Source organism: Oncorhynchus clarkii, chromosome 5 (assembly GCF_045791955.1).
Source record: "Oncorhynchus clarkii lewisi isolate Uvic-CL-2024 chromosome 5, UVic_Ocla_1.0, whole genome shotgun sequence".
Classification (NCBI taxonomy): Eukaryota; Metazoa; Chordata; class Actinopteri; order Salmoniformes; family Salmonidae; genus Oncorhynchus; species Oncorhynchus clarkii.
The window spans coordinates 38,224,436-38,449,649 of NC_092151.1; the positions used below are offsets into that span (position 1 = coordinate 38,224,436).

The 225,214-nt window shown below is 43.0% G+C and overlaps 6 protein-coding genes across 9 annotated transcripts; 2 read left to right on the forward strand and 4 right to left on the reverse strand.

The window, feature by feature from the left end:
- The first annotated feature begins 22,399 nt into the window (after positions 1-22,399).
- Positions 22,400-46,535, forward strand: LOC139409992 (GLIS family zinc finger 3). Its single transcript, XM_071155410.1, has 10 exons — positions 22,400-22,990; positions 29,130-29,337; positions 29,521-30,679; positions 37,987-38,148; positions 38,590-38,700; positions 39,195-39,336; positions 39,522-39,642; positions 44,258-44,427; positions 45,275-45,460; positions 45,565-46,535. The coding sequence occupies exons 1-10, from the start codon at positions 22,573-22,575 to the stop codon at positions 45,687-45,689; spliced, it is 2,802 nt and encodes a 933-aa protein (XP_071011511.1). The 5' UTR covers positions 22,400-22,572; the 3' UTR covers positions 45,690-46,535.
- A 2,283-nt stretch (positions 46,536-48,818) lies between these two features.
- On the forward strand, positions 48,819-117,007 carry LOC139408780 (regulatory factor X, 3 (influences HLA class II expression)). Its single transcript, XM_071153096.1, has 17 exons — positions 48,819-48,933; positions 81,943-82,067; positions 82,160-82,248; positions 84,987-85,254; positions 90,834-90,908; positions 91,206-91,387; positions 91,779-91,898; positions 93,651-93,775; positions 94,088-94,203; positions 101,894-102,009; positions 103,202-103,356; positions 103,475-103,572; positions 103,756-103,905; positions 104,160-104,368; positions 104,641-104,794; positions 104,907-104,949; positions 111,555-117,007. The coding sequence occupies exons 2-17, from the start codon at positions 81,948-81,950 to the stop codon at positions 111,845-111,847; spliced, it is 2,313 nt and encodes a 770-aa protein (XP_071009197.1). The 5' UTR covers positions 48,819-48,933; positions 81,943-81,947; the 3' UTR covers positions 111,848-117,007.
- A 283-nt stretch (positions 117,008-117,290) lies between these two features.
- LOC139408781 (mothers against decapentaplegic homolog 4-like) lies at positions 117,291-132,582 on the reverse strand. 4 transcript variants are annotated; one of them, XM_071153097.1, is made up of 12 exons: positions 132,262-132,572; positions 131,463-131,869; positions 131,062-131,236; positions 130,922-130,951; positions 130,614-130,817; positions 130,181-130,318; positions 126,665-126,772; positions 126,339-126,389; positions 124,641-124,824; positions 124,252-124,420; positions 119,064-119,202; positions 117,291-118,661 (listed from the first exon to the last, which is right to left on the reverse strand). In XM_071153097.1, the coding sequence occupies exons 2-12, from the start codon at positions 131,700-131,702 to the stop codon at positions 118,450-118,452; spliced, it is 1,650 nt and encodes a 549-aa protein (XP_071009198.1). In that variant the 5' UTR covers positions 131,703-131,869; positions 132,262-132,572; the 3' UTR covers positions 117,291-118,449. The 4 variants fall into 4 exon arrangements, with proteins under 4 accessions (XP_071009198.1, XP_071009199.1, XP_071009200.1 ...); XM_071153098.1 differs by having other exon boundaries at positions 132,058-132,572; XM_071153099.1 differs by lacking the exon at positions 130,181-130,318 and having other exon boundaries at positions 132,262-132,582.
- A 1,643-nt stretch (positions 132,583-134,225) lies between these two features.
- LOC139409993 (bone morphogenetic protein 10-like) lies at positions 134,226-139,758 on the reverse strand. The gene is made up of 2 exons (XM_071155411.1): positions 137,900-139,758; positions 134,226-137,329 (listed from the first exon to the last, which is right to left on the reverse strand). The coding sequence occupies exons 1-2, from the start codon at positions 138,261-138,263 to the stop codon at positions 136,266-136,268; spliced, it is 1,428 nt and encodes a 475-aa protein (XP_071011512.1). The 5' UTR covers positions 138,264-139,758; the 3' UTR covers positions 134,226-136,265.
- A 44,847-nt stretch (positions 139,759-184,605) lies between these two features.
- Positions 184,606-187,369, reverse strand: LOC139409994 (neuropeptide FF receptor 1-like). Its single transcript, XM_071155412.1, has 3 exons — positions 187,009-187,369; positions 185,649-185,748; positions 184,606-185,470 (listed from the first exon to the last, which is right to left on the reverse strand). Exons 1-3 carry the CDS (start codon positions 187,367-187,369, stop codon positions 184,606-184,608), a joined length of 1,326 nt encoding a protein of 441 aa, XP_071011513.1.
- Positions 187,370-206,500: 19,131 nt separating this feature from the next.
- LOC139409995 (splicing regulator ARVCF-like) lies at positions 206,501-223,272 on the reverse strand. The gene is made up of 17 exons (XM_071155413.1): positions 223,095-223,272; positions 218,141-218,311; positions 216,474-217,078; positions 214,983-215,461; positions 214,707-214,890; positions 214,413-214,530; positions 214,064-214,232; positions 213,879-213,896; positions 213,415-213,486; positions 208,743-208,870; positions 208,332-208,482; positions 207,974-208,166; positions 207,741-207,852; positions 207,492-207,579; positions 207,305-207,381; positions 207,087-207,205; positions 206,501-206,998 (listed from the first exon to the last, which is right to left on the reverse strand). Exons 1-16 carry the CDS (start codon positions 223,113-223,115, stop codon positions 207,113-207,115), a joined length of 2,679 nt encoding a protein of 892 aa, XP_071011514.1. The 5' UTR covers positions 223,116-223,272; the 3' UTR covers positions 206,501-206,998; positions 207,087-207,112.
- Positions 223,273-225,214: the final 1,942 nt, after the last annotated feature.

A 225,214-nucleotide genomic window follows, 5' to 3' on the forward strand; every position in this document is an offset into this window, starting at 1 on the left:
AGAGCTTTGTACGCGTCTCTGTGTGTGGAGTAAAGGTTGTCTAGAGTTTTTTTCCCCTCAGATGAAAACTCTCTAGGTAGATAGTGTGGTCTACAGTTTATCATGAGATACTATACCTCAGGCGAGCAAAACCTTGAGACTTCCTTAGATATCGTGCACCAGCTGTTGTTTACAAAAATACAATGACCGCCACCCCTTATCTTACCAGAGGCTGCTGTTCTATCCTGCCGATAGAGTGTATAACCCGCCAGCTGTACGTTATTAATGTCGTTGTTCAGCCACGACTCGGTGAAACATGTGATATTTAATGTCCCGTTGGTACTGTAGGATATACGTGCTTTTAGTTCATTCCATTTATTTTCCATAGATTGTACATTGACTTACAGTACAGATGGCAAAGGCAGATTAGCAACTTGTCGCCTGATCCTCACTCGATCTCCTTACGCAAAATCTCTGTCTTTTTCTCCTGTGAATGACGTGAATGATGGCCTGTTCGGGTGTCTGGAGTAAATCCCTCCCGTCTGACTCATTAAAGAAAAAATCTTCGGCCAATTCAAGGTGAGTAATCGCTGTTCTGATGTCCAGAAGCTCTTTTTGGTCATAAGAGATGGCAGCAGCAACATTATGTACAAAATAAGTTACAAATGGTTGGTTAAGCACGGTTGGTTAAGGGCCAATAAAACAGCAGCTATCCTCTCCTGCGTTCATTGAATGCAATTCCGAGTTGGGTGACCGCTCAAAACGTATTTTCTCATTCAGAGCTTGTTTATTCCCGACTTCCCAGTTGTCTTGAACTCACTGAAGTTAAGTTTTCGCAGTTCCAAGTTAACAGTTGTATTGAGCGCGGCACAAATCATTTTTCATTGACAGCATGGCCAATGTTGAATGTTTATCATTTTAAACTTGGAAAAGAGCCTCTTATTCCCAGATTTGGGACCACACAGCTACATAACAGGCTAGTTATTGCTTTGCAATTCTTCATGTTAGCCACTGTCCCTGATTCCTTCCAAACCACTCATTGTTGAATTTGCGATTTCCAAATTGTTGTGTAATGTTTCTGTCCAATGGCCCATGAGCACCGAACAGTGAGCCAATCACAGCTTAACACTCCGTATTTTCTGCTGGCTTGCCCCACCACCACAGAAAGCACTGAGCTAGGCTGAAACACCTGCATTTTGGAGCTGCCTTACTCAAGAAAACAAAAAAGAGACCATGTTTGTATGCGGCTTTATTAACTAAATTATATATATATTTTTTTTACATTGTTTGCAAACTGATATGTGAATTAATGCCAAAATAACTTGCAAAACAGGCAAACAAAAAAAATATATACATATTTAAAAAAATGGTTGCTAAAAATGTGGTGCTCAAAACATGCCCTGAATGACAGGTTTGACTCTGTTGCATTTAGGGGAACTCATGTCTCATTCAAGGGGTCTGAGACCACCCTGGGCCCCCTGTAATTCACACTCTGCCTGCATCCTACACAGCTCCACTGGACAGATGGGACATGGAGGAAGAGAGAGTGAGAAAAGCTTATGTCTCTATCAAACCTTATGGGGCCAGAATTGTATAAAAAAATACCATAGTCATCAATCTACTGCTAAAGTTAGAAAGTGATGAGAAGCAGGATCAGGGTGAAATACTGAGATTCTGGTAGCTAATTACTGGCTTAAGAAGATCTCACAGCTTCTGGTTAATCAGGTGAGGTGCCTGTCCGCAGCAGTACATCCCAAACTGTATTATGGGAATGTTAATTCCAAAATAAGAAGCCTCCACTAATATAGTATGGCCAGATAAAATGTCCTCTCTGACACTTTAGAAACACAAGCTAAGTCAATTGCAAATGGGGTTTCATTCATTCTATGGCCATGAAAACATGCTGTCATACTGTCAAGACATTTAAGAAATGTTAATATCCAATTTCACCAAGTCAATTACTGGTAACTACAGTATGACCTTGGATGCAGATTGTCATTAAAAGTTTGTCCGTTTCCGGAAGCATGCATTGAAACACGTGGCTTTCTCATTGCTTTCTTTTGCAAAATAACTATGAATTAACAGATTTATTTTCAAGTCATTGTCAACATAAAGTGCATTCAGAAAGTATTCACACCCCTTGACTTTTTCCAAATTTTGGAAAAAAAGCATTAAAAACTTAACACTAATATATCTTGATTCGATAAGTATTCAATCTCCTGAGTCAATACATGTTAGAATAACCTTTGGCAGTGATTACAGCTGTTAGTCTTTTTGGGTCTCTAAGAGCTTTCCACACCTGGATTGTCCAATATTTGGCCATTATACTTTTCAACATTTTTCGAGCTCTGTCAAATTGTTTTTTTATCAATGCATTTTCAGGTCTTGATATAGATTTTTAAGCAGATTTAAGTAAAAACTGTAACTTGGGCACTCAGGCACATTCACTGTCTTCTTGGTAATCAACTTCAGTGTAGATTTGGCCTTGTGTTTTAGGTTGTTGGTTGTCTGGTGGAAAGCAGACTGAACCAGGTTTTCATCTAGGATTTTGTCAGTGCTTAGCTCCATTCTATTTATTTTTTTGTCATGAAAATCTCCCCAGTCCTTAACCATTTTGAGTATACCCATAACATGATGAAGCCACCACTATGCTTGAAAATATGGAGAATGGTACTCAGTAATGTGTTATAATACTGGTCATATCTCTGGTCTGTCTTGGAACATATGGGAATTGGCTCCAATTTCATTAATATGATTAAAATGCTATATGCCGTCCCTCAGCCATAGTTATAACAGGCAATATCTGCTCTGCTTCGTTCAGAGTTACTCGAAGCAGCAGACAAGGCGATCCAATTTTTCTTTTATTATCCATGGAACCCCTGGCCCAGGCAATTCGCCAATCGAATGAAATAACACAAATTTCCCTCAAATCTACTGATCCCTTCATCTCGTCTCATATTTTACTATATCTAGACAATGTACTGTATCTCACCTGTTTCCAAAGGCATTGAAGATCATATATAAATTCACCTTCATCTCAAGTTATAAAACTAATATAACCAAATCAGCCATACTGTCTCTCAAGACCCCGGTGGAAGACTCCATTTCTACTTAAGAAATCTCAATCGTTTCCCATTTTAAATAGAGTAGATCTTTTTCCTTCCTGAGATAAAACCATTGCCAGAAACTTTAACAAAATGCTCAAATCAATTCAAAAGTATGTGGACATCCCTTCAATTTGTGGATTCTGCTATTTCGGCCACCCCGGTTGCTGAGAGGTGTATAAAATTGAGCACACGGCCATACAACCTCCATAGACAAACATTGGCAGTAGAATAGCCTTACTGAGGAGCTCAGTGACTTTCAACGTGGCACCGTCATAGGATGCCACCTTTCCAACAGGTCAGTTCGTCAAATTTCTGCTTTGCTAGAGCTGCCCTGTTCAACTGTATGTGCTGGTATTGTGAATTGGAAATATCTAGGAGCAACACCGGCTCAGGCGCAAAGTGGTAGGCCACACATCCTAACAGAACGGGACCGCCGAGTGCTAAAAATCATGTGTCCTCAGTTGCAAAACTCACTACCGAGTTCCAAACTGCAATGTCCGCACAAGAACTGTTCATCTTGAGCTTCATGAAATGGGTTTCCATGGCCGAGCAGCCGCACAAGCCTAATATCACGATGTGCAATGCCAAGCGTAGGCTGGAGTATTGTAAAGCTCGCCGCCATTGGACTCTGGAGCAGTGGAAAAGCTTTCCCTGAAGTGATGAATCACACTTCACCATCTGGCAGTCCAATGGACAAATCTGGGTTTGACGGCTGCCAGGAAAACGCTACCTGCCCGAATGCATAGTGCCACCTGTAAAGTTTGGTGGAGGAGGAATAATGGTCTGGAGCTGTTTTTCATGATTCCGACTAGGCTACAGCTTAAAATGACATTCTAGACGATTCTGTGCTTCCAACTTTGTATCAACAGTTTGGGGAAGGCCCTTTCCAGATACTTTATTTACACAAGTATTCAGACCCTTTGTTGTGAGACTCGAATTGAGCTCAGGTGCATCCTGTTTCCATTGATCATCCTTGAGATGTTTCTACAACTTGATTGGAGTCCACCTGTGGTAAATTCAATTGATTGGACATGATTTGGAAAGGCTCACACCTGTCTATATAAGGTCCGCAGTTGACAGTGCATGTCAGAGCAAAAACCAAGTAATGAGGTCAAAGGAACTGTCCGTAGAGTTCCATGACAGGATTTTGTTGTGGCACAGATCTGGGGAAGGGAACCAAAGCATTTCTGCAGCATCGAATGTCCCAAGAACACAGTGGCCTCCATCATTCTTAAATGGTAGAAGTTTGGAACCACCAAGTTGAGCAATCGGAGGAAAAGGGCCTTGGTCAGGGAGGTGACCAAGAACCTGATTGTTACTCTGACAGAGCTCTAGAACCTCTGTGGATATGAGAGAACCTTCCAGAAGGACAACCATCTCTGCAGCCCTCCACCAATCAGGCCTTTATGGTAGAGTGGCCAGATGGAAACCACTCCTCAGTAAAAGGCACATGACAGCCCGCTTGGAGTTTGCCAAAAAGGCACCTAAAGGACTGTCAGACCATGAGAAACAAGATTCTCTGGTTGGATGAAACCAAGATTGAACTATTTGGCCTGAATGCCAAGCGTCACGTCTGGATGAAACCTGGAACCATCCCTACGGTGAAGCATGGTGGTGGCAGCATCATGCTGTGGGGATGTTTTTTAGAGGCGGGGACTGGGAGACTAGTCAGGATCGAGGGAAAGATGAACTGAGCAAAGTACAGAGGGATCATTGATAAAAACCTGCTCCAGAGCGCTCAGGAACAAGACTGGGGCCTAAGTTCACCTTCAAACAGAACAACGACCCTAAGCACACAGCCAAGACATTGCAGGAGTGGCTTCGGGACAAGTCTCTGAATGTCCTTGAGTGGCCAAGCCAGATCCCGGACTTGAACCCAATCAAATATCTCTGGAGAGACCTGAAAATAGCTGTGCAGCGATGCTCCCCATCCAACCTGGCGTGGCTTGTGAGGATCTGCAGGGAAGAATGGGAGAATCTCCCCAAATACAGGTGGGCCAAATTTGTAGCGTCATACCCAAGAAGACTCAAGGCTGTAATCACTCCCAAAGGTGTTTCAACTAAGTACTGAGTAAAGGGTCTGAATGCTTATGTAAATGTGACATTCCAGTTTTTTATTTTTGATACATTTGTAAAATTTCTAAAAACCTGTTTTTGCTTTGTCATTACGGGGTATTGTGTTTGATGAGAGGGAAAACGCTATTTAAACACTTTTAGAATAAGGCTGTACCGTAACAAAATGTATAAAAAGTCAAGGGTCTGAATACTTTCCAAATCCACTGTATATATAATATTTTTGCTTTCAGGCACACGCCCCGTGTGCCTGATAGTTTGTTACACATTTTGTGTGACTGTAAAAATGTGTGACTGTAAAAACATGTTTTGTAGTTATACACACTCCATGTTCAACCAGTTATCAAGTCAAAAAAGAATAATATCCTAGTTCTGACGAGCACGTGAACACGGCATAAGTTTGTAAGTGACAAAGTGAGGGCTTTGCATGGACGCTTTGTGGCGATTTTAAAATAATGTTGTTAGCGGTTCTTTTCCGGAACAGTATAGATCACTCGGTTTGGGTTCTGCTCCTCAAATAATTGAGTTATTTTCCGGTGTTCGGTTCTGTTCCCTGAACAGTTCAAACCCTTGATTTAAGTACTGTACCTATAACACCCCCCCCCCCCCCCCCCAACAAAAAAAGTACAGAATAAAGTACATTTCATCACACAAAAAAAAGTTTGCTTCACCACAGTCAAATGCCATGTCTAAAAAACAAACAAATAAAAACAGGCCTTGTGCCATTCTCAGGTGACCTCGTGGAACCTCGTGGAATTCCTCTGAGGGGTAGTATAACTACAAAGATGCCATTAAAGGGGTGATGTGATGGGTGTCCTCCAGGTAGTGTCCCAGTACAAGGAGGAGGAGGAGGGCTGTTCATTACCATCTGCTCAGAGAGAGGCCAGCGTCATCTCTTTAATGAAGACGTATTTGTAGATAAGAGAGCCTGACCAGGAGGTGCGAGGCAGGGGGCTAATGACACAGAGAGTCCACTACCTGGTCCTGGCTTCCCACTGAGGCCAATGGGCACACCCATTAACACTCGGGATGGGTTGCACCAACATGGATTAACTCTTAAACTGGGTTCAGTCAAGGTGTAGCTATAAATATTGTTTCACCAAAATGTAAACCTAGTTTTAAATCAATCCTAGTTAAATTCCTCTAAAACTCAGTTTAATTGTTTTACTTTAAACCAAGATCAAACGTAATCTTGTTGCTCCATTGTTACAAAATCAGGTTTAAATTTAGTTTAGGGATTAAATCTTACTGGTTGTTTTTTTGTTGTTGTTAATCTAATGTCACTGTATATGCAGTTTCTTTCGGTGTTATTAACAATTTTAGCTCTTGTGGTTTATCATGTTTGTAAAATTGAACTAGCCAGCGAACTAATTTGACAAAAAAGTACAATAAAGTTCAGAATTTAGACCGAAGTCAAAACTCATTTTTGTTTCCACAGAAACATAATTAGAACATATTGCTATGGTGAATCCATTATGACACGTGTCTCTAATCATCATTTTGTGATTTAACCTTAGATCAACTAACTCATGTTTAAAATGAAATGGTGCAACACATCTCTAGATTTACAAAGTCTAGGTTAGGTTTATTATAAAATGTATTTGAAGCATGTTGGTGCAACCCGCCCTCAATATTAAAAGTAGACTCAGCGAAATGACGTTGCCACGAACGGCATTGCAGAAAATGAGATGAGCAAGATGCAAGACTTTGCTCTCACACAGTCACACATAGTATGTGTGCATGTGCACTGCTTCGCTTCACGCTGTCCACAGCATGTTAGCCAGAAGTTGAGCCTTCAACGCTCTTAGTTGTTGTGAAAATTGACCCATTACGCTGTTTACTTTCTGCATCTATGTCATATTACAAAATCTACCTTCAACTCCACACACCCTCACCGCCTGTGTCAGACATCAGGACTAGTGAAATATTACTGTGCATAGGCATTGAGTGACCCCTGCGTGAGCTTCCACTTTTCAGTGAACCTCAGCTACACACTTATCAAATGCATATTTTGAAGGCCTGTCACATTTAATGTGATGCTATGTCTGATTCAAAGAGGCTGAATATACATTTGAAATGGTCTGTGTCAGAAAATGAAGCCAAAAACATGTAAGATCATTCGTAACGGTGATGTCACTTGTTTTTAAAAGTGGTTACGCCTCCTGTCTGAAGTGATGCTGCAGTTGTATTGTAGAGTGTAATTTCAGAGCTCATGCTCAACAGCTCTCCACCCATGAACTACTTGGAATGTTGTGACTCATCTCCTATGAGTGCTCATATTTACTCACTGCATCAAGAGGAGTCAGACAGGGACTACTGCAAATGAGAACTGTGTTCAACTCAAGTTCAATCCAATCCAATCTATAAAACCTGTAGACCTACCTCATTCAGAAGCCTATTGATACTTTTTTCCTGGGATGTTCACAAACTCATCTGGCACAGGCCTTGCTTATTTCCTCAACTACCTCTCAAAAGTCACAATAGCTCTGTGAAATTGCAGCTCCAGCTCTTTTATGTTCATACATCAACAGATCACCACAGTGGAAGACAAGGGTCAATGATGAACATCACTGTACTCTGATGTTACTGGATTTCCAATAAAAATCCAAACAGAAAATACCTTTTGTACGTTTATTTCTTTTATTTTTTATGACCTGGCCCATTTCAGCTTTTGAAGCAGAACAAATGTCCTGAAGCTTTTCATTACATTTTACGGAAAAAAAAACTCCTCTGTTTGCCTTAATTTAGGTGACATGCTGGCCCAGATATCCTGGCCGATTGGCAGAGGGAGTAGAAGAGCTGTGGAGGATGCCCAGCGTGAGGCATCGCATCTGAGGTCCAATAACTGTGCTCTTAATAACATCCAAAGAGAAGTGAGTTTACAACACACACCCTCGGGCCTGAACCTGCTGGCCTACTGAAATTAAAAACAAGCATTTGGCCCGAAACGGTTGTTTCCCTACACAAGCTGTTGTGTCAGCAGTCTTTTACTAGAGTCATCCTGTCCTCAAAGACAACAGTGAGAACAGAAAAACAACACATGACAAGAATGAAAGAGTGGTGGCTGCTGTCTATATCTGTGTCCAATCCAATCCATTCATTTTCCTCATTTAGTGGTTATTCTGTTGCAAAGGTCATTAGTGAAGTAGAATAAGATTGATGGATGGAAGTGAGAGACATTTAGAGGCCCATCTCTCCCTCGCTCATCCCTGTCTGGAGGATGTGAGGGAGGGACTGCCTTCAGAGGGCAGAGGGATGGATGGCTTACACTCCCCCTTTACATTGGCATTCACAGGGAACGGCATCATCTATACTGAGAGGATGAGAGGAGAGAGAGTTTATGGCCTTTAGAGTGATGATGAGGCATTGTTTCCAGGGCAGCTCAGAGAGCCAGCTCTTATTCATACCCTCTCCACCCACAACACTGTTTACAGCAGAAAGCCAATCATGAATATATTGTATGAGATTGCTGCATGTTACAGGTTGTCCGACATGCACAAAACATCCATCCTTTCCGTAATGGCCCTCTGGAGTATCTATGGAAAAGCTCTTCTTTTTTTGTGTTTTGTTTTGCATTCCAGTAAAAAAGGATAATGTATCTGTGTAATTTATGTAATTGAATAAAAGCCCTGGGATTTTGAGGGATGATTCAAAGAAATGGATAACTTTAAATCACTACAAACACTCCCTCTGTCTCTCACTCTCCTGCACTAAAAGGGTTGAGTCAGCCTGCAGTAACCTTGTATTTGACTTGTATTGTCATTAGCAAATCAAACGTGGCTTAATTAGCCAGCACTCCAGCGGAATGTGCATTACACTAAGTGATTGTAGTAATATAACTTCAAGAAAAATCACCAATGGCCTTTCACATTGACACCAGAATGAATGAACAAGGTGTTTTGGTGCTTTTGGAAGTGCTACTGTTGTCATCAAGTATGGACATTGATTATTTGAGTATTAGAGAGCCCATAAGTGCATTAATCCAATATAAATGGAACTCCCTCACCAGATGGGTGCCACCCCTTTCCCCCGGTCTCTCTCTCTCTCTCTCTCTCTCTCTCTCTCTCTCTCTCTCTCTCTCTCTCTCTCTCTCTCTCTCTCCCTCTCTCTCTCTCTCTCTCTCTCTCTCTCTCTCTCTCTCTCCCTCTCTCATACATACACAAATAAATGGTTGGAAAGAAACATCTTCAGGGGAAAAAGGAACACTCTTGTATGCTGACTTTACCCTAAGGTTTACATTAACAGTAAATACCATCTACAATGGACATAAACCCAATCGTGGTGTTCCCGCTCTATCCGTGTTTGTAGTGAAGATGGAGTCAGAGGGCTGTTTGTGTGACTGTGTTGTTGCTCTGCCCCCAGTCCTACTGCTGTTATATTCCGCCACGCTCTGACATTTGAAAACCCACCGTGACTAGCTTAGCCAGGCGAAGGGAAAGGAGAGGCCAAATCACAGAGGGACCAGGGGGAGGTTGCTCCTTGAAGGAACACACCCTGCAAGTATACAACCCTCATGATAATCTTGTAAACAACATCCAATCACATCTAGTTGACCTCTACAGGCTGCATATGTGGTAAAAGGTACTGTAAGTCTATCCTAAAGGGACACTTAACTAATGTACTGTACTAGTCTCCAAAATCATGTCATTGGTGTACTAACAGTACCCCCTGCTGGTAAGAGGGATAACTTTTTACATACAAGGAGTACAAAAATGACACAATGTACGCGCTGTGAGCTGATGAAAATTACACGCAGTACTACGCAATAAATATCAAATATTAAATGATGAATGGGGAATGAATTAATAATGACAGCAAGTGAGCAGAGGGAAAGGGATGGCCGGGATCCTGTGTATTGAGGATTAAAGACAAGCCTTCCTTCGACTCTCCAATAGAGGTCATCATCATACTGACTTCCTGCTGAAAGCTGACACAATTACCAATCTGCTCCACTTCCACTCTAATACACAGCCTAAAATGTACAATGGAACATTACAAGTCAAAAGCCATATGAGTTAGAATCTAAGATGTATTTCTCCTAGTAATACTGTCATTACTTTAGCTGGGATTCGTCTTGACACTGAAACAGGTGTAATCAGAGACCCACTGACCCTAAAGGCATAATACATCACTGCCCACCTAAGAATCTCAGAACGTCCTTGATATCACACTGATTTGGCTAAAAGAGAATGTACCCACCATAGAGATCCTATAAAATGAGTATTAAATTAGTAGGCTATTCTAATTCCTAATTATATGGTATCCACATACCGATTCGTCAATGCTCAATGTCCCCAATATAGTGTTTTTGACCAGTCCCCCTGTCACACAGCCTACATATAAAATGCATTTATTTGGTATTTAATGTGCTGTATATTCCCTCCTATTTTATATTTCTCTTGATACTATTATTGGATGTGTTGCCCCGGCACAGAGAATTCCTCCTTTACAGGTTCCCAAGCACTACTACCTTCAAGTCACCCTAGAGTAAACACTGTGGTTGCCATGCCAACTTGGAGCAGGATCCACAGAGCAAACACTTTAGACGCCAGGAGAAAAGTGTGTAACAATGGAGCCTGAACTGGGGTTAGAGGGGAAGGGGGAGATGGAGCAGCACACAGGTAGACTGGGAACATTAAGTTCCATGTAGCTAAATAAATAGTGTTCAAAATCTGGGGACACTGACAAGTTTATGTCGAAAGTAAGTCATGTTCGCCTTAACATGAACAATTTGCCAATCTACTGCTATTTCCTAGCCATACCTATCAAGTGAAATTATGGTCAGAAATAGGCCTACTGGTATATAATATAATTATCTGTGTCTGTCTGTCTGTCTGTCTGTCTGTCTGTCTGTCTGTCTGTCTGTCTCTCTCTCTCTCTCTCTCTCTGTCTCTCTCTCTCTCTCTCTCTCACTCTCTCACTCTCTCTTTGTGTGTGTGTCTCTCACACACGCACACATACACACACAGAGATTATACTTTAAAAAAATCTAACACACACTCATCAAAACTAACCTAATAGCCTAATATTCAGCAAAATGTCAATAATTTTACCAGTTGTAAAACACCTGAAAACCACTGGATTTTCAATTTGCATAGAGCAGAGTTAAAGAATTACCTCTTGCTGCAACCTGGACTCAGGGGTAGACATAACATAGTAAATGTAGAGCTGTTTCCTCCATTTAGTATGAAATGATATGTTATGAATTCCAATTTGTTGTTGCTAACATTAGCTAGGTGGCTAATGCTAACGTTAGCTATGGCTTAAGGTTAGGGTTAAAGTTAGGGTTGACGTTAGTGTTAGTAGTTAGGTTAAAGGGTTTTAAGGTTAGGGGAAGGGTTAGTTAACATGCTAAGTAGTTGCAAAGTAGGTAAAAAGTAGTAAGCAGTTGCAAATTTGCTAATTAGCTAAAATGCTAATGTGCTTGCTGAGATTTGAACATGCAAGCTTTGCCTTAAGTAACCTGTTCTGTCATGTGTACACTATACAAAACATAACATATCATACTAATTTGAGTGTCCCGGATTTTCGTTTACTGTGTTACGTCAATTATATGAGACCAGGCTGCTTGAATATGAAATCACATCGCTCACACACAAGGGCAAAAGGGTAACCGATACACCTCCCTGCTGGAGATGATGACCAAAACGAATACGTAGCCTACCAACAAGAGGCTCAGTGACTGGGTGCAAAGAGCGCGTGGGACCAACTTCATCACAACTTCTCAACTTCTCAAACATAGATATGAATAATGTATCGAAACTGCGAACAGTAATTTCACCTTAACTGTGTGGTGATGTCGAAAATCTGCCTTATTTAGATACTTAGCGATGTCATCATCACCTTGCCGTTTCGAATTTTGACCTGGCAATCTACCGAGAAATGATCATACTTAGATACATTATCTGAAGTCATTATTGCCTTGCAGTTTCGAGTTTTCACCTGTCAATCTACTACTTGACAGATGATAGTTTCAGTGCTAAAGAATTTTCAGGTGAGTAAACATGTAATTGACAGTATTTACAATTCAATAGAAGTTTGACAATGTCATTAACTTTTTATTTACTTTAATTTACTGTTAACGTTAGGGTTGACAATGATAGGCCTACTACAAACATTTGAAATAAATGTTCTCACTCTGTGCTAAATCTACCAAATTACTTGCCATTGCAATTCGTCTTTAGTAACAAAGTAGCCAACAGTAAATAGAAACTGCAATCTGTCTTGTAGAAAGTTGTTTTTAATGATAAAGCATGTACGATCTGATTTATAATTTGCCTGTCATGTTTTTAAGACAGAAAGTGCATTTGTGGGGGGCTTAAATCAAATGTAAGGGATTTGCATTTTGTTTCCACAATGTATTCAAGTAACGTTACAGACTCAGCGCTTCAAAATGGTATATCATACACTGTAGTTGGATCAAACATGGGGAAGTAATGTTGCTTTAAATGTTGATTCATGTGTAATTCCATTTAGGAGAAAAAGGCTTTCAAAGATTTGGCAGCCATTTACACACTTACTTTACAATAATCCTTGGGAAACATCTATTTAGAAAATAAATATTTTCACCAAATTGCCAATATAGATATTCTGTACATTATCTCACTAATTCCCTCATTAGGCAAAACATTAACGGTATTAAATTGCCTATTTGTTGTATGATAAAGATAACCTTTCACATTGAACAGCTACAGTGCTTCTCTTTGTTCACGCCCATTTAACATAGTTCAAACACTCTTAAGCCTTAGACCCACCCATCTCTTTAAGAATGCACATGTCAACCCATGTGACTGTGGCCATATGCTAAAGCAGTGAGGTACATTGCTTAAAAAAACAAAGAAAATATTTAAATATTACAATATTTGATTAACTTCAGGTGCTAGTTTACAAGAAGGAACAACTTAAAACACCCAAACACATATCATAAGATCCTTTTGAGCAGTAGTTGTGCGTGGGTAAAATCACTGGGGAAGCCAAGAACCCCCACCCCCCAAAAAGCCATATTAGAACCCACACAACCGTTCAAAAGTTTGGGGTCACTTAGAAATGTCCTTGTTTTTGAAAGAAAATCACATTTTTGTCCATTAAAAAAACATAAAATTGATAGAAATTGACAAATTGACAGAAATACAATGTAGACATTGTTAATGTTGTAAATGACTATTGTAGCTGGAAACGGCAGATTTTTAATGGAGTACCTACATAGGTGTACAGAGGCCCATTATCAGCAACCATCACTCCTGTGTTCCAATGGCACGTTGTCTTAGCTAATCCAAGTTTATAATTTTAAAGGCTAATTGATCATTAGAAAACCCTTTTGCAATTATGTTAAAAGCTTAAAAATGTTGTTCTGATTAAAGAAGCAATACAACTGGCATTCTTTAGACTAGTTGAGTATCTGGAGCATCAGCATTTGTGGGTTTGATTAATGGCTCAAAATGGCCAGAAACACAGAACTTTCTTCTGAAACTTGTCAGTCCATTCTTGTTCTGAGAAATTAAGGCTATTCCATGCCAGAAATTGCCAAGAAACTGAAGATCTCATACAATGTTGTGTACTACTACAAGTTAATTGTTTCTGGCCATTTTTTTATTTCAAAAACAAGGACATTTCTAAGTGACCCCAAACTTTTGCACGGTAGTGTATGTGTTGTGATAATTGCGTTGTTTTCTCTATAACCTTTTAATTCATATGCCTAGCAAATGTGATATATAGGCCTAAAGGTTGATACAATAAGAAGACACAGTGGCAGAATAAATTCAACCACACCTTTGTTTTATCACAAAACCAGATAGCAACCTCTGTCCAGTGAAGTCCACAAAGCATATTGCATGCACAGTAACAGACTGTGACCTACAGTATGGTCAAGAAAGTTAATGTTTCTGCCATTTTTGGACCACTAAACAACTATTGATTTAGAACCACAGAAAGTTACCGTAAATCACAAAGAAAACAGGAGCTGTCTGCACTATTCCAGCACCATTTCAGCTTCAACATTTCAAAACAATCAAATCACCACTGCCTAGTCTAATACAGTGACAACTCAAAGATACAGAGTAAGCTAAATATGTTGTAGCTGTCCATGGTTCTGCTTTCTGTGTGTGTGTGTGTGTGTGTGTGTGTGTGTGTGTGTGTGTGTGTGTGTGTGTGTGTGTGTGTGTGTGTGTGTGTGTGTGTGTGTGTGTGTGTGTGTGTGTGTGTGTGGTGTGTGTGCGCGCGTGCGTACACGTTCATGCAAGTAGATTTGTGTGTATTAGGTAGTTCTTGTGGAATTGTTAGATTACATGTTAGATATTGCTGCACTGTCGGAACTAGAAGCACAAGCATTTTGCTACACTCGCAATAACATCTGTGTATGTATGTGACCAATAACATTTTCTTTGATTTGACATGTTGACTCACCCTACTTGTAGAGAAACACCAATGCCATCCTCCTCTCTTTCATGTCTATCACTCTGTCATACACTACACACGTATTTTTTGTTGTCCTAGGCTACCTGGCTAAAATGTTTGCTCGCTAGCCTATCTTCCATTCATGGGCAACGTTAGCTAGTTAACATTAGCCTTCTACATTTAGCTACATATTGAACTTCCATCCTCTCAGGCCAGGGACACAACAATATATGAGTTAAAGGTTGGATCAGAATCACTGTTATAATCATTGGTCAGTACGGAGAATTAAGTAAAACCACAAGTCCAAATCCCATCTCAATCCATGGCTAATTTAGGAAAGGGACAATATTAGCTAGCTAGCTAGCCACGGAGGACAACAACACAATGAGAAGCAAAGTTTCTCTGTCAATGATGTATGCTCTCAATGGGATTTGATAGAGGTGTGATGGCAAAATCTAAGTTGGCTTCCTTTGACACTTTTTTTTGGTGGGCCAGGATCATTTACATTTTAGATCAACGCTGATTGGCAAATGTTTTATATATTTTTTTATCAAGGGAGGCCAAATGCTTGCTGGCTTCCTTTGCCTTCAATGCTACGGGTGGCAACAATGTCATACACGTTTGGACCAGACAGCATCAGATAGATGGCCTACACTTAGAGAGACAGAGGTGCTGTTTCACTCACTCAAATGCTTTCTCCTGTGCGATACATTCAGCCGGTTGCGAATTGAAAGAAAATGAGGAAACACAGAGAGACAAAAGATAAATCATTTAATGTATTTTTATTTTTCTTGGTCAATTTTTTGGGGAAGCCCGGCTTCCCTTGGCATCCATGAATACACGCCACTGCCTTTGAGTGACTTTGGTTCAGATCATGTTATGACATGAACAAAGGAATCTATTTCTGACCTGCCATTTGGAGCAGGACATGTAATATTCATGGCCTTTTCATTCTCAAAAAGATATGTTTGCCGGGATGTGTCCAGTCCAGGGGATGCTTGCACATCTCTGGGAGGAAGGACGTCAACGTTGCAAAGCAGCTGAAATCTGGTTCCATCTGAATGAAAGCTCCTTGGCTACAACAACACCAGGCTCCAGACATTTGAAGCCGAAAAAGAGGAAAGCAGACTAAAATAGACAAGACTTTAAAACCTTGTATTAAAAATAACAAACCCAGCACTAACATTCACTGACCCCCAAGTTCAAGCAATAAGCTCATAAAGTACATATACAAAATACCGAAAGTGCTGCTTGTTCACCCTTGTTCATCTCCTTGTATTTGCAGAGGAGAGCAGGTTCTTCTTATGCTGAAAGACAAATTCCAGGAAATAGGTTAGAGTTAAAACATAAACACATTCATACTCTAATAGCTTGTTATTGGCTGTTGACTGCTACAGCTGTACTAATTCACCAGCTAAAAAACAAGCCCTGTAGTCAACCTGCTTCCAGTCAAACAATGGCAATGCTGACACAACTGATTTAGCAAACATTTAACTTCATAATTAGCTAAATGTAAATGATATTCGTCTAGCTAGCCAGTTAGTTGAAAATGCAAAAAACGACATAAATCTAAATCTATTATCCAATCTAGATAGCTTTTTAGCCATTATTTAATTGTGGCTAGCTAGCTAGAAAACCTTAGCCTGTATGTACCTATCACCTGGCTAACATGGGTTAGCATATGCACCACAGTGGCTATTTTCGGTGGTTAAACATGACCAACTGACAAACATGACAAAGATTATCATCATGTCATGCATGGCTCAGCACATCAACAATAAACATTAGACAATCTAACATTAGCTAGCTAGAGTTCTAGCCAGCTAAAGTTAGCTAGCATGCTACCTGTATTAGTGCTGTGTTCATTATGAGTTATTATTATTATTATTTGTTTATTATTAGTGCTTTTTGAGGTCGGTTTGGTTTCGGCACGATTATTAAAAAAATAATAAAGACTTTTGATTTTGGTTTTGATCATTTAAAAAATAAATACATGCATTATGTTGGTTGAATAAAACAATAAACACGGATTAAAACAATTAATAGAAGTCCCATGATGGTAGTGAATGTTCATTACTGCTTATCACTTATTAACCATTCACATTACTTAACTTTATTATTATTATTTTTTTACCCCTTTTTTCTCCCCAATTTCGTGGTATCCAATTGTTTAGTAGTTACTGTCTTGTCTCATCGCTACAACTCCCGTACGGGCTCAGGAGAGACGAAGGTTGAAAGTCATGCGTCCTCCGATACACAACCCAACCAAGCCGCACTGCTTCTTAACACAGCGCGCATCCAACCCGGAAGCCAGCCGCACCAATGGAGGAAACACCGTGCACCTTAGTGTGCACTGCGCCCGGCCCGACACAGGAGTCGCTGGTGCGTGATGAGACAAGGACATCCCTACCGGCCAAACCCTCCCTAACCCGGACGACGCTGGGCCAATTGTGCGTCGCCCCACGGACCTCCCGGTCGCGAACCCAGAGTCTCTGGTGGCACAGCTGGCGATGCAGTACAGCGCCCTTAACCACTGCGCCACCCGGGAGGCCCCAAATTACTTCACTTTAATAAAATATTTCAGTTGTTGTGTATAATACATTTGTTTTATTTGATGACTTTATTATTTAATTCCAAGTCATCATCTCATCTCTATAGAGCTGCTGCCTATGCTGCCTGACAAAATCACTATTTTAGTAGATCTTCAAAGTAAATAAGGCATACTTTATGTATCCTCTCTTGATCGCACATTCTTCTGTGTCTTGTGTAGCAAGTGTAAAAGAAACACAGACTGTACGAGTAGCCGTGCAATGGATTATGGTCATTGTAGTTAATTATCATGTTTTCTGTGCTAAACTATGTAGAACATTGGCCTGTTGTTAACTACAACTCCCTACTACATCTTACAGTTAAGGCATAATCTGATTTATCTCTAGATGAACTGTAGCGCAATGTGCAAAGTGAGCTCACAGAAAAAACATTTTTGAAATATAATTCAGATAATTGAACTGACTTCAGTCAATTAGTAAAGAAAATTCAGAAAAAAAGACTCTTTGTTTAATCGTTCAGCAGTAGCCTGTATGCAGCTGTTTAGTTACACAGCAATAGCCACTGGGCACACCACCTCATTTCAACGTGGATAATTGGGTAATATTTGGTAGATACATTGATCAACAACAGGACTAAATAAAATCTAACTTAAAATACACTTTAAATACAATTTGATTTGATGTAATCTTATTCTTTCAATTGTATTTTTGGTTTAGATGGAGACGTGAATCCAACATATGTATTATTAACTTGTAGATTCCATTTGAAATCAACCAAAGCTGAAACGTAGGCCTGTATGTATTTTCTATTTTTAGTTGAATCCTGGGTTGAATTGCAACATTAGCTGTTGATGACTTCCCAAATGCTATACAGGCCTAAATGTCATCATTGATGATATATGATTGATAAATGATGGTTATATTTGATTTGATTTGTTGGACCTACCCGTTGGAATGACTTCGATAGCAACAGTGGATCTATTAACTTGAGATTTTCTCAACAATCATTATCACGATAGCACATTGGTAATAGTCAGTGACAAATATGTCAAAGCTAAACAAGGCTGGGTTTGGTTAAAATCCTGGATGGGAGACCGAAGGAATAGCTATAGATAGATCAACTCTATCTTTTTTTGTTATAGTGGCTATTATGTTGAAGATCTGACGTTGTTTCAGTTGTACAAATTCAACATATTTTGGTTGTTGAAATGTTACCCTCAAAATGACAGTTTTAACAAAGGTTCATAACTTTTTTCAAATCCAATGTATGTTCCACCACAGGAAGTTGGCTGCACCTTAATTGGGGAGGACGGGCTCATAGTAACGGCTGGAGCGGAATAGGTGGAATGGAATCAAATACATTAAACACATAGTTTAATGGCATTCCATTCACTTCATTCCAGCCATTATCATGAGCCGTTCTCCCCTCAGCAGCCTCAACTGTTTTCCACGTAGATTCCACATCGCAATATGTTGACAAATTACATTGATTCAACCAGTTTGTGCCCAGTGGGTAGCTAGCAACAAAAACAACTTTATGACACTGTGTTGAGCTAGCTAATGAAGTATGCACATGAAGCTAGCAAGCTGTTTCACAGGGGACTCTTACCTGCATATGGGTGATGATTAATCACAGCAGACTTTCAAAATATTCTTCCCACTCGGCATCAACCAGTAAGAGCTGCATGATACCAGCACCAGCAGAATTCAGGGCGACACTGTTGTTGAAAGCTGTAGCTACACTTAGCATGTTATCCATAATGGAAATTTGAAATATGAGTAATTTTTCCAATAACCGTGTTATCAGAGAGCAGGATGTGACATTTGATAGAAGGCTGGAGGAAATTCACTAGCCAGCTAGCCAAATCAAACTTTATTTGTCAAATCAAATCAAAGTTTATTTGTCACGTGCACCGAAGACAACAGGTGTAGACCTGAAATGCTTAATTACAGGCCCTAACCAACAGTGCAATTTTTAAGTAAAAAATAGGTATTAGGTGAACAATAGATAAGTAAAGAAATAAAAAACAGCATTAAAAACACAGTGAAAAATAACAGTAGCGAGGCTATATACAGTAGCGAGGCTATATACAGGCACCGGTTAGTCGGGCCAATCGAGTGTACCTTACCGTGAAATGCTTACTTACAACCCCTTAACCGACAGTGCAGTTCAAGAAGAGTTAAGAAAATATTTAACATAAACTAAAGTAAAAAAAATTCACAAAAAAAATAAAAATAAATAAAAGTAATACATTAACATAACAATAACGAGGCTATATACAGGGGGTACTGATACCGAGTCAGTGTGCGTGGGTACAGGTAACTGAGGTAATTTGTACATGTAGGTAGGGGTGAAGTGACTATGCATAGATAATAAACAGCAAGTAGCAACATGTCCAAACAAATGGAGAGGGGGGTGGTGTCAATGTAATAGTCCGGTGGCCATTTAATTAATTGTTCAGCAGTCTTATGGCTTGGGGGTAGAAGCTGTTTTAAGGAGTCTTTTGGACCTAGACTTTGCGTTCTGGCACTGCTTGCCGTGCGGTAGCAGAGAAAACAGTCTATGACTTGGGTGACTGGAGTCTCTGATAATATTATGGGCTTTCCCCTGACACCGCCTATTATTATTATTATTTATTTATTTATTTGTTTCACCTTTATTTAACCAGGTAGGCTAGTTGAGAACAAGTTCTCATTTACAATTGCGACCTGGCCAAGATCAAGCAAAGCAGTGTGACACAGACAACAACATGAATTACACATGGAGTAAACAATAAACAAGCCAATAACACAATAAACAAATCAATGAGACAGTAGAAAATAAATAGGCCATAGGAGCGAATAGTTACAATTTAGCAGATTAACACTGGAGTGATAAATGAGCAGATGATGATGTGCAAAAGAGCATAAAATAAAATAAAAACAGTATGGGGATGAGGTAGATAGATTGGGTGGGCTATTTACAGATGGACTATGTACAGCTGCAGCAATCAGTTAGCTGCTCAGATAGTTGATGTTTAAAATTGGTGAGGGAAATAAAAGTCTCCAACTTCAGCGATTTTTGCAATTGGTTCCAGTCACTGGCAGCGGAGAACTTGAAGGAAAGGCAGCCAAATGGGGTGTTGGCTTTGGGGATGATCAGTGAGATATACCTGCTGGAACGTGTGCTACGGGTGGGTGTTGTTATCGTGATATATAGGTCCTGGATGGCAGGAAGCTTGGCCCAGTGATGTTATGGGCCGTTCGCACTACCCTCTGTAGCTCCTTACGGTCAGATGCCGAGCAGTTGCCATACCAGGCGGTGATGCAACCGTTCTGGTTGCTCTCGATGGTGCAGCTGTAGAACTCTTTGAGGATCTGGGGACCATTGCCAAGTCTTTCAGTCTCCTGAGGGGGAAAAGAACACACAACTGTTTTGGTGTGTTTGGACCATGATAGTTTGTTGGTGATGTGGACACCAAGGAACTTGAAACTCTCGACCACTTCACTACAGCCCCATTGATGTAAATGGGGACCTGTTCGGCCCGCCTTTTCCTGTAGTCTACGATCAGCTCCTTTTCCTTGCTCACATTGAGGGAGAGGTTGTTGTCCTGGCACCATACTGCCAGTTCTCTGACCTCCTCTCTACAGTGGCTTGCGAAATGATTTACCCTTCTTGGCATTTTTCCTATTTTGTTGCCTTACAACCTGGAATTGAAGTAGATTTTTTTTTTGGGGGGGGGTTGTATCTTTTGATTTACACAACATGCCCACCACTTTGAAGATGCAAATTATTTTTTTCTTGTGAAACAAACAAGAAATATGACAAAAAAAGAGAACTTGAGCATGCTTAACTATTCATAACTAAAGTCAATACTTTGTTAGAGCCACTTTTTTGCAGCAATTACAACTGCAAGTCTCTTGGGGTATGTCTCTATAAGCTTGGTACAACTAGCCACTGGGATTTTTGTATATTCTTCAAGGCAAAACTGCTCCAGCTCCTTCAAGTTGGATGGGTTCTGCTGGTGTATAGCCATCTTTAAGTAATACCACAGATTATCAATTGGATTGAGGTCTGGGCTTTGACTAGGCCATTTCAAGACATTTAAATGTTTCCCCTTAAAGCACTCAAGTGTTGCTTCAGCAGTATGCTTAGGGTCATTGTGCTGCTGGAAGGTGAACCTCCTTCCCAGTCTCAAATCTCTGGAAGACTGTTTCCCTCAAGAATTTCCCTGTATTTAACGCCATCCATCATTCCTTCAATTCTGACCAGTTTCACATTCCCTGCTGATGAAAACATCCCCACAGCATGATGCTGCCACCACCATGCTTCACCATGGGGATGGTGTTCTCGGGGTGATGAGAGGTGTTGGGTTTGCACCAGACATAGCGTTTTCCTCGATGGCCAAAAAGCTCAATTTTAGTCTCATCTGACCAGAGTACCTTCTTCCATATGTTTGGGGAGTCTCCCACATGCTTTTTGGCAAACACCAAACATGTTTGCATATTTTTTTCTTTAAGCAATGGCTTTTTTTCTGGCCACTCTTCCTTAAAGCCCAGCTCTGTGGAGTGTACAGCTTAAAGTGGTCCTATGGACAGATACTCCAATCTCCGCTGTGGAGCTTTGCAGCTCCAGTCTCTTTGTTTCTGCTCTGATTAATGCCTAGTCTGTGAGTTTTGGTGGGCGGCACTCTCTTGACAGGTTTGTTGTGGTGCCATATTCTTTCCATTTTTTAATAATGGATTTAATGGTGCTCTGTGGGATGTTCAAAGTTTCGGATATTTTTTTAGAACCCAACCCTGATCTGTACTTCTCCACAACTTTGTCCCTGACCTGTTTGGAGAGCTCCTTCGTCTTCATGGTACCACTTGCTTGGTGGTTCCCCTTGCTTAGTGGTATTGCAGACTCTGGAGCCTTTCAGAACAGGTGTGTATATATACTGAGATCATGTGACAGATCATGTGACACTTAGATTGCACACAGGTGGACTTTATTTAACGAATTATTGGAGACTAAATATAGTTTACCTGTTGTTAACAATATAAGCCTTGCCCGTCTGTTTTGCCCCATAGTTGCTCACGTTTACGTTTTCTGTTGTAGTTCTGTTTGCTGTCAAACGTCCCAGACAAGGACACCTAATTCAACTTGTCAACTAATCCTGCCCGCAATTAATTGAATCAGGTGTTTTTTGTCTTGGGATACAATAAAAATGTGTACTGTTGGGGGTTCTCGATGGACTAGCGTTGGGAACCATGAGTATGTGGTTCATTTATTACTCATAACTATAAATGTGTGCCTGTCTCACTGATATATTTCAGATGTCTTTGTCCGTATGGATAGACCACTGAGAGCCTGAAGATGAGATGCTGATTTAGCCACGGATCTTCTGCTGACTCAAGCATGACTTTTGGGAAGAGGAGCATTGTGGGAAAAGTTGTTCTTGTCTCCTAAACCCTCCAAGGCTGTTTGTGAAAAATAAACCGGGTCAGACATGAACGGTAAGGGCTGTCACCTCTTGGTCTCTCCCTCTGGTGTACCCCCATCTCTGGGCATGATCACAGGACAGCAGGCCCCCTCCATCAGGATGCCTATGCGCACCACCCTGTCCCCAGGATTCTGTGCCACCCTGAGCCCCTCTCCAGTGGGTAGCAGCTGGGGTAGAGGAGGGGGTGTCCACCACTCCCAGGTACCCCTCAGCTCCGGGACAAACTCTGGGAATTCTGGGAGTTCTGTCCTGCTCCCTGCCCTGAGTCTCCGCAGGCAGATGTTGACCAATGGGAAACAGCCAAATGTGTCAAGTGTCTCACAGATGTCAAGGCAACAAGTGCCCGCCCTTCAACTCCCACCCATCAGCATTGCAGCCACCAATCAGGGCATGGTGTCTGACTGCTCTGACAGTGGTGTCAAAGGTACGTTCTTGTAAGCTTTGTCGATATACAGTATTACATTCAGACTAATACATTTACACGAGTGTAGATGTGAGTGATGTCTTGACATTTTATATAGGATAAGGTCATTTCCATGTGAAAGGTTCCATGAGCACCAACATGTGAAGTTCATAGGAGGATATCAAATTGGGTGTCAAATGAAAGCTAAGGTTTTATTAAGACATGTACATTTTTCAACCATTTCTATTCTAGAAATTAGGAATAAGCACAGGCTTTGATTTCTTGTCAAACAGGTGGAAAAGAGGTCTTAGAAAACATCTACCAGAAAAAGCCTTAAAATCTATTAGAAATAAACAGCAAAAAAAGAAACATCCCTTTTTCAAGACCCTGTCTTTCAAAGATAATTCGTAAAAATTAAACTAACTTCACAGATCTTCATTGTAAAGGGTTTAAACACGATTTCCCATGCTTGTTCAATGAACCATGAACAATTAATGAACATGCACCTGTGGAACGGTGGTTAAGACACTAACAGTTAACCCACTGTTCCTACGCCGTCATCTTAACTGACTTGCCTAATTAAATAAAGGTAAAATAAATTTTAAAAATACTACAAGGAGGCACGAGGACTGCAGATGTGGCCAGGGCAATAAATTGCAATGTCTGTACTGTGAGAAGCCTAAGACAGTGCTACAGGGAGACAGGACGGACAGCTGATCGTCCTCGCAGTGGCAGACCACGTGTAACAACACCTGCACAGGATTGGTACATCCGAACAGGTACTGGTCATCGTCTGTGGTGGTATGTCACAGCATCATTGGACTGAGCTTGTTGTCATTGCAGGCAATCTCAACGCTGTGCGTTACAGGGAAGACATGTGGTACCCTTCCTGCAGACTCATCAGCATGACAATGCCACCAGGCATACTGCTCGTTCTGTGCATGATTTCCTGCAAGACAGGAATGTCTGAAGAGCCAGAACGAGCAGTATGCCTCATCCCATTGAGCTGTGACCTGTTGGATCGGAGGTTGAGGGCTAGGGCCATTCCCCCCAGAATTGTCCGGGAACTTGCAGGTGCCTTGGTGGAAGAGTGGGGTAACATCTCACAGCAAGAACTGGCAAATCTGGTGCAGTCCATGAGGAGGAGATGCACTGCAGTACTTAATGCAGCTGGTGGCCACAGCTGTTACTTTTGATTTTGCACACAGGTGGACTTTATTTAACTAATTATTGGAGACTAAATATAGTTTACTTTGTTCAGGGACACATTATTCCATTTCTGTTAGTCACATGGAACTGTGGAACTTGTCTGTGGAACTTGTTCAGTTGTTGAATCTTGTTATGTTCATACAAATATTTACACATGTTAAGTTTGCTGAAAATAAACGCAGTTGATTTTACATCAAAACACAATAATGTTGAAGACCCCTGCCAACTAATATCAACATTTAGTTATGGGGAAAAAAATTCTGCCTTCTGTAAGTTTCCGTTGCCAAAATCTTCAGGATATTTTCACATTTCTCTCCCTCATTAAGGGGGACGATAATGACAGTTCACAGAAGTGACAAGTGAAGGTAGACCTGCCAGTTAGTTCTAGTGTTTTTACTAATATTAATTTTGCTAATTTTGTAGACTAAGTGATTAAAACAAATTGGTAACAGAATTTCTGCAAATGAATTAGCTACAATGGGAACTCCAAGCAGTCACAAACCACAGTTGGGTCACCTGCTACTGTCCTCCCATCCACTGGCATTCTGTTATGTTCAGCTGACAACTGTTTTCTTTCTCTTTCTGTCGTCTGGTGGTCAAAGCAAGTGTGTGAAAAGTCTAGACAACCCCTCCCTCTCTCACTCCCTCTCTCTTCAATGAATGTCCCCTCTCCCGGCTCTTACTGACACTCCCTTTCCATTTACTATAACCAGGATCCTCACCCACTGAACACTGACCAACACTGGATGTCCATGGACATTGAAAAGTAGTTTGCATTTGGTCCTGGCCTTAATTTCAACATCCACAGACGTCTGTACTGACCTTCATTTGGCCCAAACATAAACGTCCATGGACATTGAAAAGTAGTTTGCATTTGGTCCTGGCCTTGATTTCAACATCCACCGACGTCTGTACTGACCTTCATTTGGCCCAAACATAAACGTCCATGGACATTGAAAAGTAGTTTGCATTTGGTCCTGGCCTTGATTTCAACATCCACCGACGTCTGTACTGACCTTCATTTGGCCCACACATAGACGTCCATGATTCACAAGTTTGGACAGCACAGTACATTACAGTACAGTACAGTAGAGCACAGAAGAGTATAGTACACTACAGTAAAGAAATGTAGAGTATAGTACAGTACAGTGCATTACAGTAGAGCACAGTAGAGTATAGTACACTACAGTAAAGAAATGTAGAGTATAGTACAGTACAGTGCATTACAGTAGGAAACAGTAGAGTATAGTACACTACAGTAAAGAAATGTAGAGTATAGTACAGTACATTACAGTAGAGCACAGTAGAGTATAGTACACTACAGTAAAGAAATGTAGAGTATAGTACAGTACAGTGCATTACAGTAGAGCACAGTAGAGTATAGTACACTACAGTAAAGAAATGTAGAGTATAGTACAGTACAGTGCATTACAGTAGGAAACAGTAGAGTATAGTACACTACAGTAAAGAAATGTAGAGTATAGTACAGTACATTACAGTAGAGCACAGTAGAGTATAATACACTACAGTAAAGAAATGTAGAGTATAGTACAGTACAGTGCATTACAGTAGAGCACAGTAGAGTATAGTACACTACAGTAAAGAAATGTAGAGTATAGTATAGTACAGTACATTACAGTAGAGCACAGTAGAGTATAGTACACTACAGTAAAGAAATGTAGAGTATAGTACAGTACAGTACATTACAGTAGAGAACAGTAGAGTATAGTACACTACAGTAAAGAAATGTCGAGTATAGTACAGTACAGTACAGTACAGTAGAGCACAGTAGAGTATAGTACACTACAGTAAAGAAATGTAGAGTATAGTACAGTACATTACAGTAGAGCACAGTAGAGTATAGTACACTACAGTAAAGAAATGTAGAGTATAGTACAGTACATTACAGTAGAGCACAGTAGAGTATAGTACACTACAGTAAAGAAATGTAGAGTATAGTACAGTACAGTACATTACAGTAGAGAACAGTAGAGTATAGTACACTACAGTAAAGAAATGTAGAGTATAGTACAGTACAGTGCATTACAGTAGAGCACAGTAGAGTATAGTACACTACAGTAAAGAAATGTAGAGTATAGTACAGTACAGTACAGTAGAGCACAGTAGAGTATAGTACACTACAGTAAAGAAATGTAGAGTATAGTACAGTACATTACAGTAGAGCACAGTAGAGTATAGTACACTACAGTAAAGAAATGTAGAGTATAGTACAGTACATTACAGTAGAGCACAGTAGAGTATAATACACTACAGTAAAGAAATGTAGAGTATAGTACAGTACAGTACAGTACAGTAGAGCACAGTAGAGTATAGTACACTACAGTAAAGAAATGTAGAGTATAGTACAGTACAGTACAGTAGAGCACAGTAGAGTATAGTACACTACAGTAAAGAAATGTAGAGTATAGTACAGTACAGTACAGTAGAGCACAGTAGAGTATAGTACACTACAGTAAAGAAATGTAGAGTATAGTACAGTACAGTACAGTAGAGCACAGTAGAGTATAGTACACTACAGTAAAGAAATGTAGAGTATAGTACAGTACAGTACAGTACAGTAGAGCACAGTAGAGTATAGTACACTACAGCAAAGAAAAGTAGAGTATGGTTCAGTACAGTGCATTACAGTAGAGCACAGTAGAGTATAGTACACTACAGTAAAGAAATGTAGAGTATAGTACAGTACAGTGCATTACAGTAGAGAACAGTAGAGTATAGTACACTACAGCAAAGAAAAGTAGAGTATGGTTCAGTACAGTACAGTACAGTAAATAAAAGTAGAGTTCAGTACAGTATACAGTAGAGCACACTAGAGTGGAGTACACTATAATGTACTGTACTGAACTATACTCTACTGTACTGTACTGAAGAATACTCTACTTGACTATACTATACTGTTTTCTACTGACCTCTACTGTGTTGTACTTTGATGACCAAACTTGTGAAACATAGACATCTGTGATTGGTTAATATTTGGTCCAGTCTGGACCAACCGAATGTGGTCTTATTTGGTGGCGGAGCTCATTAAAATAATAGCCAGTGTGTAGAATAATACCTAAATCGGAGGATATTACATATTTATACCTTTGTGTACCATTTTAGGATACAACACCATGAAGAGAATGAAATGCATATCCGTAATTATGCATTTCTGTGTAGTACAGATCAGGGACCAATGATGAAATTCCATTACTGCAATTCAGTTACTGGATGTAAATCCACTTCACTTACTGTAGTTCAATAACCAAAAGAGATTCAAAGATAAAATAGAAATAAAAATATAAATAGTGACACGGGAACTCAATACAGTGCATAACGAAAAACAAGAATGAGTAAAAAATAACATGACTATTTACAGGAAGTAGCTATAAGCATCTGCACTGGTCTTCCAGGAAATTGTTAAAAGTAGTCCTTGTGCAGAGAGCTATACAGTTTGTTAAACTTTGAAATCAAATGGTTTTTGTTTGGCATACAATTTAAGAGAAAAAGAATCGGAGTCTCAGCGCAGTTCCTTTAGTGTGGAATTGCCCATAACTGTAATTGTTTTGATCAGTCTTGACTTTGTCCCCTCATTATGAAATATTGTGACCCTCGTGACCTTAGGTTAGTTATCCTCTCTAGGTGCACTTGTCCCTCCAAATATATTGAAAGCACCCTATTAAAGTAATCAGCTGTTTAATAGCTAGCTAAATGTTTCCTACTATAAACAACTGATTTAAAGCCTGATACCTATGCCCTCCAAAGAACCGGTATGGAGGACCTCTTCCTCCCTTTCAATTGAAAGATCACAGTGTGCACATGTCCCAGTGATATGTTGTAAACAGCATTTCAATCAGCCCCTCTCTTCTCGCCACTCTTCAAAGTAGCACTGATTTACATAGAAGTCTTCATACTTCACCTCACTTCAATGTCGTCCTCCCACCCTGACCTCCGTTCTTCCCCAGGACTCCTTTCTCCCTGGCTTGTTTATTGATAACTAACCAAGCAGAAAACATATCCCTAAATGAGCGATGGAGGAAAAGGAGGAAGAAAAAAACAATCTCATTCGTAATTAACAGAGCAGAAAGTGTCTCTGGGCAGTTCAGGTTTGTTAGGGTGAATTACAGGATCCATAAGCTTCTATTGAACAAGACAAAAAAAATGTAGGTTTGTGTTTGATTTCTGTTGATGATATCTGCCTCATGGGTCCCTGGTGTACAAACACAGTTTGGTGTGTTAATATGGTGAAGTGAACTGTGGCGGAGATGCTGGACCATGGATTCATTGCGTCTCTATCAAAGTCAGATACTGCCAGTACAAACTAAGAAATGTTTGTCAAGCATGATGACAATGGTTGGATGCAAATGGCAATGCCACAACCACTGAAGTGTGACCATTGTAGAAGACTACACAGTAGTTGGAGCTCTCACGACAATTAATACACAGTGAGAGTTCTCCACAAGTGTTTCTCTATTATCTTTGTCTGGAATTTACTTTGAATGACTTGATTCCACAATTCATTAAAATTAGTTTTATTTTTCATAGTGTTTTCTTTTTCAATCTTGTTTCAAGCTGTGTCGAACGATTTTGTTTGAATGTGGTCTTAGCACAAGCAGCAGCACAGGAAGGCTGGATGCTCAGATGTAAAGGCCTCTTCTTTATTATGATTTTTATAATATTCCCAGTTGAACATGAATTTGAAACCGTGTTGATTAATTTATGAGACCTAAGAAATGTCACTCGACATTTTAGACCCTTAATCATTGATATGGTATGTGGTTCCTCACTATTTAGATATTATTATGCAAGGAGAAATGTCTGTATTTCTTTTATTTGTAAAGTATATGGTCTAATTCAAGCAAACCATGTCAAGTGATTGTATTTCCTACTGTATGACCCTGACGTTGGTGGTGAACCCTCAAAACTCTAATGGTGAACTTGTCTCTACCAGGTTACTCTGTCTCAGGACCAAGTATGCAGGTGTTGGGCCAGCCAGCTGGTGCTAACCTCTGGGTCACCAGTAGCCCGATGGTGGTCCAGAGCCTGGGCCCAGTGTCTCCTGTGAGTGCCCAGGCCTACACCTCAGCTCCTCTGGTACCACATGCCCCCCAAGACACCCAACCCCCACAAGGCCTGATGGTACCCTACACAGATGCCAGGTGAGTCAACCTCTGCACCACTCTAGGTGGGGGAGTATACCTGCAAACTCTTTTCATTGCACTGATTTCTGAGCTACTTTAAACAAAAATCCATGTATGTTATTAAACAGCTGTGATACTCAACTCAAACAGACTTTCCTGGTACTGCTATCCTTACTCACATACTACAGTGTTGTGCCTCAGGTCCTTGCTCTCCAGAGAGTCCCTGGCCTCCACCACCCTGAGCCTAGCAGAGACCCAGTCAGTTCTGAGTGGCAGACAGGAGTGGCCCTACGGCTACCGGGTCCTTCCTCCACTCTGCCCACAGCAGGGCTCAACCCTTGGCAGCGAGGGTGGTGAGCTGCTCAGCATGCCCCCTGGCACTGCCATGTCAGGGAGCACCAGCATCTCCAACTCTGCGTCCCTGCCTTCCTACCTGTTTGGCGGGGATGCCAACAGCCCCCGGCAGTACTCAGCCCGTTCCAAGAAGAGGGCCCTCTCCATGTCCCCTCTGTCAGATGGCTATGGCATCGACTTCAACTCCATCATCCGCACCTCACCCACCTCGCTGGTGGCTTACATCAATGGCTCCCGGAGCTCTCCGGCTTCCCACCACACCCTTTCACCCCTCCAGCCTGAGGTCTATGGCCACTTCCTAGGGGTGAGAGGGAGCTGTATCCCCTATCCTCAGTCTCCAGGCCTCTTCAGCCTCCCAGGCTCCACGCTGGCCCTGATCCCACTGAGTGATCCCCACCCTGGGACGGAGTGTGGCCGCATGCAGATGCTGGAGCAGGGAGGGGCGCTGGAGAGCCAGATGGCTAACATGGTGGTGGAGCAGCAGTGTCTCCCAGAGGAGGGAGGGACACTACAGGAGGCAGCCAGGAGTGCTAATGACCTGGTGCCATCTCTACACTTTCAGCTAGAGTTGGCCACCATCATCAGATCAGCTAGTCCACCACAGGGCCCTCCGCCTCCCTACCACTCTCACCAGCACCTCCACCTCCACAGACCTCCCAGCCACATCCAGGGCCCTGTCCCACAGGCTCCGCCAGCTCCCCCTGTGCATGGGGCCAGCCTCCTGCCCCATCCCCTGTCCCTGTTCCCCATGCTGGAGGAAGAGGAGGGGGAGACAGAGGACTACAGTGGGGGCCACTGCTGCCGCTGGGTTGACTGCAGTGCTGTGTATGACCAAAAGGAGGAGCTGGTAAGGCACATAGAGAAGCTTCATGTGGACCAGCGGAAAGGCGAGGACTTCACCTGCTTCTGGGCAGGGTGTCCACGCAGGTTCAAGCCCTTCAACGCCCGCTACAAACTCCTCATCCACATGAGAGTCCACTCAGGAGAGAAGCCCAACAAGTGCACGGTACATAGCAAATCAATCTCTCAAAACTGTCTATAAAATGCAAGTGTGAATCTGTTTAGTCAACCACTTGAGGATCCATTGGCTTTACCTGAACAAAATGTTACCTCAGGTATTCCACCCCCCTTATGCACAATGGTTAATATATTTTTCCCATAAATATGCTAAAGGTGGAAGTGAGTGCACCAGTTCCCTTCCAGGCTGTCTCCCCTGTCTACTGTGAGTCAACCAGCCAATCCTCTAGACCGGAGCTGTAGAGGGCCTTTCAGCCTCTTAATAGCCTTGCTGAGACGGTTTAGAGGGAAATCGACATCTTGAAGTACGCACGTTGTACCTCTTTAAGGTCTTTGTGTACTCTGATGTACGTCCGAAGGCTGAAGGTTTGGGTCAGAAATATGGTCTCTCTCTCCTCTTAACTGTGGCCATGGGCTAATTAGTCCAGCTCTGTGATAGTTGACATGGCAGTTAACTTAATTATGTAGTTATTAAATCAGCACAAAGGCAGCGCAGCGCTTAAGTTCTGGCAGGGCACCAGTCAGCCAGCCTCCTGATCCCTGCTCTGCCACAGTCCCCTCTCTCTCTCTCTCTCTCTGAGCTACTCTACCAGGCAGTCACAGGGCCTGTCAGCAGCCAAGAGCCTGCCAGGCAGGGACAGACTTGGCTGGGGTTCTGGGAAGGTGATGTTCCCTGGCCCGGTTCTGATTGGGTCTGGTTCTGTGGCCAAGGAGAGAGAGACTTGAATGGAGCTCATCTGAAGGCCATGTATCCTTGGACCTGGTACTGATGAGGAGGATTGGCTGGATTCCCCTGAGGCAGGTGCTCCCAGTCCTAGTGCTACTGGTGGTTCTCTCAGATGTGCTGTTAGAGAAGGCTATGTTTGGTTCTTTTGATTTCACGGCATGACAACATACCATGTTCAAAGCCAAAGTTTAGTTGACAGATGAGTTGTTCTGCTCTGTATAGCCTTCCTGTGCTGTAATTGCAGTTATAGGAGTCCTTCAGGAGCCATAGCAGCACATAACCTATGCACATTAGTTGCAGTAGTGAGCTCGGGCTCTTTTCTAGGCTCATCAAGCTGAAGTGTAGAGTTTTTTCTTTTAACCGATTACTAAAACAAAACTGTAGAAATTATATTGGACCTACATTGAAACAGTCTCTTTACTCTTTCCAGGTTGCTATGAGTCGCCGAAAAGAAAGCTGAATAGTTAGGAAGAATAAAACATTTTAGAACAATTTTGACTGCAAGGAAATCGAACACATTTTCTGGACTCCGAATGTGGCCCGCAGGCAAACTGACTTTGACATCCCTGGTCGAGACAATTGTAGAGATACCCCCCGCCCTCAACCCCACTGGGAACATACTTGAGGTTCAGATGAGTAAGAGGCCAACAATTCTCATTCCTTGACTCGTTTCGCTGCTTCTTGGTTAGACAATTATTAACTGGGTGCATACCTGTGGTCGACCTTTCGCTCCAAAACACTCACTTATTAGTACCAACCAGTCACGTTGCTATGGAGGCTGCAGCTGCAGTCAGAGGGTTCTGTGTACCATGTAATCATGTGTTACAGGGGAAAATATCCAGGGTCATGCCCAAAAACAGAACATTGTAAATGGCACCTTATTCCCTATTTAATAGAGTGCCTATTTGGACATACCCATTGTGTGACATCCCATCATCCCAGGCTTGATTTCAGCATACGCTGAAAATGTCAGACTGAAAAGAAATAGAACGAGGTCAGTCTAATTGACAGAAACTGTCAGAAAACCCATACTTACTGAACAAAACAGTCTGAGCAATCAAAGTCAGAGCCGAGGAGCTAGACAGGCAACAGAGACTCTCACAGAGCGAGAGAACCAGTTCTACTTCACTAAAAACGTCTTAGATGCCATGCCAGTCAATTGTCCGAAAATTACACTCAGTCTTATTGTGAGGAATGATTGACAGGAAGGATGGGGCTGGTGAATGGCAAACAGAGGCGTGAGCCGCCCGCCCAGCCGGTAGCATTACAATGAAGTAGATCTGATTACGCAGCACACTGCCCCACATACACCAGGCAAGTCATGACTTGTACCTGTCAGCTCTCAGTGCGTGAAGGTGATTGAGCACTTTCTTAACACATAGTTGATTCATCTGTGTATTTAGTATATGCCTTATCACTGGGATTTCAACACTTTCAACAGTTTTCAAACGGGTTTGGAGCTTTGGAAAGCACCAAGAGCAACGCCTTTGTAAACACATTAGCTAATCATGTTTTTTGCTCTACATTCATTTGATGATTTACTGTTCGAAGGATGAACAATTACCACCATAGTTAATAATGGTACATTTTCCGGCTTATCAGAACAGCTTTAGATGTTGTGCAATAGATTCATACAGCTGAACCATATCTCCTTCTACAGTAACTATATTATTTTCTAATGGAAGCTCCCTGTGTTGTTGGATCTGGATCGTAGTTAATTAAATAGAGAGACATATGGGGTACCCAAGCAACTGTGGAGGCCAGGGTTCCTCTAGCTTAGTCAGTTTAATAAAGCACTCCATGGGAATACAGGCGTTCAAGTGTCATGGTAGCTGCATGGCTGTGCAATTAAGATGAACCAGGAAGCTATCAGTCAGCTCAGATAATTCCCGTTGGTTACTCAATCCACATTGCTGCAGTGTGATGTTCAGCTACGTGAATGATATAGACGATATCTTGACACATCCTGGAGTTATCGGTTTTGTTTGGGCCCCAAAGCATGTACATCTTCTGAATTATAAATGGTCTTGATGCTGGGTGTTCTATTCTGCGCTAGAGTACTTGAGTTGTAGGTTCACTTGAGGAATCACAGTGTGCATTTTAGCATATCTCTTATTGATGTTCGAAGACTGTAGCCGTTAAGGTGTAACACAGCCCCAGTAGTTGGGTTTTAATCAACTTAGTTTCCCTTACAATGGACAGCTTGAAATTCTAGTCCTGCCCGCAACGGCACAGAATGCAGGCCTGATGGGATTTATGGTTTGCCAAGATTTTTAGCGCCATCTCTACAACCGTAAGGAGGGAAATAACTTGATTTTGCCGCCAGAAACCGGTTCAGACTTCAAAGTATTTTAACGCACCAGCTTATTCTCCAGCTTCTGTAACCATTTTCAGCTCTTGTTTTAAAGACCTTAAAATCTCATGAACTAACTTTTTGCACTTAAAGAAGATGACGATAGATGAGAAGATAAGAGGGAGAGGAGACGTTGACTGGGCATGAGGAGAGGATATGTGAGAGGGGGTGAGATTTGAGCGTTTGAAGAAGATAAGAAAGGGAGTTGAGCTGTAGATAAGAGTAAGGAAAGCGTTCTGTAAAGATGTGAGAAAAAACAGGGGGCACATGGAAGGGATGGAGAAGAGAGTAGAAGAGAGAGTGGAGATGTGAGAGAGAGGCGATGTGAGAGAGCGGAGATGTGAGAAAGAGGAGATGTGAGAAAGAGGAGATGTGAGAAAGAGGCGATGTGAGAGAGCGGAGATGTGAGAAAGAGGAGATGTGAGAGAGAGGCGATGTGAGAGAGCGGAGATGTGAGAGAGCGGAGATGTGAGAGAGCGGAGATGTGAGAAAGAGGAGATGTGAGAGAGTGGATATGTAAGAGGAGATGTGAGAGAGTGGAGATGTGAGAGAGAGGAGTTGTGAGAGAGAGGAGATGTGAGAGAGTGGAGATGTGAGAGAGAGAGGGGAGATGTGAGAGAGAGAGAGGAGATGTGAGAGAGAGGAGACGTGAGAGAGAGAGTGGAGACGTGAGAGAGTGGAGACGTGAGAGGGAGGAGATGTGAGAGAGGAGATGTGAGAGGGAGGAGATGTGAGAGAGAGGAGATGTGAGAGAGAGGAGACGTGAGAGAGAGAGAGGAGACGTGAGAGAGAGAGTGGAGACGTGAGAGAGAGAGTGGAGACGTGAGAGAGTGGAGATGTGAGAGAGTGGAGATGTGAGAGGGAGGAGATGTGAGAGGGAGGAGATGTGAGAGGGAGGAGATGTGAGAGGGAGGAGATGTGAGAGGGAGAGAGAGAGGAGACGTGAGAGAGAGAGTGGGACGTGAGAGGGAGGAGATGTGAGAGAGAAGATGTGAGAGGGAGGAGATGTGAGAGAGAGGAGACGTGAGAGAGAGAGAGGAGACGTGAGAGAGAGAGTGGAGACGTGAGAGAGAGAGTGGAGACGTGAGAGAGTGGAGATGTGAGAGAGTGGAGATGTGAGAGGGAGGAGATGTGAGAGAGAGGAGATGTGAGAGGGAGGAGATGTGAGAGGGAGGAGATGTGAGAGGGAGGAGATGTGAGAGGGAGAGAGAGAGGAGACGTGAGAGAGAGTGGGACGTGAGAGGGAGGAGATGTGAGAGAGAAGATGTGAGAGGGAGGATATGTGAGAGGGAGGAGATGTGAGAGAGAGGAGATGTGAGAGGGAGGAGATGTGAGAGAGAGAGAGAGAGAGAGAGAGAGAGAGAGAGAGAGGAGACGTGAGAGAGAGAGGAGACGTGAGAGAGAGAGTGGAGACGTGAGAGGGAGGAGATGTGAGAGGGAGGAGATGTGAGAGGGAGGAGATGTGAGAGAGAGGAGATGTGAGAGAGAGAGAGGAGACGTGTGAGAGAGAGAGGAGACGTGAGAGAGAGGAAAGAGGCTGAGGCACTATAGAGGGCACTAGACTGACTCTGCTGGCACGCTGTGGGCGGGTCATTGTTCCCCAGGGCATGCCCGACTGCCAGGACCTGTCAGGAGGCTGGCTGTGGCATTCAGCTCCACTGAGGAGCCATGTTGCTGTCTATTCAGACCCTCTGTCCCTCACAGCAGCTAAAAGGGGACTCTAAGCTTTATTAGCAAGAGAGTGTGTGTGTGCGTGTGTGAGTGTGTGAGTGTGCATGACAGGCCACTCCTGGGCACCGCTGGGCTCCTGGCAGTATATTTGTGTGTGATGCTGGTTCTCAGTTCTCTTCCCATCCCCAGGCTGAATGGCTATTTATCCTGCTCATTCTCCCTGGCCTGTATTTTTCTTATGCTAGCCCGTCTGAATGGTCCGATGCTGATCCTTTTCTCTTCACTGTGGTTTGGAGTGTCCGGTCGTGGTGTACTTCCCTGGTATGCCACCGTTTTAGAGAGCATTTGGACAGAATATCCTGCTGTGTGTGAAGAAGACTTGTGAAAGACTAGAAAGACTGTGGAATGGTGGTGGCTTTCTCCACTTTCAGGGATATTTCTGTTAGGTCATTACTCGTGTCCCCAGACAAGCAGGACATAGAGTGGTAAAGACCCACAAGGAGAGATATCGTCATCGTTGCATGGGAGACCTCATCTGTAAGCACTAAAATGCTGTTGATTGTGCCCCGAATTCACACATTCGCTATGATACAGTCAACATACAGAATATGTTTGCTATCCCTAATAGGCTGGTGAGCACTGATAGAATTATCAGGCATATCTGCCTCCCTCTCTCCCTCTTGAATTACTTAAGGCTTATAAAGTCTGACTCCCATTCCTTTTGACAATATGAACATATGGTTGCCATCAGAAGGAGTCATAATGGCCTTACTGGAATTGAGGGTCAAAGTTAGGCATAATGAGTTTTGGCATAATGGCCGTACTCTGCTGGGGGTTTTGCTCGGCAGGGTGTACAGTATGTTTGTGCCTGCTGTTTGCCAGCTTCCAGACAGAACAACATCGAGTGTAGTGGCTGTTGAGTAGGTAACACTTTGCCTATACAGTCTTGCAAGAAGAGAGTGGCAATGTTGATTCAGATAGAGTTCAGAGGAGAAATACAGTCGGAAGTTAGCATTATGTTATTACACAAATCAAAGGAATCAAAGGAGTGAATCAAAGGAATATGTCCCATAGCGATGCAGACGAATTTGATGAGTCAAATATTAAGGGAACTGATTCATTTGTAGTTGGTCAGCTCAGACTGAGGGAGAGGTATAGCTATGCAAGGAATCCAGTCCTGGAGGGACAATAATAAAATGGGTCATGGTTCCATGACTTTACTCTGTGAAACTGAAGTAAGGACATTCCAAGCCCTTTGACTGTGGAGTGAGAGAGCAAAGTACTAGTCTTGACTTACAGTAGGAAACTGTGATGATTCACATGTCTTCAGGGTGAGGTCATTGCAGTGAGGTGGTAGTACTCAGGGGCGGACTGGGACCAGAAGTCTTCTCAGGCATTTCTAACACACTGGCCTATTTTTCTCCTTGAGGCCCCGAGACACACCGGCCTATTTTATTTCTTGAGGCCCCACACACACCAGCCTATTTTATTTCTTGAGGCCCCCACACACACCGGCCTATTTTATTTCTTGAGGCCCCCACACACACCAGCCTATTTTATTTATTGAGGCCCCCACACACACCAGCCTATTTTATTTATTGAGGCCCCACACACACCGGCCTATTTTATTTCTTGAGGCCCCCACACACACCAGCCTATTTTATTTATTGAGGCCCCCACACACACCGGCCTATTTTATTTCTTGAGGCCCCCACACACACCAACCTATTTTATTTATTGAGGCCCCCACACACACCAACCTATTTTATTTCTTGAGGCCACCATTATTAGCCAGATAATGATAATTTTGCAAAAACAAGTTTGACAGGCACAATAGGCTGAAAGTGGAAGGCCATCTGGCATTTGCCCAAAGTGACAGATGGCCAGTCTGCCACTGGTAGTACTGCACAAAGGAGAGCTGTTTAGTTCTGCTGACTTGGATCAGCTTCCATCCACTACTCTTGAATCCCATAGCTTGTGACAGCTAGTGTACCTGGGCAGGGAGCAAGCCCTTTTGACGAGGAACAAACCCCTCTTTACCTTAACCTCTCTACCAGTTGGTGGTTGCATGTTTCTACAATGAGTTCATCTGTCAACACATTTAGATCCTACACGACCCTTGAGACAAGACAGATTCTACAGACTGAAGTCTGTGTACACACAGATACTGACCCCTGCTGGACACATTGACCACCACACCTCTTATAGTGTTAACCAGTGGTAGTTTACATATCGAGACCTTCTATCTGCATTAAAATTGGGTTATTGATATACCCTTGTTTTGTGCAATGTTCTCAAATCTATATACTACTCATGTTGTTGTTAAGTCCAAAAGAAAACAACATAAAAATTACTGACACCTTTCAAACCAATTATCTCAGAGAATCCTATGTTTTGCAGATATAACTTTATAGTCTCAAGCTCTCCATATGCTGAATGTTTGGATGTTGTTTTGTGGATCCCTGATGTACAGTATAGGTTAATGATAGGGATATTAAGTGTACACTATCCCTCTTCTCCCTGTGCCCTTTGTGTGTTGTTGCAGTTTGAGGGCTGTCAGAAGGCTTTCTCTCGGCTGGAGAACCTGAAGATCCACCTGCGCAGCCACACTGGAGAGAAGCCTTATCAATGCCAGCACCCCGGCTGCCACAAAGCCTTCAGCAACTCCAGCGACCGAGCCAAGCATCAGCGCACCCACCTGGACACGGTGAGTTGAGTGGGATATCTCAGACAGACACACAGGAAACGCACGCATTGAGAATTGAGACACTGATCTCTTACTCTAGGTGTTCTTCCTTGTTCACTCTCATTCTCTGTTTTATTCTTCTTTTCTCTGTCGCTGCCTTGTTTTCCTCTCTCGAGCTGGACTTACCCACATGGCAGCTAGCTAGCATTTCCACCTTCAAGAAAGCTGTACACAAATGCTTCTGTGTAGACTTTTATCTAGACAGCATCTATGTGATGTGTATGCTTTTATTGACTATATGGAACCCAGGACTCCCTGGAAAACAGTGGCTGAGTGGACTATCCTGGCTAAATAAATCAAATCAAATCAAATGACATACATGCACACACTGCAAGTCGAAACTGGAAGCTGTTGGTTTTGTGACATTCCCAGTTGTGTGTGGCCGTGTGCGTGTTTATGCAGAAGCCGTACGCGTGTCAGATCCCTGGTTGTGTAAAGCGCTACACTGACCCCAGCTCCCTGCGCAAGCACGTCAAATCCCATTCATCCAAAGAGAGGCAGTTGAGGAAGAAGGTCAGTATGGAGCTGCCTGGACTCTACTCTTTACACTTGGAAATTCGCTCAATCCCCCTCAGCAATTTACACTTTGCAGTGAAAGGATCCCCTTGACTGTATCACAGTCTCAATGTCTTTTGAGACACCCGCTCTCTTTCACAGCCTCTTACTTTCCCCCACTTCTATTGTATCGCAAACACATCCACTTATACAGTACACTAACGCAGAGTGCCTCCACATATTGTTGTGTAAATCTAGTTGATTTTCTTTGCTGCGCTGTAATGCTCAGACCATATTAAACTCCCTGTTGGGGATAATTATGCTCATTAATTCTATCTTACAGTTAAGGTTAGGTCACCATAGATACAATTTGCCGCAGGAGGTGGGCTGTTTCTATAAAAAAGTCTTGTTTTTACGAATGCTCCCACATTCACTGTTTTTTTCATTAGTAAGTTAGTTTATTCTCTACTTGCATTTATACTGATCTCTGTATCTCTGTGATTGGTCTAAAGCTGAGGTTGTCCGTTGACATGAGCCAAGAGGCATTAACGGATTGCCTAACCATCCAACCCCTGAAACCCAGCCTCTCTCCTCTGGACATGATTGACAGAAGGTTGGGCCAATCCCCTAGCCCCTCCATAGATCACTACACAGGTACACATCATCCAGATGCTCTGACTGTGCCTTTATTTAGAGTTAGGTAGACCTATTCGGGTGTGAAATCCATGGTTTGATATGTGCGTATATTCTTCTTAATTAGAGTCTTAGTGATGGGTTTATGTTGCGTGTAGCCTTGTCCAGTGTATCTATATCTCTATTTTGTTGTCTGTGTTTTATAGATTTGCTGTCCAGTGGCCAGTCAAGCCACTGTGTATCTCTATCCATCCCTGTCCCTCCAGCTGTTCCACAGGACCAACGCTCCTCAAACAGCTCACACCTGGCTCTGCAGGACAGTTACAGGTACTGCAGCCACACAGCAGAACAACTAGTGTTAGTCTTCTAATCTATTTGAGTTCACCACAGAAGTTTATTCAGCTTTGACTATGCGTTTTTTGTGTGTGTGTGTGTGTCATTGCCGGTTGTAAGTTTATATGCAAAGTGAATATTTGCATTTATGATAAACAATGGATATTCATACAAGGGTGTTTTACCTATGCTCAAATGATGAAAATTCATTAGCAACTGTCACAATCTGGACCATGCTAAACTTCCCTGACTTCTGTCACTTAGTACTTGTTGCTGTGGTAGTGATGTGGGAATCGTTTTCTAAGACATTGGTGGTGAGAACATTTCCATTCGAAAACTTCACCGTGGTGATATGTGCACAGTGCGCGCTATACTGCAATTCTGTATTAAATGTTAAAATGTGCAGGAGACCTAGTCTTGATCTAAAAAAGTGGGTGCTATTTAAACATTTCATCATGCATAGTCATATTTAGTCACATATCTGTAACTAAGGCTACTCATCATAAATGCAGTAATCAATTTACAATAAACATATAGGATTAGAAGTCGAGCAAGGATTTCTATAACTGCGTTCAATGTTCCTTCCTTGAGACTTTGAGAATTCAGTCATGTTCCCAGAGCTTGTGTAACGGTTGAGGCATTTACATTGAATGTGTTTTGTAGTTATGACAAGTGCTGGCTCATGAAAGTTCTGAAAGTCATTACCTTAAGAACAGTCTTTCAGTCTCTCTCACTTCCTACTGGGTAATCAATTAACAGCGTTCTTGGAATTCTGCAGGTGAAAAAAATGATACCTGTATATTGTGAAATAACTTACTTAGTCCTGTTGAAAGCCACAGCCCCTTCAAGATACTCTATTGATGGCTTTTGGCAGATACTTTTCTCGGTGTGTCTAAGACATTGACGGCGAGATATGTGTTTTAATGGCATCGCTGGTAGCATAATGTCTGGCTCTCTGACAATGTGTCAGACAATGATGAATAAATAGATGGTTATATTTCTCATCCATCCTGGTAAAGTGGTTTGGTTTTTGAAACATGTTCACATCTACTTTCTGGGAAGAGAACCTGCTGCAGGCCCAGTTGCATCTGTTGGGCAAGCGGCTTGGTATTTCTATTCATTTTGAGTTCCCGTTGGCAGAGTGACTGTAGCCATGACTGATTTAAATGCCTATCCCCTTTTCCTTCTTTTTTTCTGATCTGAAACAAATAAGTACTTAAACGTCGGTTGTCATGGCTTCATGGCAGTAAGCTCATAGTTAGAATAATCTGATTAAAATAAAGCACCATTTTCTCCCCTTTTGAAAGACCCCAATGGGCTTTTTTGTGGCCCGCAGCACCTCAGCTGTGAAGAGAGCGGTTGGGAAGAGGTTTTACAGGTTGGGAATGGCCAGCAACACGGTTGCCTGGTCAGCCCACAAAAAAAACATTTCTTCATCCATGCACTTCAAAGGCGGTGAGAAGGAGTGTTTTCTGAAGTTTTGGGCAGCCAGATGCTCATGGCTTCTCAATGACACTGATTGATTGTCCTGGTAGCAGCGGTAGGCCGCAGCATTCACCACAGGATTCTGGGTACACAATCAGCCAATGAAAGCAGGCCTTGCTTTGCCTCATCAGTCTCTAGGGCCTGCATTAGTGGATGCTATAGCCACCATCTAGAGTGGCTCAGGAATTCAATAAGTGAATTATAAAATTGGAAAAATACCATTCAGAGGCTCTGGGAAGAGGATTGCTGTAATTACTTTTCTAGATGTTAAATCGATTGTAAAATCCCATTTGCTATTTTATTCACTGCCATTATGTGATTTCTTTATTTCCTCATTCAGCCTGTGCATTGTTATCCCCTTAATCAATTGCATTGTAAACACCTCAATTATTTTAATTATTACCCTGGTGCCAGCCAGCAAGAAAAATGAAAAAGGTTTACAGATACACCATAAAAGCACTCATTGTTTGGCTTTCCTTCTAAGGATGTTCTTCACAATATCCTCTTTCTTACTTTCTGATGCTTGGTATGAGAAAAGAAGGTTGCCATATTTAAGTAACCAGGCATTTTAGTCTGGGCAAACAGACTAAAACAAGTCATTAAGATTTCTCTCACGTATCTGTGCTTAGTTAACATGGGTTATTTAAAGTCTGAGAGGTGTGCTATGTTACTACCCCTCAGTGATGAGTTAGCGGCCTCTTTTAAACTTGTCAGATATCAGTGTCTTTTCACTGAAAGAACTGTCTGTGGGGCAAGGGTGTAACTTTGTGTTGCTTATTTGGGGAGGGGTCCGACATAAAAAACAACAACTGTGAAATGGTTGTTCCTGGTGAATTTTGAAGTGAAATACATCCAAAATGTTCCTGATAATTTGGTCAATATATCCCAACCACAACATTTCTGTATTACTTTAAACTGTTGTTCTAACACTACATTTACACAAACAATTAGTGCTTTTTGAGGTCGGTTTGGTTTTGCTTCGATTATTAAAGAATAATCATGGTTTTCGATTCCAGTTTAGATTATTTATTTTTAGCAAATGCACCATGCATTATGTGGGTTGAATGCTGTAACAACACAGAATAAAACAATTAATAAGAGTCCCATGATGGTAGTGAATGTTCATTACTGCTTATCACTTATTAACCATAGAGAGTTATTGATTCACATAACTTTACTTTTAATAAAATATTTTAAAGAAGATTTCAGTTGTTGTGTATATTACATTTGTTTTATTTGATGACTTTATTATTTAATTCCAAGTCATCATCTCTATAGAACTGCTGGCTATGCTGTCTGACAAAATCACTATTTTAGTAGTTCTTCAAAGTAAATAAGGCATACTTTAATAACTTCTGAATTCCAACTATCAATCACTTAGATCATGTATTTTCAGGTAGAGATAACTCATGAAGCAACTGCGGTCTATCTCTCTCTCGATTGTGCATTCTTCTCTCTCTCTCTCTATCTCTATCTCCATGTCTGCCCCACACTTATCTAAACTAGCAGGCATAGAAGAAACACACAGACCGGACCAGTAGGCGTGCAATGGATTATGGTCATTGTAGTTAAATGTTTTCTGCTCTAAACTATGTAGAATTCCAAAACTCCCTACTACATCTCACAGTTCAGGCTTGAAGTGATTCATCTCTAGAGAAACTGTGCAATGTGCTTATTGAGCTCACAGGAAGAAAAAAAATGGAATTCAAATAATTGAACCGAAGTCAGTCAATTAGTTGTTTAAAAGCCGGAAAATAACTGAAATGTCTGTTAATCACTCAGCACTAGTTTACACATTACACAGGCAGCCCAATTCTGTCCAATCAGAACACCTCTTTTGCAAAACCCCTTTAAGTGTCATAACCTATTATGCTTATTTGTATACTTTTCACTATGCTTTTCACCCCCTCTAATTCTGTAGCCTACTAGAAACAAGATATTTTAAAGTTTATAATATTACCAAAGTTGTCTTTGAACTCCCAAAAATGTGTCCAATATACCCATTAACAATATCACTCATTTTGATAAATATCACTTATGTGCATTACGTCACTTCACAATATAAACTTTCTCCAAAAACATCCTTTTCTACATCATTCTTATTCGTGTTTATGAATTTACCATGTAAATTTTGACTACTATTTTATTTGTTCCAAGTTTGTTAACCTTTCTAGGGCAGCGCGCGAAATTCAAAAATATTTAGAAATATGTAACTTTCACACATTAACAAGTCCAATACAGCAAATGAAAGATAAACTTCTTGTTAATCTACCCATCGTGTCCGATTTAAAAAAAATGCTTTACAGCGAAATCACAACATATGATTATGTTAGATCACCGTCAAGTTAAAAAAAACACACAGCCATTTTTCCAGCCAAAGATAAGAGTCACAAAAAGCAGAAATATAAATAAAATTAATCACTAACCTTTGATGATCTTCATCAGATGACACTCATAGGACATCATGTTACACAATACATATATGTTTTGTAATAATGTGCATATTTATATCCAAGAATCTCAGTTTACATTGACTCCGTTGGTTGTGCATGTTGATCTGCCCTGTACGGAGCTTGCGTGTGGCCGGTTGCGCATTTTCCCAGTCTGCCCTGTACAGAGATTCAAACATGCATGGCTTGAGAGATGCGATTGCCGATCGAGTGTGTGTAGCTAGCTACTTAGTTAAAATATCAACAGTACTGCCACAGCAGCATAACAGTTGATTAACACTTGATTTAGCCAACATCATCGTCAATATTCGGTCTGGTTGGCTGATACGTGCAGCAGAGAGATACAGAAAGACACAGAGGTAAATCACAATCAGTAAAAGAAATCGAGCTAGCTAACTAGCAGATTAACATGAATCATCAACATCAATGATCAGCTGATATCCCACTCTCTTTTCCCCATGTCAATCGTGTTTTTAGGAGGCACTGTAAATAGATTGCTTAAGATTTGTGATGATGAGTGAGTGTGTTGTTGCATAAATAAATAAGCCTACTGCAGGGGCAGTGTCACAGTATCATGATGTTTTGCAGTAGGTGTGCAGATTAAATACTATATGTCCATTTGTATATTGAACAACCTGATATTATTTCATATACCGGTTTGTGAAACATTTCAGGTTTGCCAATAGGTCCCCCCACTACCACAGCCCCGGGTCACACCAAAACCAAGTGCCTGGTCCCTCCACTCCTCTTACCCACCACCATCCCACTGGCTTATCCCTAAAGACCAGCACAGCTCTGAGTCATCCCAGTCACACTCCTGTCGTAAAAACAGACCACCACCCAGGTAAATGACATCTACCAACTACAGGCACATCAAATATGTTCACTGCATTCACCTACTCGGTGCTAATGTACTAAATTGAAGATATCCTTCCCTGGAATGTCAAAAGGGACAGCAGATCGGGTCAGTAATGAGTCCCAGAGATCTGCATAGGATTACACCTGCACCTACAGGAGGGCGTAGCTTATTGACTGTGGAAATGTGCCTGCGGAAAGAAAACAATGGTACAATTCCACAGGGAAATTCCTGCTCTGAAATGAGAGTTACTGTTAGTTTTATTGTGTGAAAGTCTATTAAATAATTGTGTGGGTGGTTTGACATTCTGTTTTGACAGATACTCTCAGATATAGGATGATCATGGCTTAATGCAGTTTGTTGTGCAGCAGGTGGCTGATGTTTTTCTATTTCGGAAAGAAGAAGCAGCTTTACTCTCTAGATCATAGCTTAAAATAGACCGCACATTTTCCCCACTGGACTTGCCAGCAGTGCTTGATGTTGACAAGGTGTTCATGCTGTGCACCGTTTCTATTGTTTTCATAAGAACAATGCTTCAAACTACTCAAAAGTAGAGTTCTGTAGTATCAGATGAGTAATAGTGCTTCCATAAGGTGCCATGGTGGTTGTAAGGGTTCATAGAACTACAATTGAGTATTCTACCTTTTATCTATACCAGATTTATTTGTGCATATGAATATCAAGATATGAAGCCAATGTGCTTGTGGGAAGAAGTAACAATGAATGAAGATGAAAAGTGGGAAACACCAGAGAAGGAAAACAGATTCTTCAGTCTCCCCCTTCATCTATTCGTAAAATGTAAATAACTAGATGTACCTGTTATTGTCCTCCTCAGGTTTTAGTGGTCAGATCCAAATGGTGTACTCTCCGTCATACAACAATGATACACACAGATCCACCAAGCAGACCAACTCCTGTCACCTGATGCAAACCCCAGTGTTTGATGACAGCTTTGCTCCAACATTTACCACTCAGAATGGACTAGACATCTCCCAAAGAGCTCTGTCGTCTGGGCTCACAGGTAATGAAGAGACAAAGTACAATTACAGTACAGTACGGATCAACGTGCATTCATTTGCATCTATCGTATAACAATGACCCCTTGTGTGCGTGCTGCATCCACAGTATACGACCTGCAAGGTGCGTCACAGGATCTGCCGGCGCGAGTGATGTCAGAGGACGCTTATCTACATGTCAGCGGGGTGGACCGTTGCTCTAGCCAGCTCTCCTGTATCTACACTGAGGGTTGACGTCAGCAAATCTATCCACTTCTTAAGGCAGATGCTTTCTATAATACTCCTACAACAACCCTATTGTTCTTCAGCTCCATGCGCACTGACATTGACCTGAGTGTGATGCCCCTATTGGGTGAGAACTGTAGACAAGAGGAGACATACAGTAGTTTTAATTAATTAAATGGTCAAAATGAACATATACATATCACATATTAACTGATATTATTCAATCGACATTGTTTTCATAATGGCAAGTCATATGGTCATATGTATCATAAAAACTATTCTGAGATCCTTACTTTTGAAGTCTGCAAGATGCTGTCTTCATTCAAGTGAGTATCATCCACAAGAGGCTGCTGAGGGGTGAACGGCTCATAATAATGGCCGGGAACGGAGCAAATGGAATGGCATCAAACACCTGGAAACCATGTGTTTGATGTATTTGTTGCCATCCCGCCAATTCCGATCCAGTCATTAACACAAGCCCGTTCTCCACAATTAAGGTGCCACCAACCTCCTGCGGTAACATCGGAAGTCTAAGCCCACAATGAAATATGCCTCCTAAAAGATTGTGTTGTACTGAAAAAAATGACACTTCTGTGGGTGCCTATGGTCTTGAGCTTTGGAGGATTTTTTATGTTTACATTAGTTGAATGCATTTGTACCACAGTTGTATCGAAATATTGTCCCTCCTATTATGCAATTACTGTAGATACCATAAAAAGCACACGAAAGGCATGTTCTTTTGTTTTTAAAACGTGTTAGTAGCATAGGAATTATACTGAACAAAATTATAAATACATCATGTAAACTGTTGGTCCCATGTTTCATGAGCTGAAATAAAAGATCAGAGAAATTTTCCATACGCACAAAAAGCTTATTTCTCTCAAATAAATGTTGTGCACAAATTTGTTTACATCCCTGTTAGTGAGCATTTCTCCTTTGCCAAGATAATCCATCCACCTGACTGGTGTGGCATATCAAGAAGCTGATTAAACAGCATGATCATTACACAGGTCTTCAATTGTCTACCATAAGCCGTCTCCAGCATCGTTTTAGAGCAGGGTTTCCCAAACTCGGTCCTTGGTGCCCCCCCTGGGTGCACGACAGCTCATTCAAATAACCAACTCATCATCAAGCTTTGATTATTTGAATCAGCTGTCTAGTGTTAGGGGCATTAAAAAAAGTGCACCCAGGGGGGGGCCCAGGACCGACTTTGGGAAACACTGGTTATAGAAAATTTGGCACTACGTCCAACCGGCCTCACAACCGCAAACCACATGTACCCACTCCGGCCCAGGACCTCCACATCCGGCTTCTTCACGTGCGGGATCGTCTGAGACCAACCACCCGGAGAGCTGATGAAACTGGGTTTGCACAACCAAAGAATTCCTGCACAAACTGTCAGAAACCGTCTCAGGGAAGCCCATCTGCGTGCTCGTCATCCTCACCAGTGGACAAATGCTCACCTTCAATGGCCACTGGCATGCTGTAGAAGTGTGCTCTTTACGGATGAATCCCAGTTTCAACTCTACCCGGCAGGTGGCAAGGGTCGCAAGCATCTGTACACAATTCCTGTAAGCTGAAAATGAATCAACGTGAATCAACGTGTACGACAGTGTGTTCCAGTTCCCGGGAATATCCAGCAACTTCGCACAGCCATTGAAGAGGAGTGGGACAACCTTCCACAGGTCACAATCAACAACCTGATCAACTCTATGCGAGGCAAATGGTGGTCACACCAGATACTGAATGGTTTTAGGATCCATGCTCTACCTTTTTTTTTTTGTTTAAAGGTATCTGTGACCAACAGATGCATATCTGTATTCTCAGTCATGTGAAATCCATACTGTAGATTAGGGCCTAATTTATTTATTTCAAATTGACTGATTTCCTTATATGAACTGTAACTCAGTAAAATCTTTGAAATGGTTGCATGTTGCGTTTATATTTTTGTTCAGTGTAATTAATGTTCTTGGATAAATCAAAGTTCTTTTGTGCGAAATATATTAGAGGAATCTAACCTGAATTGTGTGTGTTTTTCTGCTTGTCAGATTAATTAAATGTTTTAATGACTGAGCCTAGAGAAAATTGAGGTGGCTGTACGAAGGCATGTCTGTACTATTGTACATCATTGTGTAAGAAGGGGAAAAAAGCTTGTAATTTATTATATTTAGTGGCGTAGGTAGATGATTATGAAACACTGACTGTTAATTTGGACCTAAACAATAGAAAATATCTAGAGTGTAAATTACATGTAATTAATGACAAAGTAATGTGTATTACAGAAGTAACCTTAGTTTACTTTTTTCCTAACTGGCTCTGAAAATGCCCATTATTGATTGGATGGAATAAAGCAATTATTTGTACCTTTTAAAGGTTAAACTGAAACATTCGAATGGCATCGATGGACCATATTTAGAAATAAACTCCAAAAAGTCCCTTATAGTAATGTCTAATAGGTTCACTATCCGTATCTGTGAACTGTTAGGCTAATGAAATTATGTATAGCCTTTCACTAAAACACAAGATTTTACATGATCTGGCTGTAGCTTCAAGTTTAAATTGGCTTAAAAATTACATATTCACTAATATCTCTGTGTTTATATGGTTTGTGTTGTCTGTGTCTGTGTATGTGTGTGAGAGAGAGAGAAAGGGATGGATGGATGGTTGCCTCCTTTCTTTGTTATCTCAACCACTCTTTATCACCTATTGGTGCATGGTAGTCCCGCCTTGGGAAATAACCTGATTCAATGAACTAACGCGATTATTAATGTTGTTTGCCATGTTGTATTGTGCGCATAATGAAACATTCTGTGATATTTCTATTGCCATTTTTCATACATTTGAAGACTTATTGAACCAAGAATATTGTGATCAATCCACCCTAATGTGATGATGTTCTGAGTAAATGAAAGATGAAAGATTCACTAACGTTATATTGATGTTAATTCATTTTAATATACCAAGCAGTTTTTCTTTTATAATAATTGTTTTCTTCTTATCAGGAGCACATACATCCATTTATCAAATAAACCTTAATATGCATCCCTCCAACGCTCCCTCATCGCAGCTCCTCCTACAGAATATTCTGTTAGGTTGCGCCCGGTGAGTTTTATAGCAACTGTTGCCCAGTGAGGCAGCGCCATAGTCACCGTAGTCCTGGCGACTGTAACCCACCAACAACAACAACCTTTCGTTCCATCATTGCCACCTCCACCATCCTCACTTCATCCTCATCAACCAGTCCTCAGCCCAGGTTTGAATATACTTACTATTTCTAACAGCATCTGTTTTCTCGATTATTCGCCAAAGCATTTTACTTTATGTATTAAATGTCTAGCTTGCTAGTTTTGTCATGAGCAAGTTAATGTCTGCCCTCCTTTATTAGCTACATGGTTAACGATAGTTAGCTGATCTGATGTTAAATTGTATTTCCTTCCTGTACTTGTTAACGTTGTTAGAAGAAAGCAATGTGCTTAACGTTATCTGCGAAAGTAAACTGGCTACCTAATGAACCAGGCTGTTAACAGTACGTCAAAAAAAGATGTTTCTGTTAGTTAGCTATTCTACCCGAGTTTGCTGTGCTGTTCGTCGGCTGTCCAATGACAGCTAACGCTAGATAGCTAGCGCGATAGCCACCGTAGATAGCGTGTGTTGGCTAAGTTAGCAACGCAACTAACGTTAGCTAACGTTACAGAGCAGGTGTCTGATTTATGTGTCTCGTTCAATGACCGCTAACTTCCTGGTGTGATGTTGGTGGCTGTCAAGATACGAAACATTTTCAATAATATTATACAAGATATAACTACTTGCTTTGGCATTTTGAATAAATTCGAACTGGTACCACCTTCATTCAGCAATTGCTAATTGAGGTTAGCAGTAGCTTCTCCCTTTTGTCTTGGCTAGCCAGCTAGTTTCCTTTGTAGCTAACGTTAGCTTTGCGAAGCAGGTGCCACAAAGGCTTCGTCAGCTAGCTAACGCTGTTAGCGAGAGCGGATAGCCACGCTAGCTACTTTAGCTAAACCTTCAATTTGTATTGATCTCAGGTCTCTTATCACAAACCTTTACCCTTTTAACCAGCTAGTTTCATAAATTATATCCCATCTAGCTACAGCTAGCTAGGTGGCCAGTTTGAAATGCCTATGGCACAGTGCATTAGCTAGCTAACATTTTTGAAGCTGATACAAAAAGTAAAAGCAATAATAGCTGTCACGTTGACATTTAGCTACAGTTGCATGTGTGTCTCAGAGAGATATGTACGTTTGAGCAGGTAGAAGAGTGAAGTATAGACTGTCATCTTAAAGACAGCACATAATAAATGCAGCAGTCATCTGGCTGTCATAGGGCAATTCCATGACCATGGTAACTGAATTAAGCCGAGACTTCCATCTTTTACTTTAAAATGTATGCCATCAAAAACCATTTCAAAGTTTAACAAATCAAACGACTACTTTGGACAATTTACACAATCATCTTTTTTTATGCAACCAAAAATAATTGGGTGTCCGTTATGACATGACACCTTGGGCTGTATTTAACGACCCTAACTCAATGGCAACTCTAAGCACTGGTGGTAGACCTATAGGTCCTGTGGTGTGTCAGACATATTTTAGCTATTTTCACAGGTGGAATTATGAGTGCAATAGCTGGTCATGGTGCGAAAGGACTGGGTTTTGATGAATAAACAAGTTGTGGGTGTGACAAGGGTTTGACCACTCACTCGTCAATAAACGCAACACGTTCCATGGCTTAATACTGCAGGCATTTGTCTCAAGTTATGTAGGTTATTGACATTTGCATTGTGATAAACTCCAGTTCAGCTGGGTGCATGGAATATTCATATCCTGGTCCATTGTGGATTGAAACTGCAGTTTATTAAATAGCATAGGCTACAGTAACAAGTAATAGACACAGTAAAAATTAAAACAATCCAGTGTTTGCTCAATAGCCTATGTTTGGAGTGTTGCAGTCAACCTTGCTATATATAGGGAGTAGAAAATAACATGGCTATATACAGGGAGTACCAGTACCGAGTCACTGTGCGGGGAGGTGTACGACGTATTTGAGGTAGCGGTAAAGTGACTACACAACAGGATAGATAGTAGACAGTAGCAGCAGCGTATGTGGTGAGTGTGAAAGTTTGTGAGTGTGGGGCATCAGTGTGCATGTTGTGTGTGTGTGTGTGTGGACATATGTAGTGTGTGTGTGTTGGGATGTAAGTACTGTACAGCCCAGCGTGTGTACAGTCCAGTGTGTGCGTAGTCGGTGCAAGAGAGTTAGTGCAAAAAAGAGTCAATGCAGGTAGTCCGGGTCGCCATTTGATTAGCTTTTTAGTAGTATTGTTTGGAAGTCTTATGGATTGGGGGTGGACGCTGTTTCAAGGTCCTGTTGGTTCCAGACTTGGGTGCATTGGTAAAGCTTGCTGTGCTGTAGCAGAGAACACTGTGGTTTGGGTGGCTGGAGTCTTTGACCATTTTTTGCGGCTACCTCAGACACCGCCTGGTATATAGGTCCTGGATGGCAGGGAGCATGGCTCCAGTGATGTACTGGGCCAAACACACTACCCTCTGTAGCACCTTGCAAACATCCTTTTGTCGGATGTCAAGCTGTTGCCAAAGCAAGAGGTGATGCAGCCAGTCAAGATGCTCTTGATGGTGCGGCTGTATAACTTTTTTAGTATCTGAGGGCATTTGGCATGGGCCCTCAGGAGCCCCCATGCTGTGGGTCAGCATGATGGATGTGTTGTTGCCTACCCTCACCACCTGCAGGCGGTCCGTCAGGAAGTCCAGGATCCAGTTGCAGAGGGAGGTGTTCAGTCCCAGGGACATTAGCTTAGGGATGAGCTTCGACTTCACTATGGTATTGAATGCTAAGCTGTAATCAATCAACGGCATTCTCACGTAGGTGTTCCTTTTGTCCAGGTGGGAAAGGGCAGTGTGGAGTGCAATAGAAAATGCATCATCTGTGTATCTGTTGGAGCGGTATGGGAATTGGAGTGGGTCCAAGGTGTCTGGGATGATAGTGTTGATGTGAGCCATGACCAGCCTTTCAAAGCATTTCATGGATACAGATGTGAGTGCTGCAGGATGATAGTATTTTAGACAGGTTACCTTGGCGTTCTTGGGCACAGGGACTATGGTAGACTGCTTGAAATATGTAGGTATCACAGACTGGGCCATGGAGAGGTTGAAATCCTGGGCTCGAACCAGCATCTGAAGTGTTGCAGTTCCTTAGACTGCTGCGCCAGTCGGGGGCCATGTGAGCTGATGTTAGACAGGTAAATTGCCAAACCTGGCATTAGGGCTGTAAAATGCCAGTGCGCTCATTTTTAAAATCACGAAATTGCAAACTAACGTGTGTTTGACACTAGTGGGTTCTTAAAGCCAGCTTTAAAAAATGGAGCCATTTGAGTTTGAATAAATCTCTTTTGGTTATTGAACTACAGTAAGTGAAGTGTATTTACACCCAGTAACCGAATTACATTGTGGGTCCCTGATCTGTACTACACAGAAATGAATAATTATGGATATGAATGTCATTCTCTTCATGGTGATGTAACCTGAATACGTACACAAAGGTAGAAATATGCAACATCCTCCTTTGCATATACCTCATGGGTGTTATTCTACACACTGACTATTATTTTAATGAGCTCCATCCGAAACAAGACCACATTTGGTTGGTCTGGACCGGACCAAATCTGAAACATCATAGCTGTCTGTTTCACAAGTTTGGATATCACAGTACAATAGAGCACAGTAGAGTACTACAGCACATCAGAGTAGAGTATAGTTCAGTACATTATACTGTACTCTTCTTTAGTGTGGTCTACTGTACTAAACTCTGCTGTACTGAACTATACTCTACTTTTCTGTACTGTACTGTGCTGTTAAACTTGTGAAACATAGATGTCTATGATTGGTGACCAGACCAAATCAGAACCAGTCATGGTCCAGACCGGACCAAAAACGCCCGTGGACAGTGAAATCAAGGCCACGGCGGGCTGACCAAACTTCAACTACTTTTCAACATCCATGGACGTCCTGTGTCGGTCGGTGCTCAGTGGGTGGGGATGCTGGTTAGAGTAAATAGAGAGAGAGGGGACTCATGGGTAGGTAACATTGAGGGGTCTACATATAATACACAAATGGCCGACGGAGCGCAGTGTTGCAATGTCGTTCTTTTGTCACAAAGGGGCAGCTCCGTCATTTAACCCATTTTTTTCCTACCTGGAAATCGAGACCCGACTTATCATTCCTTGCAAAGACTGAGGGGCAGTATTGAGTGAGTTTTGCAATGGAAGTCGCAACCCTTTGTGTCAACATACTTTCCAGTATCCCTTCTGGTATAAACACAGAAGAGATCGATGTTCTGCTGCTTCGTTCTACTATTTGAAACCTTCCTTTTTTTGTGCTTTTTATTTCGAGATTTGCTAAGCGCAATTATTTCTATGTTTAGTTTGGAGGAGCGTCTGTGCGAGCTAGTGAGACAATACGAGAACGTTTACAACCCTTTGATGCGGTTGTATTCGGACAAGCAAGCAAAAGACAACAGCTGGAGGGAGATATCACGGAATTTGAACACCGGTACTGATATCAAAGAAACATGGAGAAAGATTCGGGACCGGTATGTTCGCAATCTGAAAAAGGTGAAGGAGATGAGTAGTGGGTGTCTGCCACTGGTGTCTGTCCTACCGATTGTCAGACAACTAGATTGGCTTCGTGTTCACGTGAAGCATCATCAGACAGACACCAATATGTCAGATACGGTATGTACTCGTCACGCAGCCCAGTCCTTTTGTGCAGTCAGTGTGTGTGTTTGTGATCTTATGTTTAGCAGACCTTGTTAGAACATGTGAAATCCGCTCTTTTCTGAATGGGCAAAATTGTGAGTGTGGGAAATGTTCAGTGGCTGTGTTATCATACTGACTGACAGGGCTAGTTCAAACACCAGAAAACCTACAGAGTGGTGTGTGTGTGTGTGTGTGTTAATTAGATTGAGATGTTTATGAAATAATTTCTTTTGGGTAAACATTTTAACTCAAAGGAGTCCATGGAGATGGTTTAAGATTGCTTGCATTGTATTCACCATCTGCTTTTGTGGTGTTTTGGACAGTCCGGAGATGGAGCTGAGCCCTGAGGGGCCCCATCTACAGGTGGTTTATCGCCCCTTGATTCATCATCTCCCCGGCTAGCAAAGACCCGTGCTCTCTGCCCTGCAACTCCATCAACCTCCATCCCATCTCCCCGGGCCAGCTCCAATGACCGGAAGAGGAAGACCGCCTGGGATCCTTTGGACACTGACATTATGCAGCGCGTGGATGCCTGCAGCAGGAGTTCCAGAAACCGCAGCAGTGTCCAGCAAAGGCTGTCTACGACGTCGTGGTACCAGGGATGGTGTCTATTCCTGCTAATCAACGTCTCTTGTTTGTCTCACTCCAAAAACGATTGTGCTTTAAAAAATATATATTATTCATACATTAGGGTGGTGGGTAATTTACTTTTTATTTTTTGCACGTTTTTTTATACTTATTTCCTCATTCATGTGTTACTGGTGTTTTACTTTGTTTTAAAAAAGTTTTTACGTTGCACTATTTTCTTCATGTGGTAGTAAATACATATCTAAAAGGTCTGCAAATGTATTTGTCTGGTTATTTGTACTTATACTGTACAAATATGTAAATGCAACGTGAGTTACAGTTCACATAAGGAAATCAGTCAGTTGAAATAAATGCAATAGGCCCTAATCTATGAATTTCACATGACTGGGCAGGGGTTCAGCCATGTGTGGGCCTTGCCAATCAATTCGTTTTTTCCCCACAAAAGGGCTTTATTACAGACAGAGATACTCCTCAGTTTCATCAGTTCTTAGGGTGGCTGGTCTCAGACGATCCCGCAGGTGAAGAAGCCGGATGTGGCGGTCCTGTGCTGGCGTGGTTGCATGTCGTCTGCAGTTGGGAGACTGGTTGGACTGCTAAATTCTCCTAAATGGTGTTGGAAGCAGCTTATGGTAGATAAATGAACATTCAATTCTCTGGCAACAGCTCTGGTGGACATTCCTGCAGTCAGCATGACAATTGCCCGCACCCTCAACTTAAGACATCTGTTGCATTGTTGTGACAACTGCACATTTTAGTGGCCTTTTATTGTCCCCAGCACAAGGTGCACCTGTGTAATGATTATGCTGTTTAATCAGCTTCTTGATATGGCACACCTGTCAGGTGGATGGATTATCTTGGCAAAGGAGGGAATGCTCACTAACAGGGATGTAAACCAAATTTGAGAGAAATAAACTTTTTGTGCATATGGAACATTTCTGGGATCTTTTATTTCAGCTTATGAAACATGTACCAACACATTGCATCTTGGGTTTTATATTTTTATATTACTGTTTTGAATCAGTCACTCAGTAAACTTGTACTGCTTTGTACATGAGCTATGTAGATGAGGTTAGTGTCTTGGGGGGGAAACCGATCGCTGCCCACACCTGCCCGCTCATCTAGTATCACTACTCTGTACGGTTCTGACTTAGAATATGTGGACAAATACCTAGGTGTCTGGTTAGACTGTAAACTCTCACCACCAGTCTACAGCTGGACACTCACCCATGTGCAAAAGCAGGAAGGTCTCCACTGAAAGGCCACTACACATGACCATGTACAATCTTGTGTTATGTAGATTATGTTAATGTCTCAAGGGTCTAGCCTGGGCAATTATTTTCCATGGAGGGCCACATTAGAATATATTTTTGCCATCGTGGGCCAGAATCATATTACAGGATTATACATGTGTATGACTGTGCTGACATATATCTACTGTATATCCTACTTATTGAATTTTTTTAACATGCACAGAAATAAACCACAATGTTCTCCTTTTGGTAGGTATTTTCATTATTTAACATGCAATGAACTACACAGAGCAAAAGTACACTGTGCATTCAGCACCACGGACAGAACTCTTGTTAATGGTTATGCACAAAAACACAGAGAGCTCAACATTTACATTTAAACTACTCAATCAGTGTGAGGAGTGAAGTCTCTGATGGGCATTGACTAGAGCAGTGAAATCAGTTATAGTTTCTGACGTCGCTATGCGTCGGAGGTGAGAATCAGTAAGAGATGATCTGTGCCTTGACTCGTTATATTTCATCACTGAAAATGTCTGTTCACATTCATAGGTTGACCCAAACATCTTCTGAGCATGACTCCTAATCTTTGGAAAGTTTTGTTCATCGAGAGATGCATAGAACCTTGTCAGTGACATTGTGATTGTTTTGAATAGTTCTCCAATCTTACATGCAAGTACAACTAAATGAATGCTCTAAAACCGATCGCTGCCCACACCTGCCTGCTCATCTAGTATCACTACTCTGTACGGTTCTGACTTAGAATATGTGGACAACTACAAATACCTAGGTGTCTGGTTGGACTGTAAACTCTCCTTTCAGACTCGCATTAAGCATCTCCAATCCAAAATTAAATATAGAATCGGCTTCCTATTTCGCAGCAAAGCATTCTTCACTCATGCTGCCAAACAGCCTCGTAAAACTGACTATCCTGCCCATTCTTGACTTCGGCGATGTAATTTACAAAATAGCCTACAACACTCTACTCAGCAAATTGTATGCAGTCTATCACAGTGCCATCCATTTTGTCACCAAAGCCCCATATACTACCCACCACTGCGACCTGTATGCTCTCGTTGGCTGGCCCTCGCTTCATATTCGACGCCAAACCCACTGGCTCCAGGTCATCTATAAGTCTTTGCTACGTAAAGCCCCACCTTCTCTCAGCTCACTGGTCACCATAGCAGCACCCACCCGTAGCACGTGCTCTAGCAGGTATATTTCCCTAGTCACCCCCAAAGACAATTCCTCGTTCAGCCGCCTTTCCTTCCAGTTCTCTGCTGCCAATGACTGGAACGAATTGCAAAAATCACTGAAGGTGTAGACCCATATCTCCCTCACTAGCTTTAAGCACCAGCTGTCAGAGCAGCTCACAGATCACTGCACCTGTACATAGCCCATCTGTAAAGAGCCCATCCAACTTCCTCATCCCCATGCTGTTATTTTTTTGCTCCTTTGCACCCCAGTATCTCTACTTGCACTTTCACCTTTTGCACATCTATCACTCCAGTGTTTAATTGCTAAATTGTAATTATTTCGCCACTATGGTCTATTTATTGCCTACCTCCCTTATCTTACCTCATTTGCACACACTGTATATATACTTTTTCTCTATTGTGTTATTAACTGTATGTTTGTTTATTCTGTGTAACTCTGTGTTGTTTGTGTCGCACTGCTTTGCTTTATCTTGGCCAGGTCGCAGTTGTAAACTAGCCTACCTGGTTAAATAAAGGTCACACACCACACCACACACGCATTTACGTATGTCCCCATTACCAGTAAAACATAATCAAAACCTATTTCTTTCACCTTACTTGCTGTGCTGTTTCGTTGTTCATTTGTTCAGTTGTTATATTCTCAACCAGGATTTCATCATACATGTCAAGCAGTGAAGTTTCAGCTCTGTCTGTCCGTGACCTCTCTTCCTCGGTGCGCACTGTCACTGTGTCCGTTTCCATCTTGTCCAGCTGTGTATGGAACATCTCACATAAACCCTGTTTCTTGTCTGCATCGACGTAGTGGTCCTTGTACCTAGCATCGAGCATGGTGGCGACACAGTAAAGAGGCTCAGAGAGAATGCCACCGAATCGCTTGTTCACAGCTTCGAGGACTTTTGAACGTTTTAACACCACGGTCTGTGTCTGCAATTTTGTTGAGCAGGCATTTCAATCCATGACAGTATGAGAACCAGCTCATTCTTGAGCATGCAATATGGCTTTCCTCAGTACGAAATCCTCGTTGACCCACTTTGCTGTCAGACTCGGCTTGCTCATGAGTCTGACATCGCTGGTCCAAATGTCAGTTGTGAAGCTAATAGCAGTGACGGCCATAGCAAGTAGCTCATTGATGTACGTTTCAACAACACTGTGAAACTCCGGTAGGGCAACATCTGAAAAATAATGTGGTCAAGCCGCGGTACAGTCGGCGAAAGCCAACATCAGAGGACGGTTGATTGTCAAGGGCAATGAATGCCATTATCTTGCTTAATAAATTTTGCTGAAATGTTATTACTCTTTCAAATGACTGCTCGACTTGAGCTTGTTTAGTTGTTGGAAGTGTGCGCTTAGTATTTTTCTGCTTTTGTTCCGTGTAGCGCTGTATTTTTGTGGCGTCATTACGTAATCTACTTATGTTATAGGTATGCACGTCATCTACTTATGTTATAGGTATGCACGTCATCTACTTATGTTATAGGTATGCACGTCATCTACTTATGTTATAGGTATGCACGTCATCTACTTATGTTATAGGTATGCACGTCATCTACTTATGTTATAGGTGTGCACGTCAGCTTTGACATCGGTTTTGCACATTGGCGTTAAACTAATCATCGGGCCTCTGCCGATGTTGGCATTTTTAGCTAATATTGTCCGATTCCGATATGCTCACCGATATATCATGCATCCCTAGTTCAAAGCGCGCAGCAGCGATATATACGTCTCTAGTGGTGTCGGAAGGTGGGTGAGATTGTTGGCTTCTACTTGGCGGGTCAGGAGGAGTAATGTTTCCTTGAAGGCTTTGATAAGGCTGTGCATCTGATGTGCAAAAAGGCCCTTCCCTTGTAGTTTGGAATTCAGTTCATTCATGAGGCCATGATGTACATGGTGAAGGCAAAGTCAGCCAACCATTCTTTGTCTTGCAGTTTAGGGAAATCCACTTATTTTCTTTTAATTTGCAAAAACTCAGCAATCTCTGACTTCAGGTCCCACACCCTTTTAAGCACCTTCCCCAAACTCAGCCATCTCACGTTTGTGAGGTAGGGGAGATCTGCATGGCCTGACTTTGTCTCTTCCAACAGTGATACAAACTGCCTGTGGTAAAAGATTTTGCTCTTTATGAAGTTTACCACTTTAGTGACTGTGTCCACAACATGGCTCATTTTCAGAACACATTTACTGAGCAACTCCTGATGAATAAATGCAATGCAGGAAAATAATTTTCTGATCTGGGTTCAGCTCAGCTACCTGATCTGGTATCCTTTTCAAAAGGCCAACACTTTTTCCTGTCAAGTTTGGGCACCCATCAGTGGTCACACTGGATACCTTTTTAAAAACTCAGTCCCAGCTTTGCCACACATTTATTAACCTCCTCCAATAAACATTTCCCCGTGTCTGTGCTCTTCATTGACTGCACTGAAGCAAGCTCCTCTGTAATGTAAAAGTCTGGGGTTATGCCTCATAAGAATATCAACAACTGCGCCGTGTCACATGCATCACTGCGCTCATCCAGGGCCAAGGAGAAATGGGTGAAATCCTTTACCTTGTCTTTCAACTGTTGTTCCATATTCTCTGCGATGTCCTCGACATGCTGTGTCACTGAAAATATTTCCCTGTCAAGACGAACAAACAGCTCTTTCTTGTCGGGGCAAAGAATTGCTGCAGAGTCAAATAGACATTCTTCAATGAATTGCCCTCAGCAAATGGCTTGCTATGTTTAGCAATTTTGTGGGACAGTACATAGCTAGCTCTCGCAATTCCGTCGCTTGCTGAATGCAGTTTTGTGCAACTCTTTCGATGCACTTGCCCTCTGCTCAGAAGACATATTCCTATATCTCTCTGCATGCTTCGTCTGGAAGTGTCGGGACAAGTTTTAGTCTTTCAAGACAGCGATGCTCTCTTTGCACACTAAGCACACTGCTTACACCCTACATTCATTGTCTAATTTCCTTTTCTTGAAATCTTTAAAAAAAAAAACATATTTTTGCGCAATTTCTAGCTAGCTAGTATTTGTAACTGTGATGTGTGGGTGTCAGCCTGTCAGTCACTGTCTGTCCTCGTGCAGTTGCTATTTATACGTGCCTTCAAAATAAATGTCCCACGAGCGGTGGGAGTTAAATCATTACACAAAGGCGAGTATTCATTGGGCTTTTAATGGTCTTTAAAAAAATGTTTTTAACTAGGCAAGTCAGTTAAGGACACATTTTTATTTACAATGACGGCTTACCAAAAGGCAAAAGACCTCCTGCGGGGATGGGGGCTGGGATTAAACATTTAAAATAAATGACATATAAATATATGACACAACACACATCACGACAAGAGAGACAACACTATATAAAGAGAGACCTAAGACAACAACATAGCAAGGCAGCAACACATAACCACACAGCATGGTAACAACAGAACATGACAACAACACGGTAGCAAAACAATATGGTAGCACCACAAAACATGGTACAAACATTATTGGGCACAGACAACAGTACAAAGGGCAAGAAGGTAGAGACAACAATACATCATACAAAGCAGCCACAGCTGTCAGTAAGAGTGTCCATGATTGAGTCTTTAAATGAAGAAATTGCGATTAAACTGTCCAGTTTGAGTGTTTGTTGCAGCTCGTTCCAGTCACTAGCTGCAGCGAACTGAAAAGAGGAGCGTCCCAGGGACGTGTGTGCTTTGGGGACCTTTAGCAGAATGTGACTGGCAGAACGGGTGGAGGATGAGGGCTGCAGTAGATATCTTAGATAGGGGGGAGTGAGGCCTAAGACGGTTTTATAAATGAGCATCAACCAGTGGGTCTTGCGACAGGTATACCGAGATGACCAGTTTACAGAGGAGTATAGAGTGCAGTGATGTGTCCTATAAGGAGCATTGGTGGCATATCTGATGACCGAAATGGTAAAGATTATCTAGCCGCTTGAGAGCACCCATACCAGCTGATCTATAAATTACGTCTCCGTAATCTAGCATGGGTAGGATGGTCATCTGAATCAGGGTTAGTTTGGCAGCTGGGATGAAAGAGGAGTGATTACGATAGAGGAAACCAAGTCTAGATTTAACTTTAGCCTGCAGCTTTGATTTGTGCTGAGAGAAAGACAGTGCACCGTCTAGCCATACTCCCAAGTACTTGTATGAGGTGACTATCTTGAGCTCTAAACCCTCAGAGGTAGTAATCACACTAATGTGGAGAGGGGCATTCTTCTTACCAAACCACATGACCTTTGTTTGGGAGGTGTTCAGAACAAGGTTAAGGGCAGAGAAAGCTTGTTGGACATTAAGAAAGCTTTGTTGTAGAGCGTTTAACACAAAATCCGGGGAGGGGCCAGCTGAGTATAAGACTGTATCATCTGCATATGCATCTGCATGTTGTTGTAATTTGAGTAACAAATACGCTTTTCAAAACTTCACGGTCGCAAATGATTTGATCTGAGTTTTAATCACTTAATAATTCATAAACAAAAATGTATATCAATAAAAACACTAGGCCTATAAGTAATTGGTAGATCTACGTTGTTACTTCTGTGAACTTGTATTATCCTCCCTCCTCATGAGAGAAATTAGAAAATATCTTTAAAGATATGTGCTTTTGGTAAACTTACAGAAGGCCAATCATTTGTCCAAAATGAAGTACAAGTGTTGATATTAGTTGGCAGGGTTTTTTACTTCAACATCATTGTTTTGATGTATTACCTTAATAATACTTTTTGAGGTAGATGTTTTGGAAGAACCCTTTTCCATCCGTTTGACCAGAAATCAAAGCCATACATTTTTAAGAAGGAACATTTTATAAAAATGTATCAATGTCTTTTATTTCCCCAAAATATAGACTCTCTGCATTCATTTGACACCCAATTTGATATCCTCTTATGAGCTTCACATGTTGGTGCTCATGGGTCCTTTTACATGGACATGTATCACATTCCTTTCATTGACAATGTAACATTAGACTAATATTAGTTTACTGCTGTTTGGAAGATGAAGAAACAAACTGAACCTGACTATGACAGGTTTGTTTATTTGTTACTGGTGTGGTGGGGTAGGTAGTTGATAGGCTAGTAAAAAGTGGAAGTGGAACCACTCCGATTCAGCTGCATTTTGGACTCCCTGATCCAACCAAGCTGAGGAAATCTGCAAATGTCAAAGCCTGGATTTCTGTATTTTACAGACAACTTATGGCACGGAATACAAACTTTTGAATATTATACACACATCTTCTAACAGAGGTTTCCAGCTGTCATTTCGTAAGGCCTACATTTTCTGTCCGTCCATAAAAATGGAGCGCAGTATGGAATCGCTGGAATAATGAAAGACACAACAGTCAGATTCTCAAAGTGTGAATGATTATTATTATTACTGGAATAGGCTGGATGGCTTGTAATTATTATCAGAGCCATATCCCAGTCGGCCTCTCCACTAAAACATCATTAAAATGGCTTTTGGACACCCTTTTTTACTCTCTTAAACCTCTGCAGTTTGCATGAAAAGTTACGAATCTGCAGTATGGAAATATCCTAGGCTTCCTAAACAGAATGCCGGTTTGGTGTTTGCTCAGTCAAGACAGGTGTGTAAGCCTCCTGCCCAGATTAAATTATGCTTTTCTCTCATGCTACTCCTTACAGACATATCTTTTTTGACTTCATTAATGATAAATTATTGCGTTGTTTTAAAGCAAATTGTCAATGAAAGTGTAGTCATGGATCTCTATATGTGATCCGTTTCCTCCTAGTGGTTTTGTGGCTCTTATGGCCTCTTGGCTGACTATAGATGGATTTGGACCCCTCTTATGGCCTCTTGGCTGACTAAAGATGGATTTGGACCCCTCTTATGGCCTCTTGGATGAGGAAGGAAAAAGCTCCAGGGTTGTTGTGAGGAAGGAAAAGCTACATGGTTCTCTGTGTTGCATCATCATTCTCTACAGTCAGGTCCACTGGGTGTTCTCTGCAGCCAGCCGCAGCCCTCTGTTCCCACCTAGGGGAGAGGAACAGGTGTGTGTCGAGAGGGGGAGGTGGAAGGGGGGACAGGTGCACAGTGAGTCTTAGTGGGACTCCTGACCACCTAGGCTAATTGTTTTTGAGCCACCCTAAGTCTTTCCCTGACAAACATGCCAAGAAATGACTGGTATACATGTAGGTAGGCTATAGGCCCACCAAGCTTGCAATTAGGCTAGATATGACCATTTCCATGGTTACTGCAAGTTTATATGGGTAGCATCTCACAATAAAGTCATTTCAATCTGTCACTCCATATTCCACTAAATTTGTGTGGACCATGACACATAGCAGGCCTCAATCCCAAATGAACGGAACAGACTGGCAACATCTGGAAAATAAGCTAATGAATTTTACTGAAATTAATTAGCTTAATGATTATTTGCACAGCTTGATTTTAGTTCAAGTAAGTTATTGCTGTGATATGAGGACTCCAGTTCTCAACCGTGGGCATTTGAAGGTCTGTCTATTGACACTATTGTTTTGCATTGTAAAAATAGGGCCTAGGCCAGGGATGGATAACTGGTGGCCCCTCTTTTGTAGGCCCATGGATAAATCCCCCCCCCCCCCAATATATTTGTGTACACTACCGGTCAAAGGTTTTAGAACACCTACTCATTCAAGGGTTTATCTTTATTTTTTCTATTTTCTACATTGTAGAATAATAGTGAAGACATCAAAACTATGAAATAACACATGGAATCATGTAGTAACCAAAAAAGTGTTAAGCAAATATTTGAGATTCTTCAAATAGCCACCTGTTGCTATTTAACACTTTGTTGTGTTTACTACATGATTCCATGTGTTATTTCATAGTTTCATAGTATTGCATAGTCTTCACTATTATTCTACAAGGTAGAAAATAGTATAAATAAAGAAAATCCCTTGAATGAGTAGGTCTGTCCAAACTTTTGACTGATTGTATGTCTGTCATATATATATATATATATATATATAGGACTCATTTGAGAGTTAGAATAGTAGAATATACAAGGTGCAATTTTTAAATGTTGTGCATCAGCAGTTTTTATCTTGTCGGTCACTGACAGTCACTCAAATTAGACCATATCCCAAAAAAATTTGATTGGTAAGTTAGTCTAGCAGCCAGCTATCTTAACTTGTAGCAAGCATGGTCGAATTACTGACCCGGGCCCCCATTGATTTGTTAGAAACTCTCACTCAGATGTCATATTAAGAACTGGCAATATTCGCTCCACATCATGGCAAAATGTGTAGAATTGCAGCAAACCTGCATTAAAACGGTAACATTAAAAATGTTCCTTAGGGCCCGTAAAAGGCTAGCGCCACATGTATGGATGTGGGTATGTAGACCCGCGAGCCACTGCAGATTTTTTGTGGCCCCCACCCCCATCAAAGATGCCCATCCCTGGTCTAGGCCTATAGCCTATTATAAGGCAATAATGGCATACACACCTCTGTCCACAGAGGACAGGATGTCAGAAATGGTAGTTACCACTTACCTGAAGTCAGGTGTTGGGTGGGCAACAATAGAACCATGCCACCTGTTCACTGGATCCTGTTCCATTTCCAATCACTTAAAGAGCCGCTGATTCATTTGATTATTCATCCATCCATTTTCATGGCTTAGCAGCATCAACTGGGGTTTTTGCTGTGCTATTTGCGCGCACAGCAGCCTGTGTACACTGTTTTTACATTGCAAGGTGTACTTTATCACTAACCTCAACCCTGTTCCATAGTTGTGAAGGAAATTGGTTAATGCTGCAGCTTCAGACAGTGTTTTTATCACTGCCAGCCTAACATGGCCACAGGTCTAACATGATGGAGACAGGAAGGAAATGAGATCAATACAAAGGAGACGTGCCTCTTTATTTGGGCTTGTGTTTCTTTCACAGTGTTACAACTCCTTTCTAAAGCATGTTGTTTCTGGACATTCATCAGTACATTTTAGGTTGAGGACAATCCACTTGCTACCAGTCTCATGTTCACAATGGATATCCCAGGCATTAACAGCATTTTAGACTTTAAACATATTTTGTTTTGATCATGCCATTAAAGTTGCCCATATTATTGACTGTGGTAATGTGGTGAGATAACATTATAGATCTCGTTCTGATCGTCTGATGTCATAAGTCCTGTTCCCCCTATTTCCCCAGCTGTCAGTCATATGGGGAGGAGGAAGGACCCGGGGGGAGGGTGAAGGAGAGGCAAGGCGAGTGCTGCCCTCCTCTCTGGCCTTTGTTCCTGCGTGGGCTTGTAGAGCTTGCAGTTGTTCAGTTGAGCACAGCGCTTAAGTGGGCCACAGGGGAGCGAGAGCAAGCTGAAGGGGGGGGGGGGGGTGGGGGGGGGGGGTGCTGCTGCAGGAGTGAGGTAGGTGCCCTGTTTACATCCAGAAAGTCAATCCTCTCCTCATCTCCTAATCATCAGGGGCAGGCTGCAGGGAGCAGGTGGATTTGGTGTAGTAGAGGCCGATAGGGCCTCTCCTACTGCAGAGTGCATGGAGCAGAAGAAAAATGGTACCTGTAGAGACTAAAAAGAGAAAGCATGACAACCTCTGAATGGATCACTTGACTGCCATGTCAGCAGCATCTCCCTGGCACAAAGACTGGCACAATTTACCGTATAACCACGTAACTGATGGTTATAAAAGAACTGAAGACGGGATGGCCAGGCATTTGTGCGGTGGAATCCATTTTTGAGGTGACGTGGACTCTTAACAATGTGAATAAACTTTGTTGCTCAAGCAAAGTGTTGTAGCAAACGAGTCTTCGGTTGCCTAGGTGACGCCCGCATGCCTGCAGCAGCAGCACACATTGAAATATAGTTGATGGTCCCAGTCGGTATTCACGCCAACAAATTGGGGGAAACCAACATTATTTTCTATTGACCCCCATTGTAAAAGAGGTAACTTCGTCATACATTTTTTTTGTTATACAGAAATAACAAAACATGCCGAAAAGCTGCTGTGTTAGTTAATGTACATGTAACCGTGTCAAAAATCATGACCTCTGGTTCGCAGTGCTCCCACGTAGGAAAATAGAGCCTGTGAGTTCTGTGTGGGGGATGCGGTGTCCGAGGAGTCTACACGTACTGTAGATATGTGTGTGGGAAACATTAAATCACAGGTAAGACATAGCTTGTTTAGTACAGTCCGTTTGTAACTCCACTCACTACTTGCAGCTGAGCTGTATAGTCCGTTTGTTTGTGTTGTTAGTCTTGGCAAGTGTAATGTTGAGCTAGCGCTCAAGTGGCTGCTAGCATCGTCATGACAAGGGGCATGAGGAAAGCCCTACAATATTACGTTTTTCTAAGTAGTGAGAACGCCAGGGAGCAGGCAATGTTGAAAATTAATCTCTAGACATGTTATATTTTTCTTAAATGTAATTTTGTAATCGACTAAAACAAGCAGACAACAAGTACTGCATTTAAAAAAGGTAATGGGGTAGCCTATTGTGGGTAACCACAGGTTGTTTTCCCCACAGGCGGGATGGGTCGCGACGTTCTATCTAATACCAACTGGGTCTATAGAAGAGGCTTGGAACCTCTAACCCTGGCAATAGATGCAGTACAGAGGTCAAACGAACTCGAACAAAACAATGGAATTGCCATGGAAACGCGCGGAGGAAAGGGCGGTGTGGGAAAGATCCTTAGTCTCATCATTGCCCCCCAGCAAAATTAGGCTACATTTAGTCTATTGTTTATATGTGTATTTCACACTATGTTGAGGTAACAATCTGAGTCTAATGCTTGTATGGATGTCAACCCCAACACATGTTCATGTCATCATTACTAATCAACTGCATTACAGTTAAAAATGACTCACTTATACCACTGTTGCTAACCAGCTTATACATTTGGCATTTTTAGCAGTCACTTCTTCTAAACCTGAAAATAGACTTGTTGAAATTCTACATGTTATGCAGTGGAAAACATCTCAATATATAAAAATTGTGCGCCTGTTACAATACATCAATCATGACGGATTTGACGAATATCCACTTTGTCAGATCAGTTGAATGTGAGCCAATCTGGTCAATGGAACTATCTGTGTTCCATTGACTCCTTTACGGCATCTACAGTATTTGACTGGTGAACTCATGGATACACTCTCAATGGCTGCCTCGTATTGGGATGCAATAATGTAGAATGTTAATTCAAATAACTGATGTGGCTCATTCAATGGAATGTATTTTTTGTCATGTCGGTTGAGTTGAATCAACAAATCACAGCACATATTGATGGGTACACTTCCTCTTTTTACTTCCTGCTTTGCTCCTATGAGTACACTCTCAATGGCGGCCAGTCCACCCATTATGCCATCATTGACCTTGAATGAGTATGCCCGTTCTATTTATTCTATATCTATGGCATCACATACAGTCAGCAGCAGAGGAGAGGAGAACATGTGCAAATAGGCTATTCAAACATTTGGCTGCCCAATAACAGTCATCCAAAATTCCATGACCGTCCCAGGCCTACCTGGCACTGGTTGTCACTGTCATGTTAGTTTCTGTCGTCTGCTGCCTTCCTACTAGCATTGCCCTGTGATCAGGTACCTGGGCTTTTGGAGCTTTTTAGACCATGTTGTCACGCTACCAGCAGAACATATGCAATTTGGTGAGCGACATTAAAAGGCCATATCAGATGGAACGATAAGTGTCTTGAATCATGCAGGATTTTTTTTATCTTCAATGGATGCTGAGAGCTCTTCAGGATTGTTTAAGTCTTTCTGTCTTTGGTTTTATCAAATGGTAGGCTAATACATTATAGAAACAAGGGGAACACTTTTCTTAAACCCCTGCTGCACCATCAAAGTATAGACTATGTTCCTTCAACTGAGCGGTTTCAGTTTGAAAGTCCTGACTGATGGCAGAACAGGAGCGGAATGGTCTGACTGACTGGTCTCTGGTTCTTTCTGTGAACAGCATGGAGAACCACCTGTCTGAATCAGTGCTCAACTGTTTTAGTGTTTCAACAATACAGGATGGAAGAAAATACTATTCAATTCAATGCAGCCTCCTGAGTTAAAAGGAAACTACGCTGATTGACACCCTGTGCATGCACTATACTGTACTGTACTATCATGCACTATACTGTGCTGTACTATCATGCACTATACTGTGCTGTACTATCATGCACTATACTGTGCTGTACTATCATGCACTATGAAGGGAGAAATGCATCTGAACACAACCTCTGGTATATCACTGAAGATAGAGAGGATGAGTAGTAGGGTGGAGAGAAGAGGGGGTGGAGGAGGACAGGCAGACCCCGGAGAGATCCAGGGCTCTTAGGAGACAGGTTAATTAACCAGGAGAGGCTTGGTCATGGAAACTAAGTTCAGCAGATGAGGGGGAGTGTGTGGGGGGTCACCGCGGAGGACAGAGCAAGAGGAGGAGAGGTGGCTGTTCTATGATTAGCCTACATGCTGCTTTACTGTGAATGTCTCCCTCTGCCCAAGTCCTCATCTCACCGTAGCTCTGTGTGTTCAGGGTTGGGTCGTTAGCCAATAAAGATGGATTCTAAATCTCTGACACCAGCTACATTTTTGGACACCTATGCATGTGTTCCAATGCCGAGGTGTGAGAACAAAGTAAAAACCGTGGTTTGACAAATACGACCACATTTTCACAAAATTAGCCTAAATGTGTTTGGCAAGAATTAATCAACAAATGTCTGAATGATAAAAAATCGTTGGAAGATGTGAAGGGAACAGATTTGTGAGAGCAGAGGGAGAAAGATAAGCTCATTAGGGCTGTTAAATATTAACTGTTTTTTTATTGCTGTGAACACGGAGACAGGAGACGAGCTCTCTGCTCGGACCACTGACTCATACACTACCCTGAGTACATTCAGTACTGCTGGCCACAGCTGCCTGTTCTAGCAGCACAGCAGTCAGAATTACAACGGTGCAGTCAATGCGAAGCACTGACTCTCAAATGGACAGTTATTGTACACACAGAGTCGGTATTCTTATTCATATTATTCCACAGAATAATGATGATATGGTATTGTGACTGTATTAGTACATGTTGTGCATAGATGATTGGTTGAGAGAAGCTTCTTCCCAGGAACCAAATCATCTAATCAAATGACAATTTTATTTGTCACATGCGCCGAATACAACAGGAGTAGTAGACCTTACCGTGAAATGCTTACTTACAAGCCGTTAACCAACAATGCAGTTCAAGAAAGAGGTTAAGAAAATATTTACAAATAAACTAAAGTAAAAATAGTAAAATAAAAAAAGTAACACAATAAAAATAACAATAATGAGTCTATATACAAGGGGTTCCAGTACCGAGTCAATGTGCAGGTTAGAAGAGTTATTTTGTAAATGTAGGTAGGGGTAAAGTGACTATGCATAGGTAATAAGCAGCGAGTAGCAGCAGTGTGAAGACAAAGGGAGGTGGGGGGCGTGTCAATGTAAATAGTCCTGGTGGCCATTTTGATTAATTGTTCAGCAGGCTTAGGGCTTGGGGGTAGAAGCTGTTAAGGAGCCTTTTGGTCCTAGACTTGGCGCACTGGTACGGCTTGCCGTGTGGTAGCAGAGAGAACAGTCTATAACTTGGGTGACTGGAGTCTTTGACAATTTAATGGGCTTTCCTCTAACCATGCCTAGTACATAGAGTTGCAGTCAGAAGTCTACATACACCTTATACATTTATACAGCCAAATACATTTAAACTCAGTTTTTCACAATTCCTGACATTTAGTCCCTAGTAAAAATGCCATGTCTTAGGTCAGTTAGAATCACCACTTTATTTTAAGAATGTGAAATGTCAGAATAATAGTAGAGAGAATGATTTATTTCAGCTTTTAGTTCTTTCATCACATTCCCAGTGGGTCAGAAGTTTACATACACTCAATTAGTATTTGGTAGCATTGCCTTTAAATTATTTAACTTGGGTCAAACATTTTGGGTAGCCTTCCACAAGCTTCCCACAATAATTTGGGTGAATCTTGGCCCATTCCTCCTGACAGAGCTGGTGTAACTGAGTCAGATTTGTAGGCCTCCTTGCTTGCACACGCTTTTTCAGTTCTGCCCACAAATTTTCTATAGGCTTGAGGTCAGGGCTTTGTGATGGCCTTGACTTTGTTGTCCTTAAGCTATTTTGCCACAACTTTGGAAGTATGCCTGGGGTCATTGTCCATTTGGAAGACCATTTGCGACCAAGATTTAACTTCCTGACTGAATTCTTGAAATGTTGCTTTAATATATCCACATAATTTTCCATCCTCGTGATGCCATTTATTTTGTGAAGTGCACCAGTCCCTCTTGCAGCAAAGCCCCCCCACAACATGACGCTGCCACCCCTGTGCTTCATGGTTTGGGATGGTGTTATTCAGCTTGCAAGCCTCCCCCTTTTTCCTCCAAACATAAAGATTATTATTACATTATGGCCAAACAGTTCTATTTTTGTTTCATCAGACCAGAGGACATTTCTCCAAAAAGTACGATCTTTGTCCCCATGTGCAGTTGCAAACCGTAGTCTGGCTTTTTTATGGCGGTTTTGGAGCAGTGGCTTCTTCCTTGCTGAGTGGCCTTTCAGGTTATGTCGATATAGGACTCGTTGTACTGTGGATATGGATACTTTTGTACCTGTTTCCTCCAGCATCTTCACAAAGTCCTTTGCTGTTGCTCTGGGATTTATTTGCACTTTTCGCACCAAGGTACATTCATCTCTAGGAGACAGAACGCGTCTCCTTCCTGAGCGGTATGACGGCTGCGTGGTCCCATGGTGTTTATACTGTTACGCACGCCTCTATGAAGAGGGAACGCAACACCCTGCTACAACTAAACTCTCTGTGAAGTGAAAAAGGTATGGACTGTAGGTACGAGTAAGAATGACAACAGACAGAATGTGGTACCGTTTACAAGGACTTTATTCCTTTACACGGTAATATGGGGAAAAGGGGCTGGACGGAACCAAAGCAAAGAAAGTAAATCTCAAAGCCCCCTCTCTCCTATCTTACCTGCCTACCCACTACTTACCTAATTTAGCACCACCTGGTGCCCTAACCAAAATACAGGGGGTGGTCCGCCCAGGTCTTACCTAGTGTGCCTAGACAGTGAATATACTACGGGTATATGTATGCCCGCGGGCCTAGTTTTGCAATAACAAAAGCCATCGCTTCCCCAGTTAGTAAACCCGTGATAGAGCGTCAGCAACCACATTCGCCGAGCCCTTCACATAAGCTATCTGTACATTATATCCTTGTACAATCAGAGCCCACCGCATAAGGCGGCGGTTCTGGTTGTACATTTGCTTCAAGAACACCAATGGATTATGGTCCGTGAAGACCATAACAGGCAAGGCACTGGAGCCCACATAAACCTCAAAGAACTGTAATGCAAGCAATAAAGCCAGCGTCTCTTGTTCAATTGTAGAGTATCTTGACTGACACGAGTTGAACTTACGGGAGACGAAACTGACGGGCCGATCCACTCCGTCTTCATCTTCCTGTAAGAGAATCGCTCCCACCCCCACTATACTAGCATCTACCTCCAACTTAAAAGGTTTGTCAAAGTTGGGGGCGGCAAGCACCGGGGCACTACAAAGTAGCGCTTTAGCGGACTCAAAAGCGTAGTTACAGTCCTTGGACCACTTGAATGGTACCTTGGGACTAAGCAGAGATGAAAGGGGAGCTACTACCATTGAGAAATTCTTACAGAAGGTACGATAGTACCCTACCATCCCCAGGAATCTGCGCAACTGGCGGCGAGTAGTGGGAGCAGGAAAAGCAACAATTGCTTCCACTTTGCCAGTTACTGGGCGCACTTGACCTTGTCCCACTTGTTTACCTAAGTAAGTCACTGTAGCTTTCCCAAACTCACACTTGGCCAAATTGAGGGTTAAAGAAGCATTCTCCAACCGCTGAAACACACTTTTCAAAGTGGAGAGATGATCAGACCAAGTAGACAAATGAATCACCACATCGTCAAGGTAAGCAGTACAATTTGGCAGATCTGCAAACACAATGTTAACTAGCCGCTGAAAAGTAGCAGGTGCATTACACATGCCAAAGGGCATCACAGTGTATTGTACAAAGTTATCTGGCGTAACAAAAGCCGATATGTCAGAAGCTCGAGAGGTCAGAGGCACCTGCCAATAACCTTTTAACAAATCTAACTTACTAACGTAAGCAGCAGAGCCAATTTTATCAATACAGTCATCTAAGCGAGGTAGAGGAAAAGAATCAGACTTTGTAACTGCATTTACGCGACGATAGTCCGTACATAAGCGGGATGTACCGTCAGGCTTAGGAACAAGAATACATGGGGAACTCCAGGAGCTGTTACTGGGTTTTGCCATGTCATTCTGTAATAAATAAGCTACCTCACTTTTCATTACCTCCCTTTTCTTAGCATTAACCCGGTACGGATGCTGACGTATAGGAACAGCGTTCCCCACATCCACGTCATGTTCCAAGATGGATGTGCGACTTGGAATGTCCTGAAACACACTGAGAAAACTGTTTATCAATAGGATAAGATCCTTAGTTTGATCATTATCCAAATGTTCCATTTGAGAGGGTAACTTCTTCAGCATCTCTGAATTACATAGGCGTTCACCTTGCTGTAACGTATGGCGTAACTCCAACCCGTCCTCCTTATCCTCATCTAGGTCCCAGCCAGGCTTCAGCACCACCGCAGCCACACTGGAGACGGCGGGCTGGACCGGCTTACTTGAGGAGCTGTCGGGAGAATCGCGCACACAGAAAAACGTGCTGACAGAGATGAGCCAGGGATTGGCAACAAAACTAAAACTTGATCCCCTGGTGCAAATGAACGGCCAACAGCCTTTTTGTCATAATGCAACTTCATGCGTTTTTGAGATGAGGAGAGAGACTTTTGGGCTAACGCACATGCGGCATGCAGTCTCTCCCGCATCTTACTGACATATTCCAACACATTTTTAGGGGCGCTACTTGGTGTAGGAGATAAGATATGCTCCTTCAAAACTTTAAGCGGACCCCGTGGGGTGTGTCCAAACACAAGGTCATCAGGGCTGAACCCTAAGGACTCTTGTATCGTTTCCCTTATAGCAAATAGGACAAAGGGCACCCCCTCATCCCAATCAGTACTGGTATCCATACAATACTTGCGTAGCATTGCCTTCAGCGTCTGATGCCAGCGTTCTAGAGCCCCTTGACTCTCTGGATGATACGGACTAGAGACCTGATGGGAAATACACAATGTCTTTAACACATTTGAAAACAGTTTAGACATGAAGTTGGATCCCTGATCAGTTTGGATTACTTTAGGGAGTCCAAACGTAGAGAAGAACTTCACTAGTGCCTTCACCACAGTCTTAGCCGTTATAGTACGGTGAGGAATAGCCTCTGGGTATCGAGTAGCACTGCACATTATTGTTAGTAGGAACTGGTTACCTGACCTGGTTTTCGGCAATGGACCTACACAATCAATTATCACTCTTTCAAACGGTTCCCCCACCACAGGAATCGGGCAGAGCGGCGCTCGAGGAACTGTTTGATTCACTTTCCCAGTGAGTTGACATATGTGACATGTTTTACAAAATTGGACCACGTCAGACTTCAAACCTGGCCAGAAGAAATGACGAAGGACCCGGTTATAAGTCTTTGTGATCCCCAAGTGTCCAGACCACGCCTGGTCATGGGCGAGTGACAGCACCTGCTGTCGGAATGGTGTAGGAACAACCACTTGACACACTTCACTCCAGTCATTAATGGTGTCATGAGATGCCCATTTACGCATCAAAACTCCTGCTTCTATAAAGTAGGCGGTCTCTCTAGTTTTAGCTTCCTCAATGGAAATTACCGAAGTAAAACACTTGCGAAGACTGGTGTCTTCTTTTTGACATTCAATCACCTTCTCAGGGGTGACAGACAAAAGAATGTCTCACCAGCCTCACCTCTGCCTGGTCCCATGGTGTTTATACTTGCGTACTATTGTTTGTACAGATGAACCTGGTACCGTCAGGCATTTGGAAATTGCTCCCAAGGATGAACCAGACTTGTGGAGGTCTGCAATTTCTTTTCTGAGGTCTTGGCTGATTTCTTTTGATTTTGCCATGATGTCAAGCAAAGAGGCACTGAGTTTGAAGATAGGCCTTGAAATACATCCACAAGTACACCTCCAATTGACTCAAATGATGTAAATTAGCCTATCAGAAGCTTCTAAAGCCATGACACCATTTTATGGAATTGTCCAAGCTGTTTAAAGGCACAGTCAACTTAGTGTATGTAAACCTCTGACCCACTGGAATTGTGATACAGTGAATTATAAGTGAAATAATCTGTCTGTAAACAATTGTTGGGAAAATGACTTGTGTCATGCACAAAGTGATGTCCTAACTAGAGGTCGACCGATTATGATTTTTCAACGTCGATACTGATTATTGGAGGACCAAAAGAGGCGATACCGATTAATCGGCCAATTTTTATTTATTAATAAATGACAATTACAACAATACTGAATTAACACTTATTTTAACTTAATATAATACATCATTAAAATCAATTTAACCTCAAGTAAATAATGAAACATGTTCAATTTGGTTTAAATAATGCAAAAACAAAGTGTTGGAGAAGAAAGTGAAAGTGCAATATGTGCTATGTAAGAAAGCTAACGTTTCAGTTCCTTGCTCAGAACATGAGAACATATGAAAGCTGGTGGTTCCTTTTAACATGAGTCTTCAATATTCCCAGGTAAGAAGTTTTAGGTTGTAGTTATTATAGGAATTATAGGACTATTTCCCTCTATACCATTTGTATTTCATTAACCTTTGACTATTGGATGTTCTTATAGGCCCTTTAGTATTGCCAGTGTAACAGTATAGCTTCCGTCCCTCTCCTCGCTCCTCCCTGGGCTCGAACCAGCACAAGGACAACAGCCACCCTCAAAGCAGCGTTACCCATGCAGAGCAAGGGGAACAACTACTAGAAGGCTCAGAGCGAGTGACGTTTGAAACGCTATTAGCGCGCGCTAACTATCTAGCCATTTCACTTCGGTTACTCCAGCCTCATCTTGGGAGTTGATAGGCTTGAAGTCATAAACAGCGCAATGCTTGATGCACAACGAAGAGCTGCTGGGAAAACGCAAAGAAAGTGCTGTTTGAATGAATGATTTACGCGGCTGCTTCTGCCTACTGTTAGTGTTCAAATACTGGAGAGTTGAGACCAAATCACGGACGCTGGACAGAGTGGATTTCAGTTGTAACAAAAGACAGTTTTAATGAGTCAGAGATATCTTGTCCCGCAGTTTTACGTGCACGGACCTAGTTCACATAACTCGTCAAGGAGCCAGGTGAAAAAGAGGCCTATACAATGGTTACATACATTTTTATACATAGAATAAAGTAGGTGGAGTCTTGTCGTTTCGGTCTTCTTGACTGGTCGGAGGGTTGGAGGCGGGCCTTGCTCTAGCCAGAGCGGGCCCCATTGGTGCACAGCAAAAGTTCTTTGCTCTTGGGACCGGCCAGTTAGAGGGAGATGAGATGTGTGTTTATATAAGGAAGAGGGGGTCAGTCTTATGGCTGGGTGTATGTGTTCTTACGACGGAATGTCTTTGTTTATATGAGCTATGTGTATGAATATTTATATAACAAATCCCCCTCTTCACATCTATTAGACGTGAAAACTATAGCAGAAAGGTGGCGGTTGCAATCGTGGGTATACATAAGGTGGTGCTCCTAACCTTGTCTGGTTTGCATGGTGGGTCTGTAGGTGTAGTGCTACGTTTGGGACGGGAGTGATTGGAGGGAGTGATATCAGGAAAGGAGTTAGGGACATGTGTAGGGGTTGGTGTATGTGATGTGGCAGGGTGAAAAAGTTGTTCAATTAACCATGTGAAAGTCCTAGGGTTACTCCAAATATCAGTAGGAATATCACAAATAAGGGACCAGATATCCCCAGCCTCACCCAGAGAGGGAGAAATTTCCCTCTAACTGGGCGAGGTTCCCTTCTCAGGGGAGGCGGAGTTTGATGCCGCATCACCTGAGGAAGGAGTGTCTTCATTTGGAATCGAATTTAGGCCGCTCAAATCAGCTCTGACTTCAGTCAGTGTTCTAGAAGGAATTGGGGCTGGGGTGCAATGTGTAAGGCGGTGCCAAGGTGTGCCTGATTTACCTTTGACCTGGACTGAGTGTGAAGTAACCTCCTTCACTTCGTACGGTCCAGTCCACCTGGGTTCCAGCCACTTTCTCTTGTGGACTGTAACCCACACCCCGTCACCAACCTTTACCTTCAGTAGTGGCGTGTCCCCCGGCAGCTCCCCCTCCTGGACCTTGTGAACCTGGGTAGAGAGTGCTGCAGAGAGAACCGTCAGTTTTTTCACATAATTAGACATTACAATTTGTTGTACATCAAGGGTGGGCATATGACCTCCCTCCCTTGGTGGACCATGCATGACTCTACCAGTCATTATCCCATGAGGCACATACTTTAGCTATCTTAGCTTTTGCTTTTGGTTTGACGTTCCACCAGATTTTGGGATTGGGGCCTGTACTTAGATCCAAATCTGTGGGTTATGCCAAATCTTTCTTCCACCTGTCTCAGGTGTTTGTTAAATGTGAGCCATTTGTCAAATTTGATTTGTCTTGGGATGCCATACCTGGGTATTAGTTCGGTTTGTAGCCACTTAAAGACTGACCTAGCATCCTCCCCTTTTGTTATTATTGCCTCTACCCATTTGGAGAACCTATCTACTATGACTAGGAGATAGAGTTTGCCTTTAGATAAATTTTCGGGGCCCATGTCGGTGTAGTCTATACTAATATCCTGAAAACATGCATTAGGTATTACGTATGAGCCCATTGGTGTTTGATATGGTGTCTTTGGGTTGTGTCTATCACAACCATTGCATTCGTCACAAAATAAATCATCGTCATAAAATAAGTCAGTCATATTTTTTATGTGAGGGTGCCACCAGATGTGCGAGGCCTTTTTGGAGGGTCTTTAGTTTGCCTTCGTGTGTGGGGCCATGTGTTTCTCATAAAAGTTCTGGGTCCATCAGTGTGGCCTGCTTCATGGGCATGGGCTGAGTCTGTATAGATATTCAGTCTTTCCTTTTCCTCTGATGAGGACCTGCGTCAATCCGATGATTTCAGCTAATTTGGCCGATGCTGGTTGAGGGTTGATGGCTGATTGAAGGGTGACATGTGAACCGTCTGGGAGTTGCTGTTTCCTTCTTCTGCCGTGGGTGGTGGGCATTTTTATGACCAGGGGATGGTGTTCCCAGTCATTCCCTGGAACTGCGGTTGGTTGTATGCGGGTTGCTGATGCATGGGTGTGGGTCCTGGTTGCTGATGTTCGTACTGTTGAGGTCTATTTCCACCCCTTTCCTTCCCATATGGACCTCTCGTAGAGTTCCACTGGCGTTGTTGTGGTGTGAGTGGGTATGGACACTCTCGTGAGTAGTGCCCTGGAGTTCTACAGTTGAAACAAACCCCTCTTTTTGGATGGCCTGGTATCCATTGCGGCTGGTATGCAAATTGTGGTTGCGGGGGATACCAAGGCCCCGGGTTGGCTGGTTGAGGACCGGCCTGCTGTTGAATCATCTGGGAGATAGTCTGGGCCACTATTTGAGAGATGTCTGTTTTGGTGCCTGTCTCCTTCGTTTCTTCCGCCACCATCTGTTTCTTAGGTTTTTCTCCTTGTTGTGCTTCCTTCAATTGGAGTTTCAGGAGTTGTACCTGGAGGGACTGCACCTGGCTCTCAGCACCCCCTCTTTCTTTGTTGTGCTGGGTCACATGGTGGTGCACATGAGTGTTGAATTGGGTCAGAGGAAGTGCAATCAACCCTACCGTTCCTCTGAGTTTGGTTTTAACATCTCCGGGACACCCGTTGACCACCATTTCCTTCCACATGCTGAGTGTGGTATCAGTGTGATCGAATGGTTCTTCGTGGACCGATCTCCATGTGGTCTTAGCCCTGTCCAGGTATGCTGCAGGTTGCTCACCTGGGTTGATTGTAAAGGAGGATAAGGTGGCATGGTTTCTTTCTGTAGGGTATGCTCTCCGTAGAACTTCCCATAATCTGGTACGGAAGTGGTCTATGGGCAGTGTTGGGGCCCGCCATCCAAGGTCAGCTGCTGTCATGAGGGCCTCCATGGTTCCGTGGTCGGTGGCTCTTGCTAGAAGTGCTTTCATGTCTCCTAGGCAGAGTTGCAGGCCTGACGTAAGTGTCTGTAGTTGAAGTAGCCACGCTGAAGCTCCTCCATGTAGGCTAGGCATCTGTCCCATCAGTGTTGTTAAATCAGTCATTTTCCAGGGCTGGTACTCCACAGTGTGTGCATCACCTGGTGTCGGTCGCAGGGGGTACTGTCCTGCCATCTCCTGCTCTCGCTCTCTTCTATCAGCAATTCTGGAGGCCCGACGGAGTGTTTCGGACCCCATTGATTCGGTAACTTTGGTTACTGTTCCTCTCATTATGCCTTCCACACGGTAGGCTCCCTCTCTGTTGTTATCTTGGTTAGCTATTAGCTCCCTGAGTTCCTTAGCTCGAGCTATTGATGATTTCAGCAGCTCCTGCATCTTAGTCACGTTTGGAGCTCCCATCGGAGCTGGGGTGAGCACCATGTCAATTTCTTCTTCGTTTTCGATATCCATGTTCTGATGACAGTCCTCCCTATCCGTCTGATAGAAGTGGTTTGAATCTAATCTTGTTTGTAGGTGTCCTCTGGTTTCAGAGGTGAGAGAGTTCACAGAGGAGCATTGCGGCCTCCGTTCCTGGGGGAGGTCTCCTGCTCCTGGAATCCCAGTTTCGAACTGTTCACATACCATATGGCCAGCCGTTATCCCCAGGGTAATTTCCCCTTTTAACTCCCCTTGGTCTATTCTCAGAACTGGAGCCTGTATTGTGGGAGGTGCCCTGGGCAGGAATGGGTTGTGTGACGGGCTCCGGTGATTTTGTCCCTTTGAGTATGGCTGGGGCTGAACTGCCTCCATTGTCAATTGTGGATATAGTGAGGGAGAAACGGCCACAGGGGGAGCCGTGGGCAAGTTCTCAGGCGGAGCTTTAACATCCCCCGACGCCACAATAGCCACGCACATCATGTCTGGTGTGTTTTTGGGTAGCACCCTCCTACTCTCCTGTATGGCCCATGTACCTATCTTGAGCTCCCCCTCCGCTCTCTCTCTCTCTCTTGTACCTACTTTTTTGAACCTGTGTATCTTGTTTCTCTCCGCCTCACTCGCTTTTGCATGCTCTACTGCGTCCTCTAATTCTGTCTGCATATCTTGGAGTTTCCCCCCTGTAGGTGGTCCTCCGCTAAAATAACCTGCTTGTGTCCATCTTATCCGTAATCCTTTCCACACTTTCTCCACTTTCCCATACTGTTCTTTACCTCCCGCTCTATCAATCATACTCTGATCTAAATATTCATTGAATTTTAGTTTGGGCGTGGTAGCTGCAGACATTTTATCTAGTTCGTCTGATAATGTGTATAATGCGTTATTTAGGTATATTCAATCCTTACTATGTGGTGTTTATTTCTATCGTTGTATGCTTAGATATACTGCTGTACTGGCAATGGCTTATCTCTTCTACCCCCACCCTCGCATACCAAGGGGGTTATCAGTATGTGACGCCCGCCACGTGTGTATTTCACCGGTATTTTATTTAAATTTGTTCAGTGATTCGTTTAGGTATTTTCTATAAATGATTCTGCGATTTCCTTTTGGAACAATATATCAGTGAATATATGCGGTTCTATAACAATTTTCAGAGTAATTCTAGCTCTTTAGGAAATATAGATAGAATTTCTAGACAACTAAGAGTTGTTCAGTGAATTATTTAAATACTTTCTGTAAACAATTCAGTAAATTCCTTTATGAACTTATATCAGTAAATTCGAGCGATTCTATAGCAATTGTCAGAATAATTTTAAACTTTAGGCAATATCAACAGGAATGAAAAAAACGAAAATCAGTATTCCAGCCCGGCTGCTGTCAATCAAAATTGCACGGCCATTCGATACTAAGGTGGCTTTGTGTGCCTAATAGCCCAGTTACGTATCCCAACCTACTCCGCGACAAACGTTTCTTTCAATTTAATTTCCCCCATCTCCAAATCATGGAATGTCAACTCTGGTTCATATTATGTTTATTGTTTGTTTCCCGATCTCTGTCTTGTGGAAGGCCAAACTTACATATCCTATATCTATTCGACTACACCTCTAACATAACCAATTAAACAGTTTACAACTCATTCAATAGGATCTTTTACATGCAGATTCAGTCGATCTATTAATTAACTAAATCTCTAAACACAACCAATTAAACAGTTTAGAACTTATTCAATAGGAACTTTTACGTGCATACTACACTTCTAAGCCACAACCAATTAAACAGTAAGCACTTATTTAATAGGAACTTTTACATGCATACTACACTTCTAATAATAGGCCAATTGATAAAAAATAAAAATACAAATAAAAAATAAAAACGAGCAAAACAAGATCTCCCCGATCAATGTCTTAGGTTCTTATGTAAAAATTTGGGCACCGATTCATACTCACGCCCAGTACTTTCTGATCAAAATTTGGTTTAGGCTATAATACAATATGCAGATTTCGATATAACGGGCTCTGCTCACCTTTATATAGAGCGCTTCGATCAGATTTCCTGAGGCAAGATGAATGGCTGGGGAAGTCACTCTTCCGTCTGATTTTTTAGCCGTGATCAGTCTCGTCCTCTCACACTAACTTATAATAGATCGAATTCAAGAACAACCAAACTCTGCTACCAATTTGTTAGTGTTCAAATACTGGAGAGTTGAGACCAAATCACGGACGCTGGACAGAGTGGATTTCAGTTGTAACAAAAGACAGTTTTAATGAGTCAGAGATATCTTGTCCCGCAGTTTTACGTGCACGGACCTAGTTCACATAACTCGTCAAGGAGCCAGGTGAAAAAGAGGCCTATACAATGGTTACATACATTTTTATACATAGAATAAAGTAGGTGGAGTCTTGTCGTTTCGGTCTTCTTGACTGGTCGGAGGGTTGGAGGCGGGCCTTGCTCTAGCCAGAGCGGGCCCCATTGGTGCACAGCAAAAGTTCTTTGCTCTTGGGACCGGCCAGTTAGAGGGAGATGAGATGTGTGTTTATATAAGGAAGAGGGGGTCAGTCTTATGGCTGGGTGTATGTGTTCTTACGACGGAATGTCTTTGTTTATATGAGCTATGTGTATGAATATTTATATAACACTACCACCGCTCAGTCAGATACTTAGATACTTGTATGCTTGTATGCTCAGTCAGATTATATGCAACGCAGGACACGCTAGATAATATCTAGTAATATCATCAACCACGTGTAGTTAACTAGTGATTATGATTGATTGTGTTTTTATAAGATAAGTTTAATGCTAGCTAGCAACTTAACTTTGCTTACTGTATTCGCGTAACAGGCAGTCTCCTTGTGCAGTGCAATGAGAGAGAGAGGCAGGTCGTTATTGCGTTGGACTAGTTAACTGTACGGTTGCAAGATTGGATCCCCCGAGCTGACAACGTGAAAATCTGTCGTTCTGCCCCTGAACGAGGCAGTTAACCCACCGTTCCTAGGCCGTCATTGAAAATAAGAATAGTTTCTTAACTGACTTCCCTAGTTAAATAAAGGTGTAAAATAATAATAATAAAAATCGGCGGCCAAAAATACTGATTTCCGATTGATATGAAAACTTGAAATCGGCCCTAATTTATCGGCCATTCCGATTTAATCGGTCGATAGTCCTAACCGACTTACCAAAACTATAGTTTGTTAACAATAAATTTGTGGACTGGTTGAAAACGAGTTTTAATGACTCCAACCTAAGTGTATGTAAACTTCCGACTTCAACTGTAGGTCCTGGATGGTAGGAAGCTCGGCCCCAGTGATGTATTTGGCCGTACGCACTACCCGCTGTAGGGCCTTATGCCGAGCAGTTTCCATACTAGGCAGGGATGCAACCGGTCCGGATGCTCTCGATGGTGCAGCTGTAGATCTTTTAGAGGATCTGGAGACCCATTCCAAATCTTTTCAGTTTCCTGTGGGGGAAAAGGTTTTGTCGTACCATCTTCACGACTGTCTTGGTGTGTTTGGACCATGATAGTTCGTTGGCAATGTGGACACCAAGGATCTTGAAACTCTCGACCCGCTCCACTACAGCCCCTGTTCATTCGTCAACATGGGTACAGTAATACCATAGATATAATCTAGAATTCATGTCTCTGTGAGTGATATTGATTTTATACTCCCAGACCCAGATACTCCTTAGTTAGCACTTAAATTGTCCTGGTACTGTGCATCTAAACCAAATTGAGACAAAGGTTTATTGTGGAGTTCTTTGCAGTGGACTTTGTTCTGCCACTTTGGCGCCAGGCCAGAGAAGAGCTTGTGGTTCTCTATAGTCCGTCTATCAATGTGCTCCCCTCCATCGATGGCTCTGGTGGTACCCAGTTGACCAATGTGTCCTCTCTCTCCTGCAGGCGCCATGCAGACCCCTGAGGCAGGCGCTGACTCCGCCTCCACTGTCCCTCTCCAGACCGTCGTGCCTGTGCAGCCCGCAGGCTCCGCCCAGCAGGTGACCTCTCAGGTGCCTGTCCAGCAGCAGGTAAACGGCTGTGTGTGTGTTTGTGTGTGTGTGTTTCATTTGCATGTGTATGATTTGTGTGTCATTTCTAACTTGTTGCCCTACGGTTGCAGACCCAGACTGTTCAACAGGTTCAGCATGTATACCCAGCACAGGTGCAGTATGTGGAGGAGAACAGTGGCGTCTACACCAACGGAACCATGTGAGTGTTTAGTGTTGCTCAACCACCGCTGCCTTTGTCACTCACTCTGCAGTGGCACTATACAGTGGCTTTATCGTCTTCTCTGTAGTCAACGGCAACAGCTAAAGTCACTTCACAGCAGTAGTTCTGCCACACACACATGGCGGGTGCGGAGGGCGTAAGTAACAGCACAGTGAAGTACTGTGTGATTGTGTGCAGTCACCTGGAGATGACCAGGAGTATGAATAAGTGCTGCACACTCCTTGGCTCGGGGGACAAGGTTATGTACACACTCCACAGGCTGGGGCTGTCCCATAGTGTGTGACACGCAGTCACAAATCGACCGACAGCAGTCTCTGATGGAGGGGTAAGGCCTGGCTACTAATCAGGACAGAAGAAGTGAGCTGAGCACACACCCACTTACTATTTGAGTCTGTTAACAGTGTGTTAGTACCAGCTGCTTGTCCCCTCCACAGTTCTATTGGGTATAGAAGTAGATTCACTACACACCAAAAGAGTAGATGAGTAAGGGGCAGGAGGTATTTCTTACCGTTCAGATGATTTGTCAACGAGTCATTCCGTTGCCCTAAACTTTCCTCCATAACCTGGTATTTCTCCAGAGTTTCGGCATATGTTTTATACACTCCTCTACAGATTTATTTGGACAGTGACGTTTTTAATTTGGCTTTGGATTTGAGATCAAATGTTTTATGAGGCGAGAGAACAGAAATAGGACAGCATTCTGGTACATAAACTTAAATTGACGTTTTTATTACTGCACTAAAAATATGTCAATTTAAGTTTATTTGCCGGAGCGCTGTCTGATTTCTGTTCTTTGGATTATATACAAGAGAGTACAGAATGTCACCTTTTTATTTGAGGGTATTTTATTACATATCTGTTTCACCGTTTAGAAATGAAAGCACTTTATGTATCTTGGCCCCAATTGTAAAGTATGTGGACAAATTCACTTATAATGTATTTCATTTTGTCAAGTTTAGTATTTGGTCCCATATTCCTAGCACACAAACACTGCGTCAAGCTTGCTACTCTACAAACTTGTTGGATTCATTTGCAGTTTGTTTGTTGTGTTTCGGATTATGTTGTGCCCAATAGAAATTAATGGTAAATAACGTATTGTCTCATTTTGGAGTCACTTTTATTGTCAATCATTATATAATATATTTCTGAACACGTCTACATTAATGTGGATGCTACCATTACGGATAATCACGAATGAATCGTGACCAATGAGCGAAAAAGTTAGACGCATTATTATCACATATGACACAATACATTATTTACCATTCATTTCTATTTGGCATAACATAATCCAAAACATAACCCAAATGAATCCAGCAAATTTGTAGTCACAAGCTTGATGTAGTCATTGCGTGCTAGGAATATGGGGCCAAATTATTTCTGCATGGTATACCGAAACTTCGGTACCTTTTTGACACTAGAACATGAAAAACATTTTGGTACTCAAATGTTTGTTTCTTTCAGCACTTCTGTCAAATGTGTCTCACTTCGTCTACTGATTGAGAGAGGATCAAGTCTGTTTATCAGCGAGTCAATGTCTCTTTTGTAGCGCGAGTGCACTGTGCCTGCTCCAATTACTCATTGCTAGCTCTAGCCTGAACCACTACTCTCACTGGGAGTCTGGGCTGCGTAACGTTAGCTTCCCACTCATGCTTCATGGAAGCTAACACACAGTTTCAACACAATGTTGAAACTGTTAATTACTGTTTGCAAAACTATGTCTGTTACAGGCTAGAATGCTTTACAATGCAAGAAGAAACTGTTAGCTTCCAGTTTTGTAGGCTAACTTTTCTTGCTAGCTTACAGCTGAAGCTAACATCAATTTACTACCCTAGTACTTTTTTGTGCAAACCATAATGCAAAATATGCCGATTGTCGCCACAAACTTTATTAATTCAGTTCGGAGCAACTGACTGTGTGTGTGAATTACTTCTTTACTGGGTCTTAAGAGACAGCGCACACCTTTTTAAATAAAATAAGAGATTGCTTCTTTTATGCAAATCTTGTTCAGCCGTATAATAAAATAAGTCCCAAATGGACGGGAAGCTAATCGTTTTTTTCCTCTGTAGCCCCATGAAAGCAGCCAAATCAAGCTCAGTATCTCAATGCATGCGCACACTCCTATTGAATATGCATTTCCCATATTGAATATGCACTCCTATTGAATATGCATAAAGTGCATTCATTTCTTAGCGGTAAAACAGATATGTATGAAAATATCCTAAAGTAAAAGGTGACATGCTGTACTGTCGCTTCATATGAAACATTTGATCTCATATCCAAAATGGAGTATAGAGCCACATTTTAGTTTTAGGATCACTGTCCCAAATTTATATGTAGGGGAATGTATATAAAGGTCTGAGAGAGAGAATATGTTTCTGGTCCACAACACCTGTTGTGTCAAGGCACTGAAGGGTGTCATTATATCAGAGGCCAAGGTAATGGTCTGAGTCACTGCAGAGGAAAACGACAATCACACAAATCTCTGTCGGCACGGCAACTCCTCAGGTGATTTGTGTAACTATGGAAACTCCACTTTCATTAACACAGGAATATTGCCTTCCCGTGAAGGCTCAGAATGGCACCGCTAATTCACATCAAATAGGCACTCTAGCACCATTCAAACTTTCCTTTATGTAAAAGGAAATTATCCTGACCTATCACTCCTGTGGGGGGGGGGGAAATTCCTAACTTTTCCCTCCATTGTTTTTGCCCAGACGGACGTACTCGTACTCCGAGCCCCAGGTGTACAGCCAGAACAGTGGAGGGAGCTACTTTGACACGCAGGGCAGCTCGTCCGAGGTGTCTACAGTGGTGTCGTCCCATGGCATGGCCAACAATGGAGGGGGGAACGGGGGTCTGACCATGGGTCTGGCCGGGGGGCAGATCATCAGCAGCTCTGGAGCCTACCTCATCGGGGGCAACTCCATGGACAACTCTGCCCCCCACCCAGCCACCCAGACTACCCGAGCCTCCCCGTCCACTGTGAGTGTACGGCCCCCCTTTACTTACTCTTCTCGTCCTGTCTGTCTGTCTGTCAGGCCACTCTCTCCTGCCTGTCATAATGCATATCTGAAGCCTTTCTTCAGTAACTATAGTACCACTTAGCTACTTTATGTCAGTGTCTGAGAATGTGTTATTTAGTCCAGTCTCGCTCTGTCCTGTCCTGTGGTCTTCTCAGCCAGTTTTTTCTATAGGTATCTACCCTTCCAGTGCTGTAAATTGGAATTTCCTCTCGTGCTGTGTTTTAACTAAAGATTAAAATAAATATTAAATCATATTTGTTAGTACTGCTTTACTGTGTCGTGAAGCTTTTAAGACAAAACACAATGGGTGTGTTTGAGCAGTAAGCGTAACGAAGGCTACCGTAGAGGGAAGTCGGCGAGTGAAGTCAGGGAGTTGCATCTTCGACAGCCGAAACACTGTAGGGGTTTTCCAACAGCAAGGCTCAGACCAACATGGCAGTATCAACAAAGCTGCTGTTATTTCTAAACGCTTTTCTGTATAAATGTCACAAAACTTTATACCCCCATATCACACACTCACAAACTGAAAACATAACGGGGCCATACTTGCGAACATTAGAAACAGTTTAAATGTAAACAATTTCTCAGTCTAAAACTGTTCATCAGCCAGTTAAAATCGTCGATTTTGATACAACACTACATTGTAGCTAGTCCCATCAGATAATCTGGCACACGTTAGCCCTATGCTAACCTCACCAGATGACCGTGATTATTTCCTGATTATTTCCTGTCAAAGACCTTAGACTTTATATCCACCAACCCAAAAAAATCTACCCTGGCCACCAGAGGGATATTTTAAACCTTAAAATTCAAGATTCACTTTTGTTCCATTGGTCTGTAACAAAATGTTTTGTGCCAATATTGCATCGAGGCATCCTTGACTAGACTACTAGCTATTAGTACTAACGTTAGACAAAATGTTCACGTTTTCGCATATATTTGACACACATTCATGTTCTTTCACAGCAATAAAGATGTAAGAGGATTGTACAACATGTACGTTGTATATTCGCAAATTGTAAAAAAAAAAAAAAAAAAAAAATACAAAAAATGTAATTAAAACTCTGACGCTCACGGTCTTGTCAAATTCCCTACATGACCAAAAGTATGTGGACAGCTGCTCGTCAAACATCTCATTCTAAAATCATGGGTATTAATATGGAGTCAGTCCCGACCTTTGCTGTAATAACAGCCTCCACTCTTCTGGAAAGGCATTCCACTAGATGTTGGAACATTGCTGCGGGGACTTGCTTCCATTCAGCAACAAGAGCGTTCGTGAGGTTGGGCAGTGATCTTGTGCGATTAGGCCTGGCTCGCAGTCGGTGTTTGAATTCATCCCAAAGGTGTTCGATGGGGTTGAGGTCAACGTCTGTGCATGCCAGTCAAGTTTTTCCTCACCGATCTCGACAAACCATTTCTGTATGGACCTCGCTTTGTGCATGGGGGCATTGTCATGCTGAAACAAGGAACTAAGGGGCCTAGAACTAAGGAGCCTAGCCCAAACCATTATTCCTCCTCCACCAAACTTTACAGTTGGCACTATGCATTGGGGCAGGTAGCGTTCTCCTGGCATCCGCCAAACCCAGATTGGTCCGTCGGACTGCCAGATGGTGAAGCGTGATTCATCACTCCTGAGAACACTTTTCCACTGCTCCAGAGTCCAATGACGGCAAGCTTTACATCACTCCAGCCGACGCTTGGCATTGCGCATTTGTGATCTTAGGGTTGTGTGTGGCTGCTCGACCAGGGAAACACATTTCAGGAAGCTCCAGATGAACAGTTATTTTGCTGACATTGCTTCCAGAGGCAGTTTGGAACTCGGTAGGGAGTTGCAACTGAGGACAAACTATTTTTACGCACTCGGCGGTCCCATTCTTTGAGCTTGTGTGGCCTACCACTTCGCAGCTGAGCCGTTTTTGCTCCTAGACATTTCACAGCACTTACAGTTGACTGGGGCAGCTCTAGCAGGGTAGAAATTTTACAAACAGACTTGTTGGAAAGGTGGCATCCTATGATGGTGCCACGTTGAAAATCACTGAGCTCTTCAGTAAGATCATTCTACTGCCAATATTGCCTAAGGAGATTGCATGGCTGTGTGCTCGATTTTATACACTTGTCATGTTCTAATAAACACATGTCAGCAATCCACCAATTTCAAGGGGTCTCCACATAGTTTGTGTGTATATACAGTGGGGCAAAAAAGTATTTAGTCAGCCACTAATTGTGCAAGTTCTCCCACTTAAGATGAGAGGCCTGTAATTTTCATCATAGGTACACTTCAACTATGAAAGAAAATCACATTGTAGGAATTTTTATGAATTTATTTGCAAATTATGGTGGAAAATAAGTATTTGGTCAATAACAAAAGTTTATCTCAATACTTTGTTATATGCCCTTTGTTGGCAATTACAGAGATCAAATGTTTTCTGTAAGTCTTCACAAGGTTTTCACACACTGTTGCTGGTATTTTGGCCTATTCCTCCATGCAGATCTCCTCTAGAGCTGTGATGTTTTGGGGCTGTTGCTGGGCAACACGGACTTTCAACTCCCTCCAATGATTTTCTATGGGGTTGAGATCTGGAGACTGGCTAGGCCACTCCAGGACCTTGAAATGCTTCTTACGAAGCCACTCCTTTGTTGCCCTGGTGGTGTGTTTGGGATCATTGTCATGCTGAAAGACCCAGCCACGTTTCATCTTCAATGCCCTTGCTGATGGTAGGCTTTGTTACTTTGGTCCCAGCTCTCTGCAGGTCATTTGCTAGGTCCCCCCGTGTGGTTCTGGGATTTTTGCTCACCGTTCTTGTGATCATTTTGACCCCACGGGGGGAGATCTTGCGTGGAGCCCCAGATCGAGGGAGATTATCAGTGGTCTTGTATGTCTTCCATTTCCTAATAATTGCTCCCACAGTTGATTTCTTCAAACCAAGCTGCTTACCTATAGCAGATTCAGTCTTCCCAGCCTGGTGCAGTTCTACAATTTTGTTTCTGGTGTCCTTTGACAGCTCTTTGGTCTTGGCCATAGTGGAGTTTGGAGTGTGACTGTTTGAGGTTGTGGACAGGTGTCTTTTATACTGATAACAAGTCCAAACAGGTGCCATTAATACAGGTAACGAGTGGAGGGCAGAGGAGCCTCTTAAAGAAGAAATTACAGGTCTGTGAGAGCCAGAAATCTTGCTTGTTTGTAGGTGACCAAATACTTATTTTCCACCATAATTTGCAAAAAAATTCATAAACAATCCTACAATGTGTTTTCTGGATTTTTTTTCTCATTTTGTCTGTCATAGTTGAAGTGTACCTATGATGAAAATTACAGGCATCTCTCATCTTTTTAAGTGGGAGAACTTGCACAATTGGTGGCTGACTAAATACTTTTTTGCCCCACTGTATAGTGTAGCTGTAATTTACCCATACTGCTATCATTCATTTGTGGCGTGATCCACTAAGGCAGTAAGCCCAGAGACGGCAAGGTTTTTATTTGAGGAAAAATCGCTCCAATGTTGGTCCTCGAGTCAAATAACGCATATGTGACAAAGTAGATGATTATAAAAACGCATATAAAACATTGTACATGTAATATAGCCTATATTAGCAAATATTATTTATGTAGCACTGCCAGTAGCTTATGTGTCGTCTGGAAGAGGGACTCCAACAAGAAACTCCTCATAAAATATATTCGTAATCTTCATTTACAAGGTTTAGCCTGCACAACACACTACCACAATTAGTGTAGGCCTAATATGTAGTTTTACATTTGTGCCTCCCCTCCAAGCCATGTGAAGTGAGTGATTTTAGGTTGTTTTGTTATAACTGTGCTTGTAATAGGCTGTTTGGGGAAAAGCTTCTCTGGTGAAAACACGTGATTGGAATGACTAACAGAACATACCATTTCATTTTTGTCATTTGCATCAAACGTAAGGTAAACGACAAGTTGTAGGTTACATTCGTAGAAAGTGTCTCCTCGCCAGACGAGGGCGTAATCGCTATGGGTATCCTCTACTAGGCTTTCACCTCACAGGCCTGGAAGCCGAGGCTGCCCTATGGAATAGTTGACCTGCATGGGGGAAGGTTTGTTCCTGGGTTGTCATGTTCTGTGCTAAGCTAGCAGTAAGACGAAATATGAATCGTCGAAGAGAGAAGTTGATCAGCTCGTCTTTCTATCCACGCCTTACACAATCAAGGAGAAACACTTGAGCAACGAGGCAAGCAGAGACATGCTGTAAAATATGTGCTGGCGATGTAAAAGAAGTGCTGTTGAGTTAATACATTTAAATACCGTTTTTTAAAGTTATTTTTCAATGGGATTATTAGCAGTTGTCACTATGACAATGAAGACACCCTGAAAGCACGGAATGACCTTGTTACCACCTTATTAGTAGGCCTACAGCGTGCAGTAGGGTGTGTTGATCAGTTGATTGACAGGTGTACTGTAGAACGATAAACATCAAACGTTCCTCTAGTGTGGATGCTTGCAAATGTGGGTTCTTTAAAATAACTTAACACTATTACTGCAATACTGCCATCTGTAGGGTGATAACGAGAGTGCTTGACTTTGTTAAGGACGCTGTTATGGAAAAGCGTTTGTTCACCTCAATCTATGTCAACATTTGTAATTGGCTGATGTAGAACCTGTTCCAGGAAATCATCACTGTCATCTGGTGAGGTTAGCATAGGGCAAAGGGCTACCGTGTTCCAGGTTATCTGATGGAATCAGCCACAATGTATCGTACTGTCATGTAAATTGACTATTTTACTTGGCAGATGTGTATTTTGAGACGGGTCCAACAAAAACAACCTAATGATTGGTTGACACATAGTGCCTCCCACAATGCAAGTGAGAAGCAACTGCAGCGACTTCATCAAAAACTGCATGACCTTTGATCACATCATTTTTGTAAAGTTTGTGCAGTCGACATGCAGTCGCAAGTCTGACAATTATTTTAGAACTATAATACAACACACTTTGAAAGGACTTGAAAAAATTGGTCTGCTCCAACATGCGCAGTGAGGTCTCCCTCAGTGGGTCTGTGCTCTCCTCTGGTGGCTGAAAATGGTAGTTTCACAGCTTCTGATTACTGTGGCGCTTGTTTATTTATGTAACCTTTATTTAACTAGGCAAGTCGGTTAAGAACAAATTCTTATTTACAATGACGGCCTACCGGGGAACAGTGGGTTAATTACGTTGTTCAGGGGCAGAACAACAGGTTGTTACCTTGTCAGTTCTGGGATTTGATTCAGCAACCTTTCGGTTAGTGGCCCAACGCTCTAACCACTAGGCTATGTGCCTCTTGACTTTCTGTTAGCACTCTGCTTCATTAAGACAATGGGAAATGTAATTCAAAAGACAGTTAGGTGAATTTAAGTTTAAACTGACTTTGCTATGCTGGGCTTTTGGCACTAGTTTGGGTGACGCTTGCTTTCGGAGCTGTTCTGGATTTTTCTGATTTTCTATGTGTGTCAGTACTGTGTCAGTATTCTAGTGCAACTTTTTCCTTTGTTGTTTTTGTTTTTCCTTCTATTTTTTGCTCCTTGGTCTATCAGATTGAAATGGCGATTGAGACGCTCCAAAAGACTGAAGGTTTATCCAGTCAGAGAAGCTCGCTGCTCAACAGCCATGTAAGTCGCCACTCTAAACGCCTCGCCTGCCTGCCCTCTATAGCTGTTCTCACTCTATAGTACCTCAAGAAATCTCCCTTTGCATCTCCCTCTCTTTCTCTCTATGGTGGTGGGGGTTCTTCTTATGCTCCAATTTTAATTTTTCGCTGCTTTAGTTAAATGTGCTTTTAAAGCTAGGGAAGGGGGTGTTAGTATTTACAGACAAGTGGGGGGTGAAACATGCATCTGCTGTGGATTACAGAGAGGTGTAATGACATATATGTGTGTAATTGACAGAATATCTTTTCTCCCCCACAGCTGCAATGGCTACTGGATAACTATGAGACTGCGGAGGGGGTGAGTCTGCCTCGCTCCACCCTCTACAACCACTACTTGCGCCACTGCCAGGAGCAGAAATTGGACCCGGTCAACGCCGCTTCATTCGGCAAGCTCATCCGCTCCATCTTCATGGGGCTACGCACGCGACGCCTCGGCACAAGGTGAGTTACTGAGATGACAGACACGTTCTGATAACTCCCTCTGCACCTTGCACCCCCTCCTCTCCTTCTCTATCCTGTCACTGCATCTCAAGTCCCCCAGTTCTGCTCTCCCTAACTCTCCTCTGACGCCTTCAGTTTAGTCTTGTCCTTTCCTTTTTCCTTGGTTGTCTTCATTATGATTTCCTGTTTGGTATTACAGCATGTTTAAAAAATGTAATAAACACATTTAAATATTTTTTGACTGCTAAATTAATATAGGGGAAACACTGAGAACTTTTAGCTGTCTGTTCATTCGTGTGTGTGTGTGTGTGTGTGTGTGTGTGTGTGTGTGTGTGTGTGTGTGTGTGTGTGTGTGTGTGTGTGTGTGTGTGTGTGTGTGTGTGTGTTGCAGAGGGAACTCAAAGTACCACTACTATGGGATCCGGCTGAAGCCGGACTCTCCTCTCAACAGACTGCAGGAGGACATGCAGTACATGGCCCTCAGACAGCAGCCTGTCCAACAGAAACAGAGGTACAATACGTGCATTCGGAAAGTATTCAGACCCCTTTTCCACAGTTTGTTACGTTACAGCTTTACTCTAAAATTGATCAAATTATTTTTTTTCCCTCAACAATCTACACACATTACCCAATAATGACAAAGCAAAAACAGGTTTTTAGAAATGTTTGCAAATGTATATAAAAAGACTAAAACTGAAATAACACATTTCAGTAAGTATTCAGACCCTTTACTCATTACCTTGTTGAAGCACCTTTGGCAGCGATTACAGCCTCGAGTGTTCTTGGGCATGACACTACAAGCTTGGCACACCTGTATTTGGGGAGTTTCTCCCATTCTTCTCTGTAGATCCTCTCAAGCTCTGTCAGGTTGGATGGGGAGCTTCAATGCAAGTCTCCAGTAATGTTCGATCGGGTTCAAGTCTGGGCTCTGGCTGGGCCACTCAAGGACATTCAGAAACTTGTCCCGAAGCCACTCCTGCATTGTCTTAGCTGTGTGCTTAGGATCGTTGTCCTGAGCACTCTGGAGCAGGTTTTCATCAAGGATCTCTCTCTCTCTCTGTGCTCTGTTCATCTTTCCCTCGACCCTGTCTCCCAGTTCCTGCCGCTGAAAAGCATCACAGAATGATGCTGCCACCACCATGCTTCACCATAGGGATGGTGCCAGGTTTCCTCCAGGCAAGACCAAAGCTAATTGGCATTCAGGCCAAAGAGTTCAATCTTGTTTTCATCAGACCAGAGAATCATGTTTCTCATGGTTATAGTCCTGTAGGTTCCTTTTGGCAAACTCCAAGCGGGCTGTCATGTGCCTTTTTACTGAGGAGTGGCTTCTGTCTGGCAACTGCCTGATTGGTGGAGTGCTGAAAAGATGGTTGTCCTTCTGGATGGTTCTCCCATCTCCACAGAGGGACTCTGGAGCTCTGTCAGAGTGACCATCAGGTTCTTGGTCACCTGCCTAACTAAGGCCCTTCTCCCCCGATTGCTCAGTTTGGTTGGGCGTCCAGCTCTAGGAAGAGTCTTGGTGGTTCCAAACTTCTTCCATTTAAGAATGATTGAGGCCACTGTGTTCTTGGGAACCTTCAATGCTACAGACATTTTTTGGTACCCTTCCCCAGATCTGTGCCTCGACACAATCCTGTCTCGGTGCTCTACGGACAATTCCTTCAACCTCATGGCTTGGTTTTTGCTCTAACATGCACTGTCAACTATGGGACATTATATAGACAGGTGTGTGCCTTTCCAAATCATGTCCAATCAATTGAATTTACCACATGTGGACTCCAATCAAGTTGTAGAACCATCTCAAGGATAATCAATGGAAACAGGATGCACCTGAGCTCAATTTCGAGTCTAATAGCAAAGGGTCTGAATAGTTATGTAAATAAGGTATTTCAGTTTATTAAAAAAAAGTTTTTCGCTTTTTTGTTATGGGGTATTGTGTGTAGGGGTATTTTTAAACATTTTTTTATGCATTTTAGAATAAGGCTGTAACGTAACAATGTGTCGCAGTTGTAAATGAGAACTTGTTCTCAACTGACCTTCCTGGTTAAATAAAGGTGAAATAAAACAATAAACAAATTGGAGTCAACACGGGCCAGCATCCCTGTTGAACACTTTTGACACCTTGTGGAGTCCATGCCCCGACGAATTGAGGCTGTTCTGAGGGGAAAAGGGTGCTCAACTCAATATTAGGAAGGTGTTCCTAATGCTTGGTATACTCAGTGTACATATACAAACAGTACTGACTGAGGCATTGTCGTTGTAGGTTTAAGCCGGTGCAGAAGGTTGATGGTGTGTCTGGGGAGAACTTCTCAGGCGGTGGCCAGCACACCCCCAGTGCAGCGGAGCAGACCGTAATTGCACAGAGCCAGCACCACCAGCAATACCTGGGTGAGTGAGCGGTGTGTATATTTCTGTGTGTTTAGACTGACTAAGTGACTTTCAGCATCAATAGATTGCTACTGTTTGATGTTCCCTTGTTATTAATACGTTTTGATACCACTTCATGAAAGTGCTCCTCCGCTGAGTGCTGTAAGGGTTCCCCTGTCGGCTTATATTCTGCAATGAACCACCGATAGGATTTTCTCAGCCTTCAGTATTTCCTTGTTAAATATCTACCCCTGTGTTCCTCTGCTTTAAACTGGATTCGTAACGTGAGTTGTTGTTGACCTTGTCTGATTTCTATGCGTCTCTCCCTGACAGACGCATCCCGGGCTTTGCCAGACTTTGTGGAGCTGGACCTGGGAGAGACCAACGTGGAGAACATCGGCCCAGACGACATCAAAGCTCTCCAGTCACTATACAGAGAGCACTGTGAGGTCAGAGATTATCCATCACCTCTAACAAAGTTCTACAGGAAAGTTTGTCTTATTCTCTACGGGGTAAATTCAGACCAGGTACACGCATGTAAATGGAACTTCGTTCTATTTTCATGCACTTTCCTCTCTGCACACATTCTGACCTTGATCTTAAGCAAGGGGAATCGAATGTGCCCAACAGGTATTCGTTTGGGGTGGAGATTGCAGAAATGGAGGTGTATCTACAAATCAAATCAAACTTTGTCACATGCTCCGAATACAACAAGTGTAGACCTTACAGTGAAATGCTTACTCACAAGCCCTTAACCAACAGTGCAGTTCAAGAAGAGTTAAGAAAATATTTAGCAAATAAATAAACTACAAAATAATAAAAAGTAACATAGTAATAATGAGGCTACATACAGGGGATACCGAGTCAGTGTGCGGGGGTACAGGTTATTTTAAAAATATATATATATTTTACCTTTATTTAACTAGGCAAGTCAGTTAAGAACAAATTCTTATTTTCTATGACGGCCTAGGAACAGTGGGTTAACTGCCTGTTCAGGGGCAGAACGACAGATTTGTACCTTGTCAGCTCGGGATTTGAACTTGCAACCTTTCGGTTACTAGTCCAACGCTCTAACCACTAGGCTACCCTGAGGTAATTTGTTCATGTAGGTAAGGGTGAAGTGACCATGCATAGATAATAAACAGCGAGTAGCAGCAGTGTACAAAACAAATGGGGGGGGGGGGGGGGCAATGCAATAGTCCGGTGGCCATTTGATTAATAGTTCAGCAGTCTTATGGCTTGGGGGTAGAAGCTGGTAAGGAGCCTTTTGTTCCTAGACTTGGCACTCCAGAGAAAACAGTCTATGACTTGGGGGACTGGATTCTCTGACAATTTTATGGGCTCTCCTCTGACACCGCCTATTATATAGGTCCTGGATTGCAGGAAGCTTGGCGTCAGTGATGTACTGGGCCTTACGCACTACCCTCTGTAGCGCCTGTTCGGCCCGCCTTTTTCTGTAGTCCACCATCAGCTCCTTTGTCTTGCTCACATTGAGGGAGAGGTTGTTGTCCTGGCATGTCGTGTTTGGTCGTGTTTGGCCACGCAGTCGTGGGTGAACAGGGAGTACAGGAGGGGACTAAGTGCACAACCCTGAGGGGCCCCGGTGTTGAGGATCAACGTGGCAGACATGTTGTTGCCTACCCTTACCACCCGGGGGCAGCCCGTCAGGAAATCCAGGATCCAGTTGGAGGTGTTTTAGTCCCAGGGTCCTTAGCTTAGTGATGAGCTTCGTGGGCATTATGGTGTTGAACCCTGAGCTGTAGTCAATGAACAGCATTCTCTGTTGGGGCGGTATGCGAATTGGAGTGTGTCTATGGTATCCGGGAGGAGGGTGTTGATGTGAGCCATGACAAGCCTTCAAAGCACTGCATGGCTACCGACGTGAGTGCTACGGGGAGGTAATCATTTAGGCAGGTTACCTTCGCTTCCTTGGGCACAGGGACTATGGTGGTCTGCTTGAAACATGTAGGTATTACAGACTCATTCAGGGAGAGGTTGAAAATGTCAGTGAAGACACTTGTCAGTTGGTCCGCGCATGTTTTGGGTACACTTCCTGGTAATCATCTGGCCCCACGATTTTGTGAATGTTAACCTGCTTAAAGATCTTGCTCACATCGGCTACGGAGTGCGTTATCACACAGTCATCCAGACTGTGGTGCGCTCGTGCATGCTTCAGTGTTGCTTGCCTCGAAGCGAGCATAAAAGGCATTTAGCTCGTCTGGTAGGCTCGCGTCACTGGGCCGCTTGCGTCTGGGTTTCCCTTTGTAGTCCGTAATAGTTTTCAAGCCCTGCCACATCTAGCGAGCATCAGAGCCGGTGTAGTAGGATTCAAACTTAATCCTGTATTGACACTTTGCTTGTTTGATGTTTCGTCTGAGGGCGTAGCGGGATTAGTGTCCCGCTCCTTGAAAGCAGCAGCTCTCGCCTTTAGCTTGATGCAACTGTTGCCTGTAATCCATGGCTTCTGGTTGGGATATGTTTATACGTTCACTGTGGGACGACGTTGTCGATGCACTTATTGATGAAGCCGGTGACTGAGGTGGTATACTCCTCAATGCCATTGGATGAGTCCCGGAACATATTCCGGCCTGTGCTAGCAAAACAGTCCTGTAGCGTAGCATCCATGTCATCTGACCACTTCCGTATTGAGCGAGTCACTGGTACTTCCTGCTTTAGTTTTTGCTTGTCAGCCGGAATCAGGAGGATACAATTATGGTCAGATTTGCCAAATGGAGGGCGGGGGAGAGCTTTGCATGCGTCTCTGTGTGTGGAGTAAAGGTGGTCTTTTTTTCTCTCTCTCTGGTTGCACATGTGACATGCTGGTAAAAATGTGGTAAAACTGATTTAAGGTTGCCTGCATTAAAGTCCCTGGCCACTAGGAGCAGCGCTTCTGGGTGAGCATTTTCTTGTTTGCTTATGGCCTTATACAGCTCCTTGAGTGTGGTCTTAGTGCCAGCATCGGTTTGTGGTGGTAAATAGACGGCTACGAATAATATAGATGAGAACTCTCTTGGTAGATGGTGTGGTCTACAGCTTATCATAAGGTACTCGACCTCAGGCGAGCAATACCTCGAGACTTCTTTGATATTAGACATTGCGCACCAGCTGTTATTTACATAAAGACCCACACCCCCACCCCTCGTCTTACCAGACGTAGCTTCTCTGTTCTGCTGGTGCATTGAAAATCTCTCCAGCTCTATATTATCTATGTCATCGTTTAGCCACGACTCGGTGACACATAAGATATTACAGTTCTTAATGTCCCGTTGGTAGGATAATCATAATCCTAGGTCATCTATTTTATTTTCCAATGATTGCATGTTAGCAAGTAGTATTGATGGCAGTGGGAGTTTACTCGCGCGCCTACGGAATCTCAAAAGGCAGCCTGATCTTAGTCTTCTTTTCCTCCGTATTTTCTTCATGTAAATAACAGAGAGATAATTGACAAATGCGGAGAGATTTAATGTGAAACTAGTCATATGGCAGTGAACTGAAAACCATATCAACATGACAGGTATGTCTGCCCCTTACACAGAGTGAAGTATAAATGCTGTGACGTTATGCAGAATTTTGATTGTATGGCTTTTTTAGCTTGCAGGGATTCAACTTGGAGACGTAACCTTGATGGGTAGCCTACTGGTCACAGGGCAACAATGTGCGTAATGTCGCAAACAAATCTAACCTTTGTGCACTCTCAAAGTTTTAATCATATACCCCAACTTTCTCTGTTTCCTATTTGTAGCCTATCATATTATATATTAGCCACTATCAGTAGCCACCGCCAGTAATACTCACATACATTTATAACTGTCACTTTAGTGTTAGTTCCCTTAAATTTGTAGCTTACATTTTTGCATTATTCCATTACAGGATTAGTTTAACTTTCTTTCTTCTATCACATCCATGTGGTTGTTCCTCAGTCGCTAGCAATAATGGATCATATTAGGTTAACGTACAGTGCATTTTCCAAATTTTGTTACGTTACAGACTTATTATAAAATTGATTAAATAAAACAAATCCATCAATCTACACACAATACCCTATAATGAGAAAGCGAAAACAGGTTTTTAGAAATTTTCTAATAAAAAACAGAAATGCCTTATTTACATAAGTATTCTGACCCTCTGCTATGAGACTCGAAATTGAACTCAGGTGAATCCTGTTTCCATTGATCATCCTTGAGATGTTTCTACAACTTGATTGGAGTCCACCTGTGGTCAATTCAATTGATTGGACATGATTTGGAAAGGCACACACCTGTCTACATAAGGCCCCACAGTTGTCCGTGCATGTCAGAGCAAAAACCAAGCCATGAGGTCGAAGGAATTGCCCATAGAGATCCGAGACAGGATTGTATCGAGGCACAGATCTGGGGAATGATACCAAAAATGTCTGCAGCATTGAAGGTCCCCAAGAACACAGTGGCCTCCATCATTCTTAAATGGAAGAAGTTTGGAGCCACCAAGACTCTTCCTAGAGCCGGACGCCTGGCCAAACTGCGCAATCGGAGGAGAAGGGCCTTGGTCAGGGAGGTGACCAAGAACCCAATGGTCACTCTGACAGAGCTCAAGTGTTTCTCAGGATCGTGGGAAAGATGGACAGAGTAAAGTGCAGCGATCCTTGATGAAAACCTGCTCCAGAGCACTCAGGACCTCAGACTGGGGCAAAGGTTCACCTTCCAACAGGACAAAGACCCTAATCGCACAGCCAAGACAATGCAGGAGTGGCTTCGGGGCAAGTCTCTGAATGTCCTTGAGTGGCCCAGCCAGAGCCCAGAATAGAACCCGATCAAACATCTCTGGAGAGACCCGAAAATAGCTGTGCAGTGACACTCCCCATCCAACCTGACAGAGCTTGAGAGGATCTGCAGAGAAGAATGGGAGTAACTCTCCAAATGCAGGTGTGCCAAATACAGGTGTGTAAGAAGACAACCCAATAAGACTCGAGGCTGTAATCGCTGCCAAAGGTGCTTCACAATGTACTGAGTAAAGGATCTGAATACTTATGTAAATGTGACATTTCAGTTTTTTATTTTTAATACATTAGCGAAAAATTCTAAAAACCTGTTTTTGCTTTGTCATTATGGGGTATTGTGTGTAGATTGATGAGGGGAAAAAACGATTTAAGACATAAGTCAGGGGTCTGAATACTTTCCGAATGCACTGTATTACAAGTTTTGCAATAATTTGAGACACAGACTACCCATAGCAGTTTTAAACCTAGAGCCTGGTGCACGGTTCACAACAACTGGACCGTTGTCATCACTGTTCCATGATTAGTGAGGATTAGGGTTGAACAGTTGTTCAACCCTATTGTACACCTGTAGATGCTCCTCAAAGGAGGAAGGGGAGGACCATCCTCAGTGAATTGCATAAAAATGTAATTAGTGAAATATTTAAAAAATATATATCCTGTTTTGCAATGAAGGTCTACAGTAGCCTCAACAGCACTCTGTAAGGTAGCACCATGGTGTAGCCGGAGGACAGCTAGTATCCGTCCTCCTCTGGGTACATTGACTTCAATACAAAACCTAGGAGGCTCATGGTTCTCACCCCATTCCATAGACCTGCCCAGTAATTATAACTTCCGGAGGACATCCTCCAACCTATCAGAGTTCTTGCAGCATGAACTGACATGTTGTCCACCCAATCAAAGGATCAGAGAATGAGGGGCGGCAGGTAGCCTAGTGGTTAGAGCGTTGGGCCAGTAACCGAAAGGATCGAATCCCCTAGCAGACAAGGTAAAAATATGTCGTTCTGCCCCTGAACAAGGCAGTTAACCCACTGTTCCTAGGCCATCGTTGTAAATAATAATTTGTTCTTATTAACTGACTTGCCTAGTTAAATAAAGGTAAAATAAAAAAATACATAAAAAATCTAGTACTGATAGCATAAGCTACCAGCTAACTGGTAATAAAATGTGGTGAGTAGTAGACTCAAAGAGAAAGACAAAAGTTGAACAGTTTTGAACAAATTCAAGAGTCTTTTTTATACATTTGTTTTACTTTCAATTACTTAGCTAGCAAATACAGCTAGCTAGTTTAGCCTACTCAAACAGAGAGATGCTATGTTAGCTAGCTGGCTATGACTATCCAACGCGGGAACTTTTACAAATCACATGCTGACCAGACCGGACACGTCGCGTGCGTTGCAAAATAAATGTCGAAATCCATGTTATTCAATTATTGCACCCACACTGCTCGCACGCGCCAACGAGCGTCTGCGATGCCACGGGCTAAAATAGAACTCCTTTCTATTTCTGACGCAGATCGTGCTGAATGTCCTGCCTCTTCCATCTCATCATTGGTTTATAGAAGCAGGTACCCACGTGCCATCTCCTCATTGGTTATACCCACGTGGGTGATTGAAAGACAAACTGTTTTGCCGGTAGTCGTGGTAATACTATGAAAGTTTAGATGCCTATCACCATATAAGTTCAACGATGAAAAGGCCTGGAAGGAGGAGAGATGACTAGAAACGATTCGGTTGGCCGTTTTATGTGTGGATTAATTTGTCGGAGTAGAGGACCATGTGCAGTTCAGGTAAAATAACAACTCAATGTTTATATCCTAGGACAAATTAGCTAGCAAGTGCAAGCTAACTAGCTAAATTGCCATACATGTTTAATGCTTTTCGATCTGTCCCCAAATTAATGTCATTTGTTCAGAGTTTGTTTTGGTATTTTAACCTGCGTGTCGTGATCGCGTTTGGTGTAGGGGGACAAAATACATTTATGCATGATAGCGCACGCGTGCAGCCGGTTTGGGTTCCGTGTCAAGGTAAGCTTTTAGTTTTACAAATGTATTGCCACCGGGGCCCACAGGTGTAACTGCTTACTAACTGTACACTGTACAGCATGATTGTAGCCGGTTTACTAACGTGTTAATTTTATTAGCTATGCTGACTATGACGTTACTTTAGCTAATATGGTGACAACGATGTAGGCTGTGAGTAGCGGTTATGATATGAAGATTTGGCTTGGAAAGTTGTTTTTTTTGCATCTACAGCTGATGTATTGGTCATTGAAGTCCACAAGTGAAGGGAAATGGTGAGAAGAGGAGAGCGCATAGATGCGAGAAGGAATACAATGAGGTGTTTGTATGTGGCTATGAAATTGAACTATTTTCGTGTGATCGGGGTGTATTCATTCCGCCGATTCTGTTGAAAAACGTTCTTAAACAGAAGCTTCTTGAATTAAATGGGAATAAACATATGTGAATTTGTCCAAATGAAACTTGTTTGCAACTTTTAAACTAATGATTACACCCTAAATCAGCTAGATGCAGGCAAGAGTGTGCAAGGCTGTATTGAATGTGTCACTGTCTGTCACCTGAATTCTTTCTCTCGACCTATGTGCACCTGCGTTCTAAACTTTCATTCATAGTCTAGGTTGTAGCAACCTTATGATGGGTATAGGTAAAATTTTAGTATTATGTAGTAGCCTAGACCTATCGATGTTACATTGAGCTAGGTGAATGGAATATGAATAAGAGTCATCCAAAATGCTGTAATAAAAATAAGGCCATGCTCATAAAAACAAATCGTCCTCCCTCGTCTTAAACGGCACTGACCCCCACTGTTGTACACTTTTCTCACCTTCCAATAATTAATGGATTGAATATGGCAACTCACAAAATGAATCAAACCACTGTATTGTTTTATTCAACAATATATTTAGTGTGTAAAGGCTCTCCTCGACCTTAAAAAAATAATAATCATAAATACATTCCCAACCCTAAGTAATCTACAAGATCAGAGTATTTTTTTATCTTAAAGGGATGGCTTTAGATAAATGTACTGAAAACCCTATTGAGCGAACACTCCACGAGATAATCTATTGGCCAGCAAGAGTGAGGGATTTTCAGCCGTTGAATTGAATGTATTCAGTATGCGCAAGGGAGCCACACCCATAAGGTAAGTCTGAATACCAACTACTGAGAAGTTCTTGAATAAAAAAAAACAGATTTTCCAAGTCTGAATCGGCCCCCATGTGCAGATGAATGGGGGCTTTCTTTGGCATACATGATATTTACAAGTCTTCATCTTCATTGATCCACACCAGCTCATCCACACTAATCAGCTTGACTGTGAATAGTTATTCAGCTCAGTTGTGTGATGCTGACCATGTCTCTCTTGCAGGCCATTCTGGATGTGGTGGTGAACCTCCAGTTCAGTCTAATAGAGAAGCTGTGGCAGACATTCTGGCGCTATTCCCCCTCTGACTTAGTGGAGGGCACCACCATCACAGAAAACAGGTCAGCTCTCTCTCTCTCTCTCTCTCTCTCTCTCTCTCTCTCTCTCTCTCTCTCTCTCTCTCTCTCTCTCTCTCGTTCTCTCCCTCTCTCTCTCTCGTTCTCTCCCTCTCTCTCTCTCGTTCTCTCCCTCTCTCTCTCTCGTTCTCTCCCTCTCTCCTGAAGGTCAGTTCTGGTGACTTTTTTAAATGATATTCTACTCCAAAATTAGTTAAAATAAAATAAATAATGCTGACACCATCTAAAATATCAGTTCTACCTCGAGAAATCAGCCCAATATCATATTGGTAAAATAATTAGCAGAAATTATTTTTACATATTGGAACATGTTTATAGCCTGTGCATGCTCCATATTATCAGGTATATTATTAGCAATACACATTATCACCTGTATCTCGTAGACAGATGACTAGTACCGTAGAATCTGTTTGGACTGAAAGGGATGTGTAGGATAACGAGAAGCAGTAGTTCTGGTGTTTGGGTTTTTCGTCTCTGGTTATTTGGACAAATCTGAATTTTGCAGATGTTAGCATCTTTCATATTTTGGAAGGGGAGGGGATATTTGGCCCATAGTTTGCAAAGAGAGAGGGTGGAGCTCCTCGTTCTAGCATTTCTTGATCCCTGTCTGTGTATGGACCCAGAACTTAATCGGGCAGCTGACTTTAGTTCTGTGTTAACCCGAGATTAAGTTGGCCTCGACTCAAATATCCTTTGATCAGTGGCAATGCTGAGGAGTATTTTGCTCTGCTCTGCTGACGAGTATTTCTCTCTGCTCTGCTGACGAGTATTTCTCTCTGCTCTGCTGACGAGTATTTCTCTCTGCTCTGCTGACGAGTATTTCTCTCTGCTCTGCTGACGAGTATTTCTCTCTGCTCTGCTGACGAGTATTTCTCTCTGCTCTGCTGACAAGTATTTTAATCTGCTCATACAGGAGCAAAAAAGGCCTAGTGCACTTTGGTGCGATTGAAAAAAATAGATACAATATTTTTAACATGGGTGAGTTAGTTCATTGGGACAGTGCGCGACCCCTGTAACTAATGTAAAACTTCAATCAATCAATCAAACGCAAATATCCGCTTGTCCCTTTTTAATAGCTGGGCAACGGCACACTTTTCAGCAAATAAACATCTGTAGGCCGAGTGAGATTGAGGTGAATCTGATCCAGTATGTGTAACTTTGAACTCCGTCTCCACAGTGGTATGAGTGAGATTGAGGGCCGTTTGCCCTGCTCCAGGCTGGTGGTGCTCTGTAGGAACGAGGCTGTGCTCAAGTGGATGAGTTCCTGTGACCACCTGATGTACCAGGCCCTAGTGGAGATCCTCATCCCTGATGTCCTCAGACCCATCCCCAGTGAGTGGCTGACACACACAGTCACACACACACTTTCTCGCTCATTCCTAGTTGGGTATCAGAATTCAAATGGTGATCTTTATATAGACTGCTGTCCGCTGTATCTCTCCCTCTCTAGGTGCCTTGACTCAAGCCATCCGCAACTTTGCCAAAAGCCTGGAAGGCTGGCTCAACAATGCCATGAACGTCATTCCACAGAGAATGATCCAGACAAAGGTACAGACACTCTCCTCACTCACTCACTCACTCACTCACTCACTCACTCACATATTGGCAAATAAACTTAAATTGCCTCTATTTTGTTTGATCCTGACTTTCCTCTCTTATCTTTTTTTGAATGGCCTTGGTCTGATTTTAATTGGCTGCTGTTTGATCCTCTGTGTGTTTGATTGGCCTCAGGTTGCCGCTGTTAGTGCCTTTTCTCAGACGATGCGTCGTTACACTAGTCTGAACCACCTGGCCCAGGCAGCCCGCGCCGTGTTGCAGAACACCTCCCAGATCAATCAGATGCTCAGCGACCTCAACCGCGTCGACTTCGCCAACGTGCAGGTCCGTCTGTCCCTCTGGATGGCTGTCTGTCTGCCTGTCCCTCCATCTGGCTGGATGTGGTTTGGTCTGCCTTGTCTGTGTATTTAGTTAAAGGGACACGTCTGTCCACCGTATAGCCATCTGTCATTATCTCTATGTCCTCTCCCCGCTTGAGGTTACTGTTTATTTCATCAAGGGGCGCGTGTGCATCTGTGTTTTTGCATGTTTGTTTGTGTTATCCCACACTGACCCGTCCTCGCTCTCTCTCTCTTTAGGAGCAGGCATCGTGGGTGTGTCAGTGTGAGGAGGGTGTGGTTCAGAGGTTAGAGCAGGACTTCAAGGCCACCCTGCAGCAGCAGAGCTCTCTGGAGCAGTGGGCTGCCTGGCTGGACAATGTGGTCACCCAGGTCCTACAGCCCTTCGAGGACAGGCCCAGCTTCCCCAGGGCTGCGCGGCAGTTCCTACTCAAGTGGTCCTTCTACAGGTCAGCTACTGTACTGTCCATATAAATTGAATGGGTTCTATGAGTACCATAGAATTCATCCAAATTTTATGGTGAGAAAAAAAACATGTTATTTTGGAACGCAACTCACACAAAATGCAACGTACACACTTACAAAATATATATGTTTTTGCTCCCTCAACCAATTTAAGTAGTGTGTTGTGATATTTATTGTTTATCATATCAATTGATTTGGTTTGGCAGCTTATTAGCAGTTTTCCAGTGGTTGATCTCGTTGTCCATCTCTTTGTCAGCTCCATGGTGATTCGAGACCTGACTTTGCGCAGCGCGGCCAGTTTCGGCTCGTTCCACCTGATCCGCCTGCTCTACGACGAGTACATGTTCTACCTGGTGGAACACCGCGTCGCCCAGGCAACCGGCGAGACGCCCATCGGTGTCATGGGAGAAGTAAGGCCCCGATGAAATGAACACACACCACACACGGACATAATTGTAATGTTCCCATTACTCCTGGGCTCAGTCTCAGTATGGTTTCTTTGTGCTGCTTAATGTATTGCAGTTCGATGACCTCAACGCCATGTCGCCTGCTTACATGGACAAAGGTAAGCCAACCCCAAGCTGCGTCTACAGGCTAAGTCTCTGTAGGCTTCTGCTTCCACATTACATGGAGTTATTAAGCCCTTTGAAGCCATGTCCGTTCAGCATTGCTGTGCGTCATTCTTCTTTTGTTACGCGTCGTACCTCCTTCTACCTTCGTCTCAACGTGCTGCAACTTAGAGGATAGCAGTTTCAATTATTACCCATTCATACATGTTATGGTCAGCTGCAGTCGAGAAGCTATTGGATCATTTCACATTTTTGTGAAGTTACGTTTAATACTACGATGTTCATAAGAAAAGGCGAGGAACTTTTGTTAAACAGTTGCCGTGCCTAAACACCAGACTGTTACCGTGGTTACGCCATGAATATCAGTCTGAAAGAAGTCGCTGTTAAAAAATAAGCGATAGTCTCTACAAGGCAGAATGTTGAGTAAGATGATATTTACACTTATTTTAACAGTTGTACATGCTGTTGGTCCTTTTGGCAGTAGGGGGTGGCGATAGGGTGTCCACAGGAAAGGGCTGGTTACCCGACTTTTTGTGGCGCCTGTTGGTTCTGTCGCTTGTATTTTCCATCTGTTGCACGTAAGGCACAATATGTAAACAATAGCTGAATGTAACCGAATGTAGTCGACCGAAGCACGTTTCCTCGTAATCAGCTAGAAGTGTTTGCCGTTCAGACCGGCTCATCTGTATTGTGAAAGTATTTGTCACGTGCGAATTGCATCAGTATTGACAATAAAAACCGGAAATGCAAACTATGTGCAGACCAACATATTGAAAGCCGGGTTGATAACACGACTCTGAAGATATTTTGTCTCACAAAAGTATGTGGACACCTGCTCGTCGAACATCTCATTCCACAATCATGGGCATTAATATGGAGTTGGTCCCCCCCTTTGCTGCTATAACAGCCTCCACTCTTCTGGGAAGGCTTTCCACTACATGTTGGAACATTGACTAGGGGACTTCCATTCAGCCACGAGCATTAGTGAGGTCGGGCACTGATGTTGTGCGATTAGGCCTGGCCCGCAGTTGGCGTACCAATTCATCCAAAATGTGTTCGATGGGGTTGAGATCAGGGCTCTGTGCAGGCCAGTCAAGTTCTTCCACACCGATCTTGACAAACTATTTCTGTATGGACCTCGCTTTGTGCCCGGGGCATTGTCACGTTAAAACAGGAAAGGTCCTTCCCCGAACTGTTGCCACAAAGTTGGAGGCACAGAATCGTCTAGAATGTCATTGTATGTTGTAGCATTAACATTTCCGTTCACTGGAATTAAGGGGCCTAGCCCAAACCTTGAAAAACAGCCCCAGACCATTATTCCTCCTCCACCAAACTTTAAAGTTGGCACTATGCATTGGGGCAGGTACTGTTCTCCTGGCATCTGCCAAACTCAGATTTGTCCGTCGGACTGTCAGATTGTGAAGCAGTCCGACGGACAAATCTGCCAGATGGTGAAGCGTCATCACTCCAGAGAACGTGTTTACACTGCTCCAGAGTCCAATGGCGACCAGCTTTTCGCCACTCCAGTGGATGCTTGGCATTGAGCATGGTGATCTTAGGCTTGTGTGCGACTGCTGGGCCATGGAATCCCATTTCATGAAGCTCCCGACGAACAGTTATTGTGCTGGCGTTGCTTCCAGAGGCAGTTTGGAACTCGGTAGTGAGTGTTGCAACAGGGATAGACAATTTGAACGCGCTTCAGCACTCGGCGGTCCCGTTCTAGTAGCTTGTGTGGCCTACCACTTCGTGGCTGAGCCGCTGTTGCTCTTAGGCGTTTCTACTTCACAATAACAGCACTTACAGTTGACCGGGGCAGCTCTAGCAGGGGAGAAATTTGACGAACTGACTTGTTAGAAAGGTGGCATCCTATGACATTGCCACATTGAAAGTCACTGAGCTCTTCAGTAAGGTCATTCTACTGCCAATGTGTGTCTGGAGTTTGAATGCCTGTGTGCTCAATTTTATACATCTGTCAGAAATGGATTTGGCTTAATTCAAATCAAGCTTTCTTTATACAGCACCTTTCAGACATGGAATGCAACGCAATGTGCTTTACAGAAATAAAATAACAAAATATTTACTGCACAACATACAGTGGGACAAAAAAGTATTTAGTCAGCCACCAATTGTGCAAGTTCTCCCACTTAAAAAGATGAGAGAGGCCTGTAATTTTCATCATAGGTACACTTCAACTATGACAGACAAAATGACAAAATGATGGTGGAAAATAAGTATTTGGTCAATAACAAAAGTTTATCTCAATACTTTGTTATATACCCTTTGTTGGCAATGACAGAGGTCAAATGTTTTCTGTAAGTCTTCACAAGGTTTTCACACACTGTTGCTGGTATTTTGGCCCATTCCTCCATGCAGATCTCCTCTAGAGCAGTGATGTTTTGGGGCTGTTGCTGGGCAACATGGACTTTCAACTCCATCCAAAGATTTTCTATGGGGTTGAGATCTGGAGACTGGCTAGGCCACTCCAGGACCTTGAAATGCTTCTTACGAAGCCACTCCTTCGTTGCCCGGGCGGTGTGTTTGGGATCATTGTCATGCTGAAAGACCCAGACACGTTTCATCTTCAATGTTGCTTTGGTCCCAGCTCTCTGCAGGTCATTCACTAGGTCCCCCCGTGTGGTTCTGGGATTTTTGCTCACTGTTCTTGTGATCATTTTGACCCCACGGGGTGAGATCTTGCGTGGAGCCCCAGATCGAGGGAGATTATCAGTGGTCTTGTATGTCTTCCATTTCCTAATAATTGCTCCCACAGTTGATTTCTTCAAACCAAGCTGGTTACCTATTGCAGATTCAGTCTTTCCAGCCTGGTGCAGGTCTACAATTTTGTTTCTGGTGTCCTTTGACAGCTCTTTGGTCTTGGCCATAGTGGAGTTTGGAGTGTGACTGTTTGAGGTTGTGGACAGGTGTCTTTTATGCAGTTAACGAGTGGAGGACAGAGGAGCCTCTTAAAGAAGAAGTTACAGGTCTGTGAGAGCCAGAAATCTTGCTTGTTTGTAGGTGACCAAATACTTATTTTCCACCATAATTTGCAAATTAATTAATTAAGAATCCTACAATGTGATTTTCTGGATTTTTTTCTTCTCATTTTGTCTGTCATAGTTGAAGTGTACCTATGATGAAAATTACAGGCCTCATCTTTTTAAGTGGGAGAACTTGCACAATTGGTGACTGACTAAATACTTTTTTGCCCCACTGTACATTAAATAAAAAAACAAAATAATGACACCAACTGAGCTAAAATGCACCCTAACACTGTAGCCAAACCATCCGCAAATAGATTTTGTCCCCCCACACCAAACGCGATCACGACATGCAGGTTGAAATATCAAAACAAACCCTGAACCAATTATATTAATTTGGGGACAGGTCAAAAAGAATTTAACATTTATGACAATTTAGCTAGCTAGCTTGCAGTTGCTGGCTAATTTGTCCTATTTAGCTAGCTTGCTGTAGCTAGCTAATTTGTCCTGGGATATAAATGTTGACTTGTTATTTTACCTGAAATGTGCAAGGTCCTCTACTCCGACAATTAATCCACACAAAACGGTCAACCGAATCGTTTTTAGTAATCTCTCCTCCTTCCAGGCTTTTTCTTCTTTGGACTTTATATGGTGATTGGCATCTCACTTTCATAGTTACCACACGACCGACCAAACTCAGTTCATCTTTCAATCACCCACGTGGGTATAACCAATGAGGAGATGGCACGTGGATATCTGCTTGAATAAACCAATGAGGAGATGGAAGAGGCAGGACTTGCACTGCGTTCAGCATAACAAATGGAACTGACTTCTTTTTTAGCGTTTGGCAACACAGGCGCTCATTGGCACACGCGAGAAGTGTGGGTGCAATAATTGAATCCACGTGTATCCACATGTATGCTTACATTTATTTTGCAACGCTCGCGCACGCTACGCAATTGGTCAGCATGTAAGGTGCTTTTTTTGGTGAATTTTTGGGGGATTTAAAAATATATATTTTTTTACCCCGTTTTCTCCCCAATTTCGTGGTATCCAATTGTTTAGTAGCTACTATCTTGTCTCATCGCTACAACTCCCATACGGGCTCGGGAGAGACGAAGGTTGAAAGTCATGAGTCCTCCGATACACAACCCAACCAAGCCGCACTGCTTCTTAACACAGCGCGCATCCAACCCGGAAGCCAGCCGCACCAATGTGTCGAAGGAAACACCGTGCAACCTTGGTTAGCACGCACTGCGCCCGCCCGCCACAGGAGTCGCTGGTGCGCGATGAGACAAGGATATCCCTACCGGCCAACCCCTCCCTAACCCGGACTAACCCCAACCTCACTGGAGCTATGGCATCAATGGTTGCCCTTAATTTGCTATTAAAGTTATCAACTAAATCATCACAAGATGAAGGCAGAATGGGTGGTGGATTATTGTTCATACACTCAATAAAATCTGTAGCAACTTCAGAGGTAAGATAGCGTTTCTTAATAATGCGTTCAGTGTTACCCTGTGCTATGGGCAACAAGGTAGTAGAAAATACACTGGTGATCAGATAAAGCAACATCAACAATAGAGGATATGTCAATACAAAGCCCCTTGGCAATAACCTGGTATGGCTGCAGCTATGGGTGTGCCCGGTAACATGTTGGATAAAGTCCATAGAGCTCAAAAGATTCATAAATTCAATGGCCTTTGAGTCAGTCTCTTTGTCAACATGAATATTAAAATCGCCCAACACAATGATTCTATCATCTTAAGGACAATAGGCAATAGTTCAGATAAACCAGTAAAGAAAGTGGGGCAGTGCTTTGGTGGCCTATACAGGGTTATGGCCATCACTGGTGGCTGACATTTAAACAGTACAGCATGATGCTCAAAATACCCAAAGTCGCCAAACAAAATGTCCATAGAGCTAAGAGCATTAGTAAAAATAGAGGCTGATAGAGTATGAAAATCTGTAGACCGAGGGGGAGGCTTCAATAAGAATGGCACTAAAGTCTGATGACAGCTATGTTTCAGTGAGAAACATGCAATCATCTTAATGCTCAGTAATGAGGCAATCACAAGAAAGATTTTACTTGTGATTGCTCTAACATTTCAAAGCACCATATTCAATGAGTGTGGGCTACTCTGCCACTGGGGCATCTGCCTTCGAGGTAACCAATAGAATAACAACCAAATTATTAACGTTACAACCACATTTTCTGACAGTCTCCAATCTAGCAGAATGGTAGGAGATAACAGTTTGTATAACCTCACTAGAAGGCAGAGTTAAAGGAACATACAGTGCCTTTGGAAAGTATAAAGACCCCTTGACTTTTTTTTTGCAAATGTATTAATAAAATACATAAATACCTTATTTACATAAGTATTCAGACCCTTTGCCATGAGACTTGAAATTGAGCTCTGGTGCATCCTGTTTCCATTGATCATTGCTGCCCGGCCAAATTGAGCAATCGGGGGAGAAGGGCGTTCGTCAGGGAGGTGTCCAAGAACCCGATGGTCACTCTGACAGAGCTCTAGAGTTCCTCTATGGAGATGGGAGAACTTTCCAGAAAGATCTATGCAGCACTCCACCAATCAGGCCTTTATGGTAGAGTGGCCAGACAGAAGCCACTCCTCAGTAAAAGGCACATGACAGCCCACTTGGAGTGCCAAAATGCACCTAAAGACTCTCAGACCACGAGAAACATGATTCTCTGGTCTGATGAAACCAAGCGTCACATCTTTAAGAAATAGGGCACCATCCCTACGATGAAGCATGGTGGTGGCTGCATGGGGATGTTTTTCAGTGGCATTATGGGGTATTGCTTTGTCATTATGGGGTATTGTGTGTAGATTGATGAGGAAAAATCTATCGATTTTAGAAGAAGGCTGTAACGTAACAAAATGTGGAAAAAGTCTGAATACTTTCCTGAAGGCACTGTAAATTGGGTTACTCACAATAACCATAGTGCCATTTCTACAGTCCTCTGTTGCTTATTCTGACAGGGAGCACTGGAGCACTACCAGACCCTGTCTGTCAGTCTCTAAAACAGTTTGTGATGTTGCTCGAAATAAGCCTGGAACCCCTGCGTTGTTCAAAAAGAGATTTTCCTGTCGTTGGAAAGTTTTCTTCAAGTACTTGTTCGGGGCAAAGAGTTGTCTGAAATGTTCCGAAGCCCTTTGGTAGCACGGGAGGGTGCCAGATATAATTATTCTCTTCTATGTGCTAGTGAGGGTGTTTAAAACATGTTTGTAGTCCTGCCTCAGTTCCGAATCCACTCATTTGAAGGGCTGTCCACATCATTTTCTGTTTTATATAGTGTTCCTTCAAAAGGACCAACCACTCAGACAACCGGTAAAATATCATTTTATTCAGCATTCTGGCTTATAGAGAGAGGTTGTGAGAGAGAACTTTCCTGATCCAAACACTCATTCTTGCCCAACGTAGAATTCTATGCAATTCAAAGTCGGGTCTTCAGGCCCATCAGCCTTTCCTGCAAACACAATGGTCCAACCTGACTAATGAGAATCCTGAAGAGTCGGCATTCTAACCCTGTACATCTGTCTGTCTGTCTGTCTACCTGTCTGTCTGACTGACTGACCCTGTCCGCTTGTCTTTGTCTCCAGACGAGGTGAGTGAGATGGACAGTGACCTGGAGGAGGACATGGAGGAGTCTGGGGAGCCGTTGGCCAAGCGGGAGAAGGCTGAGTTGCAGCATGAGCACCAGGTGATCCAGGTGATTCAGGTGGGGGCTCTGGAGGACGGCTGTAACCCCGTGGTGGGGGTGGTGCAGCCGGGTATCCTGCACTCCCTGCCCCAGCCCCCCCAGGACCACGCTGAGCACATCCTCACCCCTTCTGCCGCCACCCCCACCATCCGCCACTGCAGCGCCACCGGCAACACCTACGCCTCCGTCTGAAGAGAGAGACGCCCACAAACCACTCTTCTCTTGATCTGTCTGTCTCTCCCTCTCTATTTCAATGGGTCACGCTGTCTCACACACACGTCTGCACTATTTCCCTCTGTCATGTGCTGTGTTTTCTCTGCTCTCCTCCGCCCCCAGGCCACTAGAGGACGATGAAAATCACCATGACCACAGCCACTGGCGTCACACAAACCGTGGATAGATTAAGAGAGCTGGATGTGAATAGGAATGTGGGCGGGCCGCCTCTGTCTGCTGTCATCCCATATTTCTGTCCTCTGGGAGGGGATGCTGGGTGAGGGAGGGGGGGGTGACCCATGAGATGCTGCCAGATGTGAGACACTGACTGACCCTAGCTGTGTAGAGGGGAGGGTATATATTCAAAGCTCAAATCCAAGCCACCAGCCCCAGATGAGCGATGTGATTGATTGATAAGAGTACTCTTGGTTCACTCTTAGATCGGGTTGTTTCTTATATAGTGCATATATAATAAACAAAACAGAGGTGCTGTTCTCTCACATTAGCAGATATTCCTCCCAATCATGAGGTGATATACGTTCTTACAGAGAAAGCATTGACACATTCCAGTTAAGGACAGAATTGAGTTGAACGATATGAGATTTTTGTTGTTGTTGACTTTTTTGTGTATTTCAAACCTTTGTTTAGATATGACATTCGGTGATGTATGATTGCTTGTGATGTGGCAGCTGTTTTGCGTTCTATGATTTATTGAATAGTGTATAATCGTAGCCATGATCCCCTGATAACCCCTAATGGCTTCTAGCCGTGAAGTTTGTTCTGCCCATGAAGAAAGACGTACTCTTATGCGTGCTGCTACTCTATAGAAACACGAGGCGAGACAGACAGACGGACTGGATGTACTATACCACTACAACACTAGCTTTTCTACGCACTTCATGCATCGTATGGGATGCTCTTGACTTATTGCCTTGGTTTGGTTGGATTTAGATCCTGGATAGTGTGATAAAAATGTAATTAGTTAAGACTCGTATAATCTACCGACATGTTCTCAGTGTGTGTGTTTGTAGTTTCTATCTTGGTAGATGTCTTAAGTTGTGAATGGACCAAAAAAACAAACCAACCAGAGGAAACTGGCAGAGAGTGAGAGCCATCATGGCCGCCACAGTGGTCCCGGCGAGGCTGCTGCGTGTCCCGTTTTCCTGTCCCAACAGTGCTGTGGGTGGTGTTGCAGAGCAGACTGAATGTCAGGGATTCTATGTACCTCGGCTTCATCCTAGTGCCTTAATAACCCTTACTGCAGCTGTCCATGTAGTCCTGACTGATTATGTGGTTGTGGGGAGGGATAGTACATTCTGCGTTACTGTCCCAGCCACAGCTTTGGCCCTCTCTCTGGTGACTTGTGGCTGGATTTGGGCTGGCTCGTTGGTGTTACTGAAGGCTGGGGAGGTGCAGGTTCAGAGGTGCTTGTAGTTTTCTCTGGATTGTGCCGGTTCTATCACTTTTTGTTTGTTTGTTCGGTTTCCCACTGATGTGGGTGTGTTGCCTCGTTCCTGCTCTCACTCTCTCTCGAGGCCTGCTCCTGCTTTGGCATGTGCAATCGGGTGAAGCGTGCGCGTGTGCCGACGTCAGCGCTCGACCTGATGGAGAGGATGGTTGCGCGTACCGTTGTGGTTGTCGTGGATGAATGAGTCCGAGCGCGGGGCACACCCACTAGTCACCCTACCTCACACCAGCGGTACCAGCCTTTTAACACATGCAGCACGTCACCAAACCTTGTTCTCACACACATATGTATCCTTACTACTCCCACGACACACCACAATAACACTATATGCCTCTCACACTACACAGCTAAAAATACACATTGTCATTTTAGCCCATTCAGTCCTCAGTCCACATCATCATCTCTTGTTCTATCGGTTGTAAAGTGCATTTTTGTATAGTGGACCAAAAGTAGATATTTTCTGATATTTAAAGATATATATATATATATAGATAGATAGATATATATAAGGATGATACAATACGTATGTATTCATCTTTATTTGTTTTGTTTTTCATGTGGTTGATCTGTCATCCGTGGTTGTTTTGTTGGTAGCTAGCTCTTCTGTGATTGGTCGATTGACTGTGAAATGGGCGGGGGCATGGGGACCAGCTTCTGACGACACTGGATACACATTTTGTACTTGATTTTATTGATCGCTTTTAGGAAATGGACAACACACTGGCAAAAGGTGTTGAACTGGAAGAATCTTGTTGATACTACTGAAATTACTTTTCTGTTTTTTGTTTAACTCTCATATCTGGAGAACTGTATGCACCAATGCTTTGCCTAGACTTTATTTATTGGTATTTATTGTGCTTTTGTTTTACTATTTGAGAAGTTATTCTTAAGTTATGCACACGTATCCATACCAGTCTTAAAAATGAAATTACACTATATATACAAAAGTATGTGGACATCCCTTCAAATCAGTGGATTCAGCTATTTCAGCCACACCCGTTGCTGACAGGTGTATAAAATCATCGATCACACAGCCATGCAATCTCCATAGACAAACTTTGTCAGTAGTTTGGCCTCACTGAAGAGCTCAGTGACTTTCAACGTGGCACCGTCATTTCCAACAAGTCAGTTCGTCAAATTTCTGCCCTGCTAGAGCTGCCCCAGTCAACTCTAAGTGCTGTTATTGTGAAGTGGAAACGTCTAGGAGTAACAACCACTCCGAAGTGAAGTGGTAGGCCACACAAGTTCACAGAACGGGAACACCGAGTGCTGAAGCGCGTAGCGCGTAAAAATCGTCTCTCCTCGGTTGCAACACTCACTAACGAGTTCTAAACTGCCTCTGGAAGCAACGTCAGCACAAAAACTTGCCTGCACAGACCCTGACCTCAACCCCATCGAACATCTTTGGGATGAATTGGAAGGCTGAATGCAAGCCAGGCCTAAAAGCCTTCCCAGAAGAGTGGAGGCTGTTATAGCAGCAAAGGAGAGACCAACTCCATATTAATGCCCATGATTTCGACGAGCAGGTGTCCACATACTTTTGTTCTTGTAGTGAATGAGTTCTGACGATTTTTACTACTGAGAAACAAAATGTACCTGCTAAAAAACTGGAAATTATGTTTTCAGAGGATCATGAATTTATTTTATCAACTACATTTTCTTTAGATATATATGGTACTTAGCAGATTGTGCATGTGTGATTTACTTTATGAGAAAGGGCCATTCTACTGATAATGCCTTTTACTAGTTCACTGAAGATAAAGTGCATTCACTTTAGACTGAAAAGGCAATTGACCTTGCTTACAGGTTATTGAAGGCTTTGGGCATTTGTTTACATGTCAAACTCTGACCACACAGAAATTACAAGATCTTACTCAACCTGACTGTACAGTCAGTCACCTAACATGTCATTAGAGATGGCTCTTGAACTTTGAACATTGACCTTTTTGTCCGGAAAATACTGAAGATGTTAAGATGAATTGTGTATTCATTTGTGCCTGGAGTGCAAACAGCTTACAGATGTGCTTTAGAATCTTGAAAGTGCTTTTTTTGATCTTGCATGCCTTTTTGTGCTGCTAGAATCTATTGGTTTGTCTACTTTGTGTTTGGTTTTCTTTGGAATATGTGCCAGATTGTAAATGCTGTATTCACTCTGCGACCTCATCAAACCTGCCTGTTTCAAAACTGGACTCAAGCCAATTCTGTCAACACAAATTATGTTGTAATCATAGATAACCATTCACAAAAAGTAATACGTTTATTTGTTTGGAACAAAAAATATTATAGCTCCTTCCCCATTGTCTTACGTCACTGATGGCTCCTGGCAACGTGTGGCGTTAGAAGACAATAGGGCCTTGATTAATTGAGCCCATTTCTAACCTAAAAGGTTTGATACAGCAACTACAACAACAAAAAATGAAAAGGAAACAATCTTGACATCCTGAAAAACATATCAGCTATTCTCAAACTGTCAGTTGGAAGTGGTGAGAATACATCAGCTTCACTGATCCACAAGACTCCAGTGCCTTTAATTTGACCCAGACAGCTGGGCCTAACGTCTCTGGTCTGACTCCTGGCTCCAGACACAGGCTCTTTAGAGCAGACTTTATGGAAGAGGTGAAAATGGCTGCTCACATGGAGAAGAGGATATGGGCCTATGGGATCGTACAGTCCTATCCTTAATTCTGACCTCATCCAACTGACTACTGGTCAACTGTCACGGACCAATGACCAAACATGACAATTTACACTGGGTGGGGCTTTCTCCACATATTTGCTGTTGGATGGAGCTTTAGGAGAGAACTACTACAGATTTACATTATCACTAAACTAAGAGAAAGATTGGAGTACTCCTGGACTGGGATATTTGCCAATGGCAACACTGTACTATCATTATCATTTCCTTTTGTTGTATGATATTCACTGATTGCTGTATGGTGGCTTTATTCAGTTTGATTTTCAATATTTTCTTGATCTAATTTAAGTGCCATTTGACAGTCTAGTGAGTTGTGGCCCACTGTAGCACGCTCTAATGCAAGCACAAGCATTTGGCAGTGGATATTAGGGAAACTTTTTCCTTGAACCCCTTTCCCCCTAAGATGTAAATATAGACAAAATGGGAAGAAATATTTATTTGTTTTGTTCTTTTTGGATGAGTTTTATTTCATCTGATATGTTGGCAAAGTACTTTTGTGATTTCTCTTGTTTTGGATAATGTATTGTATTTATAGATACATATCATGTGACTTTCTTTTTGTTTCAAGTTTCAAGTCTTAGTATATACAATCTTCTGAAATTGGCAAGAGAACCAATAAGTGTAGGGTGATTTGTAATGTGTATTTTACATAAAAGATGAAACTGTGGAACTTTTATATTTATAAAGGTATATTAACATTAAGGCCAAGGGCTCTATTCAATTTAAAGGCAATGTTCCGAAGTTAGCAGAGACTGCATTCACGGTAAACGCTGCATATGTCGGCTCAATCGGAAATACCTTTTACAGTTCTATCGCGCAATCTGTAAAGCTTCAGCAATAGATTGAATAGAGCCCTCAGTGTGTCATAATGATGGAAATATAGGAACTATTAAAGACATGTAGTTTGGTTTTCTGAATATTTCAGACTTGAGCTCAGGCTAGCTTAGTGTTGTTTTCTTAATTTGTGGCTTGTCTTTAAATTAATAAACTTTTCTTGTTAAAAATAAGTCATTGTTATGACTGTTGTCATAGAGAAGGGACACACAGAAGATGAACGGATAAAAGTATTGGTGATCAACTGCTGTATAATCAGTGGTAAGGCAACATGTCGAATCGGCTGGAAATTTACACTACATATTTTTGTCAGAGGCAATAGGACAGCCACCTGCTGAAGTACTCGACTGATGCGTGTTTCCTCTTATACACCACAGGGAGAACCTTGCTGTGTGCTAAGACCAAGCGAAAGAATGAACACCAAACAAATTATACACCATTTTATTTCCATTAATTATGAAGGTAAAGGACAAGCACTGGATCATGTCTGTCCTTAGCCTACATATATCATTTTCTAACTGTAAAACATATGCTCATGAGGCAGAAAAATATATAATTAAGCAATAAGGCCCAAAAAGGGAGTGGTATATGGCCAATATACCACAGCTAAGCAGTGCCTTATTGCTATTATAAACATGTTACCAACATAATTAGAACAGTAAACAAGTAGTTTTGCATCATACCACGGCTCGAACAACCCGGTGACAAGTAGTCCAGGCCCACCCAATTGCTGATATTCTCAGTGCAGCATCTGGTCATAAAAACATGTATTTATTTACAACTTTCACAATACTGACACACGACTGTGCTCTGAACTGTTTCCTTTCATATGGGTTCATTTGGCATCAATATGGCTTCAGACTTCCTTACCTTTCCTTCAATATCTCCAAGGAATGTTACCACAAGTCAATTCATCAAAGGCATGATTACAGAAATATGAAGTGGAGATAAATGTTAATGAACTGAACACCTGTCTAGACATTGAGGCATCTGAAAACATTATTGAAGTGAACACCATCTGGCCTGGATCCCACTCATCGCTACAAAAGCTGAATATTCTAAGATAAACTAGAAATGTATGCGGAAACTACCCCTCACACTGCATACCTAAACATACTGAAAACAAGCACATGAAAAGCAAACCAATAAAGTGCTTAATTAAGCTAACATACTGAAAACAAGCACATGAAAAGCAAACCAATAAAGTGCTTAATTAAGCTAATATACCATTAAAAAAAACAGCATTGAAACTCAAATACAGTATATAAAGTGTCATGTCATGGCCTTCTGTCAGTCAATGAACAGGATATGAATAGAACAGAATGAAAAGCATCCATTAGTAACGACTGTATATCCTGATTCTGAGGCAAGTAGAAAATAGATTCATGAGCTGGTATCTTCAGAGAAGGAACCCTGGCTGGCTTTGATGCCAGTGGGTAGAAAAAAATAATAATTCACACCCCTCTCTCATCCCAGACAGCGTTCAAATGGCTAGCCTACGCGGCATGGGCAGTCAGTCAGTCAGTCCAGCATGTGGTGTTGTCAGTTCTAAACAAAGTCGAGTTAGTGTTGCCGTTCTATAACTCAGTCCAGGGGCTGGGGGTCAGCGATGGGCATGGTATGCAGCACCTCATCCAGTAGCTGCAGGGCACGGTGGAGATGGATCTCAATCCAGCACGGAGTCTCCTTGATGCTCTGCCGGGGGTAGTCAGGCCCCCAGCCCTTCACAAAGCTCATCCTCAGGATACACAGCCTGCGCAGGTCGTCCACTCCTATACCTGCCGCCGCAGACAAACCTGGAGGGAGAGGGTTACAAACAATAGTTACATTTTTTAAAATTTAACTAGGCAAGTCAGTTAAGAACAAATTCTTATTTACAATGACGGCCAAACCCGGATGTTGGTGGGTCAATTCTGCGCCGCCCTATGGGACTCCCAATCACGGCCGGTTGTGATGCATCCTGGATTCGAACAAGGTACTGCAGTGATACCTCTTAGACCGCTGCGCCACTCGAGCCCAGTTAGAGGGTAGTACTACATGTTTGATAGAATGATTCACTACCTATATAGAGTTACATGTCTAAGGCAGTGCACACATTTAGCCATTTCTGTAAGGTCCTGAGATGCTCGGAGACAAGACAGATGGATATATTGCTTGGCAGACAGGTTAAAGGATGAATAGTCTGAAGAGAGACTCACTGATGGCGGGGGCGATGCCTCCTACAGAGCCAGGCCCGGGGATGTTTCCAGCCACTGCTGCTGCCTGTGCTGCGGCTGCCGCCTGTGCTGTGGCTGCCTGCTGCTGCATCTGCCTGTGGCACTGGCGCAGGTCAAACACCTGCACAGCACACAGGGAGGGTTAGGGACTACACACAATGGGGCAAACTACACACATTTTCCGACAAGATAGAACTGCCAAAGGGGGCGGAGTAGCAATCTACTGCAGAGTTCTGTTTTACTATCCAGGTCTGTGAGCTTCTACTTTTAAAAATCCACCTTTGCAGAAACAAGTCTCTCACCATTGTCGCTTTCTATAGACCACCTTCTGCCCCCAGCTGTGAATTGATTGCCCACCATCTATCTTCAGAGCTCGTGCTGTTAAGTGACCTAAACTGGGACATGCTTAACACCCCGGCCATCCTACAATTTAAGCTTGATGCCCTCAATCTAACACAAATTATCATGGAACCTACCAGGTACAACCCCAAATCCGTAAACTCAGGCACCCTCATAGAGATCATCCTAACCAACCTGCCCTCCAAATACACCTCTGCTGTCTTCAACCAGGATCTCAGCGATCACTACCTCATTGCCTGCGTCCGTAATGGGTCGGCGGTCAAACGACCACCCCTCATCACTGTCAAACTCTCCCTGAAACACTTGAGCGAGAAGGCCTTTCTAATTGACCTGGCCCGGGTATCCTGGAAGGATATTGACCTCATTCCGTCAGTAGAGGATGCATGGTTATTCTTTAAAAGTGCTTTCCTCACAATCTTAAATAAGCATGCCCCATTCAAAAAATGTAGAACCAGGAACAGATATAGCTCTTGGTTCACTCCAGACCTGACTGCACTTGACCAGCACAAAAACATCCTGTGACATACTGCATTAGCATCAAATAGCCCCCACGATATACAACTTTTCAGGGAAGTTAGGAAAGCAAAGACTAGCTCTTTCAAACAGAAATGTGCATCCTGTAGCACAAACTCCAAAAAGTTCTGGGACACTAAAGTCCATGGAGAATAAGAGCACCTCCTCCCAGCTGCCCACTGCACTGAGGCTAGGAAACACTGTCACCACCAATAAATCCACAATAATTGAGAATTTCGAAAAGCATTTTTCTACAGCTGGCCATGCTTTCCACCTATTTACCCCTATCCCGGTCAACAGCCCTGCACCCCCCACAGCAACTTGCCCAAGCCTCCCCATTTCTCCTTCACCCAAATCCAGATAGCGGATGTTCTGAAAGAGCTGCAAAATCTGGACCCCTACAAATCCGCCGTGCTAGACAGTCTGGACCCTCTCTCAAATTATCCGCTGAAATTGTTGCAACCCCTATTACTAGCCTGTTCAACCTCTGTTTTGTATTGTCTGAGATCCCCAAAGATTGGAAAGCTGCTGCGGTCATCCCCCCTCTTCAAAAGGGGGAGACACTCTAGACCCAAACTGCTACAGACCTATATCTATCCTACCCTGCCTTTCTAAGGTCTTCGAAAGCCAAGTTAACAAACAGATCACCGACCATTTCGAATCCCACCGTACCTTCTCCGCTATGCAATCTGGTTTCCGAGCTGGTCATGGGTGCACCTCAGCCACACTCAAGGTACTAAACAATATCATAACCGCCATCGATAAGAGACAATACTGTGCAGCTGTATTCATCGACCTGGCCAAGGCTTTCGACTCTGTCAATCACCACATTCTTATCGGCAGACTCAGCCTTGGTTTCTCAAATGACTGCCTCCCCTCGTTCACCAACTACTTCTCAGACAGATTTCAGTGTGTCAAATCGGATGGCCTGTTGTCCGGACCTCTGGCAGTCTCTGTGTGTACCACAGGGTTCAATCCTCGGTCCGACTCTATTCTCTGTATACATCAATGTTGCTCTTGCGGCTGGTGATTCTCTAATCCACCTCTACGCAGACGACACCATTCTGTATACTTCTGGCCCTTCTTTGGACACTGTGTTAACTAACCTCCAGACAAGCTTCAATGCCATACAACTCTCCTTCCGTGGCCTCCAACTGCTCTTAAATGCAAGTATAACTAAATGCATGCTCTTCAACGGATCGCTGCCCACACCTGCCCGCCCATCCAGCATCACTACGGTTCTGGACGGTTCTGACTTGTGGACAACTACAAATACCTAGGTGTCTGGTTAGACTGTAAACTCTCCTTCCAGACTCACATTAAAGCATCTCCAATCCAAAATGAAATCTAGAATCGGCTTCCTATTTCGCAGCAAAGCATCCTTCACTCATGCTGCCAAACATACCCTCGTAAAAATGATCCTCGACTTCGGCGATGTCATTTATAAAATAGCCTCCAACACTACTCAGCAAACTGGATGTAGTCTATCACAGTGCCATCCGTTTTGTCACCAAAACCCCATATACTACCCATCACTGCGACCTGTATGCTCTCGTTGGCTGGCCCTCGCTTCATATTCGTCACCAAACCCACTGGCTCCAGGTCATCTATAAGTCTTTGCTAGGTAAAGCCCCGCCTTATCTCAGCTCACTGGTCACCATAGCAGCACCTACCCGTAGCACGTGCTCTAGCAGGTATATTTCCCTAGTCACCCCCAAAGACAATTCCTCATTCAGCCGCCTTTCCTTCCAGTTCTCTGCTGCCAATGACTGGAACGAACTGCAAAAATCACTGAAGCTTGAGACTCATATCTCCCTCACTAGCTTTAAGCACCAGCTGTCAGAGCAGCTCACAGATCACTGCACCTGTACATAGCCCATCTGTAAATAGCCCATCCAACTACCTCATCCCCATACTGTTATTTAATTTATTTTGCTCCTTTGCATCACAGTATCTCTACTTGCACACTCATCTTCTGCACATCTATCACTCCAGTGTTTAATTGCTATATTTTAACTATTTCGCCACTATGGCCTATTTATTGCCTTATCCTACCTCATTTGCACACACTGTATATATACTTTTTCTATTGTATTATTGACTGTATGTTTGTTTATTCCATGTGTAACTCTGTTGTTGTTTGTGTCGCACTGCTTTGCATCTTGGCCAGGTCGCCATTGTAAATGAGAACTTGTTCTCAACTAGTCTACCTGGTTAAATAAAGGTGAAATAAAAAATAATAATAAAAAAAGAGGGGTTCAACTAGAGATGGGCAACTGAAATAATTTCACTATTCAAATAATATATTATGAAATTTGATATCCGGATAGTCGAAATACATTGGGGTTTTTTGTACTTATTTTCTTTAACCTGAGCACTCATTGCTGCGCGAGGGACAAGTGGTGGCACTCTGCTGTTGCAACAGGGGGAGGGGCCGGTGTGTTTGGGACGCAGGAGTGCAGGGCAAGCAGAGAGAGATGTAGAATGTATCAAAGCCGACTCATGCTAGTTAGAAAACTTCTAGCTACCATATGCTATTTATCAGCCCATCTGATAGTGCTGGTCTTGACTGCAGGTCTCGACTGCATCGATTACAGCAGTGTTTCCCAACTCCAGTACCCCCCACAACAGCACACATGTTTGTCGCAGCCCCAGACAAACATACCTGATTGAATGAATCAAATGGCTTGATGATTAGTTGACAAGTTGAATCAGATGTGCTTGTCCACGGCTACAATAAAAATGTGTACTGTAGGGGCAAGTTTTCCATTTTAATTTACCGGACATTAGAGAAATCTGCCGGACCCTTATGCATTGGGTGCGTAACCTTTAGGGTGTCCACCCGCGGTGCTCAGAATGACAGAAATCCCATGTAGATTATGGCAATTCATATTAACAGAACATGCACGTCGAGGATGCAACAATGTGCAGTCCTTAAGTAAGAAGTTGGTTTTTAGATATGATCTATTCTATTGGTCAGCTTGTCGAGGTAGAAATAGACTATTCCAAACAGACTCTGGGACAGTTGTGGGAAGATAGATGCCAAATTCATACAATCAGTATGCCTAGGTTACATTTTTTTTTTTTTTTTTTAAAGCAAATGAGTCCGATGCAACAGATCAGAAAGTTTAGCTTAAAATGTTGCTTAACTATTCTTCACATTATAAGCACAGCAATGCGCACAAGGCATTAGACCATGTGCAAATGTTTGATCCATAATGCAATTAGCGGGAAAACACAGTTGTCAAAAGGGCACCGCCCATGCAAGCGGTTTAATGAGACAGATGAAAATATCCATAGCTGGCACCCCCTGAAAAATCAGTTTTTGATACAAAAATAATGCACTGGGCCTTTACTAGTCCTGTATTAGCAGAACAATATAGCCATCTGTAGCGGGTGCAAAATATTTATTTAACGGCTTTTCTATTATTTTTTTTATAACCCTAACGGAAACCTTGTGTTGGAGGTACTTGAAGACTGGAGTTGGGAAACACTGGATAAAAGAAGCCAGCTAGGCTAAATGGTGCTATATTTTGTTGTGCTTTCTCCCTGTCCTTGTTTACACATAACACCCATTCAGATTAAACAACCTACCTGTTGGCTTACTCCTCCTCATTAGTTAACTTTTAATTCTGTCATTTTGATTCCATCTTGCATTGATTAAATATCTCATCAATTCACTTGCTAGAAATGTAGCCTTTAAATGAATAAAGTCCCGCTTTGATTGGCCGACAAAAATATAAATAAATATAAATGTAAGCTACTGAGCGTGCATTCAAACATTTGTTGTTTATTACATCAAATGTCATGGTATATCCTTGTATGTAACAATGTCACGTGGATAATCGAATTTAGCTTTTTAACTTTTAAAACTGGCCTTATTTGTATCTTCTCAAAAATGAATACTAAAGTCAGTTCAGATATTTGAATAACTGTGCTCATCCAAAGGTTCAACGGTCTAAAACGTAAGGATTTTAACCAGTTTTGAGAACAATCAACCTTCCATAGCAGTCAAATAACCACTGAGACACAATGCATGTAAATAATACAGATCAGAAAACATGTCCTTGTTTACTTAGGGGTGCCATTCCTCAGCAGTGAGTCTGTGGGCTGTGATATCAAATATATGTGTCATATGCACAGAATACGCAATAGTGTGTACACAGTACAATGACATATTCACTTGCAGGTAACCCTCTCAACTATACGACAAAAATAAGAATAGAAGTAATTCAAATAATAAAAAAAGTACAAAATAAAAGCTCAATGGAATACAATAAAAAATATCATATCTCACCTTGATGTAGGCGCTGGGGTAGATCTTGTGCACTGCATCTCCAGGAGCACGTCCTGCCTCCCTGTCCAAGTAATAACTCTGCACAAACACTGCATGATCGCTAAGGCAACGCACCCACACGTCCCCTTCCCCTTTACACTCCAGCTGCACCCCTTTACCAATGTGAAGTCTATAGAGCCAGGAAGAAAGAAGGGAAGAAGAGAAGCAAACAGAGACAGTATGACAAGATATTTTATCTGCCTAAAAAAATACTTTATATTGCTATGGTACACTAATACTCTTCCAAAAATATGAATGATATAAAAAAACTGAAGGGAGTGGAAGGCACTCTACTTAGCCATTTCATTTTGCAAAGACATTAAATCCTTCCTTTTTCTATGGTAGAGTACCTGGCTCTCTCGATTGCCTCTGTCCTGTGGACATTGCTGAGCTGACCCAGGCAGAAGCGGTCCCCTCCCGAGGGATCCACGTACCCGTCCACAGTCACCGTGGGGCAGCTGGCCGGAACCTTGAACGTCTCCCCAACCTGAACATCCATTTCAAAGTAGGCAATGGAACACCAGTAGTCAGGTGCTGGAACAGAACGAAAGAACCACCATCAATTGGTCTCGGTCTCTATACCGTCTACAATCCCTTCAGAAAGTATTTATACATTTTGATTATGTCCATATTGTGCTATTACAAAGTAAGATTGAAATGGATTTAATGGACTTTTTTTGTCAACGATTTACATCAAATACTCATGTCAAAGTAGAATTGTATTTTTATGTATGGAAAATAAAAGCACTTAATCTTCATTAGATAAGTATTCAACCCCGAGTGTTAGAATCACCTTCGGCAGCTGTAAGTCGTTCTGGGTAACTCTCCTACGAGCTTTGCACACCTGGATTGTACAATATTTGCCCATTATTCTTCAAAAAAATTATTCAAGCTCTATCAAGTTGGTTGTTGATTATTACTAGACAGCCATTTTCAAGTCTTGCCATAGATTTCCAAGCCTATTCAAGTCGAATTTGTAACTAGGCTACATTCAATGTCGTCTTTGTAAGCAGCAACTCCAGTGTATAGTCCTTGCCAATGAGAAGCATACCCATAACATAATGCAGCCACCACTATGCTTGAAAATATGAAGAGTGGTACTAGGTGATGTGTTGTGTTTGCCCCAAAAATAACACCTTGTATTCAGGACAAATAATTACATTTCTTTGCCACATTTTTTGCAGTATTACTTTAGTGCCTTGTCGCAAACAGGATGCATCTTTTGGAATATTTTTATTCTGTACAGGCTTCCTTCTTTTCACTCTGTCATTTGTTAGCATTGCAAAATAACTACAATGCTGTTGATCCATCCTCAGTTTTCTCCTATCACAACCATTAAACTCTAACGGTTTTAAAATCACCACTGGCCTCATGGTTAAATCCTTGAGCGGTTTCCTTCCTCTCCGGCAACTGAGTTAGGAAGGGTGCTTGTATCTTTGTAGTAACTAAGTTTATTGACACCATCCAAAATGTAATTAATAACTGCACCATGCTCAAAGGGATATTCAATGTCTGCTTATTTTTTTACCCATATACCAATAGGTGCCCTTCTTTGCAAACCATTGGAAAACCTCCCTGGTCTTTGTGGTTGTGCTTGAAATTCACTGCTCAACTGAGGGACCTTACAGATAATTGTATGTGTGGAGTAGAGATGAGATAGCCATTAAAAAAATAAATGTTAAACACTATTGCACACAGAGTGAGTCCATGCAACTTATTATGTGACTTGTTATGCACATTTGTACTCCTGAACGTTAAGCTTGCCATAACAAAGGGGTTGAATACTTATCGACTCAAGACATTTCAGCTTTTCATTTGTTTAAAAAATAATAATGTAAAAACATAATTCCACTATGACATTATGGGGTGTTGTGTGTAGGCCAGTGAAAAACATCTACATGTAATCAATTTTAAATGTAGGCTGTAACACCACAAAATGTGGAATAAGTCAAGGGGTGTGAATACTTTCTGAAGGCACTGTATTTCACACCTCATGCCGGATCAGATGGGGACACATACTCTCTGAATAACATTGCACACAGACTCACCAGGGTGATTGGATATGGGGGTCTGGAATGCAATCTCATTATGCGAGAGCCCTGGAAGAGAATGGCAGGTAAATAAGACAACAATACAGAGAATGGTGCTGTTTGTACTGCTCGTGCTAAATGAACAAAACATGTATGTTGAATGGCATAAGTACAAATTCACATAATTTCTGGAAAATAGCTCTCATTTCACAAGACCATAATCTTTGTTACATGAAATCAATGTTAGCTTGTTGCTTTGTGGGAGACAACATTTGTTAGGCTCAGATGTTGGCGGCAGCACCACTAGCTGTATACCCAGAGAGGGGGCCAACACAGCCACTCACAGTAGTGTGGGGTGTTGGGCATGGGTTGGTGGTGCTGCAGGTGCCCATTCTGGTGGTGAGGCACTGAGGGGGAGAAGTTCCCGTTTCTCAGCCAGCCTGAGGTGGCACCTGAAAGCAGAACAATCACCCGTTGCATCAGACCATCAATATAGCAAGAAAAGACCTAGCTTTGAACTAACCACAACTCAAAATCACACTCGACACATACATAGGTTACAGTCACAAGGGTGAGAGGAATTCTATAACTGACCGAGGAGGAATGAACCCGCTGGAGATGCAATGTGGTAATGCTGAAAAGCTTTTTTGAGAAAAGAAAAATGTTGAGAACGTCCAGGTTCTGAGAAGTTAATAGGGTTACTGTGAAAAGCAGCAGGGAGGAAATATGAAGGCTGTTATGGTATATGGAGGGCGGATGAATGTGAGTGCTACCTGTAATGGTTGCTTGTAAGTGCAGGTCATTTCTGTAATTGCTAATAGCATAGGCAGTGAGTTATATTTAGGCTGATGAATGCAGGTGCCCACTCCCTTTAAAGGTCAACTTGCCCTTAGAATCAACTTCTCTTGCTTTAAATGGCCTGTGGGGCATCAATACGAGTCAGAAACTGACTAAATTGACTACAATGTGGAAATATGCTCATTTTTGTCCTAAATTCAGTCTCGTACAAAGTCAGACTCGTACTGAGTTTTGTAAATCAATTCGTCACGACTTACTGGAGAGTTGGGGATATGGATTATGATCATGCCCACTTTCTCAGTGCACACTAACATGAGAGAAGCATCTGTGCTGACTGTGCTCAGCTGTGCGCTCTATCCAATCATAGAGCCAGAACCTCCAGACAGTGTGATGGACCTGGGCTGCGTTCAGTACTTGTTTACGTTCTGGCATATTCAATTGAATGGAAACGGTGCTGTACTGAACGACCAGTTAAAAACTGGGAGGGGTTGGGTTGTGGAACGCCGTCAACATGGCCACTGCCCTTTAAATACATCACTTATTGCCTCAAGCCACGCCCACCAAACGGGAGCAAACGTACATCAAAGTCTGTTGTAGAACGTGCAAGAACGGTTTGGGGAAACGTGTCGTTCAGCACAAACCGTTCCGCAACATAGTAAACGTTCAAGCAAACTGAACGCACCCCTGGGCCCGGTTTCCCAAAAACATCTTATGGCTAAGTTCATCATTAGAACCTTAGTAGCGGCATCATTAAATCTCTGTGGTGTTTCCCAAAACCAGCGTAACTAAAGCTGCACTTGTTATTTATCGACTGCCTCAGACCACTCGTAGAACAGCTAAGTGCGTCGTTAGATAAAGATCTCCGCTAAACATAAAATCAAGAGGTTTGTCTGACTGTGAAGGCTGATAACTTCTGAACAGGGTTGACTACAAAGTCACCAAAGTCTTTACAATGGTTACAAAAAAAGTGAAGGATGACTAGATGCTTCAAATGAAAACCGAGATGACTGCATTCAAATATATTTAGGCTACACAGGCCTATAATATATTTTTATATATTTCAATCACTTTCATGTTCAATCAATTGAGCACTATTGTGCCAATAGGCTACTGTCAAATTTCTTGCCTCAAAATATTTGTTGGGTAGCCTTGAATAATAAGCCAATAAGCCATATTTACAGCCATAGGTGATAGCGCTCTAGAAACTGATCCGTCATCATTATTGTGAAGCAATTATAATGTTAAAAGGTAAGATTTGAATGAATAAAGCTGATCCGAGAGCAGTGATGGTTTTATTTTCTATCCTCCAAGTATCTAACAACGCACTTAAAGAACGTTCTCTGCATGGTGTTTTGGGAAATGCACGTTACATCTTCGACCGTTGTAGGAACAATGCATCGTTAAAACAAGTGATGCCCCATATACACATCGTGACATATTGAATTTAAGCAATAAGACACGAGGGGGTGTGCTATACAGCCAATATATTTTTCCACCAACTGTTGTGTCGTCAGCGAACTTAATAATGGCGTTGGAGTCGTGCTTGGCCACGCAGTCGTGGGTGAACAAGGAGTACAGGAGGGGCCCCAGTGTTGAGGATCAGTGTGGCAGGCATTGCCGCCTACCCTTACCACCTGGGGACGGCCCGCCAGGAAGTTCATGATCGAGTTTCAGAAGGTGTTTAGTCCCAGGATCATTAGCTTAGTGATGAGCTTTGAGGGCACTATGGTGTTGAACGCTGAGCTGTTGTCAATGAACAGCATTCTCACATTGGTGTTCATTTTGTCCAATTGGGAAAGGGCAATGTGGAGTGCGATGGCGATTGCGTCATCTGTGGATGCCTTTTGCAGTGGGTCTAGGGTTTCCGGGATGATTGTGTTGATATGAGCCATGACCAGCATTTCAAAGCACTTCATGGCTCCTGACGTGAGTGCTACAGGGCAGTAGTTATTTAGGCAGGTTACCTTCGTTTTCTTGGGCACAGGGACTATGGTGGTCTGCTTGAAACATGTAGGTATTACAGACTCGGTCAGGAAGAGGTTGAAAATGTCAGTGAAGACACTTGCCAGTTGGTCCCCTCTGTTTACACATCCTGGTAATCCGTCTGGCCTCATGGCCTTGTAAATGTTGACTTGTTTAAAGGTCTTGCTCACATCGACTATGGAGCGCGTTATCACACATTCGTCCAGAACAGCTGGTGCTCTCATGCATGCTTGCCTCGAAGCGAGCATAAAAGGCATTTAGCTCATCTGGTAGGCTTGCTTCACTGGGCAGCTCGCAGCTGGGTTTCCCTTTGTGATCCGTAATACTTTGCAAGCCTTGCCACATCTGACGAGGGTGAGGGAGAGCTTTGTATGCATCTCTGTGTGTGAAGTAAAGGTGTTCTAGAGTTTATTTTCCTCTGGTTGCACATGCTGGTAGAAATTAGGTAAGTCTGCCTGCATTAAAGTCACCGGTGCATTTTCTTGTTTACTTATGGCCTTATACAGCTCGTTGAGTGCGGTCTTAGTGCCAGTATCGGTTTTGTGGTGGTAAATAGACAGCTATGAATAATATAAATTTAAACTCTTTAAACTCTTAGTAGATAAGTGTGGTCGACTTCTTTAATATTAGACATCATGCACCAGCTATTATTGACAAATAGACCCCCCACCCCTTGTCTTACCAGACGTGGCTGCTCTGTCCTGCCGATGCACGGAAAACCCAGCCAGCTCTATATTAGCCAAGACGTCGTTTAGCCACAACTTGGTGAAACATAAGATATTACAGTTTTCATGTCCCGTTGGTAGGATAGTCTCAATCATAGATCCTCCAGTTTATTTTCCAGTGATTGCACGTTGGCCAATAGAACAGATGGTAAAGGCAATTTACCCACTTGCCAACTAATTCCTCACAAGGCACCACGACCTCTGCCCCCTGTATTTCCATCTTTTCTTCACACGAATGATGGGAATTTGGGCCTGGTCTTGGGGAAGCAGTATATCCTTCCTGTCGGATTCATTAAAGAAAAGTATTGTATCTGGTATTGTATTAAATTTTGAGGGCTGAGTGTGGGTGCTTACTGTGATGGTATGTGGCACTCTGTGCCAGAGGATAGCCGTTCTGCTGTGAGCTCTGTCCCTGTGCTGGGCCTGGCCCTGAGGATAGCTGCCGCAGACCTTCACTGATATGGCTCCCTGACAGAAGGCTACTTGACTGGGCTATAGGGACAGAAGCAGGACGGGCCAGGGTGGGTGGGTATGGAAAACAATAAGCACACACAGCCAAACACAAACACACATACATACACCACGATACAGACACACACACAAACAAAAGTGATCAGGAATGACACATCTGAAAAACTTCTCAGCATGACCTTGACTTGGGGTACGAGAGATCCACTGTGTCCTGTATTTATGTCAGAAGCTTATTCACCACAAAATGAAACTTTACATTTAAAGGGAGTAATGAACTACAAGACAGGGGAGGGTTAAACACAACACAGTGTCTCACTTGAAGCTCCAGCAGCGAGGCTGGAGAAGGCAGAGGTGGAGGCTGAGCTGCTGCCCTCGGGGGAAGGGAGCAGGGCCGGGCTGCTGAACTCCTGGGGACCCCCCGGTCTGGAGGGTTGGTGCTGGATGGTCTGATGGTGGCTGTCCGCGCCGGAGTGAGATGGCTGGTTCTCAAATTCATACTCATCTTTGACCATGAGTGTGCCTGGTAGGGCAGGTAGGGTGAGAGGGTTGAGGTTTTGGGGTACTTCACTTTAATCCTGCATTGTGAACTGCAAATTACTAGTACAGAGCAAGAGCCTCCCTTACCTGAGCTTGAAAGAGTCAGTCCTGAAAGGTCTGTGAAGAGAAGTAGAAGGACACAAATTAGATCCAACTTAGAATTCAAAGGAAAAGTCAGAGGGGCTAAACAACAGTATTCAAGAGAGGATAAAATAAATCCCACTCACCAATCCCTGGTGATACCACCCTCTCGTAGTGGTATGGGTTAACACACACGTTGTCAGCTTTGAGGTCAAAAGCAAACTGGCAGTATTTCACATGCTTCAGTTCATTTTTGTGCAGGTCAGGCCACCGCCACAGTCTTGCATAGATCACATGTGGGAAGCCTTTACGCCCCGCAACCTGAGCAGAGATGAGAAGACAAGAGTTATGAACATAGTACAGCAGTCCTGTAATGCAAGTGTAATATCTCCTCTATCGCCAAGGTGGAATTCATTAGGCACCAAAGGGACTGAAACAGGGAGGGACGATCAAAAAACTTGTCCAATAAGAAACGCTCTTTTTCATTTTAAGTTGCAAAATGTTTTACTTCGGGATGCCCTAATGAATGACCAAGCTACCCCATTACCTGCAGGCGTCCATCCAGGGTGCGCTGTATGGTCACACACTTGCTGGGGTGAGCTCCGTTGGTGGTGATGGCTGTGATTAAAGAATCTAGCTCATCTTTCTTCTCCTTCAGTTTCTTAACAAGGCTCTCAATGGCTCGCTTGGCGAAGGTCTCGCTCTCTCCACCCTGTCTGTGGCACATCAGGCTGTGCACGATGCTCAGACAAGCGTCATTGCTTGTGGGGGTGTTTGTGATCGACATCTTGCTCACCGTTCCAGTCTCTATAACTTGGAGTTCAATCTTAAGGAGGCTTCCAGTTCAGTCGTCACTCCAGATCAATGAGTCAAAAACACATTTTCTGAAACCTTTTGCCAGGGTTAGAATGGAATGTGTCCCCTTCACTCTACAGGTGGGGTGTACAGGACAGACTGCAGTGAGGGAGCAAGAAAATAACGTTAGAGCACTACCGTACCATCAATGCATAGAAGCATTGACTGGAAGCAAATTAATAATGCCACCATGTTTAGTTAGCTAGCAAGCAAACGTTAGCACCACAAACTTAGCTAGCTACTTTCCTACACAATCTTAGCTAGGTAGTTTCAAAAATATTACTTACAAAAGCTAACTATTTTGATTAGAATTCCTCGTTTTAACGTTAGCTAACGCAAATACCCAGCTTACTGGCTAAATAGCTATGGTTAACGTTTACATATGTAACAGCATAATACGCTAGCTAGCTAACTACAGTAGTAGGCTCGCTTAAAATCAAAAAACGACGTGTGGATAAGTTGTAGCTAATAGTCAGTGTAGCTGAAATTACCATTTCAAAAACAAAATGCTAATACTTTCTCGTAGCAAACCTAAAATGTTATTATCGTTGAACTAGTTAGCTTGCTCGCCGAAAACAAAACCAGTCTTCTTTGAATCGAAGTTCGAGCCAATACTTGACTATCTTCTAATTCTGAGATATGGTGCGACTCTTTGATGTTTCTCAATTGTGCCAGTGGCGAAACAAGACAAACAATGGTCGCAATATACTGACTAGTAAACAATGCTAAAGCGCTAGCTACGAAAATAAACAATTTCCTCTCTCCCTGCAACGCCCTCGCGACTCCAGTGCAAATGTGCAATGGGGTGCATTGCTCCAGTGCTACTCATGTCAGCAGGGGGAGCATGTTCTGTGAGTTCAGAGAACCAGGCTGGACAGCAAAAAAACATGGCCCTAGGGCTGATAAGGTTCCGTTTTGATTTCTTATCGGTGTGTTCATTCTGTTTTCCATTCATGACAAACACATGTAATTTATACAATATTAATGTAATTTTCACCTGCAGCTGTCCTACAAACTCATGTAGAAGTGTTCATAAGTCCCATAAATGAGGTCTGAGTAACCAAGATGTGCCTTCATGAGTCAATCTCTGCTCCTGGTTTATAACCTACAAGTGTAATTAGTTTCCAAGTAAATGTACCATATACCTATGTGCTTATCCAACATTCTGGAGATTTCATCTGGCATTTCATTCAACAACACCATATGCCAACCGTGTCTTCGTGCTGCAAAACAAATAAAGTTTATTTTTCCTCAAAATAATTAATTTCCACAGGATGCAATAAGTCTACTGAACTTTCACATGCACATCAAATTTACTAAATAAATAACCATCACCTTTCAAGTCATGAATAAATACTCTGAAATAATATCTGTAACAGCTCAATCGCTATTAGGTACAGTATACAGTATAGTTTTGATTAACAAATGCATGGCAGTGAAAAGCAAATCTTGACTGAGAACCAAGTCCAGTTGGTTTAAAAGTTCAGCGTGATTCCATAGAGGTTGTCTCTCCTTCAGTCTGCTGACAGCAGAAGAGGAGTGGTGATGTGACATGTTTTTTTTCCATCTGTACTGCAGGCAACGCCATGATAAGGGCCCCAGAGTATCCATGCCAGAGAAGGGAAGTGGGAGTGTTTGGGGCCAGGCAGTGGTGAATAGAGAGAGACTGGCCAGTAAACAGAGGCTGGCTGGGGGGTGTATTGAATGTTCCATAGAGATTGTTGGTGTTGGGGCCCAGGAATCTGACAGCACACTCTCCCTACTGCTCTCCACTTGGAATGGTTTCTCATCCTGAGTGATGGTCTACACGTCTCCAGGCCCTAACACCTCCTTATCACCAATGCTTGCATTGCATGTGGCTCTAGAAGGATGTGTGATGGTGGGGTGGTAGAGGGTGTGAGTCGGACTGAGGCAGATAGATTAGCCCAATAATAAGTGGGCAGAAATGATTTAAAACATTCATTTGGTTCCATGGACATGGACAGTATATTATGTATTCAGGAAAAATAACTTCTTTCTGGCAAACTTAATCTAAGGCTTTGTACATCATCTGTACCTTTTTGCTTCTGCTTTCTCCAAATGTAGACGTTTGACATTTTGCAGAGACATTAAGTAATCTGCAATAAAAAATGAAAAAATAAAAAAGCCATAACACCTTCTAAATTGTTCACCCTTTGATTTCACATTCTCTGACCTGATATGACACTCCTCTTGAAAGGTTTTAATATATATTTTTTAATTAAAAAAAATATATATTTTTATACCAAATACAAACAACCACTTACAGATGCACACAAACAACGACTAAATCTCTACTGCCCAGACCCACATGCTCACAACTCCATCCCTAGTGCCTGCGTTATTGTTGCCACATGGCCTTAAATTGTACCAATTCACTTTTCTCGTTTGCCCTTGCTATTTCAATATTTCCATAATAAATCATTAGATTTTTCCATTGTGTTAATGATGGTGGATTAATTGATTTGCACGTTTTTTATTTAATCAAATTCAAGATGAGTGATGAGAGGAGAATCGTCCAGGCCATTGGGTAACTCAATACACCTCCATATGCCATGTCTTGAAATATGCAGACAGATTAAAAGTAAATTTACATTGTAATACTTCAGACACCCAACTTTCTAGCTCCGCTCACAATTTCTGGACATTATAGCATAACCCAGACAGAATGGATTATTGAATCATTGTTAGTTTTACACTTCAGACCTGACTGCCGTTATGCTGTGGAATTTGTGAAATTTGTCTATTCTATAATAACATTCTATATTCAAGGTTGCTCTGATGTCCAAAATATTTCAAATCGGCATTTTGGGATATATAACTTTTAAATTGCATGTATTTGAAACTATACATTGGTCAGTCCAAAATTACTTTTTTAATTCTGTCATGGAAATAAATGTCTTTCCTGTTACCAAGTCATTTCCGGTTTCTATGCCTTTGGTTTTCCATGTGGACCAATTTATCAGTGAATTCAGAAAAGCTATACACGATTATTCCATAATGTTCATTTCCTTCCATATTGTTATAGTGTTCTTAACTATGAAGTTGTTAATGTTCTTAGCTTTATCCTTAGAAAATAGACAAGTAAACAGATTCTGGGGATAAGCATGCTCATCTTCAATATGCACCCATTGTTCCTCTTTAGTGCATTTAACTATATGCGGCAAGTAAAAGCCTTGCTTTGCGAGTTAATACAATATTCCAAGTCTGGAAGGTTAAAAACCACCCTTAGACTTAGGTAGATGTAAAACCTACCTTTTTTATTCTATGAATTTATTAGCCCATATAAAGTATGTTATGACCGAGTATACTTTTTTAAAGAATGTCTTTGGTATTACCGAAAATAAATATCAAAACCTTTGGAGCGATGCCATTCTTGAAAGGTTTTTCATATGGCAGTTGCATTGATCAACTGGAGGGCAGGGTAGCCTAGTGGTTAGAGCATTGGGCTAGTAACCAGAAGGTTGCAAGTTCAAATCTCTGAGCTGACAAGGTACAAATCTGTCATTCTGCCCCTGAACAGGCAGTTAACCCACTGTTCCTAGGCCGTCGTTGAAAATAAGAATTTGTTCTTAACTGACTTGCCTAGTTAAATAAAATAAAAATCAATACAACTTTGCACAATGCCACTCTATTCAAATCTATGCAAGATTAACTTCTGTAGTGAACATGTATTCTTGGCTTGTCCACAGGCCTTGGTAAAAGACAAACAAAGTTGCATTCCCATAATACATTTCTGGAACACATTTCATTTCACATTTTATGACATCTAGTCCATGATGGAAGCACTCATATTTGAAATATCAAACACCAATCATCCTGCGCTCTTTTAGAATGAGCTTTGCATGTAGAATATACGGTTATATTTATGGAACAGCATGTATATATACTGGGCATGCAGGAGTGATCTGTTCTGTTTTTCTGTCATTTAAACCAAGAGAGTTTTGTGCATATCTGACAGTACATACAAACAAATCGTCACGATTAAAGTCAAATGTAAGATGACAAACATATACCAACTATAAAGAACAGCATAATATTCACATTCAAATCTTTTTTGTGTTTCTCTTTTGTTTTTACAAAATCACATTATATTGCTGGCATTGTAAAATAGCATTTTATATAATCTCTATATACTAACAAATGTACTTTCACAAATGACACATTTCCATCATATAATGCACCCTTTTGCTCTGTCATCTTTCTATTTACTCCTCCCTGTTTATCTGTATCTTAAAATGTAGTTGAAGCTGCGTGTTCATTAGATACTGTAAATATCAATTATTCATGCCCTACTATATATCAGTTACTAGCGCACAAAGCAAGTATCCTTGATGGTTGTGGAAATGGATGTGTTATTTTCAAATCGTCACTTTTGATCTGGATTTCTTCTTTGATAGTGAAGCTGAGGACCACTCAGTCTATGCTAATCCAAAGTCTCTATAATTCTCTCCTGCACCTTTAGTCAGTTCTATGACTATCTACAGCCGCACTCTGCCACCACCATGCCCTCGTACTTGTGCATGTAGGTGACCACTCCTCCATCCTCGTAAAGGAGTGAGATGGGCTCTAGCTTGGTGGGAACACAGCAGGCTGGTGACACCTTCTGTGGAATCTTACTGCTCAGCCGAGTCTGGACAATGGCATGCTTGGTAGGCGAGACCTCAGAGGTCATAGGGTAGCTGCATACACCATTGCACTCGTAGGCTTCATAGCCCATGGGCTGTATGACCCAGGTATCCCAGCCAATGTCCTTAAACTCCACATGGAGAGGGATCTTCTTACAGGGATCACCCTTGGCGTTGCGGCGGATTCGGGGAGGAGTGTCGTAATAGAGGTTGGAGTGCAGTTGCATGAGAGTCTCCTCATCCAGCTCCACTCCATCCGTGTTCCTAGCATCGCTCCCAGCCTGGTCCCCCCGGTTCCCGTGTGGACTCAGCTCCAGGTCAGCCGGCACATCGTTCTCATGTTCCATCATCCGGTTGAGCTCCCCCTTGTCCTCCTCACGATGGTCTCTGCTTTGATCATCTGAGAAGACAATCACCACTGGCTTGTGTTTCTCATCCAAGCCCATGTCAACATACACATCGACCAACTCTTTCTTTCCAGCCTCTTTTCTGACTTCCTGGCGGGTCTTCCCACCTTTGCACCTCAGACTTGCAATGTGGACCTCCAGTCGGTGGGTGGAGCTCTCTGCCTTCCGCCAAAGGTTGACCTGATTGGTCAGGTCGAAGGTGACCCAGACATCGTCTTTACCATAGACGTGCCGTGTTGCCAGTTCCTCCATTTCCTCAATTTTGTCTGTCTCCTGCTCATTCCTTCTTTTGTCCCTCCCCTCTTCTTTCCTCCAGTGCCCCCCCTCATGTATCTTGTAAACGGTCACCTTGCGGTCAAGGCCGGCGTAGTGTCTGCGGTCCTTCTGGACCAGGGTGTAAAGGCGAAGCTCGGCGGTGAGGATGTGCTCGTGGTGGGGGATGGAGATGTTGAACAGCAGGGGGTGTCTCCTCATGCCCCTGACCGTCACACTGTAGGGGGAGGAATCTGGAATTAAAATATCAATGAAGGTCTGAATTGGGTTTAGACTTCAATTGGATTTAATCAGTTTGAAATGAAATAATGCATCAATAATAAGGGTTTCATTTTAGCTCTTTTGTTAATGGTTAGATTTTATTGCAACCATATCATCTGACTTCAAGAAGAGGAAATAATAAGCACCTGTTAAACCAATTTCAATTCAATAAAATGTTCTTTAAGGGCAAATAAAATGTTTTATTCTTGTCAATTTAGGGCTAAAGTTCATAAAACTTGCTTTAAAGTCAATCTCAGTTAACCTGAGCCCAAAACAAAAAGTGATTTACAGTTACAGTCAAATATTAACTCCTCTAAAAGAAAAACAGCTGTGTGTACCTTTTGACATACTAAGTTATATTAGTCAATGTATTGTATAATGCTATAGTTCTCAAATTAAACAAAACTAATTTGAGTGGCTTTTCATGTTAGCTCAATAAACAATTACTAATATCAAAAGATACATTTTCAGGATGATAAAAATAAGAAAATGTAAAACAAAAATAAAAAATGTCTTCAGACAAATAGAAGTAAGTGTTCTACCTTCATTCTTGAAACTACGCACTATGTTGGCAGAGGGCACCGCTGTGTGATCATTGGCAAAGCGGTTGTACAGTTCCAGCATGTATTCTGGTGGCTCTTTACGGGTGGCACGGGGCCTTGCCCGGGCCTCCAGCTCTGTGAGGTTCAACGTAGACAGAAACTGACCCAGAGAGTCCTGCATGTCCAGCTCTACATCCTGATCCTGCTCCAACATGGAGGTATCCACCAGACCCCTGGCCCCAGGGCCCCGTCGAGGCTCCTCAGGGGACATGATGGGACTGCCCTGGCTCCAACCAGGCAGTAGCAGGGGCAGTAGGCTAAGAGAGTAGATGTATCCCAGTATGGAGAACACTGGAGCGACCATGACTGAATGACTCAAGGGCAGGTTCAGGTCCAAAGGATGAGTATCAAATATAGAAATATGAAAGGATCCTTAGCAGAGGACACCTGCGGAACAGTTCCCCCCTATCCAGCTGCAGTTTGTCTCGGTTGGGGCTGAAAGGGTGGTGTGTGGGTCGAGGGAAAACAGCTTTGTCCTTGTTGATCTTGTGATCGGGTGCAGAGGGCAGGGTGAGATGTGTTGTCCACCCCACTGTGCTGACATGTTTGGAGATGTCACTAGGGCTCTGCTCGCCCCCTGCCTCTCTCCGGGCCCGCCAGCCTGCTGACGACCTCTAACTCCAACTCCACTCATCTTCTATCTACTACTTTCTATGCATGCTTTTCTCTGGCTGTTCGCGGGCCACTGCTGAGGGGAGACTTGCTTTGTACACATCATTTTCTGCTTGAATGATCTTTTATGTAGAATCCACCTGAGAACATGTTGCTTAATGCTTGTAGGACAAACTATATATTTCTTTACAACATCTGAGCGAGTGCACTAGATATCAGCATACATGCATTTTCAGAGTAACCTCTGAAAAGTGAGTCAGAACCACTGTCATTGACAAGCTAATGCAGTGCTACAGGTGTTCCACAAGAGGTCAGAGTACATCGATCCATGACAGTGCTTTCCTTTGTTGAGTTCACTGTATAGGGAAAGCGAGATACCTCATTAGTTGTACAACTGAATGCCTTCAAGTGAAATGTGTCTTCTGCATTTAACCCAACCCCTCTGAATCAGAGAGGTGCAGGGGGCTGCCTTAATTGATCAACATCCATGTCTTCAACCTTCCGGTTACTGGGCCAACACTCTAACCGCGAGGCTATCTGCCACCCTATAGTATATTGGTTACAACAAAATGCTTATCAGTAGTTCTAATATTCAACAATGAATTCCAATACATTCCCTGATTAGATGTTTCAGCGACATTTATTGATTAGATGAAAAATAAATTAATTTAATAAGCATACTCTAAAATCTGCAAGACCAATTACAAAGCTTTGATATCTCTTGGTGAGGTATTATTGATTGATTGATAGCTCACAGTTGATTTTAATGAAGCCCTCTGCGCTGCCTAATGACAGCCTCTGGGCAGACTGAGTACTGCTTAAGGCTTTGATATACTTTTACAGTAGGGGAGAGTGGGTTAGGCTTACGTTTAGCAAAATAATTTATTCAGCATCACTACATCAAGGGAAATATAGTATTATTCATAACAACGATATGTAAGTGAAAATCAAAGAGGGGCTATGCGTTCTATGGAAAATAATGAACGACGTGGAGGTGTGTTCGACGCGCTAGCTGAGTGGCACTGACCTTCCACTTAGTTGAATTATTTTCCAGAGAACGCATAGAACACCGAGTTGATTATCCCTTTTATACCACGACTATAATTTAACACATTTGCCTCTAAAAATGTGTTAATTTGCCGGAAGAAATGTGTTCAACATCCACTGCAGTAGCCAGTAAGTTTACTAGAGAGCTGCGGTAGTTACCGTGGTAACCAAACAAACAGACTTGTTGATTTCGTTAACCCAACCGTCAGTCCCAGCTTGCCATCTTGAAAATCGAATTTAACAATGCCAATAATGTTTTCAATTCGACTTTTGCTTTCAAACCGAGCTCAAACATAGAACATAAGAATTGAATTCCACCTTGCAAATATACTGTGCGTTATAAGGAAATAATACGCGCTCTAGAATGCCAATCAGAAACAAGTATTCAACAGAGGAGGAAGGGACGCGCTATTAAGGTACACAATAGTACATTTTGGTAGATAGAAGGTGCTCGTTGGTAAAAGAGGTTAATTGGTCATCAAAAAGAAAGGAGGACCAAGGCACTTTTCATATAATTAATTAAAATGCCTTTATTGGTATGGCATGTTCAATAGAAACAAAACAGTTTTTTAAAAATGGTTTCTATTGAACATGCCATACCAATAAAGGCATTTTAATTAATTATATGAAAAGTGCCTTGGTCCTCCTTTCAGTTTTTAAAAAATGGTTTCTATTGAACATGCCATACCAATAAAGGCATTTTAATTAATTATATGAAAAGTGCCTTGGTCCTCCTTTCAGTTTTTAAAAAATGGTTTCTATTGAACATGCCATACCAATAAAGGCATTTCAATTAATTATATGAAGAGTGCCTTGGTCCTCCTTTTTAATGCCATGGTATATTTAAGCAATCAGGCCCGATGAGGTGTGGTATATGGCCAAGATGCCAAGGCTAAGCGCTATTCTTATGCACGATGCAAGGCGGAGTGCATGGATGCCTGGATACAGTATTTATACCACAAACCCCTGATGTGCCTTACTGCTATTATAAACTGGTTACCTACTTAATTAGAGCAGTAAACATAAATGTTTTGTCATAGCCGTTGTATACGTTCTGATAAGTGTAGTTATGGACTGAGTGGATCGAGTCCTGCATGCTGATTGCAGGGTTCGTACAGACATTGGCAAATCAAACGTGCAAGTACCTTTTCAAGCATTAATATTTATTTTAAAGGACCATCAATTTGTCATAGTTAATATTATGCAATTGTTTGTAGTCGCCACCAGATGGCAGTATATCGCCACAACCTCATAAAAAATAACTAATTTAATATTCATCACCACGTTGTTTCACTACTTATTTACTACATACATGAGTGGTGAAGTCAGTACTGATGATTTTGTCATTTGAGCAAAGTAGTGATGAGTAGAGTTTTGGGACATGCCGCCTACTGGTTGGTACACACTTTTCCTATTCGCATTACTACACAATTCCAGCTTAATGACTGTGTTTTACTGGCCATTTGGGAATCTACTACTTAATAGCTACGAAAACGCGAATTGATTCCGACTGGCAGCTTTGGTGAGGAAAACAGCACCTGAACGGCCGCCAGAACTGCAGGAGCACGGATGCCACTTGATGAAGCGGTATGTCGCAGGCGCTCCGTGCATGAGGTGATTGGCAAAACAGCTCTGGGTGTTATTGTAGAGAAAAAGTATCATAATGTAGAATTGGCGCTAGCATAGTATGCAGCGTTACGTCTTCCCCCCTTCACGTGGCTCTTCAGGGCCGACTCACCCATGTAATGTCAGTCTGAAGCATTTTCTGAAGCATTTTTTGCACCTTACCCAACTTGGTGTGTTGGTTGGGTCCAGTGATGTAGAGGGAAAAAGTTGGGTAAACTTTTTTAAATAGGCAGGGTTTATGACTTTGTGGCTATGGTAACTAATGACGACCATTGATGATGGTAGCTGGGTCATTCCTTGCATGCGGTGCTTTTTCTGTCCCCAGGAAATATCAGTTCTTAATTAGTGTGAAATGTGGATTCTAAAAGGCTTTAAATATAAGGTTAGGTGTGCTTTACCTTAAAAACAGTCAAATATAGATCCTGAAAGGGAATTTTACGCATTTGTAACACTTTTTGTCAGTGGATGTAGGCGTTTTTTGTCATGTCCCCAGGTGTTATGTATCAACTTCCACAATAAATATAAGCCATAAAATAATTACAATTTTAAAAATGGTCCTCATTATTTTATAGTCCTATTTCTTGATTATTGTATGTGTGGCCCTGACACTACTTTCCACCCTGTTAGTTTGATTGAATTCTTCATTTAAGAAAACAACTCCTTCCTACAATGGCCCCACATTCATGAATCCTTCCTACAATGGCCCCACATTCATGAAGTGTCATAGGCTAAATTATAGAGAAAAATAAATAAATAAAAATGGTCAAATACATTTGATAGAGAAGTTAAAATCCTGTTCAAGTGTTCACTATTATGCTCGCTCAACCTTGCTTACTCACAGAGCTATGGCTAATTTAGGCAAACAATTCCACCCTGTTAGGTTCCACCCTGTTATGATTATGCACCTAACAAATTGGAAAATGCCTCCCAAAAATGTTTAGGTGCCTGAGCTTGACCAATATGTTTTTCCTGAAAGTCAAACATGCCCTTTTTCTGATGGAATACATATTTTTTTAAATGGTACCACATTGTAGGAATGACCCAGCTATGAAGTAGCCTACTTCCTGTTAAGGCTTTTCCGCTTCTTCTCTTGGGTTTAAGAGGTGCAGCCACAGTACGTTGTGATCAACACTTTTTTCAAGTGGGTGAGGCGGTTTAGGGAGTTGCATTTATTACTAGAAAGGGACCGTTTGTATTGCCTTAAATATATGTGCCTTCTAAAAGTTTTGCCTTGTAATTCCGTTACGAAAAACCCACATATCTTTAAGATATTTTCAGATTTTTAAAGAAAGTTCACAGAAGTAACAAGTAAAGTTAGACCTACAAATTAGTCATAGTGTTTTTATTGATATCAAGCTTGTTTTTGAATTATTAACTGATTAAAACCTGTAATTCTGTTATTTGGCTCTTCGCGCTCTAGCGGCTCCTTGTGGCGGGCCGAATACCTGCAGGCTGACCCCGCCACCGGGGTTGTGGCTGGCTTCCTGGCTAAACTGGCGGGTGTTAATAAGGATCTGCCCCCTTTTTCTTTTTTTTTCACCAAAAAATGACATACCCAAATCGAACTGCCTGTAGCACAGGCCCTGAAGAAAGGATATGCATATTCTTGGTAACATTTGAACGGAAACACTTTGAAGTTTGTGGAAATGTGAAAGGAATGTAGGAGAATAAAACATAATAGATCTGGTAGAAGATAATAAGTCAGGTAAGTCAGGACTGGGTCATTGCTCTTTCCTTGTAGATGTAGCCCTTTTACAGATGTTGAACTCTATTGGCAGGCAAAAGTTCCTATAGAGCACAGTGAAAAGCTGTTTTGTTGTTCTGTTGAACTGAATTTAAAAAATTGCAGCAGAATGTCACCTACAGTGCCTTGCGAAAGTATTCGGCCCCCTTGAACTTTGCGACCTTTAGCCACATTTCAGGCTTCAAACATAAAGATATAAAACTGTATTTTTTTGTGAAGAATCAACAACAAGTGGGACACAATCATGAAGTGGAACGACATTTATTGGATATTTCAAACTTTTTTAACAAATCAAAAACTGAAAAATTGGGCGTGCAAAATTATTCAGCCCCTTTACTTTCAGTGCAGCAAACTCTCTCCAGAAGTTCAGTGAGGATCACTGAATGATCCAATGTTGACCTAAATGACTAATGATGATAAATACAATCCACCTGTGTGTAATCAAGTCTCCGTATAAATGCACCTGCACTGTGATAGTCTCAGAGGTCCGTTAAAAGCGCAGAGAGCATCATGAAGAACAAGGAACACACCAGGCAGGTCCGAGATACTGTTGTAAAGATTTCCCAAGCTTTAAACATCCCAATGAGCACTGTGCAAGCGATAATATTGAAATGGAAGGAGTATCAGGCCACTGCAAATCTACCAAGACCTGGCCGTCCCTCTAAACTTTCAGCTCATACAAGGAGAAGACTGATCAGAGATGCAGCCAAGAGGCCCATGATCACTCTGGATGAACTGCAGAGATCTACAGCTGAGGTGGGAGACTCTGTCCATAGGACAACAATCAGTCGTATATTGCACAAATCTGGCCTTTATGGAAGAGTGGCAAGAAGAAAGCCATTTCTTAAAGATATCCATAAAAAGTGTCGTTTAAAGTTTGCCACAAGCCACCTGGGAGACACACCAAACATGTGGAAGAAGGTGCTCTGGTCAGATGAAACCAAAATTGAACTTTTTGGCAACAATGCAAAACGTTATGTTTGGCGTAAAAGCAACACAGCTGAACACACCATCCCCACTGTCAAACATGGTGGTGGCAGCATCATGGTTTGGGCCTGCTTTTCTTCAGCAGGGACAGGGAAGATGGTTAAAATTGATGGGAAGATGGATGGAGCCAAATACAGGACCATTCTGGAAGAAAACCTGATGGAGTCTGCAAAAGACCTGAGACTGGGACGGAGATTTGTCTTCCAACAAGACAATGATCCAAAACATAAAGCAAAATCTACAATGGAATGGTTCAAAAATAAATATATCCAGGTGTTAGAATGGCCAAGTCAAAGTCCAGACCTGAATCCAATCGAGAATCTGTGGAAAGAACTGAAAACTGCTGTTCACAAATGCTCTCCATCCAACCTCACTGAGCTCGAGCTGTTTTGCAATGAGGAATGGGAAAAAATTTCAGTCTCTCGATGTGCAAAACTGATAGAGACATACCCCAAGCGACTTACAGCTGTAATCGCAGCAAAAGGTGGCGCTACAAAGTATTAACTTAAGGGGGCTGAATAATTTTGCACGCACAATTTTTCAGTTTTTGATTTGTTAAAAAAGTTTGAAATATCCAATAAATGTCGTTCCACTTCATGATTGTGTCCCACTTGTTGTTGATTCTTCACAAAAAAATACAGTTTTATATCTTTATGTTTGAAGCCTGAAATGTGGCAAAAGGTCGCAAAGTTCAAGGGGGCCGAATACTTTCGCACGGCACTGTATATCAAGGTTCGCAGTTGAACCAGAGATGAAGTGCAAACGCCCTTGCTTCTCTGAATAAAATAAAAAGCTGGTTTAAAAATACAATAACATTCTTTGGTGAATAAGCACATCAAGTCATTCTAAGTGATAAAAACTAGTCCTACATTTTTTCCCATGGTTCTACCAAAATGCACAAAGGGTTGATCCATCTTCACTCTCAGATGTAGAGGTTTTTGTTTGTAGATGAAAGCCTTGCTTTTTTGATGAGCAGATGTTGTGATATAACAGAAAGATAGTATTAGTAGTAGTTGCTGTAGCTAGTTCTGTTTTGATTCCTTCGATCCAATGCTACTGGCTGTTGATATTGCTGATGACAAAAGTGTAATTTTCTTATTATGGAAGTGATTCATTTTCATTGTGGCTGGCTATTTTCCATCAGAATACCATCTTTGGCAGAATTGCAGAACATTATCTAGGGTCACTCTGCTTCTGTTCTTGAATGCTGCCTATCCAAGGTGGTACAATGGTAATTCAGTGATATGTATTGTGACACCATTTTTTAAAAAGTTAAACCACTTTCAGAATCACTTTGCCAACTAAAGTACTGTACATTTCAGTGCAATCATACATGTTTCTCTTTATTTAAACTATTAAAATGTTTATGACCATTGTCCAGTAGTTCTTAAGCTTTTTCAGCCTGTGACCCAAATGAGAAATTCAGTGTTTTCCTGCAACTCAAGCTCATGAAAACATGCCCCCCTTTTGGCACCCTGGGTGAGATTTGGTTGGTGGGACCCCAACCATGCAGGTAAAACATTTTAGTCGCCAACCTCCTGACAGTGGAGAGAATATTTTTTGTTTTAAAATTAATTTCATGCAATTCTACACATTTTGCCATGACGTGTGCTATGATATCTAAGTGAGAGTGACTAACAAAATCATTCGGGGCCCCCTTGAGGTCAGGGCCCCTGGGCACATGCTCTGCATGCCCGGTCGATATACGGCCAGATTTACTACACGTTTAGATAGCTGGCTAGACTAATTTACCAGTCTAAAAATGGTTAGCTGACATGGCTAATTGAGTGACTGTCAGTGACATAGCAAGAGAAAAACTCCTGATGCACAACCACATTTCGACCCATACTTTATGCACAACCACAAACCATACTTTGAAGGGGCAATCTGCAGTTGCTACATCCATTTTTGGACCTATAAATGAATGGTGATATGTACCCATTTATTATTGAAGAAAATAACTTCTAAATGCCTCGAGCTTAGTTCAACTGTTGGTAAAACTTCACTTGACACCCAGCGTCATAACACCTTATGATATGATCATAACCATGTCATAACCATGTCATAACAGCTGACATAACTTGTCACAACCTGTTATAATAAATCAAATCAAATTTGTCACATGCGCTGAATACAACAGCCTTACCGTGAAATACTTACTTACAAGCCCTTAACCAACAATGCAGTTTTAAGAAAATAGAGTTAAGAAAATATTTACTAAATAAACGAAAGAAAAAAAGTAACACAATAAAATAACAATAATGAGGCTATATACAGGGGGTATTGGTACCGAGTCAATGTGTCGGGGTACAGGTTAGTCAAGGTCATTTGTACATGTAGATAAGGGGTGAAGTGACTATGCATAGATAATGAACAGTGAGTAGCAGCAGTGTAAAAACAAAGGGGGTGGGGGTCAATGTAAATAGTCCTGGTGGCCATTTTGATTAATTGTTCAGCAGTCTTAAGGCTTGGGGGTAGAAGCTGTTAAGGAGTCTTTTGGACCTAGACTTGGCGCTCCGGTACCACTTGCCGTGCGGTAGCAGAGAGAACAGTCTATGACTTGGGTGACTGGAGTCTTTGACCATTTTTTGGGCTTTTCTCTGACACTGCCTAGTATATACAGTATCAGTCAAAAGTTTGGACACACCTACTCATTGAGGGGTTTTTCTTTATTTTTACAATTGTCTACATTGTAGAATAATAGTGAAGACATCAACACTATGAAATGACACATATGGAATCATGTAGTAACCAAAAGTGTTAAACAAATCAAAATATATTTAATGTTTTAGATTCTTCAAAGTAGCCACCCTTTGCCTTGATAACAGCATTGCACACCCTTTGCATTCTCTCAACCAGCTTCATGAGGAATACTTTTACAACAGTCTTGAAAGAGTTCCCACATACGCTGAGCACTTGCTGGCTGCTTTTCCTTCCCTCTGCGATCCAACTCATCCCAAACCATCTCAGTTGGGTTAAGGTCGGGTGAATGTGGAGGCCAGTTCATCTGATGCAGAACTCCATCACTCTCCTTCTTGGTCAAATAGCTCTTACACAGCCTGGAGGTGTGTGTTTGGTCATTGTCCTGTTGAAAAACAAATAGTAGTCCCACTAAGCGCAAACCAGATGGGATGGCGTATCACTACAGAATGCTGTGGTAGCCATGCTGGTTAAGTGTGCCTTGAATTCTAAATAAATCACTAACAGTATCATTAGCAAAGCACCATCACACCTCCTCCTTGCTTCACGGTGGGAACCACACATGCGGAGATCATCCATTCACCTATTCTACGTCTCTACAAAACACGGCGGTTGGAACCAAAAATTTCAAATTTGGACTCATCAGACCAAAGGACAGATTTCCACCGGTCTGATGTCCATTGCTTATGTTTCTTGGCCCAAGCAAGTCTCTTCTTCTTATTGTTGTCATTTAGTTATTTTTTGCAGCAGCAGTAATTCGACCATGAAGGCCTAATTCACACATTCTCCTCTGAACAGTTGTTGAGATGTGTATGTTACTTGAACTCTGTGAAGCATTTATTTGGGCTGCAATCTGAGGTGCAGATAACGCTAATGAACTTATCCTCTGCAGCAGAGGTTACTCTGGGTCTTCCTTTCCTGGGTTGGTCCTCATGAGAGCCAGTTTCATCAAAGCGCTCGATGGTGTTTGTGATTGCACTTGAAGAAACTTTCAAAGTTGTTGATATTTTCCTGATTGACTGACCTTCATGTCTTAAAGTAATGATGGACTTTCATTTGTCTTTGCTTATTTGAGTTTACCATAATATGGACTTGGTCTTTTACCAAATAGGGCTACCTTATGTATACCACCCCTACCTATACCAGCCCTACAACGCAAGTGATTGACTCAAACGCATTAAGAAGGAAAGAGATTCCACAAATTAACAAGGCACACCTGTTAATTGAAATGCATTCCAGGTGACTACTTCATGAAGCTGGTTGAGAGAATGCCAATCGTGTGCAAAGCTGTCATCAAGGCAAAGTTGGCTACCTTGAAGAATCTCAAATATAAATGTTATTTTGATTTGTTTCACTTTTTTGATTACTACATGACTCAATGTGTTATTTCATAGTTTTGATGCCTTCACTATTATTCTACAATGTAGAAAATAGTAAAAATAAAGAAAAACCCTTGAATGAGTAGGGGTGTCCAAACCTTTGACTGGTACTGTAGGTCCTGAATGGCAGGAAGCTTGGCCCCAGTGATGTATTGGGCCATACACACTACCCTCTGTAGCACTTTACGGTCAGATGCCAAGGAGTTTCCATACCAGGCGGTGATGCAACCAGTGATGCGTATAGTGCGAATGCTCTTGATGGTGCAGCTGTAGAACTTTTTGAACATCTGGGGACCCATGCCAAGTCTTTTCAGTCTCCTGAGGGGGGAAAGGGGTTGTCGTGCCCTCTTCCTGACTGTCTTGGTATGTTTGGTCCATGATAGTTTGTTGGTGATGTGGACACCAAGGATCTTGAAACTCTGGACCCGCTCCACTACAGCCCCGTCGATGTGAATGGGGGCGTGTTCGTCCTTTCTTTTCCTGTCGTCCACACCCATCTCTTTTGTCTTGTTGAGGGAGAGGTTGTTGTCCTGGCACCACACTGCCAGGTCTCTGACCTCCTCCCTATAGGCTGTCTCATCGTTGTCGATGATCAGGCCTACCACTGTTGTGTTGTCAGCAAACTTAATGGTGTTGGAGTCGTGCTTGGCCATGCAGTCGTGGGTGAACAGGGAGTACAGGAGGGGACTAAGCACGCACTCCTGAGGGACCTGTCATGCCAAATAATGTCCCCCTTTGCGTCACAATGAGATTGGATTACTATTAGCGTCGGTTGCTATATCAACGGTGTGATGACTTAATGATTTGAATTTTGGAGATCGTTACAGCCTAAATTACGTTATTTTCATAATCGCTACGCAAACAGTGCTGATTTCCGCAACAATGTTACTGTTTAAACAAGGTTTGTTTTGCTAATAAAATGAAAACATTAATTCGAACTACTTTTGGGTACCTTGTTAATGTTACAACATGAAATCCTTGTCTTAAACTTTGCTATGTTTCGGAAATGGCAAAGAAAAGGTGTAATCTGCTTGACACAAAGTTACTTACCTTACAGATCACAAAGTCAGCTAATTTCCACTCCATTCATATGCAAATCCATTTGATTCATACTGGCTTGTCTGGCTGTCATGTTTTCATTTTAACCTGCCCTTACCTTCGCTGAAATAATATCATTTCAGTAATCCTCTATTACAGTGGTTCTTAACCTGGGTTCGATCGAACCCCAGGGGTTCGGTGAGTCAGTCTCAGGGGTTCGGCGGAGATCAAGACACACATTCGATTAAAATGATTCGTGATGACACGCTCCGCTTGGCCATCATTGGCTGCAGGTGATCACGCTACTGTCATGTATTGTCATATTATGTCTTGTTCCTGTTCTTTCTCTTCACTTCGTCTCCCTCTGCTGGTCGTATTAGGTTACCTTCTCTTCCTCTCCTTCTCCCAGCTGTTCCTCATCTTCTCTAAACTACCTCGTTCACCCTTTTCCCACCTGTTCCTTTTTTCCCTCTGATTAGGTCTCTATTTCTCTCTCTGTTCCTGCTGCTGTCTTTGTCAGATTCTCGTTTGAGTTTCTCATGCCAGAACCAAACTATCGTCTCGTTTGCTTCACCCTTGTCCCGTCCTGTCGGAATCTGCCTGTTCATCTGATGCTACGTGTGATCAGGTACCTCTGTCCTCTACGACCCGCGCCTACCCAGAGAGACCAGCAGTCTGTCGCCGCTAACCCAGCTATTCTCCTCTGCAGCTAAGAAGGGGACTCTAACACAGCTATTCTCCTCTGCTGCTAGAAGGGGGACTCTTCTGTAAATATCAGAAGGACTTTATGATTCATTTATCGCCCTCTCTGCGGGTTGTCTATTTTGCCATTATATACATCTGAAGAGGATCTATGTCTTCCCTGTGTTTTGACATTAAAGGACTCTGTTTTTGTTAAACCGCTTTTGGGTCCTCACTCACGTGCATAACAGAAGAATCTGACCCAGAATGGACCCAGCGACTTCGGATCCTCTCCACTCAGCCGTCGAGATCCAGGGAGCGATGCTAGGCAGACACGAGCAGGAATTGTCTGCTGCTCGACATGCCGTTGAGACCCTGGCCGCCCAAGTCTCCGACCTCACAGAACAGATTCACCATCTCCGCCTCGATCCACCGGCCACTTCCAGGGCTTTCGAATCTCCGGAGCCCAGAATCAATAACCCGCCGTGTTACTCTGGGGAGCCCACTGAATGCCGCTCGTTCCTCACCCAGTGTGATATTGTGTTTTCTCTCCAGCCCAAACTTACTCCAGGAGCACAGCTCGTATCGCTTACGTCATATCTCTCCTTACTGGACGGGCTCGTGAGTGGGGCACGGCAATCTGGGAGGCGAGGGCTGAGTGTACTAACCAGTATCAGGACTTTAAGGATGAGATGATACGGGTTTTTGATCGTTCTGTTTTTGGGGAGGAAGCTTCCAGGGTCCTGTCTTCCCTATGTCAAGGTAATCGATCCATAACAGATTACTCTATTGAGTTTCGCACTCTTGCTGCCTCCAGTGACTGGAACGAGCCGGCTTTGCTCGCTCGTTTTCTGTAGGGTCTCCGCGCGGAGGTAAAGGATGAGATTCTCTCCCGGGAGGTTCCTTCCAGCGTGGATTCCTTTATTGAACTCGCTATTCGCATAGAGCGACGGGTTGATCTTCGTCACCGAGCTCGTGGAAAGGAGCTCGCGTTCTCCGTTGCCCCCCTCTCCGCATCACTACCATCTTCCTCCGCCGGCTCGGGTGCTGAGCCTATGCAGCTGGGGGGTATCCGCATCTCGACTAAGGAGAGGGAACGGAGAATCACCAACCGCCTCTGTCTCTATTGCGGTTCCGCGGGTCATTTTGTCACTTCATGTCCAGTAAAAGCCAGAGCTCATCAGTAAGCGGAGGGCTACTGGTGAGCGCTACTACTCTGGTCTCTCCTTCAAGATCCTGCACTACCTTGTCGGTCCATCTACGCTGGACCGGTTCGTCAGCTTCCTGCAGTGCCTTGATAGACTCTGGGGCGGAGGGCTGTTTTATGGACGAGACCTGGGCTCGGGAACATGACATTCCTCTCAGACAGTTAAGGGAGCCCACGGCCTTGTTCGCTTTGGATGGTAGTTCTCTCCCCAGGATTCAGCGTGAGACGCTACCTTTAACCCTCACTGTCTCTGGTAATCATAGCGAAACCCTTTCTTTTTTAATTTTTCGTTCACCTTTTACACCTGTTGTTTTGGGCCATCCCTGGCTAGTTTGTCATAATCCTTCTATTAATTGGTCTAGTAATTCTATCCTCTCCTGGAACGTCTCTTGTCATGTGAAATGTTTAATGTCTGCTATCCCTCCTGTTTCCTCTGTCTCTTCTTCACAGGAGGAGCCTGGTGATTTGACGGGGGTGCCGGAGGAATATCACGATCTGCGCACGGTGTTCAGTCGGTCCAGGGCCACCTCTCTTCCTCCGCACCGGTCGTATGATTGTAGTATTGATCTCCTTCCGGGAACCACTCCCCCCCGGGGTAGACTATACTCTCTGTCGGCTCCCGAACGTAAGGCTCTCGAAGATTATTTGTCTGTAGCTCTTGACGCCGGTACCATAGTCCCCTCCTCCTCTCCCGCCGGAGCGGGGGCTTTTTTTGTTAAGAAGAAGGACGGGTCCCTGCGCCCCTGCATAGATTATCGAGGGCTGAATGACATAACAGTGAAGAATCGTTATCCGCTCCCTCTTATGTCTTCAGCCTTCGAGATCCTGCAGGGAGCCAGGTTTTTCACTAAGTTGGACCTTCGTAACGCTTACCATCTCGTGCGCATCAGGGAGGGGGACGAGTGGAAAACGGCGTTTAACACTCCGTTAGGGCACTTTGAATACCGGGTTCTTCCTTTCGGCCTCGCTAACGCTCCAGCTGTCTTTCAGGCATTAGTCAATGACGTCCTGAGAGACATGCTGAACATCTTTGTTTTCGTTTACCTTGACAATATCCTGATTTTTTTCACCGTCACTCCAGATTCATGTTCAGCACGTTCGACGTGTCCTCCAGCGCCTTTTAGAGAATTGTCTTTTTGTGAAGGCTGAGAAGTGCACTTTTCATGCCTCCTCCGTCACATTTCTTGGTTCTGTTATTTCCGCTGAAGGCATTAAGATGGATCCCGCTAAGGTCCAAGCTGTCATTGATTGGCCCGTTCCTAAGTCACGCGTCGAGCTGCAGCGCTTTCTCGGCTTCGCGAATTTCTATCGTCGTTTCATCCGTAATTTCGGTCAGGTGGCAGCTCCTCTCACAGCCCTTACTTCTGTCAAGACGTGCTTTAAGTGGTCCGTTTCCGCCCAGGGAGCTTTTGATCTCCTCAAGAATCGTTTTACATCCGCTCCTATCCTTGTTACACCTGACGTCTCTAGACAGTTCGTTGTCGAGGTTGACGCGTCAGAGGTGGGCGTGGGAGCCATTCTTTCTCAGCGCTCCCTCTCTGACGACAAGGTCCACCCTTGCGCGTATTTTTCTCATCGCCTGTCACCGTCGGAACGTAACTATGATGTGGGAAACCGCGAACTGCTCGCCATCCGCTTAGCCCTAGGCGAATGGCGACAGTGGTTGGAGGGGGCGACTGTTCCTTTTGTCGTTTGGACTGACCATAGGAACCTTGAGTACATCCGTTCTGCCAAACGACTTAATGCGCATCAGGCTCGTTGGGCGCTGTTTTTCGCTCGTTTCGAGTTCGTAATTTCTTATCGTCCGGGCTCTAAGAACACCAAGCCTGATGCTTTATCTCGTCTCTTCAGTTCTTCAGTAGCCTCCACTGACCCCGAGGGGATTCTCCCTGAGGGGCGTGTTGTCGGGTTGACTGTCTGGGGAATTGAGAGGCAGGTAAAGCAAGCACTCACTCACACTCCGTCGCCGCGCGCTTGTCCTAGGAACCTTCTTTTCGTTCCCGTTCCTACTCGTCTGGCCGTTCTTCAGTGGGCTCACTCTGCCAAGTTAGCCGGCCACCCCGGCGTTCGAGGTACGCTTGCTTCCATTCGCCAGCGTTTTTGGTGGCCCACTCGGGAGCATGACACGCGTCGTTTTGTGGCTGCTTGTTCGGTCTGCGCGCAGACTAAGTCCGGTAACTCCCCTCCTGCCGGCCGTCTCAGACCGCTTCCCATTCCCTCTCGACCGTGGTCTCACATCGCCTTAGATTTTATCACCGGACTGCCTTCGTCAGCGGGGAAGACTGTTATTCTTACGGTTGTCGATAGGTTCTCTAAGGCGGCTCATTTTATTCCCCTCGCTAAGCTCCCTTCTGCTAAAGAGACGGCACAAATCATCATCGAGAATGTTTTCAGAATTCATGGCCTTCCGTCAGACGTCGTTTCGGACAGGCGTCCGCAATTCACGTCTCAATTTTGGAGGGAGTTTTGCCGTTTGATTGGGGCTTCCGTCAGTCTCTCTTCCGTCTTTCACCCCCAGTCTAACGGTCAAGCAGAACGGGCCAATCAGACTATTGGTCGCATCTTACGCAGTCTTTCTTTTCGTAACCCTGCGTCTTGGTCAGAACAGCTCCCCTGGGCAGAATACGCCCACAACTCTCTTCCTTCGTCTGCGACCGGGCTATCTCCTTTTCAGAGTAGCCTCGGGTACCAGCCTCTGCTGTTCTCGTCTCAGTTCGCCGAGTCCAGCGTCCCCTCCGCTCAGGCTTTTGTCCAACGTTGCGAGCGCACCTGGAAGAGGGTCAGGTCTGCACTTTGCCGTTATAGGGCGCAGACTGTGAGAGCCGCTAATAAGCGTAGAACTAAGAGTCCTAGATATTGTCGCGGTCAGAGAGTTTGGCTCTCCACTCAGAACCTTCCCCTTAAGACAGCTTCTCGCAAGTTGACCCCGCGGTTCATTGGTCCATTCCGTATTTCTCAGATCATTAATCCTGTCGCAGTGCGACTTCTTCTTCCGCGATATCTTCGTCGCGTCCACACGGTCTTCCATGTCTCCTGTGTTAAGCCCGTTCTTCGTGCCCCCGCTCGTCTTCCCCCCCCCCCATCCTTGTCGAGGGCGCACCTATCTACAGGGTCCGTAAGATTTTGGACATGCGTCCTCGGGGCCGTGGTCATCAGTACCTAGTGGATTGGGAGGGGTACGGTCCTGAGGAAAGGAGTTGGGTTCCCTCTCGGGACGTGCTGGACCGTTCGCTGATCGATGATTTCCTCCGTTGCCGCCAGGTTTCCTCCTCGAGTGCGCCAGGAGGCGCTCGGTGAGTGGGGGGGTACTGTCATGTATTGTCATATTATGTCTTGTTCCTGTTCTTTCTCTTCACTTCGTCTCCCTCTGCTGGTCGTATTAGGTTACCTTCTCTTCCTCTCCTTCTCCCAGCTGTTCCTCATCTTCTCTAAACTACCTCGTTCACCCTTTTTCCACCTGTTCCTTTTTTCCCTCTGATTAGGTCTCTATTTCTCTCTCTGTTCCTGCTGCTGTCTTTGTCAGATTCTCGTTTGAGTTTCTCATGCCAGAACCAAACTATCGTCTCGTTTGCTTCACCCTTGTCCCGTCCTGTCGGAATCTGCCTGTTCATCTGATGCTACGTGTGATCAGGTACCTCTGTCCTCTACGACCCGCGCCTACCCAGAGAGACCAGCAGTCTGTCGCCGCTAACCCAGCTATTCTCCTCTGCAGCTAAGAAGGGGACTCTAACCCAGCTATTCTCCTCTGCTGCTAGAAGGGGGACTCTTCTGTAAATATCAGAAGGACTTTATGATTCATTTATCGCCCTCTCTGCGGGTTGTCTATTTTGCCATTATATACATCTGAAGAGGATCTATGTCTTCCCTGTGTTTTGACATTAAAGGACTCTGTTTTTGTTAAACCGCTTTTGGGTCCTCACTCACGTGCATAACAGCTACATCGCTTGGCCTATCTGTGCTGCAGGGAATTTGGTGCGCTCAGTAGTCGACTTGTGATTTCTTTCTTAATATTTTAATCCCTTCATACTTACTATGTCGAGCAAAAAAAGAAAGTGGTCGGACGAATATGTACAATATGGATTTACATGTATAACCGAACGTGATGGGAGTCAGTGTCCTAACTGCATGATTTGCAATGCCAAGTTGAGCAATTCTAGTCTGGCACCGGCAAAACTAAGAGAACACTTCCTTAAGCTGCATGGAGATGGAAAATACAAGAACACAACGCTCGCTGAATTCAAGGTGAAGAGAGCCAGATTCGATGAAAAGGCTACTCTGCCTGTTCTCGGCTTTGTACCCATCAACAAACCGATCCTCACAGCATCGTACGAAGTTGCTTACCTGATCGCAAAGCAGGGCAAACCACACACCATTGGTGAAACACTCATAAAACCAGCAGCGTTGAAGATGGCGAATATCATGCTGGGAAAAGAGGCAGAAGTTAAGTTATCCCAAATTCCTCTTTCAAATGACACCATCAGCGACAGAATAGAGGACATGAGCAAAGACATCTTGGCTCAAGTAGTTGCAGATCTGATTTCAAGCCCGGCAAAATTCAGCCTTCAACTCGACGAGACCACAGACGTTTCCAATCTAAGCCAGCTTGCTGTATTCGTGCGCTATGTGAAAGACGACATGATAAAGGAAGAATTTTTATTTTGTAAGCCTCTTACAACAACAACTAAGGCAGCCGATGTGAAGAAACTTGTGGATGACTTCTTCAAAGACAACAATCTTTCGTGGGATATGGTTTCTGCAGTTTGTTCGGACGGGGCTCCAGTCATGCTGGGAAGAAAGTCTGGTTTTGGTGCGCTAGTGAAAGCCGATGCACCACACATCATTGTTACGCATTGTATTCTGCACAGGCATGCGTTGGCAACAAAAACCTTGCCTCCAAAACTGGCAGAAGTATTAAAAATTGTAGTGGAATGTGTGAACTATGTGCGAACTAGTGCTCTGCGGCATCTTCAGTGAGCTGTGTAAAGAAATGGGCGCTGAATTCGAGGTACTTCTGTACCATTCTAACGTTAGGTGGTTATCCCAGGGACAGGTGCTGAATCGTGTTTTTGCAGTGCGTGTGGAATTAGCCCTGTTTTTGCAAGAGCACCAACATTGTCATGCAGATTGCTTCAAAAATTCTGAGTTCATTCTCATTTTAGCGTACATGGCCGATATCTTCGCAGCTCTCAATCATCTCAATCAAAAGATGCAGGGCGGTGGAGTCAACATCATCGAAGCGGAGGAAAACCTGAAGGCTTTTCAAAAAAAGCTACCGTTATGGAAACGACGAACAGAGAACAATAACTTCGCAAACTTTCCCCTGCTGGACGACTGTGTAAGTAAGATCGAAGATGTATCTGGAATCGGAGACATTTCTGTACCCGCTGAACTGAAGCAAGCAATTGCCACGCACTTAGATGAGCTTGCAAATTCTCTCGACGGATACTTCCCTACAAGAGAGTCATATCCAGCATGGGTGAGACAGCCGTTCACGTTTAGTGTTGAGACAACAGATGTCAATGATGAATACCTCGATGAAATCATTGAAATCATTGGAATCGGGACTGGGAAATGGTGCCAGGCACCCAGCCTGAAAACTAGAGAAAATATGATTTCTCATGGATTTCTGATGGTCTCATGCCATGGAAGGGTTCCTCATCTCTGAGAGAGTAAAACTGTTTGCAATAGCCCCTTTCTGCCATTGGACGGATGGCCACTCCACAGTCACAGAGGTCAGTGGAAAAGATAAGAGAGAGATGAGTTGTGAGAGGAACTCTGGGCTGGTGTCATGACCACTGGAGTCATACACCTTAACAGTACCTACCAGGCAGCGGAGGTTACTTACCGTGACCCAGTGGTTAGCCTTGAGATTGACTATCTGGACAAACCCCTGGACTAGTTGTCACGTTCGTTGTAAGAATTATCGGACCAAGGTGCAGTGTGATATGGTTTCCACATACATGTATGTATTAATTGAAACGCACAAAAACAATAAAGAATGAGCGAAACGTTAAGACAACGGTGTGCTCACAGGCAACTACACATACACAAAATAATCACCCACAAACACAGGTGGGAAAATGCAACCTAATTAGAGATTACCAGCTGCCTCTAATTGGGAATCATATAAATCACCAACATAGAAAAATAAACTAGAACACCACATACAAATAATAAACTAGAATACCCCCCAGTCACGCCCTGACCTACTACACCATAGAGAAACAAGGGCTCTCTATGGTCAGGGCGTGACACTAGTGTTGGTACTGCTGACAGCATGGCGATGACGCCCACTGCGAGGAGGCCTTCTACTTCTGGATGCTGCACCTGCAAAAGAGCTTGAGCATGATCAATTGTAAAACTGTCTAACGAAGAACGTGACAGAAGAATGACCCCCGAAAGTCCTCCATCCGGCCACAGAGATGTCGAAGTTCAGTCTCGCCTTGATTGATAATACTGTATATTTCATATTATTACAAATACATCTCTTACATCTCTCTTGGAGGGCCAGGCAATAAATGAACAGCAGACAATCATTTCTACCTGGTCAAAAACCTCCACATCCTTCTCAGCCCGTGTTTGAACGTGGTCCTCGGAGGCATTCTGATCTGCTTCGACAACTTCCACCACATCAGGAGGAGTTTCAGTGATCTGAAAGTATGTTATTCCAAAAAATAGCAATAGACAAACAACAACACATTAAGTTAATCACACATTTGAATGACTGCAGTAAATGCAATAATTAGATTTTTTACCTCAGTAAACAGCTGCGGCTCCCGTCCGTATACAGTAGGCGATAGGGTGAGTACTCTGGAGTCCTGGACACTGTTGTTGTGTGCAGTCTTGGGGGTCTGGTTGGTCCGTTAATCCAAACCTAAATTGGGTGAATTTTGGTCCATTGGGTGATTTTTGACCCAACATTCACCCAACTTATTGTGGGAAGGTTGTGGAAGGCTACTCTAAATGTTTGACCCAAGTTAAACAATTTAAAGGCAATGCTACCAAATCCTAATTGAGTGTATGTAAACTTCTGACCCACTGGGAATGAGAGAAGAAATAAAAGCTGAAATAAGTCATTCTCTCTACTATTATTCTGACATTTTACATTCTTAAAATAAATTGGGGATCCTAACTGACCTAAGATAGGGAATGTTTACTAGGATGAAATGTCAGGAATTGTGAAAAACTGAGTTTAAATGTATTTGGCTAAGGTGTATGTAAACTTCTGACTTGAACTGTATATGCACAAAGAGACAAATTTAAACACTGTGTGCGCTCTGATATGACAGTCATCGAAATCATAATAATGTCAGATATAATAGCATGTGATTGATAAACAAAATATTATTTTACTTGCCCAGCTGTCCACATCCTTGACAATCCCACGGCAAAAGAAGCTTTGGTTGATTTTGGCAATTATGCGCTTCACGCATAACTTGCGCTGCAAGTTCTAGCAACAGCCCTAGCGATGTGTTGTTGCATACCCTTACCACCTGGGAGCGGTCTGGCAGGAAGTCTATGTGTCAACAGTATGTTTATGTTATATAAAAAATTTACCATATTAAATGATAATTGTAATTGCACAATGATGTCAGACATGCACCTACCCCAATGCTCTGTTGCTGATGACCTGGATGAATGCAGGACCAGATTATCAGGAGTAGGACAAGACACCCTCTTTTTAACTGATGATGACTGATATAAAAGCATGTACGTGATATGCCTATCTGGCTTACATGATTATCAGGGTCATGATGCTTCTTGACGGTGTCATGAACAGTGACACAGTAAGGTCATAATGCTGCTTTATTTTCAACTAGTTATTTAAAATATGATTTAAAAAACATGACTGTAAAGATTTCATAAAAACAACAAAGGATTTAAGAAACAAAATTTCAAACAAAAATAGACTTTGTGGCAGGGAAAAAACTAATTGTAATAAATGTGGGTTTTGACACTCTATGTGCGTGTTATAACCAGTGGTGACCCATCATTCAGTGGTGCCCCGTTTTTGTTGTTGCCTGTTTTGCATGTTATTTTGGCGTTAATACGTGTCACATATCAGTTTGAAAACAAATAAATAATTGAATTAATAAAGCTGCATACAAACATGGTCTCTTTTTTGCTTTCTTGAGTAAGGCAGGTGTTTCTGTGGTGGTGGGCAGCCATCGGAAAATACGGAGCATAGGGGTTGGTAATGTTCTCTAGTTGCGCCGTGATTGGCTCAGTGTTCTGTCATTCATGGTGACAATGAGTGGTTTGGAGGGAATCAGTGGCTAACTGCAAGCGTTGCAAAACAATCACTAGCCTGCTATTCAGTGGAGTGGGTGTGTGGTTCAAGTCTGGGTTTAATGGTCTCTTCTCCAAGCTTAAAGGATAAACATTCAACACCACGGGCCAGAAAAGTTTGATAACAACATTTTCTCACAAGGACTGCCGCACCACCTTCCTATTCAAGTGAGCACAGCACAACAAGTTGAGTCCAAAAATGGCTTGTATGCTGCTACATAAATTATGTAATATGCCAGGGAGATATGTATACTGTAGCTAAGAAAGTAATACTAAGTGTATGTTGTGTAGTAAGCTGTTAGTGGCCCTTGTGCCTCACCCTAATAGTTTGTTCCCTTTCCCCCTCATAACATAGCTTACTGTTCTGACAAGGTGGTGCACATGTAGCCTATAGCCTGTTTTAGAGAAATGTAATTATAGAATATTGTAAGAGCTTTCATTTTCTGCTTATATGCCCCCTTTATTTATCCTATGGTTCTGACTTGGTGTACAGGGAGAATACTGTAAGAATGACCCATGTTCTGAATTCTGTCTCTGTACATTTCAAAAGTGCTGAACAAATAGTTATATTGACTACGTCTGTCTTAGCTCGCTCATTAATGTCTTAATCCAAATTCTGGATTGCCTCTTATCCGCTCGTCATCCCCTTATGCCATAGTTTGTACATCTCAATTGTCAGAAGAAACCACATTTGTTTATGCAAGTTAGCCATATCAGCAAAAAAAAAATAAAGGCAGTAAATAAGACTGAATGAACTGTTTCACTGCCAGACAAGGCTCCGCTGATAGCCAGGTGTACCAGTGGTAATGATTAACTCCATGGTGCTGAAAAGAAAGCTCTGCTGTTGGGACAGCTTTATGTAGGCCCTAACAGTTTGTGGGCACCGTTTGTCACCGTTATAGTGTAATTCATGTATTGTTTAGTGTTGTGTTGTGTTTTATAGTGGCTTTGCTGGCATGCATCTAAAACAACTGTTTTGAGTTTGTCCCGCCAAAATTGACATGATAAAATCACCGCAGGTCATAACTAGCCATATAATAATGCACTAAATGTCACAACAGGTGTAAATATATCGGGCATTACAGTGTTATGACATGTTATGACATATTCTCTCTAAACTCATCTGGGACTGCCATGCAGAAATATCAGCCCACAGAGAAATGCACGAGATTGAATTTCACGAAACTTTCTTGAGCAGTGGTCACCAACCGGTCGATCGCGATCCACTAGTCGATATCCAAGGCATTCCTAGTCGATCTCCAAGGCATTCCTAGTCGATCTCCAAGGCATTCCTAGTCGATCGCCTAACATTTCTGTTAAAAACCTAACGATAAAGCCTTTTGTTCCCATTTTGCATTATTCGTCTCGGGCTGTTGGTGCACTCAATTTAGCAGCCCTGCACGCCAGGTAGGCAAACTGTTGCCATTTTGAACCATTTCATGTGTCTGAAGGTACAAACTCTGTCTTCCCGGTGGGCCCAGAGAGCAAATCAAGTGCACTACAGGCCTACCGCTGACCAATTGGATGGCTCAGAATACTGTGTCTGCAGTGACGTGGCAGGCATAAAAGAAAGCTACTGCAAAGTTGATACTGTGAGACTTCAAAACGTTTAAAACCATGATTAGATAGAGACTGTTAACGAATACAGTTGTTTATGTTCTTACTCCGCACTATCAACACTTTGTATTCAACACTTTTATAAGCCATATAATGGGTGTTCTTCCTATTTCCACTCAGCGCTACAACAAGCACTGCAGCAGTAATGAATGAGTAGGAATGTGTATCTATAGGCTAGATTTGTTTGAGGAATTTCACTTTCTCTGTCCATAGGAGGAACAACGTGAATTTGTGCATGGGGCAGAAATAATGCGTTGCGTCTTGAGTTTCCCCATCAGCTGAAAAATGTGTCCCTTTTTGGTCAGTTTCAGTGGAGGAAAGGGAGAGTGGGGATGTTGAGAGGCGGACCCTCAGTCTGTGTCACGATCTTGGAAATGAGCGGACCAAGGCACAGCGTGAGTATAGTTCCACATATTTATTTAAGTGAAACTAACAAACAAAATAACAAAACGTACAACGACCGTGAGGACGTAGTGCCCAAACACACTAACAAACAATCAATATCCCACAAAACACAGGTGGGGAAATAGCTACCTAAATATGATCCCCAATCAGAGGCAACGATAAACAGCTGCCTCTAATTGGGAACCATATTAGCACCAACATAGAAATAGTTATACTAGATCACCCCCTAGTCACGCCCTGACCTACTACACCATAGATAACCAAGGGCTCTCTATGGTCAGGGCGTGACAGCCTGCTGCTCTCTCCCTCCTCTGAGACTGACCATCAGATGCAGGCACCATCAGCCCTGTAAAATAAAAATAAAAAGCAATAATAATAATAATTTAAATAATTTAAATGTATGCAAATAGACCATTGCCATATATGTATCTGTGCCATTTACTTTGAACTGGACTGTGTTTGCAGCATGAGCAGTGGTGAGTAGATGCGCTTTGAGATCAAAGCAAGAGCTGCATGTAGCCACGTGTGAACATTTTGTTCATATCCTTTGCTAGTTAGTGAGTTATTAGCCCAGTTATAGATAATTTATAGTCAGCAATAGGGGAGTGACTGCTTTCTACAAGAGCACAAAACGTCTACATTTCTAGGCATCTTTGAAAAGCGAGTCAGGTAAAGAGCTTTTTTTGTCGTAAAGTGGCAGTGTTGTATTTTGAAACAGGCTTGAATAAGCTAAGTGGCCAATAGGCAGAGGGTAGCATAATTTGTCTGATTCTCTGTAATAATGGTATGGGAATAATAATGCATTTTATTTTGTAAAGTGGTTGCTTGCATCAAACAACACAACAACATTTTCAGTCACCTCCTTGTCTGAAGCACAAGTGGATAAACAGGTTAATGTCAAGCCCTGGATATTTTTTTTAAAAGTCTCAATGAATGTAGGCCCACATTGAGCACCAGACATTGGCTGCTACTTTAGGCTGAGTGACAGCTATTTCCATGTTAAAATGTTATGGGATGCATTTTCTCCATTGTTTTTGATGGTAGGCCAGTCTGGTAGGCCTACATTATTATCAAATAGCCACAGTAGTGTCACGTTCTGACCTTTATTTCCTTTGTTTTGTCATTATTTAGGATGGTCAGGGCGTGAGTTGGGGTGGGCAGTCTATGTTTGTTTTTCTATGATTTTGGGGATTTCTATGTCTCAGCCTAGTATGGTTCTCAATCAGAGGCAGGTGTCATTAGTTGTCTCTGATTGAGAATCATACTTAGGTCACTGTTTGTTTGTGCGTGATTGTCTATGTTAGTTGCTTGTGTCAGCACAGTTCTTATGATAGCTTCACGGTCGTTATTTGTTTATTGTTTTTGTATAGTTTGATTCAGTGTTCAGTGCTTTCTTTTATGAAAAAAATCATCATGAACACATACCACGCTGCATTTTGGTCCGCTTCATACGACGATCATGACAAGTAGCCTACTTGGCCACTGTTAAAACTGTAACTTAAAGTGGGTACAGCCTCAGGGTTCACAGTAAACGTGCGCTGGAAGCTGCACAGAATTTTCACAATGTTCCAGTTTGCGCTCAGCAGACCTGAAATTTGCTCAGTGCCAATTTTTTTTTAGAATGAACATTGGTAATGTATTATGACACTGGGTAGTCAAGTAAAGTGTTACCCCAAAATCTAATATCATGGATGGCCAGTCATTGCATCCGTAGCTCTGGCTATGAATTTAAGAGTGGGGCGGAAAGAACGGTTTGTTATTGTTTCACCTTTGATTGACGCTTTAACAGAGCGTTTACACAACACAAGCAGCACTCGCCTAGCCACGCTAGCCTCGTCCTCATATGGGCGCAAATAAGCTAGCAAGCAAGCTACAGTGAGGGAAAAAAGTGTTTGATCCCCTGCTGATTTTGTACGTTTGCCCACTGACAAAGAAATGATCTGTCTAGAATTTTAATGGTAGGTTTATTTGAACAGTGAGAGACAGAATAACAACAAAAAAATCCAGAAAAACGCATGTCAAAAATGTTATAAATTGATTTGCATTTTAATGAGGGAAATAAGTATTTGACCCTTCTGCAAAACATGACTTAGTATTTGGTGGCAAAACCCTTGTTGGCAATCACAGAGGTCAGATGTGCCTTGTAGTTGGCCACCAGGTTTGCACACATCTCAGGAGGGATTTTGTCCTGAGATGTGTGCAGATCTCGAGGCTGACGTTTGGGGGCTGACGTTTGGCAACTCAAACCTTCAGCTCCCTCCACAGATTTTCTATGGGATCAAGGTCTGGAGGCTGGCTAGGCCACTCCAGGACCTTAATGTGCTTCTTCTTGAGCCACTCCTTTGTTGCCTTGGCCGTGTGTTTTGGGTCATTGTCATGCTGGAATACCCATCCACGACCCATTTTCAATGCCCTGGCTGAGGGAAGGAGGTTCTCACCCAAGATTTGACAGTACATGGCCCCGTCCATCGTCCCTTTGATGCGGTGAAGTTGTCCTGTCCCCTTAGCAGAAAAACACCCCAAAGCATAATGTTTCCACCTCTATGTTTGACGGTGGGGATGGTGTTCTTGGGGTCATAGGCAGCATTCCTCCTCCAAACACGGCGAGTTGAGTTGATGCCAAAGAGCTCCATTTTGGTCTCATCTGACCACAACACTTTCACCCAGTTGTCCTCTGAATCATTCAGATGTTCATTGGAAAACTTCAGACGGGCATGTATATGTGCTTTCTTGAGCAGAGGGACCTTGCGGGCGCTGCAGGATTTCAGTTCTTCATGGCGTAGTGTGTTACCATTTGTTTTCTTGGTGACTATGGTCCCAGCTGCCTTGAGATCATTGACAAGATCCTCCCGTGTAGTTCTGGGCGGATTCCTCACCGTTCTCATGATCATTGCAACTCCACTAGGTGAGATCTTGCATGGAGCCCCAGGCAGAGGGAGATTGACAGTTCTTTTGTGTTTCTTCCATTTGCGAATAATCGCACCAACTATTGTCACCTTCTCACCAAGCTGCTTGGCGATGGTATTGTAGCCCATTCCAGCCTTGTGTAGGTCTACAATCTTGTCCCTGACATCCTTGGAGAGCTCTTTGGTCTTGGCCATAGTGGAGAGTTTGGAATCTGATTGATTGATTGCTTCTGTGGACAGGTGTCTTTTATACAGATAACGAACTGAGATTAGGAGCACTCCCTTTAAGAGTGTGCTCCTAATCTCAGCTCGTTACCTGTATAAAAGACACCTGGGAGACAGAAATCTTTCTGATTGAAAGGGGGTCAAATACTTATTTCCCTCATTAAAATGCAAATCAATTGAGGAAGGGATAGGAGGGACGCCATGTGCGACTGACGTGTTTTCCGTTTGCTCCTGTGGTATTTTTAAAGTTTATGTGAATTTTGCAGCAGAACCGTATTTATTTTAAAATATTAATTTGGTGATTCCTTTCCGTAAAAACCAAGACTACTTTGCTTCCGAATGTCAGCATGTCGACCAAACATAAGGCCAAAAGCATGACTTTGAGAAAACCCGGCCTACAAGACCCGCTCTCATCACCGCCCTCTCCTGAGTCTGAGAGCCCGGGGACGCACACTTTACCCGGGGGTGCGGCTTGGCCTGGCGGCGCTGAAATGAACATTCTCGAGGCCATCAAACTACTACGCTCTGAGATAGTTGAAATGAAAACACAGGTGGTTGCTACGATTGAGGCCAGAATACAGGAGGTTTCTGATACTTTAAAAGCAGATTTAACCATCCTGCGGAACGAGACTGTGCCGGCAATCACATTACTCAAAACAACAACTGCGTCACACACTACAACGATTGCAGCACTGGAGACCTCCGCTACTAATGTCTCCGACTTAACTACATCCCTGGAGGCTGAAGTTAAACGCCTAGCAGCGGATTTGAAAAAGGTGAAGGAGAGCTGTGTGAGTTTAGAGGGATTCTCTCGCCGCAATAATCTGAGATTTGTATCGCGCCACGGATTTTGTTTCAGGGCTGCTGAAGGATGTTCTTGCCTTAGATGAAAAGCCCCTGATTGATCGAGCCCACCGGTCGCTGCGCCCAAAGCCCCGGGATGGGGAGAGGCCCCGTGACATAATTCTTCGAGTGCACTTTTTTCATGAGAAGATGGAGATCCTCCGACGAGCCCGCAATACCACTCTGAGCTTTCAAGGACAGAGCTTCTCGATCTATCAGGACTACTCCCCCACTGTTTCCAGGCAGCGCGCAGCTTTCGGACAGGCCAAACGACCATCGGGACCATCCAAGTGTGAAGTATGGACTGCGATTCCCGGCCCGTTTATGGATATCTCATGAGGGTAAAGACTACACATTTGAATCTCCGGATGAGGCTATGGCTCACATTCAACGTCACATCAAGAAGTCTTGAACATGCTCACAGTTCAGCAACTGTTGCTTGCGAACTGTGGATAGTAAGTAACCCACCTGTAGTACAATTATGTTTAGAAATAACAGGCTAGTCTGTATAGTTGGCGAAACTATTCAGGCTTATTTGATGTGATCTAATGTTTTGATCATCTAGTGTGCGTGCCTTACAAGCATTCAGTCATTTTAATTTAATTGTATTAAGGTTTTACTTAACTCCTGTGTTTCTAGGCTGTCTCGCTCACCTATTTAGTTTGTTTACACAGTGTCTCAGTGACTCAAAATATTTTTGGTTATTTGTTTACTGCATCCGTTTGTATTGACCCAGTAAACAGTAAATGTCTCCCGAGGCTACACGGTCTTTGGGGTCTCACTCTAATTTTAAAAGTTTTGAGCGTCATTTATGCCCAGCAAACGTTCAACGTTGCGCACACATAGTTTTTTGGTATTGGTTGTAAGCTGTCTCAGCGTCAACTAGACTACTATTATAATTACTATTATTTTTGATTGTCTTACTACGATTTTCTTACTTCAAATTAGATTTTTGGCTGAGAGCCTTTATACATTTGATTTATTTTCTCTCTCAATGCCTGTTATAAGACTGGGAATATAATTATATACATCTACAAGTGGTGCTTTTGTCATTCCGTTTGCACAAGGGATTTGCCTTTTTTTTATTTGAAAAAAATGCATACAAATCTTTCTTTTTGCTGCTTGATCCACTAACAAAACGCGACTTTAAAGAGTGGGACTGTGGGTTTAGGTTTAAGACTGCACTCTCACAGACATACTGTGCGAAGAGAACATGTTCTATTTAGGCTTGTACCTCGTTTGGGGAGGTATTGTTTGGGATGGGGGGCAGGTTGAATTGTTCAGTTCTAATGTTGTCATTCTGTCTTTTTCGTTTTTTTTCTGTACTTTTTCCAAACATTTACCACCGTACATTATTACTCTGAGACAAGTTATTCTGGGGGTTTTGGGCGCTCATTGCTTTTCCATTCTATGCTCTAATGACAGGGTTGAATAACGGGAATGCCCAGAGGGGCCGAAATAATGCGATCAAGTACATTTCATGGAACACCAAAGTGGTTAATAACCCGGTGAAGCGTAAGAGGGTGTTGACACACTTAAAGGGTTTGAATGCAAATATTGCATTTCTACAAGAGACTCACTTGAAGACTGGTGAGCATTTTAGGATGCGTAAGGACTGGGTTGGTCAAGTGTTCCACTCAAACTTTCATAGTAAATCAAGAGGTGCTGCTATTCTGGTTGATAAAGCTACTCCCTTTGTAGCTTCTGAGGTTATTGCTGATCCTAAGGGACGATACGTCATTATACCCCTCTTGTTTTGGCTAGTGTTTATGCTCCCAATTGGGATGACACAAGTTTAATTTCTTCCTTTCTGTCTGCTATTCCGAATTTAGATTCTCATTTGTTGATTTTAGGGGGGGATTTCAACTGTAAAATGTCCCCAGTTCTTGACAAGTCCTCACAAACAAATACAGGCCCATCTAAATGTGCCCTACTTATTCAATCCTCAGAAATATGCTATGTTTGAGGCCTGGCGTTTCCTACATTCTACAGATAGACAGTATTCCTTTTATTCTCATGTTCATCAAACATACTCCCGGATTGATTACTTCTTTTTGGACAAAAAACTTCTGCCTAACCTTCGGCAGTGTACTTACGAGAGTATTGTTATCTCTGACCACTAGAGTTTCCCCAGCGACCTCCTATGTGTTATCAATGGCGTCTCAACCCCATTTTACTCTCAGATAAGGAGTTTGTCAATTTCATTTCTTCTGAAATCACCTTATTCCTAGAAACTAATTCAACACCAGGTATGTCCTGCTCTACCATATGGGAGTCTCTCAAAGCATACCTACGTGGCCAAATTATTTCTTATACAGCCAACCAAAACAGAGTTCGCTCCCAGCGACTTCGGGACCTGAGCGAGTCCATAGCCACATTAGATGAGAAGTATGCTACGGATCCTTCCTCTGATCTGCATAAAGAGCGCCAACTACTCCAATCTGAATTTGATGAGCTTTCTACCAGGCAAGCTGAACAGTTACTCTTGCGAGCTCGATACAAAGTCTATGAACAAGGCGACAAGGCCAGTAAACTCCTTGCGCATCAGATCCGTAAATCTGAGGCCTCACATTTAATCCCACAAATAAGGACCCCGTCTGGTGCCACCACAGTTATACATAAAGAGATCAATGATCAATTTAAACAATTTTACTCTGCGCTATACACCTCTGAATCCCCTCAAGACCCTTTGCTGATTGACTCCTTCTTTAACCTCTTGGATCTCTGGGGGCGCTATTTCATTTTTGGATAAAAAACGTTCCCGTTTTAAGCGCGATATTTTGTCACGAAAAGATGCTCGACTATGCATATTCTTGACCGTTTTGGAAAGAAAACACTCTGAAGTTTCAGAATCTGCAAAGATTTTGTCTGTAAGTACCCCAGAACTCATTCTACAGGCGAAACCAAGATGATGCATCACCCAGGAATTAGCAGAATTTCTGAAGCTCTGTTTTCCATTGTCTCCTTATATGGCTGTGATTGCGCAAGGAATGAGCCTACACTTTCTGTCGTTCGCCCAAGGTCTTAGCAGCATTGTGACGTATTTGTAGGCATATCATTGGAAGATTGACCATAAGAGACTACATTTTCCAAGTGTCCGCCTGGTGTCCTGCGTCGAATTCGGTGCGCAATTGCCAGCTGCTTCCACTTTACCATTTGATTCAGGGGAGAAAGCATGTGTCCAAGAACGATGTATCAATGAAGAGATATGTGAAAAACACCTTGATGATTGATTCTAAACAGCGTTTGCCATGTTTTCAGTCGATATTATGGAGTTAATTTGGAAAAAAGTTCGCGTTTTGAGGACTGAATTTTCGGTTTTTTTTTGGTAGCCAAATGTGATGTATAAAACGGAGCTATTTCTAATACACAAAGAATCTTTTTGGAAAAACTGAGCATCTGCTATCCAACTGAGAGTATCCTCATTGAAAACATCAGAAGTTCTTCAAAGGTAAATGATTTTATTTGAAGGCTTTTATGTTTTTGTTGAAATGTTGCGTGCTGGATGCTAACGCTAATGCTAACGCTAAATCCTTTGTTTGCTAGCTACTGTTACACAAATTATTGTTTTCCTATGGTTGAGAAGCATATTTTGAAAATCTGAGATGACAGTTTTGTTTACAAAAGGCTAAGCTTGCGAGATGGCATATTTATTTCATTTCATTTGCGATTTTCATGAATAGTTAACGTTGCGTTATGGTAATGAGCTTGAGTCTGTATTCCTGATACCGGATCCGGTATGGGGAGTTCCAAGAGGTTAATGGCTTGAATATGCCTTCAATTGATACAGACTCCCATGACTGTCTAGAAGAAGAATTTACGCTTGAGGAGATTGCAATGAAAAGTGGTAAATCACCGGGTCCGGACGGTTTTCCAACGGAATTTTACAGGACGTTTTCTGGTCTGCTTTGCCCATTCTTGTCTCGACTATTTGCAGAGTGCCTTAATACTTCAAAGCTACCGCCTAGTCTTTATTAGGCTTCAATTTCATTACTACTAAAGAAAAACAAAGACCCCCTGGAATGTGGATCCTATCGCCCAATCCCGCTTTTAAACTGTGATTACAAAATCCTAGCTAAGCTTTTAGCCATCCGTATGGAAGGCTTGCTGCACCAAGTAATACACTCTGACCAGACTGGCTTTGTGAGAAATAGGCATTTATTTTTCAATATTAGGCGCCTTATGAATATACTGTACTCCCCAGCGTCGGAGGACCCGGAGGTGGGGGTCTCACTTGATGCCGAAAAAGCGTTTGACCACGTTGAGTGGGATTACCTAACAGCTGCCGTTTATAGATTTGGCTTTGGCCCCAAATTCATTGCGTGGATAAAGATTCTTTATTTTTCCCCCATGGCTTCGGTACGGACTAATAACTTGTCCTCTGACTATTTTCCCTTGCACCGCGGATCCAGACAGGGCTGTCCACTCTCCCCCTTGTTGTTTGCTTTGGCAATCGAGCCTCTCGCCATTGCACTACGCTCTAATGATGCCATTCAAGGTATAATCAGGGCGGGCTGGGAGCAGAAAGTCTCGCTATATGCTAACGACCTCCTTCTGCTTATCTCCAACCCCGATACCTCATTGCCACGTGCCCTATCTGTTCTTAAAAAGTTTGGATCAATCTCAGGGTACAAGCTGAATCTAGGCAAGAGTGAGCTTTTTACGGTAAACAAAGCTGCTTTAAAGTGCTCTTTTACAAGTTCTCAGTTTAGGATTGTCCGGGATCAATTCACCTACTTGGGAGTAAAAGTGACAATGAAATATTCAAATTTGTTTCAGGAAAACTTTGTTGCTCTAGCAGACAGCTTGAAACAATCTTTTACTTTTTGGAATTCTCTACCCCTTTCTCTTATCGGAAGGAATAATGTCATTAAAATGAATATTTACCAATTTTTATTCCAAAATCTTTTTTTATTTCACTGGATCAAACATTCATGCATTTTATTTGGGATGGCAAGGTACCACGGATTGGTAGAAAACATTTACAGAAGCCTAGGTCATTGGGGGGTTTAGCTCTACCATATTTTCAGACATACTACTGGGCTGCAAATTTCAGAGCCGTTCTGTACTGGCTGCAGACTGATCCTACTGGCCCTAGACCACTCTGGGTCCAGATGGAGTCTGAATCGTGTAAACCTGCAGCACTTTCCTCTGTGTTGTGCTCGTCTCTCCCAGTGTCCCTAGGCAAAAGGTGTGTCAACCCAATTGTAAAGCAGTCTCTTAAAATTTGGAATCAGTTCCGTTTAGCCTTTCGCCTCCGAGGCTTTTCTCTATCAGGCCCAATCAATCAGAACATTTTATTTACTCCATCTTTGAATGATGGGGCTTTTGGCATTTGGCACTCACTAGGCCTCTCCTCGCTAGCCCAATTATTCTTTGATGATACATTTGCCTCTTTTTCTCAGCTGCAGGAAAAGTTAAATCTCCCCCAATCCCACTTTTTCCGCTATCTCCAGACTAGAAACTTTGTCAGAGCTAAAACACCTGGATTTCCCAATAGGCCTGCGAATACAGCTATAGAGTGCATCTTGGAGCTGAACAAGCTTCCTAGGGGTGCAATTTCAGATGTATATGCAATCATTCATGACTTACAGAACCCTTCTTTGGTGCCTTTAAAGACTCGATGGGAAAAGGATTTGGGGGAGGAACTTGGGGAAGACGCCTGGGAATCTGTGCTGCACAGGGTGCACTCGTCCTCTTTTAGCACTAGACACAGCCTCATTCAATTCAAGGTGGTTCACCGTATCCACTGGTCGGGGGCCAAACTTGGAAGAATATTTTCTGATTCTGATCCTACATGTGTCAGATGTAAAGTGGAACCAGCCACACTGTTGCATATGTTTTGGGGCTGTCATAAACTGTCAGGTTTCTGGGAATTAATATTTAAATGTTTCTCTGATATATATGACACTGTTATAGATCCGTCTCCCCTTACAGCCCTTTTTGGAGTACTGCCCATGGGTACCCCCCTATCAAGAATCCAGTCGGACACTGTTGCTTATACAACTCTTTTAGCTAGACAGCTAATACTACAGAACTGGAAGATGGCAGCTCCCCCATCTTATAAATATTGGGTGAGAGATGTGTTGTGCTCTCTGAAACTAGAAAAAATTCAATTCAATTCACGTGGGAACCCCAAACTGTTTAATGAGGCTTGGGCTCCATTCCGGTCTTACTTTAAACAGTCCATCCTCTGATGGCATTCCAATTAAAACTAAAATAAGTATGTATTTGACCCCCCTGTGACTTAAGGGTTAGAGGAGCTTCTCTCTGTGTTTTTGCTGGGGGGGCATTAAGGTCCATGTGCTTATTGATTGTGATCCACGGATGCCTTGTTCATCTTGCCTGGGCAGAGACTGAAGTGTGAGCTTGTTTTTCCCAGTTATTTTTACATTTTGTTCACGCCTACATGAATAATCATTCTATTTTTTATTTGTTTTATTTTAAAGCATTGTAAACTTTATTTTTGGTCCAGTGGATGGTCGGTCTGTGGCCATGACTGTCTGTGAGTGGTTGCATTTCTCCACCCTTATCCCTTGATTGTTTACAGGAACAATGGTGAGGTGTTTGCTCTGTCCCTGTACTATAGATTGCCCTTTAACCTCTGTAGCCTTCTGCCTGGTGTGTTTAACTTGTCTAAAGTATGGTATCTTTAAAGCTATTTTTTTATTTGTATTTTTATTTGTATTTTTTTTCTAGTTGAGTATATTATTTATATTGCTTTGTCTTGTGTGTGTGTGTGTGTAACACTTAATAAACAGAGTTAAAAAAATAAAATAAAAAAAATGCCAATCAATTTATAACATTTTTGACATGCGTTTTTCTGGATTTTTTTGTTGTTATTCTGTCTCTCACTGTTCAAATAAACCTACCATTAAAATTATAGACTGATCATTTCTTTGTCAGTGGGCAAACGTACAAAATCAGCAGGGGATCAAATACTTTTTTCCCTCACTGTAGGTAGTGCTACGTATCAACAGCCAGTGCGCTCTACTTCTACATACAGGACTTCTCAGTTGGAACATTGCAACTCTTATGACCTAACAGCCATTAGCTTAAGTACTCTGAATAAAATGACTCACTTTGTTCCAAACCACAAGCCAAGGCCTGTATATGACATAGCTTTTTTTTTCTTAAATAGCATCTACTGGATCTGGGCCACATGGCTTCAGAGTCAATCAGTCAAATTAAATGCACTTTGGACTGCCTTATAAATATGGAACATGTAGGCCTACCCCATTTAGCTGTACCCTCCAGTTCCCCTGTTATTGTGGTGATCAAGAGACAGTGGGAGGCCTGATAACATGCAGAGCACCGAGACAGACAGTGCATCTCACCAGTAGCTGATTATCATCTGCTGAGTGGCAGCGAGTCACAAATAAATGGCACAAACTCTCACTCATTTATCAATGTTAATACATACACTACCGTTCAAAAGTTTGGGGTCACTTAGAAATGTCCTTGTTTTTTAAAGAAAAACAACATTTTGGCCATTAAAATAACATCAAATTGATCAGAAATACAGTGTAGACATTGTTAATGTTATAAATGACTACTGTGGCTGGAAACAGCTGATTTTTAATGGAATATCTACATAGGCATACAGAGGCCCATTATCAGCAACATCACTCCTGTGTTCCAATGGCACGTTGTGTTAGCTAATCCAAGTTTATCATTTTAAAAAGCTAATTGATCATTAGAAAACCCTTTTGCAGTTATGTTAGCACAGCTGAAAACTGTTGTTCTGATTAAAGAAGCAATAAAACTGGCCTGGTTGTTGTCCTTGATGATCTTTATGGCCTTCCTGTGACATCGGGTGGTGTAGGTGTCCTGGAGGGCAGGTTGTTTGCCCCCTCGCAAGGCTGCAGGCCCAGACGGCATCCCCAGCCGCGCCCTCAGAGCATGCGCAGACCAGCTGGCTGGTGTGTTTACGGACATATTCAATCAATCCCTATCCCAGTCTGTTGTTCCCACATGCTTCAAGAGGGCCACCATTATTCCTGTTCCCAAGAAAGCTAAGGTAACTGAGCTAAACGACTACCGCCCGTAGCACTCACTTCCGTCATCATGAAGTGCTTTGAGAGACTAGTCAAGGACCATATCACCTCCACCCTACCTGACACCCTAGACCCACTCCAATTTGCTTACTGCCCAAATAGGTCCACAGACGATGCAATCTCAACCACACTGCACACTGCCCTAACCCATCTGGACAAGAGGAATACCTATGTGAGAATGCTGTTCATCGACTACAGCTCAGCATTTAACACCATAGTGCCCTCCAAGCTCGTCATCAAGCTCGAGACCCTGGGTCTCGACCCCGCCCTGTGCAACTGGGTACTGGACTTCCTGACGGGCCACCCCCAGGTGGTGAGGGTAGGCAACAACATCTCCACCCCGCTGATCCTCAACACTGGGGCCCCACAAGGGTGCGTTCTGAGCCCTCTCCTGTACTCCCTGTTCACCCACGACTGTGTGGCCACGCACGCCTCCAACTCAATCATCAAGTTTGCGGACGACACAACAGTGGTAGGCTTTATTACCAACAACGACGAGACGGCCTACAGGGAGGAGGTGAGGGCCCTCGGAGTGTGGTGTCAGGAAAATAACCTCACACTCAACGTCAACTAAACTAAGGAGATGATTGTGGACTTCAGGAAACAGCAGAGGGAACACCCCCCTATCCACATCGATGGAACAGTAGTGGAGAGGGTAGTAAGTTTTAAGTTCCTCGGCGTACACATCACAGACAAACTGAATTGGTCCACCCACACAGACAGCATCGTGAAGAAGGCGCAGCAGCAATCGAGAGCATCCTGTCGGGCTGTATCACCGCCTGGTACGGCAACTGCTCCGCCCACAACCGTAAGGCTCTCCAGAGGGTAGTGAGGTCTGCACAACGCATCCCTTCACAGAACAGCGCAAACTGGCTCTAACCAGAATAGAAAGAGGAGTGGGAGTCCCCGGTGCACAACTGAGCAAGAGGACAAGTACATTAGAGTGTCTAGTTTGAGAAACAGATGCTTCTCAAGTCCTCAACTGGCAGCTTCATTAAATAGTACCCGCAAAACACCATTCTCAACGTCAACAGTGAAGAGGCCTTCTAGGCAGAGTTGCAAAGAAAAAGCCATATCTCAGACTGGCCAATAAAAAGAAAAGATTAAGATGGGCAAAAGAACAGTTCCTCTGTCCAGTGTCTGTGTTCTTTTGCCCATCTTAATCTTTTACAAAATTAACAATGTCTACACTGTATTTCAGATCAATTTTATGTTATTTTAAAGGTCAAAAAACATGGAAATTTCTAAGTGACCTCAAACTTTTGAACGGTAGTGTACATACAAACACGCACTCGTTCTTCATCATGTTTTATACATGTCAAGAAATTATCATAATGGTAAATCCTGTTAACAAATGTTTTTAACACTGATGACTACAATAACTGATTTTTGATTCCCAGTAACAAGAGACAACATGGGGGTGTGCATGTTAACATTTTGTGAACTTTATTCAAAGAAAACAAGCACATTTTTTTATATATATTATTGATCCAGGAAGCAATTAACTTGTGCCTCTGTCGGAGATGGGAATTTGACGTGAAAGGGAACTAATTGGAGATATCTCCTTACAACATGCACTAACGAGAAATCTACAGGAAAACAACATTTGATGGGATAAATGTGATAAGAAGATGGTAATATTCAGAATAAGGAGGATGCAGTGCTAAATTTGTTATAGAAGAAAATTGAATAGTTTTTGTAATATGGATAGCTTCACTCAAATTTCCAAAGGTAGAGCTTTATACAAGAATACAACTTAACAGCAATTTCCACTTAACAACCAAGGCAGGACCTAAGGACAATATCTAACATGAGACAATTATTAAGAAATATAAACTCAGTGTGAGGTCGGTAATTGTATCTACAACAATCCATCATCATACTGAAATCTGGGAATGCAAACGTATCTCAAGATCACTTATACTTAAGCAATAAGGCCCGAGGAGGTGTAGTACAGTGCCTTGCGAAAGTATTCGGCCCCCTTGAACTTTGCGACCTTTTGCCACATTTCAGGCTTCAAACATAAAGATATAAAACTGTATTTTTTTGTGAAGAATCAACAACAAGTGGGACACAATTATGAAGTGGAACGACATTTATTGGATATTTCAAACTTTTTTAACAATTCAAAAACTTAAAAATTGGGCGTGCAAAATTATTCAGCCCCTTTACTTTCAGTGCAGCAAACTCTCTCCAGAAGTTCAGTGAGGATCTCTGAATGATCCAATGTTGACCTAAATGACTAATGATGATAAATACAATCCACCTGTGTGTAATCAAGTCTCTGTATAAATGCACCTGCACTGTGATAGTCTCAGAGGTCCGTTAAAAGCGCAGAGAGCATCATGAAGAACAAGGAACACACCAGGCAGGTCCGAGATACTGTTGTGAAGAAGTTTAAAGCCGGATTTGGATACAAAAAGATTTCCCAAGCTTTAAACATCCCAAGGAGCACTGTGCAAGCGATAATATTGAAATGGAAGGAGTATCAGACCACTGCAAATCTACCAAGACCTGGCCGTCCCTCTGAACTTTCAGCTCATACAAGGAGAAGACTGATCAGAGATGCAGCCAAGAGGCCCATGATCACTCTGGATGAACTGCAGAGATCTACAGCTGAGGTGGGAGACTCTGTCCATAGGACAACAATCAGTCGTATATTGCACAAATCTGGCCTTTATGGAAGAGTGGCAAGAAGAAAGCCATTTCTTAAAGATATCCATAAAAAGTGTTGTTTAAAGTTTGCCACAAGCCACCTGGGAGACACACCAAACATGTGGAAGAAGGTGCTCTGGTCAGATGAAACCAAAATTGAACTTTTTGGCAACAATGCAAAACGTTATGTTTGGCGTAAAAGCAACACCCTGAACACACCATCCCCACTGTCAAACATGGTGGTGGCAGCATCATGGTTTGGGCCTGCTTTTCTTCAGCAGGGACAGGGAAGATGGTTAAAATTGATGGGAAGATGGATGGAGCCAAATACAGGACCATTCTGGAAGAAAACCTGATGGAGTCTGCAAAAGACCTGAGACTGGGACAGAGATTTGTCTTCCAACAAGACAATGATCCAAAACATAAAGCAAAATCTACAATGGAATGGTTCAAAAATAAACATATCCAGGTGTTAGAATGGCCAAGTCAAAGTCCAGACCTGAATCCAATCGAGAATCTGTGGAAAGAACTGAAAACTGCTGTTCACAAATGCTCTCCATCCAACCTCACTGAGCTCGAGCTGTTTTGCAAGGAGGAATGGGAAAAAATTTCAGTCTCTCGATGTGCAGAACTGATAGAGACATACCCCAAGCGACTTACAGCTGTAATCGCAGCAAAAGGTGGCGCTACAAAGTATTAACTTAAGGGGGCTGAATAATTTTGCACGCACAATTTTTCAGTTTTTGATTTGTTAAAAAAGTTTGAAATATCCAATAAATGTCGTTCCACTTCATGATTGTGTCCCACTTGTTGTTGATTCTTCACAAAAAAATACAGTTTTATATCTTTATGTTTGAAGCCTGAAATGTGGCAAAAGGTCGCAAAGTTCAAGGGGGCCGAATACTTTCGCAAGGCACTGTATATGACCAATATATCACGACTAAGGGCTGTTCCTAGGCCCGATGCAACGCAGAGTGCCTGGACACAGCCCTTAGCCGTGGTATATTGGCCATATATCACAAACCACCGAGGAGCCTTTTTGCTATTATAAACTGGTTATCAACGTAATTAGTGCAAAAAAAATAAATGTTTTGTCATACCCGTGGTATACGGTCTGATATAACATGGCTGTCAGCCTATCAGCATTCAGGGCTCAAACCACCCAGTTTATAATGTACTATACACAACCACAGTCATTGTCTGTCACTCTTTTACTATGCCAACAGTGAAAGCAATAATCTGCGGTAGCTGCAAAAATAAATACACAAAAATATACTGAGAATCACAAACACAGCATAAATAACTTTTCCACATTATAAACACAGCACTTTGATCTGTATTCATACACAGTGCACACCAACATCACCTGTTGGATCATTTAAGGTTACATACTTCAAGGGTATGTACAGTTTCATTACCAATTAGCCTTGCAACAGCTTGAAACTCTTCTAACTTAATTTCTGTTACTTTCTCAGTGTCATGTCTGCTCTGCATTTTACCATCTGGAATAGGCGCATATTTGGTCCACAAGTTCATACAGAAACAGGAAACTTTGTTAAGAAAAATGTTATAGTTTAAATTCAAAACACGTTGCTCTCATGTCATTCCTTGACCAGAAGAAATCAAAAAAAGTGCTATTTACATGTGAAAATGTAATGGGAGGAATTTTCTGCATTGTCTTCTTTTTTTTACCAACTCTTTCTGGGCTCTCTGGTTGAGTTTATTGGCTAATTAGTGTCAGTGATACCCAGTTAGTAGTGAAATATGAATGTCCTCCTGCATAACCTAAAGATTTCCCTAATCATTGTTAACCAATATTTGATCTTTAGTTAAGCAACCTGTAACAAGTCATTCTGTGGCTGGGGGACAGAAATGCAGGTGGTTCACTTCATTCTTCCCTCACGTGGATGCTATAACTGGGTCTCTGTAGGTGAATTGAGGGTGCCTATATGGGACACTAAGAGCACTGACTGAAATGTTTGGGGGGCGTATGTACTGCACATGTGGTAGCTACAGTCAGGTGTAAAAAGCTCTTTCACAGTCAAATGTCATGTCAGTACCTTCTAGTGTTGAGTGATTAGTGCTTTTTGAGGTCGGTTCAGTTTCTGTTTGTTATGAAAAAATAGTCACGGTTTTCGATTTCATTTTTTGGGGGGACATTAAATGCACTATGTATTATGTGGGTTGAATTCTGTAATAACAAAGAATAAAACAATTAATACAAGTCCCATGATGGTAGTGACAGCTCACTACTGTTTATCACTTATTAACCATCAATTATTCACATTACTTTACTGTAATAATATATTTCAGTTGTTGTGTATAATACATTTGTTTTATTTGATGACTTTATTATTTAATTCCAAGTCATCATCTCTATAGAACTGCTGGCTATGCTGTCTGACAAAATCACTATTTTAGTAGTTCTTCAAAGTAAATAAGGCATACTTTATGACTGCTGATTACCAACTATCAATTACTTAGATCATGTATTTCAGGTAGATTCCTTGCAGAGCAACTGCTTTTTATCCCTCTATCTCTCTCCATCACATGTTCTCTCTTCTCTCCGTCTCGTGTCTGCTCCACACAGACTGGACAAGTAGGCGGGTGCACAATGGATTGTGATCATTGTAGTTTATTATGATGTTTTCTGTGCTAAACTATGTAGAATATTGGCCTGTTGGACACTACAACTCACTACTACATAGCACAGTTCGGCAAGGCTCCAGGCATAAGCGGCATTAGCAGTCGCTTTGGCCCCCAACCTAAAAGTATAATTTTTTTATGAACTCAGTAGGGGTCTCAACTTACTGTTGCGAGTTAGAATAGTAGAATACACAGGGTGCAAGATAGACATTTGGTTGTGTATCAGCAGTTTTTATCTTGTTGGGTCAGTCACTGACAGCCACTCAATTAGCAATGTCAGCTAAGAATTTTTAGATTGATAAATTAGTCTAGCCAGTTATCTGAACTGATCTCCAGGGGGGCCCCATTGATTTTGTTAGTCACTCTCACTCAGATATCATTATGATGGCATACTGAAAGTCATGGCAAAATGTGTAGAATCGCATGAAATTTGTTAGATATATTTTTGTTGTTGTAATGTCTCTGCCCCATGCCCCAAAAATGTTTATTGCAGGAAATTTGCTTTTAAGGGCAACTCCACCACTTTTCAACCTTATTTGCATTATCTCCAGCACGAATACCAGTGTCAACATATGTGAAAACAGCTTATTTCTTAGTTTTGTAGAAATACAATGCCTTTAGAATGTATTCATACCCCTTGACTTATTCCACATTTTGTTGTGTTACAGCCTGAATTCAAAATGTATTAAGTATGTTTTTTCTCACCCATCTACACACAATACCCCATAATGACAAAATGAGAACATATTTTCAGAAAACAAAAATATCTAATTTACATAAGTATTCACAACCCTGAGTCAATACATGTTAGAATCATCTTTGACAGCGATTACAGCTGGGAGGCTTTATGGGTGTCTTTAAGAGTTTTGCACACCTTTTTAAATTCTTCAAGCTCTGTCAAGTTTGTTGCTGATCATTGCTAGACAGCCATTTTCAAGTCTTGCCGATTCAAGCTCAAACTGTAACTAGGCCACTCAGAACATTCAATCTCATCTTGGTAAGCAACTCCAGTGTATATTTGGCCTTGTGTTTTAGATTATTGTTCTGCTGAAAGGGGAATTTGTCTCCCTGTGTTTGTTGGAAAGCAGACTGAACCAGGTTTTCCTCTAGGATTTGACCTGTGCTTAGCTCGATTCCGTTTATTTTTATCTAAAGAACTCCCTTGTCCTTGACAAAGACAAGCATACCCATACATGATGCAGCCACCACCATGCTTTAAAATATGAAGAGGGGTACTCAGTGATGTGTTGTGTTGGATTTGCCCCAAGCATAAAGCTTTGTATACAGGACATAAAGGTAATTTATATATATTTTGACCCATCAACCAATAGGTGCCCTTCATTGCGAGGCACTGGGAAAAAATCCCTGGTCTTTGTGGTTGAACCTGTACTTGAAATTCACCGCTCGACTGACGGACCGTACAGATCATTGTATATCTGGGGTACAGAGATCAGGTAGTCATTCCAAAATTAGGTTAAACATGAGTCCATGCAACTTATTATGTGACTTGTAAAAAAAGGTTTTACTCTGGAAGTTATTTAGGCTTGCCATAGCAAAGAGCTTCAATACTTATTGACTCGAGACATTTCCGCTTTTCATTTTGAATTCATTTGTAAAAACATAATTTCACTTTGACATTATGGGGTATTGTGTGTAGGCCAGTGACAAAACAATCTCAATTGAATCTATTTTTCATTCCGACTGTAGCACAACAAAATGTGGAAAAAGTATTGGTGTGTGACTACTTTCTGAAGGCACTGTAAATAGAAAGTTAAAAAGTTCTACCCGATGACATCATCAAAAGATAAAACCTTTTTAAATACTTGATTTTCAAACAATATGAGATTCACAGTGACGTGGGGAGCAAAAAAAGACCCTCCCTTCGGTTAGAAACTCGTTGCAGATTTTGACCCTACCATATGATGTCACAGAGAAGCATTTTTTTTGTACCTTATTTTTTAAACCACAGGCGAACCGGGGACACCATGCGCAAGGCTGGTGCCATGTAAGCCGGCCCAAGGAGACGCACTGGAGACCAGATGCGTAGAGCCGGCTTCATGACACTTGGCTCGATGCCCACCCTAGCCCGGCCGATACGCGGAGCTGGTATGTACTGCACCGTTCTATGCACCCGCACTGGGGACACCGTGCGCTCCACAGCATAACACGGTGCCTGCCCGGTCTCTCTAGCCCCCCGGTAGGCACAGGAAGTTGGCACAGGTCTCCTACCTGGCTTCGCCATACTCCCTGTGTGCCTCCCCCCAAGACATTTTTGGGGCTGACTCTCGGGCTTCCATCCACGCCGCCGTGTTTTAACCACAGGTATGTGGACACCTGCTCGTCGAACATCTCATTCCAAAATCATATGGAGTTGGTCCCCCTTTTGCTGCTATAACAGCCTCCAATCTGATGGGACGGCTTTCCACTAGATGTTAGAACATTGCTAGAGTGACTTGCTTCCATTCAGCCACAAGAGCATTAGTGAGGTCGGGGACTGATGTTGGGCCATTAGGCCTGGCTCGCAGTCGGCTTCCCAATTCATCCCAAAGGTGTTCAATGGAGTTGAGGTCACGGCTCTGTGCAGGCCAGTCAATTTCTTCCACACTCGACAAACCATTTCTGTACGGACCTTGCTTTGTGCACAGATGTACAGTGGGGCAAAAAAGTATTTAGTCAGCCACCAATTGTGCAAGTTCTCCCACTTAAAAAGATGAGAGAGGCCTGTAATTTTCATCATAGGTACACTTCAACTCTAACAGACAAAATTAGGAAAAATATCCAGAAAATCACATTGTAGGATTTTTAATGAATTTATTTGCAAATTACGGTGGAAATTAAGTATTTGGTCACCTACAAACAAGCAAGATTTCTGCCTCTCACAGACCTGTAACTTCTTCTTTAAGGCTTTTAGGCTCCTCTGTCCTCCACTCGTTACCTGTATTAATGGCACCTTTTTGAACTTGTTATCAGTATAAAAGACACCTGTCCACAACCTCAAACAGTCACACTCCAAACTCCACTATGGCCAAGACCAAAGAGCTGTCAAAGGACACCAGAAACAAAATTGTAACCTGCACCAGGCTGGGAAGACTGAATCTGCAATAGGTAAGCAGCTTGGTTTGAATAGATCAACTGTGGGAGCAATTATTAGGAAATGGAAGACATACAAGACCACTGATAATCTCCCTTGATCTGGGGCTCCACGCAAGATCTCACCCCGTGGGATCAAAATGATCACAAGAACGGTGAGCAAAAATCCCAGAACCACACAGGGGGACCTAGTGAATGACCTGCAGAGAGCTGGGACCAAAGTAACAAAGCCTACCATCAGTAACACACTACGCCGCCAGAGACTCAAATCCTGCAGTGCCAGACGTGTCCCCCTGCTTAAACCAGTACATGTCCAGGCCCGTCTGAAGTTTGCTAGAGAGCATTTGGATGATCCAGAAGAAGATTGGGAGAATGTCATATGGTCAGATGAAACCAAAATATAACTTTTTGGTAAAAACTCAACTCGTTGTGTTTGGAGGACAAAGAATGCTGAGTTGCATCCAAAGAACACCATACCTACTGTGAAGCATGGGGTGGAAACATCATGCTTTGGGGTTGTTTTTCTGCAAAGGGACCAGGACGACTGATTCGTGTAAAGGAAAGAATGAATGGGGCCATGTATCGTGAGATTTTGAGTGAAAACCTCCTTCCATCAGCAAGGGCATTGAAGATGAAACGTGGCTGGGTCTTTCAGCATGACAATGATCCCAAACACACCGCCTGGGCAACGAAGGAGTGGCTTCGTAAGAAGCATTTCAATGTCCTGGAGTGGCCTAGCCAGTCTCCAGATCTCAACCCCATAGAAAATCTTTGAAGGGAGTTGAAAGTCTGTGTTGCCCAGCAACAGCCCCAAAACATCACTGCTCTAGAGGAGATCTGCATGGAGGAATGGGCCAAAATACCAGCAACAGTGTGTGAAAACCTGTGAAGACTTACAGAAAACGTTTGACCTCTGTCATTGCCAACAAAGGGTATATAACAAAGTATTGAGATAAACGTTTGTTATTGACCAAATACTTATTTTCCACCATAGTTTGCAAATAAATTAATAAAAAATCATACAATGTGATTTTCTGGATTCTTTTCCCCGATTTTGTCTGTCATAGTTGAAGTGTACCTATGATGAAAATTACAGGCCTCTCTCATCTTTTTAAGTGGGAGAACTTGCACAATTGGTGGCTGACTAAATACTTTTTTGGCCCACTGTATTGTCATTTTTAAACAGGAAAGGGCCTTCCCCAAACTGTTGCCACAAAGCTGGAAGCACAGAATCGTCTAGAATGTCATTGTATGTTGTAGCATTAAGATTTCCCTTCACTGGAATTAAGGGGCCTAGCCCAAACCATGAAAAATAGCCCCAGACCATTATTCCTCCTCCACCAAACTTTACAGTTGGCACTCTGCATTCGGGTAGTTAGTGTTCTCTTGGCATCCGCCAAACCCAGATTCGTCCGCCAGACTGCCAGATGGTGAAGCATCACTCCAGAGAACGTGTTTCCACTGCTCCAGAATCCAATGGCAGCGAGCTTTACACCACACCAGCCGATGTTTGGCATAGCGCATGGTGATCTGAGGCTTGTGTGCGGCTGCTCAGCCATGGAAACGCATTTCATGAAGCTCCCGACGAACAGTTATTGAGCTGACGCTGCTTCCAGAGGCATTTTTTCTCCCCAATTTCAATCTTGTCTCATCGCTGCAACTTCCCAATGGGCTCAGGAGAGGCAAAGGTCTAGTAATGCGTCCTCTGAAACATGACCCGCCAAACCACACTTCTTAACACCCGCCCACTTAACCAGCTGCACCAATGTGTCAGATGAAACACGGTACAACTGATGGCCAAGCTCCCGACCCACCACAAGGTGTCGCTCAAGCGCAATGAGCCAAGTAAAGGCCCCCCGGCCAAACCCTCCCCTGGGCCAATTGTGCGCCGCCCTATTGGTTGTGACACGGCCGGATATGACACAGCCTGGGATCAAACCCAGGTCTGTAAAGACACCTCAAGCACTGCGATGCAGTGAGCTTGTGTGGCCTACCACTTCGTGGCTGAGCCATTGTTGCTCCTAGATGTTTCCACTTCACTATAACTAATTTGAAGGGTGTCCACATATTTTTGTATATATAGTGTATGTAGACACTGGTTTGGTGCTGAAGATGATGAATATGAGATTGAAAAGGGGCGTAATTGCCCTTTAAAATTGCAACCATTTCTCTCCATCCCATGACAAGATTGGTAGAATTGCAAGCTCTGTCATGCTCTTTCAAGTAAATTATCTTTAAAACTGCAAGATTTCTCTCCGCCAACTTGCAAAATTAGTAGAATTGCATGAAATATGTAAGAAAATTGCACAATTTTCTCTCCATTGCATGGCAAAATGTTTAGAACTGCAAAAGTTTTTTCCTGCCCCATGGCAAAATTTGTAGAATTGCATGAAATGTGTTATAAAATGTTTGTTTTTTCTCTGCCCCATGGTACAATTAGTAGAATTGCATAACATTTGTTGTAAAATTGCCACATTTCCTCTCTACCACATGGCAAAATGTGTAAAATTGGAAATCTCCGATGTCTAGAGGACCACAACAACAACAAAAATCCTGCTTGGTGGCCGCTTGTTGGGGGGGGGCCCCCATCCAAATCTCATTTAGGGCCCCCAAAAGGCTACAGCCAGCCCTGCAGTTCTGGCTTGGTCTGAGTTATCTCCAGAGAAACTGCAGATTGCGCTCACAGAAAGAAAACTAAAAATAACTTACATTTCGGTTAATCGCTCAGCACTATTGCGCTCTTATCTCCAACCTGTCCATTTTCCAACCTCACCATGCATACACACCCCACTGTTGTTGTCCACCCAACTGCCTTGCAAAGCTTCCACACCTGACACATAGCAACTCCCATTGGAAAGAGTCTATCCGCATCCTCTGCATGAACACCCCTTTTTATTGACACTCTACCGTTACTGTTACTTCCCTCTGCCCAGGAGCCTCTGCAGAGCCTTCCTCCTTCCTCTGCTCCATCTCCAGACACACGCAGCCCATCAGGTCGCTGTCGGTGTAGATGCGGTTCCTCACCCCCAGGGTGGTGAGAAGGTTGGCACTGAGGGCTGTGTTCCGGGGGGCTCTGGCATTGTGCCTCCGCTGAGCCTTGCTCACCACCTGTTCCTGAGGGACCACGCTGCAACATGATCTAGGGTGACAGGCAGCCTGGAAGCCCTTCTTGAAGTTCTCATTGAAGTAGCCATAGATGATGGGGTTGATGCTGGAGTTGGAGAAGGCCAGCCAGTGGGAGAAAGGGAAGATATAGCCTGTCAGAAGGTCCAGCTGGTCCCCTTCAGGTCTGGCGTAGTCTGTGAGGAGCATCAGGGTCCAGAGAGGCAGCCAGGACAGCATGAAGAGGAGGGCCACCACGATTAGCATCTTAACCACCTTGACTTTCCTCTGGGAGATGGGGGACTTGACGTCCGGGTGCCCCCTACTGGACAGGACAGCTGTAGAGTAGAGCTTGGCCCCAATGCAGCCATACATTATCATGATGAGAGCCAGGGGCATCAGATAGATGTGTGTGAACAGGACCATGGTGTAAACCTTCCTCATCTCCGGGTCAGGCCAGGTCTCATAGCAGTAGTAGAGAGGGTAGGTCTGGTTGTCACTGGATACCATGTAGTGACCCTCCTCTTGCTCCACCATCAGCATCACAGCCGACGGAAGCATGATAACCAACGCAAGAGCCCATACCAGCCCTATAGTTGCCTTAGCAACAAGAAGGGTTAGCTTGGGCTTAAAGGGGTAAACAATACAGCGGAATCTAACAGGAGAAAGGAGAGATAGATGAGAAGTGATTAAATGATTCATTTGAGCGATTTATCTGCCACATAGATTCAACTGTTTATTGTACAACATTAAGTATTTAACATGCATAGATGAGAGCCTCACTATCCCCTTCCAGTTCCCATGTGTAGATACTTTTTGGGGAGGGGACTTACCTGTCCACAGCGATGGCAACCAAGGTGAATACTGATGCACCCACTGATATCCCCTGTACCAGACCACTTAGCTTACACACTGCATTGCTAAAGGGCCAACCTGCAAAACATCAATAGCAACAATAATACTTTATTAGTGAGCTGCCAGACATATCAATAGCCACACTTTGAAAAGGTGTTTTGACATGTTTGGTACATGTGAGTTTGGTATACGGGATTTGGTCAGAATAATGAAGGGGATAACAACTTCAGGAGCACTATATTCATGCTTTTGTACTTTTCAAACCTGTATGAAAGGTACAGAAATAAACTGTTAGACAAGAGTGGATAAAGTGGAGGAAGTCTTTGTACCTGCCCAGCGAAATAATTTACCCTTGAAAAGGTAATTATTTTAAGTTAAGCCTGATTTTGTGGCAATGCATGTTTCACACTTTTGTAAATGTGGGGTTTTCTAAAAGCCCTTTTCCTGCCAAGACTCAACTAATGTCTGTATTGATGTTGTAAAACATGAAGAGATTGTGAAGAACTGTCTAAAAAATGTTAAGTAATTCATCAGGCTGTCAAATGAAAGACAGCTGTGATCATCATGTTCAGGCCCACTACTATTCTCTCAGTTCTGAGACTCCAGCAAATATCCAAACATTAATCAGCAATTTCCTCAAGTCCATGTGTAAACAGATAAATAATAATAAAATAATATAAATAATAGTTTAAAAAAAGCAAAAATAACCGGATGGCGATCCAGAGATGTGTGAAGATTCAGTACTGTGGGAATGAACTGATCTTAACCATTGCAAAGCTGACCGGGCTGGTGTATGTGCAACCACATAGACATGTAGACCCGTGCTGAAACTGAATCATACATTACATGTGAATGAACACTAGTGATAGCTATAATTATGCTTCTTTCAAGGCACGAGTTGTTTTTCCTAATAATCGTCATTATCAATAGCTAAAGGCAACTGGCCAATCTGTTATAAACAATAACTGTCTCTCGCTAAAGGTTGCATCATTATTTTCATCAAGGCCAACCGTAATCAATTCAAAGCATCATGCATTTATTAATTTATGGAATCATTATAGCAGTAGGGTGAAACTAACTCAGTGGCCTTGTGGTTAGTGTCCCCACTCTGAGATTTGAAGGTAGGGTGGTTCGAACCCAAGTTGAGTCATACCAAAGACTCTAAAAATGGGAGGACCCAATGCCTCTCTGCTTTACACTCAGCATTAATGAGATGGATTACGGGTAAGGCCCCTGCGATAGACTAGCTTCCTGTCCAATGGGTGTACTTGTACATCAAGCTGCCTCATACTACAGAAACAGGAGATTGGCCATTCTTCTATAGCAGTAGGGTGTTACCTGTGATGAGGTTGTCCACCAGCGTGGTGGGGATGCAGAAGATGCCCACCAGCAGGTCACTGATAGCCAGATTGAAGATGAAGAGGTTGGTGACCGTCCGCATGTGACGGTTCCTCACAACAATGAGGCACACCAGGCCATTACCCACCATGCACAGCAGGAAGATGAACAGGTAGGCCAGGGTGTAGCTGGCTGCTATTGTCAGGGAGTGTTGGTAATAAGGCGAGAGCTTGACGCTAGAGACGGTGCAGCTGGAGTTGGTATTGGTGCAGTTGGTGACGTTGGTGAGGTTTGTGGATAGTAACAGGTCAGAGGTCATGTAAAGAGTAGTGGTCAGTTGAAGTTCCCATGTGTCCTCCATCTTCTTAGACCAGGAGGAAAGTATCAGGCATAGGCTAAAAAAATATATATATATTTATCACATGGAAGTATTTGGTGTCTTTAAAAAAAAGTGTAATCACATTATCAGTCTTTTGTCACTTTGGTAAATTCAATTAATTTATTGACTAGTAGATCGATATGGTTGTCCAGTTGATCCAGTCAGAATGCACTGCAGTGTATAGTTGTTTAGGACAATCCACTGTAGGACCTCAGGGTAATGTACAGTATACAGCAGCGGAGGCTGCCGAGGGGAGGACGGCTCATAATAATGGCTAGAACTGAGAGAATGGAATGGCATCAAACACATGGAAACCATGGAAACTATGTGTTTAATACCGTTCTACTGAATACTCTCCAGCCATTAACACACGCCTGTCCTCCCCAATTAAGGTGCCACCAACCTCCTGTGGTGTACAGTATTGTAGCAAATACAGGGGGTAGCCCCGACCGGGACTCAAACCTCAGTTCAGTGACTGTCAAACCAACACCTTAACTGTTACGGCAGGAAGTCCAAACCTATTTACGAGGTCACTAGATGTTAGGTTAAGGTCGCTACATTACCTCCTTCCTTCAGGAGAGAGTGTCCCCACACTTTTCTATACCAAGTCTCTCACGTGTACACAGTTCTCCGATGGTCTCACAGTCTCCCACTTCTGACACCAATGTAGCCCCGACCGGGACTCAAACCCAGGTTATGTGACTTTCAAGCCAACACCTTAACTGTTATCCCAAGCGAGCCGGACCTCACGACGATGTCACAAGGTGTTGGGTTAAGGTCGCTACAGTATTTTCTAGTAATCGGCCACAAGTTGGTCTGTTTGTAAGCTGTCTCCATCAAGCGACAATGCTATGCATAACAAGCCTCAATGAATTATGCAATTAGGTGACGGCAATGTTGTTGTAATTATAGCGAGACGGTGAATGTCGATTAAGGAATATGAGAACTTCTCTATGACAACCATTCATCTTGGATGGCACAACACCCATTCTACTTTACTGAATGCATTCTGTTTTTCAAAGGGGATGAGAGATGTGTTTGTGAAAGTCATTGGCCTTGTGGTATGTCAACAGGGATGTTTTACATAATAATTCAACAAGTCAGTTAGCTCTGATATCTCTGATTGCATCGCATTCATTCATTACACTTTAACAATGATCTATTTAAATATAACATTATGCTTATGATATGCTTATCAAGTGAATAAAACTGTATAAACATACACAACCAATCATGAAATGTTTTTTAGATTAAGCTTTCATTCAAAACCAAAAGCATTTCATTCAAACAATAAACAATGAAAGAATGTATAAACAATAAAATAATGTAACTATTTCTCACATTTCAATAAAACATTTTAAATAAATAAAGTGATACAATAGCCTATAAATATTTGGTGTTATTTCTCAACACATTAGTGAAGTGTTCACAGAGATATGCTGACATAGGAGTGAATCTCATTTTCACAACAGGTACATTTCAATGGATCAGAATTTTTAAATGGAATGGGATTTTATTTTCTTTACGATAATTTTACAGAGTTATCATACTTTTTGCTATTTAATTCGCCTTACATTTTCCGAAATAAAGTGAAAGCGCCTACCTTATCAAGATAATTCCGTTGACAAAGAAAGCCCTATACTAGACTTAAAATAGTAAGAAAAGCCGTTGATGATTTATAGAATAAAGACCATATCTTAAGTGCCTTTTCAAAGACCTCCACCCGTGCAGTAACAGAAGAAAAAATAACCAAATCGTAAATACTCTGCACACTAAATTAAGAAATAGATACAGAGAGAACGATTAAACTTTTCCTCACTAAAACACTTTCATATGCATATTAAGCTCTTTTGCTTGTGTGTCTCATCCTCACAACCGTCTATGCGTCGGGCGAACGAGGAGGCGTACACGGTGCACGTGAACGGCTTTTATAGCTACAGCGCAGTCGTGCGTGCGCCACAGTTGGAGATGTTCTAGACACCTCAGGCTACTCATCACCAGTTTTCGCAGAAAAGCAATGATCTCGAGTATTCCTTTACTTGGCAATTCCAATAATGAAATCACCCTACCATGTCGGAATACGTATATATTTGTCTGAAGTCAGCGAAAGGAATTAATAGTGTTAGGCCTACGGGGTTACTCCCATTGTCAGCGTCAAGTGTTGTCACAAGTCAACACTGTTGTCACAAGTCAACACTGTTGAAACAAGTCAACACTGTTGTCACAAGTCAACACTGTTGTCACAAGTCAACACTGTTGTCACAAGTCAACACTGATACACTCATGTTTTAGCTTCACCATTACCCTGCTACTTGTGGTTGCACTTGTCATATCAGCTCATATCATGAACTCACTGCTTATATCCATATATCTCGAGCAAACATCTGCACTGTAGGCATCCTGCATAAAGGGACAGTACATCGTGTAAATGGTATAACTGCATGATGAAAGTTGTTCAAATACGTATAGGCTTTTCTTTCAAAACGAGAGAAAAAGTTGACGAGCTGTGGTATACCATAATTACCAATCCCATCAGAAGTCAGTGAATGAGACATAATTTAGCTTGGAAAACATGTTACCAAATGTCCCCAGGGTACAAGCAGAGAGAGCAACATCAATTCAGGATCAAACAATCTGTGTCTATATCCTTACAAACCAATTGTGTTGAGCCCCAGTAATATTCATCTGCGAGCCAATCATTTACAGGACCTGGGGAAACCATAAAAATACATCAACCGCGTGCTCTAGCAGGGGTGCAAAGTGCTGTAGCTCAAATACAACATAATTATGCAAATAAGCGATGTGAAAGTACAAGTGATACATTTCATGCTCCTAGGGGAGCATTTGACATTCCTCATTTATGGCCCAGTCTACTGTACATCTCAGACATTCAGTTTTGGATTGTTGCAAGTAGTTGAAAATAGCTTTCTTCATGTCCAGGACCAGTGGAGCAGGTAGCAGTATTTTGTAAGGGAAACCACAATGTCCTCACTCCCTATCACCATTGGAATGCTTTCACATTGATTTCACGATAGAATTAACTAATTAAATATTTCTCATTGGTATTGACACAGCAACAGTTGAAAGCAACAAATTCCTGTCTTGAAATCTCTTTTCCAAATAAACCTATAATTCTAAGAGCAGCTGAAAGTCAAGGTTCCCTGTTCACCGGGAGTTGCCTTGAAACCTCTTTTATCCAGCAAAACACTGACCAGACAATGAGTTAGGGTGGTTGGAATAATGTGAAAGCATTCCAATGGCGACAGGAAGTGAGGACATTGCAGTTGTCCTTGGTAGGAAGAACAACCGCAATGTCCTCACTCCCCGTCACCATTAGGTCTGTGTCTTCTGGCATCCAGTACATTCCAGTAGTTTACTTATACAGTTTAAGAACTGCAGAACACACATGTTCTTGCATCATCAATGTATCAATTCACATCAAGTTAGGTTGGAAGGTAAAGCCAAAGAACATACCCGTATGGATGGGACTGTAAAAACAACAGCATCATCCTCCATCAGCAAGCTTCAATACGGTAGGGCAAAGTGGAGAGTCACTCTGATGTACTACCATGGTGTAGTGCACTATGCATTGCTGACAAACTTGGGTTGCATAAAGTATAAGAGTATAGTCCCGGATTTCATTGATACACTGTGGGCTGATGATTTTGTCAAGCAGAGAGAGAGGTAACAAGTAATGTGGAAAAGTTGATCTTGTGCGATGTTGCATGGGGCAGAAATGGAATACACACCAATACCATTTTACTGAAGCCTTCTGCTTTACAATACATGCTACATAATATGTCTATAATATTCCACTTACATCTGAAAAATGTGACAAAGTGACTTGAAACAACCGTAAGAGGCGAAGGGAGTGGTTTGGACAGTCAGTAATGACAAAGCAGAGCGTGTGTGTGTGTCATACATACAATCAGTGCAAATGGAGTCGTTGCACTATCTGACATGAGGAAATGTAGTTGGTTGAATGGTTAATATCATGACTGGATGGTATATATCATGACTGGATGGTTAATATCATGACTGGATGGTTAATATCATGACTGGATGGTTAATATTGTGACTGGATGGTTAATATCGTGACTGAATGGTTAATAAAGAAACCTCAGACAAGAGTTTGTCTGTGCTGTAGGGTAAGCATATCAGCGTGTCGTGTTAACTTATCATCCAATCAAACCTAAACAAAATGTCTTATAGATTTAGGCTCCTCCATAACTCAAAAGTTTTATTGATGTTCAATATCCACATAGAAATGATTCAAAAGCACAGTGCTCTGTACATTTGTTTTGACAATTTGACAATCTGTACATTAGATTTCATTTCTCCCTTCATTATGACTAGGATTTGCATTAGGTTGGCATGAGACTGCCCTCCTGTGGTCACATGTGCAAACTTCAACATGCCCAGCTTCCTGTATTTTCCAGCTAACTGCTTGTCAAAATGAAAGCAAGATCAAATCCATCTAAAATTAAACCAGTATCACAAGCATTGAAATCATCAATTCAAAGAGCTGAACTGCCAGTACTTACAGCAAATGAATATGTACATAAAGTATTTGACTCTGTATTTATTAGATAATTATATCCAGAGAAAGAGTTAGAAACACAACCCAGGTGTATGAGCAGATGTTCAGCCTGTTAACGTGAACATCTTCTGATTCCACCAGTCAGTCAGTCAAGTCCTGTCTGAACAGCTGCTCTCTGACTCCTTGCAGCTCTGCAGTGTAGCATGCTACAGTATCCTCATCTTCATCCTATCTCCTCTCACCTGGGAATTCACAAAGAAAATGACTCACAAAATATGAAATAAAGCTGTGAAGAACACATCGGTGTATTGTCCATAAAGTGTGGTACTCTGAGTCTACAGCCTGCACGCATTACACCAGAGAGATATCTTACAGCCAGGGGGTGGCTTTGTGTGTGTAAACATGTATTGTGTGGCTATTATCCCATGTGTGACTCACATCTTTGTATTCTTTCTCAGTGATGGTGCCATTGATTGTGCAGGCCTCTCTTCCCTCTGTATAGAAGAGGATCGATGTGAAAGCACATTGTCAAAGGGTTCATTTCTAGGTAAGGACACTCAGGCTTAAAAACAAATCAACAGAGCCGCAAACAAACAGTGAGAGAAACGAATTGCCTTCTTTCACCTGTCCTGTGTGTGTGTCCTTTGGTCTGGAGGCTGGTTGGGTGTGGTCGGGAGGCTGGGGGTTGAGCCCTAAGCCAGGCTCACTGAGTCTTTGCCGGATGAGTCGTAGTTCTTCAGTCCAGGGGGGCTGAATGGGGTCTGAGTTAAAAGCTGATGGGTCAGTGGTGGAGGACGTACCAGGGTCTTCAGGTGAAGGGCAGAGGCCAGGGATGGAGGTGGGTGGCACACCAAACAGATAGCCCATGGCACTCACAATGGCATGGATGAGCTCCGGACTGCTGGGGCCGGGTCTGAAGCGGGGGGACAGGGGAGGGGACACTGACTCCTGAGGGACCTTCTGTGTTGTAGGGGGGGAGCTGATGTGCTGAGAGTCTGTCTTCTCCCCTGGTACTTTAGCTACAGTATGGAGAGAACAGAGAACAGAAAGATAGATAAGTAGCTATTCAAAATGAACACATACACACTCACTTCTACCCATGTCTCCACCCATCACACACCAGATTTTGTAGAATGACTACTATTACATAGCAACAAAAGTATACTCTTTCACGTACTGAATCCATATTAACTTACATTTAGTCTGAGCTGAGGGTGAGTGCGCGCCTTTGATCTTTTTGGAGTATGACTGGGGGCCATTTCTCGCAGGTGGAGGATTCTGGCAGGGTGAGGGTACATTTGGCCAACTCTTGTGAGAGCTAGAGGGTTTTTGAGTTGGTGCCCATGGTATTTTGACTTTAGTTCTAAAGTCCTCCTGTCCTGTAGTAGTTTTGTCTTTCTTTCTAAAGCATTCTTTAGGATGATCCTCCCGGCTTGGCTGTGGAATTGGGCCCCGTGCTGGGTGAGGGTGCCTCGGTGAGGGTGGACACCTTTCCCTCTCCCATCTCTCCCTCTCTCTCTCCCATCTCTTCCTGTCCCTCTCTCTCTCCCTGTCCCTCTCTCTCTCTCTCTCCCTCTTTCCATCCCATGGTAATTTGGCACAATATGAGGCTTTACTCAGAGAACTCCTGGTCTGAGATGGACAGTCATGGGGGATTGCCAGGCCCCTAGAAGTGGGGGTAGTTGTTAGATTCCCCTCACTTCCCCGGAAAGGAGTACCAGTACCCCTATAGTTCAGTGAAATCCCTGTTGGTTTGCTCTTGGGGGAGTAGCTCTTTGGCCTGGGTGTGTCTGGTTTCTGGAAACCTTGACTAATTTTTAGCTCTAAACTCCTGCCCAGAATTGAGGTTGAGGCTGCAGGTCTCCCTTCTGGGTTGTTGCTGGAGGTGGGCTGCATAGATGGGCTCTGATCCTGGATCGGATCTCGGATCCTCGGATCCTGGGTGAATCTGTGAAGAACTCTAGTCTGAGGCTTCTTGGGGGAGCGGGTCTTGGTATAGGGGGTTTTGAGTGAGTGCGTCTTGGGGTAGGTGGTCTTGGATGAGGGAGTCTTGGGGGAGCTGGTCTTGGATGAGGGAGTCTTGGGGGAGCTGGTCTTGGATGAGGGAGTCTTGGGGGAGCTGGTCTTGGATGAGGGAGTCTTGGGGGAGCTGGTCTTGGATGAGGGAGTCTTGGGGGAGCTGGTCTTGGATGAGGGAGTCTTGGGGGAGCGGGTCTTAGGGGAGGAGGTCTTGGATGAAGGGGTCTTAAACAGCCTATGTGTGTCAGTCGGCACCCCATTCAATTCGCTGGAGGGTTTAGCCACCACAGTCCTCTGCTGATAAAGGCCTGTAAATACCTGCTTCAATCTTCTAAGGCTAGGAAGGGGAGGTCTCTCACTCTCCTCCTTTGGTTTTGGCACACAAGCATTGTTAGCAGAACCTTTAGTTTTAAGACTAGGGTCACAAGGAGAAGTCTTGATGGTTGGCCGGCTCCCTCCAGCACATTTTTTTGTAGTTTTTGTGGATAGAACATGTTGTGACACTGCAGAGTCTGCCTTACTACTAACAACACTCTGAGGTTTTGATGGTTTCTTGAAATTACTCTCAGTTTTGTCTGTTTGCTTCTCTGACAAAGAAGGTGCAGGTGTTAATTTAGGTGAATCAGAGGTCTTGGTTTTAGGACTTTTCTTAGGACTTGTCTTATCTTGAGACTTGTGCTTCTGATGTGCTGTAGTTGATTGAGGAGATGACTTCTCAGGGCTTTTAAGTGGACTGCTTTTGAGCTGTGGTACATCATAAGGGTAGGAGAAGATGGAGGTGAGTGTTAGCTTACTGCCTGGGATGGGCGTCCCACGGTCGAGCTCAGTTGAAGAAACATCAGGTGAGGCTGATGATTTCATTGATTTTCGTAGTCGTGGGTCAGCTTGTGGAATCTTAGATTCTTTCAGAGTGGGACTGGCATGTGATGATATGGAAGTCTTAGCTCTGGCAGGAGAACATTTTTCAGTAATTTCCTTTGGTGTTGAAGTCTTCTTCATTTCACTGCTCCTTCTCATCTCAGAATCTTCTTTAATATTGAACATGTCTGTGTATGGAGTGTTGTCCGCTAGGCATCTAGCTTTAGGGCTGGTTACTGAGTCTTCAGGGTTGGAACGGGTTACTGTCCCTTTAGCTAATGGTGGACAGCTCTCCAGCCCACAACATGTAGTCCTACTTCCTGAGATGTTACTCCTGGTATGGAACGATGACTCCCTGTGTAAGGTAACATGTTGTGGGGTGCAAGGGGCACTGGAAGATGTCACCTGACTTTGTACTGGGGTGCCAGAAACACTGGAAGATGTCACCTGACTTTGTACTGGGGTGCCAGAAACACTGGAAGATGTCACCTGACTTCGTAATGGGGTGCAAGGGGCACTGGAAGATGTCACCTGACTTCGTAATGGGGTGCAAGGGGCACTGGAAGATGTCACCTGACTTCGTAATGGGGTGCCAGAAACACTGCAAGATGTCACCTGACTTCGTAATGGGGTGCCAGAAACACTGGAAGATGTCACCTGACTTCGTAATGGGGTGCAAGGGGCACTGGAAGACGTCACCTGACTTCGTAATGGGGTGCAAGGGGCACTGGAAGATGTCACCTGACTTCGTAATGGGGTGCAAGGGGCACTGGAAGATGTCACCTGACTTCGTAATGGGGTGCCAGAAACACTGGAAGATGTCACCTGACTTCGTAATGGGGTGCCAGGGGCACTGGAGGTGAAAGAGTGGGGGTAAAGTGGCGTGCTAGGACAACTGGAAGGCGTACTGAGAGAGAAGGAATGGGAAAATATTGGGATGTTGGGAGATGTGTTAGAAAGAGGAGCAGGGTGGGGAGGAGTGCTGGTAGCTGTGGGAGAGAGGAAGGGGGAGTGGGTATAGAGTGGGCTGTGCATGACACTGCCATCAGATGCTGGGGAGTCCGAGGCACTGCTGTCTAGCTGTCGGCACCATGACCGGCGGTCCCATCTCCTCACCTGGCTGGGGGGTAAGCAACCTGACCAAAAGAAAACAATGCACCAAAATCAATGGCAAACTGTCAACATCCTCTGACTGCTCTATCGGGGCCCCTCATGGATACTTTTGGGGCCCACTTTTATCCAATTTATAGCTACATAAATGACCTGCCCTCTGAATGTCCCGAGATCAAAATGCAGATGTATGCAGACCAGTGGTGCACGGGTGAGCTGTTTGTACACCCACACCTGTCCGCAATTGCTAATAACTCATCCCCAACCACCCAACTATATGTGATAAAGTGAAAATCTGAGGCCTTCACCCGACCCTAACCCGCAAATATAGAACATGTGCCATAGGCTACAGTTAAAGACTGCAGAACGATTTTTTGACAGGGGGTGCATGATTATTTTGCCTGATTTAGATACGTTTCTGCTTATACAGTGCCTTGCGAAAGTATTCGGCCCCCTTGAACTTTGCAACCTTTTGCCACATTTCAGGCTTCAAACATAAAGATATAAAACTGTATTTTTTTGTGAAGAATCAACAACAAGTGGGACACAATCATGAAGTGGAACGACATTTATTGGATATTTCAAACTTTTTCAACAAATCAAAAACTGAAAAATTGGGCGTGCAAAATTATTCAGCCCCCTTACTTTCAGTGCAGAAAACTCTCTCCAGAAGTTCAGTGAGGATCTCTGAATGATCCAATGTTGACCTAAATGACTAATGATGATAAATACAATCCACCTGTGTGTAATCAAGTCTCCGTATAAATGCACCTGCACTGTGATAGTCTCAGAGGTCCGTTAAAAGCGCAGAGAGCATCATGAAGAACAAGGAACACACCAGGCAGGTCCGAGATACTGTTGTGAAGAAGTTTAAAGCCGGATTTGGATACAAAAAGATTTCCCAAGCTTTAAACATCCCAAGGAGCACTGTGCAAGCGATAATATTGAAATGGAAGGAGTATCAGACCACTGCAAATCTACCAAGACCTGGCCATCCCTTTAAACTTTCAGCTCATACAAGGAGAAGACTGATCAGAGATGCAGCCAAGAGGCCCATGATCACTCTGGATGAACTGCAGAGATCTACAGCTGAGGTGGGAGACTCTGTCCATAGGACAACAATCAGTCGTATATTGCACAAATCTGGCCTTTATGGAAGAATGGCAAGAAAAAAGCCATTTCTTAAAGATGGCCATAAAAAGTGTTGTTTAAAGTTTGCCACAAGCCACCTGGGAGACACACCAAACATGTGGAAGAAGGTGCTCTGGTCAGATGATACCAAAATTGAACTTTTTGGCAACAATGCAAAACGTTATGTTTGGCGTAAAAGCAACACAGCTGAACACACCATCCCCACTGTCAAACATGGTGGTGGCAGCATCATGGTTTGGGCCTGCTTTTCTTCAGCAGGGACAGGGAAGATGGTTAAAATTGATGGGAAGATGGATGGAGCTAAATACAGGACCATTCTGGAAGAAAACCTGATGGAGTCTGCAAAATACCTGAGACTGGGACGGAGATTTGTCTTCCAACAAGACAATGATCCAAAACATAAAGCAAAATCTACAATGGAATGGTTCAAAAATAAACATATCCAGGTGTTAGAATGGCCAAGTCAAAGTCCAGACCTGAATCCAATCGAGAATCTGTGGAAAGAACTGAAAACTGCTGTTCACAAATGCTCTCCATCCAACCTCACTGAGCTCGAGCTGTTTTGCAAGGAGGAATGGGAAAAAATGTCAGTCTCTCGATGTGCAAAACTGATAGAGACATACCCCAAGCGACTTACAGCTGTAATCGCAGCAAAAGGTGGCGCTACAAAGTATTAACTTAAGGGGGCTGAATAATTTTGCACGCCCAATTTTTCAGTTTTTGATTTGTTAAAAGTTTGAAATATCCAATAAATGTTATTCCACTTCATGATTGTGTCCCACTTGTTGTTGATTCTTCACAAAAAAACACAGTTTTATATCTTTATGTTTGAAGCCTGAAATGTGGCAAAAGGTCACAAAGTTCAAGGGGGCCGAATACTTTCGCAAGGCACTGTAACTTGCAGACTTGTTTACGTGTTGCTGTGCGTTTTGTTGCCAACCTTACTTTGCTACCTGACAACTTTACGGTTTTTACTTTTTAATTACCGTTTATATTTTTGGTTTTTCCCTCAACTTTTTTTTTCATTCAACTTTTTCACTCCGGACACTTTATCTGGACGTGGTTCGTCAGGACCTCCACCAGCCGAAGCTAAGTAGTAACATTAACATGATGCCTTCTAATTGCAGTCGCTGTACTCATAATATACAGGAGAGCGATCACCTTACGGCGAGGATAGCTGTGCTGCAAGCCCAGCTTCAGACACAATCGTTAGGCAAGGGTAATTTCAGTGTAGGAAAGGATGAAACAGCGTCTGTGCCACCAGTAAGTACAGATCGTAGTATAAATCCCCTCGCACGGTCCCCGCAGCCGGACAACTTTCTCACGGTTTCTGGAGGGAAATGTTGTAGGAATGCTCAGCCGCCAGAAACTTTCAACCGGTTTTCCCCATTAAGCAATGAGTCGGAGTCAGAGGCCGAGCCTTCTCTTGTCCCTACTCCAACCGTTACGGGGTCTGAGACGCCGAAGCCTCCCACCATTAGCTCTGACAAATTGAAAACTCTAGTCATTGGCGACTCCATTACCCGCAGTATTAGACTTAAAACGAATCATCCAGCGATCATACACTGTTTACCAGGGGGCAGGGCTACCGACGTTAAGGCTAATCTGAAGATGGTGCTGGCTAAAGCTAAAACTGGCGAATGTATAGAGATATTGTTATCCACGTCGGCACCAACGATGTTAGGATGAAACAGTCAGAGATCACCAAGGCAACATAGCTTCAGCGTGTAAATCAGCTAGAAAGATGTATCGGCATCGAGTAATTGTCTCTGGCCCCCTCCCAGTTAGGGGGAGTGATGTGCTCTACAGCAGTGCTAGCCTCCCTACACTGGCTTCCTGTCAAGGCAAGGGCTGATTTCAAGGTTTTACTGCTAACCTACAAAGCATTACATCGGCTTGCTCCTACCTATCTCTCTGATTTGGTCCTGCCGTACATACCTACACGTACGCTACGGTCATAAGACGCAGGCCTCCTAATTGTCCCTAGAATTTCTAAGCAAACAGCTGGAGGCAGGGCTTTCTCCTATAGAGCTCCATTTTTATGGAATGGTCTGCCTACCCATGTGAGAGACGCAAACTCGGTCTCAACCTTTAAGTCTTTACTGAAGACTCATCTCTTCAGTGGGTCATATGATTGAGTGTAGTCTGGCCCAGGAGTGTGAAGGTGAACAGAAAGGCTCTGGAGCAACGAACCGCCCTTGCTGTCTCTGCCTGGCCGGTTCCCCTCTGTCCACTGCCTCTAACCCTATTACAGGAGCTGAGTCACTGTCTTACTAGTGCTCTTTCATGCCGTCCCTAGGAGGGGTGTGTCACTTGAGTGGGTTGAGTCACTGATGTGATCTTCCTGTCTGGGTTGGCGCCCCCCCTTGGGTTTTGCCGTGGTAGAGATATTTGTGGGCTATACTCGGCCTTGTCTCAGGATGGTAAAGTTGTTGGTTGAAGATATCCCTCTAGTGGTGTGCTTTGGCAAAGTGTGTGGGGTTATATCCTTCCTGTTTGGCCCTGTCCGGGGGTATCATCGGATGGGGCCACAGTGTCTCCTGACCCCTCCTGTCTCAGCCTCCAGTATTTATGCTGCAGTAGTTTATGTGTCGGGGGGCTAGGGTCAGTTTGTTATATCTGGAGTACTTCTCCTGTCCATCCTGTGTGAATTTAAGTATGCTCTCTCTAATTCTCTCTTTCTCTCTTTCTTTCTCTCGGAGGACCTGAGCCCTAGGACCGTGCCTCAGGACTAACATTTGAACATCTTGGCCATGTTCTGTTATAATCTCCACCCGGCACAGCCAGAAGAGGACTGGCCACCCCACATAGCCTGGTTCCTCTCTAGGTTTCTTCCTACACCTGCATTGCTTACTGTTTGGGGTTTTAGGCTGGGTTTCTGTACAGCACTTTGAGATATCAGCTGATGTACGAAGGGCTATATAAATACATTTGATTTGATTTCATTTCCAACATTTTGGTAGGCTATTTGTTAGTTAACTTGTCTATAATTGTCACACCCTGACCTTAGTATTCATTGTTTTCCTTGTTATTTTGGTTAGGTCAGGGTGCGACATGGGAGATTTATGTATTTTGTCTTGTCTAGGGTTTGTTGTATGTTTATGGGGTTGTTTGCTTTCTAGGTAGTTTGTATGTCTATGGTTGCCTAGATTGGTTCTCAATTAGAGGCAGCTGTCTATCGTTGTCTCTGATTGGGAACCATATTTAGGCAGCCATATTCTGTGGGTACTTTGTGGGTGGTTGTCTTCTGTCTTTGTGTCATTGCACCAGATAGGACTGTTTCGGTTTTCACATTTGTTGTTTTGTATTTCTATCGTCTATATTAAAGATGTTGAACACTAACCACACTGCATTTTGGTCCTCCTCTCCTTCAATGGAAGAAAACCGTTACAATAATTAGATACATGCAGCTTCTCTTCTGTCATTATACTGTATGTTGCCCTAGAAGACTAAATAAACCCCTTGCTCACCAGAATAATGTCATAGATCGATAGAGTGAATGCTTCAATCTAGTTGACAGTTCTCTCTGTCAAAGATTTTTCTCTGTTAAAAAGATTTTCTGTACAAAATGTCCAAATAACATCTGTTTGACTGTGAAAACGTAAGCTGTGAAAACGACCCAATGTGTTTCTGATTAGATTTCAGTTCGGTTTAGATGCATATTTTATGTGTTTGAAATACTATCAGCTTTTATGATTAATTTTTGATAAAGAAAGCACCAAATACTACAGATGGTATCTAACTGAGCATTACATTGTTTCAAGATGCAGAAAGAAATCAGATTTCTTCACTCCTGTTCCCAAGTCCACATTAGCAAGCTAGCCAAAGTTAGCCAGTTAGCTTGGATGCTTGAATGCAGTTGTGCTTTATTTGTTAATGATGTCTGTGTTGGAGTGTATCCGTAAATTTTAAAAACAAGAAAATCGTGCTGTCTGGTTTGCTTAATATAAGGAATTTGAAATGATTCATACCTTTACTTTGATTTTTGATACTTAAGTATATTTCAAATCAAATACTTTTAGACTTTTACTCAAGTAGTATTTTACTGGGTGACTTTCACTTTTACTGAAGACATTTTCTGTTAAGGTTTCTGTACTTTTACTCAAGTATGACAATTGGGTACTTTTTCCACCACAGCGTGCTAGCTACTTCCAGACACAAATGAGACCTGACCATTTTACTCGCCCTAGAGCTGGTTTAGGCTGTTTTCATGTGATGGTGACTGTCACTTTGCTGCTGGAAACAATTTAATAATGTTTTTTTGCCGACATTTACTGACACCAGTCATATTCAACAGGTGTTGCTTTTTCGTAAATTCATCAGTTACTCTACACTCTAGCACTCTCAGACGAGAGTGATCTGAAATCAGAGTAGATAGCCAGAGTGAATTTACGAACGCACCCTTCATCAGGAACAGTGAGACCCATCAACCTGAGATAAGTGTAAAGGGACAGAGGATTGAGGTGGTTTCACATTTGAAATACTTAGGAATAATTATTGACTCTATCCTGTCCTTCAAAAAAGAATACATCAAGTATAATGAACAGTCAAAAGCAGCCTGGTCATTTCAAATTGATCAGGAACCAAATGTCAACAAATGCACTCAATGATTTTGCCCCATCTCTCGTGCACCTGGCAACTCTCTATTGTGTATCACAGCAAAAGCTCTATAAAAAAACTCTGAAAGTGCTGCACTAAAAACCAAACACCTATCACCAATGCAATAACATTAAGAAATACAACCTCTTATGCCGACACCTCTCTGCTGTTTAAGAACACTCATGACCTTTATCTTTATGCTATTTGCCTCATGCTTTGTTGACTATGAACTTGCTTGCTTACCCAACCGTGGGGCAGTTTATGTTGGTTCCCACACTCAGGACTCTGACTCTCTATTGGTTACACGGACTCTTGGTCTCCCATCCTATTCTTTTTTGAATTTTACCCCTTTTTCTCCCCAATTTCGTGGTATCCAATTGTTGTAGTAGTATCTTGTCTCATTGCTACAACTCCCGTACGGGCTCGGGAGAGACGAAGGCTGAATGTCATGCGTCCTCCGATACACAACCCAACCAGCCGTACTGCTTCTTAACACAGCGCGCATCCAACCCGGAAGCCAGCCGCACCAATGTGTCGGAGGCTACACCGTACACCTGGCAACCTTGGTTAGCGCCCGGCCCGCCACAGGAGTCGCTGGTGCGCGATGAGACAAGGAGATCCCTACCGACCAATCCCTCCCTAACCCGGACGACGCTAGGCCAATTGTCCCCACGGACCTCCCGGTCGTGGCCGGTTACGACAGAGCCTGGGCGCGAACCCAGGGACTCTGATGGCACAGCTGGCGCTGCAGTACAGCGCCCTTAACCACTGCGCCACCCGGGAGGCCTCCCATCCTATTCTAACCACAGTCACATTCTGTTAATGGTCCCCAAAGCACACACATCCCTGGGTCACTCCTCATTTCAGTTCGCTGCAGCTAACGACTGGAACGAGCTGCAAAAAGCACTCAAACTGGACCGTTTTATCTCCATCTCTTCATTCAAAGACTAAATCATGGACACTCAGTGACAGTTGTGGCTGCTTCGCATGATGTATCTACCTTCTTGCCCTTTGTGCTGTTGTCTGTGCCCAATAATGTTTGTACCATGTTTTGTGCTGCTACCATATTGTGCTGCTGCCATGCTATGTTGCTACCATGTTGTTGTCATGTTGTGTTGCTACCATGCAGTGTTTTCATGTGTTGCTGCCATGCTATGTTGTTATCTTAGGTCTCTCTTTATGTAGTGTTATGGTGTCTCTCTTGTCGCGATGTGTGTTTTGTTCTATATTTATTTTTGTTATAATTTTTTAAATCCCAGCCCCCGTCCCCGCAGGAGGCATTTTGCCTTCTGGTAGGTCGTTATTGTAAATAAGAATTTGTTCTTAACTGACTTGCCAAGTTAAATAAAGGTTAAATAAAATAAAACATTTAAAAAAACTTTCCCCACCACCTCTTAAGCAGTTTGTTACATATTGCAAAGACAATACCAGGACAACAAGAACTTCAACCAGAGCGGACAGCTCAACTCAGTTTAGGTCCACCAAATTTGGTCAGACAACTTTTCCAGTCAGAGCGTCTGGATTAAGGAACACCCTGCCAACCAGTGTGAGAGTGCTGCACCTTTGCTAGGCAAACCAGTCATGTGAACTGTTACGGATACAATTATCCTGTGTGTGTGTGTATCCTGTGTGTGTTTCTTTTCTCTCCGTCTCCCCTCACAGGTGAAAATCATCACTCCCCAATCAGTCAACAATCAACCCATCAATCAGAAGACACACCTCCTCCTGTTTCCTACCCTATCACAGTTCCTTCCCCATGGTTTAAAAACCCCATCATTTGTTTGCTCTAGAGCTCAATCTCTTTGTAAATGCCATGTTTGTAGATCTCTGTTCTTCATAGATTTCAGTAGCTCAATCTCTCTGTAAATGCCATGTCTGTAGGTCTCTGTGTTTCACTCGCTTTCTGTGTGTTAATTAACCTCTCTTTTGTTTGAGCACCTCCATAGCACTTTGTCATCATCTGTGAGTATTGTTTTGGTTATGGTGGTTGTTTGTTGCTGGTGGGAAAAGGGGGAAACCAAGACAAGTCGCCCATGGGCATACACTACCCGTAGGTGAACTTTGTTAAATACACTAGTTAGAACTGGGCGGACCACCCACTGTATTTTTGGTTAGTTAGTTAGCTGTTACAGTAGGCTAGTCTAGCTTAGGGGTGTTTTTGTATACTTATTGTTTCTTTCCTTGGGTCCAGCTCAGCCCCTTTTCCTGCTCCCCCCATTACCGTGTGTTTATAAATAAACCCTGAGTTTGACGGTATTATTTCAGTTGTCGTGGTTATTTCGTTCACACTTTGTCAATATTATAATTTACATGAGTTATGTTACGGGTCTCATTACCATCCCCCCCTAGACTGTCGGGCCAAAAGGGATTCGTAACATGAACAATAAGACATTCAGATACTGATGTCAAACACAGTGGGACCGAGGGTCAACTCTGATGTAGCATTATCATTATATTGTCTATTGTTGAATATTTGACATTTTATATATATATATAAATATTTTAATATGATATATTTTAGCATTGTATTAATGTTCATTGTTTTCTGCCATGGGACTACAGATGTAAATGAGCTATCTAGCTAAATCTGTTGCAATGGCATGTTGTACATGGTCCCTGACAAATGAATAAATAAAAACCTTTCTCTGACGGCGGACTCCTTCTCCTCTTTCCTCCCTGGTAGGGTTTACAGACAGACCTCCCCTCCCCAGCACCCAGAGGGGCGGTGTGTCTCGCCTGGACACCCGAGGGGCCTAGTAACAAATGATAGGGCAGGGAACAGGTAATTACAATCATTAGTAGAGTAAGCTTGCAAAAAAAGGCAATCACAGACAGAAGAGAAAAGACTGAGTTCCCATTGACATAGCATAAAAAGGACTGTATCATTATTTTTGATGTCTCACACTTGGCGGACTAAAAACCCTAGCTACCTCTTTCAGCATTAGACTCATCTGATGCCTCCTAAGGAAAGAAAAGTGAGATGACAATACAGTAAGATCCAATATGAGAGTCACAATCGATTTTAGATCTTTTTTTATTCAGGCATGAGTTTAGTCAAATAGAATACAGTGTTTACCTTATAGCAAAGCTGGTCAAGCCTCTCCTTGTGATGTTTGGTCTTCTTCTCGCTGCGCACCGCCTGGTACCATTTCAAACTGTTCTGGTAGCGGCGGGTGAGGTAGGCCGGAGTGGTGCATCGGAACTGGGACTCAGAAGGAGACTCAGAATCCTCGTTGTCGGAGCTGGAGCTAAGCAACTGCAAATCCCTGACAGAGCGGGATAGGGAGGCACCATCTCCTCCGCCTCCCCTGTCCTCACCTCCAGCAGCCTGCACCTTAGCAAGGGATCTGTGTGAGTGGATACTGTCTAGGGGGCTATGGTCTGCAGAGGGGGGCTGCTTGCGTGATGGTGGTCTGGGTGTCACAGGTCTAACCAACTGACTACCAGGGAGGGTTCTCTGCCTGGTGAGCTGCTCTAAGTCTGGCCTCACTGGGATAAAACGGAGGATGGCCTCAGGATGTTTAAACTTCACTCTTTTATCAGTCAGGTTGGGGGAAGGGTTGGGGACGGGTCGTTTTATTGGACGAGGTCTACAGTGGCGCCTGCCAATAGGGAGGGCTATTGTGTATTTGAGCAAAGGCTTGTCATAAGGTTCTCCTTTCCAGGTCTCTTGCACTGGCATCCAAATCTTGGTCTTGGCTGAGAGAGTGGGTTGAGGTAGGGGGTACTTTCTACTGAGACCTGGTGGGGGGAGGGCAGTGGTCTGAGCATTCTGAGGAAGGGGTATAGCCCCTTCTCCTGCAAGACTGGGAGCTGGGAATGCTGGATAAAGAGATTTAAATGCCAGAAGAGATAGATGTCAAAATAGACATCTAGCTACTGTATTAAGTTAGATTGTCTAGCTAGCTAATAGTCTTCGAAATTATTTTAAATCCTCACCAGCTAAATGTGAACTTTCTCTCACATTGTCTCCTCCCTCTTCCTGGAACCTACAGTAAGAAAAAGCTGTGCTTTTCTTAAACTTCTTCCAGCATTATTAGTTAGCTAACTTTTATTTTAGAATTGATGAAACACTGCATTCAAGATTCAAGCTTTAGCTAACGTTAGCTAGCTAGCGCAGTTCAAATAACTTAGGTTAGCTCAAGTTAGCTAACTTAACTACACGAGATTGATTAATACCACTCAAGCCAATTTTGGGTGGCCGGTCATGTGTTGCTAGCAAGCTGTCAGTGTTAGCAAAACTGATGCACTGAACGTGTATTCAAACGTACCTTTTTTTCTCCTTCTTTAGCCGGACCTGGGTATATTTTGGTTTCATCTTGTAACAAATATGACATTCATTGACAAAAGTAAACAAAGAAGTGACATCATCAACGGTAGAATTCTTTAAAAAATGCATTATGCTCGAGCAGCTTTTCCAACTTGCTGCACACTTCATTTCATGTTTCTATTCTCGTTCCAGCACAGCAACCATATATACAGTATAAATATATGGAGCTGTCCAGTGCTGAAAGTAAAAGGACTATAGCACAGCACCCAAGCAGCATGGTGCGTGAATGATACATTTCCCAACATACATGTTGAATAAACCCCTCGCCCTTGTCCTAACAGAAAGACGAGAATAACAGAAAATACAGTATAAATGAAGTCCATATAACGTTGAGAAATTGTATGAGAAATTATGGATTTTATTTGCTAACATTATCAATTTAACATCGCGATGCAAGAACAATCACTGCATAAAGCAAAGTCATCGAGTCAGCTCCTTAATAAATGGCACTATTACTTAGTATATTATTATATGGAGGTATTCATTGTATTTGTGGTGACAAGATAACGTTCACAACTGTTAATAAATAACATGAATATTACAATATAAATGCCTTAATTTAGAATATTAACAATATTTTATTACACATGTACAATCCCATTTCCAACTAGTCTCTCACATAAAACGGATGCACACCTTGCAGGAGTAAAACAATACAAGATGTTCATTCTAAAGTAGGGCAGGTCAGGTAAATAAAACAAAAATGTTTTGACAAATCCTAACTTCCTGGCCTACATTCAGCTGTGTCACTCCACTCATCCCTCTGTCCAGTATGTGCACGTTTATTTATTTTCTAAGTAGGAGAGGCTCTGATCAACACCAGTCAGAGTTTCACATTGAAAATGTAAATGCCAGTCCATATTCACTCTATTCTTATTTACTGAGAATAAACCATGTTGTCCTAAATGGTGAGTTGACCGACAGAATGTCCATCTAAAGGATAAACACCACAATGACCTCCACAAATGTTGACGTTTCACTTCCTCTTTTACCAGCACATCTCCTGCAAAAAAAGAAAAAAGACAAAGGACATGCATCACACCGATGTGTAAAACATAATTCCTAAAATAGTTCAGTGAAATTGGATTTACCTGCACTACAATCCCTTCTACCAGTCTCAGACCCAGGAGTCGAGGGGTGGAGGTTTGCGCTCCACCAGGCCCACTGCAGGCCTTCCAGCCCGGATGAAGTGCTTCCTCTCTGGGATACTCTACAACAAAATGTGAGTGTGTGTTTAGTTAAATGTGAGTCCCCATTGAAGAACTCCTGACCTTACGTATAGTAAGGCGCTCTGCACATTGTTACTGACCTGGAGAGGCTCTCTCTCCATCATGTGGCCTGGCCCATCACCCACTCTGTCCCCCTGCTCCACAGTGGAGTATCCATCTGTGGGAAAGACAGAGAGAATACAATAATCAAAGGCCATTTTACATTCAAATGACAAACAAGGAATAGGCACACCCACACTTATGCTGAAGCTACAGTCTCATGGTGACCTTGATTTTTCTCCATCAGAGGCAGTGTGATGTCATCATAGCCTGACTTTCCGCTCTTGGGTTTTTTGGGCATTCCACTAGTTGTTGGCTGAGAGTAAAAAAGAGAGAACACACAGTATGCCATTAGGAACTAATGTTGTCCCATACAGTGCTCAAGTTACAAATCAATAACAGAGTTGTGTTTGTGCCACCCATTTGGACTGTGTAGTGAATGGGGAATACAGCCTTCTACAGCATGCCATGCCATACCTTAAAGTGGCTCTTGTTCCAGCCTCCCTTGTAGAGACTGTTTCTTAGGTCCTTGTAAGCCCACACTGTCTGCAGGACATGAGATGCTGCTTTGGTCTCTCGCCCAGATTGGCTAGCAAAGAAACAACAGAATCAACCAGAGCCAGCATAAAGGAGAAAGCACAGCACTGTGGACTGAGCATCTAGCCAATTGAAACCAACACCATATAAGATATTATGCTATGAAAATCTACCTTGTCTTGTTGATGGCTACCAGTTTCTGGATGGCGTGGCCCTGTATGAGACCTCGGGCGTTCTCAGGGCTGTCTGAGATGATCTCATGGATAGTGTTCAGAATGGCCACCACTGTGTCCCCTTCCAGGTTCTTGGCTGGCCTCTGTTGACCACAGGGCAGGTTACTGACCAGGTCCCTCATGGCATAACTCCCTGTGGGGAAAAGAAAATGGTCAAATCACCTGTGTGTGTGTGTGTGTGTGTGTGTGTGTGTGTGTGTGTGTGTGTGTGTGTGTGTGTGTGTGTGTGTGTGTGTGTGTGTGTGTGTGTGTGTGTGTGTGTGTGTGTGTGTGTGTGTGTGTGTGTGTGTCTATGTACCTATGAGGTCTTTGTTGCAGCGATCTATGGCCAGGTTGCGGAGAGCAATAGCTACAGCCCGGACCACTTTATCACCATCTGAACGCAGTAGCTCCACCAGGACAGGCAGACCTTTCTCCTTCCTCACTGTAGCCCGGATGTAACTGGACCACTTTGAGCAAAGGCACAGAGAGAGAGAATAATAGAAGGGTGTAATGTATGACATTTTGTAAAGTCCTATTGTGCAACTTATTATTATTAATACATACTTTTATACACATTATAGTTTTTCAACCACAATTCAATCACACTTAATCAACCCTTCACACAGAGAGCAAGAGGGAGAGAGAGAAAGAGAAAGGGGATGAGAAACAAACAGTCTGTTCTCCCACAGCCTCAGATCAACTGCTTCTACGATTGTTCTTCACTCACAGCCCAGTGTCCTGCAGCGAGGTTCTGCAGCGCTCCGGCTGCTGCCTCCAGGGTGTTGTGGTTCTGACTGCAAGTGAGGAGAGACAGGTACAGCCTCACAACCTCTGGCTGGTAAAGCAGCTCCAGACCTACAGAGAGGGAGAGAGGGAGGGAGGGAGTGAGGGAGGGAACGAGGGAATGAGAGAGAGAGAGAGAAGCACAGAGAACTCTCAGATACATTGGAACTGGTATGATGAAACACAGTGCTTTTCAAGGCACCAGTCAACAGAAGGTTGGATCAGTAACCAGCACATACAGTTAAGCACTTAAAAAGCTAATTTCAGACTTCATAGTGAAACACAGATGAGATAAAAACTGATTACTTGTCCCATACTGTTTGTTTTATGTAGTAGAGTATACATTTTCAGACAGGTTGGAGTTTTGCGGCCAAAGTGAGAAGACTCTAAGCAGGACAATATGAAAAATGCAGTGCAGTTTCCTATGAAACTTTTTTTTTTTTAATTCTTCACATTTTCAAACAGTCCATCTATATTTTCCAACGGAGCTATACATTTGGGTGAGGTTTTTTTCTCCCCGGAGTAGCCTCGCTTCACTGCCAAAAATGTCAATGTCAAGGGCCTCCCGGGTGGCGCAGTGGTCTAAGGCTGTGCCACCAGAGACTCTGGGTTCGAGCCCAGGCTCTGTCACGACCGGGAGGCCCATGAGACGGCAAACAATTGGCCTAGCGTCGTCCGGGTTAGGGAGGGTTTGGCCGGCAGGGATATCCTTGTCTCATCGCACACTAGTGACTCCTGTGGCGGGCCGGGCACAGTGCACGCTGACCAGGTTGCAAGGTGTACGGTGACACATTGGTGTGGCTTGCTTCCGGGTTGGATGTGCCCTGTGTTAAGAAGCAGTGCGGCTTGGTTGGGTTGTGTTTCGGAGGACGCATGTCTCTCAACCTTCGCCTCTCCTGAGTCCGTGCGGAAGCTGTAGCGATGAGACAAGACAGTAACTACAACAATTGGATACCACGAAATTGGGCAAAAAAACCATGTCAATGTCAAATACAGGTAGCCTAGTCAAATAATTAACATCCAACATCCAATTACTCTCTCACGGGAATTCCACTAATGGTCCATATGTAGCCAAATGACACTGCTGCTCATTCTGTTGGCTCGAAAATTGATAAATGGTATAAAAAAAAGTAAGGCCAGAGTCCATAGAGACACATACCAGCTCTACTGGTAGTACTGCTGCTAGCACTCTACTGTCGATGACACAAGCTGTAATTTTACATTTGTTGTTAGGCCAGCTAGCATGGACACTGACAGTTGTGAATCTGATGCAGCCGAAGAGCTACTGCTCCCTTACCCGGGAAAGCACGAACAACATCGAAGAGGCGCAAAGATGATGAGAACTACGTTGATTGGGAGTAGTGCCTTTCCTCAGCCACAGTGTGTTATACTTGCAAAAGTACTATCTCACAACTCGATGCAACCTTCACTCTTGCGCAGACATTTAGAAACAAAACACTCCAATTTGAAAAATAAGCCTCAAGAGTTTTCATCAAACAACACTGTTTCACGACACATCAGTGACATGGCAGGAGATGTTTTGAAACAACTACTGCTTCGCATACAAGCCAGTGAATTCTATGCATTACAGCTGGATGAGTCAACAGAAGTGGCGGGCCTGGCACAGCTCCTGGTATATGGCCGTTACATTTATGGGGCGTCAATTAAGGAAGGCATCCTCTTCTGCAAACCACTGGAAACCAGGACAAGAGGAGAGGATATTTTTAAAGTACTTGACAGCTTTGTGACATAAAATTGACTTTGGTGGTCAAGATGACAGGGAGACAATGTGGTAATGCGCGTCCAAGCAGTTGCTCCCGACACCACTTGGACACCTGACAGCTTGAAAAACATTTTGGACACTACAGTGAAAATGGTTAACTTTATTAAAGCAAGGCCCCTGAACTATTTTCCTCACTATGCAATGATATGGGCAGCGACCATGTAACGCTTTTACAACATACAGAAGTGCGCTGGTTATCAAGGGGCAAAGTATTGACACAGTTTTTTGAATTGAGAGACGAGCTTAAAGTTTTCTTTAATGACCATCCTTTTCACTTGTCTGGTCGCTTGCATGATGATGAGTTTCTCACACAACTGGTCTATCTGGGTGATGTTTTTTCTCACCTGAATGATCTGAATCTAGGATTACAGGGACTCTCCACAACTATATTCAATGTGCGGGACAAAATTGAGGCTATGATTAAGAAGTTGGAGCTCTTCTCTGTCTGCATTAACAAGGACAACACACGTCTTTCCATCATTGTATGATTTTTTTGTGAACAGGGTTAAGGACAATATCAAATGTGATATAGCGAAGCACCTGAGTGAGTTAGATGCGTAATTACGCAGGTACTTTCCCGAAACAGATGACACAAACAGCTGGATTTGTTATCCCTTTCAAGCCCTGCCTCCAGTCCACTTACCGATATCTGAACAAGAGAGCCTCATCGAAATTGCAACAAGCGGTTCTTGAATTTAATCAGAAGCCACTGCCAGATTTCTGGATTGGGCTACACTCAGAGTATCCTGCACAAATCGCGCTGTTAAGACACTGATGCCCTTTGCAACCACGTACCTATGTGAGAGTGGATTCTCGGCCCTCACTAGCATGATAACTAAATACAGGCACAGACTGTGTGTGGAAAAAGACTGAGACTCTCTCCAATACAACCCAATATTGCAGAGTTATGTGCATCCTTTCAAGAATACCCTTCTCATTAAGCTGTGGTGAGTTATTCACAATTTTTGATGAACAAATAAGGTTTTATATGTAAGATGGCTAAGTAAAGAGCAAAATGATTGATTATTATTATATTATTATTTGTGCCCTGGTCCTATAAGAGCTCTTTGTCATTTTCCACGAGCCGGGTTGTGACAAACTCACACGCATTCTTATGTTTAATAAAACAACATTTGAGAGACTGCTGACCCTGATGCTAGAGGGGGTACGCAGCTGGAGGTTGAATGTTTGAAGGGGTACGGGACTATAAACATTTCGGGAACCACTGCTCTAGAGAATATATGTAGGCTTACACAGTTAGGTTATGAAGCTCAACATTATTATTGGCTTAGTATTTCAGAAAGACTATACAGTATAATGTGCACAACATAGATAATACCCCCAATTAAAGCTCAGCCATGTTTGTGTGTGTACATTTTAGATATTCACACTGCTTTTATGTTGAAGGAATATTCTGCCTTGCAAAAGGGATGTGGACTGTGCATGATATTACAAATGCATAAAGAAAACAACATGTCTTTTCCAACACTAAACTTTCACGCAAACACCCCAACTACATGTAAACATGGATCACTATTGCATTATTAACCAATGGGTGCTTCGGGCTCCAACTCTTATCAGCTCTCTGTGCGCTCTTGTCTGCTACAAACGGTACCACCACTCACTTCAACAATATTCACAGACTGTATTATTCTACCGGAGTGAGAGGCTTCTAGCTACACACACATCCCCAGTAGTCATGCTGGAGTATAGAAGGAATGCAAATACTCAGGAATTCTCTCACAGGCTGCCCTCCAGAGGCTTTCCAATGATATTCAGCCAGCTGAAGCCGAAGATGCTGATAGGCTGCCTCTGGCTGGGAGACTTACGTGCTGTCTAATCCTGACCTAGGCATGTAACCTTCTTATCACATTGATTGCAGCCGCAGGCAGGAGTGTGGGATGGCTCCACAGCCAGACACACAGGTTCTGTGGAGGGTATAAGATTTTCTACAGACCTGTATAATACCTGACTGGCCACACAGGTCCATCGAGCAGTGCCCGTTCCCTGTGTCATCAGAAACCTTCTCACACAAATGCTGGTGGGCCACGACCAAACCTTCCCTCTAAACCTGTCTGGACTTCTACATCAAAAGACATCAACCATGCTCAGGGAGTGATTTTGTCTGTATGTGTATATTCATGTATCTGACTGTGTTCCAATGCCATATAGAAGAGAGTTGTATAATCGAATCAGTTATACAACTCTCTTTTTTACTAAGGTATAATCTAATCAGTTATACAACTCTCTTTTTTACTAAGGTATAATCAATCTTCTGTTGGAACTTCTGAATGTCAATGACTAGTTTAGAATCCTGTCAATAGTCTGCGATATTACACATTATATTTGACATGAAAAAGGCAGCTATAGTGCCTTATCATCACATTGTGGCACAAAATGCATTCAATCGTCCCTTCATTTGATGCTGAATATAAGCTCTACTAGCTGTCTATACTGCTCCATCTCAAACACAGAAGTACATTATTCACAATATAAGTCTCTTGAGTTGCCACAGCAGTCCCATCAAGCTATTCCATATTGTATTGTACTCATACAGTAACTGACACATGGTACGTTTGTATGGACCATGTAGTTCTGCCAAAACATTCAGACAACCTATTGTTATCTCTGAATGTTTCAAATACAATCCAACCACTTCAAGACAGTACAACACATTGGAAACTATTCTACATCATGCACAAATACCCTTTCAAAAGCCTAATGCCAAGGTTAAGGCTTTGTACAACGTACGTCTTTGGAATGCATCTTGAAGTTACATAAATGCATGTCTTGAATCTTGACCAATCCACAGATCCCTAAAGATGTTCCATACCTTTCATTGGTTCTGTGCGTTTGGGTAAATCCAGAGTACCATATTTTTTATCACTTGGTCCATTTCTCCAGCCTAGACAAAACACACACACACGCAACCACGCGCACGCACGCACACACACACACACACACACACACACACACGCACACACGCACACACACCCACGCAAACACACACATACACACACACACACACACACACACACACACACACACACACACACACACACACACACACACACACAATAAATAGGAAAGATCAAAACATGGAAAGTGTATAGAGACATGGAATGTGTAGAAATCTTTTCTTACAGTGTGCCAGAAAACCCTAGGTCTTCCATTGAAGCTCAGGTCTTGAGGCAGACAAAAGGGCAAGCAACCACAGAGGTCCTGGTTTCTCATAGTTGACAGAACATTATTATGGATTTTCAGATTGTCAAATATCATTCATTCAGACAGACTTACTTTGACTGAACCACTCCTCTATTGAATGGGGATGGAAGGAAACAAAACAAAAGATAAATAAGGAAGACAGTTTTGCAACACAGAGTACACACCAGAAATCCCACAATTCTACTGCGTATTACGTGTTGTGCAAACTGCTTGACAACCATTCATATAGCGCCATCATGAGGTCAGATTCAACTCACCCTTTGGCTTCTTCCCTCCAAAACAGTCTGCCTCCTTCTTTTTCTTCTGGTTCCCTCCTAACCCTGGCACCTGATTGGCCACGGGTTCCTGAAATCTCTCCGCCCCCGGCACCTCTTTGTGGACGTGGTAGGAGAGGTTTCTCAGGATGCAGACACAGTTCTCTACCGACTGAGAGAGAGGAGGATAAACAACACAAAGATGCTCATCACAGACAGCAGATGCATAGAATATAGGGAGGGTCTGATTCTCATTTGTGGTCAGGAATACTTTTGATTAATGTACTGATTCTCATTCTGGCTATAGTGTTTTCGTTGGGATTTACATGTGCTCAACTGTGTCTGCGTTCACCTTATTGTCGGTCTCCTTGTGTGCGACAGCTGACTGAAGGGCATGGAGGAGTGCGTCCACCAGCCCCTCACACTCCCTCAGTCTCTGCCGAGCCTCTGCCCCATCTGAGCTCACATTCCTGGGGGAACACAGCTCTATTAGTGGGGTGGATGAAGTTAGCATAGCACCGCTATCAGTATCTCATTTACCATTACGTCCCATTTAGAAACGTCCAATTTAGGGAGCAATGAACCCTGAAATAGTTCTTGTGTAAGGTTCCATTATCTTTTCATCTATGTAGCTGCTATACTTTGCCTGAGACATCCTGAGGTGTTCTTGAACACGGTGGTCCACTCTGTCTCCTGGGGTCTGGAGTGCTCAGTAGGGTCTCTCCTCCAGCCAGAGTGGGGGATGATGACCTCATCAGTCAGTGTCTGGAGCCCGTGGTTGATGATCATCATCTTCAGAGGCTCATGGGAGGAGAGGTTCCACAGGGTCCCTATAGGTAAAAAGTATACGCGATTTGTCCGAATGCTATACACAAGGTGTTTGGGTAATCAGGGTGAATCTTTTGTCATAGGCTCACTGTACCTGTGACCAGCTCTCTGACCTCCATGTTACTTGACTTTCTCAGCAGTCTGACCAGGGCGGGGATGCCGTCACAGTTCTTGATGGCCACCTTGTTGTGGTGGTCTTTCCCGTAGGAGATGTTCCTCAGGGCTCCACAGGCCTTGCGGTGGACCTCGGCTTTAGGGTGGTCCAGGAGGCCCACCAGTACTGGAACCCCCTTCAGCTGCCTGACGTCCTGCTTCATGTGGTCGTTCTCGTAGCACAGGTGCTGCAAGTAGGCGGCGGCGTTGGACTTGACCGGGTCCATAGGGTGGCTGAGCATGGTGATGACCTCCCTCAGGTTGGGGTCCCTCCAGCGGGGGTCCTTACGGATGCTGTCCAGGCTGACCATGCTGCAGCGCTTGTGGGGGAACTGTAGGATCTGGGCCCTGGACATGGCCTGGAAGAAGGAGCTGGGGTCTCCGTCCACCTGGGACATGAGGGCCTCCTCGTATCCCCCTCTGGAGAAATAGAGAGTGAAGGAGAGGTTAAGTGGGGGGGGCTGAGACAAGGACAAGAGATGGGCCTATATGTAGAGACAGACAGAAAGCACAGAAAGCAATTTGATGTGTTCTCTGAATAGTTGTGCAAACAGATATTTTATCTGGACAGCTTGAGTTCCAGATAGATGGAGAGAAAGAGAGAGAGCAGAAGACAGGCGTTGGAAGCGACGGGGCGCTAGATAGCTAAGCATCCTCTGTAAACAGCTCATTGGCAGCTTACAAGCTGAGTAAAGTGCTGCTGTCAGTCAGTGATACAGGTGTAACCTCCTTATTTATTGACTGGTGGCCTCCCCTGATTGTTACCACCTGCTCCTAAACTGCTGGCCATCTGTCTCGCCCCACCACATGGACTACAGCAGCTAGAAGCTCCCACTGAGGCTCAACGCTATGGAACGCAATATACAGAAGTCCACTCATGCAGTTTCAAGCCATACTGAGCTGTGTTGAGTCGTATAGTAGAATTTTCTAAGTCTCCTCTTTTTTTTCTTCTTTTTTTAAATGTGTCCATAAGCTACATAATCGGATTTTGAGGGTCAGTGTATGGTGAAGTGTACTCTACAGGGTTATCTCTTCACTGAAAACAGCATTTATGTGGTGAATGAAGATGATGATCGTGTACTGGACTGTTCCATTGGTCAGTAGCAAACAATACGCAGAATGTGTCCTCCTTTTCAAATGACTACCTACACACTGCAAAAATCAATGCCCTGTCTTGTCAAGGGTAAACTCATTTACAGAGAGGTTATTGATATTTGCGCGCCACACATTAGATTTCCTTTTACTACTGTCCATTCTCTGAATGTAAATAACTCATTTTAATGGGAATAAAGGACTTTGACTTTGAATCAATGGATTCCATCACCTTTCCATAGAGCTGACATAACAAGGTCACCAGTCTTTTTAGCTTGGATATGCTGCTAGGGAGTTCTACTGTCATGCATGTGCCGAACTAGCTAGCCCATATCCTAACCTGGTTCTGGACGGCTCCATCAGGAGCTCCATGGTAGTGATGGGTCTGAGATAGTGGATTCCCCCCAGGGTGGCGTAGCTGGAGGTGGGGTAGTCAGCCTTTACATCCTGGGCGTCCCCTGGTCCTTCCCCCTCGGTCTGGTTAGTCAGGCCCCCCTGGCCGTAGTTGTCCCTGGGTAGGGGCAGGGTGTAGTGGCCTCCGGGCTGGGTCTGGTAGTTCCTGGAGGGCCAGTAGGTGTGGAGGGAGCTATGGTGGACACCTCCTCGAGACAGGCTGCCATACCCAGAACACATATCACCTCCAAGGCCAGGAAAGGGAGGGTCGGGGAGGGTGTAGATGCTGTTCTGCCTCTCAGGGATCTCTGTGTTGGGATCACGGTCTGTGTTGTTGTAGGGAGGGGGGAGAGTGGTGATGGTAGCAGTGGTTGTGATAAGGGGGGTGAGGTACTCAGAGGAGTGTTGGACGTTGGTCAGGGGGCTGGGCTGCAGAGATTGGTTGTCTGGACACATGGGAACCTGGGTAACCGGGGGATGCTGTGGGGCTGGGGGAAGCTGTGGGGTGGGTGTGTCTGCCTGGTCATTCGCCAGCTCCACAGCCTTGGGGTCCTGTAGGGAGGAAGGCATATCGTTCATTTCAATACACCAGTCAGACTGCCCCAACTTTGGGATCTAATATTCCATCTCCATCACAGCCTCAGCCAAGTCTATGAGACGCCATCCTAAAGCTGCACTCACTGCCTCAAATAACCACATCCACGTTTATCGATACTACCACCAAATCTACTACTTTTTCCCCAACAGCAGAGAGCACAAAATGGCACAGTTTGATAAACATTTAACCCTGCATTAAACAAACCAAAAATCCCCCACAAGCTCTCGTCTCACAGGAATTATCCATCATTTTTATTACAACAGATTTCTGGCTTTGAAGTAGGCGAGTAGATAATTCATTCTGCTTGGCTGCCAGTGAATAATGTATTTCCCCAGTTGGAAATGAGTTTAGATTGGACTGTGATGAAACAAGCTGAGGTCCAGCTACTGTTGAGTACTAGAGTAAATTGCAGGAAATTAAAATGGTCTGTTTGATGGAAGTGGATTTTGATGTTAACAGTTTCACAACCACCAAGACCAACACGCAATCTGTGTTTTTATCTTGCACAACTATGAATATGATATAAATATGACTCAAATAGTCTGATGAATAGTTTTGTGGAAATTCTACACTAGGATAAGCTTTGTGGCATTCTCTGGCCCTGAGATACAATAGTGTTAGCTGCTACTTCCCCAAGGGAAATTCTGGCAGCTTGGCACAATACAGCCTTCAGTACAAAAAGCTGTCTGGGGCCTTTAGGTTTACATTCTGTTGAATGGCAATTTGTTTCTGGCGGATGGTTAGGATTAAAAACACATCATGGTTCACCACAGCTGCAGATGTATTACACTATATAGTTATTGTTTCCAATTGTTCTGACATAAATCGTAATGCACAGGGATGGGGTTTTATTGGAGATATAATGGAGGATTAATCCATGCTTCAGATTCCAGTAGATAATGATTACAGTATGATCCTGGGAGAGATGTACTGTAGAGATCAACTGGCTGAGCTTAGACAATGACTGATTGCTAAATAGGGGATCATAGGGGATCAATATATTGAAGAGTGGGAACCTCTGTGTGTTGTGGTGCCTCTGTCTCTGCAGTGGAGCTGCCATTGGTGGAGGTGACAACAGAGGAGTTGGAGGTGGGTGTGTTCAGGTCATCGTCTGCAGGCTCCACATGTGATTCCTTGGTCTCCAGGGTTATAGCCGACAGAGACGAGGGCCCCTCTGGGATCTGCTCCTACACAACAGAGGAAAGCGTTAGATACACACTCCTACGCAGCAGGCAAGCACATAGCACAGGGTAGAGGGTTGGAGACATATCCTAGTACAGACCAAGTGCAGGGTCGAGAGTTTGATACACAGCAAAGGGAAGATATTTAGTTAGACATCCTAAGTGTAGGAGAGAACGTTTCAAAGAGAAAGAGATTGAGAGAGAGAGAGAGAGAGAGAGAGAGAAAGAGTGAGAGGAGAGGAGAGGTAGAGTGAGAGGAGAGGAGAGGTAGAGGGAGATAGAGAGAGAGAGAGAGAGAGAGAGAGAGAGAGAGGAGAGGAAGATAGAGAGAGAGGGAGAGAGAGAGAGAGAGAGAGAGAGAGGAGAGGTAGATAGAGAGAGAGGGAGGGAGAGAGAGAGAGAGAGAGAGAGAGAGAGAGAGAGAGAGAGAGAGAGAGAAAGAAAGAGAGAGAAAGAGTGAGAGGAGAGGAGAGGTAGATAGAGAGAGAGGGAGAGCAAGAGAGGGAGATTGAGCGAAAGAGAAGAGGGAGACAGAGAGAGAGAGAGAGAGAGAGAGAGAGAGGGGCGGGAAGAAGAGAGAGGAGAGGGAGATAGAGATAGAAAGAGAAGAAGAGAGAGAGAGAGAGAGAGAGAGAGAGAGAGAGAGAGAGAGAGAGGGAATAATAGAGAGAGGAGAGGGAGATAGAGATAGAGAGAGCGAGAGAGGGAGAGAGAGAGAGCGAGAGAGAGAGGGAGGGAATAAGAGAGAGAGGAGAGGGAGATAGAGATAGAGAGAGCGAGAGAGGGAGAGAGAGAGAGAGAGAGAGAGAGGGGGAATAAGAGAGAGAGGAGAGGGAGGAGAGGGAGATAGAGATAGAAAGAGAAGAAGAGGGAGATAGAGATAGAAAGAGAAGAAGAGGGAGAGAGAGAGAGAGAGAGAGAGAGAGAGAGAGAGAGAGAGGGAATAAGAGAGAGAGGAGAGGGAGATAGAGATAGAAAGAGAAGAAGAGGGAGATAGAGATAGAAAGAGAAGAAGAGGGAGAGTGCCCAGTATCCTTTGTAAAGAGAGGGAGAAATAAAGACAAACTAAAGGTGACAGGACGGTGAGAGCAAGAGAGGGTATTATCTAAATGTGAGAATGAGCTCCAACTGTTTAATTAAATCAGCGTTTGTTTGACCTCTCTTGAGACCCTCTCACCCCGTTGACCAATCTGCTGCTGCCATTCTGCTGACCTTTCACTTCCACTGCTGACTGCTCGCATATTGTTCATTTTTAAGCCCTCTCTTTCAAACACCTCCTCACTGTATAGTGTAAGACACAAAGCTATTCAGCCTTTCCATACTGATGTGTGGGGAATGGCAAAGAGGAGAGCAGGCTGTTGTAATTTTGGAGGTTCAGGTGCTGAGAGACTTGATTTGTTAAAAGAGTAACGATGCCATTATGTGGATTCATGAGGAGGAATGGTTTGGCATAAGTACTGAGATACAACAATGTCCTGTCTTTAATCAGCCCTCTCCAGCAGCTAGCCTGAGACACACAGAGTCATTTACTGATTTATGCTTATTTATTTAAGTTAACTTGGGGATTGCATTTCCCCAAACTAGGAATCTATTGAATATAAAACATAAACAACTTCAAATGGATCTATAAAGAGACTAAAGAGGCATAAAATATGAACAAAAGTACCCATAATTAATGTTGACTTGCTTTAGCATACTAAATACTGTTCAGACATGGAAGATTCTGTTTTGATCACATACTAATACCCAAGGGTGTCTGAATCTGAGATCTTATTCAACATGTTAATGAGCAGAACTCCATTGATTTATGTGCCAATATCTCTTGCAAACAAGCAGATAATCTGACATAAAATGCATTGCATCATATCTCACCGTTCTAAATGAAAGTGCTCTTACTGTGCAGGAACAAACGAAAATATCAGGTTTGCCTGTAAGGCCTCGATTCAATGAGGATAAAAGTGATATTTCCAATTGAGATGACATATGCAGGGTTTTTACCATGAATGCATTCTCTACGAACATGGGAACATTGCCTTTCAATTCCGATCTCGCTATAGTGCTGAACTTCTGCGATATGGATTGAATCGAGCCCTTACAGAAACATACTGTAAATAAAAGTGAATTCAACAGTATTCCAACATACTGTAGATAAAAGTAAATTCAACAGTATTCCAACATACTGTAAAGAAAAGTAATTTCAACAGTATTCCAACATACTGTAGATAAAAGTAAATTCAACAGTATTCCAACATACTGTAGATAAAAGTAAATTCAACAGTATTCCAACATACTGTAAATAAAAGTAAATTCAACAGTATTCCAACATACTGTAGATAAAAGTGAATTCAACAGTATTCCAACATACTGTAGATAAAAGTGAATTCAACAGTATTCCAACATACTGTAGATAAAAGTGAATTCAACAGTATTCCAACATACTGTAGATAAAAGTGAATTCAACAGTATTCCAACATACTGTAAATAAAAGTGATTTCAACAGTATTCCAACATACTGTAAATAAAAGTGATTTCAACAGTATTCCAACATACTGTAGATAAAAGTGAATTTCAACAGTATTCCAACATACTGTAAATAAAAGTGATTTCAACAGTATTCCAACATACTGTAAATAAAAGTGAATTCAACAGTATTCCAACATACTGTAAATAAAAGTGATTTCAACAGTATTCCAACATACTGTAAATAAAAGTGATTTCAACAGTATTCCAACATACTGTAGATAAAAGTGAATTTCAACAGTATTCCAACATACTGTAGATAAAAGTGAATTCAACAGTATTCCAACATACTGTAGATAAAAGTGAATTCAACAGTATTCCAACATACTGTAAATAAAAGTGATTTCAACAGTATTCCAACATACTGTAAATAAAAGTGATTTCAACAGTATTCCAACATACTGTAAATAAAAGTGATTTCAACAGTATTCCAACATACTGTAGATAAAAGTGAATTTCAACAGTATTCCAACATACTGTAAATAAAAGTGATTTCAACAGTATTCCAACTTCAACGAATCCAAGGTAAATAGTAGGAGGCTGCATGTAAAATAGTCCTCAGAATCTGCAGTTATAAAACTAATTAATGTGATGGGAGAGCTGATTCACACGCAGCCTCCATTTCCCAAACATAATGTCCTCATCTTCATGCAAATAAATCTGTCATAGAGAGAAAGAAGGAGAGATGAAAGCCCCATGGTGTGGACACACAGCAGAGAGAAGGAGACAGAGTGAGAGAGAGAGAGAGAGAGAGAGAGAGAGAGAGAGAGAGAGAGAGAGACAGAGTGAGAGAGAGAGAGAGAGGGGGGGGGGGGAGAATGCCGTCTTAAACAGCCCTGGAGGGATAAATGATTGGAGCAGAGATAAATAAATAACTAGCTGGCTAAAGGCAGGGTATCTCTGTTCTCTAAGGTAGACTTGATGGAGGGATTGAGATATGGTAATAGGGTTTGATAGAGGCAAAGAGGGATGTATAGTGAGGTTAGGGACTGTGAGAAATTCCCACCTGGCCCTGTTTTTAGATTAGCCTTTCAACAGATCCAGAGCCTTCCAACACTGTTCCTCCATCACATCAACCAACTATCCTCATATGTCTACAGATTTGCTGCTGTTTACAAATGAGATGCAGGAGATAGATGTTAGAGGCACTGAAGCAGGGGACAAAGTGACACGATTAGAGTCTTGTTCCAGCCAACTGTCAAATCAAGGCTGACTGCACCACATTATAGTGGAAAGGCCAACAGTCTGATCTTCTGCTGAGTGAGTTCAGATTTAGTGGCCGGCTCAAGGGCACTCCAGACGCAAGCCACATTTAATACTTGTCACAAGCTCATTACGATAGACGAATCATGCAGGGGAGGGAGAAAATGCATGCCCTCTATCTCAACATTAATGTAGCTCAGAGGAGAAGCTGCGACCCTGTTGGAATTACCACTGACAATGCAGTCAATTTGTCTTCATCAGATAGAGGAGAGAGAAATGTGTATCGCTCCAGTACTTGATGTGAAATGACTGTGTGCACAACATTGCGGTAAACACCGAGCAATAACTTGTCACAATTAGACCCCCTCCCAGGGTTCCGAATTAGAGGGGCAAGAAGTTGGCTTGTTTTTGTTTTGTTGTCAAGACGTGGGAGGAAAACATTCTCTGTCCACATTACCCAAACACAGCATTACCCAAACACAGCATTACCCAGTCACAGCAGCCTCAGAGAGCCACTGCAGCTAGGCATTACAGCATGATGACATCAGGATATCCCATCTCATTCACCGCTGTGCCAAGACTCATTTCCATTGAGAATGAGGACACTGCTCATCCCTTGTCTTTGTCTATGCAGGATGCAGGAGCCAGGAAGCCCCCTGGACAACGAGCAGTTCAATACTTGCATGGATATATTTCATGTAATTCTAACTTCCAGTGGCTTGCTGGCGGTGTGCTGGGTGATAAAAACGTATGCAGCAGCAGCACATTCCCCTGTGGGCGGTTATCACTCAGTCTCCTCTCATAATGTTACCATGATTGACAGCCTCTCCATATGTCCTGCAGCATACACACTGAACAGAGGTGTTAAGAGCATGTCCCTGAGCACACACAAGTAGACTGAGGGGAGAAAAGAACGCTTTCCCCTTCATACTACGAGAGAAGCCTATAGCTTACCGAATAGAATAGAATACAGAACAGCTGTGGACTGGGCTCCTGTAGGAAAAGCGTCGGCGGGAAAAGAGGGAGGGTAGTGGAGAGAAAACAAATACTAAATCAAAACACTTACCTCTTTCACCTCTGCAGGCATTGCCAAATCCCTTTGATTAGCTTTCCTACCAAACGATGGACAGAATCCTTCCCCAGTGAGAAGAGAGCACCGCGTCTGTTCCCCTCCTCCTGCTGTTTTCTCCCCTGACTTTTCCCTTTCCCTGCGAGCATGGAGGCAGTTCAGACATGAGCAGCCATCCTTCCTCCCGGGCTCTCACTAACGCACGTACGTGCACGCAGGCATATCCACACACTCTCTCTCTCTCTCACACACACACACGCACACACGCAGACACGCACACACACACACACACTCTCACATGTTCACACAGTGATCTCAGATTGATTCTGCACTCTCCCCCATGAAAGAGATGCTGAATCAACAACAAAAAACTGGCAGTCTCATCATTACACACCCCTCTCTGCTGTCATACAAACAGCTGTATCCAAGGTTAGTAGCAAGATGTTGGTTAAATCAAACTAAAATAAATACTGCTGAACCCTATAAGAAAAGGGGGTGAGTATATCCAGTTAGCGGAAAGCAATCTGCGTGCTTTCTCCCCAGTAGCCTTCTTCTCTCACTCACTCACACACACAGTTCCCTCTGGGCTGGCAAACAGATGCAGGTGGAGCAGGAAAAAAGGCTGCTCCAGCCCAGCCCCGTCACCCATGTGCAGGGCAGAGGGAGGGACGGATGGGAAAAGGAGATGGAGGGAGAGAAGGATGGAGGGATGGAGGAGAGGAGAGGAAGGCAAAGGGTGCAGCAGACAAAGAGAGGCTACCCTGCACACGGCGATAACAGCCTCGAGTGAAACTAGATATTTGCATGCAATTCAATTAGACAACATTACATTTTAATATTAAACCCAGTAATCTAAAGAGGCACTAACATCTAATTATTACCCTATAGTGATCTGTGAAAACACCCTTGAGTGATGTAAGCTCCTACTCATGCTCTGTGAATTGCAAATCCAAAACAGAAAGCTAGACATAGTGAAAAAAGAGACAAATATTAGACTAAATGGTGATAGTCTAATTAGCACTTGCTCAAATGCATGGACATGCTGTGTATTGCTAGCTGTCCCCCTCAATGACTTGAATCTTACAGTATTAGGATGGCTTATGAACGACAGTTTCAAAACATACAGATGAAAATACAAGGGGGACAGCTAGCAATACACAGCATGTCCATGCATCCCACACAGATACACAGCATGTCCATGCATCCCACACAGATACACAGCATGTCCATGCATCCCACACAGATACACAGCATGTCCATGCATCCCACACAGATACACAGCATGTCCATGCATCCCACACAGATACACAGCATGTCCATGCATCCCACACAGATACACAGCATGTCCATGCATCCCACACAGAAGCACTGCATGTATGGTACGTACAGTACATTGTACAGTACAGTAGGGGGATCACGCGCTCAAATGGACACGCATTCTGTCATGCTCAGCGTTACATTCCTCCACATCCATTCATTCCCACGTTCTCTCTATCACACAGACACATTCCCTTTCATCCGTTCTAAACCCCCCCCCCCCACTGCCCCCCAGCCACCTCTATGAAAGTCTGATGTGACCGAGGCTAATTCATTAGCAGAATTAACACGGAGGACCCGCGGGCTTCACAACCCAGCTAGTTTAATGAGCAGAGCAGTTAACATCTAAGGACAGCTAAAATACACTATTATAAGATGATGAAGATTGTAACCAATGAGATTCAAGTAAAGTGGAATATTGCTGTTGACACAGCAGCAGCGTAGTCCAACTAAATTGAGCCACATCTGGAAATACCAATAAAGGTCAACAGTGAGCCGTAACATGGGACAGTGATCTATACTCAGTCACTGGTGTTGGCCAGTGATTACCAATCTTTTTCGGTTATTGTACCACCAACTGAAGATTGCTCTGCCCGGAGTACCTCTGAAGTATCCCCTCATGTGTATTTTACCAGTAAACCTATGGTCTCATGAGTCTACTCATGTACCCCATAGTACCCTAGGTTGGGAAACACTGATGTAGGCTATGGCAGGACCAGGCAACTAAAATAAGAAAGGGTCATATATCTGGGACTTGAGAGAACCCGTTGGGCACAGACGTCAATTCAATGTCAATGTCA

What these genes read in the sequence shown, in the direction of transcription:
- LOC139409992 (XM_071155410.1), top strand. Translation starts at nt 22,573, where the DNA reads ATGAACGGTAAGGGCTGTCACCTCTTGGTCTCTCCCTCTGGTGTACCC. An exon ending in CTCTGACAGTGGTGTCAAAG is followed by an intron (nt 22,991 to 29,129) that starts GTACGTTCTTGT and finishes TGTCTCTACCAG; the next exon opens with GTTACTCTGTCTCAGGACCA. An exon ending in TCTGTCGTCTGGGCTCACAG is followed by an intron (nt 45,461 to 45,564) that starts GTAATGAAGAGA and finishes CTGCATCCACAG; the next exon opens with TATACGACCTGCAAGGTGCG.
- LOC139408780 (XM_071153096.1), top strand. Translation starts at nt 81,948, where the DNA reads ATGCAGACCCCTGAGGCAGGCGCTGACTCCGCCTCCACTGTCCCTCTC. An exon ending in TGTCCTCAGACCCATCCCCA is followed by an intron (nt 103,357 to 103,474) that starts GTGAGTGGCTGA and finishes CTCCCTCTCTAG; the next exon opens with GTGCCTTGACTCAAGCCATC. An exon ending in GCCTGCTTACATGGACAAAG is followed by an intron (nt 104,950 to 111,554) that starts GTAAGCCAACCC and finishes CTTTGTCTCCAG; the next exon opens with ACGAGGTGAGTGAGATGGAC.
- LOC139409993 (XM_071155411.1), bottom strand. Translation starts at nt 138,263, where the DNA reads ATGGTCGCTCCAGTGTTCTCCATACTGGGATACATCTACTCTCTTAGC. An exon ending in GCGTAGTTTCAAGAATGAAG is followed by an intron (nt 137,330 to 137,899) that starts GTAGAACACTTA and finishes TTTTAATTCCAG; the next exon opens with ATTCCTCCCCCTACAGTGTG.
- LOC139408781 (XM_071153097.1), bottom strand. Translation starts at nt 131,702, where the DNA reads ATGTCGATCACAAACACCCCCACAAGCAATGACGCTTGTCTGAGCATC. An exon ending in CCCTGGATGGACGCCTGCAG is followed by an intron (nt 131,237 to 131,462) that starts GTAATGGGGTAG and finishes ATCTCTGCTCAG; the next exon opens with GTTGCGGGGCGTAAAGGCTT. An exon ending in ACCCCAGCGCCTACATCAAG is followed by an intron (nt 119,203 to 124,251) that starts GTGAGATATGAT and finishes TGTGCTGTGCAG; the next exon opens with GTGTTTGACCTGCGCCAGTG.
- LOC139409995 (XM_071155413.1), bottom strand. Translation starts at nt 223,115, where the DNA reads ATGCCTGCAGAGGTGAAAGAG. An exon ending in AACACCTCAGGATGTCTCAG is followed by an intron (nt 214,531 to 214,706) that starts GCAAAGTATAGC and finishes GTGTTCCCCCAG; the next exon opens with GAATGTGAGCTCAGATGGGG. An exon ending in TGGAGAGAGAGCCTCTCCAG is followed by an intron (nt 207,206 to 207,304) that starts GTCAGTAACAAT and finishes ATTTTGTTGTAG; the next exon opens with AGTATCCCAGAGAGGAAGCA.
- LOC139409994 (XM_071155412.1), bottom strand. Translation starts at nt 187,369, where the DNA reads ATGGAGGACACATGGGAACTTCAACTGACCACTACTCTTTACATGACC. An exon ending in GGTGGACAACCTCATCACAG is followed by an intron (nt 185,749 to 187,008) that starts GTAACACCCTAC and finishes GATGTTTTGCAG; the next exon opens with GTTGGCCCTTTAGCAATGCA. An exon ending in GTTGCCATCGCTGTGGACAG is followed by an intron (nt 185,471 to 185,648) that starts GTAAGTCCCCTC and finishes TTCTCCTGTTAG; the next exon opens with ATTCCGCTGTATTGTTTACC.